Source organism: Anser cygnoides, chromosome Z, assembly GCF_040182565.1.
Source record: "Anser cygnoides isolate HZ-2024a breed goose chromosome Z, Taihu_goose_T2T_genome, whole genome shotgun sequence".
Taxonomy (NCBI): Eukaryota; Metazoa; Chordata; class Aves; order Anseriformes; family Anatidae; genus Anser; species Anser cygnoides.
Window position 1 is genome coordinate 73,536,698 of NC_089912.1, and position 288,358 is coordinate 73,825,055.

Consider the following 288,358-nt stretch of genomic DNA (forward strand, 5'->3'; position numbering starts at 1 on the left):
CCCCCCTTAACTACATTATACCAAGCACCATCTCTTGCCAAGTGACCACATAATCTAATTGTTGTTCCTCCTGTCATTCCTCACTGCCTTATTACTCAACAATTATTCTATGTCTATAATTAGTACACAGAGCTGCAACAGGAGATACTAACTCAGCTCCTTGGGCCTGTCTGAACATTTCCTGAAATCAGAAGGATTTTGCAGAGGACAGCAGCCACTGGAGGCAACAGCTTGGCAAGTCCATCAGCAGAACGAATCTTCAGTCCTTTCTCTTCAGAAAGACACTTAACCACCTCTACAAATCATTAACCCTAATCACAATCCAAAAGATCATTTATCTCTGGTCTTTATGGAATGAAAAAGAATAGCAACAAATACAGCTTCCCTTTCTCATTGCAGAAGTTCTCATCATCAGTGGAATTGCTAGCATGACACAGCTGAGCATTATTTACCCATAATAAGCATCTAAGACAATAAAGAGTGTCTTTCCCATCCAAATTATGTAATGACTTCCACATTCCTTCATTTTTGGGGGAAGCATTCATTATGGACGAAGTAAGAGATTACTTCTTAAAATAAGGCCAGTGAATCAAATTCAGCCACAATTCATTAAAACAAACAAACAAACAAAAAAACTTCTTTGCATTTCTTTATAGCTCCATTCAGAAAAGAATAAGAAGCCAAATCTGTGCTGCAATTTGCTCTCCAGTACCTGAAATGCTACAAGGTTTCTTTGAAATTTGACTTAAAACACAACCTGGATTTAGTCAACCCTAGATAATATTAGGTAGATTCATCCTATTTTTTCTCTGTACCCAATATAATCTTAATTTGTAAGCATTCTTAAAAGCATGAGATTTAAAGGACTTAGAGCTTTATGGTTGTTTTACGTCTGTTCATTAGGAGAAAACGTTGAATAACTGATCTCTTCTCTCTAGTGAACTCAGAAAGGCTTTTATAAGCAATCTTAAAATTACAAGTATGAAAATACTCTTTTTTTTTTATTTTTTTATGCTATCAAAGAGAGAATTAATGAAAATGTAAAAGTCTGAAATGGAAGGCAATACCCTGACTACATTTTCCTCTGTTTTCTAGTTTAATTGTCCAGCATGGTGAAAAAACATTATTTATAAGCCTCTGTTATTGAACATAATTACAATTGTAATGTCATTTTCAACCTTATGAAATGCCAGAACAGAGCTTATTTGTACAACACAAATTGGTCAATACAATTACAGAATCACCCTTTGTTTTTCCAATACCCTGTTTTCTGTAAGTCTACAGCATAAACCCACTGTTTCAGGAGTGAGGTTGTGTTGAGGAGTTGAGAATTCTATTAATGTTTTTGTTTGCTTGTTTCGTTTTTGTTTTCCATTTGTTTGTTTCTTCCACAAATTAAGTTCACCACTAGTTGCAAGTTCCTCACTGTCCAAGTTCTTACATGAAGATCTCAGGACCTGAGCATGAGGAGGAGCAATTGACGAGAGCAAGAGCTCTGACCATTTAAGAAACACTGTTGAAAGAGATCTCACACTAATAACCAAATCCCCTCTGAGCTCTGTTTTACTTTTGTAAAGCTGATGTATTAGTGCTCCTCATCTGACAGAGTGGTTCTACATAAAAATACATTAGTATCCAGAAAGGATTTGTAAAGCCTGAAGCCCTGCAGAAGAGCCCCCCCACGTACTAAACAGATTCCCAAGGGGACAATCAGTACTCAAGATGCAAGTCAGGTGTATATAACATGCACAAAAGGGAACTGGATCATAAGTCAGAGACAATGCAAAAAAATCTTGTTTTAGGTAAGACCTCTGTTTCATGCTGCTGAATTGTTACACTTCTCAGGTAACTGTTTCCAGTTTTCACCCACCTCCCTGAAATCTATTTGTCCCATATACTACCCTTCTGTATGTCCATTCCAAAAGTTTCATACTATCTGATCTCTGTATGCCAAACCTGTGATATCAGGATACAGTAGAAATTTTAAGGCGCCTGCTGCATGCTCTATTTCCTGTTGCTATTACTTAGGTTAGCTAATATCTGTTTCTCCCTCCCATGCCCCAGATTTCTCCAGTTATACAGATGTTGCATGATGCAAAGTTAACCAGTGACTAGTAAAACAAGGAAACGAGGTTTACTGTTTTCTTTCTCTTCATCTTACTTTTCTCATAGAAGGATAGATTGTTACAATTATTTTCTACTCTGCTTCTACACCTGAATCTGCCTGAATGGGGAAACCTGAGGTAGAAAAAACAATTAAGAGCACTCTCATTTAATTTGTCATGTATTCATTAGAAAATAGAAGATATTTACTTTGTCATTTGTGCAAATGATGCACAATCAAATGAAAGCATCAATAACAAAAAAGCAAGAAAACAAACTGTTGTAAAATTTGGAGATGGGAAACTTTGCATTGTAAGTAGCAGTACAGAAAGGCACAGAATACACAAGTCACAAATCCCCATCATTGCTGAAAAACTGAGGCTCAGAAAAGCAAAGGTTGGTTCTAAAAAGGCCACAGAAATCTGAAACATCTCAAGCAACGACTGCTGTACATGTCCCTGGCCAACCACCCCACCACATACTCCCTGACCAGCCAACAGCCCAGCTTGATGGCAACAGGGTGTTTTAGTTGCCATGCCTGTTGTTTAGTCATTAGTCTTCCCTCTGAAGACTTCCAGCAAAGATGCCAATTAGTGCAAATGGCTTGTAATTAGCAGTGATGCTTTTTTGTAATGTGGATACCTGCTCAGTATGAGCAGGAATAAGCCACCAACTCATTTCACATGGTCCAGAGGCAGCCATCGGAAGGTAAAGATTTGCAGTTAATAAAGGCCTATGCAAGAACGAAACCAGTGACTCAGAGGAGCAACACATTGTCCTGCAATACTGGTCCCCAAAGCTAGCACCTCTAATCTAACAGGATCATTGTTAATCTCTCATTCTAATAAGAATGTGAACATTTTCTAAGCACTCACTTCATATTTAATGTTCTCAGAGATGCCTTTTGTGTATATTAAACGTGCTGCCCCAGGCCTCCTGACATGGCACCTTCTCCTTCAGGCGGAGGGGAATTCAGTCTCCCTGAGGGACTCCTGCTTTCCTCATCCCACTTCACACCCATCTCCTCCTGCCTTCCCCTGCCGGCACCTTGCCTGCATCTCCTGCTTCATTTTCTCCCTGCTAATCCTCCGCTTGACCCAATTTAGCACTGCTCTCTCAGCTCTCCTGGCAACAGATGTTCAATGGCTACTAATAAGTAAGTTCAAGTATCTTCCTTCTGTTCTCAGCTCCACTTAATAAGGAAAGGCTCTAATTTTTTCTGGGATTTTGAACTTCTGCACTTGACTCATTCCCTTCTTGTTTCTTAAATTCTTGTAGCATCTTTTCCCTAGTCGCATCACTTCCTTTCCTCGGCATTTCACCCCTGCTTCATGCCTGCTTTTATCACCAGCACAGCCTGCCAGCTGCCTTTTCTCTCATCTCCAGTCCCTTCAGAGTGCCATCTCTAACAGCTTTCTTTGACACGAATTAATGAGATGACATTCAAGTTCCTCCCCTGCTCCAAACACACAAGGTCCCACTTACTCCTTCATCTCTCCTTTTACTGATTGATGATGGATCAATTTGATTCCTTCTATGACTTTTCTTTGCTATTCTTTGCTACTTTATCCTCCAAAACATGAAGACCACTTTTTTCTCATCCCTCCCCAGCACTGCTTTGACCCTCATGTGTCTCTGAGATGGCTGAAAGTGGGACTCCCACCCCAGTCCCTGCTGTGAGGTATCCTCAGGGCCTCTCCCAGGCCTGCCCCAGCTTTGCTATTAGGCTGCCCCAGGCCTGACCCAGCTTTCTCTGAGCCTGCTGTGAGGCCTGCCTCAGGCCTGCCCTCCACTTCCTCACAAAGTACCTCAACTGGCTGTCTCCTACTTACCTGCCTCTTCAGCCCCCGACTTCCCTCACAATGTTTGCATTGAGAGAGTGTTCAAAACATGTGCTTCTGCATCCCTGGCTGCCCTCCCCCATGTTTCCTTCACAGGACTCCCTCCCATGACTCACAACTCTCCAGCACCTTCCCTTCCTCACAGTGCTATGAGCTCCCGTGCCTTTTCCAGAACCCCTCTGAAAACCTTGTTCCCTCCTGTGCTGTGAGTCACCCTCCCAAGCCAACCTTCTAATTATTTGTAATTAACGATAACAAGAAGGAACTGACATGCTGGGGAAATGTAAGATGTGAGGATGAGAAGCTCAGTGTAAATGCTTAGAGAGACAGAAACAGCATCATATACTACTGAATAATCCTATAATTGCTCTGTGTGCTTTCCGCTCCCCATAACCCCTGTCTGACACCCCCTTGTTCTGTGTCCTGTTATGAGATATCTAGCCTTGACTGTAAGCAGAGACCATCCACTGCATTTCCATTGGTACACAACAGAGGTTGGTGTGTCTGGAAATCAGGCCAGCTTTTTTCCTTTGCCATGTGAAACATCATACACAACTGTTGCAGTCTGTGCTAATAGGTAATAAAAAGAATTTAAATTAGCATGAGTTTCTCTCAGCTGCCTTGTACTAAAACGTTCAACCTTTCCTATTCTATCCACTTATTTTACCTCTCATGTATTTTGACTGCAGTTATCCATGACTTAATGTGAAGACAGTCATGAGAAGCTGGCCTTGAAGATGATAAGCAAACTGCTTTATTTATTTATTTTTTCTCTTCGAAGATGAAACTTGTTTTGATGGCACAACCTTGCTTCCTTTTGTCTGTTCTGATTGACTATCCTCCTTTGGCACAGCCTACTTTATTGAGCCCTGTACTTCCCCCCCACTCCTCCCATCTGAACCAGTAGTCTTCATCTATTAGAGACAGAATTGTTCATATCCAAGTCTACATATATTTTTTGCTTCTTTTACAATTCCAGCCATATATTAAACACTGCAATAAAAGGTGGGGAATTTCTCTCAAGATTCACTTCTTTTTGACATATCAGTATATAAGCCCCTGAGAGAACTGGGAGTTTGAAAGGTTTATTTACTTTTTCATATTTTATCTTTGAAATGATAGTAACACCAAGTCTTAGCATCTCTAATTCTGCAGGTACTGCCCTGAGAAACAAGGACTTCTAGCTTTCTTAGTGCTCAGTTAAAAATATCTGTGTTTGCATTTGTATTTGTGTCTGTGTTTTTGTCTGTGTCGTGGAGGTTCTCCAGATATTGCTTTACTTCCCCAAAATCTATTGAAACCTAGCACTGCAAAGCTGTTGATAGAAGTAAAAGAAAGAAAATGAACCATTTTAAGCAGCCTTTCTTAAACCCATTCCTCTCTGAAGTGCTCAGCTCCCAGTAATGCTATAATCACACTAATTTTCTGGTCTTTAGGAGAGAGGAAAAAGAACCAATTTGCCAATCCCACCACATAAACCCTGACACTTTCTCCCCTCCAGTGAATCCCAACACACAAACCTCCTTAAAATTTTTCAATGTCTTTATTTATATTAAAAAAAAAAAAAAAAAAAAGACTATGGCCATAAGTCACAAATTGCAGATGCTACTTTAAAGATGAGAAAATTCTATATGTGTTAAATTTTCCTGAACTGTCAGTTTACCTGTTAATTTGATTATAATGCTTGTGTCTCTGAAGTCAGTGTTTGAAATATGAGTAGGTGAGGTCTTCCTGAGTCTGCAATAGGATTGAAATTTTGACCTCATAGCTCTTTTTATTCATCTTGCTAGCAGCGTTGATGTGATGGTCATTTGATGTGAAATACTGTGAATTGAGTCCTTCAGAAGAATGTTGCATGAGAAAGATGTCCAAAATGACCAGGTTGTGACTGGGTTATTTGAATTACTTTGGAGTAGTCTTTGTTTGGGAAGTGTAGAGTTGTGTGATACAACAGCCCTAAAGATCTTAAATCCAGGTATATAAATAATGATGTGATGTTTATTCCAGAGTGGAATTATGGGGAAAAGAGGAGAAAAACAGAATGATGGTAAAAAAAGAGGTCTTTAGGAAGGGAAAAGGTATTATCTGGTATCTCAAGTAATAAGAGTAGTAAAGCATTAAATATGCTGTGGACCAAAGCTCAACTTTATTTTTAAAATGAACGTGGTTGAATTAAAAGGAATTTTAATCAGAACTATCTATCCATTAAGTATCCACAGTCAGATTATGAGTATTCCTCTGCATGAAGTCTAATATGCCGAGAGAGGGGGGGGTCTTCTCTGACAGAAAGACTACAGTAGTTGTGCTGAAGTCATTGGGGTTAGCGATGAGAAAGGGAGCACTGTGTGTGCTGTGACTCTGGATTGGAAGGGCTTGGACTGACTATCAGCTGCCTCCACTTTATATTGTCCACCTCTGCCTACAATTCTTGGTGGATGGAAAGACACCCACCCATTCATCCACAGAGCACTGTTGTTCCACCCTCTCCTTTAAATGGCTTTTGAAATTATTGATGGAAAATATGCAGTGATTTCCATGAATCATTCAAGATAAGTAGGGGAGGAGAGCATGGGGTAATCTTAATTTCTGGCTTGCCTCAAGAGAAGGCAAAGTGCCAGGGAGTTCTTTCAATTACTCCAGTCAAAATCCTTTGTGGAGGCAACAGTAAGGTACCTCACTGCCTTTTAACCTCGGAATAAAAAGTTTTTACCTTACCTCGTCCAGTTTTGTACCAATAATGAGTATTCTCAAGGCATTGTTGATTTCATTAAATCTTTATGTCACCATTATGACAGTTTAAAGTGTTTCTTTTAATAATAAGTAGGAAGAGCAGTAAATAGTCAAGTGGGATAATACCTTACTCCTGTTCACAAAACACCTACGTAATAGAGACAATGTAAAATGTTTTCTTCCCCGTGATTTCATGGTACCTAAAAAACCTGCAAGAGTTTCAAATTTAGTCTAATTCTGCGTCATATGACAAAATCTTTCAAATCATTTTGCTTCCATGCTGAAGCTAATTTACACAGATAAATCCCAGAGGCTAAATCTTTGTGTTCTCTTATACTAATTACCAAACACTCATGAACCATGATATTCATTTCTGATACTGTATATTTAAGTGGATTTTAACTTCTTACTTTGAATATATTGGTCTAACATTGTAGCAATTCAGTCAAAGGCTATTGATTTTAATATGTCATAAGGAGTTTTAAAATGGACACCAGCCCCCCAAGAAAAAATACACAAAGCAAATAGTTAACTTACCTACAAGAATCTATAAAATGTTTTTGAAAAATCATATTTGCATTTAGAATCCCTCTAATCATTCAGGAAATTCACAGTTATAAAAGGTTAGTAAAAGGATCATTTTCCAATCTGATTATTCTCAGAAGTAATGAAATTGGTTTAAAGTGACTGAATCTTTTTTTTTTATTATTATTATTTTTTTAATATAGTTTCCTAAGTAACCTGGACAATGTCAGGAAGTTTGTTAAATATTGCAGAGTAGCATGCAACACAAGCTGTCTTTTTTTTTTTTTTTTTTCTCATATACTGTATATGAAGTGATTTCATGAAATTGAATCATTTCAGAACACCTTACATGAATTACAGAGTGACCCAGAACACTCAAGTGACTAGTGGCATCACTGGGTAATGCATTGCGTTGATATTTTTGAATTTCTTCCTTGACTTGCTTCCTACTGGCAGGTTACCACACTGGACTGTGCAAGTACACATGTATACTTGCAAAAATATACTTTAAGATTTGATAAATACATTTTCATATAAGTACAACAAAGGGGGGTTATTTGTTTTTTATTGTTTCTGTTTGTTTGTGACAGTGTTATTTCCTGGGTCCATCACTCATACTTGAGAAACCTATGTGCCAACTTTCACCTAATCCTTTAATCCCCATATATTCCTTCAAGTACATGTGCTCCCAAAGTACATGTTTATGCTGTGTTTACTCTGTTTTTCAATAAAAAAGATTAGAACCACTGCTTGACAAACATAAAAAAAAATCCACAATGTATGACTTTCTTTCAAGAGGAGGTAAGACACTTGTTATATTGAGGAGTGGACAAATACACTTCTAATATTAATCTTCTCATACACAGAATTACAACAGGGATGCTATGTGATTGGGTAAAGGAGGTCAATTAGTGCACTACAGTGTCTTATTTAAGACAGGATCCACCCTGGGAAAGAATTTCAGAACCTTTGTTCTAAATGTCCTTATGTTACAAGTTCCAAAGCAGCTTTCCCTCCTTGGACTGAGGGAGTAGGGTGAAGGTAGTGTACTTTGAAATTAGCATTTTTTCTTAACCCTATATAAAAGCCTTTCTTATTTTTTCAATATGAAACTTGAAAAGTAAAGTAAGGGTACAAAGCACTGACCAGAAAGATACAGAAAGATGTAGAAAGCACCAAGCATCCCGGTACCATACATATACATTGCATACAGATAATTGATTCACTTAGCTGTATTTGAAGGAGCTGCATTACAACCATCCACAACCAGTTAGCATCCTACGACAGGATTTAGGGTGTTTGCTTACAGCAACCCAAATTTCAGCCACAGAAAGATGATTTTGATACTCGAAGAAATTATAGCAACTGAAGTAAAGCTTCACAGTTTCTCTAGCACATAGACATTCAAAGAACTGTTCTGATTGGTTTTCCGTTTGAAGAAATTAAGTACTATGGACCAAGTAATTTTTGTTTCAAATACAAACTGTGCGCTTACTAGTAAAATAAACAAAAAGTGATATCTTACTTTGTAAGTAAAGAGAGCTCAACAATGACTGTATGTGCACAGCAGAATGAGGTAACCATGTCCTCCCAGGAATAAAATCAATCATTATCCCCTGAAGAAAGCAGACAGCTGGGAAGCTGAATTCTGCTCACTATAGCAAGTATATATTTAACTTCACTGAAGTGCCTAGAGTTACATTAATGAATCCATCTGAAGAACTCAATTAAGTCTTCCTGTCTAGACTTGAGAAGCAAATAAATATTACCTAATGCATGGTATTCAATACAAGGAAAACAATCACATTTATACAGCTTGCTGCAAGATGAAGCAAGTCAGTGATACCTCCTCTGCTCACTATTTTGGGTTGACATCTGTACTTTGTTTAGTCTGCACTTTATTACACTGACTGCCTGCTCCTTGCATTCAGCTGCTTTGAATGAAACACTGATGACAATTGAGGTCTGTCTTTAGAACAAACCTGGTTCAGTTATACAATGATTAATCCAAATAAACAGTTGAACTACTGCTTGATGCTGCATCAGAACATTTGAAAACCAGCCTTCATTTACGTAGGCCTAGGTACTATACAATATATAGAAGGAAGTAAGTCTAGGCTACAAGTAGACATAACCCTCCTACACTGAGTCATCAGTCCTCAGTAATCCCCTTTATTTGCATAAATTAACAGACAAATTACATTGCCTTCAATGCTTAAATGCTCTTATCTACGTACTCCTAGGAGCAGTGGGATTGCAATACAGGCCAGGCCATCCTTATGCTGTCCTTAGCGTAAGGCTTTTGTCCTAGGAAAATAAGTGAGCGTCAAGGTCCATATCATTACTCCACAGCTTCATCAATTGTTGATTCAGGGCTACTGCTATAATTAGCAGTGAGTTAGTGATGCTTGTGACTACAAGTGTGCATAGACATGGACAGACTGCTCATTTTTAAAGCTTCAGTCATTTGTAGCCTGAGCTGTAGCAGACTTTCTTTTTTTTAAGTGGCATAAGGAGAGCAGACTTGCAAGATGTTTATCAATAGCAAGGAGGGAAGGTTAAGTTGTACTGTAAAAAGAGTGGAGAGTGATGCTTCAGATTTTCCATTATCTTTATTGCCAACAGAATTATATTTAAAATGCCAAGGTCCAAAAAAAATGTTGTATAATAAATACTTCACTTTAGGCTGTAATAAATAAAAAAATTATTAACAAGGAATGCACTTTGCCAGCCGCAAGTGTGGGTAGTTTTTGAAAAATAAGGGGGTGAAAAAAAAGTATGGCCATAGTTCACAGTCAAGCAGCTAAAAGCTGCTTGTTGCTTGTAACAGCTATTCCACAGCAATGGAGCTCACCCTTCCCTCCCTTTCCAGATGCGTATTCACAGTTTAACTCCATCAGAAATGCTCTCTTACACAGGAGCAAGTAGTCACACTATGCTCAGAATTCATGTCAAAAGTATCTTTAACACACACAAAGCAAGGAAAACTATGGTCCGAAGAACTCCTTGTCACACCATTTTAGTCCAACAGTAGATTTAGGCTTCTGTCTAACAGAAGTGTGCCCAGCACACTATGACAGTCAAGTTTTCGTACCACCACACATCCATCATCAACATACTAGTTGCTCCACTATCCCCACTGTAAGTTTCACAGTGAACAAGAATGTCCATTTGGTTTAAGAGTCAGTCCCTTCAGTTACATCGCTGCAGCAGCATGTTCAGAGCATATTCCATTCTGTGTTTTAGTTCCAGCGAGCATCCAGAAACCAGAAGAGTTGTCAGGCGAAACGTTGTGGATATCCTGTCTTCATTGATGTAGGTAAGGAGATATTCCTCACTTTGATTGCAAATGATGATTTTCGTGTGATCATGATAGAAGTTCACCTGCAAAAGAGAAGAGAGCTCCTGTTTGTATAAATTCTCATCTCAGTGACTGCCACTTATCCAATTTTGCAGTCAAGGATTGTAGAAGCATTGTGTCAGGTGATGCAACAAGACTTACTTGAAATGTGCCATCATTGAAGAGCATCATCAATGCTTTGTCAGATTTAAGCCACTGTAAGAGGTAAAGCCTGGGCCTGCGTACATCTGTTAGGCTGGGCAGATCACCTCCCTAGGGAAAGGAACAGACATCATGTTAAGAACTCACAGTTCATTTAGCTGAAGGTTCACTTCTGCAACTCAACATCCAGAAAGTGCTGAACTTACATCCATGAGGTTCTCTTCCATGTAGTGTGAGAAATACTTCAGTACAGTTACTTGGCTAATGAACTGTTCGGGAGCCTCTGCAGCTGAGAAGACAGAGCATTGGCCTAGCTCAGCATAGTAATGGACTGTCCTGTATGAGGAAAAAAAAAATCGGGATGTCAGATGTAAGATAAAAGCATCAAGTTTAAATTGCCCAAGTGAGTGGTCTGTTTTGTAATTATTCTTACTTTTTATCTGGCAGAAGGCTCATATGTGCCCCATTGTTGAAAAGGACACCGACAGTGTGATCTGACAGCTGGTAGCCAAAGCCATATTTGTTAGAATAGTCCACCCATTTTGTAACCCACTGGAAGGATGCTGTCAGCTGTTCTTTGGGAATGCTATCTGCTTCTGGCATGTTCTCCAGACATCCACGCAAAACCCTTGCGACTGTATCCGCAACACTTCCCATAGTACTGTCTTCCAGGCCTAAAAGAGAAGGATTATTAGACTGATATAACCACACAGAGAAAGCTTTAATTCTAAACCTTTAAGTTATCTGGACTGTAATTTTAACAAGTTCAGTCTTTATGGCTTTCCAGTTTTAATTCTTTCAAAATATTAAAAGTATTAAAATATTAAAAATATTATATATAAAATATGTAAAGCACTGAAAATATGGGGTGGGAAGCAGCTGTTTGTTCCAGACTTCTAAGTCTGGAGACACGAAGAAAGTAAGAGTGGGATTTAGAATCAGAGATTACATTTCACTGCACTTACATTCACTGCTACTGCTGCAGCTTCCCAAAGTTCCTCTGACTATCATCCGAATAGAGTCTCCAACCTGCTTAGTTTCTGGTAATGCTCCTGGCTTGGCTACTGTTGTGATAAGAGGCTGGATCTCCTAGAAGAGATGTCAGACACGTAAACGTAAAACATAACACGAGCCAAGGCTTACATACAAGTTTTCACATAGCTTTCCAGTCTATCAACAAATGAAAAATTCTAGGAAGACTGGTATTAATGTTTCAAGAAAGTACAAAGAACTACTATTAGACTGAGCTTAAAGAAGCATGCCAAGTCCTTCCATTCTTCAGATCTTCAATTTTAATCTTAAACACTATTAATCTTTTACTAGTGCAGGAGAGCAGAAGACAGCTGGATGCAGGCCTTAACACCAAAATTTTAAGAGTTAGACTTCAGTGTTCTACCTTTTAAGAAGCAATAGTATTCAACCATAAACTGAAGCCCTGAATTTGGAATATTGGGAAAGAGCACCTGGCAGACTAGTTTCCACATAGACAATGGGTGCTAGGCAGATACTGTAATTACTCAAAAGACAAAAATGATAGTCTCCCTACAAAGGCTACCATAGTTTGGTGAAGCTCGGTTATGCCTTCTTAAAGCAATTCTCCTAATCATTTAAGCTTGACTATGCTGTGTACAGTCTCAGCTGTGATATGCAAGTCAAATATAACTTAATTATAGCTACTCCACCCAACTGTTATTGGATCTGAATTGAACCACACTTGCATTTACCTCATCTGTTCTGTGTTTGTGGGGCTGCTGGGTTATCGATGTCTTCTTCAAATCATGCCTGAGCTTGTAAATTTCTTCATCTTCTTTAACTAGTCTATCTGTAACACAGGAAAACAGAACGAAAAAAACCTTAATGTTGCATCTAGAAGTGTTCGATATCCTGCATTACAGAAAACCTAACAAGTTAGCTGCAGAGTGCATTGTCTCCTTCCAGCAAGTACTTTTAAACCCACCATAGTCTCCCAGAACAGCAGTGCCATTATACACAGATCACTAAGAGAGCAAACTTAAATAGACTGGCTAACAGATGGCCCATATAGATTGTCAGTATGCCAGAAGAAGCATTTACTTATGTAAGTTGGTGTAGGTTGCAGGCTGCCATCAATACCTATTGATAAAGAGGTCAAACCTAATCCAAGGAAGCTCAGAGACAAGTACAGGGGCTCCCTTGTTATCTGACAGCTGTATGTTACAAGCACGACACTGAAGCACTGATGACAAAGAGGTAAGTTCCAAGCATAATTTTAATTCACTTACTGTGTGTGTCGAAGTATCTAGCTTTATCCTTTTTACCACCAAAGAGAGCAGCAGCTGCTTTTTTGAAGAAATTTTTAGCAGGACTTGACAAATGGAAGTCAGGAACGGTGTGACAACAGCTAGCAGAAAGTCTGTCGGGTGTAAAGCCCTGTGGAAATGAGATTCAAAAAGCAATTTTAAGACCACAGGGTGCCTATTTAAGGGTGGATAGTTTTCAGCCAGAACAGTAGACAATACCAACCTGTACAAAAAAATCATGTCGAATTATTTCATCTAAACTGGGCCGGTCTTCAGGATTCTTTGACAACATACTAGCTATTAGGTGTTTTGCAGGTGCCAAGAGAGATGAAGGCAGACTGTATCTTGCTTCCCTTATACATCTGTATGTCTCTTTAAGATTTGTAGTCTCAAATGGGGGTCTTCCCAACAGCATTGTATACCTGTTGAAAAGCAAAATGAAAGCATTTTATACCTGTTTAAAAGTAAAAGGAAACTAACTTTACATGTTTTATACACCCACAATTTATATCTGCAACTACTGAAAATGTTTGTCTCCTTTTCACAAGAAGGAAAAATTGAATTTCTGCACTTTGGTTTGGCATATATAAAGGGCTGTAAACCAGTGCAGTCCCACATCCATTCCCTTTGAACTCTTAAAAGCCTAAGCCAGAAACAGAAATATTTTGTTTCAAAGGCAACAAAGTACTTACATTACACAGCCTAAGGCCCAGATGTCAGATTCACAGCCATGACCTTGTTTGTTGAGGACTTCTGGAGAGAGGTAATTTGGTGTGCCACATATTGTTCTGCAAATCAAAGAGGCCACAGAACCTGTTAGTATTCCAGATAGAAAAGGGAGAGAAGCTATTTTTCATAGGGCAGGTTTTACTCTCATGTTTGGGCAAGAGCTTGGAGGCCCTTGAAGAGGACTTCTATGAATGCTAATAGTGTAGACATGTTTCATGGTGTCTTCATGACACAGGAAAAGCAGACTCATATCTGCACTATTAGTCAGATACCCTGCCTCTGGCATTTGCTATTATTCAAATGCTCAGAGGAAAGCAAACGTCAAAGCACAGCAGCCTGTTTTCTAAGAGGGGAAATCTCAATGCCAAAAGAAACTAGCTTTTGCTATGGAACAGGATCTCTTTCCTGAGTGAATTTGGATTCATTTGCTACTAGGCTTTCCTTTTTTTTTTTTCTCATTAAAAAGTAAAAAATAAAAAATGCTCCTACCTCCTCCTGTGCTCCAGTGGTTCCAGACGAGCTGCCAAGCCAAAGTCACCCAGTTTCAGTTCCATGTTCTCATTAATGAAGAAGTTACCTAGCAGAAAGAGAAATTCCAGTCAGTCCTTTTCTTGCTAGGTAGGAATGCATTTGCCACAGGTGCTGAGTCATACTTTGTTCAAAGCCAGAAGCTAGCCAAGATTTTTTTTTTTTAATATGAATACTGAATGTCATCCCTTAAGCACTCCAAGTTTCCACTATAAAGACAGACTAAGCTGATTCTATTAATTAAGCTATCAGCACACAGGTGTAAAGTGGTATAGGGCTGACAGGACTGAAGTGGTGTTTGGAAGTAAGCAAGGAGCACAACTTACCTAGTTTAAGATCCCTGTGCAAGATTTCCTGTTCATGAAGATACTTTAGCCCTGACACAATTTGCCTGAGGTAGTATCGCACTTCTGGTTCTGTCAATACCTTCCTCGCTTTTAAGATGTGAGCCATGGACTGCAGAGGAAATACAAAGGAAAAACAAAGTGTCACTGAACATTCGCACACAGGATTATTCTTAAGCAGAGGTAAATTAATACACAGGTAAATGGCAACTAAAGAAGCCATGAAAAATACCTTTTACACATTACATATTTAAATTAGTTGCAGATTCCAGGCAAGTAAATACTGGATTTCTCCCAGTTGATGCTCACCCTTCTACTGCAGTACTCCAGAAGAATGTAAATATTCTCTCTGTCTTCAAAGTAGTGGTAAAACTGCACAACATGTCTATGATTAAGCATTCTATGCAGCTCAATCTCTTTATCAATCTGGAGAGACAAGAGGGGGAAGAAGCATTGTTAACCTTGTGACCACTAGCTTGAGCTGAGCAGACAGCTCTATCACAACCATTTCAGAAAAAGATGGTTGGGCAATCCAGCATGTACAGAGTTTCAGAGGAAAAAAAAAATATAATAATTCATGCACACACACCTTTTCCCTTTGATGAGGTTTTGCTACTCTGCTGTGAGGAATGATTTTTGCAGCATAAACTTTATTTGTTGTCAAATCTGTCATCTCATAACACTTTGCGAATCCACCCTGAAGAGACACACAAGAAAAAAAGGCAATTACAGCAGGTACGAAAGAAGCCCCACACTTAGTCATTCACCAGCTCACGTATTAGTCAAGGAGCACGACTTCCTTCGCACGGGACAATTTGGTAAAAAGACAGGCTGCGCGTTCATCGGCTGCCCGAGGGTTTGTGTCGCTCCCCCCAAAGCCAAATCACTTCCGCGGACTCGCCGGGGCCGGTATGAGCCGGGGAACAGGATGGGTGCTGGAACCGAGGGGGAGGCCGGGGCGAACCCGGGGCGCTGTGGGGTCCGAGGGGTGCACCCCGCAGGCAGAGCAGCCCCTTTTGGCCGGGGCGGGCACGGTCCATTACCTTTCCGAGCACCTTCCCGCGGCAGTAGCGCTTCCCCGTCGTGGGGTCGGTAATAATCCGGGAAACCTCCGCGGCTGGGTGCGGGTGCTGGTGGGGCTGCTCCTCAGCCTTTTTCCTCCGTGACTCGCCGCCGCCGCCCCTGCCCATCGCCGCCTCGCAGCCCTTGGAGGCGCCGCCGCCGCCGCCTCCCGGCGGGTAGGCGATGGTCCGCAGCAGCTCCATCACCGCACCGCGCAGCCCCTCGCCTCGCCGGCTCCGCGCTACCCACCCCGAACCCTTCCCCACCCCGCTCCCGACCCGCTCCCGACTCCGGGCAGCCGCCCGGTTCGCCCCTTATATCCCGGGCGGTCGCCCCGCCTCGCCGCTCCGCCCCGGACCCCGCTCCGCCCCCGACGAGACCGCCCGGATAGGCCCCCGGCGGCGGGGACAGGCGGGGATCGGCGACGGAGCCGCCCTCTCCCCTCCTCTGCCTTCCTCTCTCCTCCTCTCCCCTCCTGTCCTGCCCGGCCCGGCCCGCGGGAGGCGGCCGTCCGTCCGTCCGTCCGTCCGTCCGTTCTCGCGGCTGCAGAGGAGGAAGGCAGGGAGGTGTATACACGTATATATATTTTTCTTCCCCACCCGTGCCTAAGCAGCGCCGCCGCAGCACGGTGCCCTGCGCGATGCTGAGACCCAAGCTCGCACTCCGCTTGCCCGCTCCCCGGTCCCCCTGTTGCACGGGCAGCCCTCTCCACGACGCCCCCGGGCGATCGGAGCTGTCTGACAGCTCGGGGCAGCGACAGCCGGCTCTAACGTTTTGTTTTGGAGGACAAATAAGTCTTCAAACATCTACATCACACAATGCACCTCTAAAGGCAGTGGTGGCTTTGCCATTCGGGGCAGCCCGTGACTGTTATGATGCACCAGTAAATATCTACCCCGTTCCTTTTGCATTGAGCAGACAGTCTCCCACAGATCTCATCACATTTACTCTTCTCCCCTCCCCAAGATACTCTGAGCATCACATCTCTCTTCTCCCTCCGAACACTTCCCTCCTTGAGGTTATTTTCCCCTGAGGCGGGAAGGCAGTGGCCAGCAGCAGGTCCCAGCGCTGCTGGTGCTGCCTCCCAGCGTGGGGGCAAGGAAGAACTGCAGTGGGGCAGCAGGAAGACTGCAGCCAGGCAAGCACCTCCTGCTACAGCGTGCTCTCCCCACCTCCAGGATGCTGTTTTGCAAGCTGAAATTGAAGTTTCTGCCCGCTGAGTTATCGTATCGGACACAGAGACGTCTGGGGACCACACGCCCTGACCTCTGATCTAGATCTCTGAATATAGATGATTCTTGAAGAGTGTAGTATGTGTATGACAGATAAGTTTTAAAATATGAAAGTTTGGACCGACAAAGTTTTGCATTTCTTCCATTCTGAGGATGCAAATATTCCAAAGATCATTACTTTCTTGGTATGTTGTACATTTATGAAGTATTGTGTGCTTGTTGATACACACTAGAAATTCTTTTGCCTACATACACTCTGGTAAAAATAGAATTCTAGTTAATTTAATACAAATGAATATCTGAGCATGTAACTGTATGCAAAATTGTACTGTTAGTCCCTGAATATCCCTCATTTCAGATCTTCAAACAACAGTAAAATACACTCATTTTGCATTGTCAACAACACTGTGTAAGTTTTATCAGAAATCCCCAGTAAGAGAAAAAGTGAAAACAATAATTTTTAAGTTTCCCTAAATAAATATTGCATTTTGAAGGAGTGTCAAATACATTTGATTAAGTACACTCTGCATGTGCACATCTGTAGTTAGGTACTGAACATGCTTTTCCATATGGAGGTCTTTTTTTCTACCTCTTCTGCAAAGCCTAGTCAATTAATAATAGTATTATTAGTGTTTAGTCAAAGGGATGGGGGACAAAAACAGCAATAGGGAAAAAATTAGGATACCCAGACTTTACTCAGTCCTGTGCCAACTCTCCCTTCAGCTTATAAGCACTGGCTTCCCAGGCCAATATTATTTCCATTACACAATTTAACTTTCTCCAAATTAGTATGAGTTATTGCAAAATAAGTTACTTCATGTAAAAATGATTTTATGACACTTTGTTTTCTGTCAGTAAGTTGCTTTGGCTGCTGTGTTAAGATGCATATATGGAAAGGGAAGATAGCCAGGATAGATGTACACGTTTTCCCTCCACTGGAAAGAAGTGGTACTACACATGGTGAAAAGCAAATTTAAGGCAAACGGATTTGTCGGGAAAAGGGGAGATAGTTAAAACAGTCTTTATTTACCATAATTTTCATTGCAAGTTTTTACAAAGAAAAAAATGTTGCAAGAATAAAAAAAAAAAAAAAAGAGAGCATTCTTAATCTCACTGATGATTTGTGTTTGCCTTTTCTGCCTCTCAATCTGCTATTTCATTTTTCCTTTTGTCCAGTCTTTCCACTATCTTTCAAGTTTTGCCCTATTTTCATAGTGCAATGACACACAGCTCATCAGGAAACATTAGCTGTAGGCTCTGTGTTAAATACTTAAGTTCTACAGAGGGTTCTAAAAGCCTATGTGCTGGCACTTACATACTTTTATATCCTAGCTTCTGTGGAGACCTAATGGATATTTTGATATTAATATATTTGACTGTTTTCTTCTAAAGTTTTTCTCCTGGATAAAATAGACAACTAACACAATGACTTGAAACTGACTCTTTCATATCTTAAAAGCAATCCTTGCTAGACTGAGTATGGTAATCTATTTTTTTCTCTGAGTTGTGCCAACATAGTCCTCAAGTATACCTGTACCCTGCATGAGAAGTTCATCTGCAGACTAGTAAAGACAGCAGCTTTCTAGCCAAATCACTATGCGGCTCTGCAGTTACCCTGCCAAGAAACAGGGCAAGCGTAGCCCATGCTCAGGCTTCAGCAATGCCTTCTGTCTTTGGCTCCAGAAGAAAGTAATCCTTTATACCAGCAGCTTAATTTTCACAGACATGTACAGCTTTTTCATAAAAGCCTGATTATCAAGGGGCTGGGAAGCTTGGGTATACATAAATCCCTGGGTCAGGTGAGGAATGGGAATTTGACAGTGTTGCTACTGCCCTAATTACAGGCTTGTGGTTAGTTGCTACGGGTGCTCTGGGAAGGTCTTGGCAGGAACCGCTTTTTCTTACCCAGGTATTGGGAAAAGAGGTGTTTTAGGGCTTGAGTACCCAGAAAGAAGTGTGGCAAACCCTGGGCATTCAACTCTACATTGCAACAAAGCCATGGCACTGTGTTCAGGACCATAAATTTGATGGGACACTGAAGCCCTTATGTGAGATCAGTGCTAAGATCATCTAGGTGGCCTCCAGATTGTCTAAAACCCGAAGTTCCTTCCTACAGTGCCACAGACATGATTTTTCCTTCCTCTGACATGGCGCTCAAGCACATATCTCTCCCTGGCAGTGCTGGGTTCAAATGCTGAGATGGAGTTAAAGAAAGTAAAAAAAGAAAAAAGGAGAAAATAAAAATCCATCTGAGCTTTCAGAAAGTATTCTTGTTTATTTCTTGTCTGGGGTTTGAGATTGGACTATTTGTATTTCCTCTGAATCAGCAGCCCTACAGTCGCACCCACCCGTGGGGAGCGCCGGTCCATCGTGCCTTCACACGACAGCCCACGCGGGTGCCGTTGTCAGACCAGGCTCCCTTTTACCCACCTGCCCGCAGCAATCGCTTGCTGCTGGCACAAAGCTTTGGTCAGGGCTGTGCTGTCTGCTTGGGCGATCACAGAGTGCCCTCGTCCGGGGAAATAGGATTATGGCAGTCTGCTCAAAACGATCCGATCCATGATGAATGTTGACTCCTTTCCTGTTCTCCAGGGCACTGGCTGCTGTGCTTCCAGTAAAGTACTCATCTCATAGCCTGTAGGGTGAAGAAAATATAAAAAACATGAGAACTGAACAAGACACAGAACAAATCATTTGATCCGATGCCGCCATACAGTTTATCAGTTTGCCATTGCCTTGCAGACTTTTAGTGTTACAGATCATCCTTCCACACAGATATGAGACCATTCGCCCTCCCTAACTCACTGCAGAGCTAGTGCAAAAGACGTTCTTCTTCTATAGTTAACATATTTCGTTTCCTTTGTTTAAAGATTGGCAAAATTTCTAAAGACCTGAATTCTTTCACAGTTCCTTTTGAAGTTAATTAAAAAGCAGGCAGACTACCAAGAGCTTAAGACAATCATATGTTTTCCCAGAAAAAAACTCCAAAAATGAGGGTACTTAGCCCAGTAGGTCACAAAGGCTGTGCTAGATTTTGGTTCTTTCTGGGGATGTGACCAGCAAAGTTCCCAATCTGCCCATTCTGTTTCCAGGGGCCAGCAGGAAGGCAGGTCTGCAGTTGAGGTGGTTATAGGCTCCTGTATTAGATCCCCAAAGACAGGCATTTAAGGACTACATGTGCTCAGGATGCATGGCTGACTTATATAGGTGTTTCTCCAGTGCAGAGATAAATGATAAATGGCAGATAAATGGAAAGAATAAACATCCGTTCAAGTGTCAGTATCAAGTTAATACGCAGCTTCTTCTTATCCCTCACTACTCTCGCAGTCCTCTCCTATGCTACTTGGGGTGAGTAATGTCTCACAGCTTGTTTCCAGACACTAGCCCAGGCTCTCAGGAAAGAACAGTAATGTCTTCAGGCACCCTACTTCTACAAGTGAAATCAGACCACATGTTTGCACATTGTGGTATTTTTCTCATTTTGTTTTTCTGACAGCTTGACTTGTTTGTTTTGTATGTTCCAGACCAAAAAAAAAAAAAAAAAAATTATATGAACCTCAAAGCTATCAGTACAGCAAAGGTGAAGGCTGTAACGCCTTTGCCTTTACCCCTAAATGTTGATCAATTTTGTTATTTTTTGAACTTTGCAAGGTTAACGTCTGAGGATGTGGTTGCACAGATAATACTGTCTGTCGGATACAGAGTTTCATTCAGTAAAGGTCCCTACAACCTCCATTTCTCCCCGGTAAGTCAGGCAATCAAGAGTGCCAACTGTACAATCAGTCCTTAAGAAACAGTTTAACTTTATGACTATATGACATAACCTTATACTTCAGGCAGTGTTTTGTAGGAACCACGTTCCCTCTGCCTACAATGTGAAGGTTCCCAAGTACCCACTTAGACAAAAAAACACCTGCCCACAAGATATTTAGTGAGGTATCCTGACACCATGACCACCTCTTCTGCCTACTTTTTCCAGCTGCTTTTTTCCAGCTGCTACTTCTGCTTTTGCTAAGGCACTGTTGATTTTCAGTATGCTGCTGGAGGTGCTCGGGACTTCGTTTGACCAGGATTTAAGATACCGCATGACAGTGATATAATGGTTATGCCCAGAATTAGCCTGTCTCCCATATAAAAGACTGCTAGGCCCATTATGCAACCGCATCAGTCATGCAGAAGGAACAAAGATCTGTGTGATGGTAAAGCATCATGCCCAGTATTAGAGACACTTGGCCTCAAACCTGAAGAACAATTGGAGTAGTGTTTTGTGCCCTAAAAGAACTGTCTAGATTCTTTTACTTTTTTTTTTTTTTTATAGCCCTTCTCAAAGCCCAAATATCTTAAACATAAAACCTCCTTGTTAAAGGAAATAATGCCAAAGGGTAGTCAAAATCCTCTAAAAAGAACAAAGAGTTCACTACTTCAGTCGGTTTATTTCCCTTCCTGTTCTCCCTTCTCCCTTCCAATATCAGTCTTCAACGTCTGTGGGATGCAGGACAGGACTCAGTTTCTTAGCAATTAATCTTGGCATTTATTTTCTTTCTACTAGTAGGAAAGCAGTTTCCTGAATCAGCAGCAGAGCAGAAGCCAGAGTTACTGGTGCTCAGATTAAGACAGACTACACCAAAACAGTTCTGAGATACATGGGGCAAAGAGCCCATGGTGCAGGTTATCTGTCTCCAGAACAACCTTATCTGTTTTTCTATGTACATGTATGTTGTCAATAACCAGTCATGTATAGGCTACTTGCTATATATTATAATCATGATGCACAAAAGAGGAGAACAAGTACTTGGGAGACTGAAGGCATTTGTTGCCCTATTTTCTATAATTAAGTATGCTTGTGAAATAGGCATAGCTGCGAATAACTAAATATAGTTGTGAATAAGCACAGTAGCGAGTAAGTACAGTTGTGAATAACTAAATTCTCTAGCAGACAAGAGTAAAAGTCTCTATTTCTAATCCTCAACCACTGCATATAATGATCAAAGTCAGCAAGGCAGTGATGCCTGTGCTATTAGAAGAACTTCAGGAATTTAGAGTGGAAGGTAGAAGAGGTTGATGGCCTACAGAAAACTGGGTTACCTGGTAGTTAGATGCAAGCCAGCACTTTCTTCCAGTGCTGCAGGTGCTACAGAAGCTCTTTACTACCCAGCTGAGACATGCTGAATTCAATCCTGAACAGAACAGGAAAAAAATCTGCTCAGGATGGAAAAGTGGGCTGAAGGTTGCTGCCGTTAGAGCCAAGTGAAGCAACCACATCGTCTGTGAAAGATGATATCCTGCACTCTTTTTCCCATTGAGATTAGACTAAACTCAGTTAATGTTTCACTACAGCTTTTCCAGGCTATGTGTATTTTCTGTATTTATGTAAATATTAAAAATGATTGGCACTACATTTAGTTTATTGCAGTTAAGCTTATTGTGACTGCTAATCTGAAGCATTAAAGCATGTTGTTAGTAAACTGTGTGCAAGAAAAAATCACAAAAAAAAAAAGGCCTCTAATGAAAGCTAAGGTATCTAGGATGAAGAGACAAAAAAGCAGGTCTGCTGGCCTCTTTAAGTAAAGAAATGATAGCAGTTAGTGGTTAAGACGGACAGAAGATGAACAAAAAGCATGCCCTAAAAAGCTAGGTGTGAAATTGTAAATCCCCAGTAGATTTTTCCAGCAACTCACTTTGATCTTTTCCTACTAGCTACATTTTCTGATGTAAGCTATTATTAGCATCAGGCACCCATGAAAGATAGGTAGGCTACTGTGGTATTTCGCTCCTCTTGAGCTTAGCTGTATGCTCCATCATTGGCCAGAGACCTCAGGCAGTAACTGGACATATGCATTTTTTAGCTAGGGAATATGGTACCTTGCACAAAGCTCCTCATTGGCACAAAGAAAATGCCAGGGCAAGGTATTTGACAAGTGAAAACAAAACAAAACAGAACTATGACCAAAAACTTGCTGTCAAAATGACTAAATCCACTAACCAGAAGAGTAAATATTTGCCTTCAAACATAGAGAATCTGTCTGGGTGTAGTTAGCCTGTGACCCCACAGGCTGACCATAGACTGGGGAGTAAGAAGTGTGCATGCTTCCTGGCATCAAAACAGATGTTTTTCTGCATACATGCATTAAGAAGAGAAAGTCAGGAGTACAAAAGGGAAAATTAAAACTCAGTTCCACAGCTGCACAGAGACTTAGGTATTTTGTCTGGCACAGAGAATACTTTGACAAACTTTAGTTATACATAACTTTCATTTCTATACCCAATTTACATTTTCAGCAGGTTTGGGCTGTGGTTTCTCAGTTTGCCTTTAATGTCCTGTATTGCTTAAAGTGGAACAGTTGGTTTTAAGTTTTGAGAGCAGTTATTGTTGGCTCAAACCACAGCAAATATATTGTGTAACAAGTACATCACACTTTCATGTCTAAGTGCGTAGTATTAGCCGACAAGTTCAAGATAACACAGAAAGAGGTATAAGCTCAACTGAATTTCCAACAAGGTAAAAACATGAAAAAAATAGTTGCCATGGCTCTGGGATGCCAAGAGAAGCTGTGGTAGCTGGCAAAGACCAAGCCCTCTGAAAGGAAGCAAAATATTGCAAATAGAACTTTATCAACAGGATGTGATAACATAGTGCACAACATGGAATACTGGACTTTTGAGATGGGGCTGAGCTAATTTTAGCTCCCATTTCAAGCAGAGCAGAGCACTTCCTTTAGTGAAAGAGTAGCAGTGACCTTCACAGTCAACTATGAGGTTTCTCCTATCGAAGTCTGCATTTAGCTTTAAAAGTTCCCTCTTCTATTTTAGTCTTCTAGGTGGGCTGGTGTGTTGAAATATCTGTTTCTTTTTTTAGGTACATCACTATGAGTAAATCAAAAATATTCTCTCTCCCTGTAAGCCTTGCATGGTTTATAACTTTAGCTTTTCATGGCAAAGATACTGCCACTAGAGATGATTTTTTTCTTAAGTAGCTCCTCACTGTGAGCTTTAAATGACACATTTGAGAATCACAGAGTCAGTAAACTGACTATACAGGCATGGAGAGCTTTCAGTCATCTGTCAAATGGTGACAGAATTCCAAGTTATACCCATTTCATAAATGAAACTTATGAAGAAAAATGCCCAATTCTCACTTGCTCAACACACATATTTTTGTTGTTGTTGTTTTTGTTTTTGTTTTAAAAAAACCTGCTTTGCTTTCCTGACTTTTGGTTCCTTGGTGATGGTGTTTCTGAATAGATGTATAGTGTTTAAGAAAACATCTCTGCTTCTAGGAGGGCAATAATGACTGAGAAAGACAGAAAGAACGGGCAGCTTTATGAATGCCAGTGATGAGAGACTCTGGCTTCCTGCCTTTTCAGTAGTCAGAGAGGCTGTTCACACTTGTTTGTGTTTGCTAAAAGCAGGAAAAGGTCAGCTAGGTGGAAAACAGTGCGGTGAGTTATTTTGCAGCTACATTAGGGTGCTTTAAAAAGATGTATCAAGATATTATATATACATGGCCAATGAAATTGAAACAAACATTTTCAAACACACTTAAGTCCCGCACAGAGAACTGCACCAAAAACCCACTTAGAGCTGTTCTGGGTTCAGTTAGGCTGGTCCGTAGGTGTGCCTTTGCAGAAAGAAACAAAGCAGATAAACTGCATAGCAAGGTCCCTGCCTAAGAAGTGCAGATGCTCAGGTCTATATACATTAAGGATGACAGACTTCATTAGACTTCACTAGACTCAGGCATGCATGGTTATTTTCCCTGTCAACTCTGTGCAAGGAAACGTTTGCCAAGTCTGCCAGCAGAACTCCGTGTCCTGCACAGACCTCACCATGCCCAGCAGTACTTACTAAGTACACAGTCAGAGGGCTTACTTTGTATTTACAAGCACAGGTCTGTTTTCTTGTCTCTCTGTTCCCAGAAAATTAACCCTAGACTTTTCAGTGATGAACCATATGCACAGTCTCATCATAGATGAGAGCAAAGAACTGACCAAAGGGAAAAATACAACAGACATTTTTAATATCCCTCTCAAGAAACCAGGGAGAGAACATCTGGGTGTGCATTATACTGTGTTATATATGTTTCTAGTCAAGAAATGACTTGGATATTTGGACTCCTTCACTAGAATAGATGTGAGAAAGCTTTGGGAATAATGATTATATACCCTAATCTTTTCCTGCTCCATCCATTTGTGACTTTTTTTTTTTTTCTTCTTCTTCTTCTTCTTTTAATCTGTCTTATGTTCTTTTATTCACTGTGTCCTTTTTGTGATCTCTACTCTGGTAATATCCTCTGCTTTGTTGGTTTCTAAGCTAACTTGACTTTCCCTAAAGCAGAAGAGCAACATTTTGCAGCAGTCTGTCAGGCAGCTCTCAAACCCTTCTAGGCAGCCCAGGCACTTCCTAGTAGCTACCTGGGCTTCTCTCCCACTTTTATTAATTCAACCTATTCACTTTAATCTCGGACAAAATTGATGAGAAGGATCTTCAAATGGAAGGAAAGTCTCAGCAAAAGTCTTGGGAAAAAAAAATAATAAAATTACTTTGGAAACATCTGGAAACAATGTGTAGAAGCGTACAGAAAAATTAAACTTATGGTGAGGGGAAAGGAAAACAAAGATACATAATCAGTGGAAAGAACAAAAAAAAATGTGGCAAGGCCGGAGGAAAGACAGTTTTAGGAGCTGATGTTTCAAAAGAAGTTGATGCCCAAACACTAAGGTAGATGAGTTTTAAGGTTATCAATGTTTGGGGTCAAACATTTCATAGATGTGAGTAGTCTTGCCTGAAGTTAATTGCTACATGCTTTGTCATTCACTACTGTCTGAGAAGGAAGGAATAGTGTATTCAACAGTCTTCCTGAGATGCTGCATCAGGCAGCATTTACTGAATTACCAGAGGTTTAGAAAGCAAGAATGTTACAGAGACAGAGAGATTACACCTCCATAAATGGAAACAGCATGAGGAACTGGCAAAAACCTTGTTCCATGAACATTAATTACATAGTTGGTGATTATGTGGACATCATCCTGTGCCTTATGAAACAGCACTGTCATCAAGGGAACAAAGCAGTGTCTGTGAAGGGAGGTGAGATACTCTGCAAATAATAATTATGAAGATACATATCTGTTATCATCTTCTCTCAACAGGTTTGATTCATTAATGTTCAGACTAGTTGCAGGGGAGAGGGGATAATAAAATATAACATTTTTTTCATGATCGTATAAGAAATTATGAGGAACTCTTTCTTGGGGAATGCAAACAAGAGATATGCTTGGGAATGCACCAGGGCCAAAATGCATGTGCACGTGTGTGCAACTGGGGTACAGCTCCCTGACAGGGAGAGTTAAAAAGCAATGAGACTCGTCTGGCTGTGTGGAGTTAATGCTGGCTGAGTTCATTCCCTGGGCAGTGGAAGGAGAGAAGGGAACTTCTTGTGGAGTGCAGAATGCCTCTTTTTAACATTACACAAGACCTGATTTTTTCCCAGTACAAGAGAGGAATAACTAGTGATATATGCTTTTTTTTTTTTTTTTTAACCCCATTACTGTGTTGAGCTCCAGACAGCTAAACTTACGATATGTTCTTCAGGCATTTTTTCCTCCAGGTCTGTGTCTGAGAGCCCCTGACCCTTGTCACCTCCCTCCACTGGTGTCATTTGGCCAGTTCCTGACTGCACCATCCCTTGTGCACCCATGGCCATGGTTCAGTAGGCTGCAGTCAGCAACTCCTGAGAGGCTTCTTAATGCGCAATGAAAATGCTTTAACAGAAGAAACAGCATAATGCAAAACGGAAAGAAATGATTAAACAAACGGAGACAAACAGGTGTAATTTACACACACACGCACACACACCCCTTTTGGGATAAGACAATCAAACTGATTTCCACTGATACTTCTGCAGATTCTCTCATAACTAAGATCTCTTTGGCAGACAGAATGACTTCGAAATGAGCTAACTACTAGTATTTAAGTATTTCCCTACAGTAACATGTGATAGCTCATCTCCAGCTTTAGGTGTATCAAGCTTGGCAATGCTACTTCTAAACAAGACCAATAAATACATCCGGCTACTATTTTAAGACTAATCATTAACATTGCCCTTATCGCCTCTTAACAGGCAACTAAAAATCCATTACAGATTTTACAGCGACACCCCCTCCCCCCACACACACTTGTATAAGCACACCCAGGCACAATAAATTCAGCTTTACTCAGTTCTAAAGAACAGACATCTTTCATGAATGTCATCATTGCAAGCATGTTAAATACTGCTCTTCCCAAGGTCACCTGTGGCAAGAGTATTTCTGGTGATCAGTGGGTAGGACAGAATGATTAATATTTTTTCTATGAACTTTCTTGCCACGTATTATTCTAAACAGAATAGAGAGCACACCTGCATCAATCCATCTTCCCTTCTCTAGTTTATCAGGAAGTGTAGGCATTTCCAGGGTGAGAATTCCAGAGGTTTCTCTTTTTCAAAACTTCCTTTTAAGCAAGAAAGCCAGAGTCCATTCCCCCTCTCTGGTGCCTGGAAATAGCAACGGAGGGATGGCAGCTTTATAAAAGACCAAGATTTTCATCTGTCTGTTTTCAAAACAGGATGCAGTACTTCTTCTCGTGAAACACCAATGAACTCAAACCAGCCACGGAGCAAAGCCTTCTGGCTTCCTAGGAGAGCAGGAACATCTTATGCCACCAGTAAAGTCATCTGTCTTTGGCCACCTGAATTAAAAGCCGCTTCAAGACCTTAAATGCCTTGATTCCAACTTTTTCTTGACTGTGCCTCATTACGTTCAAGTAGCATTGCAAGTGCTATTCCAGAGAGGCAGAGCATTGCATTTACTGCAACAAGCACATATCCTTCTTCCTACCGTTTGACTGGAGGTCTGCGGGAAGAAGGCATACTTCTATCTTTAACAAGTGGCTCATACTCATGTAATTAATAGGCCCAGTGCCCACAGGTCAGATAGTCCTTTGATGTCAATGTCTCCAAACATCTTAACTGCTGTTATTTTTCTCTTAACATGAACCATACAAACCACCATTCTAATGGAAACAAAAGCAATGCAATGATTTGCTTTCATTTCTCAGTTAATAACGTTTATGTGGACCCTGAGGAAAGGTTAAAGGAAGTTTTTACAGTCAGCAGAGTAAATCTTAGCTTGCTGTCTCAGGTGCAATTTTAGTTCATAATTGACTGTATTTACTCTTCTTTCCAGTATACAAAGAAGTTGGTTGCATTGCTAAGTCTTTGCTCTGTTTTGAATATCTGTCTGGCTGAACACATTTGCTGCTTAGAGATCTCAAATGGCTTGAGCTATACCAGGGCAGAAAACCATGCAAAATGTAGAGGGCCTGTCACAATATTTGCATTAAGTACTATATTGGCAACAGGAAGATGATGCACAGATGGAGTTAAATGGAGCTCACAAAGAGGAAGAGAAGACACAACAAGAGATAGAAACAAAGTAGTGAAACCTACAGATAATGCTTCCATACTCCACCTTGCACAAACATTAGAGAGTAACTTTAATGAGAGGTTCTAAACTTTTTTCTAAAAGGTTTTGTTCATAAGAGAGTGTTTATAAAAAACAAAACAAAACAAAACAAACAAAAAAACAAACCAAAACAACCAAAACAAAACAAACAAACAAAAAAACAGGAAAAATGTCACCATTAAGTCTGAATAGCAAGAAGTGCTCAAACTTTATTACATTCAAAGCAACTACAGCTCAATTTTAAACCATGTATCTGTAGGCTATTACTTCCACCTATTTTGGGAAAAACTCGTTAATATTAAGACCTACTCAGAGCAGACAGAATTTAGCAAGAATCACCCGAGGCAAAGGATTCACCCACAGTAAGAATCACCTGGGTTTTCTCTGCAAATAGCACTCAAAATCCAAAATAAACCCATTACTTGCTGAGAGAGGTCTCAGCAGTAATGCCACATTAAGGATAATGGTTTTGTGTCAGAATGTACAGCCTGGGACTGGTGATTGTTTACAGGCATCCTTATTCAGGCATATAGCTATTGCTGCAGTTTACATGTTCTGTTAAAAGCGACACTTCCAATCACTATAAATAGGCATTATTTTGGAAATACAAGGGGTTTCGAGGGAAATAAGCTTCACTTTAAAAATGGCCTATTACAGAGAATCCTTAAGCAAGAGAGCCTTTGAAGATGAAACAATTACCAAGCAATTCTTAGATTCCAATGTAATAATCTCTTTAATCGATATAATTTCCACAAGTGAAGATGTTTTTGGAGACAGCCTCCAACAGGCAGGAGAGAAAGATTCTAGTCCCCTCCCCTGAAAAGTCAGTCCTCCCTGCTCACCCTTCCCCAGAGTCCAAACTTTGCTCACATTTGGAAGGAAAGAAAAAGAAAATCAAAGTACTACAAAGAATTATAAAAATTTCATTTTTTCTCCACTGTCCTCCTCTTCTTAGAGAAGGCTCTTCCACACCTCCATACTCATCACTCAGACAAGTATTTTATAAGGGTAACTGTAGATGCTACAGGTAATAACATCTCTGCATGAGTTTTATGTTAACCATTACTACAGATGAATATTGATTTTTTGTTAAAAAATCTTATGTAATCTCCTAAAATGAAAGGGGAGGAAAAAAGAACAGCAATGTAGAAGGCAGCTAACAGAATCAGAGAATCACAGAATCGTCTAGGTTGGAAGAGACCTCCAAGATCATCTAGTCCAACCTCTGTCCTAACACTAACAAGACCTCCACTAAACCACATCACTAAGGGCTACATCTAAATGTCTTTTAAAGACCTCCAGGGATGGCGACTCAACCACTTCCCTGGGCAGTCCATTCCAATGCCTAACAACCCTTTCAGTAAAGTTCTTCCTAATATCCAACCTAAACCTCCCCTGGCGCAACTTTAGCCCATTCCCATTCGTCCTGTCACCAGGCACGTGGGAGAATAGACCAACCCCCACCTCACTGCAGCCTCCTTTAAGGTACCTATAGAGAGCAATGAGGTCTCCCCTGAGCCTCCTCTTCTCCAGGCTAAACAACCCCAGCTCCCTCAGCCGCTCCTCGTAAGACTTGTTCTCCAGACCCCGCACCAGCTTCGTTGCCCTACTCTGGACTCTCTCGAGCACCTCCATGTCCTTCTTGTAGCGAGGGGCCCAAAACTGAACACAGTACTTGAGGTGCGGCCTCACCAGAGCTGAGTACAGGGGGACAATCACCTCCCTAGACCTGCTGGCCACACTGCTTCTTATACAAGCCAGGATGCTGTTGGCCTTCTTGGCCACCTGAGCACACTGCTGGCTCATATTCAGCCGACTATCAACCAATACTCCCAGGTCCTTCTCTGCCAGGCAGCTTTCCAACCACTCATCTCCCAGCCTGTAGCGCTGCTTGGGGTTGTTGCGCCCCAGGTGCAGGACCCGGCACTTGGCCTTGTTGAACTTCATACAGTTGGCCTCAGCCCATCGGTCCAGCCTATCCAGATCCTCCTGCAGAGCCTTCCTGCCCTCGAGCAGATCAACACACGCACCTAACTTGGTGTCATCTGCAAACTTACTGAGGGTGCACTCGATCCCCTCATCCAGGTCATCGATAAAGATATTAAAGAGGACCGGCCCCAGCACTGAGCCCTGGGGGACTCCACTAGTGACCGGCCTCCAACTGGATTTGACTCCATTCACCACAACTCTTTGGGCCCGGCCATCCATCCAGTTTTTAACTCAACAAGGCGTACACCAGTCCAAGCCATGAGCAGCCAGTTTCTTGAGGAGAGTGTTGTGGGAAAAGGTGTCAAAAGCCTTACTGAAGTCAAGGTAGATCACATCCACTGCCTTTCCCTCATCCACCAAGTGCGTCACTTGGTCATAGAAGGAGATCACGTTCGTCAAGCAGGACCTACCTTTCATAAACCCATGCTGATCGCCTTTTTGCCCTGCAAGTGCCGCGTGATGACACTCAAGATAATCTGCTCCATGACCTTCCCTGGCACTGACGTCAAACTAACAGGCCTATAGTTCCCCGGGTCTACCCTCCGGCCCTTCTTGTAGATGGGATAACTGATTATTCTTTTCCATTACATCAATATGTGTATATCTGTGCAAGTTTAATTTTCTTAATAACATCTCGATTAAACTCATATTGCATCTGACTTACAACATTTCTGTTTTTGAACAATAATTTATATGTTTGAGTTTCTCATACTTTTGGAAGAGGAATTTAGTGAAAAATAAATATTTACACTCTAATCATATATTCTGATTCCAGAAGTGAAATGGAAATATTGACAACCTTATTAGCAGACAGCTGGCTTTGTAGTTTTAAATGGATGTATTGGTTTTAAAAATGTGAAGCTGTTCCATGCGCATATTAAGTGTTAGTTCCAAAATGTATACTTTAGACCAGTTTCATTTCAATTTTCAAGTTGAAGTCTTTCACGTTACAGAGGTAATTTTGTCCCGCAGTAAAAATATACACTTTCTTTAGATATAAAAACATTTACTTTCCTCTTTTCTATTTTCTGTATTTCCACAGCATAAGTGTCCTATCCAAGTCCTTTTAAGGTGCACTAATTTTGATATTTTAGTTATTTTCAATAACTAAGAAATACTCAGTAAAAGCAAAAAGCAACATTTCTACCCTTCACTGACACAGAAAGATAGTCTAACTGCCAGCATCAGGTATCTGCACCCCTCCATCACATACAATCCAAAGCAGAGCATTAAAACCCATCAGTGTTGTCTTCAGTGTCTGTGAATATCCCTGAAAACCATTGGGCTACAGTGGCACAAGGGTTAAAACTTTTCGGGAATACTCAGCATTACTAAACCAGACTGACAGGAGGGTATTACTGTGGAAAACATAACTGTCTTTAAGCAGGAGGAGAAAACAGAGTTAATCCACAGCTGCAAAGCCCCTAATCTCGACATGGGCTTGGTGTGCCAGCTGGGGCTCCCTAGGGTCTGCAAAATGTTGAGCTGGCAAAAACAGCTAAAAAAGTCTTCTGGACATCTCATCTGGACATGGACACTTGATTTAGAGACCCCATTTCCTGACTTTTCAAGTGAAACTGGAATAGGTGGCAATGCCAAGGTGCTCCCTTTCAATGTGGGTTTAATACAATCACAGCAATTACGTCAACCAAACCTACATTTAATCACTTTAAATGCTTTTTCCAGCTTTTTCCCACAGCACTTTGGAAAACCATTAGTGTACTCTTGAAATGTTTACGCAATGTCCCTTGCTGATCAAAAAACTGAACTAAAATCCTGCAGACAATTCAGTCTGTAGGGTTTAATACACACTATTAAACAGGAGATACATTAAAAGATGATCACCTAATGCAGTCAGTACAGAGCCCTTCTCACTAGCATACCTGTGACAGAAACACTTTCTGCTGCATTGGTGGTGGAAGAGGAAAAGGAAAAGTAGATAAAACATCCTTTGTGTAGCAAGAAATCTCAGGCAGAGGAGATATATATTTTTTTTTATAGGCAGTCATTTGGACCCTGTCATAAGAACCTATTCTTGCAAGATACTCAGCAGTATGAATAGGACAGTTGGCTCTTGTCAGGCTTCACACTGTTTAATATTCCCATCATCAGTTTCCAGCTTACCTACTCAGCTCTTTTCTTCCTTATTTTCTCTGTTATTAATTGTAATTGAAAGCAACAAAAGCACAGTTGCCCAAAGAATATTTTGCAGCAGCCAGCCACCCTCCTCTTAATGGCACTCGCTCTGGACATTCTTGTGATGTCCAGCAGCTGTCTGCTCTACAGAAATGAGGAATAAAACAGGCTAAAGCAGAATCAATGTCCTAGCACTAAAGGCAGAGCTTGCCTTATTAACAAAGAAGGGAAATAATCCATTTTGGATATATCTTGCATCAAGAAAATGTTGTTTAAGTGCGACTACAGAATTACGATATGTACAATACAGCTAATCCTTGTTCACTTTATACAGGGCACAACGCTTTAATTGCCACAACCCAAACCATTTTTTTCATGTAAATAGGAATATTTTATGTAAGCATTAAAGTCAAAAATCCTCCAAATGCAGTCAGTTGCTACAGAACATTTGTTTTATGAGACTACTCTGATAGGTGCTGCCCCTGGATTTGCCAGGCTCTTCTACTCTCCCAAGCTTCTCTGTTGATTACCTTAGATTTCTAATAAAATAAAAATCTTATACATTAAAGGTTAAATGTTCTCTTTTATCTACTTAGCAGATATAACAGCTAGCAATAATGTAAACTTGCCTACCACAGTGCTTCTGAAGCAGCAGCTCTACATGGAGTTTGTCAAACCCTCCCTTGTTAAGGGCTATTTATAAATTTGCCACATTAGTGGCATACGTACGTACATACATACAAGAAGAGCTACTGCATGTAAGTTAGAGGATGGTAGGTGTTTTTTGTTTTACTTTTTTCTTCTTCTTTCATCTCTCTCTTCTTTTGTCCATCTTTCTTAGAGCTTACCTTACTATTTTTTTTCTTTTTTTTCTTTTAATTCTGTTATCAGTATTGTGAGAATGGTGATAGTGTTGAAATGGTTTCCCTATTATGTATGAGATCAACAGTGCTAGTGTTACTTTTTTGCATGATGGAACTATTTCTTTTTATTATTATTTATGGAAGATGATGTCTAATGTTAAGGAATATCTTTTTTAATGGTGTGTTGCAGCAGGGTAATAGTGAGCACAGGAACTGCTGTGACTTTGTTTCAGACAGCTTTCACTCAGGTGAGCAGTCTCTTTTTGCTCACTGCTTCAAAAGACACTGCTGCGTTTCAAACCTTGATGCTTCTCTGCCCAAATAAGAACTCAATTTTCCTCTGTGTTAGGAGGCTACTCCTCCTCCTTCGTTTCCAGTGTCCAAATTCCTCCTAACATTATTTGTTCATGCCACAAGGCAGCCAGCAAAAATACAAATATAGTAGGCTGGCATGGTGTTTCCTGCTATTACAGGAGATACCGCTTAAGAACATGCATTCTTCAACCACATTGCAGCAGCAGAGAAGGATTTGGCTACAAAACCATTTATAGGATATTAGCTATGGTGTGAATTTGCAGTGCTCTCGTCACATGGTAACTGAGAGGGAGCTAATACTTCTCTTGAACGGACAATCAGTTAAAGCATGATTACTAGTACTTCCAGGTTGCTGATACTTCTGTATCAGCATGAACTGATACTTTGTGTTTTGAACTGCATATGAAGTTATGTCCTGAGTAATTCATGCCTTTTAGTGCATTTGAAATTAAACAACAAAAAAAACCAAGTAACACCAAAAATGGTGAAGTTTAATTTACCTTTTCTTTTAACTTGAAAAGGCAACACTGATTGTGACTTACCTAAGAGCAGAAAGGAAGCATGGTAGCAAACCAAGCACATGAATCTTTATCTCCCAAGTGCCAGGCCAGTACTTTGTCTTTATATTGCTCTTGCTCTGCATTGGACAGCTTACACAAGAGAGACATGGATATGTTCAAATCTTTCCCTGACCTTTCTGATAAAAAGACTACTTCAGGAATTGTCTCTTACTGTAAGAAAGGTTACTAAAACCAGTCTCTAAATCAAGCTATGCCTTCTGCCAATATGTCCTGTAGCATACAATAGTTCAGGCAAAATTGGAATGTAAAATTGCATAGTTATTCTTGTAATCTAATAGCATAATGCTTGTATTGTTTTTAAAAGAGTTAAGAAAACAAAAACAGCATGTAATCTGTCTTTTTATTTTTTTTCCTGTGAGTCCAAGACAATTTAAGCATTTTGATAAGAAGTTGGGAGAGCATCAATTGCATGATTATTTCAAGTGTTATTAGTTGTAAATCCCTTGCAGAACTGCTACAAATTCTCTCTAAGCAGCCACAGGGGGGATGACTACTACCTCCACTATTCGGGTAGGATATGGTACAAGGTTTGCATACTACATGGTGCAGGATAATGCTGCAGTAAATGCTTTTGGAGACTTGTAGGAGGATGCTGACTTTAGTATACAGGCTGCCAGATGACAGAGGCAGAAGTTATACAGGAGCACATACACTTCAGATCAGTTGTGGAAAGTGGCAAACATCTGGGGCAGCAGTTAGGAGGGCACAAGAAAAGAATTCTGAAACTGCACATAGTTAGCAAGATATTTAACCAAAGAAGATCAGTATCTAACAAAAGACTGTTACTTTAAAGCAGTCATGTGGGGTGTTTTGTTCTCAGATACAATGTGTGACACAAATAGGATTTTAACTCATGAACATTTGAGCTCCCATGGATGGGAGTCTCCACTTCCCTGTTGTTACAGGGCAGTACTTGTTGTTTCCAGCACTTCACAAAAAAAGAATATTTTATCACTCAGGACTGCATTGATTAGACAAAGGGTAAAGGACAGAAGTTTGTGGGTTTCTAATGTTTATTTCCCCAAGAGGCAAGGTTGGACATATTGCAGAGACCATCCAAGGAAACAGCAAGAGCAGGTTATGAAAGTATCAGCCCTTTTTGTATTGAACCTTAGGGCCCCTTCCTGCTTTGTCATGCGAAGCCCCTGTGCTGCTGCTTGGCCACCTTCTTACATCTGCATTTTACAGATTTTCCTGCACAAAATGTTTGTGAGAAAGGTTTTGGTGCCATTTCACACAGCAACTTTCTCTTCAGTGGTTTGAGTAGCACTGTTTGGCATTCTGGTAATGTTTGTCTGGTATCTTACTTCCAGTTCACCTTTTAAAAAGACAGATATAAACAATCTCTGGTTTCAGACCAGATCCATCAGAATTTGGTGTTTTGGCCCTTTCTGTATAGGTGAAACACACTCAAGTACAAACTGTAAGGTTTATTTGAATATCACTTCAGGCTTTTTATGGTCAGACTAATTCAGGCAAACCAATGTTTACTTTAAAGACAGGGCAGACTAAGTCTGAAGGGAAGAAAAAGGGGCTTTCTTACCTACATTTGTACAAATCATTCTGTCTGCATACAATAAACAAGTTGGGGGAGAGGAGGAGGAACGAACAAGCAAAACAGGAAGTTTGGCTTTCACTATGATGCTGTTATTCTGTTGAATTTCTTTCAGTTTTATGCCGGACTTCTACGTCGTTTTAATTTAGGTCCCAGACAAAGAGATGTCAAAGGGTTGTGTCCCTAATACCCTCTCTGTTTGAAATAGAATTCTCCCAAAACAGAAGGATCTTGGGATGGGTGAAGCACATCTACCTGAATGGTCTTAACTTTCCTTTGGTTAGGTAATGAAGACTTCATTAATTATCTGTTCAAACACAAGATGCAGTGTATTTTAATCACTTACTATGGTTGGTTTGGCAAAATGCATTACAGTATGAGCTCCTTACTTAAACCTGTGTTATGTAATTAAAAAAAATAATAATAAATAGAATCACCAGGTAGGTGGTGAAGCCAGATCTGTTTCAATGTATAGGCTGGCTATTAAAGTTAACTGGAAAACTGAAGAATAAAATACACATGCTGTAACACTTCGAAATGCTGTATGCTGTGATTTTCCACCCCCCTTTGGACTCTTTACACTTGACAGTTCTCCTGAGGCCCTTGCAAGCAATGGGCTTTTCAAGAGGTCTGTAACTTTACCTACTTTCCCAGCTCATATTTAACATTCATCTGAACCCAGGTTTTGCAGAACACCAGCCTTCATGGGCATGTTCACAATGCCAATCAGCTTGCACAGATGCCAGTCAGCTTATAAAGGAAAGCTAAATCTTCTTTTGCAGTGCCTGGTGATTCAATTACCTCCCCAGATCCTAGGTTATCATGGCTGTTGTGTCTCCTGATGCTTTCTTCTCTAATTGTGGGAATTGGCTGTTTACCGGTTCCTGGTCTTCCTTTTAAAGCACTCAGAATGCAAACCCTAGACTACACTACCTTAACAGACTGATCTACAACTCTCATGAAGAAAGTACTTTTTTTTTTTTTTTTCCTTAAAGAACACTGCTAACTGTTGTAAATACTGGTGTCCAAGCTTTGCTTGTGAGGACAAGTTATCTACAGGGAAAACCTTCAGCCTGATGGCTTTTCTGGACTCCTGATGCAGAGATCTGTGGCTTGCAGTGGCTCAGTTTTTTACTCAGAATTGGCTTCCAAGTCTCAGATTACTTCGAAATCATAGGTAAGTACAATGAAACACAATTAGAGAATATGAAATGTTCTTTTATTATTTTTTTTTTTTTTTTTTACTGAGCCCAGCATTGACCCATATTCCTCATCAGATTTAGGTTTGCTTCTGTTGCCTGGGAGCTGAAATTACAATTACAGCTGTCTGTTGCAAATCATGAGCCTTTTGCACTGATCCCAGATGTCTAAATAAATTCCGACAACTTGCAGTAGCAATTTTGCTAGGGCAAAGGGTTAGATGTAGACAGAGCTTGGATGGCAGATGCAGAAGAGGCCAGGAGAGAAGGCCCCTGTCCTGCAGGAGGTGTGCCATTTTGGGGAACTGTGCTGTCAAGTGGAAGATGTAAGAGAGGAAGTGAGCAGGCTGTGATGTATCAAAGAAGATGAAAGGGATACAGAAAGGATATTCTTTGAGATGCAACTTGAAGAGTATCTCTCCAACTGCAGAAGCAGCACCTCCAGTGCTGTCCACCCCCGTTACCTCTAGAAAAGGGGAAGGATGGAAGCAGGTGATTTCTGTCACCAAGAGGAAGGCTCCTGCCATACCTAAGGGCTTATAACTACAAAAATAGGTTCACCACCCTCAATGTTGAAGAGAAGCCAGATGTGCCTACTAGCAGTGAATCTGGTCCACCTAATCCTAGAGCATGCATGACTGCCAGGAAGAATTGGTGAGACATTCATTGTAATCAGTGACTTCCTGCTACAGGGAACAAGAGGCACTCATATGTTGGCCTGACTTGTTGACTAAAGAAGTTTGCTGCCTGCTGGAGGCCCATATGCAGGATATTGTGGAGGCATCACTGTAGCTGACCCAACCCTGGCTACTACCACCTACACACATGGGTACAAATGATAGGGCTAGGGGAAACCTACACAGTACCAAAACTGACTACAGAGGTCTGGGGGCAGTAGTCAAGTTGCCAGGGACCTAGGTTTTGTCCTCCTCAATCCTGCTGGTGAGGGGAAGGGTGTGAGGAGGAGGGTACTGATAGTAGAAGTCAATTGACTATAGAACTGGTGTTGATGACATTTTTGGATTCTATGACCATGGGACCCAGTCTGTGGTGTAGGGACAGGACCTACCTCACTAAGCAGGGCAAAGATATTTCTACCAATAGGATGGCTGACCTCATAACAAGGGCTTTAAACTAGGATGGACAGGAAAGGGAGAAGGTAAGACAAGATGAGATGCCCCTCTTAAGTGCCTATATACTAGTGCATGCAGTATGGGGAATAAACAGGATGGGATAGGTGCAGGGAGAGATGAGATAGTTGCAGGGCTGTGATCTTTTTGAGAACATAGAGATGTGGTGGGATGACTCCAACGGCTGGAATGTTGTAGTGGAAAGGCAAAAGTATGGGTGATCTTCTTTCACTTTCACTGTTTGTTTGTTTTTTTCCTGTTGTTCTAACCTTTTTCACCATGTTATCTGACATTTTTTCCCTCCCCTCCCCTTTCCTTCCCTCAGCTTAATTGTCCTTCTCTAATATTCTGGCCTTTTTAGAACCCTGAACTGACCCCTTTTGACCTTCTCTCCTTTTCTTAGATCTTGTCTGACATTTTTATCTTTTTTTTTCTTTTTTTTTCTTCTTGGAACCTTTTCTTCTAACTTTCTCCATTCTACTATTCTCTGACATTCATTTCCCCCAAGAAGTCTGAAGTTCTTTTCCGTGACCACCTCTTCTCTGACCTTCTCTTCTTTTTTTTCTAATCTATTCTCTCTCACAGCACAGCTAACAGAAGCAGCTAAGAGACGCAGCTGTTTGTGTAGCAGTCTCTCATTCTGTTTTGGAAACTTCAGCACCTTCTGGGGACAAGGTGCAAGAGCACTGGAGAAGGCAAAAACTGAGTAAGGGAAGCCGTGAGGTTGTGGGCCCAAGGAAACTCTTGCATTCTCTCATCACTGTGATTAACTGGGATGCCTGGAGCCTTTGCTGTAGCTGCTCCCTGACTGGGGAGGGTCAAGCACACCTTCAGCTTGTGCCTGGGAGAGGCCTATGTGAGAGCCTGGTCTGGCACACAGACAACTGAAACAGACAACAGATGCAGCAGACTGTGCAGAAAGTTGCAAAGAAGGGATCAAAGAAAGAGGCCCACAGCTGAATTTGTCTCAGTCTTAACAGTTTCATATACAGTGGTGATGTTCCTTGATGTTTCTTCATGTTCTTTTAACCAGACTTCAGAAAGGCATTTGACACTGTTCCTCGTAAGATCCTCATAGAAAAGCTGACAAAGTATGGGCTGTGGGGGGTGGACAGTGAGGTAGGTTTAAAACACAGTTTAACAGCCAGGCCCTGAGGGTAGTGGCAGAAAGTCAGGGAGGCCAGTAACTAACATTGTACTCTCAGGGCCAATACCGGGTCCAGTTCTGTTCAACATCTTAATTAATGGTATGGATGATGGGGCATAGGGAACGACTCATCCACCTTTCCTTCCTTCCCTGTCCCTTCTGAATTGTTTATAGCCATTTCTTGCAGAACTTGACTTGTGTGATTCATCCCACCAGCTTTCTGTGATTACAATTATGTCATAGTTTTCCGTCTGGGCAGTGGCTACCAGCTCCTCCTGTTTAACCATACTGTGTGCGTTAGTATAGAGGCATTTGGTTTGGGCCTTCAACTGCCTTTTTGCCAATCTTTTTGGAGCACTGAGGAGCATTCCTCACTACTCTGGTAGGTGTATTATTCCACTCTATTGTTCATAAGCATCTGAGTGTCATGCTTTAAGGCCCAGCACCCCAGGATCATTAGCTTAAAGCATGATGTACTAAGTCAGCCAACTCGCCAGCAAAGGGCTGGCAGGGCCTGGAGCACCTCTCCTATGACAAAAGGCTGTGAGAGTTGGGTCTTTTCATTCTGGAGAAGGGGAGGTTCGGGGGGGATCTTATCAATGTGTATAAATACCTCAAGGGAGGGTGCATAAAAGGATGGAGTCAGGCTCTTTTCAGTGGTGCCTAGGGACAGGACAAGAGACAATGGGCACAAAATGAAACATAGGATTCTCCCTCTGAACACCAGGCAGCACTTCTTCACTGTGCAGGTGACAGAGCTCTGGCACAGGTTGCCCAGAGAGGTTGTGGAGTCTCCTCCTTGGCTATCTTCAGAAGCCGCCTGGATGTGGTCCTGGGCAGCCTGCTCTGGGTGTCCCTGCTTAAGCAGGGGTTGAGCCAGATGGACCCAGAGGTCCCTGCCAGCCTAAACCATTCTGTGGGCAGAATAAGTATGCCAGTTACACTCTGGGATTTTATTTATTTATTTATTTATTTATTTCTGACATGAGCCAGTGACATTAAAGTGAATTTCCGAATTATTAACCCAGAACTAAAGTTTGCATACTCCCTAGACTTCTCTACATTTACACCTAAAGATGGTACATGTTTATTGTGCTGGTGAAACAGATAAATAAGATTTTTATCTCCTCATCTTACGGAGATGTACAAAGAGATATTGGACAAAAGGGTGTTATTTGCTTTTGCTGGACAACGATTTAACTACAGCATATGAAGACCGCCCTGTTTGCGTTTTGTTTTTTCTCAGTTTTTAATAAAGAGACATGGTCTCTGTTATTTGAAATGAAGACAACGACAAATCTGCTCATATTCTGTATCAAATTGTGAAATATAATTTGAACCTCTGCTCTCTGCTTTATCTTGGAAGATGAAGCTGTGCTGCTCCAATTGTTCCTTTTGTGTGTGTTTTCCTTCAGGATAAGGGAAAACTGGAGTAAGGTACTTCAAGCTTCAAAGACCTTGACAGTGATAAAAACTTTACTTTTATATGCAGAGTTTTCCAAGCTGCTGAACTCTACGATCTTAAGTAAACAGTTCTGAGAAAAACACCTTATTTCAGCTAGAGATTATAATGCTGAACAATAAGGTAGCAGAGGAAAAGGGTGAGCATTTAAAAAAAAAAGTGGCTGAATACTAAAAGCCAATACAAAAATATTCTTTCCTCTTCATACCCTACTATAAGACCAATCAAATAAACATCCATAGTTTCATTTTCCTATTCCCAGCAAACGTATATGTACCCTGAAAATCACAGAAAAGGGCATTTTAGTCTGAAGACCAGAGACTGAAAGAATGGCCAGATACTTTTTATCCAACAGTGTACCCTCCCCTCTGTTATAAGAGCAATCCTTTCACCATTGTGCCCTACGTACCTCTTCCCTTCCAGCCTTAGCTGGCAAGCCACTACTCTGATAAATGGAGAGATCTTTTCCCTGGCTTAGGTTATGGTGAGAGCTAAATAGTTCCTGAGGTCAAATTGAGGTTGAAGGAGGTGAAGAGCTCAATGCTTACTGTATTCATGGTACTGTCTGTGGGACCCACTTCAAATTTGTGCTTTATAGTGGACTTGTTTATATCAGTCAGCTGGAACCATTTGCAATTATGAAGTGAATCAATGACGCCAGTACTATTCCTTGGAGGTTACTGTCCAACCTATTCACAGATGCTTGGCTCAGATACTGCTAATACTTAATTAGTCTTTCTGTTAATGAGTTTTCCTCATGGTCCAAGATAAGTGTTCTTTGCTGCAGTATTGGCCCATCATTCCTGACCCTATTTCTGGTGAATAAAGAGAGCTTCTTATTTTCCTTCTTTTTAGATATTTGAGGAATACTGGGTTGCCTTCCAGTCTCCTCTTGGTTAAATGAATCCATTTTTTTTCCTTTCCTCATACAATTTATGGACCTCTTCCCATATTTGCTGTCTGGCCTCCTTTGGATACTTTCCAATTCATCTGTACATCTCCAGAAGAAGAATCATCATGTCAGGGCTCCAACCAGAACTTCTCAAGTGTGGCACATAATGGGAGGACTGTGTTGAATGCCTCACCATATGTGTTCTGGATTTCATGTTTTAGATGATCCTATTTCACAAAATATTGCTCTTTTTGTATGGTGGTGTTAGTCATATAATGTCCTTTATGCTCTGGATTCTCTCTTGTAGAAGTGCATCACAGTCAGCTATTCCATTTCATATGCCCATGCTATTGATTGCTCCTATTCCTGTGTGAGGAATTTGCTGCCTTCCCTTCAATCATTCCAGTCCATTTTTCCTGTTGATTGAGCCCATTATGGGTGATGGGGTGGTGGAGGGGGATGGTGGGTTGGGGAGCAGTTTGGGTGGGGAGTGTAAGGGTGGTGGTGGGTACTTAAGACGTGTAGATGCATATAAACCTTATGTACTTGGGATGCTTGGACACCATGCCTATGCTCCAGCCCATGCACTAGCCCTGTTGAGCCTGTTATGAAGAAATCACTGCAGATCTCTTTAGTGTTCACTAGCTTAATTGCTGCTATCTTACTAACTCAACAGCTACATACTTCCATTCAAAATCCCTGATAATCATATCTAATGAGCTGAAAAGCTGTAACCTGAATCCTGGTTTTGGAAGGATAAGAGTAAATCTTCTTCCACTGTACAACTTCTCACAGGTAAAGATTTGTTTTATGTTCTTATAAAGCCAGTTTTCTACCCTCTGCTAGCCTAGACTGACAGTGACCTACAATGTGATAGTACCAGATAGTTCTTAAATCAATCAGAAGGTTCATACCATGTCAATACCCCTGAAAATGGACTATTGCAGGACACACTTTTCCTTGTATTTGCAAGTGATTAAAATAGCCGAGAGTGACTTGCTGTTAACAGTGCACTTAGCAGCCATCAGCCATTTAAAATCCCAGAAATAGGTAGAGGGTTATTATATCACCTGTCCTCTGACAAATACTGTCACTCCCACTAAGATCGATGATAGTAATTTAATTTCCATAAAGGACACTGACAATTCAGCAGACATGCAAAGAAAAGCACAAAAAATCTAAGCTGAAATGACAAGAGCGTTGGGACAAACAGGGCTTCCAGGCTGGAAAACCAACATTTATATACACACACGTGTATTCTTCAGGTTTGTACCCTGAACTCTGTAAATATACATAAAAAGGTGAGTTCTAAATATCTGGATTTATAGATTTAATGTTACCAAATACACTTTGGAACTCTTTGCTTGTGGTGTTTGGAAGAGATTTGTATTTGTGAATAAGACAGTTGTGCTGAAACCTTTGGGATTTTGCATCTTGGCTACCAGTGTACCTTATTCATCTGTAAAGTGTATGCTGTTTTTATTAACAATTACTGTATTCAGAAGTATTCCTTTTCTTTTTAAAAAGAAAAGACCAGGCCTGAACCAGCCTGACCAAAACACTTGATCAGAAACAGGAAATGTTTAAAATTAGCTTGACCTTTTAACTAAAAATCTTTTTGCAACTGGGGAGCATTTAAAACAAGTTTAGTCTGAAAAACCCTGGTGGCTCAGAGGTGGTTGCTCTTTTCTTGTTGGATATGGTTTCTTTTTGTGCTCCTTTTGGTTGCTTCGTCCAAATGCTACCCCATAGTGGCTGCCAATTAAGAATAAACCTGTGTGAGAGTCTGCACTTTTTTCCTGTAGCATCAATAAAGATGGCTAGAGATGAGCTCTAATTCTGCACTTCAACCTACAAGGCATTTACATCTGACGTTGACATATGTATCTTGGGATGATGAATGAGATTAATTGTTTAGAAATGAAGTGTGTTGTCCCTTCATATAACACTATCTACTCTCTCATAATGAGAGTTTGCCTGCTGAAGCCTTTCTTGGGATAAATAAATCTACTGCTTATCTTCTTGTTGTATTTTGTTAGTTGCCTAATATTTGGTGTCCTTTATGTTCTTGATTTTTCTTGTTTTATTCCTCCCTTTCAACCACTGATTTCATTTCACATCTCAGATAATAATAAACTTTATTTATATTTATTTTTTTGTACCACAAAAGATCGTCTACTTTCCTGTCTCAAAAAATAAAGATCAGAGAATTTTATGTAGTGATGTTTCTTTTACCCCTAACTAGCCTTTGCTTCAACTGCTGGGTTCAGGCTATTTTAGAAAGTCAACCATATTTGAGACTTGCTTTTCCTTGTTTTCCACCCCTTGGATTTTTTTTTTAATGTCTTGTTATTTCTTTCAATGTTTCTTTGTTTTATTTTCTGTCAATCCTGCATTATTTACAGTTTGAGGTTTGCTGTCTTCAGCTTCAAACTGCTTATTACTTGCCTGTCTCTGCTAAACTGAAGTAATATGCTATCATTAGCTGTTAGCCATGTCTGCAAAGTGCAATTAAATCATCTCTTACACTCTGTCTCAGAAGCTAAATCAATTAGGCATATCAGGTGGTAATATATATATATATATACACACATATATATTATATATATATATATTTTATATATATATATATTTGGGGCAGTTCTGAAAAGTAAGGTCTTCTAGCTCCAGTACAGGTGAGGGATGCTAAGGTGTTGTTCAGTCTCCAATCTCCTATTTCACACCATCAAATGCATCCTACAGCTTCTGATCTTTCTACCAAAGGTTCTTTTGTTTCTTCAGACTATAAAAGAGAATAGGAAGAGAGAAAGCGTCACCTTAAAAAGTCTGGTGTTAATACTTGGAAAGCTTGAGGAATTAGGAGTTTTTGTTAACATAATGAGACCATCAGCCACTAGAGGCCCTTCAAGACTAGGAGACTGGCTGAGCCAAGAGGCTGCAGAACATCCCTCTGGTTTGATTTAGCGTACCCAAAGGGAAATATTGTAACAAATTGGGAAATATTAAAATGATAAACTACCTCTTTGAGAAGCAACATTCAGAGTGTTTGTGTCAGACACCTCTGATAGGATTTTTTCTCTTCTTGGCTGCTGTGTCATTCAAAAAACACCCTTCATATTACAGACTCTTCTCCGGGCACATTTTTTCTTTTCATTCTCTCTTCCCCAGATTTTCCATCTCATTTCCTCAGCTGTTGAAGCTGTAATATAGACACTGATCTTTCATAATATTTCTCATGTTAGTGCCCAAGGCATCTGATTTGGAAAGCAGAAGGGGACCCAGGCATCCAGGTGGGGGAAGCAGCAGCAGAGCACCTATGCAGCACTGCTGTGTGTCCATCCCCAGTTCAAACAAAGTGTGTGAGGTTAGATCTGCCACAAATCTGAGACTTAGACCTGCAGATATATTCTGTGAGTACTTAGTTGGAAGCAAGAGTCATCTGATGACTTACCAAAGTAGAAAGTACGTTAATATTCTCTTGGGAAAAAGAGATTCAAAGTAAATTACAATAATTTATGTTACTACTATGCAGAGTCTTCAATCTGAATTAAGGCTTTGCTATGCTGAATGTTTTTCAAATGACAACACAGAGTACGATGCTGGCTCAACTCTCAACTCTAGAGGACAGGCCCTGGAATTTACTGGTATACAGAGAATAGTGGTTGCCAGAAGAAAAGTGATCCTTTGCCTTGTAAATATATGAGTTTATTCTGCAAATCTGCTTCCTGAATGCCAGGAGTGAGACCTGGCCAACTGCACAGACACAGCCCATACTCCCTTTCAGAACACACACAAGATATGATGAGGAAAACCCAACATTTCTCATGAGGTGTTTTTATTTTTTCCCCCCTTCTCTTTATCGTCTTCATGGGAATTAATTGTCTTAGTTGCATTGTTATAATATTCATACAGCAATAAAGATAGGATCCAAATCGGAGGCTGAATGATTTTTCCATATTGTATTTAAGTAAGAGAGAAATTCTTTCAAGTGACTCATGCCTTGTGCTGGATCTAAATAACCCTTTGAAATGGTCAGGCAAAGCTTTGGAAGGCTGCTAAAATTGGAAGAGAGTCCTTGAGATAATCAGACCAACCATAAGATGTTGAATAGTTATGTATTATTGGGAAATTCATAACCCATCAGGGATGAAGTCATTTTTTACTGTGTTAATAACAGTGCAGAAGAAAGCAGATAAGTGTGAAGGAAGGATATTAAGCCTCAGCAAGAAAAGAAACACATTGCTAAATAATATCAAGCCAACAATCCTGTTTGAAGTGGACAGATTGTAAGCTGTAAACAGCATTACTAATATGGAGGGCATGTTAGAGACTACTAGCTTTAGATGTTTATAACAAAGAGTTCTGTGGTTGAGATGTGCCCAGTTTTGTTTTTCTGTAGTCCATATTCCTTCTTTACACTTTATAAAACAGCATATTTCAACAAGAGCTTTTTCTTGTTAAAGCTGTTAAAGTGAAACCAGGTACTGGCTGATTAACATGGCAGGCAAAATATCTTCTACATTTGCAGGACAGGGTGGTAGGAAGAAAACAGAAGCAGCTCAAAGGGTGAACAGAAAGTTGATTGCAAGTGACTAAGCATAACTGTGGGAAGAAAAAAAAAAAGAAAGGGAAGTTTGTGCTATTTTAAACTTCCTAAAGGTAATAGAAGTGGAAAAAACTCACAGTGGAGGAGATCTAGGTCCTTCTGATCCAGGTCTTTATGGCAGCATCCTGAGTGTGTCTGAAAAGACAAATCTAGGAAAAAGTAAGTGCAGCTTAAGGTCTTGGTCAAACCATTTCTTTTTTCATTAGATTCTGCTTGGGTTGAAAAGCCCCATTGTGGACAAAAACAGTTCAGGTAGAACAAACTCAAAAATAGCACCTGTATTTCCTCAGACAACCCCAAAGAAGTACTGCAGTTTTGGACAGAAAAACTGGGAAAACTACAGGTCTTGCCTTGATGATACCTCCTACATCAGACTACAAAAATACCTGAGCACAAAATAATGGTTATCTGACCGTTGACATAAACAACAGGCGAGGGACAAAAATCATTCTCTGAGAAGATAAACCCATATGTAGAACCAGTGTGTTTACAGGCTTTTTAATTCTCCCTGATAAGCTTGCAAAAAAAAAAAAAATAGTATGAATATTTATAAAAACATAGAATCATTAAGGTTGGAAAAGACCATCTGGTCCAACCAGCCAATGTCCACCCACTGAATGGGTACCACCAATGTCCACCCACTAAACCATGTCCCTAAGCACCATGACTAACCTTTCCTTAAACACTCCCGGGGACAGTGACTCCACCACCTCCCTGGACAACCTGCTCCAATGCCTGACTACTCTTACTGAGAAGAAATGTCTCCTCATTTCCAACCTGAACCTCCCCTGGAGCAACTTGAGGCCATTCCTTCTAGTCCTGTCACTAGTTATCTGCAAGAAGAGGCCGACCCCCAGCTCCCCACACCTTCCTTTCAGGGAGTTGTAGAGAGCAGTAAGGTCTCCCCTGAGCCTCCTCTTCTCCAGACTAAACAACCCCAGTTCCCTCAGCCGCTCCTCACAGGACTTGTGTTCCAGGCCCTTCACCAGCTTCGTAGCCCTTCTCTGGACACGCTCCAGGGCCTCGATGTCCTTCTTGTAGTGAGGGGCCCAAAACTGAACACAGTACTCGAGGTGAGGCCTCACCAGAGCTGAGTACAGGGGGACGATCATCTCCCTGGTCCTGCTGGCTACACTATTCCTGATACAAGCCAGGATGCCGTTGGCCTTCTTGGCCACCTGGGCACACTGCCGGCTCATGTTCAGGTGAGCATCGGCCAACACCCCAAGATCCTTTTCCCGTGCACAGCTTTCGAGCCACTCTGCCTCAAGCCTGTAGCGCTGCATGGGGTTGTTGTGGCCAAAGTGCAGGACCCGGCACTTAGCCACGTTGAACCTCATCCCATTATGGCTTCTGCCCATTGACCCTGCTGCAGGGCCTTCCTACCCTCCAGCAGATCAACACTTCCCCCCATCTTGGTGTCACCTGCAAACTTACTGAGGGTACACTCAATTCCCTCTTCCAAATCACCAGTGAAGATATTAAAGAGGATGGGCCCCAACACCAACCCCTTGGGAACATCACTTTTGACTGGTTGCCTGCTGGATTTCACTCCATTCATCATTACTCTCTGGGCCTGTCTGTCAAGCCAGTTTCTAACCCAGCTAAGGGTTACTCAGCAGAAGGTTATAAAGTGTTATTTATAACATCAACCTGCATAGAATGAATGACAAAAAGTACTATTTAATATTGTGTCTAGCATCCTAAAATACCAAAATTAAGGTTGTCTATGCATCAGAATTCATCTTGTTTAGATGCTTAATTTCAGATTAAATGTTTGTGTTTTTGTTTGTTTGTTTTTCTACTCTCCATGCATAGGATATGCAGCACTCAGTTAATGAACTTGCATTTAGTATTTTCTGTGCACAGGTCAGAGTCTGCTCCAAAGAAAATAGCATTAATTTTCTCCTTGGTTTTCAATACTTCTTGTCAATATGTTATGTGTTCTTGAGAATTTTTAAATATATATACATATATATTTAAAGAAAGTTGCTAGTCATTCCTATTTTATAGTTAAGATTTAGATAAGAGAATATTGCTTTTTTTTTTTTTTTTTTTCAGTTATTGATTTTCTATCTCAAATCTCTTGGATGTAACTTAAAGACAAGTATTCAGCATGCTGAGTCCAGTTCTGTTGAACCAGACTGTTTCCTCTAGATTTAGAGCTGCTGCTAAGCAGATCCTATATTCATGAACTGTAACAGATATCCCTGTTATCTAATAACATTCTGTTTAAAAAAATAAATATAAATGTCACTGGAGGATAACAGATTTTTAATTCCGTTTTCAACAGAAATGTGTAACATTAGCTTGAGGTCTTTTCTGCCCACAGAAATGGATAACTTTAGCAAAATTTCACAAAATTAGAACCTGCTGGCAACTGTTTTACAATGGTGGGCAGTTGTAGGAGTAAGTAATAGGGTAAGCTACCAGTCCCATTTACTAAAAATACAAGACTTGCTATGAAGCAGAGAGAATAACATCTTCTTTTCTTTCTTTCTCTTTATTATTACTATTGGCCACAGAGAAAGAGAGAGAGAGTAATTTCAAGAATCTGATCAAAACATAAGGATTTGTGTTTTATCATAATCTTGCCAGACCCTTTCTGAGTAACTCATGCTTCAGACTTGATGCATTATGTGAATTCCAGAGCTGCTCTGAAAGGAAGAAATAGAAAGGCTTTTATTTATAAGATTCTAGTCTTTATCTCTTGAAATTGCTAAAATCAAACCTTGGTAACTCATATCAGCCTCCTCAACTTGGGACATCTGATCTTTAAGGCCTTAGTTTTAAAAGCAGTTTTCATTACCTTAATATGCTTTTCCCCAGTGCACAATAATTATTGAGAATGGCTTGACAAAAAACAAACAAACAAACAACAACAAAAAAAAACGTATTCCTGTGTTCAGTAACAATAACAATGTGCTTAGTCTTGGTCAACAAAACTATCATATGAATTGAACAGTCTTTTAAGACACATATTTAATTAACAGTAAACTAAAATGTAGGACAAAGTCCCTAATGATCAACAGTACATGTCAAGTAAATGAAGTAATGTTCGTTGTTGCCCAGATGCAAACTGGAGGAAAAAAAAAAAAAAGTAAAAGTAGCCAGTGCTTTGAAAAATTGTATGAAAGGAGTTGGTTTTAAGTTCTTTTAGCTCTGATGAATACCAGAGTGTTATTAGCCTGTATTTGAATTGTCTAAGTCTTCTGTCTGGCTAAAGTCATAGACTCTCTTTTTTGTTTGTGAACAAATTCCCTCTCTTATATGAAAAATTCTTGATCAGTGTAAGAAAAAACAACATAAAAAATATGGAGAAGACCTGATCACCTTTACCTGTTATTTTTTTTTTAATGTTTGTAGTCGACCTAAGCATTGTTTAGTGGAGGGACAGAATGCCTCATGGTGAGTTTGAGCCTGCTGTTAATTGTACTTTTTTAAAGATACTCTTCTTCATTTTAATTTGTTGTGATACCCTTCAGGTTGAAATGAAGAGTTTTCCTACTAAGTGAATTTTGAGCTACATCAAGATTTATGTTCTGTCACATGCTGGTTGTACTGAACTATTTTTGCTGAGTGTTTCTTGGAAAATTGTATACATAAAATTTACTTACTGCATAAGCTTGTCATAATCAAGCTCAACTACAGAAATTAAGACAGACATTTGAGGTAGCAGCCAGAGTTGCTGAATTTGATTCTCTTTCCTTCAACATCTGCACAACTTGTGCACTTGTGCAAAATACCTATATTGGGTTACAGGTGCAAGTATAGCTGTAAATGCTCTGTGCACAGGCACAGACTGTGCACAGACACAAAGAAATGGCAGCCTTTACTGCTGACTGAGATTACACCAGACAAAAGTACTTGGCCACTTCTAAGACAGACTTCTAGGACTTTGGGTGGGTTAGAAATACTTACCAAAACCTGAATACAGCGTGATTGAATATGCTCATAATTGTAGCATACGAGCAGCTTTCTAGTTTACTTTTTTGGGCCCTGGTTTGGACTTCTTGTTTATCTAATTTAGAAAACTGGGAGATTAAGTCTTTTAAGACAGGCGGGAATGTCCAGACTGCCACTTTTTCTATGTACTGAAAGCAGAGTTTTGAAACCCAAGAGAAGCCCTTGAATGAGTTTGTTTAAGGGGAGAAGTCTACTTTCAAGTAACAAAATGTGCAAATGTTATCAGGTAAATAAACGTCACATGAAAAAGGGAAGGAACAGCCTTTCCAAATAGTATGGTGACCTGAAAGAAAACCTTTCTTCAGAAGATGCAAGATCTAACAGTTCTGTGGGACTTGCTGGGTATCTAATATGTCCGTATGTGTACGCTACTCTTTGATCTGAGCGAATAATTTGTACAAATGAGCCGATCAATTTTGCCTGTCCCTCTATCACAGCTTTCCTGGATTGTCTTGCTGTTAGAAATGATGCAGAACTTTTTCTTCTACATTTCATGTCTCTAGATGCTGTGGCTAATCCAGCCATAGGCCTATAAGCCTGGAAGGGTTATGAAGAGCACAAGGGAAGGGTGGGGAGCAGAATCAAATGCTCTAAAATATGAAGCTCAGCAAGCAGGAAAGGGAACTTATGTCAGGGTCTACTGCCAGAGGGAAATTGATGTAAGTAGTAAATAAGGAGAGCACGGATGTAGGGAGCTGCAGTCAAACTACAAGGACAAGAATCAGTATTTTAATTTAAAAAATAAGAGAGTCAAGGATTAAAAAAAGCTAATGATAACATGGGCTAAACGTGATGGCAGGATGAGCATTTTAGAAACTATTAAGTGAATTGCAAGGAGGAAGCTAAAATAACATTAAACAAATCAATAAAAGGTGTATTTAAATTTCATTCTTAAGTAATCCATATTCAGAAAACATCCATTATCTGCCCTGAAGGTTAGGCACACATGATGGTGAGAAGATTAGGTCTGTCAAAGTTAAGAGAAGCAAGAAAAATACTAAGAATAACATTATCATTGCATGAATAAGAGATACTGGATGAATGTGGTTAAACCTTAAAAATAGAAGGAGTGACTGTGGTCAGTGCAATCTGGACTTGCACAGTTATTTAATTCAGTGCCTTAGAAATCTTCACAGAATACTTAATTTAAAACACATCGGAAAAGAGCAGTGTTAAATGAAAAGGAACTGGCTGTATGTCTGTAAACAAATGATGATGACAGGAGAACTTTCTGCTTGAGGGTTTATATGCAAGCGTGGGTGTGTGAAAAGCACTCTTTTCCAAGTGTCTGTGTTGTGCCAAGTTGAATTTCAGTTCTTTATTAGTGACTGATCCAGAAGATGGAGCAAGTTCTTAACAAGTACTGTACTGACAATACTTCCTCTACACATTTAACTTCCACTAAGAAATGAATAAACACAAAAAACTATTTGCTAATAGATTTTTGAATATCAATCTCCTAGGTAAGGATTCAGTAGAACAGTGATTGAGTAATCAAAGCAGAAATTAGGCACCAGGCCTCCAGCAAGAAGAGAGAGAACCTGTTACTTAGGTAACAGGTTGCTGCAAAACTCAGTGGTTAAAAAAGAAATGAAGAAAACCAATAAGCCAGCCAGAAACTCAGCCTTGGCTACTTTGCTAAAATATTTGCCCAGATTTTGTTTTAATGGAGAGGTGCTTCCACAAAATTAAATTTCTGAATTGAGATTCCTTTTTTGGTCTCTTCTAGCAAATGTGTGAAAGCTAACAGAAAGGACAGCCAAGGCATAGTGCTGCTTTGGTCACAGAAGAGGGAAATTCACACAAAGATAAGAACTCTTATGTCTTAAAATTATACAGGTTCTGAGGGCTGAATTTGATGAAATCTGTTGAAAGAGGATTATGTGAAAAATCTGTGAATAAGAACTTCAGATAAAATATGCCAAATAGCTCAAAAGATGCAAGTGGCAGAAATGTCCACCCCTCTGATTTCCACCTGGCTCTAGAGCCTGGGATTGAGGGGACAGATTCTGCTTAGGTCCTTCCATCACTAAATTTGGGAACAGTTGCTGTAAGACAAAAATGTGTCTTACACATTTTATTTATTATTAAATATTTAATAATAGATATTAATAGATATTTAAAATGTGATGTGTTGCTAGAGTACTAATCTTTTCATTATCTCATGATGAAGAACTTGGAACAAAAATATTAGGAAAAAAACTGAAGTAAATATTAGGGAATATCCTAAAATAGAAAGTAACATGACTACTCAAAAGAAATATATGATAAGAAAATAGTACAAAACAATTGATGGTCTCATTTAACTGTCATCAGAATTCAGAACTTTCAGAATATATTTTCAAGAGAAATATTTATTGACTAGCTAAAGTCACGGTGAACAGTGGCAAATACATTTAAAGTGTTTTGGAGACATTAGTCTTTGGTTTAACAAATGCTTAATTTGAAACAATGTAAACAAGTTGGATAATGAGATTGAGCCAAATATAATCGGAGGCTATGGGGAGTGTTTATTTTCCTTTCTGTGCATTCAGGGATTTGTATGCATTAGTTAAGTCCTGCAAAGCCAAAGAAGGTGAAGAATGAATCCCTTGTGAAACAGATCCCGGTGGCCTCAAAAAGAAAAAAAAAAAAAGTATGAGCAGAGAATGGTTAATTCTGTAACATCCTTTTGCAATGCTGTTTAGAAATAAAAGAAAACAAGTCTGAAGCACATTTCTAAAGATGTTCTTCAGTAGCAAAGAAATGCTGACCTCATGGAAGTTTATGGAAAAATACTGACTTTCATGGACGTGAAGTTCATAGCAGACCTCCAACACTTCAGCTGCCTATCCAAAGCAATTCTCTCACTAGTTCAAAAGCACTAGCTTGAAAACTGCAGAATTCCACTTTCTAATTACCTCTTACGGGCAGGATCTCTGTAGCACAAAAAGCATAGCAAAGGAACTGAGGCATATGAAAAGTCAAGGCATCGACCGCACTAAAGGCATCTTCACAGTCACTGACATTTATGATTAAGATCCTAAGAAATCTCAGTCAAAAATTGCTTGTAAGCTGCTTACCTGGAATAGTCTCTGCTGGCCAAAGGGCAAACAAATGGTGTGAGGAAACGGTGCAAATTATTTTTAAAGTTCCAGTTAGCTTAGTCCAAAGAGGGGAAAGTCTGATCCTTTTAAGTATGCATGACTAACTCTCCAAAGGCTAGGGTCAGCCTGCAAATTGCAAAACCTTCAATGTTAGGTTCAACTTCACAGTCTGAAGTTGAGGGAAGGCCCAGCTGAGACAGGCAGGAGTCTTTGGGTGGAAAAATGTAAAAAGAGCAAAGTGGCAAATTGAAATCTGCAAATTAGTGTTACACAGCACTTGAACAGTGAGTTCAGGGACCTAGGGAGAAGACATATAAGGGGGCCATCACTGAGGGATAATAAGACTAAAATACTCATAGAATTTTATCTCCATTTATCTCAGTTTCAGGAGGAGAAACATTCAGCAGGGGAAATTTTGCAATGGCATAAATTGTATCTGTTTACACAATCCAAGAGCTTAGTTTAGCTGCTTATTATTTTCTTGTTCACTGTTCCAACCAATTTCCCTCTATCAGTTACCACAGGGTCTGCTAGAAGACATACAGGTATGTGAGGTTGAATAGCAGCCATAGAAGGCACATTACAGATAACTTAAACATATATCCTGGACTTAATTACACATGATAAGTCAATTCTGATTGCTTAGTGCTGAATTAGTGGTGGATACAGTCATGACCTTGCTTGGTAGCTTGCTGACAGTTAAGGTAATGCAGATTCAGACAAATATCCCACAGTGTTCGGGAATGGTAGTATTAAGCTACTTTCTCATTTCGTGCTGGGTGAGAGCATTTAAAGAGAGGCAGCACACATGATCCAGCACTGCCCATTTCTGATTTCTTTTGTGGTTGAGGAGCTCTATGCTGTTTTATTTATTTATTTACTTATTCATTTATTTTCAGAGAAAAATCTTTGAGAAGGGACTTAGTAGCTTTTCCAGAACTCATTTGAAAGTAAATACAAATGTTTTCTGGTAGCAAACGCAGAAAGATATGGTAGAGGAAATGGAGTAATAAGAGTCTGAGAGAGCAGCTTGAAAGAGATGTATCATGACATTAGTCAGCTCAGATGTGACATCAGCCCTTACTAGGGTCCTGAGAAAAGGTTGGCAGGAAGGGTATGTGGAGGATATAGATTGTGTTTCAAAGCATCCTAAAGAAACTCAGTCTTCCTGCAATCTGTCCAAGAGCCTTAACTTATCTTCAACATCCGTTTTTCACAACAATTTCATTTCATCTACAAAATATATTGACAGCACTTACATGTTTATCAAAGTGTAATGACTTGACTCTGACCTCAAATGAATACCTCTTTCATTAATCATCTATAATCATAATCTTAGCCAAAATAGCTCTAAAAGGGAAACATATACTTAACTTACATATCCAGTAATTAAATATTATCCTGCTTTAAAATCAAGTCAATGTAAATTATACATAGTTAATGATATTGTCTCTGTTCAATTCTATCACAAATATCAGCCAATGAATAGGAAATATGTTATGATACCTACATATTTACTTTGAACGATTTTACTGACTTGACGCTAAAACTTGTATTTTATTAAACTAGCATAAGCATTGTTATCGTGAAACACAGAGTTCTAAAAGAACTTATTGCTTTCTGTGTGCAAGATAACATTTTTGATACTCTTCAATGTTTGATCATCTTGTCTTCAAGTAGTTGGAATTGTAATGGATCTACAAGATACCTATATAATTATTAATAGGAAAATTAGCTATGAGTAATTAGCTAACTGCCTTTTCTACCTCTGATTTTAGGATGTGATGCTACGTCACAATAAATACAGTATATGTACTAGTGTAACAGAGTGTATAACAGCTACTATATAACAGACAGCTGCTAACTTTGACCTCTGTTATTTAAACTGATACCTAAAATCCAGAGATATGCAATATAAATGTAACTGGAAACCTCTACTGCTGCTGTTAAACAAACAAAAAAAGTATGTGTGATCTATATACAATTCTGGTTATCACAGAGAAAAATCTCCCACACTGAAAATGCTTTCAGAATTTCTGTCTATTCTCAGTACTTTTTCCAAGAACCAGCTAAAAATGGTAATTAGGGAGAGAACGCCTGGAGAAAATCATGAGGAAAATTTAAGAGACCATGAATTAAACACCATACACATTCAAGCTGCTGGAGGACAGCAGTAATTCATTCTTCCCTTTGTCAACTGTACTGCTTTAAGATCACAGAATCACAGAATGGTTGAGGTTGGAAGGGACCTCTGAAGATCCTCTAGTCCAACTTCCCTGCCAAACAGGGTCACCCAGAGCACATTGCGCAGGATGGTGTCCAGCTGGGTTTTGAATATCTCCAGAGAAGAAGATTCCACAACCTCTCTGGGCAACCTGTTCCAGTGCTCTGTCACCCTCACAGTAAAGAAATGCACTTTCATATTCAGCTGGAAAGTGTCCTTTCTTACTAGATGCACTCAACAAGATTACCTACGCTGGCCAGAGCCAGAAATATTGTTAGACTGCATACTGAAACCCTGAAGGACAGAATCGTGGTCTGCTTGTGAAAAGCAGACCACTTCAGACAGCTAAAACATTCAGGAACAAAACAAAGTGCATAGCGGGTAACCAGGTTTCTTCTATCATGGAAAAACGTTGTGAAGGAGAGGGCATTAGTATTAGTATTTGAGCCTGGGCACAGCAAGAGTACACTTGCCTAAGCTGTGGTAGGCTTCTTGAAATTCTTTCCTATGGAAGCAGGGTTGTCATAGTAGTAAGTACTGTTGCTGCAAATCAAATAGAATATGCAATAAGTTTCTACTGAAGAAGTGGAACAGGTGACATATTTGTAATATGCCTTGATTCTGAAGCCAGAGTAGCCAGCCTCCTGAACACCATGTGTCATGGCTGACTCAAGAGCTGCTCAACAAGCATGGTGTATGGATCAATACATCTGCTTTTCTTCTGCGTAATTGAAGCTGCTGCTGGCATTCATCTTCATTTCCTGATGCATTGCTGTTAGGAACAAACATCGTTTGTTACCTGTGTAAAACTGATTGTTCATGCACTGAAACAGTTCACATTTGCGACGGACGTGCTAGAAAACTCAAAAAGCATCTACGGTATGGTGAAATACACATGAATGTGAGTCTCAGGCAGAAATATGTACAGTCATCTCATTATTCCCAGAATAAATGAAATCAAAAGCTTCAAAAGAGACACAGAAAACAAATATTCTGCATATTCTGCATAGTTATACTCTAGCTAAACTCTGAGTTTTTGATACTAGACCTTTCAAATAAAAATGTTTAAGACACTAGGAATTAGTGCAAAAGGTAGTTCACTTAACTAATCTGCCATAGACTGATTGCACGTTAGCACAAACAGGTAGTATACAACACTTGTAAAGAAACCTCTACTACCACCACCAACAATAACAACAAAAATGACTTTGCTGAAGTCAAGCTCCCCTTGTAACTTCAGTAGGACTAAAATTTCACCTTTATATTTACATTCCAGATATTCCTTTATTTAATGCCACTTGAAGATAATTCTTCGTCATACTGATGAGGGGAAATGGCCTCAAGTTGAGCCAGAAGAGGTTTAGGCTAGAATTACGAGAATTTTTTTTAATGAAAGTGTTGTGTGGCATTGGAATAGGTTGCCCAGGGAAGTGGTTGAGTCACCATCCCTGGAGGTCTTCAAAAGATGTGTAGATTTAGAACTTAGTAGCATGGTTTAATGGTGGACTTTAGTACTACATTAAAGGTTGGACTAGATGATCTTACAGGTCTTTTCCAACAATTCCATGATTCTGATTCAAAACCAAAAATATACAGCTTTGTCTTTAAGTTCCTTTAGCCCAGAAAAAGGCCACCTGGGTCTAACAGAGGACTTCTTTGTTGAACTCAGTTCAGAGAAAGTCTTCGTCCTCACTTCTTGCAAGCTCTTAGAGTTCAGAGGTCTGATGCCACAAGACCCATGCATGAAAGATACAGAATATGTTTCTACAATAAACACATATTCTCTCTCTTTAGTGATGCCTTACACTGCAGCTCTGTCTATCTTAAAAATCATAGAATCATAGAAATATAGAATATCCTAAGTTAGAAGGGACCCACAAAGATCATTGAGTCCAACTCCTCGCTCCACACAGAACCACCCAAAAATCAGACTAAGTGTTTGAGAGCATTGTCCAAACACTTCTTGAACTCCAGCAGCTCAGTGCCATGACCACTGCCCTGAGGAACCTGTTCCAGTGCCCAACCACGCTCTGGGTGCAGACCCTTTTCCTAACCCCCAGCCTGACCCTCCCCTGTCCCAGCTCCATGCCGTTCCCTCGGGTCCTGTCGCTGTCCCCAGAGAGCAGAGCTCAGAGCCTGCCTTTCCGCTCCCCTCGTGAGGGAGCTGCAGGCTGCCATGAGGCCTCCCCTCAGCCTGCTCTGCTCTGGGCTGAACAAACCAAGGGACCTCGGCTGCTCCTCAGACATCTTGCCCTCTAGACCTTTTGTCATGTTCATAGCCCTTCTTTGGACAATAATAGTTTTATACCCTTTTTATATTGTGTTGCCCAAAACTGCACACAGTACTCAAGGTGAGGCCACACCAGCACAGAGCACAGCAGGACAATCCCTTCCCTGGACTGGCTAGCAATGCCGTGCCTGATGCACTCAAGGGTATGAATGGCCCTCCTGGCTGCCAGAGCACACTGGTGGCTCATGTTCAACTTACCATCGACCAGAACCCTCAGACCCCTTTCTGCAGGGCTGCTATCCAGCCTCTCATCCCCCAGTCTTTATGTATAGCCAGGGTTGCCCCATCCCACATGCTGAATCTGGCATTTGCTTTTGTTAAACTTAAAAAGTATGTTTAAAAATATTAAATACGTTGAATGGTAGAGTTCTTGACATAATGCTTTGTCTGTATGTCCTTAACCAGGGTGTTTATTACCACTGTTAGTTGACTGAACTTGTCATATATTTCAGTAGCTGTCATAGAGCTGAAATGATCTGGGACACTGGATGAATACAAAGAGTTTGACATTATGGCAGTACTTACGTTTTTACTTTACAAGGCTAATGAATGAGTAATTATGAAGGAAATCCTAGAGACAAATGAGATTAAAAACTACAAATCTACATTTCATGTACTTGAATCTAGAGCCATATGACCTTGTGTTGTATTTCTAACTAGATGAGAATAATAATGTAATAAACATGTACAGCTGAAAGTAAATTATTTCTTCTGAATGCACCTATTCCAAGAACATAGAGAATCATTCATAAACTAGAAAAAAAAACAAAAAACAAAAAACAACAACAACAACCACACAAAACATCAGACCCTGCTGATTCAAATGTAAACTAATCAGAACATCTCAGTAGATGATTTTGAAACTGTCTGTGCCATGGAGACTTTTGTTTTACTTCTGCTATGCAAAGCTGGTAGTGAGACTTTGAGAAATATTAAAGAACATAACAAAACATTTTCTAGAATGTTGCATTTTCCTGAAGGAATGTTTGGACTGAAGTTATATGAACTGGCAGAATGCCATCTGTGCATGTTACCTGCAGAACAATTGCAAATTACATTAACAAATCCACAGGAAGATTGCAATTTGTTGCCAGTGCAACATTAATTCCCATTTCTCTGCATTTTGATATAGTAACCAGAAATATAGGAACAAGCTCCTGATATATATGTATATATATATATATATGTATATCAGTATATATATACATACTATATATAGTATAGTGTTACAATTATAGAAATAGTTTCTGTTGGCTCAGAAAGTGTAAAGGTAGGTGCTGCTTCAGGGATGAATTGACTTTTTAATTATTATTATTTTTGTCCTTATTTGATAAGTATTTCTCTTTTACCGGAGCATATTAATCACCATTTTTGAATACTATAGTTTTATTAATTTCCTCAAGATTTTTTTCCTCCTCCCAACTGCTGTTTCCTCCCTTACACCCCTCAAATTTGCATCAGTTAAAACCTGAGATAAAAATATTATCACACTTTACAGAAAAGGAAGAGGAAGCAAAGAGACTTCCTTGAAGCCACCTAACATATCGGCAGTAAAAGCAGAACAAAAACCTACTTTCAAATAAATTTCCAGACAGCATTTATTCTTCCAGAATATAAGCTTGGTATTTTGATTGCACTTGTCAGAGCTAAATACGTGTGATGTTAAAACACCACTGAAGCACGCTCAAATAGAGAAACATGGAAGTTGACTGTGCTGGGAGTTTCACTGCAGAAATGGCCACGACAATATAAAGGGTCCTTCCCTGAGGACTCTGTGTAACTCCTTCTTGCTGGAGGTTTCTGATGCTGAGTAGAGCAAAAACTTGTGTGAGTGCTCATTATAAGCTTTAGTTGGGAATGGGTAAGCCCTACGCAATGTCTTAAAATGACACAATTATTTTTTTAGTTAATGGACTACAGACTAACTACGGACTCTGTGGTCAGCTACCAATCTTTCCTTGGTGTCTTATCATAGAATCATAAATGTTTGAAAAGATCTCCAAGATCATCTGGTCTAACCATCACCCTACTACCAATGTCCACCCACTAAACCATGTCCCTAAGCACCATGACTAACCTTTCCTTAAACACTCCCGGGGACAGTGACTCCACCACCTCCCTGGACAACCTGCTCCAATGCCTGACTACTCTTACTGAGAAGAAATGTCTCCTCATTTCCAACCTGAACCTCCCCTGGAGCAACTTGAGGCCATTCCTTCTAGTCCTGTCACTAGTTATCTGCAAGAAGAGGCCGACCCCCAGCTCCCCACACCTTTCTTTCAGGGAGTTGTAGAGAGCAGTAAGGTCTCCCCTGAGCCTCCTCTTCTCCAGACTAAACAACCCCAGTTCCCTCAGCCGCTCCTCACAGGACTTGTGTTCCAGGCCCTTCACCAGCTTCGTAGCCCTGCTCTGGACACGCTCCAGGGCCTCGATGTCCTTCTTGTAGCGAGGGGCCCAAAACTGAACACAGTACTCGAGGTGAGGCCTCACCAGAGGTGAGTACAGGGGGACGATCATCTCCCTGGTCCTGCTGGCTACACTATTCCTGATACAAGCCAGGATGCCGTTGGCCTTCTTGGCCACCTGGGCACACTGCCAGCTCATGTTCAGGTGAGCATCGGCCAACACCCCAAGATCCTTTTCCTGTGCACAGCTTTCGAGCCACTCTGCCTCAAGCCTGTAGCGCTGCATGGGGTTGTTGTGGCCAAAGTGCAGGACCCGGCACTTAGCCACATTGAACCTCATCCCATTGGCCTCTGTCCATTGACCCAACCTGTCCAGGTCTTTCTGCAGGGCCTTCCTACCCTCCAGCAGATCAGCACTTCCCCCCATCTTGTTGTTGTCTGCAAAGGTACTGTACACTCAATTCCTTCATCCAAATCATCAGTGAAGATATGAAGGAGAATGGGCCCCAACACCGACCCCTGAGGAACACCACTGGTGACCAGTCTCCAGCTGGATTTAACTGCATTCACCACTACTCTTTGGGCCCGGCTGTCCAGCCCTTTTTTAACCCAGCAAAGTGTGTACCTGTCCAAGCCATGGGCTGCCAGCTTCTTCAGGAGAATACTGTGGGAGACCGTGTCAAAGGCCTTGCTGAAGTCTAGGTAGACTATGTCAACAGCCTTTATGCAGAAGTCATGGTGGCAGAATTGGTTCTCTTGCAAAACTTTGACCCACTGTACCCCATCTTTCTCTGCCTGACGGGCTTGTATTCTACATATTTTTGTATGTTTTGTAGCACTTGGAATATAGATACCTAAACAGCCTAATTCACTTCTTGATCACTTCCTCTGCACCCTAAAACCTGCATGCCAATTGAGTGTGCCCCTGGGATTCATAGGCAAATGCACTAAACCATGTAACTATGGCTGAACTCTCCCTTAGGTTCAAATGTTCACATTCAGTTGTTATTTTGGCAGGGTGTACAATTTTGCAGTGAGCACAAGCCACAGATGGAAACAGACATTCAAAATATGGACATACTCACAGAGGACACAATTCCCCAGTGCTTTTCAAAACAAGTTTAAGAGACAATGTCAGATAATAAAGGTGAGTTTCTCTGAAACAGGTAGAAAGCTCTCTTTTAATAGCAAATAATGGAGGGACTACTACCAGCTTCCAGGCATGATAACATACTATATACAAAACAAGAAAGGCATTCAAGTACGCAAATGTGGAGTAACACAGAGGAAGATAATATCTCATTAATCATGTTTGGAAGCTGCTGACCACTCAAGCTTTGTTAAAAAAAAAAAAAAAAAAGCTACGTAGCTACGTTTAGAGATTCCAAATTATGTTTACAAAGTTGACGTGACATTTAAGACCAAGTTGGAGCACCTTCCTTGGATCTGAATTTCAACCTAAGATCTCAGACCTGAGAGAAGGTGGATACCTCTAACTGAAAGGTAATGAGATTTACAGGGGATCAGCATCTCAACGAATTACATCCTTATGTTAAAGCATTGGAGGTTTATTCTTCAGCTCCCTGATGAAACAGGACTGATGTCTGAGTGGGCCTGGTGATTGGTGTTTTAAGTACCCAGGCAGAATAGAAAATCAAGTAATGATTCTTTTTCTTCCTGAGTCATGCATAGCTAAGGGACCCAAAAATAGCTATTAGGTTGTTTCCTGCCACAGTAGCCTCTTCTAGCACAGCTGCACAGTATTCATGGGAAGTACTTGATAAAATCACCATGATATCATTAGCAGCAACTGTGTTTCTATCTTGAAATGCTTATTAGATGAGAAAAAGCAAGCAAACTTAAATTATATTAGAGCTAGATGTGAATATACTTACTTCCTGAAGCTTTTTTACATTTTTGGCTGAAATATATGCAATCTGATTACAAGTACTTCTTTTAACTAGATGTTTCTTCTTTTTCCCATCTTTTTCTTCATTCTACAGTTATTGCAGCAGAAACTTTCAAAAGGAAATCTAGGGAACTCCAAAAGACCTTTGAACTGTAGCAGTATCTGTCATTTGCATTAATTATTGGAAGCTTTATTGGAAGCAACATCATACGGAGGAAAGGCAGACAAGTCAGATGCAAAATGAATGACAGAACACCCACAGAAGTTCCATTTTATGGGCTCCAGGTGTGTATATCTGATAAAGTCAGTAAGATTATTTCTTCCACCAACCAGCCAGGAGCAGAAAAATAATCAGCCCACTTGGTCTGAGAGCCTAAAATCCATTGTCTTCAGCTGCTGCTTCCCTTGGCTTTTCTGCCGAACTTAATACAGCTGAATTCATTACATGATGTTTGCTGCTATGCTGTTTTAAAAAACATTTTGGCAAAACACACATGATTTGACAGTAAGAACTGTCTGAGATATCCTACCAGAGCAGTAGCCTCAGAACCTCTTTCTCTAGGTCACCTGATTGATCCGGCTGTTGTCACTTGTGAGCCATCAATGTCATCTAATGACTGTCCAGAACTGTGATGTGATACATTATGGATCTGAGAAAACTGTATTTTGTTTGCTATGTTTAAGAATTTCCATGCTTGATAGAAACTAAAAGCATGTTCTTTTATCTTGCAAGAGCTTACTCTCATCTAGGACTCATCCTGAAACGAATGGTACGGAGGAATGCATGGACAGTAAAAGAACCATTCTTCTGAAGTACAGAAAGCTTAGGATAATTACATTTTGCCATGAATAGAAAGCTTGTTGCAAAAACATTACATAATAAATATATTATAGCCTAACCATCATGATGAGTACATACACTGCTTTGGTGTTCCTCTTAAATGGTATGCAGACTCAGCATAAAGCCCTTGTTCAGGACGCATCTCAGTGGATGTTTTTAAGATTTATGAAGTTTGAACCAAAGACTGAGCTGAAAGACTAAAAGTACTCCCACCTTCATCTCCAAGTGGCAGCTTGTCCCTTACCTGCAGATGTCTCCAGGCATGCAGATGCACAGCATTGAGAGTGCTCAGACTTGGTGGTGACTGGAGTCAGGGGTTAAGAGGCTTCTTTCTGCAGCCCCAGGACAAAGGCTCTTACCTGTATGAAACTCCTGTTTGATCTCCATGGACCAGGGTGAGCTTACTGGAGACATGGAAGTGTGCTATGCAACAGAAAATGAAAAATACAGTGCAAGTTTTCCCTTTTCTCTTTTCCAACAAGACCATTGAGTGCAGTACATGAGGATGCAGGAAACGTGACAGCATATCTGGTGCTGTGACCCAGTAGCCATGGCAACTGCAGTGCAAAGACAGATTACCCCAGTGCTCATTTCCATCAGCAGCAGAACTGCAGTTATTTATGCTGGTCCCTTAGCCACAGAATGAAAAGCTGCATTTCAGTTCTGTGTTGCAGTTTTAGTGGCTGCAAAGTTTAACATGGAACAGATTGATTGTACCTTCTATACTGACAAACAGAAGAAAAAGAAATTTCACTGACAGGAACCATTTACTTATCTTTCATTGTAATGCTGACCTGTCAATTCTCATGTGCTGAGGATCAGATCTGCTCTTTCAGCCACCGCTTTTTCATTCCCTACTGTGGCACCTCCAGTTCATGCATCAGCAGTATGCTGTCATGTGGCCTGACGTGTCTCTTGTCTGTTGGGATTTTAGGGACTTGCAGAATCTGCCAAGGTCACCAAATCAGGCATCTATACAGTGGTGAAGCATGTTCATCTGTTGCAAATATAACAACTGCCATCTTATACTACCTGGCAAGGTTCTGTTTAGTTTACCTGTCTTCTAGTGTAACTACAGATTTTTTACAGTTGGTGTGCATCTGAGATCTGTAATTGAGGCAGATTTTAAATGTTAAAAACCCTCACTGGAAAGAAACATTCCTGAGATCTTTTGCTAAAATTTTTACATTTCACAAGCATAACTTGCAAACATGATAGATTAAGTCAAAGTGAACAACATCTATTGTTTTGTGTAAGACCCATGTCTCTCTCTCTCTCTCTTTTTTTTCCTTTTCTCTGCATCCAAAGTCCAACCCGAGGATAAGTCAAACAGCATGCCTGAGTAAAAGAAATACTGTGTTCAAAAAGGTCAGGGGAAAAAAGAAAGCTGTTTGACATTAAGGAAGAGAAAATGAGAAAAAAACATTGTCAAGATCTATAGATACTTTAAAATGACTGCCATTTTGTACCTACCAGGAAACTTTATTTTCTTAAATCACAAAGTATTTAGATCTAAAAATGAGAGGTGAACAATATTACTAGTTAACTCTCTTTGCCTTATTTCTCTCCCTCTTAGCATAGGTTTCTTCTGCTTCTGAATCTTACTTATTAATTTTATAGGATGGCCTAGGCTTAGAAAGCACAGAAAACATTTGCTTCCAATGCATGAATTGAACTTGTGAAATAAAAGTTGTATTGCATTTATATTATCTTTAGTTACTTAGGCCTCTAGTGAGGAATTGAGACACAGCATTGTTAACAATGTGTCCATCATTCCAGAATTCACTCATCCAAAACAACTCAGTTTGATACAAAACATCTGTCTCCTGATGCCATTGTTAATAAAAGATGTATCGTATTTAGTATGCAGTCCTGAAAGTTACTTCTTATCTTCTGCATACTATAAAATCAGTGTTTAAGGGAAAAAAAAAACCACAACTGTTATGAAAACAGAAAAAGTACTAAAATAACATTGTTCTACATCTAAATAAGTCAGATTTATTGTACTAACCAACTCACAGACAGCATGCTAATTGTAGGTTAGCTTTTGTGATTACTTATGTTATCTGAACGATTATGTGCCATCACCCAAAGAATAAGAACATTATAGGAACATTCTATAGTCTAAATTACTAAATAATAACTTTTTTGGTATATTCCATAATACAGCCTTTGTTATGAAAAAAATATTCACTCTTGTGAGTGTTAGTAAGTGCAAAAGAAGTAGCATAATCAAAGCAGTCATCAAAAACATTAACTGTCGTTAATGTCTCCTTTTGCAGTATTTTCTTAGATTAGCAGCACTCCTGATTGAAAGAATTAGGTATTTTACTAAACTGGGTCCTTCGTATGTTAGCATCTTGTGAAAACAGCTAGTTTACAGTAATTATGCACAAAAGAGAGCTTTAAGCACACCATGTTCCAACCATGTTAACATGCTGTAAAACAGTGATTAGTAATCAACAGAAATTCTAGCCCCACAAAAACAGTGCTCTGTGGACAAAGTATTCAGGAATATTGTCAAGGCATATCACTGGATTGGCATGTTTGAGGAAGAAAATGTTAGTTGTGTATAGGATGAGGAAGAAAATGTTAGTTGTGTATAGGACTAGATTATTTAATTCTGGCCCATTTCTTTCCCATGCCATCTGCAGAAGTCTGTGAAGAAGTCAAAAAGAAGAGTTCAAAGTTAATAATAATAAGCAAAACCTGAGTAATTGAAAAAAAAAGTATAATCTCTGCAACCATATGGAATACAATTCCAGCACTATATCTTAAGCTTTTATCCCTTTTAAAATTTGAAGAAACAGAACACTATTGCTTATGTAGAGATGCTGTTTATCTTTTTTAGTTTTCATAAAAAAAAAAAAAAGATAACCTAATACTTTGAAGGAGGACATATGAAAACCTAAAAAATAATCCTGCTTGATCTTGATAAGTTTCCTGTACAGAAATTTTAGGTGAGAGATTGTGTGGAGACTTCAATGCTAAGATAAATGCCAATATAACAATAAGATGTGGAAGATCTTTGTCTTGGGATGCATCTAGGAACTGAGCATCATTTAAGTCTTGTAATTTCTTATATAGTATCTGCAGTAAATCCACTTGTAAAGTTTACTAGAATTCAGAGTATCTGCTTTCTAAATTCTATAATCAAAAGCTTCTCTGAATATTTGAATCTACTGCTTCAAATACCTATTCAGCTAAGATTTAAAATGCCATTCCCAAATAAGAACTGCCTTATGGAAAGTTACAGTTTATGATATTCAAGACTGTATAATGTATTTATACTTTTTGAAAAACAATACAAATATAACATGCTCTGTTTTCACAGGGAAATGGGTTGCTATCCAATATTTTTTTTTTTTTGGTATGTATTCACCTAAAATCAATAGAGACAATAAAACACACACATAAAAAATCCAGCCTGTAACACATTCATGCATGCACACACACAGAGGTTTAAAATGTAAGCATTGAGCAAATTCATTATGTTTTCATGCCCACAGTGACAGAAAGAGAGACATGAAGTGTTTTGCACAGGACAGAAGACTCAGATGAAAACATGCATAACAGAATACATCATAGTTTTGGAAAAAAGACCTAAAACATCATATCACCACTTAATTCCTCTTTTCATGTTATAATGAAGTAGCTTTAGATATCTGTCAATGAAATTAAAAACCTGCAATGATAAAATGAAATTACTTTTCATTTTATGTAAAAAAAAAAAAGTAATTTAATTTTTCATGAATTACTTTCATTTTATGAAAATAAAATGTCTGATATATACGTTAGTCTGTACTCCTATCTTTATACAAACAATTTGCATATGTTACAACTCCTACAGGTGATTTACTTTAAGCAACATGAACCACATACACAGCAGTGGGTGACACTTAGACAGACCGGCTACCACACCGCCTTGGACACCCCACCCGCCTTCTTCTCTGTCCTGGTGGCATCCAACCTGCGGCAAACATCCCAAACTGCTTCCGTTCGCTGGTCACACCTGTGTTTCATCTTCACTGCTTCAGCAGCTGGGAACAAACCAGATCGTAAATCCGAATACCAAACTGATCACACACTTTCCTACCGGTATGGGGCCTATACAATTGGGCTCATGATAACTATGGACTTGGCAGTAGAGGATAGGGATATGGAAAAGAAAAAAAAAAAAAAGCTGAGAAAGATGCTTAAAACATCTTGGACAACAAAGACAGGTCTGGGGGCAGATGCAGAAGGCGCGTTGCTTTTTTGGCGAGGTCTGGGACGACCACGGTACCCCCTGAGAAGCACATGCCACCATGCCGAAGCACGGCCGCCATCTCAAAGCGGGGCCGCTGCGATGTCACGGCGGCGTGACCGTTCCTCAAAGCCCTGCGCAAACCAAAGCCGAGAAAGACAACGGGTGAACGCAGAGCAGAAAACGGAGGAGCCCCGGGGCTGATCCTGCCCCACACCGCACCGCCTGCGGTCGCTACACGCAGGGACACCCGCCTTGCCCGAGGCAGCGGCCGCAGCGTCGAGGCCCGCAGCAGGCGGCAGCGGGTCGGCGCCGGCCGCAGGTTCGCCCCCTGCCGCACGGCACGGGAGCGGTGCCCGCCCGGCCGAGCCTCCCCCGGCAGCCGCTCCGGGGCTCCCTCCCTGCTCTCCGCCTCAGCGCGGAGCATGGCGGGAGTTGCAGTCCTTCGCCTCCGGCATGCCGGCGGCGGGCGCTGGGGAGCGGTGCGGCGGGGACTACATTTCCCGGAGGGGTGCCGGGGGAGCGGGACGGTAGGGGCGGTGCGGAGGGAGGAGCGGGGACAGCTCCGGTGCTGATCGCGGGGCGGGCTCGCCGGCAGAGCCCGGGCGGGCGGCGGGCGGCGGGCGGCAGCGGCAGCGGCAGCGGCAGCGGGGCGAGCTGTGGCCGCGCCCGGCCATGAGGCACGAAGCGCCCGTGCAGGTCGGTGGGGACGGGGGGCGGCGGGCACGGGTCCCCGGGGGGCGTGTGGGGACCCCCGTGGGGCCGGGGGAGCCGGCAGCACGCCGTGGGGCGGGGGGCTCGCTGCGACCCCCGTCCCGCTGTGCCGGGGGCGAAGGAGGGCAGCGGGGCCTCGCACACCACCAGCGTCCACGTGTGGGTGTCGGGTCTCGGTGGGGTGAGCACATGGGGCCCCGCCGACGTTCTTCGCGCCTCTCGACTTTGGTGGCGGCTCCTGGCGTGGGTGCCAGTTTTTGGGGATGGGGCGTTACGGGATCCTGTCTGGCCATGCGGGACGTCGGCGAGGTGTCCCCTCCACCAGTTTGCTCCAGGAGCAGTTATCCACCTGCACCGGGAGAAGGTGGCTCGGTGCGAGGGCTGGGAGCAGCGAAGAGGTGGCCCCTTTTCAACCATTTCGCATATGGGAAAGCATAGTGCCCCGTAGCACGAGAGAAACAAATCGTGTACGGGCACCACTAACACTGCGTGCGGCTTTGGGCAGTTTCTGGGTAGTTGTTTCAAAACAGTTTACACTGCGTGGCCAACTGTGCGCCAGCTATTTCTTAGGGCCCCTTTCATAATGTCTTGCAGGGGCTCTGGGGGCCTCGGGCTACTTGCTCGAACACATGACTGTTTTTTAACAGAAGATCAGTTGTGTTGCTGGTGGATTGGTAACAATCAATCCCGCTGTTTTTGTACAATGCAAAGAGCACTTTTGCAGTCGGCAGTGATTTAAGTTATGAACTGCAGCCCTGTTAGCTAATATTTTTCATGCTGGATATCTGCTCCGGCAGTAATAGAATATCAGCTTGAAGGGAGGATCTGCAACCTCTTCAATATGCATGCTCAAAAAGACGTCTGAAATCTTAAGTTACACAGATGTGGCGTTGGGTTTCTGTGACTTTGGACAGAGAATGATCATCTCATAAATCTTTTGCAGAGCAATTGCTTGGATGTCACATGCTGAAACCTTTCAACCAAAGTGGTGCACTAGAAATAGCCACTCTTCAGTAAAAATGTCTTTCAGTTTTCTGGTTGAAGAACAGCAATAATTAGGGTGCTTTTTAAATGCCTAGTTCTGCATGCTACATGCATGTGTTGGGAATATTTGTGTAGCATTTGCCTTTTATTTACACATGCTTATTGAGATATTAAAGTCATGTTTAGCGTGTATTGGCTTTGGAGAGCCTTTCATAAAAAGCAGATTTTGCTAGTAAAGGATGAAAAATACAGATTGGTCACTTGCATTTGACATTTGACAGGTGTTGAATTAACTGGCACTGTTACGTACTTGTGGAAACAAGATGATGGTACATTAAAATAAAATCTGAGGAAAGCAATGTCTAGTTAGAAAAATATATGTACTTGATATATATTTTTTCTGATAAGAAAACTGCTGCTTGTTTTTTATATCTGATTATCAGTACAAATGGAATTATTGTTTAATGTAATTGAATAAAAGACAGCAGAAGGCAGAGCCTTAGTATAAAAAGAGACAGCAAAGAGCTTTAAAAACACAAAAACTATAAATTCCACTTTTTCACAACTGGTGATACAGCCAAGCAGTGTCCATTTTTTAACATATTGGATCCAAAATTATAATAAAAAAATCTGGATTTTTCCAAGACGTGAAAATGCTGCTAGCTGAGGTTTGATTTCCTTTTGTAATTTCTGGATTTTTTTCTTCTGCTTGCACCATTCCCTTTGTATTTGCATATTTTTCTTATTAAAGATTCAAACAAAACAATATTGTACTTTGGGGTCCTCTTCCTAACCATCTTCTCTTTTTTCCCACATTGGGCCAGTATGGTTGGTCCTTGTTCAAATGTGGTTTAGAACTGGCAGAACTAATTGCCTGATTTCTTTCTTTTAGCTATCTGATTTCCTATTACATGAAACAAGTGTAGTTGCTTGTTTGTACACTACAGCTTTATGGAACAGTCTGTTCTAGAGCTAACATCTCTCTGAATTGTAGAACAACAGAACGAGTGATCAAGTATCTATCTTTTGATCACAATGAAAACAAGTCAGAGGAATGTGTAAGCATTATTTTTTCCATTTCCGTCAATCAGTAATTAAAAAGAAAACTAAGAAGTTAAAATGTTTTAGAAGGATAAGAAAAAGGGCCCGTGCAGTGGCAGTCTTCCTATGCTTATGAATTCTTTGTTTGAATCTCAAGCTCATGGCCTTTCTATGTGGACGAGAAAGGCCAAAAACTACCAGAAAGGCAGCTTAAACAATTCTTTCAGAGAGGAAGTTAACCAATGCAAAAATTGGCTATTGTCAACTGCCAGATATTACTGGATTTGGGTCAGAGTTTGTGACTTCTTTTCATTTCTAGTCATGTTTTCAAAAGAAAGTTGTAAATCTGAATAGTACTCATGGCCATGGAGAGGGCTTTGTTTTAAGTCAAAAGCAGTGAACTTGTTTTATTTATTTATTTTTCTTTCTGTGAAACACAGATGTGTGTATGGTTTCTGTGTGTTCTTTTAATAACTGGTCTGAATTACTTGAAATGTCTGTGCATTTCTCAGTAGTTTCCCCTAGGGCCTTGACAGTACTCTGAAAAATGAAAATTCAATGGGAAATTCTCTGTTACACATCGATTCACTCTCTTCAAGCTTCACTCTTTTTCTGCTTGTACCATGCACATTTTCCAAATTCTTGCACTTTGCAAAAATCAAAAAGTTGGAACATGAGTTGGGTAACCTGTTCTTAGCATTTATTACAGCATATGGGCATTACTGGTGGCAGTTTGTAGATAATTCCAGAACTCTACAGACCCTCTCTTTCACTTGCTGGGGCAAATAATTTCACAGGTTACTAATATCACAGAGGTGAGGGAATAGTAGGGAATGATAAATAATCTGTAAAGACAATATAAGAATTTCTGATGCTTTGCCAGATGAGAACATTTTCTTCTGATTTTTCTGTATCCAGTTGTCACTGGGTATGGTCATGCCCAGACAAAAATGGTTGATAACAGATACATCCAAACTCAATGGCGAAGAGCAACAGCAAGCAAAAAGGGCATTTCCAGACATTTAAGAGGTTATAAAATATGATGAAAAAAGACAAATCAGAGCTATTAGATGCAGAATTTATCAAGGTAATTCATCTCCTATCACTTAGCAAAATTATTAGATTATTCTTGGTTCAGACTAGAAGCACTGGCCTATACCAAGCCACTGAGTCCACAGAGCAAGCTGTATACACCCTTTTGTTAACTGATCAAGCTGCATTTGGAGTCAGTAGTCCTCTTCCTGTCACTAACCCTACTTGGAGGCGTACTGTTGAAGCTTACTCCTTTTCAGGTTAGATACTTTCTACTCTCCAACTCAAAGACACACAGGACTAGTTTATATACATTTCACCTCAATGTTCAGTGTCTGCTCCAGGCCACATCCATCTGAATAGTTCTCATCCCCAAATGTTTACTCCAGGTTACTATCTAGAGAAACCAGCTCACACTTTACTTACATTTTTTTTTTTTTTTTTTTTTTAGTATAGATTTCACTCATAGTCTAAGGTCTTCATTCATTTGGTCTTCCCAGTAACCCTTTTCTATATTTTCCTGTTTAAAGTCAGCTTTCATAAACACGTTTGATGACAATTGTTACTAATGGCATCTCACTAATGCGTTAGACAGGAGCATTAGTATTTCTCTTCTTCTTTTGGCCTGATGCAGCTGCTCTACCGATTTAGAAAATGCACAGTCTCTGTTACATCTCATGGCCCAAAGTGCTGTACTTGATAAGGCTAATGGCAGAGGGCTGTAGTCATCTACTCTCCTCATTCTCTTTCTTACTCCCTGTAAATCACCATTTGTTTTGACTGGAATACCTTGCCTGATGCATCTTGTATTTATTCTTTTCAGAGCTGTACTATTTTGGTGGCTTCTTGACATCCTGTGTTAGACTAACACACCTAGGACTTTATTTCTGTTTTTGCCAGTATTTGAAGAAGGGTATTTTGTGCAAGTGGAAATTGGAAATATCTTTCTCAAGCAATCCTTTTCTTGAAGATGGTAAACTTAGGCTAAGGAAGGATGGCTGAGTAATGGAAGATGGCTGAGTAATGCCTTAGTTCACCACAAGTAGATCACCAGAATTCATGTGCTAGAGCTTTGCCAGAACCATTCTTTATTGTACACTGCATTCTGCTGTTCTGGGCAGCTGCCAGCACTGTGGCCACATTCATGCTGATATGAAGTAAGTAGAGCTTTTCCAGAATGTTTTAGACTCTCACCTCCCTGTATATTCTCCCAATATTCCCTAACTTGGAATTGTATTATGTCACTTATAATAAAGCCTTGCATTTCTAGTTACACCTTTCAGATTAGGTATGCTATGCTTACAAATATTCGTGAATATAACCTCATGATACCTTGCAGCAGATAAGCTTCTCCTGATGCTGCCAAGTACATTGGCTGACAAGCTGTGCTCCACAGATGGCTAGCTATCCGTGATTCCAAATAACTGATTGGTGCTTTGTCCACTGAACTCTGTTAAGACTTATTAATTGGCCAGTTAAAAATTAGATGTTGAGGGTGATCTGCAAGGCTTTCTGAGAATTAGATAGAAATAAAACATTTTCCCTAGAATTCCTATTGATCTTTTCCTCTAAGATATGCTGGTTATTATTATTTTTAAAAGAAGAAAAAGTAGTTGTGGAAGACACAAAGGAATGAACCTTAGTGTTTTCAATCCCAGCTTTTCTTCTGGCATCCTCTTTTCCAGGGGCAATTAATTCTGCATAGACATCCAGAGTGGAGCGCGTATATAAGTTAAAATTGAAGTGATGTGCAGGCCAGGGAGGTCATGGCAAATTGCCCTGCTTAAGTGAAAAAGCTGTTCAAATTAATTCTGTCAAAGGAAAAGGTCCTCTAAGGCCATAAAGAGAAACATAGCCAAGTGTTTCATTATTATCATGAAGGCTTTTTTCGATTTTTTTTTTCTCAGCCCTGCCCTGTTTTAATCTGTTCTTTTGGGATCAGGGAAGCAGCTGAACGTGAGACTTGAAAACTACCTGGGCCTGGTAAAGAGAACTCTACTTGATGATTAAAATTGTCTATGCCAATAATTGATATTAATTTAAGGAGCTTAAAGTTGTGCTGTTATGGTGGTTTCACCCATCTGAGCAGCCGAACTCCACCACAACTGCTCTCTTACTCCCTCTCCCTATGGACAAGGGGAAGAAAATACCCTGGAAAGGACTCAAGGGTTGAGATAAGGACAGGGAGATTGCTCACCAGTTACCGTCATGGGCAAAACAGGCTCACAGTAGGGAGATAAATGTATTTTATTGCCTATTGCTACCAGAACAGAGCAGTGAGAAACTAAAAGCAAACTAAAACCACCTTCTCTCCATCCACCCTCTTCTCCCTCCTCCCCCCGACCTGTGCAGGGGAACGGGCAGTGGGGGCTGCGGTCAGTCCCTGAGGCTTCCTCTCCGCTGCTGCCTCACGGTCCCTCTGTGCCCCTGCTCCACGCGGGGTCCCTCCCACGGGATGCCGTCCTTCCCGAACTGAGCCTGCGGGGGCTGCCCACAGGCAGCAGCTCTCCAAGACCTGCTCCCACACGGCTCCGTACCACGGGGTCCATCCCCCAGGAGCAAACTGCTCCAGCACGGGTCCCCCACGGGCAGCAGCTCCCCCCAGGCCCCCTGCTCCTGCGTGGGCTCCTCTCCACGGGCTGCAGCTCCGGCCCGGGGCCTGCTCCTGCGGGGGCTCTCCATGGGCCGCAGCCTCCTCCAGGCCACATCCACCTGCTCCACCGGGGGCTCCTCCACGGGCTGCAGCGTGGAGATCTGCTCCGTGTGGGACCCGTGGGCTGCAGGGGGACAGCCTGCTCTACCAGGGGCCTCTCCACAGGCCGCAGGGGAACTGCTGCTGCCTGCCTGGAGCACCTCCTGCCCTCCTGCTGCACTGACCTGGGGGGCTGCAGGGCTGCTTCTCACTCCTCTCTCTCCCAGATGCTGTTCCCCAGTAGTATTTCCCACCCCCCCCTCCCCCCCTTCTTAAATATGCCCTCACAGAGGAGCAACCAGCATTGCTTACTGGCTCTTCTCTAGCCAGCAGCGGGTCCCTTTTGGAGACACCTGGAGCTGGCTCTCAACTGATGTGGAGCAGCTGTTGGGCTTTGCTTACAGGGACCCCCACTACAGCTCTCCATTACCAATACCCAATACAGTTATAAGTGGAGAAGCACACAAAGCCATCCTTTTTTATTCTTTGGCCGTATTCAAACTGGGGACTTACCTTCTCCCTGGTTTTGGTAAGGAGCAGGCATGTGATAGCTCCTGACTATAGGTTTTCTGACCTCTAGGTTTTCTGACCTCTGTCTTGGGCTTAGTGTTCCCCATGGGCTCTTAGGTCTTTCCTGAGTCCACTAGGAGGTGGCCTGAGGCTGCCTTTGGTGCTAATATCATGTTGGCTGTAGAGATTTGAGTAGGGACTCATTCTAAAGAAAAATGGTTGTGCAACGTGCTAATGGAAATAGCCCTCTTTCTCTTTGATTTTACTAAATAAGGACAAATTTTAACTGAAGAGATAACTCACTGTGTTTTGCTGAAAGTGATGCTTGTTTAATATAGCCATTTTATTATTCCAGATGAGAAGTTTGTCAAAATAAAGCTAAGGTTTTTGCTTTCTTGGAAACAGAACATTAGTGAGGTTGGCGTGTTTATTTGGTTTCTGTCAATGTATGTACTATTTAATTAACAGGCCTGAGTATGGCAATCCTGCTGCTGGTTTCCAACATTGTTTCCAAAGGAGTAACATAACATCAGCATCAGCTTTTTCACATTTCTTTGCCAAATGCTTACATAGTACATAAATGCCTACACAAGTCCTGTTAGGAGTGAACTGACATGTTAATACATCTGGAAATGGCTACAATACACTCCATACTTGAAGTCAGCAGCTTGCATTTGAGGAGAAGAAGCACTGCAGGGGTATTTACAAAGCCTAAGAAGACCAAGGATCTAGGTTTCCCTTCGAGAAAAATAGAAAAAAAAAACCTCCTCTAGGGTTTTATTTAGAGCGGGTGTCTGATGCAGGTGATGTGAATTGTACTCTGAAGAATCTGTCTACATGCTTTCTATAAAATAAATGAGCTTTGGGAAGTAATGGCAAAGTGTTAGCACCAGTGCTGAGTTTGATGTCTCTTCAGGCTGGTGCAGGTACTAGCACTTCTCTAAAACTCACCTGGGTTTTGGACATAGGAAAGGATCACTACTGCTGTTCTCAGGAGACTGCCTCTCTATACTGAAGTTAGTGTCTGAATAATTTGAATTATTTTCAGTAACTTACTAGTCCTCTCCTGATTTTCCAGATGGAAGGTGGAAAAACTAGTCCTTTCTGATGCCTTTTGTATGCCTTCTGCATCTTATAATAGGCAGAAATATTCCTATATCTGAAATAAAAGTTGGCTGCAATTCCATGTTCAACTTGCCCATAATTCTGCCTTTGGTACTGTAGATAATGAATCCATAAGTTCAAGGCATAGAAAAGATGTTGCTTTTTATTTTTTTATAATTTTTAAAGAACTTTTAAGAAGACTATCACGTGGGTAATGCAAATAAACACATTAATTTAGAGGAGCACTGAATTTCTTTGTGGGGAAGGACTGTGTTTAAAAGCATCAACAGGAAACATCTTCTTACTCAAGAAGGCTACATAATGTACAATCTTTAGTGGGACTATTATTAGCATCCAGGTCTCCAGATTCCTCTGCTCACTGAATCATACTGTTTCCGAAGTGTGAGGCATTAAAGTACCTAGTGATGAAATATAAGGCACAGGAGACTGGGGCTAGCAAGCTAAAATCTCTCTTTGTAAACCTTAAGCAAGCTGAAGAAATTACATGGAAGACTTCCTGGGAGATAAAACCAAGAAACAAAATCATTCTTCTTGCTAGAAGTGGTAACTATGGTCTCAGCTACCGCATTACAGAGGGGAGCCAGCAGGGCAGCAGAACAGGCTGTTGGCAAAAGTGTGAAGGCTATCCTGGCATCCCCAGGCACTGCACAGTCTTCGATCTGCCAGATTTTATTGACTTGTTGTTGGAAGTTGTATGTAATATCAGTGCTCTGTTCTTTACTACTTTATAGCCCGTTGTGATTAGACTAGCTTAAACATATTTTGATTTTCTTTTTCATATGTTCCGAACAAATATCACCAAACGGTTTTAGGACAAGGGAGAATAGTGAAGGTGAACAAGATTTTTTTTCTGTCTTTCACTACAGAAATGAAAAGGTTGAAATATTACTGATGCATACACCTGGAATATTTAGTTTTTTTTTCTTTGTTGTTGTTCTAAAACCTTCTTTGTTGCATGTCTGTGAAAGAAGTGAATAAATATTAAAGACAACGCAAACACTCAGGATGGAAACAGAGCTACCCAAGACCACGTTTAGTCAAGAACTTTAGTCACAACCAAATAAAAATCAAACATTAACTACTGCATTATTTATGAAATATAAATCTTATACCAAATCTGCTGTCAAAAGCTTGCTGCTTCCATTGTCTTCTTCAGATATTTTTGTCCCCACTTCTAATATGCCTCTTCAATAGCCCAAAGAAGCTGGCATACTGTACTATGAGACAGCAGAATTGACTCAAAATTTATGCAGTAATTGAAATACTGCGGAGAAGGTGGGTTACAGCCCTCATCCTTCTGCAAGGTCCAGGTTCCAGCTGTCCTCTCAGACTGCCCAAATGTACTCTGCAATATCTGCCTTAGAAAGCTTGGACATGGGCTGCTTTTCCAAAAATCTTTATGGTAGTCTATGCTGTTAGTCTTTGTGTATGAAATCAGTGTGTAAATGTATTGCCCTTAGTATTGCCAAACTGCAAGAATTTAACATCCTGCAAGACCCCAAAAATGCTTCAGATTTTTCTTAGAAAGTGTATGAGATGAAACACTACCTAGTTCTGAGATTGTTACTTTTGCCATCTGCTTTTTGAGCTTTCCAAGTAAAATAGTGGTTGAGTTTTCAAGTTAACCTATGCAACCCTCCTGAAAGCTAAAGGCATACTATTTATAAATGGAGCCTGTGATCTTTGAAGTCTCCAAGCAAAATAAGATTGATATTTAGCAGTATTCAGTTTTTGTAATCTGTGTTATTCAGATGCTTTATATGGATTAGAAGCCTTATTTTAAGGACTTAAATTTGAAAACATTGCCAATTGTCATTTATGATTGTCTTGCATCAACATTGCAAATTCCAAAACTGTGTATGATTCAGGAACTGAAAAATATGAAGACCTTATTTTCAAGGTCTCAACTCAGTATTTGATGGTATGTTAACTGAAAGCTACTAATAACAAATGCCGTAGGCTATACTCTATACAAAAGGCTGTAGATATTACAAAGGACTGTAGCATATTTACAGTAAAATGAATTGTTCAAGAATTGTATCAGATATGAAACAGATTAAGTTTTTGCTTGTTACTATACCTCCTATTTCAAAACCCACCAGTGATCTCTTATTTCTTCCTTGTACACATGAAGAAAAGTATCTTTGTCTATATTTTCACCATTTATTTCATTCATCACATTTTCTGAATGTAGATCTTTTTAACCATATACTCAAGAACTGTCCTAGATTTTAAAAAGGATTTTTTTTTCCAGTACTGGTCACTGGTGATGTTTACCTTTGATACATCCTCTTTTGCAACTGCAACTATTATCATGATTACAAGAATCACAAAAATGACTTAAACCTCTGTGAAATCCTTGAGTTCCTATATGTCTGTTACCAAAAATTCCAATAAAATCTAAATGTTTCCAGTTTTATGTGATTCAAGGGACAGTAAATTATTTCTTTTTATTTTGAATTACAGATGGCATCTGCTCAAGATTCCAGATATGGCCAGAAAGATACATCTGACCAGAACTTTGATTACATGTTCAAACTGCTCATCATTGGCAACAGCAGTGTTGGGAAAACCTCCTTTTTGTTCCGATATGCTGATGACTCCTTTACTTCTGCATTTGTAAGCACAGTCGGGATCGATTTCAAAGTAAAAACGGTTTTCAAAAATGAAAAAAGAATTAAGCTACAGATTTGGGTAAGCCAAGGATAATAGTTCTATAAGTTTGATAGCATTTAAGCTACTGTGGGTTTCCACTGAATGTCATAACCTGTATATACATATATGGCAGAATAATGAAAAATAAATTCTTTCCTGCATCATTTTGCTGTCTAGAATACTAGAACGTAGACAGTATTTTTAAGGTATTCCAAGTACAGCAGAGTATATATTCTGAAATAAACTCCATAAAGAAATAGCACAGAATGACATATATTGATAATCTGTGCGGCCAGGTATAAACTACTGTGCAATATATAGTTTACTGAAAGTGATTCATATTAATAAAGATTATTTTGAAGTACCAATTAGGATCTTTTTCCCCACCAAACATAAACATTCATTTAGGAGAAATGATAGTGGACGTACAACAGAAGGCATATTTTTTTTCTGTCATCTACCTTTGTCATCCTGATAACCTGAAACCTCTTCCTTCTGCTGAGGAAGCAAACGTGGAAGGTGAGAGTATAACAGCTGTATTGTCCAGATGTACAAAAACTCATGTCCTTTGCCTACACCTCATGTATGGTAGAAAAATGCCAAACTGGGAGAGTTGTGATGCCAGAGAATAGGTGTTCTTTTCTGCAAATGTTTCGCAACAGGAAAGAATAGCCAAAAAGATCTTTATGTAGCAGCTATATCATATCTCCTCATTCTTGGGTGATGGTGATGCTCAGCTAGAGGGATTGATAGCAGAGCTTTTAACAATGTGGGACCTGGAGTTAAAATTTGAGGTTTGTGCCATCTTCCTTGGGTACGTGAAGATTTTGAGCAATGTTTCTTTTTTAAGGTAACAGCCTAATTAACTAAGATTCTCTGTGCATGAATACAAGTTATTTAAAAATGTATTTAATGATGGGCGGCCAATAGATCTGGTGAAACGTCGGATCAAACAGGACTACATGTAAACTGACACATTTTAAATGACAGATAAAGTGAATTTCTTTTTAACATGGCACAGGTTCCCAGCAATCTCATTTCTTATGAGAAGACTGTGATCAGTAAGGTAAAAACAAAGGTGAATTTCCTAGTTTCCTAGGCTGTATCTCATTCGTATCATCTTAGGTAGGCTATAGTCCTTGTTATCTCGAATGATTTCTTGTTCTGTGCCCTCTAGGTACTGGAACTCAGACTCTTTACCTTTCAACTTCTCTACCTTTTTAAGCTCAGATACTTGCTGTTGTCAAGAGCATAATAGGTAGTGCTGCACAGTAGTTAACTGTGTATCATGTGCATGTTTTCACTCCAATAACATGCTTGTTTCATTGTAGCACTTTAATGTTGGTGAGCACACGATAATTCACATTGACATTACATTATTATTTTTTGATAATGGAACAATAAAATTGTGTTCACATTATAGTCCTTCCAGAGTTCTTCTTTTAATTACCAAGTAGCCTCTATGGTAGATTTTATTGTTCATGTGTCTTCTAGCAAAAGCAGCGATGTCAGTTTATGATGTTATATTAATGTGATTGCTTTGACACAAGTATATTTCCCATAATGTCTCTCCATGCCAGACTACCAATATGTGCTTGGCTCGAAGCAGTCCATTAATCTAAATGTGTCCAGGACTATCCACGGCATAGGGAGGATGTAGCAGCTGTATTCTTGCCAGCTGGAATAAAGTTCCAGTTCTAGTCAAATGGACATTTGGATAGTCTTCATATGGCAGCAACACCATCTGAACTGCTCCGAGAGTGTTCTGCATACAGGAGAATCCTTGCCTGAAAAAAAGTTGCAAGTGAAATGTATGAAACAAATAAAAGGTTTCTGTGTCCCACAGGGAGGAGGGAGCAGAGGCTCAGGGTATGGAAAGGACCTTCATGAAGACACCTCTCAGGACTTAGGGTTAAGGGAACAAGACTTCAGGTCTTACTTTCATTCTAAAGCTTTTTACTCCAGCCAGCACTGCTTCTTGGTTTTGTGTTTGTTTGTTTGTTTTTGTTTTGTTTTGTTTTTACTTTTGTTTTTCCCATTGCAATTTTAATGCCAATTCTTAAAAAGCCTTGTGATTGCCAAATAAATCGAAATTATAACAGCTCACTATTGCTGTTCGTACTTTTTAGATGAAATATTAAGTATTAGAATATTGTGTTGCAGTTATGCTTTCTAGAGTAAATCTATTGACTGTTGCACCCTTGGGTCCTTAAATAAAATCGGTTAAGTGTCTCAGTGATCTATTCCAGTGCACAAAATCTGAAATAGAGCACTATCACCCCATCTTGTAAGTTGTATCAACAGCCATATCATTCTTACTATACGATATCTGTATATGTAACACCTCTCTATATTAAACTTTATTATTTTTCTTTGATTTTGCAAATAATTTTCTAAAATGAATTGTTATGCAATATCCATTTCCATTTCAAACTGCATTTGCGAAAGACCATTTATATTACATAAATATAAAAATAAATGAATGTGAGCTTGATTTAATGTTAATTCTGAATAGAAACATGCGTGAGCTAATAATGTTTCCTTCAGAATCAGTGCCAAAGTATTTAGTGACATAATGTGATAAACAATGTTCAGTAAATGTGAAATAAAACATTCTGAAAAAAATATCACAGGTTTGAATAGTCAGAAGAAACTCAAAATGAAGTGCAAGTTTAAATCATGTTCTGAATGATGAGATCAGAACTGAAACATTTTACCAGATACTGTGGTGAGGAAATACACTCAATGCTGCTGTTCTGCTATCTTTGTGTGGCAGTAAAATGCAGAAATATATAAATCGCGATGCTGTGAAAGTCACTAAAATTCCCTGTCTAGAGACACAGATGATCCAATGTGTTTCCAGTCACAATTTTACACATACTCTATTCGGGTAGACATTTAAACTTCATGTTTCACATGCATTTCAGCAATATCTTTTGTGTGCATTCTTCTGGAGCTTGGAGTACCAATTTTCTCAGAATAAGATTCTAATAGGCTTTTCAGTGAAAGGTAAAAGTTTGTTTGACAGCATGGACACTCAAGGAAACAGAGTCATTATTTCTTAATAATTTCACTGTTCGATTATTACAGATGAACTAGCAAGGGTTAACAGGTTGAGGTAGGTGCTGTCTTACATAATGAGACGCCTTGCAGGTTATTTATTTGTTTGAGATTTTTTCTTGCTTTGAGGCAATAGTGCCCTATTCTTGGATTCAAAGAACCTGAATTGAATTGTCTTCCTTTATTTTTAAAGTCAGGGAGGATGTGGCTCTCTCTAGTACTTATCTTTATTGCTTTGTGGTATGGTCAGAAAGAGCCTGCTGGGAGCTCTGTAAGGTTTTTTGCCTTCTAAACCAAACACCTTCTTCCCATGATATTTCTTACTGGAACTGGGAGAGGTTTAGAGTTCAAGTGTTATATTCATTAGTGATAGCACATTACTTATTACTGTCATAAGCTGGCCCTGAAATTTTGTTTCACAGCATGTTATAAATGTGCACACACTGATATGAACATTACAAAGACAGAATATTAACAGGATTTTTACACTGTTAAGGAGAGAAATCCATAAAAGATGCATTTTACCTAAAAAGGTATTGATTTCTCAACAGAAACTGTAAGAAATTTTCCACAGGAATTTTGTTTGTGTGTACCACATATGTGCATAGAGTAAAAGTCCATGAGAGGACTCTAGGCTATTTTACAGTGTCAAGTAATAAACAGTAATATATTTTTTTCTCCACTTGGTTGCAACTACTAATATGAAAGAGATGGACTGGAAGTCTATCAGATTCTTTTGTTTTCAAAATTTTAGTTTTCAAGTTGTGTTGAATGAAAAAGAAAAGGCTTGTCAATACCTACACTTACAAACATACACTATGAAGAAAATGAATGGAAGCTCAAAGAGGTGCACATTGGAAAATAAATAAATAAATAAATAAATAAATAAATAAAAATTAAAAAAGTTTAACGTTATAAATCTATCACTGCATTTACTGTACAATTTACCACACAACTCGGATGCCCTAAAGGTTTACATTACTTTTATAAACACTATAGACTGTTCAATAAAAATAACGGAATGCACAAGGTTATAGAGAAAACATAGGCAAATTTGGGCAATATAATTTGTCAAAATATTTGAATAGGAAAAAAAAGTTTTATTCTTAGAAAATAGAAAATAACGAAGACAGATCACTCCATTTGTTTAACTGACAATGCATCCATGCCACATCTTCAATTGCTGTTTAAAATTTACTTGGGCAGAACTGTCAGTGATTTTTAACTGATTTCAGTATAAATTTTGTTTGAGGAATCAAGCATCAAGTTTTCCCTCTTTAAGCTGTTTATTATACTTTCTAACTACATTCATACAGCATGTTTATATAGTTTGATCCGACTGCAGCAGTTCAGTGCAAATATCAAACAAGAATACTTCATTACTTCTTGCTGCTTAGATGGCTTTTCCCGGGGACTAGATACAATGATCACGCAATTAAAAGATCTCCTCCTACAGAAGTTGGTATGAGAGCTGCTTGTGTCAGCATACCCTTCCTAGAATTGTGTGTGACAGTTTCATTAGATACCCCAAATGTTTCTGCCTTCAAGTCAATTGTCACATCAATTCTATAAATTGTCATAGGTCTTAGGGACTAGGCGAGGACTAGCTTTTATAACCTGAATGAGGAAATCCAACTTCATCATTCAATAATTAAAACTCTAGTAGTTCAAAAAAAAAGTCAATGAACATAAAGCAACTTATTATTTTTGTACAACAAGCTCCCTGGCAGTGCTCTAGCAATGAAAAGAGGTTCAGTTAAAATGAGAATAATGTATTTTGTGTGTCAGAGGGTCTGTGGAAACAGGAGTATGAATGAAAATTGCACTGATATTGGAGTACTTCAGGGGAATCCTGTGCTAACTTGCAAGTGTGGAGGCAGTGCAATATTCCAGAAATATCCTTGTAACATTAACTAAGGCTATAGTGTCAGTGCAACAGTCACTGAATGCATTGGTTCAGAAGAAAGGTGTTGAAAGCTGAAACTACAAAAGTCTGTTATGGAGTTGAGAATAGGGTGTGGAAATAGAGGATAGTGAATGTAACAAATGTTTCATCACAGGAATTTCCAGAGCCTGACTTTTTTTCTCATCTGAGTATTTTTAATTGTTCTGACAACCCCACCACAGTTTATTTCATGATTCTGTTCCCAGTTTTGCTGGTGACGGTTTTGCTGCTGCTTAAAATACACAGCCTTTTTATGTAAGGATAGTAAAACTATATTGAAAATGAGATTTTTGTCCTCTCAGAACAAAAATTAAATGTGTATCCAGTCATATACCAGGCAGCAAGTGATTTGAAGACAGCAATGTAGAAGGCTGAGAACTGCAGGGGGTTGGGATTTCTCTGGATTCATCTGAACTAGTAAATTAAACATACTGAGGCTGTCCTTTGTCATTGAGTCCAGCTGGCATGGAATAGCTTTTGTTCACACGTTTAAACTCTTTAGTCCCTGAAAGAGGATGGCTCCATCCAGACTTTGTCTTGGGAATGGTCTCTGGCCTTGGCTAACTTCTAAGCCTTGCCCAGGAACTGTTTGGCAGACTGCTAGCAAACCTGGGCCAAAACCATGGCAGAAAACATGCTGACAGTTTCACGGTATAGACAGATTCCACAGCCTAGCAATGCTCCCTGGCACAAGCTAATTTGCTGCTCTAGGTGTAGCGTAAAAAGGGCAGCAGCTCTAGCCAGCCTTCAGTTAGGCTGACCTGTCTGCAGGGATAAGTGATACAAAGTGCTCACAAATGCTAGTCTGTTAAAGGGCTCCCAAGGAACCATTCCTGGGCAAAGGTGGCTAATCAGGAGCATGGCTGTGATGGCAGAAGGCAAACTCTTTCTGGGCCTCCCCTGTTAGCTGAAACAAGCTGAAATGCAGAGCAGCTTTTGTTGTGGTTTAAGCTGCCCGCTGACAACTGAATGTTATGCAAGCTGTGGTTGGATATTGTTATCCTAAAATATTCCCCTTCCTCTCCTTAATTTACTTTTCTCCTTTCTAGACTATACATATCTTTGAAGAGCCATGAAAACTATTTAACTGAAAGTTTCACAGTAGGATCCTTTTTTTTTTTTTTTCGTTGTGCTGTATTGTTTCATTCTTTCATTCAGTGCTTCCTATGTCTCCATCAAGAACACTTCCATTTCTGTGCAAGTCATATTTGGTACACTTTATTTCTCTGAAGTATTGTTATTCATTAATAATTATTTTTCCTTTTGTTGTTGTTGTTGTAGTGGCTCTTAAACACCTGGGGTTTTCAACAGCAGATGCTATGGATTTATACAGCCAAGGAAAGCTGTGTACAGTTATAGTACAGACAGAACCGGTGTGTCCAGATCTCAGTAAGGAGTTCATCCTTACGTACTTTGGGAACCTCAGTTACATGTTTTCATTAATTCAAGGATTTTTAGTGCTCTCTTTACTTTTCCCTGTTTATTCTGTATTCTCTTCATTGTACCTGTTCTGTTTATGTTAAAGCTGTGCCTGAGGATCCAAGTCAGATTAGGCTTACATTGTTTTAGGTAAATAACCAAAAAAAAAATAAATATGGTCAAATAGCTTACAGGCAGCCAGTCAAGTGGGAATGAACAACTGGGAATGGGAAATAGCAAAAGCAGATATTTGTCAGGAAAAGAAAACTGCTTACCTAAAAAGCAGACAGAAGAGCTTGACTTCTCTAAACTTAGCAGATGCAAGTAATTTATATAATTTATATATAACTTTAATTTATAACTTAAAGTATATATATAGTTTAAGATCATCACAGCAAAAGCAAATATAAGCAGAGATTGAAAAGATACTGTCTGTGTTGCTGTTTAAAGTTTGACTACAATTGCTTACTCGTATGATGAGATAACGTGAGAGAAAGGAACTAAGAGTCTGAGTGAGAATGGGGCCAAGAGTTTATCAGAGAAAGCACCATAAATGTAGTAAAATTTCAGAAAGTTAAAGATAGTAAATATGATATCTTGTATTAGTTCCTTGCAAAAGTGGTAACAGATGTGACACTGAAGTCCTTCACTGCGGCAAAGACAAAGTAAAATACAAAACCGAACTCTGTAAGACTTTGTCCAAGAAATGGTGCCTTGGGACCAATTCTGGGTGTAAAATATAGATACAAGACATAAAATCTACATCTTGTAAAACTACTTGAACTATTTCTTGTATAGAGCCAGGGTCCAATCTCCAGTGCCAGAGAAGGTCTTGATAAAGTAAAAGGCATACTTAGTTCAGATGGGCTTCAAAGAGCACTGAAACTGACCACACTCATCAGCAATGACATTTTAAAAAGTGATGTGTTTTTATTTAAAATATACCACATTGGCTATTCAGATATCTGTGTGACATTACTTTTTTTTTTTTACTTTTTTTTTTCCTTGCTGTAAAAAACACATATCTTGAAGGTTTCAAATGTCTGTTTTAAAAACAGATCAGAAAAAGGATTGTGCTGTCCCTATTCAGACACCCTGGGTTTCATGGGTTGTGGCTTTCACAGCTAAAACTGCTATTTTGTTGTGACTTTTAAGTATCCTTAATATTTTTGTTGTTGCAACAGCAGCTTGAGTTAATGGATTGAAAGATGTATTCTTATCTTTACAACTAAGAAATCTGATACAATGTATATCATGTCAAGGCATATAAAGCCCCTCGGTTGCTTGAATGCTACATGAAGTCATAATGTTGTTGTTACTGCTAAGCTATAAACAACGTGGTTATTTTTTAACTGTTTTCATCTCCTCCCTTTCTGCTGCTTTTACTCCTAGTCTGTGAATCCCTCTGCGTAGGTAAATGCATACTGAGACTTCTGATTGCCTTTGAGTTGTACCAGATGTTTTTCTGTTTCCCAATGAAAGTTGTGCTGCTAAGGAATCATGTGGCTCTGGGAATGGCAACCATGTTCAGAGCCCCTCAGCCTCAGGCCTGTGATTTAGATCCACGTCAGAACTGATTGATATCTGTTTCTGTCAGATGAATGTTTCCTTGATCTATATGAAATGAGCTCAGCCGTCTTAGATTGGTTTCTAATTAATGTGTCCACTTTGCTTCTCCTAACTACTAAAACTACCTGAAATTCTGGCACTATTAATACTTTTGCATATTTTTAACATGCTTTGATACCCAAATTATTTTAGATTCAAAACTGTTTCATAGCCATATGCTTAACGGTACCTATGTCAAAATATGTGAGCCACAGATACTTGGAGAAATGCTGTGTGTACTTGCCCCATGTTCCTTCCTAGCCAACTGCTTTTGGCCACTGGCAGGTTACAGGGCTAGAGAGCCCTGTTGCCTGATTCAATGCACTTGCTCTTACATTCACCAAAGAGGCTGCAAATTCATGGCTTCAGATAATTTGGAGAGGAAACAAGGTAAATGTCAATCCTGTAACTAGCATTAAATTTCACTATTTTCCGCAGTACTGCAATGGTTTTTGAAAAGCCTTATGTTACTAAAATGTTACTAAAAAGATTTTTCTCTTTTATAGAGGTCTGTGCTTTAGAAAAACCCTCTATTGCCTACTTCAACAATTTTGCTGCATAGCTCTACTCGCAGCATAGAAATCAGGTCTCTGTGGCCATCTTGGTGCTATATATAAACCATAGCTGGACTTTAAATATTCTCTGACAAAGGCTTCTGTTGTCAGGAGAAGGATACATCTGTCTTCAAAGATTAATTGGAAAGAGAAGGTGGTGTTAAGCGTAATTAAAATTCTAAGTAAGACTCATCTCACTGTTTAAGTGGAAATTTCCATGGGGATAATTTAGGAGAAACAGAGTTAGTTTAAGACATGTCCTGGAACACCTTGCTATAGTGTGTCTTACACAGATTTTTTTCATAGAACTCCAGGGAAATGCATCCTGCCATCATGTACTCCAACAAATCGTTGTCCTGCCAGACTTAAAATAATCACAGCTATCCCTAACCTGTGACCAGGCAGTTCTGGTAACATTTATTTCAGCTTCTTTTGCCCTCCACATCATGATCTGAAAGTCCCCAGCCTTTCCTGCATAGGGAACTTTGTACCAGTGGAGGAACTATCATGAAGCAGCACTTACATGTGTTCAAGCATCACAGAGATGCTACACTAGCTTCTTAAAAACTGGTAATGAGACAGGGAAAAAGAGGATGAATGAATATGTATACCTGAATAGTAAGATTTTTGATTTTTCTTGAAGTGAAGAGTCAGGATGGAAAGGAAAAGGGGATGGAAAGATTTTACTGTGATAGGGGACTGAAGCAAGAACAATAATCTTAGGCTAACGTTGAAAAAAACAAATAAGCTATTTTAATTGTTCAAGCTTAATAAAATCCAGTGAAGTATGACAGTATACTTCAAACTGTGAGATGGAAGTTATACTTCTTAAGGTTATCATTTTATGAAACAAGAATAAATCTGTTTCTAAAAAGAAATTAATGTTGACATCATTTCTTAAAGTGAAATCAACTGTGCTGCCAACTTCTGTGAACCATTTTAATGATACATTTAGGACATCTGTACAGCTGCAGTGAATCTGCAGAGAAAAGGGAAGCCTATATAGGCTCTTCACTGCATTTTAATAAGATTCATGTTGTAGATTATGGCAAAGTGTTGTACTCTTGCTGTGCAGTTGTCTCTTTGAAATCAGAGGACCAAAGCCTTGGATGGGAGCCATAATGTAAATAGCATGAAAAGGGGAGCGTAGAAACAGTATTTAAAGCTCACTTTTGCCTTCTCCTGCTGCTCAGTGCAAGCTGCTTCCCTGTAATGTGTTAGATTAGCTCGAAGTCATTCTGAAATTATTCTGGGTTGACAGGGGCACAAGTGACTGAGGGAGGATGGGGGGTCACATGAAAGCAACTCATTTTTATTTAACACCGTCCAATTTGCATTATATTCTGTAAGTAACCTTAAGTGCATGTTATAAGAAGCCAGAACCATATGGGGCTCTGTGCCACTTCAGAATAATGTTTGTAGTAGGTAACACATTAGGGACAATACACGCAGTTTTTACACGTGAAATGACGACATCAAGCGAAACAGCATCCCTGGAGGATTTTACTCTGTATTTACGTTATTTCTCCAGCTTGTCAGCTAAGACAAATCAGTTAGGGTATTGCTTATGTTTGTTTCTAGTAGAGAAGCTGCTTTTTCCGCTCTCGTTTCTTTTCATTGTAGTAGAGAGCTAATCTCTTTCAATCTTTTCTGAATAAATATATTTTTCTTCTGTAATCATCTAGCTATTTTTTGGTTTAACCCAGATTGCTTTATTACTTACTGCCCATGAACAAACTCTTTCCACAATTTTTAGCTGTTACAACTTCTATTTATTTATTAAGTGCAGTTTGAAAAATATAGAATTCTGCCTCAGTTCAGTCACAAACTCAGATGGAAGTTGTCAATGGTGCAATTTAATAAGCCCGTTTACTCTAAAATTTGGATGGTGCCTAGGTATAAAGAGTTCTTACTTTCCTTCCCTTCCCATCAGGTTATTATTTAGGTATATTTATACAACTATATACAAAGGAATTTAGGTCTGTCACAGGAAACGAATGGCTCATTTCTGACAGTGAGAATATTTGGTAAATATTTGGTCCATGTAGATTGGATACTATTGATTTTGGTAAATTTTATTTGGAAATAAAGCCAACCCTGAAGAAAGGAAAATCAAGTAATTTCTTATAAAGGTTTCTGTTTTTCCTTCTGAGATGGTTTGATCTGTCAGAGGGGCTAGAAAGTCCTCCATATATTCAACTTAATGAATCATTCTAGGATGAGGTGAGCTAAAAAAGCCTAGAAGTATAATGTTTTATGATTCTCTATTTGTCTACAATTACGACTTGGATTTTCTGCAGACTCCTCAAGTCTTGTGGGACTGCTTATTTCTGACCTCTTCTCCAAAAGATATTCAAATTCAAGTCATCACAGGAGATACTTTAACAGCAATAAGTGCAATCTACTTCAATTGTAGTTTCTTTGGAGCAATCTTTGCATCTTCCCTGCACAGTGACTGGTGGTATGGAGTTGTGATATGACTAGTGTTCCCAGATTTCAGTATATATGATCACACATGAGATAGCTTCACCTGCACTAAGTGTGAACTTGAAGTGCCAGCGAGTGAAATGTGGCAGCATCCCAGATGACTGGATGCAAATGTGAGATTTTTATATGGTATGAACAAAAGGAATCAAGGAAATTTCCTGAAACAGATGGGAGTTTGTTAATGAAAAGAAAGGTGGGTAAGGTGCTGGTGACAAGTTGTCTTGAAAGGAGAGGTCATCAGACTTGGAATGTGTTGTGGAAAGTTTTTAGGACTGATGTGGTTTATCATCTTAATACTCAGTAAGTATATGCTGATAAAACTTGTTAATGATAGGAAGTTGGAAAGTGTTACCATTATGAAGGGGATCAAAATATCATACAGAAAATAGTAATGACTTCCAAGTGTGTAGTAATAGAAATTAGATTTATTTTAGCAGTAGCAGGTTGTGCACTTTGGGAACAATAATAAGAAATTATTTTATAAACTAGAAATTATTGAGTTAGCAACCACTGAAGGCTGAAAGGCATAATCTGGGTACACTAGGAAGAGAAAGAATTCCTATCAACCATTTGTGTCATGTCCAATGAAAAACAGTTAATTTGGCATTTGCATGTGCCTGGTGAAGTTTTTTCCAGTGGAAACAAAACTAAACCATTATCTTCTGCACTGGAGATACTTCATAAGGAAAGAGGAACTGGAAGAGGTGCAGAAAAACAGTATTATAGTGAGTAGAGAAACAAAAGGAAATAGGAGGAAACTAAAAGTGTGGCATTTTTTACTCTAGAAAACAAAGGCAAAAACAACGCTTTGTTTTTTGAAAAACTAGATTTTTTTTCCAATAAATACAGTTAATTTTGGCATGGAAACCTAATTCTCCTCTGAGAAACAGCTTGGACAGGAAGAACATGTAGGCAGGCCTATTATTTACATGACGTCAAGGTCCTGTAAGAAGAAATCTGCAACAAATGAACCGGTTATGCACTGATGGGCTGTATAAAAGGCTGAGTCATTCATGAATTGCCTTAGAAAATATGTGTGGATTTGGGCTGACAAAGGGCACATGCACTGTTCTCAATGCTCTCAATTGCTCTCTCCCCAAAGATGCAGGGGAAAATAATGCCTGTATGATATTTTGGATATGAGAGTGGTCTTACTTATGGTACCTCAAGGACTCAAGTATTTGTCTTGCTTCATGTCCATAAGCCTGTGCTTATTTAGGCTAAATTCCTTTTGGAAAGTCCATCCATGCAGGTGCTAAGAATGCTGTATGCACAACACTCTGCTTCAGGCAGTTTTCATGAAATGGGGGGGTGTTGGAATAGTGTCATTATCTGACAGAATGCAATAAAAGGGAGCTGCTGGCAGAATCCTAAGAGTCAAAAGAGAAGCGTGACTCAAGGGCAATCAAAGGGAAATCATTTTGGTCATTGGATAATGATGAATCTGTCAGACAAAGAAACTCTGTATGTGGACATGCCTGTTTGTAATTTTGCTCTGAGTATAGTGTCTATCAAGGCAGAAGGACATTAAAAGGATCATATAATGGCAACAAGGTTATAGTTACTTTGTCTGGGAAGTGCAAAGTCTGAGAAAACCAGTATTGGGCTAATTAGAGGGGAAGAAAGAAAAAAGTGATGTGATTGAGGAATATATGAGGATTCCTGTGGAAATGAATGCCAGACCTGAAGCAAGAGAGTAATTAACAGCCTGAAGGATAAAAAGACCTTATGGAAAAGTCAGATAGTCCAGGACAAATGCCTCTGCCCTGAAGATAATGAATGACGGTATGATCGCACAGGAATAGAAGTCTCAAAAGCTAAATGTAAGAAACGATAGAAAATTACATTTGTATGTAGCACCCTCAACTGGACATCAACTCCGGGGGTTAAACCTGTGTATGTTTAGAGCTGAAATCATGATCATTTTTCACTTTATTTGAAAGACTAAGTCTGCCTACAGAAATGTCCTGTTGTAAACCTGCCATTATAAGGGCTGGTCGATAGGAAAGCAATGAACCTGTGATTTTAAAGGGTAGAAGAAAACCTGGAATTTCCTTATTGGTTCTGTCAGTCCCATACATGTACATAAGCAGTAGAAGTCCTTGCTAAAGGACAATGAACTGCTGAAAGAGTACGTGAGTTAAGAGAAGTCTGACAAATTCATGGAAGAGATTTTCATTCAGAGTACTTAAAGGCATATAAACTGTAGCTAGCTCAGGTAATCATGGAGCTACATGTGATTAGAAGCAGTGAGGATGTTCTTTTTTAGAACTATCTAACTTCTTTTTAGAACTATCATATATGTCCACCTTGCTGTTACACTTTTCCCTAAGCACGTACTCATCCACATCATCACAGAGAATACCAACTAGATACACCTTTGGTCTGATCCAGCGAGGCTGATCTTACATAAATGTTTATTTACCTATAAATCAAATACGTTTTTTGCCTTTTTTAAGGAAAAAGCTTCCCTTCTTTTTATACAGCTATATTTCCTAGCTAGAAAAAATACAAGAAAATTCAGTCACAGTCATTTTAATATTCAGGCCTCTGTCACACACAGATGAGACTTAATACTTGGAAAATATTATGACCTAGGGAAATAATAATGTTCCCTACACATCCCTTGCAAAAGAGTTTACTGAGAGCAGTCATGTAATAGTACATGAGTAATCCCAGAAGAGGCTGGATGTGTGGCATGACAGAACGGCAGTCCTGTTTCATCATGGTGGAGGATGCAGGGATAAGAACTGGGTAGATTCCAGGAAATCTTGTGGTAATACTGGTGAATGAGAAATATGAGAATATTGCGTTATTCTCATTTTGAAAGGGTTGCAAAAACGCTAATATTGATATAATTATCTAGTTCCTGATAGATGATATATAAGCTTTCTTTTACTATATTATATTAGCTTTTTAAGGCTCAGATATTCCCTTATGAATTCCATTAGAATTCCTAGGCCTCAATTCAGTGGTTCTTAACTATTCATATTTGGGCCCATGTTGTCCTACAGGGCAGTGAGACATAGTCTGTGTAATGACTGCAGATTGAAAAATAAAATACATTCTTACGCATGCAACCAGGGAGACAAAATGTGGAAAAATTGGTAGTTTGCATTATTATCCCAACTTGTATTAGGTTAGAAATAAAAGCTCCTCTGGGGCATATCTGAAAAATACATTGAATAGCCCAGACTTAGAAAGCCTTCTGCAGATATGGGAATGCTGCTATCTTCTACTGAATTTGCAATAACCATTCTCTCTTGAGCTCTTACTTTCTTTTCTCTTCTTTGTAAATACTGTGAAGGTCACTCTGACCACAGCTCAGCCCTTGGGAATTCATTCTTTGGTATTTTCCGTTTTGTGTTGCCAGCTAGGAAGTGAGATAGAATTGTGATATTCTTTCTCATTGCATATAAAAGAATGAGTAATAATGGATACAAGCACAGCATAGCTGATCGAGAGAAGTGGTTGTCCCACTCTACACTGTACTGGTACAGCCTCACCTGGAGCACTGTGTGCAGTTTAGAGCACCACAATATAAAAAGGACATAAAACTATCAGAGAGTGTCCAAAGGAAGGCTACGAACATGGCAAAGGGTCTACAGGACAAGATGTATGCGGAGTGGCCAAGGTCTCTTGATTTGTCCAGCCCAGAACAGAAGAGGCTGAGGGGAGGCCTCTCTCTCTCCCTCTCTCTCTCTCTCTCTCTTTTCCATAGTACAGTGAAAACATAAAAGTGTTCAGTGGGTTTGCCTAAATTAAAGCCCAGATAAACACTGTTTGGTGCAATAGTAATTTTTGTCACCCTATATGCCGAAATTCTTTGGAATGGAAATTGGACCATTCTGCAGAATTCACTTCCTACAGCTGTTTCATTCTGATTACATAGAAGGGAGCCTGTGCTAATGTTTTGCCCAAATATAAATCTCAACAGACCAAAATACATGTCTGGCATTTGTGGGAGCTTGAGTTTTCAGGATTAGCACTCATTTTTTAATATGGCTGTTTCTTTTGGAAGTATGTAGTTAAATCCAGAGGCATGGGTCATAGACACAAGGTCATCTTGTTTAGTATATTTATAAACATGGCATATGCAAAATAAAATTTCAATGCTAGACATCTGTTTTCTCTTAGTAGTTTAAAAAAATGGGGAGCACAACCCCCATAAAATGTTCATTAGGTACATCTTCCTTTAATTTGTTTTATTAAATACAACTCCAGACCTAAGTAATACAGTTCTGTTTTTGTTTGTTTGTTTGCCTTTTGTTTTCTTGTGACTGCCTATGGATTTTATGAATGGTATCTGAACAAGAGTTTTAAATATTGTTGGCTGGTTCATAGTTTTTTATCATATATCACTTTGAATAATAGAACAAACCCTTCTCTATGGCAAACCCATAGAGATTTCTTTTTTTTTCAGAAAAGTATTCAATGGCAACTTCTTGTTTTCTCTCTTTTGGAATTGTGAGTAATTGTTATAATTAGGGACAGATATACATTGGTGATGGTCCACCAGAGTGAAAAAACTAAGTTAACAAGCATAGTAGGCTGGAGATCCAGCTTTTATATTGGAAAATGGGGGAGGGAGATGAAACAGAGAAGTCAGAATCAGAAGCTTAAGGTCTTAGCTAAGATTTAAGTATCTGCTCTAAGCTAGTAATTTACCGTTGCTCTATGAGCAGTGACCACAGCTTATAGAAATAGATATCTTCAGAAGGTGATTAGCTGTGTGCTAAAATACCTCTCTAAAGGAAAAATTCCCACTAAAAATCTCCCTTTTGGAAATGTCAGCTCTACTACACTGAGACAGTAGTAGGCCCAAATTACAGAAAGCTAGGTGTTTATGTTTTAAGTGGTTGAACCCTACCCTTAGCAGCTGAAAAACAAGGGAATATCTTTGGCATCAAGAACAGCCAATACCACTCTTGTTTTTATGTTGGCTTTTCATAATTTTTTTTGTGAAGGTCTGTGTGCTATAAGTTAATGACAACCTGAGCACTTTGGGCAGGTTGTGAATAGCACAAATGTTATTAAGAAGGCAGACACTAGTCAAAGAATCAGTACTGTGCATGCAGAAGCCTCCCGTAGTTGGATGCCATTGCTGAAATGACGCCAGTGGTTAACAACATTAAGGCATTTTTTGTTTGTTTGGTGTCTGTGTTCTCATTCTGAATTTCACACTCTGTTGAAGAAAAGGATTTTCAGAAGAAGACTGAAGATAAATACTAATAAGCTACTAAAGCTTAGAGACCAAAGATATTACTGTGCCAGACTTGTTATATTTTTGAGAAAGATGGTGGTGAAGAAGGGTTATCTAAGCAGTATTCTTAAGCAAAGCAGTAAAACCTTGTTATTCCATTCTATATAGATAGATGCTTGCTTCCATTTTATGGAAAAAAAGGTACCTTTATGACTTGGTCTGATGTCTCTACGGAGATCAAATGATTGTCTGAATTTTATTGTAATCGTGGGTCTGTCCTCAAAGCCCTTTGTGGTAGGATCCAGAATATTCTCAAAAGTTTATAATTTTTGTCTAGAAAATCTTTTTGACGTTATATTTTTCCAAAGAAGTAGAGAACTGAGAACAGGGCGCACACAGTTAATTTAGGGTTGAGGTGATATTTTCTGCAGTCCTACAATACCTGTGGCAGGCTGATAAAGATCTGCTGCACACTTCTAGTGATATCTAGAGTAGTTGTTTGTTATGGATGCTTCTCATGGAGAAAGAGGCTTCCTTAAATTTGCTATTTCATTAAGCATTTCTGGGCATGATTTTTCACAATCAAAATGTAATTTTGTTATAATCAGTGGCATAGTGCTTCGTAAAGAACTTGCCGTGCAGATTGTAAGGTTTTTTAAGCATTTTATTTTATTTTATTTTATTTTATTTTATTTTATTTTATTTTATTTTATTTTATTTTATTTTTAAATCACGATTTTTAAAACAACTTCTAAGAATTGTATTTTTCTTCCCCAACTCATCTGCAAATGGATATGTTTTCATGTTTGGAAAAGCTTCACATAGATTTTTCCAGGGAGACATGGGCCAGACAACCAAAGAACTCCTGGAGTCCCAACAGAGATTGAGATAGAACTTAAAAGGCCCTGGCAAGTATTCCTTTGTTCTCTCCTGCTGTTTGTGGCAGTGAGCAGAAATCAGTGATTCATAACCATAGCTTAGGAAAAAAAATAAATAATTTTCATAGTGGTGAGTTCTACTCATCAATCCATTGTCTTTCTGATTTGTTTATATTTGTCAGAGAATGCTGTGTAATGCCTGCTGCCATTCTTTTTACTGTTAATTATCTGGACTGTAATTCAATTTTCTCTCACACTCTTTTGCATTAGAAATCTTAAAAAGTATTTTTTTTTCCTAAATACAGGCATTTTCCTTTTATGCAAGCCAGGATTTTTTGTATAGAACTTAAGTACTTTCATGTGTCTTTTGAAAATGATTTCTGGGGCTCTTCAAAGAGGAGAGTTGTAACATGTTTTTGTGATTTGGCCTCCAGGCCAGTAAGCTGCTCACCTGCACAAAAATCACTCTCTTGCCTCTACGATCCACTAGAATGCGTTTAACAGAAACTGTGCTCTTTGTCTTTTACTTCCTTCTGCTGACAGAAACTTCCAGAATTGAAATGACTTGCAATTGAAAATCCTTATTTTCAGTTTTAGATCTCAGTTCTGCAGCCCTTCCTGATCACGTGAAGAGGTTACTCAGGCAAATAAAGACTGAAAGACTGGGTTCACATTACATACCCCTTAAAGGTTTGCATCTGCAATTACTCAGCTTCAAATTTTACCGTCAACTTGTCCCATTTAAGTCATGGCTAAATGTATTTCTATGGAGTAACAATTAATTCCTGGTGGCAGCTGCCTGTTCTCAAATTGCATTCTGTACCCATGTGCCTGCAATGCATGTAGTTAATGATGACAGAGGACATGGAAATGTTATTACAGTCTTACCACTTAGAGACCCTTATTAATTACATTCAGGGCTACCTGTGATCAGTTACACTGTCTACTTAGCATGATCTGTACAGAATTGTGACTGTATGGAGAAAAATAATAAGGAAGAATTAATTTTGAGAAAGTGTCTACTTTTTACGCTGTCAAGGACAAGAAGGCATTCATCATAAACAGGAAAAAAAATCATATTGAGATATAATTTCTTAGATGTCTAATTTGTAAGTCTTGTCTCCTGGTGGAATATCTGAAATCTAAATGTTAGGTTTTAAATGAATGAATATATTAATTTTTTCTTGTTACTAATCCTAAAAAAAAACAACCAACCAACCAAACAAAAAAACATGTTTTGTGAGGTATGTTAATGCTCTTTGGGTTTACTACTGAGTGTTTGAGAAAGGAAGGAGGAGGAATAACATTAACTTAGAAGCTAGGGAAACCTACTGCTTTTCACAGCAGACTGTCACATCTTTGGGACATGTTAGACTTGTTTGTACACATATCACCTGTTCATGGGGATAAGGGCTAAGGTGGGACTTCGCTTCAAGGGAACTGTTAACATGAAAAAAAAAGGTAGAGAATGGCTGCTAGGTAGGATGGAATAAGTGAAAGAGGAAGCCATATTCAGGAGCAGAAGTAGGTAGGCTATGGCATTTTTTTCCCCTCTTAAAATACGCTCAGGCATTCTAACTTTAAATTGCCTCCTTTCTCGTTACTATTTCTTTCCATGAGCATCTCATGTTACATTGCATAAGGAGATATTTTTCAGCACCGAGCAGATGTGAAAAATGGAATCACCATGTCTTTTCTACTCTTGTAACAAATATCACTTAACCTCCTGAAATATCCGTGTAGTTGCTGGGAACGAGCATTTGTCAATAAGGTAAATAGTGATATCTGCCCTGCTATTTTGACAAAGTAAGTGAAGCACGAAAGATTCTCACAATTAGTCCAGGATTACAGAGCAAAACTGTCATTCCTCAGCTTTCCACTTGCTCTCTGACATTGTTTCCTCCCAGTTCCATTAATTTATCAGAACATCTGTGAAATAATCAGCGTATGGCCTTCCTGTGTGTTTGCTAATGAGCTTATTAAAAGCTACAGCACAAAATTATGGTTGCATGTGACTTTGTCTTACTTTACACTCAGCTTTTAATTACCTGCAAGCACTTTATGAAATACTGCAAGTTAATAACTTTACAATGAGAAAAAACTCTCTAATGTTATTTGAAAATGGAATTCAGTTCACAGGGGGCACTAAGTTTGGCAGAGAAGTTTGTTAACTTTTACTTAAAGTAATGTTTCTCTCCAGGCTGCTGCTATAGAGAACATGCCAAGTATGACAATCCTAATGATAAAATAATGGATACTATAGATGTAAAATGCATATATGATGTGTAGAGATCTTGTGCTAGTTCGTTACATAGTGTTAAATATCAGTCTTAATCCTAAAATAACAGCTTGTTATCAGAAGCACGTAGGACTATTTGATGAATTAAAAAAAAAAAAAATCTAGATTCCTAAACTCCTAGAATTTCTAAATTCCTAATGATTTCACGTATAATGGGAAAAGTTACAGTACTGTTTTTGTGCTTAAAAAAAAAACAAACAGATTTTCATGTCTGCCAATACTTGAGAAAAAGAGCAACTAGGAAACAGGAAAACATTATTTTTAAGAAATTTAAGAATTACTGCTTAAGAAGGCAGTAATTCTCTGTGCAGGTGTTCTGTTTTGTTTTTATGTGTTTCTTTCTTTTCTGCCTTTCAAGACTTCAGAGTGAATGAAACAATTTAGTTCATCTTGTTCATTTAAAGCTAAATATGATGTCTGTTCCTCACCTTTTTTATTTTTGAAGGTCAAACTCCACAATGGTAGGAATTCAGTGGAGTTAACACCACTAATCATTCCCCTTGGATGGTTTCTGGGAGTGGCTGATCTGATTCAGTCTGCTTCATTTTCACTAATTTGCTTATTAGGTTCCTCCTCCTGTCATTGTTCTGATCTTCATTTGGCCTCTGTGTTTGCAGTGATTAGATATTAGATGGGTAACCTAACACAGATAAAAGGTCGCAACAATTCATTTCAAAATTGCATAAGCATTTAAAGCACAGCTTTCTTCTTTCTTCAGTTTTATTATAAAGCCTCTCTGTCGCTAGGATGTGGAGTGATGGTTTGTGTGATTTGTGAGTGACAGGTACCTTTCTGTGTGTGTTGCCTTCAGCAAGGCAGCAACTGAAACAAGCCTAGTGTGCAGACACTTCAGTGGTGCCTCAGGACATCTTTATGGAGCTCTTGAGCTTGGGACAGCAATGTGCAGAGATCAGTATGAACCTGCTGACAGGAAAGAGTTATTTCTATCACCTGATATAAACAAATGTCCCTTCTGTGTGAGGTAGATAAGAGACACTTACTGACGGTTCCAATGGCATCACAGATCCCTTACAAACTTTCAGGACAGTCGATGCAACAATAGCATCACTGCTTATTCTGTCAAACAAATTTAAGCTTACAAGTTCTTTGGAAAAAAAAAAAGTCTTAGTGATGTTACTGCCAAAACATATCAGTCTGGACAAGTGGATTCATTATCCATTCGTTATCCACATAGAGCTATAAATGGTTTGGGGCTACAATCCAATTATTATAAAATCTCTCCAGCGTTGCTCTTTTTAGATTATTTCGAAACATTTTAGCTGCAGCTTCATTAGATACATATATGTTTCTTGGTGTTTCCAAATTCTGTCATCAGCTGTCCAAGTGCAAGGCAGATCAGGATTGCCTTGTTATTTTATGCAATACACAGTTCTACAGTAGTACACAAGATCACCAGCTGAGATATGTCTATGTTATTCCTTTGGCTTCTGTGGAGATACCCTGACCTACGTGAGCATAGGATCTAGTCCGGTACCAATTAACAGGTTAGCTAATGTTCTTGAACATCATCTTTCTTCTTCCTCATTGTTATTCGAAAAAAACCTGTGAACATTAATGTTGACACCTCTCTGTAATGATTCAGTGTGTATTATTTATGCAGGTAGCACCTTCAGACTCAGATAGACTTTCTGAAGAGGCAGTTTAGTTTAGACATAATTATTACAGCAGAGAAAAAGGCATCCAATTGTTGTTAAAAGAATAAATTGCTCAACAGTTCAAATTATATTAACAAAACAAGGACAATGTAAATTTTTCATGTTAATAAGTTACTGAAAGATCTCACATCTTCCATGTATTTAAATCATTATGTATGGTGGGGCAGTTTAGCCCTTGTTTCTGCCTTCAATGGTCAGGTTAAGTGCAACTGATATACCTGGCAGTGTTAGATTTGGTGTAGTCACAACCTAGAAACCACAAGGAAGAAGATCCTAAACACAATCACTGATGTGATTATTGTGGTGATTAGGAATATATTATTACCATGGACAAGTTGTTTTGCAGTGTAGCACAGGTTCTGCCTCATGAGTGGGTTAGTACTGACAGTAAAGTATGTCTTTGTCTTGTTTGTGCCCTGACACTGTTTATAGAACTGGGTTCAGTAAAATTCGCTCCTGTTAGGCTGTCGTAGAAAAACGTCAGATAATTCTGTCATTTGCTAGAACCTAAGTGACTCATTCAAAGCTGTGTGGTTTTGTTTCCGTGTTGGGGAACATCTGGACTTCAGTTTTGCCCGTTGACACAGGGATGCAGCTCTTTTGATCAGTGAGGGGTGTACCCATAAACGGGCAACCATTCTTAAAAGCAAATCACCAAGTATTAAAGTTTCTAAACTTTTTTATTTCCTTCTTTTCTTTCTCTTGGCTTGCCTTTCCAAGGTCTTGTTGTCTCATGAAACCACATAAATTTGACATAAGAAAACACTGTATTATCCTTTTTCCACATCAGGAAAACAAGGTGCTTCTCCAATTTGTCTTTGAACTATATCTGATCTCAGCAGAATAAGAAAAATTCAAGTTTGTAATTGTGACACCTACCCCTGTTCTTTATCTCTTTTACATAGAAACACAATTCTGAATCCTTTGAAACTTTGGTTTTCTGCCTCAAAATCCGAGAGTAGGCAGAAATAAGAGCTGTACAGTAAATCATTAAAGACAAGAAGTACCTGTTGAAGAGCATTTGCTGGGAATTGCATTGCTTTGTTGAAGCTAAAATTCTCTGATTAAATTTCTAGTGGGGTTCTGTATAGAATTTCTACCCATAGTCAGGAAGTGGTATAGTACAAAATAATTTGTAGGTACCTGTGTCTGTCACATCCCAAGTCAGTGTTCTCACTACCATTAGTATGACTGTTCTGAAGTGATTGTTCCTTTATCTTGTTTTGATTTTTTTTCCCCACACACAAAAAAATATTTTAAGTGTTTTGATTTTATTGGGATGTCCTCAGGGCGCTTTTTAAGTAATCCATCTTTCTTGGTGGAGAAAAATTGTATATTTTTCTCATGGCTTCCCTTTGAAATTTGCTAATTTCCTGACAAATTTTTACTGATACTTAAAAAGAGTAAAAAGTGAGTCAAATTGCAGATTTTACTCTCCTTGCAAATTGAGGTAATCTAATTGTGTTGTCTTGTGGCTGTGTAGGATAATTAGACTAGGTCTAATTAGCTCTGGCTGAGCTTCAATAAGACCTTTAAAAAATTTATATTATTTGTATATGTTTTCATGTATTGCATTGTGAAATTAAAGGTTACTTTAGCAACGTGAATTACTGGTGCGATGTGGAGTTTTCTTAAAAGCAATTAGTGAAGAAGACATTTCATTTTTCTAGATTCTTTTGTATTATGTGCATATTCTGGGAGATGAGTCAGCACTGATTTGACATGAAATTGCAGATCATAATAATAGTAAGCCTGACTTTCCTGGAAGGATTCTTCATTAAGAAAAAACTAACCACTATTTATTTCAGAAGCACCAGTTATCAGACTAACACCTTATGCATATTCCAATGTTGTTATACCTAACAAGAAAAAAAATTAAATCAGTCATTGTCGGCAGCATCCAAACTACTGGAGTTGTGATTTAACAGGTGCTTTCATTTCAGGCATTTGATAACTTGAAATGATATCTGAATTAATTTACAAGCTTGGAAAAGAAGAATATGCATAAAAAATAGCAATGTTACCATGCTGTCAACTGAAATACGCCTTAATATATTAAAAAAAAAAAAAAGCTTAAAGTCTATACTGGAAACGTTGAGGTATTTTTCTGGTCTTTTCCTATAGTGATTCTGGTGGAATTTCAGATTTGAAGTACATTATTTGCATTTAAAGCAAAGTGCTAACAGAAAGTGGTGGGCTTTTTTTCTTTTTTTTTTTTTCTCTTTTTTTTTTTTTTCTCTTTTTTTTTTTTTTTCTTTTGTCTGGTAACTAAGTATACCCAAAATTCTTAAGTAGTTAAATACATCTGCTAACTTTTAAGGCTCAACACCTTCAGTCTATCATGGGAATAGAAATTATGAACCTGTAAATTCTTCTGAGAACAGCCTTCCTTCAAAGAAATATGGAGCAAAGATTTTTTAAATTGATGAATATTAGTTTTTCTAAGAAGGACAACGGATGATGAATATTGTGAACTGAGACAGATTGAACTTCTAACTAGAAAGCAGCATGGCCAGTACGGCCAAGTGGGAGCAAGTCCAAGAAAAAATAACGTGGAGATGAAAATAAAAGTCTAAATGATTTAGAAGAGCTGGAGAAGAGGACAGCTGAGGGTTTTTCTGTCTGTTTCATATGAAGCACATGGAGAAATGAAAGCAAAATCAAGGAACAGTGGATGAACCTCATCTAGTGTGGTTTACCTTTTAGTGGTCAGGCAAGTCCTGGGGGTTCAAGTAGAACTGAATTCCTGAATTCAAGTTTTTATGTGTCTTAACAGCTAAAAACAATACAACCTGTTGGTTAACCCAAATTACACTGTATACAGTGTGCATGTATACACACACATTCTGTATGGTCTTCAGTAAGATACATTTTACACAGAGGTTCACCCTTGTTGCTGCTGGCAAATTTTTAAAATTTTTGTAACTTTTTGGACTGCATTAGCAGGAGCGCAGACCTCTACTCTGCACTCATTAAACTGCATCTGCAACACTGTTAAGGTTTATCCTGCCCTCCTCAGGTCCCCCAGCATACAAGAACGTTATCAATATACTTGAGCACGTTTAGCAGAGGTCACCAAGATGCCCAAGATGTTGGAGCTTGAGACCTGTGAGGAGACACAGAGTCCTGGGCTTGCTCAGCTTGGAGGAGGGAAGGTTTCAGATGGATCTCAGAGCAGCCTTTCCATACCTGTGATGAGGTTTTAAGAAAAAGTGTTTTTCATCATGAGGAGGGTCAAGCAGTGAAAGAGGTTGCCCAGTGAGCTTTTACAGTCTCATTTTTGGACATTTTCAAGATCCAAATGGATAGAGGTCTGGTCAGATCTTACAGCTGCCCCTGCCTTGGGCTAGAGGCTAGGCTAAATTACTTCTCAAAGTCCCTTCTGATGTGAAGTATTCTGTGACCCTAGAATTAGCCACAATAGACAACTGCATAATCAATCAGTCTACAGCTATAATTTACTGCAAAATAGTTGTTGCAGTGGGATTTAAATTCCTGTGGAGCTTAGACTTCTGGAATAAATTTGTGTAAAAATGGAAGTGCAATGCCTCACAATCTCCTTTTCAGTGACTATAAAATATAAAATTTTAATACTGTAGTTCTATTGGTGGAGGATGGAAGTAATTATTTATTACCATGCTCTCAGCTAACATCAATATCCCAGTAGTACCCTTGGGATAAAAAATAGGTATGCTGGAAAATAAGCCCTTTGAGTTGTTGTGAGCATGTATAGGAGCTCTGTTATGGTATTTTACCACTGCAGGATACTGTGGGGAAAAGGCACTGAGGATATGCCTATACATTCGTGTTGAGAGGCTCAGTGTATTTGCTCGGGTATAGCATTGTAGAAATATCACAATTCTGTGTCCATCCCTGTAGACATGTTCTTCAAAACAGATTGAAATTGGTATGTGAGGACAAGTGAGCCCTATTTTTTTTTAATGCCTGATGGGTCTAATCAAGTTTGGCCTGACATGGCACACAGTAAAGATGAAATTTTTCTCTCCACAATATCTGTGGAATGGGGAAACTGGAAATGATCCTTATGAATCCTTTTGGGATGTGTAAATGAGAAGCACTATATGTCAACCAACTGTTACAGTAAAATAAAATCGGTATTATCAATATAAGCTTCATCAGTTAATTTAAAATGGAGTAAAACACTAACTTTACAATAGATAATAAAATAAAGTTAGTAGAATCTATAAAATAAAATCAGTACTATCAGTGTGAACCAACCAGTTTATTTACACTGTAGTAAAACACTAGTACTGTTTTCTGGCTGGATGATGTGAGTGCATATTAGAAAAGGAGAAATATCTGTAGTATGTGGTGAGTATTTGCAGCTGTTTTGCTTATGTGAGGTGAGGACTAGTAAGAACATTTTTGTGCATCTTCATCTTAAAAACAAAAGCATCTTCAGAAAAGTAGGGGAATGTGCTTTGAACACAGGAAATTGAAGAGCCAAGAACTTGGATCTAAGAGTACCTAATTAATAGCTACCATTTGAACTGTGACCCAGTTCTGAAATAGAGTATTGCAGGAATCCTTCCACTCACTAATATTTGAGGTTCCTAAGTGGTAGGTCTATGAGTCTGCTGCCAAGCTGCCCACTGAGTCATGACGCATATGTCCCATATGGATAGTACAGCATCAAGGAATACAGTCCATACAGTCCGCTTAATTACAGATTTTCCTGAGAAAGCCTCTACTGCATGCTGCTGTATTGAAGAGGTGGACTCCACTGACTGTTCTTGTCTAAATCCTGTCCTTTCCTTGTGAGAAGAACATACAACCCAAGAGGCATCTGCAGTTTTTGAAGGAAGAACAACTGAGTGGGGGAGCAAGTGGCAGGCTGTGAGCAGATAGAAGGATGGGAAAGTGACATGTGATAGGAAAACAGATTAATAAGAAGAGTGGAACGAGTTCTTAGGAGCTAAAATTTATCATCAAAGTTGGTAAGGTTCATCGGTAAGTTCCTGTATGCTGCATGTTACACAGAGGCACTTAAATCCTCTCAGCAACAAATATATTTAAAATCTTATTTAATTAAATATCTATCTAGGTCACCTCTCAGACTACTGTTCTATTCATTCTGAAGCCACTAGGATTTCATTATATTAACAAAATCTGCCTAATGTAAGCAATATCAGAATAAAGTAATAGAAAAGACTGTAGGCTTAGACACACAGAGTGGTGAAATAAGGCTTGAGTATTCATAAGTTAGGAAGCCTGGTTCTACTTCCTATTTTGTCACTTTTGAGACGCAACTGTCCTCCTGCTCTTTTGCCCTCTGTATACAGACACTTTCTTTTGGAAGTATCTTTAGGTTCAGTGTTTGATGCAGTGGGTGGATCTTCAGCTAAACTGAGATGACTTCTCCTTACAGAGTGGAGAAGTTCTTTTTCCAGAAGGACACTTTTTTGTTGTTGTTTTTATAGTTTAATCATATTTGGATTAATATTTAATATTAAGAAAGTGTAAGTGTAGGAGAGCATCAGTTTATTCTCTAGTCAAATTGAAATATTGATGATATTTTGTAACTCTCTTGTTGTTCTTCTGTCCAGGATGTAAATTATTTACTTTAGCTAGGGGCGTTTTAGTCCGTTTTGTCAAAATTTGAAGTAGAAGTTTTATAGTTTCTAGTCTGTTTTCCTGAATTAAATAATTCCATAATGTGAGGCAAAACATCTTCCTAATGCATATGTCTTCATATTTAATAATATATATAGCATCATGGCATCATGGATATTCTGGGCAATAGCTGTTACTTAGAATCTTTGGGAACACTACACCCCTCATCCTCAATCCTTTCCAGCATTTGTTTGCTCTTTCCATCACCTAATACAAGTGTGGGACCTGGTATAAATTTTCTCTTCTCTTCTTCATTTAAATGAAGACTTCACACATCTTTGTTATATGAATTTCACACATTTCAGAAGTTTGTGAGCTTGTGTGGCAAGAACAATCATTAGTTTTACTGTAAAACCTAATCCCTATTTACAATAAGCCTCAAACACTCAAAAAATCTGTGATTCAGCAGCAGTGCAAGTTTTATAAGTGTGCAGGCAGTAACAGGGAAAGATTAAACTGTCTGCCTAATGTTTCTAGCTGCCAAATAGTGCTTCTTTGGTAACACTCAGTTTCCTTTTTTTTTTTTCCTTATTTTTTTTGTTGTCTGAAGACTTATTTCAGGTGTTTGTACTTTTAAGGATTTTCCTGTTGTGTACTGTACAGGCTTGTGTACCTAAAAATACAGTTGTTTAACCTTTCCAACTAAAAATATTTTTGCATATAAAATGTTTTCTAAGATAATCCTCCTGTCAGAAAAATGTTCTGAGGCAGTATACACAGAGCAAGCATCAAGCAGAACTATCAGATAAAATTATATTCTAAATCTCTGATGGTAGAAATGTCCCAGAAATGAAGGGCATTTTAATTCTTGAAAAAAATAAACATTAAGAATGAAAGGCCTGTTTTGTATTGATGGTGCCTGGATGGTTTAAAAGCAATTGAAAATGGATTTTCTCTTCCCTTTACCCCCTGTTACAAGGAACTCTTTGAATTAAAATATGCCACTTGCTTCCCTGATTTTTTCCACTAGATATGTTTTTTTTTTTTTGTTGGTGTTATCATTATTTCAGTATAGATCTAGTATTTTTTGGTTTTACGAAACTTTTGCTTTAACCAAGGCAACATTATTCCTCTTGGTTCATCTGTGATGGTCAGTGTTGATTTGGAGGTATTTCTTGCAGATAACTATTGTGAAAAGAGGTTATTTGGAGTGCAAAAAATGAATCCCCAGTATTATTCCATTTCTTCAGATACTGATTGTTAGTGTTCTTGGGAACAATGCAGAACAGTGCTACCTTTCAAAGATATACTTTGCATCTGGTTTTCTGACCCAGAAATATATTCTTCACAAACCCTGTTCATAAGTAAGTGGAAAGCATTCTTGATCCACAGTGAAATTGATGTTCTTAATTCACTATGAGTGGAAACATGCTGTAGGCTACACTAAATCTCATTTCTTGACCAATGCTGTCTGCTTTTCAAACACCTCAGGTATACTCTCAGTGACCTCCACTCTGTTTGGCAAACATCATCTCATCAGGCATCGCTGCTGAAAAATCAACTTTTGTAGGTCTATAACAGCAAAATGTATTTGAGTTCTTAAATAACTGTTGGTGTGATTCTGGCCAGTGCTCATGCTTAAAATCAATAGGTCTATGTGCAGCTTATCTCCCTGAGCTTATCCTTCTTTTGTTCAGTTTTGTTTGATTATTTATATATTTATATACTTTTGACGTGGTGATACAGTGCTGCCTTTCCAAAATGGTTACTTCAAGAAGAGGGCATTCCTGAAGACACAGACAACTGCAAGTTCATGTTTGAGTATGCTTTGCTCACACATATGCATATGATATTGCAACATTTTCATAGCAGTGATGTTTTTTGTTTTCCCAAAGGAAAAAATAGTTTGAGGACATTAGTGAAAGATGTAGTAAAAGGAGAATAGAAGCAATTGCATTCCAATCTGATTCAATTGAACTTGATTGTGAGTAACTGTTTTCAGATATGCTCCTCAGTAATTAACAACTATGGAAAGTTGTTAATCTTTTAATTAATATATATGTATGTTGCAGAGTTGAATGCTGGCTCTGCATGTGCAGATGGCCATCTTCACACTGTTATTCTTTATTTTCAATGGAAAAACACTGAATGACACTATTGGAATATAAATGTCTCCGTGGAAAATGAGCTTACAGAAAATAGTTGCCAATTCTGGCAGAGAGGAAAGTAAAAATAATTATTTATGTCCTGTGAGTGGCTGAGATGAATGGGAAGCAGCAGATCCTGAAACTGTTTCTGATATCTAAGAATGAAGGGACTTAGAGGTCAAGTGACTTTTTGGTTAGCCTTAGTTTGCAAAGCTGCAAAAGTGATGATAGCTGAGGTTTGAATTTCCTAACACTGACTAGGTGGGTACTCCAACATTTCTTGTCCTTCTGATTTTTCTTGATAATGATTTCTGCTTAACACTCTCCCTTGCCACGTAACAGGAAAGCTGTTCTCTTCAACAAATGTGAAGGTGTATACTTTGCCTTCCTAAGGTAGACTCCAGTAGAGATTCTTTCGTCCTGTGTTTATGATGACTTTAGGTTTCTTGTCTATAGAGCATATAAAGGGATATGACTTCACCCAGTTAAATAGTGCAGCAATGCACTATTCAGCATTGATTAGAAGAAATATATTGGGCATCCAGGATTCATTTTTTTGTATGAGTTGCCACCTTATTTCTTCAGCATAATTAGTAAGCAGATTTATTTTTTTCTAAAGAATTACTTTTAAATTGTATATAAGTGTATTAACTTCAGGTCTTTTGGAACCAAGTTAATTGAAAAGACTGTAAACTACACTATTGACATGGCTGCAACACCTGGCCAATAGTTGTATTCATCATGATTTCCAGCTTCTTACAGTCCTCCAGGACAGGAACAATGAGAATACCTAGCTCTTACCAAATACTTTCTATGTCTATACTTCTGTCATTTCAGAACGTTACTGTTTCAGCTCATAAGTGGTACAGGAAAAAATAGGATCGTACATCACAAGTGCTTAATTCTCACAATCAGCTGTTCAATAGGTGATGCTTAAGTGCAAGTAGCAAATGTTTCTAGCTGGAAGGAGTTACCTATGAGCCATGGCAGTTTTTCCTTGCTTTCTGTAATCAACTCTTTAGTAACTTGTCCATTTTCCACATTATGGACTAAATTATTGTTTTGCCTATGCTAATGCATGATTATTGTGCATTTTAATCTACTGTGCACCCATCGTGTACATCCACTTGTGTTACGGCTTGAGTTTCAGGAAGATCTAGCATGGTACTTTAGAGCAAAGTAAAAACATTAAATACTTACACCTGTCTAATACTTATACATGTTTAAATATTTACAGAAAAGTAAGTTGTATTCTTGCAGTGGTTTAGGGCCAAATCTACGTTATATGTATAACACTAGCAGGAGAGATGCACACAGTTGTCATTTGGTCCAAAAGTAGAAGCCAACGCTATGTGAAAATTTTCTGTCCACCTATTTTACAATAACATAAGGTCATGTGCAACTCTTTTCATATAGCTGAGTTTATCACCAAGGTATACACTTACCCTTTAAAGCCAGTGGAAACATTGCCTTTATTTTATGGAGCCAGAACTTCTCTGCACAGTTCCTGCTGACAGCTATTCCAAGGAAACAGGAGCTTCCTCTCCCTTAACTTTTTGTATGTGGCACTTCAGTGCTGCTTTGAATGAGTAGCTAATGTGAGGCATTTGTTTCCCATAAGACAGCCAATATATGGAACTTAAGATGAAACAGCATCACTTTGAAGTAAATTTAATAATGGGGTATGATGTTCTGTTTTCAAAGCATTCTTGTTTTATTACAGTAATAAAAATAAACTCTCAGGCTAATAATTCTGGAACATGAATGCCATGTGCTGTTTTTCTCTCCATTTAAAGAGTGTCTCCATCAGGCTCTAACTCCGTTATCAGCCATTCAGCTAGCTGCAGTTAGCAACCTTAGCAACTGAGAGCCTAGCAAATCACTGTAACCTCAGGACTAGCCTATATACCTGCCTTTGTCTCCCTGCTAATATATAAGGGAATCTGTTATCTACCATTGCTGTTCAGCCAGTTTCTAGATTACATTATCTTCAGCTTTTATTTTACTGCCCCTGTCTTTGGCTCCTGACTTTTCTAGTCCTGACCTCACCTGTAGTATCAGCTGCTGCACCATATTCTCCAAACCAACTAAGTTTTTACCTTCATTCTTGTTCCTGATCTTGTTTTTGGTCTTGATGATCCTGATACCTCTGTCTGACTTGCCTTCTTAGCTTTGCATTTGTCAAGCCAGCTGTGGACCCTGCATTTCTCTGCTGTTGGTGTTTCTGAACTTTTCACAGTATCACAGTATCACAGATTTCTAGGTTGGAAGAGACCTCAAGATCATCGAGTCCAACCTCCGACCTAACACTAAGCACTCCACTAAACCATATTGCTAAGCTCTACATCTAAACGTCTTTTAAAGACCTCCAGGGATGGTGACTCAACCACCTCCCTGGGCAGCCCGTTCCAATGCTTAATAACCCTTTCGGTAAAGAAGTACTTCCTAACATCCAACCTAAAACTCCCCTGTCGCAACTTTCGCCCATTCCCCCTCGTCCTGTCACCAGGCACGTGGGAGAACAGACCAACCCCCACCTCTCTACAGCCTCCTTTAAGGTAACTGTAGAGAGCGATAAGGTCGCCCCTGAGCCTCCTCTTCTCCAGGCTGAACAAGCCCAGCTCCCTCAGCCGCTCCTCGTAAGACTTGTTCTCCAGACCCCTCACCAGCTTGGTCGCCCTTCTCTGGACTCACTCGAGCACGTCCATGTCCTTCCTGTAGCGAGGGGCCCAAAACTGAACACAGTACTTGAGGTGCGGCCTCACCAGAGCCGAGTACAGGGGCACAATCACCTCCCTAGACCTGCTGGCCACACTGCTTCTTATACAGGCCAGGATGCTGTTGGCCTTCTTGGCCACCTGAGCACACTGCTGGCTCATATTCAGCCAACTATCAACCAATACTCCCAGATCCTTCTCTGCCAGGCAGCTTTCCAACCACTCATCTCCCAGCCTGTAGCTCTGCTTGGGGTTGTTACGCCCCAGGTGCAGGACCCGGCACTTGGCCTTGTTGAACTTCATACATACTTCATACTTTGCTTCCCTTCAAACTGTATCTGGCATTGCTGCATGTGCACATCTCCACTTGTGCACCTTAGCTGGACCTCTCATCACTCTTCTGCTTGACCTTTTTTTGTTTGTTTGTTTGTTACTCCTGCTTCTTCTATCAGTCTTACTTCCAGATTGGACTCCACTGTTACTCTGTATTTCCCATTCCCAAATGTTAGTTTAATTTGTGTTGGCTGTTAGCCTTCAAGTCCCAGCTCCAACAGTAATAGAACTCAGAGGATGTCAGTGTTTAAAGGATAAAGCAAGAAGGAAGTTGAGTATATCCATGTGGTGAACTGTTTATATGCATATATTTATGCATTGTCCCTCTATTCTCCAGATGTTCTTCAGACCTTTTATGTGATCATAGGAACAAGCCCATAGGCATTCCTAATATTTCTTCTGCAATCTTATATTTTATGCCCAGCAGGACCTGTACAAGAGAGCCTTTTAATTTCGATGAGCTCTCAGTCATCCATCTGTCTACTTCAAGGCTTGTTTTATACCAAAATTTAGTGCTGATTTACTGTGGTTTGGTGAAAAAATAGTTGGATACAAGGTACATAGTACTGAATCACAATTGCCACCACACCACCTCATATAGAAAGCACTGATCTTGTGTAAAATCTCCAGCTAGTTCAGATTTGTTCAATAAATGTTTGTGATCCCTCTTTATGAAATAGCTTGCTTTCATATTTATCTGAGTCACTCTAACCTTACGTTGAATCACTTCTGTCATTGTGCAAATGGTACACAAGCATAATGTCAAAGTAATTTCCATAACGGTATATTTCTGGTTAATTCAATGAAAATGTGCCAAGCTATCTGTTCTGGATCCAGATCAAATTTATACTGCAGTGTGTTCCCCTATACTTATGGAAATATTATTGTTATACGTAGCACAGAAGTTCCTAAAATACAGCTTAAAAAGGGCAAAATTTCTAGCAGACTACACCAGAAGACTACCTTTACAGTCTTATCACTGAGGAAAGTAATGGAAACGCTTTTGTTTATTACTGTCTTTGGGACATGTACAGTTGCAGAGAAGATGTATATTTTCCATATTGAAGTGTAATGCAAACTGATTGTGACCTTCAGGGCTTTTCTGTGAAAAACAAGGAAAAAAAAAACCACTCAATTAACCAAACAACTGCAAGTGTGTATTATTGTCTTAATATTCCTTAGATCCTTAGATATACATTCCATCCCTAGATGGAAATACAGTGGAATAGCCTTATTTAGCCTTATCTAGCTTTTAGATTTTTACATAAGAGGTTTTTTAAAGGTGATGAATTGGAATAAATCACCTCTGTTTAACTGAGAATGTCTAAAACATTTTCCCTTCTGTAGTAGAAAGCTACAGGTAGTTATACTGCAGCATGAAGAAATCAATCCTTTACCCTCATCACGCTGAAAAATTATTGGAACAAATCCAGGAATTTCTCTATCTTAAGAAAATGATTGCTTGAACATCAGCTACCTCAGATTAAGAAAATTCTGCACCAAAAATAGAACTATTTCTGGGTGAGTTCAGAATACAGAGAAATGAATCTCTTCCTGTAAAGATGCTTTTTTTTTTTTTTTTTTGGTCAGATACATTATTTATCAAGATATATAATGTAGGGTCGTTGTTACAAATGTCTTTAATTTCTCAGAAATCTGGCCCACCACAGCTAGTCTAAAGGACATGAAAAGCTATTTTTTTAAGTGTCTGATGTTCAGGTGATTTCTGTAGTGAACACATCAGGCAGTAAATAAAGGATTCTCTTGTCAAATTAGAATAAGTATTTGAACCATGGTAATGCAATTGCTGCCACGTAGCTTGCCCTTCATTAGGGAAGAATTTTTTCATTAGTAAAGTAAATCAATTAAAATAATACTGTGCCTTTATACTAGAATTCTCATTCATTTGATCTGTTCTTTGAGGAAATAAAAGACAAACTCCTAAAAGAAAAAATAAAATAATACAAAGCAGTTGGTGTTGCTTTAATTTGGTATGATTAAAACTATTCTGAAGGTGCTGTAAGGCTAATTCTGCAGCCCTTACAAACTTACCTATTTAAGCAAACTTGAGGAGAATATTGCTAGAAATCAGCATATATATCAGAATATAAAACCTTGCAATATCTCATGAGAACAAGCAAATAAAAGAAGTAGAGAAAAAGAAATGTTAAATGAGACAGATTAGCCTAGCTGTGCTATATTTCCAAACATTAGCAACAACAACAACAACAAAAGAACTCAGAATGGTTAAGGACTCCACAAAGAGAAAAAGTCGGCTCTGAAAACAGAAACATACTTTTTTAATACCACTAATTTTAGCCGACTTGGTAGCAGACTTGGTCCATCCTTCTTAGGCAAATGCTAGTTGTATGGTTTAACTATGACATTTTCACATTTTGACTAAATGAGAGATGAATTCCCTGGGCAAATTTTAAGAGAGCTTTTTTGGATAGCTTTGTGTTATGTTGAGCTCAGGTTGTAAGAAGCTTACATCAGCAGCAGAATCTCTTCTCACTTGACTTGTGGCCTTGTCGTTTAGGAACTCCCTTTGAAAATTAAGATTATATATGTGATTGCCTCTTTAATAACTACACAGACCAGTAATAAATTACCTTAATGTGAATGATGAAAACCTCCATGAGTAGAATACAGAATAACAAACTGGAGAGTCATGAAAAAAAGAAGACACAAGCTAATGTTAGGTGTTTAGTGTTCTGAAACACATATTCATTCTGTGGGTTGTAAGTGCAATTATTTCGTATAAAAAGTTTGGGAGAAAAAAAAACACCACCACCACCACCAAAAAAAAAATAAAAAAAAGTGAAATAGGGCACTGTATTTACTCTTCATATAATTCTCTTCTTAAAACACAATGTGGAAAACTACACATTTAGAGAGGAAGCTGTCAATCAAACAAATCATAATAGTTGTCTTAGGATACCTTTTATATATAAATTAAAAAAATATTCTACAAAGTAACCTGCATTATTTTACCTGGTTTATTGGGCTCTACAGAGTAATGGCTTTGTTACCTCTTTAGTTCAGGCTAAACTCACATCACAGTACCTGTTGTGTTAGAGAAGTAAATATTTGCTATAAGCCAGAAAATGATACAGGTTTAACAAAAAATAAATAAAATCAAATAACAATATAGATATAAATGTCTACCTTCTGAACAAATTGCTTAGGATAAACATGCTGGGCAGTCTATGCTAGAAATTTCTGGGAACAGCAGTCACTTTTGAAATTTTGACTTTCTAGAATTTTGAGAATGTTGCTTTGTGAAATTGTAGGCTTGGGAGCTCTGAAGGAAAAACATTAAATAAGACAGATTGGTTTACAGGTACTGTGTTTTGTTTATATGATCAAGCAATTTTAAAATTATACAATGCAGAATAGACAGGCCTGCAAAAAGACAAATATATATATATATAATGAGTAAACCATTCAAGTAATAGATCCATATTTATCTTAACAAAGACTGGTGCTGAGCCAGTCTGCTGTGCCAGTTAACAACATTAAAAAAGAACACTTAGCTCTGTCTTTTAAGTTCCAAGTCCATTTTTTCCCACCCAATTTCCTAGTAAAATTAAAAACCCAAATTACTCTTGGAGATTTTTGTGTGCTTTACATAATAACTACATGTTCAAGCTCCAGGTCTTTGAACTTAACTCTGTTGTTCCTGTCTGTTAAATAACAAATCTGGTTAAGATAGTGATTTCTGCTTAGGAGGAAGCTGCTAGTAGGGTATACAAATCTCATTTTCCAGTAACAAGAGAGGCATGCTCTGTGACTGCCCCCCAGTCTGAAAAATGCTTTTTCTCCAGTATGGCATTTAATTTGTTTGCACACAGTAATACAAAAGCTAATACTTGAATGAAGCTGGAAGGGATGATTTAGCAACTAATCGCCCTGAGAGCCAAGATTTCCTGACCTTGCATTAGCAGCATAAGTTGCAGATCTGCCAAAGGCATTTGGAAAGGACTGGGGGATTGTGATGGGTATTGAAGTTCTGTGCAAATCCAGTCCTAGTAATAGTAGCTGCATTTTATGTAACTGGGGGTATCTTTTTCATGTCTATGATAGTCTGTGTGTGCATGTCAGTATTATCAGTAAACCTCTCCTTCATTTTCTCGTTTGTTTCCTGATATTTAAAGTGTTGTGCTTTTTTGGTTTTGTTTTGTTAGTACTGCAATATACATATATAAATATAAATATATATATATTTTTTTCCTTTGAGAAAGTGAGAGCATGATTCGTGGCAAAGCTTTAACAGCTGGAAAGCTTGGATCTAACTGCAGTTATCATTGATCACTTTTTTTTTTTTTTTTTTTTTTTTTTGCCACTGCTTCCCTGTGGAAAGGTTTTAACAGCAAGAATTGATCACTTTTTTGCCACTGCTTCCTGGTATATTTGCTGTGCTTCTCAGAAGTGATATCTGCTCTCTCTCATACAGTAGATGTATTTGAGGGCAGCTTCTGGAAAAAAAAGTGAAAACTTCTACTGGAAGTACAAATCAAATAGATATTTTATGAGCTATTCATATTTCCCTAATTTGCAATGAGGTTCAGTTCTGAGATTAGTCTATTTAAAGAAGAACTGTGAATTTCAGTGCTTGCCCAGAACTGGCAGTGCAAGTATCCAATTAAAAAATAGAAGAAAATAGAAGAACAAAAAAATCTGTTTTTCCTGATTAGAATTTTAAATTGGGCGTCGACTCATTATTTTTTTACTCTAAATTTAAATAACCACAATACAGCAGCATTTGAGATATGGGGGAAATGTTGCTAATTGTAGATAGTGATTTTGAATGAAGTCTGTCCACAGCTCAGTGGCTATCCTCCAGTGTATAGATTTCATTACATGCTATTGGGTTTTACAGCAGAGAGGTTTATTATGACTTCATTTACTGTTTGTTTTCATATGAATTTATTGCACAATCCAGATTTTTTTATTGTTTCTTTTAAATACAGATTGGCAACCTATGCAGTTTGGGGGTTTTACTCTCTGTCCTTTTCCTAGTCATTAAGGTACGGATCCATAAAGAGATTTAGATTTGCCAAGACCTTTTCTAAAGGCCTGGCTCCTACAGTGGAAATCCCATACCTAGATTAGATACCTGCATTTCCTAGTCCATTCAGGGAGCTGAACACATGTGACCAGGATTTGAAATAACCAGATGGTGCCTGGTGTGAAGGGCTGGTATTTGTAAGACAGCAGTAGGAATGGGAAATGGAGATAGGTCTGAAGTTTTGTAGTCCTGAATTAGGTACATTCATAATGTCAGGTTTCACAGCATGAAAACATCTGCTGGACTAAGGTGTTTCTGTGTTCTCTCTCTCTGTTGAATAACCAGTTTACTCCTAATCTGTTGGAGGTGATGATGGTTAAATAATTTACCCAGGACAGGAGAATTCAGTCCTCACTGCTGCCAAGAGATAGATCCAGTGTTCTCATCTTCATGGAGAAATTCCAACCCTCAGGCTGGAGATAAGTCTTCTGCTGTGTCTGTCTAAAGCTATGCCTCACTGAAGAGGCATGCAAATTGCTAAAGCCAGAGAGAAGAGAGGGAATTCACTAGATGAGGGCAGTCAAGTGGTAACACCTTCCAGAGAAATTGGAAAAAATCTTCAACGCTTGGGCTGAGCAGAGCATTGAACCTGGGTTTTTCTCCCTCTGGGATAAGAGCTGTAACTGTAAAGTTACTATATAAAAAATGGTCAGCACCGTAGCCACTATGAGACATTGGTTTTCATTAGGAAAGTGTCAGTAGCTGCAGTGTTTTGTGCTGAACTCAATACTGGCAGCATATGTCAAATGCTGCCTAAAGGAAAACTCCTTGGGACTTTACGTACATGAGTTTCTAGCCTGTGGTTTCCAAATATGCTTAGGTATAAAAAGAAGGACCCTTGACATAGACAGGAGGGGGGATATTTTGCACATGTTTGATGATATCATTATCAGGGTTATCACAAGTGATAAGGTGAGCACATACAGTTTAGGCCATGCAAGAAAGCTCTGGATTGTATTCTTGAATTCTCCATTAGACACTAATATTCCACTGAGCATTTGGAGTGTAATCTTCCAGCAGAGAAAGACTATAGTCAGTCTTTCTTTAGGAACGTGATTCCTAGATCAAAGTTTGATGCCTTCATCAAAGTTGTTATACAAATTCATTTCAGGGTCAGAGGGATTCTAATTTTGGGTAGTCCCGAATTTCTCCACCTTAATTTTTTTCTGATATATATGAAGTTTGATTTGATGAAAAGTTGTTATTGAGCTTTACTAGGCTGTTTAACCAGTTCTGCAGTCCAGGAATTATTAATTCTCATTTGAGAGAAGGAAATGAGTTTGCACCAGTCTTTTCTGTCTCTTTTTAAGCTGTCAAATAATTTTAGGAGTCAAAACTTCATATGGAAGAGATGACTGCAACCCAACTATTGCAATTCATTTTAGGCAACAGTAATGAAGTTATGGCTTATTTTACCTCTAAGCATCTGACCAATTCTACTAACACCGGACTCTCTAAACACTGTGTTTAAGATTGTGTGAAGTGTTTACCTGGATCAGATGTTCCATACCATGCAGGACTGGCACAATGCAAGAGATAACATAAATTCCTGGGTTTTAAGAGAGAAATTGCAATCACATGTGTGTGTGATGCTTCTGCAAAAACTAGAAAATAGCAAACAGTGTAAGTATTAATAAGTTAAATTACAACAAATCACAGGAAAATGTGTTTGAATATCCAAATAAGTACAGGTATATCCACAACTCATATTAAATATGAGGAATGGAAATTTTGGCCTAAGCTGAATTATCTTCCTCAAATAAGGCTGTCAGTTCTGTGTTCAACTGCAGACTGGCTGCATAGTTCAAATGACCTGACATGTTAATGTAATTTATAGATTGCCTTCTGAGAGCATTTGGCAGGGGTTGGGAACAGTATGCAGTTCACAATTAGATTAGTTTCAGAGCACTGCTTCATATTACTCATGATACACACCTTTGCATAGAAGACGTCTGAAACACAGTAATATTATTGTTATTTATTTGCACAGCAGAGTCTGCATATCATATTTTCCAAAAACTTACCCAACTCCTGCTCTGAGCTGCTCAGGTTGCAACACTGAGGAGAAGCGTAATGGGGCAATTTACAATGGTTCATTACAGGAGATCAGTGGCTTTTTGTAAAGATTATTGCAGAAGAGCAGTATAACAGAGCGCTTAAGTGGAATAGAGCTACAGGTCTAGTGGCTAAGCTAGGGGAACTGCTGTGTGCAAAGTGAAAGCAGACACAGGAGAGAATTGGATGAAAGTATGGTAGCATGATACTAAATTAGGAGGAAGTGTTGTTACCTCCCTTGAGGGCACAGAGACCTTGCAGAGAAATTTTAACAAATTAGAGTGGGGCAATCACCAGCCACATTAAATTTAACGAGAGAAAGTGCCAGATTCTGTACCTGAGACAGGGCAACCTTGGATAATATGTACAGACTGCGAGATGAGAAGCTGGAGAGCAGCCCCACAGAAAGGCAAGTTGAACATGAGCCAGCAGCATGCCCAGGCAGCCAGAAGGGCCAGCCGTATGCTGCGGTGCATCAGGCACGGCATTACTAGCTGAGCAAGAGAAGGGATTGCCCCCTCTGCAATGTGCTGGTGCAGCCTCACCTCAAGCACTGTGTGCAGTTTTGGGCATCACAATATAAAAAGGGCATTAGACTGTTAGAGAGTGTCCAAAGGAGGGCTACAAATACGGCAAAGGGTCTACAGGGCAAGAAGTATGAGGAGTGGCCAAGGTCCCTTGGTTTGTTCAGCCCAGAGCAGAGCAGGCTGAGGGGAGGCCTCATGGCGGCCTGCAGCTCCCTCACGAGGGGAGCGGAGGGGCAGGCGCTGAGCTCTGCTCCCTGGGGACAGCGACAGGGCCCGAGGGAACGGCATGGAGCTGGGACAGGGGAGGGTCAGGCTGGGGGTTAGGGAAAGGGTCTGCACCCAGAGGGTGGTCGGGCACGGGGACAGGCTCCGCAGGGCAGTGGTCACGGCATCGAGCCTGCTGGAGTTCAAGAAGTGTTTGGACAACGCTCTCAGACACACGGTCTGATTTTTGAGTTGTCCCGTGTGGAGGCATATGATGATACTTGTGGGTCCCATGTGACTTGTGATTCTGTTCTGTGATTCTATGGATGAACAAATGGATAAGCTACCATACTGGTAAGCAGAATCTGGTCACGCTCCAGTGTTGTGCAGTCCTCAGTTTTCCTCCCTTAGTGCAGTGGCATTTGGTGTAGAATCTGAGCTGCAGTACCCAACTGGCATTTTCTCAAACTGACAAGTGCTGGTCTGCGATACATGAGTGGTGGCTGCCAGCTTGGACAATAGAAACTGAAACTGATCAAGGAACTTCCTCCAGAGCTGGAAGCCTGAGATGATGCACTGGAGCTGAACTAGGAAGGTATAACAGGTGTTCAGCTTATAGCACTAGAGTTCACACTGCAACACCTCCTTATTACTGTAGTTACTTTTGAAGAGAAAGGTTTTGAGGTTTCTGAGTTTTTCAGTTTCAATTTCATTTCTGAGTTTTTCAACTTTCAGCAACTTGGATAAATGATTCTTTTGATTTTCATTTAAGTGCACAGCAGGGAATCCACATTAAAAAATATGCAGCAGATCTGATCTCTGGCCCTGTTTGAAAAAATGTGAATTGATGTGACATTTTTCATTAAAAATAAATAAATAGATATATAGTCATTAATGTTGGAAAAGACCTCCAAGATTATCTAGTCCAACCATAATGATTAATTCTTAAAAAAAAAAAAATCATTGAAAATAGGCAGCTATCTCACCTGGTTTTGTTTAGGTTTCAGGTTGGATTAATATATCGTGCGTATTTTGCATACTAAATAACAGGATATTATCTGTGCTGTTTCCCAACAACATAGATCTAATTTTTAAGTATTCCATATGGTTAGTAACATATAAAGAGCAGAAATACAAGATACCCATTAGATAAAGTTATCTGTATCTTTGCAAAAATAAGTACTTTAACTATATCTTTCTTCAAAGTAAGTTCTTAGCCTTATGTTAATTATTTTTATATGCACTATCAAATTCTGTCATGCAGTCCAATGAACTAGCCACTACACATCTCCAAGTGTATTGTAAATAATACAATAGCGGGAGACATCTTTATTCTGCAGTCAGGCATTTTTTTTTTACAATTGCATTTTCTTTATTAGTGGGAAGATAGTCCATGATCAGATATGGCAGTTTTAATTTTACAAGCAAATGAACTCTAAACTAAGGATTCAGAAAGATTTTTCTCAGGAAGAGAAAGAGACTGAAGGGGAGAGAAAGGTTGGCCTGGTTAGAAGAGGTCTTGGATTTAATATTCATAGACAGCTACTATCATAGGCAACTTGCTAAAGTTTTAAGAATCGGTGAGAAAAATAGGACAATGCATCATGTCTAAACTGGAAATTATAGCAGTTATAATGAGCACGAAAAGGAAAGAAAAGGAAAGAAAAGGAAAGAGGGAAGGGAAGGGAAGGGAAGGGAAGGGAAGGGAAGGGAAGGGAAGGGAAGGGAAGGGAAGGGAAGGGAAGGGAAGGGAAGGGAAGGGAAGGGAAGGGAAGGGAAGGGAAGGGAAGGGAAGGGAAGGGAAGGGAAGGGAAGGGAAGGGAAGGGAAGGGAAGGGAAGGGAAGGGAAGGGAAGGGGAGGGGAGGGGAGGGGAGGGGAGGGGAGGGGAGGGGAGGGGAGGGGAGGGGAGGGGAGGGGAGGGGCAGGGGAGGGGAGGGCAGGGGCGGAAAGGAAAGGAAAGGAAAGGAAAGGAAAGGAAAGGAAAGGAAAGGAAGGAAGGAAGGAAGGAAGGAAGGAAGGAAGGAGGAAGGAAGGAAGGAAGAGAAAGAAAAAGAAAGAAAGAAAAAGAAAGGAAAGAAAGAAAGAAAGAAAGAAAGAAAGAAAGAAAGAAAGAAAGAAAGAAAGAAAGAAAGAAAGAAAGAAGGAAAGAAGGAAAGAAAGAAAAGAAAGAAAGAAGAAAAAGAAAGAAAGAAAGAGAAAGAGAGAAAGAGAGAGAGAGAGAGAAAGAAAGAAAGAAAGAAAGAAAGAAAGAAAGAAAGAAAGAAAGAAAGAAAGAAAGAAAGAAAGAAAGAAAGAAAGAAAGAAAGAAAGAAAGAAAGAAAGAAAGAAAGAAAGAAAGAAAGAAAGGAAGGAAGGAAGGAAGGAAGGAAGGAAAAGAAAGAAAGAAGGAAATGTGCCCTGCAGATATTTGGTTTGCTTTAGCCATCATCATTCTAACTATTATTTACAGAATTAAAAACAAAACAACAACAGCAACAACAACACAATCACCACCACCACAACCACCACCAAACAAACAAACAAAAACTGAAGCTTCTAAATTAAGTGAGATTTTATTGAGCCACCATCAAGGAATATGAATGATCTTAGGTCATCAGTCAGGACACGTTTTATCAATTAATAGTGTTGCCTTGTGACCCATATCTGTGCCCATGCCTCATGTCACACTTCAGTCAAATGAAACTTCAGTAGCCCTAATCATAGTACAGGGATCCTGGGGTGATTGTTGGGAGAAGATAGATACTTGTTTGGACTTTTTGTGTTGAAAGTATACTGCCTGTTTTAGACACTATACCCCTTTTTGTTACAATTTAGCTTAAATTATTATATATAAAAATAAAACTGATTTTTTTTTATTTTTTAACCTGTATGATTTTATTTTAAAGAAGGGACTTACAATTCTGAAAAATAAATAAATAATTAAATAAATACATAAATGGTGGAAAAAAATAGATTTGTTGCTAAACACTTTTCTGCTAAACATTATTAGAATGGATGATATTATTTTCACAGTCTTTCCAAGGACTTGTTAATTCACAACATGTTCTAAAAATACTGTGTGCCTCTGACATTCCAGTTTTTCTATTTTAGATAAGCATATGCTAAGTCTATTAAAAGATTTGAGAGGAAGGAGTCATTTTTGTGATAAGTGATTTTGCTCCAAGTTCAATTAAAATCTGCTGTGAGATTAAGATCATTCTGGGGCAAGTGAAGTGACTAAACAGAGCGTATTTTAGTTACCAGAAATTTGTGATATAAAAGTATTAATTAATTATTGATTGACTATTATTTCTCTGTATTATGTTGTCAATTACATATAATAATTTATTATGAAACATCCACACTGGAACCACTTGAACTTTTACTATATAGTATGTGCTGATGAGTCAATAGTTTGTGTGACCTTTCTGTAAATACTCGAGTTATTTTTTCTTTCAATATATGTGCTTTGGGAAAGGTCTAACACTGGAAAAAAAATATTTATTCAGTTATTCTTCAGGATGTACTAGGAAGTTAATATAGATAAAACACAGAGACACATAGATATAACACTGCATTACAATACTGGCCACCTGAAGTACTCAGAAACTCACATATAGGTACAGAAAAGAAGTTTGATTTTCATAAATATGGGTGGTATGTAAATTCTGTCAAAGTTACTGTACAGTGCAAATATTTGGCATAAAAGAAAATGTTGTACAAAACAAAGCAGTGTAGTACAGGCATCTTAGCCAAAATTGTGTGTCATTTTCATCATTCTGAAGATTAAAAGGGAATAAATAATATGTTCCATCCATTTGTTGCCTCCACTCATAAGTAAAGTCCACTTTGAAACTTGAGTGCTTCATTTCAGTGCTTCTGAGACTGAATGAAATAATCAAATTGCTATTTGTGGTGGCAGATGTTTGGAAGGGGCTATTTCCCCACAAGATAGCTTCAGGTAGATTTAATAAAATCAACAACTTGTGTTTGAACTATGTTCTGTGGGATGAAACATGAACCCCTGGGAGCTTATGTGAAGCTGATTAATAAACAACTCTGGCAAATTATCCTCTTCTTAATTCTCAGAAGCAGAAGTCTTTGAGCATGCCTAAATGTGACGTGACCAGAATTTAGCTTTTTTATTTTTTTTTGTCTAGTATATATGAAAGTATATTGGGAAAGAATTTCTTTCTTGGTCAAAATCCTCATTTTGCCTCTTCTTTGACTGTTAGCCTTTCTTGTCTGTCATTATAGCATTTTGTCAGCCGATGGATGATGATTCAGTTATGTCTGCACAAGAAGAGAACATGTTCCACAACATAATCAAATCAGGGTGGAAATAATCCTCAACTTTTATCTAAGATCAAAGAACACTGGCTGAGTGTCTGATAATGCAGTTTCCAGTTAATATGCTGGTCAGTATTATATTCAATGAAAAGATAACTGGGGCTTCAATTCATGTTCCAGCAGCAGGTTGTATGGAGAAAAAATACATATCCACCCAAAATGTTGTCTTCTGTGAAAGAGGCCTAGAGAGACACAGTTAAGGAACCTGAATGATGTAAAAAATGTTTTGTACTTAATAGCTGTTCTATCAAGGGAGTTCTTGGATTTTGAAATTAATTTAGTCCAATATGCAATTGTAAAAGATTCATTTGATTGGATATATTTTAAATTTAACTTTGATTCTCTTCACTAAATAATGTGTGAATCTGAAATAATTGTAAAATTCAAGTATGCTTGCTTTTTTCATTCATACTCCTAAGCTTAGCTCAGTAAAATGATTTTCCTCTTTGTTTATACTTGATGAAATATAAATATATACAGGAACAATTGTGAACAGGTACATTCTCTTTTCATGCTTTGATGAATTCAGACAGAATTCTGGGATCATAGACAAGAATTCAAAATGTCACAAATTTGCTTTCTAGTACTTAGAGCAAGCTTACAAATAAATAAATAATCTTTGTATCATAATAGGAATAATAGAGTATATGTATTTTAGTTATGATCATATTATATACATATATATATTTATATTTATATATTTGTGTATATAAACAGAAACATGCACCTGTGTGAATATATTAAAAGTTAGTGAACACTACTAGTAATTTAAAACCACTATTATGTGATAGAAGACTGTGAAGAAATAAGGTAAAGCTGTAGTAAAATATAGTGGTTTCCAGGAAGTTACATCTTAGTTTTGCTGAATTTTTAAATTAGAGAAGAAATAGTATGGTGTATAAATTAAAGCAGAGTTGTTGACAACAAACATCAACTGCTTCCATGTAGTCAGTGCTGCACTGCAGGCAGGATAGCCCTTTGAAAATTATTTACACTCAATTTGTTTTTAGACTGCTCTCTGACTATGTATAATCCCAGTGTCTGTTTTTTTCAGTAGCTAGTGCTTTAATCTAGCTCTGATTATAATTATACTTGTTAGAGATTTCACAGCTGGTCATTTTTCCGCTTCCATTAGACTGTAATTGCTTATTCCTGTATGATACATTAAGACAGAATAGCTCTGATTACCGGTAAAATACCTGTAGCTTGAAAATCACAGTTGAAGTGTAACACTAATTATGGAACATCATATGTGGTCTAAATCCTACTGTTAGGAATTATTTCTAACTTAAGTTTTGTTTTACTGAAGTATTTGCATTCAAAACTTTTCAAATAACGTACAGCAATCACTTTGCTTGGCAATACGTATCAGAGTTACAGAACGTTTCTGGAAAGAATGGTGCATTTGAATCAGGTTTTTTATCTTAACCTGACAAAATCTTTTCATAATGTTTTCCTTTGGTACTTGATTTGACCTGTTGTGCTGACATTACAGTTTGAGGACTGATAGAAATGTCCATGTTAGGGATTGTGATCAGCATAAATGGGTTTTGATCTTTCTAAGTAGTTAATTAATTTACTAATTATATGAGCTAGGATTTCTCCCTTTGTAAACATACATATGATTATTAAAAAAAAAAAAAAAAAGCATGGATATAATGTAACTACTACAGATACAGAACAAAGAAATGTTTTTCAAGAACTATTCTGCTTGAAAAAATCATGTGATTGGATCCTGTAACCCACTGGTTCACTTTTTGATTTAAAAAATAAACCAAAACAAAATAAAATCAGTACTGTAGAGTTAGAACCTCTGTGAGTTCCTCAGAAAACTATCTGCTTGGATTCTGAATGGATCTCCTGTATTTAGGTGATGTAGTAGATGAAAATCTTCAAAATAATTGAGTAAATTCTCAGATATAAAGGGATATGGCACCTCTTGTGCCTCTGGATATGTTACATTCTGTAAGCATTCTAAATGTGAACTAGAAGGTAGCCTGAGCCCTCAGAGTTAGGTCCACCAACACCACAGCCCTTTCCAGCCAATGTTTCTATGATTCTGCTTCTCCATGGAATTTTACAGCCTGTGACCTAGTACCTCTTTCCGGTGGGACTTATTTTATGGTACGGGCCACTAATTCCTCGATGGAATTACATTTGATCAATTACATGCTGTAATGAAGTTTTTCACGGCATAAACTTGAGCACAAGTTCATTTTGTATTACTCAGCGTTTTCCTTTGAAATAACGTTGCACCGAATCTCCAAAGTGGCATTATTATTTCTTCTGCTAATTTAGCAAAAACATCATTAGTGTTTTTAGTGTTTTTACTTGACTTTTTTTTTGTTGTTTTTACTTGGCTTTTTTTTCCCCCCATGGGATCGTATTTATTACGTGTGAGTAGTCAACAATCTTTTATTCATATGTAACAATTAAAAATAGTCTTACTCATAAATGGTAAAGCAGTTTCACACTTCTTTTTTCTGAATTTATAAACACAAAATATTAGTTTTACATATTCTGTTAACTCTCACCTCTCTTTCTTTGCCTAAGTCTAAAAAGTCAGATTTCCTTTTAAGTACAAGAAATAATGTTTGCTCATTTAAAATTTGATCCTGGAATGTTATTATCATTCTAGTCCTCATGCAGCAAAGTATCTGAAAGCCTGAATTCCTGTTGCATGTTACTCCTCTGCATGAAGACTTTTGAAATTTTCTTCCCAAACTGAATCTTTCTACCTATGCATTTAAGTTTGTTATATATTTATTGTGAAGAGCTGTTTGTAGATTTTCTTGCCAAATTTAATGTTCACTTGTAAAGCTTCAAATTCTGTTCCTTCATGTGTCAAGATCTTGCTGCTGCTTTGATTGATTGATTCTTTTTGAAATATATATGTAGGAGTAGGTGATATCCTTCTTGTGATATCTGTTCTTTTTTTCACATTCCTCCATTTTTTGAAGAAACTTTTGAATAAATATATCTTTCTTTAACCTGTACTTGAAACCATTGTTGTTTCCTCTTCTTTGAAAGAAAAGGGTGTCAGATTTTCTGATAAGGTTTTTCTGGAAATATTTTTAGAAAAGTTGACACTACTAGTTTTGAGCCTTCTTTAATGTCTTATATGATCATAAGAATGACTGTATTGCATCAGAACAGAGTTCCAGGTAGTCCAGTAGTTTCTTTGTGATGGTTGACATTAATAGATGTTTAGAAAAATGGCTACAGAATAGTTAAGTGTATTTATACACTGTAAATGCTGCTTATCTTCTAGTTTGTCCACGGATGTGAATTTGCACAATAACAGCAGCCTACATGCCTATGTTTTTTTCTCACAAAGGTTATAGTTTGCACAGGAAAATTTACTGCAACCTAGTTGGCAGATGACAAGCGTTCTGAAGTTGTGTTGTTTTCAAGAGGTTATAAAATAATTGCCTATATTTAAAGCAAAAGTAAACAAATTATTTAAGCATTTAAAAATGCATTGCATCCAATAAATTCCCCTAAATATCTCTAGTAGCTTTACATGTCTGTACTTTGGTAAAATCAGGATCCCTTTTGGAGACTTTTATCAGAGGTATTTACATGTAGGGCCAAATCCAAATCAAAACAAAAAATTACATAGCATTTTTTATGTGTGTGATGTTATAACACTTAGGGGGAAAAAAAAAAGAGAAAAAAAAAAGAGAAAAAAAAAAGAGAGGAGAGCAGAGGAGAGCAGAGGGAAAAAAAAAAAAAAGTGTCCAAACCTACAAAATAGCTTTGCACTGATAAAGGAAATAACATCACTGCATTTCTTATAGAATCACAGAATTGTAGGGGTTGGAAGGGACCTCCAGAGATCATCGGGTCCAACTCCCCTGCCAAAGTAGGTTCCTTAGAGCAGGCTGCCCAGGTAGGCGTCCAGACGGCTCTTGAATATCTCCAGAGAAGGAGACTCCACAACCTCCCTGGGCAGCCTGTTCCAGTGCTCCGTCACCCTCACTATGAAGAAGTTCTCTCACATGTTGGTGCGGAACTCCCTGTGCCCCATTTTATGGACATTTCCCCTTGTCTTTTGGCTACCTGAATTATGGCCAAATTGGGAATTACGTGCATGCCCAGTAGCATGCCCAGTAGCATTTCTTCTAGTTCTAGATCATGAATTGATTCTTTTTATAGTGGGGATGTTCAGTGTTTAGCTTACAATGATACTCAATACTGATCTGTTAAAACCTTCCTAATTATTTCAGAATTACTTTGGAGAAAAACGCAAGGGAAACAAATGTGATCATTTATGAGAGAGTAATAGAAAGAGATAATGTGTTTTGAATTCTCCTTCCAATACAAACAGCTGTTTGTACCATAATGCTGGTACTGACACCAGATTTAGTACCACCATCCATTGTAGTGACCAGAACTCTGAAATAACTGCCATATGTAAAAGATTAAATTTCTCATTCCTTGGAGCAAACAGGAAATATTAATAGGTCAATAGGTCTGCTAATAATGCTTTCTGATGAGACTGTATTCCTCTTAAAAGTTTGAGCTTAAAATTACAGCATTCATTAGAATTGCTAAATATGATTATACATATGCTAAACACAACTCTCAACCACTCTGAGCTAAAAAAGAAGAGGCCAAACTGTAAAGCAATTTAGTTTAAATCTAGTTTAATTATGCCACTTAATGTCAGATCTCCCAATGAAGAGAATGCACGGATAATGTACGTGAAATAATGTGAGATTCATAGATCAATCACACCTGATATTTTTACCTTCATTTTTACACCTCTCTTTAATAATTTACAATCTTAAACTGGAACAACATAAAGGTTGTGGTTGGCTGGTATGTGTTAAACTATGCCAGCTGCTGAGATGCTGAGATGTTTTCAGGATAAATAAGTATTTCCTTTTTAGAGTCACCTATGGTCTCTTGAATTACATTTCTTTCATCAAATACCAAGACATTAGGACAGTGTTCTGTGTATAACCTTTTGATGTCAACAGCTTTACTGCAGGGGTATCAATGGCTTAGTGACAAGCAAGAGAACACAGAGGCATTTAGCATAAATAGTGTATTTTCAAAAAACAAAAAACAAAAACAAAAACCAACAACCAAACCCATCAGTGAAACGAACAAAACCCAAACTGAACCAAATAAACAAACAACAACAACAAAAAACACTTACAATAAAAATCCCACTGCCATACCCAATCATGTACTAGATTATGTTGTTTCTATTTGGCATCTTTAGCCTTTATTTCTTTTTCCTTGGTGAAGAGATTTTAGTAGTGCTTCTGGCTTATCTAAGAATTACATCTTGCTTTGATGAGATTATTTTTTTTCTTGGAGACTTCAATACAATTTAAAGATTCCCAAAATGAATAGACAAGTCCTAGCTAGGGATAGATAGTAGTAGCAGCATATTGGTGACAGAGGTATCTTTCTGATAAGGAGGATGTGTCCTTTTAATATTTCCACAAGTAAACTATGATAATTTAAAGCCAGGCAAATTTTTTCCAGAGCCTGTAAAAGTTGATAATTAAAGATCAGCTTTGAAACAACTAGAGAAGTCATTCAAATTCTAAAAGTTTTGGAGCCAAATTGGGGAAGGGGAAGGGGAGGGAAAAGAGGAAGGGGAAGGGAGAAGGGAAGGGGAAAAGGAAAAAGAATAAAAAACTAAGTTGATGGCAAATTCAAATATCTAATGCACAGTCACATATTAAGGGAATGTTTGGTAATGACAGACCATTGGAGGTCAAAGGAATTAAAAATGAGTGGACAAAAGGAGAGTTTGATGAAGACTGTCCTGCAAACATAGCTCTTTTTTAATCTAAGCTTTAAAATCTTAAAATATCTGCCTAACAATTGATATACCAAAAGCTACAAGAATTTCCTCAGGTGTCTTTGATGTCTGCCCAGAAGACAAGTATTCTCTGGAAGTCACTGGTGGTCTTTTTATGTCTCAGTATACTGCCACTGCTATAGAAAGAGGTGATAGAGAAGTTACCTACAGAGTTCACTGCATTAGGAATCTTCCAGACAGCTCTAAAGCAACATTATTTTGGCAAGGCAGAAAGAAGACTGCTTAGTACAAGCCACATTGTAGTTCAGTATTTTTATTCTGCATTTTTTTAAAGCACTAAGTTGTGGCTTATACCTGTCTTCATGAAAGTTCTGAATGGGACTGAGTTTAAGCCATTGCTGTACTCTTCCAGAAATATTGCACTTTTCATTTCTTGCTTAAAATGGGTAGAATGTGACTTGTTCTGTGTTGCAGAATGCCTCTTTCCCTTTTTATAGGTAAGCGAGATTTAAAGCATTTTTATGTAAAAAACATGAGTAATTTTGCTGACCATTTCAATGTCTTTTGTGAACTTAATATTCTGCACAGAAACACATTCCTTTACTCTTGGGAAAGTTTGAAATGTTATTAATATTTAATGGCAAGTTTCCTATAATTTGTTCCAAATGAGGGAACACTGCAGATTTGAATACAAGGGTTTATCACAGGGAAAAGCAGAGGTGAAGAGAAAATTTTTGGCAAGTGTGCTTGGTTTATGGCTTAAGAATGTCCTTTGTACCACTAATTCAAACTTTTATCTTAGAGAGTTATAAAACTATGCTCCTAAAAAAACCCTCCAGAACAAAAATGTGCTAAGCCTGGTGTTGTCATGAGGAAAGAATTATGTTCATAGCTCTCAGTAGCTAAGAGGTACTGTTAACTAACCAGTGGACTAGGATTTGCATAATATTGTAACATGATGACAGTATTATGCAAATTTGTGCAGTGCAATGAGCTACTAACATAGAGCTATTATCAAAATGGCTGGTTAAACTTTATCCATAGAGCCCACCTCATCCTGAATAATAAGGGCAAGTTAATTAAATATCAGTAATGAATATTAATAGAGATAGCTGTCTTCAAGATGCAGAATAGGACAGATGACAAGAGAGTAAGGTGAAAGCTTATTACTCCTATTTTACAAATAGGTTCTAGAGAGAAGTAGTTAACACGAAAGATTTATAAGTATATAATTGAAGTATAGAAATGGGAAGCAGCAGAAGGTACAGCGGAATTCCAGTATACCTGGACATTGCTCTATGCTTGTGTGATAACAGCCAGCTTGGCTCCAATTCTCTGAATGTATATTTTAGCCCAGTGTTTTTTGTTTGTTTGTTTGTTTTTTCTTCACTGCTAAATGAAAGGTGAATGCCTTTCAAAAATGGTGGGAGATCAGGCAAAATTGTAAAAGTTTTAACAGAGCTGTAAAACAAAGAAACAAACAAAAAACAATGAACAACATATTTGTCATAAGACAGGAACACACCTATTTTTAGATTATTTTTAAGCTTTGTGTGTTGAAAAGCCAGTTTTGAAACACTGTCAAGTTACAAATACCAAATAGAAGTTACTAAAGCAGAATGAGACAAGGACTATTTAGTTTCTCCATCTACGCATGAAATAGCTCTGCTTCATATGTTACTAATATGAATAAGTCTCACATCATTGGGACTGGGTTGCTGCAACCTTACCCCGTTGTATGATGACCACTTTCAGAGGAAGCAAGTACACTCCTGGAGGCTAAGGAGACTTACTGCTGAGTCTGAAGACTGTAGGTAGAGTGTTTGAGTGTCAGGCTTCTCAGATTACCGTTCCTTGAAATATTATTGTAGATATAACAGATTTTGTGTGTTCCTTTCTCTGAAAAGCAAGTTGTGTTGAGTGTCAGGTGTCAGCATTCCTAAATGATTTTGGTTTTAATAAAACTTTTATTCTTAATACAATAATTCCAGTCCATATTAAAAGCCTCTAGTTACTTCATTATGCACAGGGCCACATCTTGTCTCTAAATACAAAGATTAAATAAACAAACAAACAAAAATTGTTCTTGTACAGTCACAGGACTCTGGGAACAGGAGCTCTAAAGACCAAATATGACAACATTAGGAATATCACATGATTTTCCAGCTGCCTGTCGAAGAAAGATCCTTATCAAAACTGTGCTGGTTTTCTTGTATGTCATATTTTTTTTCAGCATGGCTCTCTGTTGTCTTATTATTTGTTTTTTTTTCTCTGAAAAATATTAGGAAATTTGTACAGTCTGATATACAAGTAATTAAAATAACAATACAAATATGAAGCTGTTCAACTGATTTTTCATCAGAAAAAGGCTGGATTCTGATGTAATTAGCCTTTTAATTTTCCTCAGAAAACATGCCTTCATTATTACATGGTGTGAATTATAACATTTTGTAAATTCTTGATTTCCACCGTACGTATTTAGAGCTGACCTTAAAGTTTGGTTCCATATTATAATAGAAGAAAAATATATCCTGAAAGTTAAACCTAAGTCTTTCCAGAAAGAAAAATACTTCTTAAGCCCCAACATGAAACATGGTTAAAATATGTGGTTAAAATATAAAATGATACTTAAATCAAATTAATCTGTTTTACTCTTGAAGAGAAGCCAGGACCCACTGATCTGACAGATTTTTTTATAAAGTGTGTTTAAAGATGGGGAAGAAGGACCAGAAGAAATGATCATCACTTCCCCCAGAACATGACAGGCCACAAAGTGAAGACAGGACAAGGAGAAAGCTGCAGTTCATGGCAGGGAAAGAGGGAGACATGCTATGAAAATGGCAGAGGGGCTCAAAACTTAACTCCAGAACAAATGGCAGCTGAGGTCAAGCTACACGGAGCTAGAAAAGAGGCAGTAATGCCAGGAACTTCCTAAGCATTGTGCTTTAGGAAGGAGTGGTAGTTGAACTGCCAAGAATGAAAAGTTTTATGCAAGTCTTAAAAATAAAGAAGGATAGACAAGAAAGAACAGGAAAGAAGAAAAATAGGAAATTTAAAAGGAAATAAACTTCTGCAACAGTCACCAGCTGCGTGGATGTTGTGAGAGAAAGCAAATCGGGCAGTAAAGTACTTTTACAACCCTGGCTTGGACAGTCTGGGAGCCAAACTATTCCTCTAGGATAATCTCTGCCCTACCTCCTGCCTGCCAGGACAACCCTCCTAGACCCATTTTGTTGGCCCATTTGGAATAATGCCTCTGCTCTCAGCTCTGGCCCCAGCTATTTCCAGCTGGCCCTGCCATGCTCCTGCATCCCTCCCATATGAATGAACTGCCAACTGTGATTTCGGTGTGAGTTATAGGGACTAACATACAGCTCTAGCAGATGTGTACTGGCAGACTGAGTAGATGGCTTTTTAAGTTACAAATGTTTGCTTTCAATACATATATATATATATATATTTATAAATATACAAACACATGCACATACACATACAGTATGCATATAGTATACATACATACATACAGTACACATACAGTACATACATACATACATATAAAAGAACATAATTCCAGGGAAATCTAAACCATTAGAAGTCTGGAAAGAGCTACTGACAGGAGATAGGTACATAATCAAAGGCTGAATTGGCAATACATAGTGGTGTATCTTCTGTGCATACCTTAGCTAAAGAAACTGCTTTGAACTGTTTTCCATTCCTTGTTGTAAACGTTTGTATGTGTGTGTTTCTGCATGCCTAACAATTCCTGTTGGAAGATCTGTTTGTTGAGAAATGATGCTCCCAAGATAGTCTGCTCCTCTTCCTCCAGCAACTTTCCTCTCTTTCATTTTTCTTCACGCCCTTCTCAGTTGCTTCGGCTATAGACCCACATTTGCTCTGTCTGGGTATTTTCATTCACTTATTGCATCAAGTCTTTTTATTTATCAATAGAAGAAATCAGAGAAACATACATTCTCTTTGACGGAGTTTGTAAATATACCTTTAGGAAGCAAGGGCAGGAAAGAAACAAGAAATTTATAAAGGAGCTGCAGTTCTTGGTTGCTGTGCCAATTTTGTGTTAGTTCACAGAAAATGTTGACCTGTAAAATGAGAATTCACCCAATTCATATTTCTAATTTTATCTTTCTGTTTGCCACTCTACAAATGTTGTGGACATGCAGCAGAGATATAGACACCATCCAAGAAATCCTCTTCCACTGCTGCTAGTTTTCTGGCACAAGCTGCATTGTGATATGAGTAAAACTTAAAATGTGGTGAGATGTATCTAAAATGATATTTGTATGTTTAGCATACATGACTGAAATGCAGAGGCACAGAGTCACTCGGGTATGCTACAAAATCAGTTTGTGTTTTGCAGACTGAATTCTGTAATGACAGACTCATTAAAAGTTCTTGCTGCCACATGCTGTTTGCTTTCACCTTCAAAACTGTCTGCATTACTAATGATTAACTCCACATGGAAGTTATTTACATAAAGTATTGTTCAGTGCCACAGTGCTAGGCAAGGGAGAGAGGGAGTGCACACACTCAGCAAATTAATTCAGAAAGGGCCAGATTTAAATGCATTGCTCACAATCATTGGCATAATCAAAGTATATGTGCTACCATGGCCAAGTCTGGGTGAAGTCAGCCTTAGTAGGTCTTGACAGTGAGGGAGATTTACTTCTGCCAAGTTAACTCAGCTAACTAAGCACTGCAAGCCTAAATGGTTATTATTTTTCAAGATCGTTATCAGAACTATGGATTTTTTGTTTTCTATTTTGAGACTTTCTTGACCCCATAAATGCTTAACTTCATGTGCAATACTGGTTCTTTTAGTGCCAGCTAGATCACTGTTACTAAGTGTTTCTAGTTGCTCAGATGGCTGTTATTGTATAACTCTCCATTCTTCTGGGAGCAGTGCTGTCAGCAACTGGTGAATTCCCTATACACTAAAGCTTTCTATGGCATGGCACTAGAATCTGTAGGAAATTTCCCAATTGTTCAAGGGTAGTTTCAAGGGAGAAGCACATGACAAAAGCCTTGTTCATGTGTTTACTGTAAAAATAACTGATGTATCTTCCCTTTAAGCTTTTATTATATTGTCAGCTTCACAGTTTTAAGTTTAACTTGAGTGAATGGCCAAGGTAATCTGGAATTACGTAGCTCCACAAGGGATTCTATAGGTACATTGGTCAGGAAAGAAAGGCCAAGGAGAGTGTTCCCCCTCTGATAAATGGGAAGGGAGAACTGGAAGAGACATGGGGAAGAGAGCACATGTCAGGATCTGGAGCATAAAAATGTTTGTAAATACCCTACTTCAATTATAAGTGGAAATTAATAAAAGAATAACATAAACACAAACAAATCACTACCAATAAAAAACCCAACCCATACCAGAGATATCAGAGCACACAAGGCCAAACTGTGCAGGTGTTCCAAATACTCAGAGCCACGTGCTATTTGTTAGCATGCTGTATGCCGTGCTCAGAAATTGGATAATTTCTGAAGTGCTATTTCCACTAAGCCTCATCTTTCAGTGATTTAATGTCTAAGATCTGATACCTTTTTAAAAAAAAAAACAAACTAAGATTGTGTTACTAACCAGACCTTTGGTTTGTCACCTAACTAGAAGCTAATGGAATTGCAGGAACTTCATTAAAAACAATTTATGAATGCAATTTTTTTATTTTACTATATTTTTTTTATTATTATTTGAAAATATTCCTTGCAGCTGTTGAGACCCCTTTTATTTTGTTTTAAGATTTGTAAAATAACTCTTCTTGTCTCCCATGCATAGAACTTTTCATAAATCATTGTCATTCCCTCACTGTCATTCATTCCCTTCTGCTTGTCTACTCTACTACTTTAATGAACCTTATCAGACCTGTCCTTATCAGACATTATTTACATGAATTAACAGGCCCCCAAGATGATTTATGTGTCTTATTTTCTGCCCATCAAAGATGGAAATGAACTGCTTTGGTTAAAATGTCATTTAGTAATAGGTCAATTTTTATTCTTCCTCAGGCTTATTTTATTTAGTTTGCTTGGAAATAAATACAAATGCAAAATGCAGACATTATATTTCAGAATATAAATGTAAAAAGATGGTCATTGAATAAATTCCATGGTCTTGGGAAAAAAAATAATCAATCAAACAAAAGCAAAACAAAACAAAAAACTAAGGTAAAATAGCAGCAGTCAGTACCCACACCTGAATTGGAAAAGGTTTTCTTCAACTACATACCAGTATCTCAGTGAGTTACAGATATAAATACAATGAAATATGAAAATTATTTTCTGCTCAGTTCTTCCGTAAGAATGAAAGCTAACAGACAGAAAAGCCATTTATATCATTACATTATTTGTTTCAAATACATTAAATTGTTGTAATAAAATATATTTAAGTATTTGATGTTTCCAGTATGCTAGTTTTTCAGACATGATATTTTTTCAGACATGATATTTTTGTTCCTTAGCAGTACTATAAAAGGAGCCTTCTTTAGGGTGTTTGAGAATATATTCTAGTCAGAATACAAACATGCTTATGAATGTGTGAGACACAAACCTTTTGATAAAATTGATTGCTAATATTCATTTCATTTCTTACACAATCATAAACGTTCCAGCACATAATTTGTACATTCAGCCAGTCACAATTATATTCTTTATAGAAAGTGAATTTTTCATATTGCCAACAGGACTGTTCAACATGTGAACCTAATAATCTCTACCCTATTCATGGTCATCTTTCTATACTGTATGCTGAAATACCACATAAGAAAACTTTTTTATTTATAAAAGTATTAGCTACAGGCACATATTAGGTACCTGCGTTAAGAATAACCCCAAATACCTAGTTCCTTCCTTGACCAAGTTTAACGAAATGCCTAGGTCCAGCATTTCCTCTCCCAAAGTCAGTCCATGCTTATATTCCCATCTGCAGATTTGTTTCCTTCTGTGCAAAATTATTTAAGAAATTTTCATCTTGATTTGTCTTCCTTTACACTCATTTTTACTCTCTGTAATCAAGAACACCTACGTCTATACAAAATCTCCTTAAGACTCTACAGAAAGTGGTATGTATCTTGGGATAGGAAGCCTCACTGGCTTATGGCTCAACAGCTGGAGCTGTTCACCCTTATCTGCAGACAGGCTTCAGTGGAAATCACCCACAGCAAAATAAGATTTACTTCAGTAATGGTGAGCTTCAGCTTGTCATACAGTCATATTTCCAACCACACATGCCTCTGACTGACAAACAAGCAGATAGACACTGCCAAAACTTGTTTGTAAATCGTATCTGTTCTGTACAGTAAAGCTGTGTGCTTGCTACAGGCTGTGTTTTCCTTCTGTCTCTCCCAGCTCTTTTCCCTAGTATCAAATCAAATAAATGAAGCAGGCAAAACATGTGAGAGTAAAACTTACTCCATAAAAGAAATACAAAGACAAGGTTTTAGGTAATGAAAAGTGATATTTCTTCTTTTAATAATGATTTTACTCGACATTTCAATGGTACTTTCTTTTATTTACAGAGTATAACCTACTGAGAAAGAAATGATCTCCAAGTATTAGAATACACACAGGCTTAGTGCAAGAGTCTTAATACCTTAATATTCAGTAATACCATCAGAAAAACTGGAAGCAGTTCTGTTAATGCAGCTATCCAGCCTCCAGACCACAGGTGAAAAAGGCTTGGCCAGCTCAGAGTATAAACAGGAAAAGTTTAGGGTTGTCTGGCCTTTCGCAGACAAAACGGCAGAGCCTAACCTCTCATGAGACTTATTAGGGTTTAACTTCTGTAAAACTTTCAGTCTTGGAGCACTGAAGCTACATCAAGGCAGTAGCAACAGTAATCCAGAATGAACTGAATCCATATATTTTAGGTAAAACTTTGTTTGGTCTCAGTAACTGAAACCAAATAGAAAAAAAAATCAAGAATATTTCTTGTTTTGTAAGTGGTTTCTGATGTATGTAGAATCTACTTTGTTCCTTTATTAGTTTAAGGATGAACAAAATGTAAAGAATGCCATTTCAATCTATTTTTCTCTTCTTCATAAGAGTACTACTAACACAAAAACCATTTCAGAAAACAATCCAAATAAAACATTGTCTACCACAGGTTGATTTTCTCTCTCGGTAGGAAGACAAATTAAATAAATTTGTTCTTATTGTATGTTAAACTAGTTCTTATCTACTCAACAAATCTGAAATAATGAAATTATGATTCAAAGTCCATTAAAACTAAAGATGTTCAGTTGATCTATTAGAGTTACAGGATTACACTGAAATGTTATGTATGTTTCATCTAAAGCTTTTAATGTTTATGGTTAAAAATGATAAATAAGCATGTTGCAACGGGATACTTGTAATTTGGTTATTGATGGTGTCTCATAATCTTAGTACAGACATGGGTAGCTATGATAGATGTTGCATCTAAATGTAGTAGTAACAGGTAGTCCCTGCCCAGATGGTTGCTAATGGAAGTAAAAAAAGCAAGGAGTAGGAAAATGGAAAACTTAAATTCATGACTTTACAGACAGGAAGATGAGATACAGAGAATGAGGGAGAAAACTGGTTTGCGGCAAGGGACTGCTAGCAGACCTTTTTTTTTTTTTTTTTTTTGGTCAGCTATTATGCTTATTTTAAAAGAACAGTATGTCAGCTTTTATTTTGTCAGCACAAATCCATATTTGTGCTAAAGTTGGCACGAGCATCAATGGCTTAAAATCACAAAAACAGAGCAAGTAGACATTGCCTTTTTAGCCAGGACATTCCCGGACTTCAGAAATCATAGTAGTCTTATGGTGAAGATCTTAAGGATGCTGATTTATCACAGTTTTTGGTCCAGAACATGAGACTTTATGGAAATGTCCAAGGCAGAAGCAGGAGACGAGGTTCTCACCCAAAATTCGGGTTGTTGCATGACATGAAGCAATGAAAGACATCTGTTATAGTACCTGACACACTGCCATACCTTTCTGCTTCTCACCTCGTTGCAGAATGGACATATTCCTCCTATTTTGATCCAAAGCATAATTCTCCTTTTTCCTGTTATCCTCAGTTTTCTCCCTGTTGATTAGCTTTATGAGGGGGATTGCAGAGTTGTACAATGGCCATTGTTGGAGTTTTCTTCCTTTTTTTTAAAAAAAAAACAAACACATATTTCAATTTATCTGCAGTATGTAAAAAGTTTCTCTATTACTGTTTTAGGACACAGCAGGTCAGGAGAGATACAGAACAATTACCACAGCTTACTACCGGGGTGCAATGGGCTTCATTTTAATGTATGACATCACGAATGAAGAATCCTTCAATGCTGTGCAGGATTGGTAAGTAAAACTTGGATCTCATATTAACTATCACAGAGAATGTTTGATATCGCTTGCCTGTTGTGATAGTGTAAATTATTTTTGAATAGTTATTTCCAGATACAGTGTCCAAGCATTCCGATACCCAAAGGTAGGATTTTTGTTCTTGTGGAAAGACAGTGACTACTTTAAATGTGGTGGATCTGATTCTTAGCAACCATTGTGTTTTCTGTGATGTCAGTTAATGTAGGTTATTTATAACAGTAAAAACAGCAACATGCTAACATAGAGAGTAATTGCTAAAATACCAGAAAACGTTTCCATAGTTCACGGAAAGAAATGGGATTCTGTGCGTGGGGTTGTCATTTGATTTAATTTTTTAATGTTGTTGTTAACCTTAGCTGGTTAGACATTACATTTTCATTCATGTAGCTTAAATGTAAAAATTATGAGAAAACTTCATCAGAGTTATAGAATCTAAAATAGATGGTACCTGCATTACCATATATTTTGTGAATGGCAAGATGTCTCCATAACAGCATGTCATTTTAATCAGGTATGGATCAACCAGGATCCAAACAATTTAAGGCTTTTTTAAAGTAAAGCTGACCCAAAAGGAAAACTAGAGCTACTCTCAGCTGTCTCATCTTATCCTTTAAGAGTTATTTTCATATCTGAGAGCCTCCTAGCAGTGCTCTGGGTGATATGAATAGCATTTGTCACATGTGTTCTGTGTGCTCTCTTGCACATTGTTACCATGGGAGAATCATGTTTGAGAGAGTATTTTGTTCAGAGTTTGCATGATTGTTCAGTATATTTCTTTGGCTCTTTTTGTTATTTTAAGATGCGCTTTATTGTATACTCTTTTTTCAGGATTGGCAAGGTCAGAAACACATTTTACATTTGAATTAAAAGGCAATGATGTTATGATGCCTGTTTCTACTGGGAATTGTTGCCTAGCCACAACTCTCCGATAAAAAACGTTCTTTCTTTCACACTCTTCTACTTATTACTGTGGGAGAAAGTACCACTGAGCCCATGGAGCATCATCTCTCTCTACACCTGTATATTTTCTTCATCTGGGTATGCTGAATCTGGCCATTCAGCACTCAGAAAATAAGAACTGAGAACCTTAGCTTGATTCTGCTTTACAAGAAATAAAATCTTGTGTTGCCTAACACATCTAGTCTGAACACCACAGATGTAGTCATTCATCCAATGGAAATGGACAACTCCAGACTGTGTCCTACCTTCTCATTGCTGTCAGTACAACTCTACACTGAATTGCTTTTATGAAGGGTCCATCTCTTTCTGTTTACTAAAGAATCGATGAACTTATATAACTAGTATAGACCAGATGACTAGCTTTTGGATAAATGAATTTCTCTGAAAGGAGACTCTGCATGGTACTCAAAGTGGAAGACAGGTTTGTTCACTGTAACTTGTTATGCGAAGGGGGTATTCTGTCCCTTTTGTACAAGCTGAAGGTATCATGCTGAGGGCTTGATGTTATACATTTGCAAGTACTGCTCTGCTCAACAGCATGAAACAGATTCTCCTACCTAATAGTAGGCAGCTGTAATTTGTAGGTGCTGCTGTGGAAGTTTAGCAAAACCAAGAAACAAAGGAACCCACCCTCAACCTCTGACCCTGCAGGTGTGCCAGCCAGCACCACTGCTTCCTGGGCCTGCCAGCTGAAGCTTTTTCTTGGTTTGGTTCTGCTATCCTTTGTCAACGGGCCAATTCCATTCAAGCACTGGTTTATCTGTGTGATAATGGCTGTTGGTGACCAGCTGTAATCTGCAAATCTCATTGCCTCATCTCTAGGCAAACCAGATGGTATGCCATGTATTATCTAGCTTCCTCTGATACAAAGGTTTCCTTATAGCAACTGTAAATATGAGTACTTATTATTAATTTCCCCACCTGTTTGTTTTCCAGCCTCATAAATCTATTGCCACTGCCATTCCTTCTTTCCTGGTGAAAAATAACTAGGCTTCATACGAATTAAATCAAAACTCACTGTAAAATGAAACAAGAAAATATTTAAAAGTTATGGAGCTTTTAGGTTTGTGAAATATGACTTTCCATAATTTTTAACTAGAAGCTTTACAAACAGTTGGCAGCTGCTGTGGAAATCTGGTGGACAGGGGATTGCATGATTATATGCCTAGAGCTACTGAGGAGTCATCTGCATGATGAAAGGGATGACAGACAGGCATAGTGCCTCACTTGTCAGGATGAGACATAGATTTGCTTTTATTTTCATTTTTAATTTCATGAACCCAGTTGCTGCCCTGCTGTTCTTCCTCTCTGTTTTATTCCTCCCATCTCACAGTTGATAATTGATTTTATTAACCCATACTCCAGTTTTGATATCAACCACAGAACTACAGCTTGCTTCTCAATGGGAGAAAAGTTAAAGAAAACTCACAGTTACCAATGCTGCAGGGGACCAAACGTGACTGTGCACATTTGTCTGCATTTGTGAAAGATACAGGGACAGAGAGGGAGCTTTAAACCCTCTCTGGGGTTTAAAATGCTTTTCCCTGTGATAAATGTGCCTCCATGGCAGTGATATCATTTCACATATGTGCACAATGGGCCAAATCCAAGCTCAAAATCCATTAGCTCTAGGGCTTCATCTAGAAATGACATTACATTTAGGACAACGAATTTCCATGTGCCTTTTAGATCTGGATAAAGGAGTTCATGATTCCTTAAAATCAGTTTGTTCAAGCTTTTGCACTCATATTGAAAAAAAATTTGTTCAATCTGAAATATGGCTGACATCTCTGTTTTGTAACAACAGATGGATTGTCGTATTTCCAAATATCCCATGCTTAGGTCAGCATGAATTTGTTTAGCTGTGAGAAATAATATATCTAATTAGACCATTAACATTTTACATAGAAAATAAATCAATGTCTGTATTTTTATTGAAACCTATTAACACCAATATATGCAACAGTTCGGCAGGCAAACATTTTTCTACCAGCGTGTGAGACTAAGAAAGTGTTTTGTCTTGGCCAAAAGACTTGAAAGTCCAATAATTTTCAACCATACTGCAGATACTTCAGGAAACATTCATATCTCACCTTCACTAAGTAAAATCAAAAACCTTAAAGATTACAGATGGCAGTAAAAACAAAAGCTGTAACCTAAGTAGATTTTTTCTTTTGAGATTAAAAAATATTGCTATTAGAAGAGTATTTCTCCAAGAAAATTCATGCAACACCCCACTAGCTATGCCCCTATTTAACGATTACAACCCTTTTCCACTCCTCTATTGAGAGATCTCTAACCAGAATTAATCCATTTCAGCGACTAATTTATTTCTCTATATTAATTTTAGAGAGTATTGCTTGTCTTCTAGCTACCTCTCCTGAAGAAGAATCAGTCATCTACTTTTATCTCTGTGGTGCATTTTGCTGGTATTGTTCTCTGAACTGACATTATTTTAATTATATATTTTCAACTTTTAGAGAGAACTAGAATGAAAGAAAAAAAAATAAAGAGGCAAAATACTTTCTTGCTCTAGATTTCAGAAGCAATTTGTATTTGAATTCTGCAGCTAACAGGAATTTTTGATACTTAATTTTTCTTTGTGAAATATTTGGAGAGGTTCATACATCAAGACTCAGTCCCTGCATAACCTTTTTCCATGGTGGAGAAGAGATGGAATGTATTATTTACAATATTGACATTCCAAAAAAATATTATAGGTCTAGACAAAATGGGGAAAGACAGTTTGCCTTCCTCAGACAGGAAGGATCATTATTAAGAATACTTGTTTAACTAAGGCAGGGGAAGTTAGTTTGTCTCATGGAGCATCTATCACTTGTAGCAGGTTAGGTGAACAACCTGTGTACATGACCAGCCTGAACAAGCCAGTACTGCTGTCCAGGAAGCAGTGCCAAGTCAGTCTCTGCATGTGTTCCCTCCAAAGAAAATGACAGTGGCAGTAGTCACAGCACTGAACAATACTCTCCTCATGTAGATACAGATTTTCAGAAGTTCCCAAGGACCAACATATTCTGTTTTTATTCAGTGAGAGACAGTGCGTGCTGAAAATCTGGCTGCTAGTAGAAACAGCAAAGCAAACATGCTTTGACTCAGCATACCTCCTATGGAGCTCCGCCCAGATTTTGAAGCTGCCTTTTGCAGGAGGTCTTTTCCTCCAGAAGTGCAGCTAATGCTGCAAGTGCAAGTTGCGTACTTGGATGTGCTTTCTTGCATTGCAGAATCTGCAAAATTATTCACAGATTTTGGGAACATAACTTTTTTCCTGTAAATAGGAACCACTTGAAGGGCATCGTTTTTCTGCTCGGCTGAGGTCTAAAGAGCCCACATTAGAAACAGGCAAGAACCAAAACATGCCATCTAGATGAATTCTTTAGATAACACCCACATATTTCAAGGAACTAATCTAATGAAATCTGATTTTCTTAAATAAACTTCTTTTTAAATCTGAATAGGAAATCAGTAAATGTTACGAGTGTCTCCATGCCACTTCAATGCATATTTGTTTTAGGAGTTCAGTTATAATGTCACAGTGCTTGCATTCATTCTTCTTTTATTTTGTCATCTGTAGCATTTACATTTTTAGCCTTTTTCATTATTACATTTCACTAGGGGCTTTAATGACACCTTTCCTCTTAGTGGTTCTCTCCACATAAGTTGTTAGCCTTATGGCAGTGGCTCCTTATGGTAGAAATGCTTTCAAACCATTATGTTGAGTTCCATAGAAGTGCCAGGAAAATAAGTGTTCCTGAGTTGGAAGTTAAAACTGTTTTTATATGTGCAACCTTTCTATCGTTTTACTGAGTGATTTGGGTTTGGAGATTTATTTATACCCAGAATATTTTCAAATATTTCTAGGTTAGAAACAGCAGGAATGTAAGCCATGATATAAAAGCCTGAAGCTTTATGTTCTAGGTTGAAATCCAGCTGGATGACTTGAAACTTTGCACAATCCAAAGGCTAGACAGGGACACTACATATAATGGTGTACACACACTTTAAGTCAGTCCTCTGAACCTGAAAAAGTTGTCCCAGCTCGAAGAGTTTGTCTGGCAATATGTATCACAGTATGGTAACTGCTGAAAGGATGCTGTGGAGGGCTTCTTTGTGCAGGCATTCAAAATTTGAGAATACTGCATTGCTGGAATATCAGATCCCAAAATGTCTCCTCAGGAGACACACAAAGTTGAACGAACTTAAGGACTTTGGACAGATAATTTTCAATGTCCCCTTTGGAAAGGAGTACTATTACATATCTTAAGAAGTTCAGAGAGTCTTCCATTGAAGATGCTTCTCTTTTCTCTTTTTCTCTTGCTTTTTTTTCTCCTGTGTGATTTAAACAGCTCTCCATCCTTCTGTTAATTCAAGCTCATCACCTTCAGGAAGGAATCAGCTGTCAGGAGGTATATATTCTGCCTATTATATGAAGGAGACAGAGGCTTAGCACACAGCAGACAATTTCTGATTTAATAATTTTGTTATATTGTGTTTACTTGTGCATTTTCATATGAAACTGTTGCAGAATTTAGTGGAACAATGTGAAAATTTAGTGAATTTCAGATTAGAGCCAACAGAATAAATTCTATTAATGTGTCACTCATCTGTGCCCATAATACATGGGAGATAGTTATTGGGAATTGGTTCTGGGGAAAGATAATAGAAATGAAACAGTAGTCATCAAGTAAGACCAGAGAAGATCTGTGCAATATTAGGAGCTAAGCCATTATCAGAAACTGGTATTGTTTTTTTTTTTTTTCTTGTCTCTTTTTTTTTTTTCCCTATAGTATGCATGGCTTGAATTAAAATCTTCAAAGTAAAATTTTAAGTAGTTTGAAAGCAGAGCTTTAAAGAGTGACTGTGCTACTACTCATACAAGATAATCTTCAGAGTTAAGGCTTTAAAAAATACGAACATTCACTCCACTATGGCATTAGACAGCTGAATTTACTGAAATGCCAATAATAATTGTCATTCTGGACAGCACTGTGGAAAACAAAATGTACAGTTTCTTCAAAATATTTGCTTTTTGTTTCCTTTTAGCACTCTGAGTAAAATACAAGTTAGCAGGTATAGCTACAGTGTGCTAGAAATTATTTTTTTCTGTTTTCTGTTACATGTTTCTCTTCTAGTAAGAGACATGATGGCATTTTTGAATTGTCATTCAGAGAAAGAAATAAAATTGGAAAATACATTAGCATGTTAATGGGTGAATGTAAAAATTCCTCAAAGCAAATTAGCCCATTAAGTTAATGTCAGCACTGCTACATCCACTTCTAAAGAGCATATGTTCTAAAAGGTTCAGTATTTTTGCTGCCACCTCTCAACTTTCAGTCTAATATTCATGCTCAACACATGCTTGATCTACAGACAGGCTATTTTTCTTTTACCTCTCAATATTGAACTTAGTTCTATCATTTCAGAAAAAAATCCATTATTTGCTGTCTATCAGGGAACAAATCTGGAAAGCGCTTCTGGGCAAATGTAACCTCCATCCCTCTTTGACAAAACATGACCCGACATGCAGCACAATTTGTGCAGTCCTGCTGCAAAGAGCGCTGATGCAAGCCGTGTGTGCCATTCCTCCTGCATGTCCTTGGGATCTCTGTCCCATGGGGCTCTGTCTAGACTCAAGCTGCATCGTGTCCACCAGTGATCCACACACAGAGAGACTGCCATGCAGCCGACAGCAACCTCCACACAGCAGTGCAGGTTAGAGACAGCTGGAGAAGTATTCTGATAGAAGACTCTGGTATTAGATATATTAGTTTGGGGCTGGACAAAGTGATTTAAGCAAATTCTCTAGTTATTTGATGTAGAGTTTTTAGCCAAGCAGATGCATGAAACTGTGCATTGGTGGATAGTTTCATGTCACTCTCCTATTTAAAACGAATGAAACGCTAATATTGCATAAATGTATTGTGTGAAAAGGGTGAAATTTAAGGATGAATCACAGTTTGGTGTATTTTTTCATTTGTCTTCCCTCTGAGCACTAAGGGGACTCATATTCTTTACAGACTTAAACATAAGAAACAAAGAAATGAAATTTCCACTTTTCCCTTTTAATGTTTACTCTTGGAAATGGACTTCTGTTGTGGTTTTACTTGGGTGGGCAGCTGAGTTCCACCATGACCGCTCTCTCACTCCCAGTACTCAAAGGGTAAAGGGGAGAAAATCAGGACTCAAGGTTTGAGATAAGGATGGGGAGATCGCTTAACAGTTATCGTAACAGGCAAAACAGACTCAGAGTAGGGAGATAGTAGTAGTAGACTCAGAGTAGGGAGACTTATTGCTTATTACTAACAAGTTAGAGAAGTGAGAAACAAAGGAAAGAAACCAAAAACACCTTCCCCCCATCCACCGACTTCCACCTCCTCCCCCTGAGCAGCGCAGGGAATAGAGAATGGGGGCTGCGGTCAGTCCCTGACACTTCGTCTCCGCTGCTCCCTCACGGTCACTCTGTGCCCCTGCTCAAGGGTTGAGATAAGGACAGGGAGATCACTCCCTAATTACCATCACAGGCAAAACAGACTCAGCATACGGAAAAAAAATGAAATTTATTACCTATTACTAACAAGCTAGAGCTGTGAGAAAAGTAGAAGCTCACCAAAAACACCTTTCCCTCTTCTACCTCCTTCCCCCAAGCAGTGCAAAGGAATGGGGATTGGGGGCTGTAATTCCTTAGCGATTCATCTCCGCCGCTCCCTCACGGTCCCTCTCTGCCCCTGCTCCACGCGGGGTCCCTCCCACGGGATGCCGTCCTTCCCGAACTGAGCCTGCGGGGGCTGCCCACAGGCAGCAGCTCTTCAAGAACTGCTCCCACACGGCTCCGTACCACGGGGTCCATCCCCCAGGAGCAAACTGCTCCAGCACGGGTCCCCCACGGGCGGCAGCTCCCCCCAGACCCCTGCTCCTGCGTGGGCTCCTCTCCACGGGCTGCAGCTCCGGCCCGGGGCCTGCTCCTGCGGGGGCTCTCCATGGGCCGCAGCCTCCTCCAGGCCACATCCACCTGCTCCACCGGGGGCTCCTCCACGGGCTGCAGCGTGGAGATCTGCTCCGTGTGGGACCCGTGGGCTGCAGGGGGACAGCCTGCTCCACCAGGGGCCTCTGCACAGGCCGCAGGGGAACTGCTGCTGCCTGCCTGGAGCACCTCCTGCCCTCCTGCTGCACTCACCTGGGGGGCTGCAGGGCTGCTTCTCACTCCTCTCTCTCCTAGCTGCTGCTCCCCAGCAGGTTTTTTTTTTTTTTTTTTTTTTCCCCCTTTCTTAAATATGGTCTCACAGAGGCGCAAACACCATCTCTTATTGGCCCAGCTCTGGCGAGCAGCAGGGCCCTTTATCTAACATGGGGCAGCTTCTGGATTCTTGTCACAGAAGCTACTCCAATGGCCCCCCCGCCACCAAAACCTTGCCAGATAAGCACACTACAACTTTGTTACGCAGAACATTAAACTAAAATTCTTTGATCTTCATAAACTGAACACTCACTTTATTTTACTTTTACTTTTCACTTTTATTTCAGTAAGAAGAATTAAGTCCAATGACAAATTAGATGTGCTTCTAAAACAACAAGAACAGCAAATCACTGAAAATCATATCAAGACATTGATAAAAAGAGTAATACTTGGTGGAAAAAATGTGCTTTAAAATAGTTAAACAATATTCTGTATTCCATGTCAGTTTGCTCATCAGTCTTTCATGAATCATTTGGTACTGAATTCCTGATGTTGCACATTGCATATAGAAAACTTAGTTCTGTGAGATCATATCTTATTTTTCCCTTAAAAGTTTGTCATGAAACATAATTTGGATCACAAATGCTAAACTGGTGCCAGCTTAAACCACCTACATACTTACCAGTTTGGCAGACATACTCCAAATACTGCCACAGTGTTTCTTCCTGTACATTCAAAAAAAAGAATAACACCACATTTCAAAGTAAAGCATGCAGCATATCCCTAGAGATTTGAGGAGCAGCATATACTGCAACTGATTCTTCCTAAAATAAATGGAAACTTTGAAGAAAGGAAAATGTTGTAAATCACTTGTTTTCCATTTTTAATTACAGTTTTCTATAATTTTCAGCATATCATCCGTAACACTCATGATGGACCAACAAAAAGCATTCAGTGTCTAAAATCTTTATTTGTTGCTTGAAGTTTTGGGTGTGCAAGAAAGTAATGTATAATGCTTTATTGTCACTGTTATTGCCAAATGCATGGCTTTAGGTTTGCACGGTAAACAGCTCTAAGTGATGAAAAAAAACATATGCCTGTTCTTTTAAGGCTCTTCCTGATAACATATCTGATGTTAGGTTTAAGCAGCACAGTAGATGGACAACATTGCTTTGATGAAGATAATTTTTTTTATCATTTTCTTTCTGCTAAACCCTGAATCTAAATATGCATATTACACATGGAAATTTATGCAAATCCTTATCCAACTGTTTTTGTCTTGAAAACAGTAAACCTTTGATTTAAAAGTTCAAACCTCATCATATAATGTTTTCAGTACGTTTACTGTCAAAAAAATTATTCTTGCATTGTAGCAGCTAATCAGAAAAGACAGCTGTTAACTTTTCATGATATTTTTCTTTTTCTGTTTTTCTGTTCTTCAGTCATAGAGAAAACACACTGTGGGACTGACCTTATCCATACTTGCTTCTTCATCCTACAGGCCACTCCTTTCATTCATTTTGCTGTGGGACAAAGCACTTCTGCAGAAGGTTCTATACCCACCTGAACCTTCTTCACTATAGATGTGTGATCCTCTTCTTAGATACCATGCTGCTACCGAATATCAGGGTGTTTGCTCAGCTCTGCTGAGCTGCATCAAGATGTATTAATGCTGACAATGGAGAGTCTAATAAGAAAAGGGAACAAATATAATCTTGACAGAATTCTCTCAGGCTGTTCAAAGTCTCTTTTTTTTCCCCTCAAATCTGAGATGGGGCAGCATAGTCACAAAGACATGATAGCAATCATTCACCCAGATCCTGCTTGTTTGCTGGTGGCTGATTAGAGCTCTCCAGAGCAGCTAATATCAGTATTATGCTTCAGGAATTCACCAGCAAGATGAAGTCACTTCCACTGGACCTACCTGGCTTAGTGAGTGGCTTACATATTTGCCTGTTAATTTTTTTCAGTTTTGGCTCACATGGTAGTTGATTAGGACCACCATTGGCCATAACTGGACAATACTCGCTGCAAGGCCAGCAGGCTAGATGGGAGCATCATGTACTGCAGCCTGTCTGTTAGCATCAGCTGCAGACTGGCAGATATATCACCACCATGGCTGCACCTCTTTGGCAGCCCTCACTCGTACAGATATGGGCTGCAGTTCGGGGGATGAATTTCATCTCTTACCAGATCTGGGCAGTACTATGGACATCTACATTGCTCCTTCCATAGGCCATTTTTCCTCACTGAGGAAAACATGGAAGTTCTGATTTGAAACACCAAAATATTTTTTTTTGAGAAAACATGACAAACTGTGCCTGGCTACTATCCACATCTGGCAATAAGATAGGTCTGCCTTAACTGTCCTAATACTTCAATTTTAATTCCCGGGAGCACATGTGGCAGAATTATCCTCTAGTTTATGAGTGTCTGCCCATTGTTATTTATGAACACACAGCAAGCAGCAGAACATACCTATTTTGTAGCCTGCTATCTCTCAGCTGGTAACTGAACTGAACATCAATAATTAATAATAATAGGGCAGATGTGACACTCTGAAAATAAACTTGCTTTGTTGGACCAGAAATTTCACAATGGAGTTTCATTGCATGGCTGATGAGGCAATATAGATACTCAGCTAGTCAGAGAACTGTTACATAAAGGAGGTGTCTTCCATTCTGCTCCTGATCCTGCTTTTCTTCATGTATGGTCACAGGGAGTTGCACTGGGGTAGATGAAAACAAACCAGAAGATCAGATTAACATCTAAATGCTGCCGTGCTTAACTAATATTCATTAATTAAACTGTTCTATGATACTCTTAATGAAATATGCTGTTTTGTCTATTTTTTTCCTGGACAAGATGATACACTTCTATTTTCCAAAAAGAGTGGAAAATGCCTCTGAGAAGCCAATGTTGATCTGCTGGAGTTTATTAAGAAGATAAACAAACTTAAGCATGGTAATACAACCATATGCCATGGGAAGTATATGAAATACTGATTCCAATATTCACTCTGGTCTTTCTCTTTATTTTACAGACAGTCACAGCCAGTAGCAAATAAAATAAAATCTGGCATGTCATCATCCACTCACAAACTTCTCATTGTCAGCAATAAATGTCACAAAGCCTTGTGGCAATGACAGTTTTTATTGGCTGAACAGTAACTAATACACTCTTTTTATCTCCCTGTAACCATGCATGTTGACAAAGTCACCCTGTCGCTCAGCATTCCCAAATGAAGGCTTTGCTGTCAGCCAACAACTATGAGTTTTATCAGCAGCTCAGTAATTTCCCTAAACTCTTGCCACTCTCAGCTCAAGTGACATAAAATTTACTTTCCTCCATATTCCAGTCTAGTTATTTGTAGCTTTGGACAGATATTGTGGCCCCTGCACCAAACTCAAACATTGAGATTCACTGAAGAAGCCTTTCCTGTTGGGGACTTCAGATCTGCAGCTATCTTCTTTGGATTGGGATAGTGTCAATAGTACCAAAGGCTGTAGTTTTGCTTATGCAGCCTGGAGGTTGTTTCAAAAGCCAACAAAACCAACAAAATACGAGTAAGCAGCAAAGCACTGTATAGCTTTGTGGGTATTTTGACAGATGTTTGATAGAGTACCCTCTCACTTATTACCTCTTTCACCTCTGCTACCCCTCAGGTCACTTTCTTTCTTCTGCTAGCTCCTCTCTGTCTGACTTCAACACTGCTTGTTTAAATTGTCAAGTATTGGTAATTTTAAAAGGATGATAGCTATGTGAGATACAGGCTGTATGTGGGAGAGAACAACAAGGTTTATTGGAATTCAGCCCACCAATCAAGCAGGACAAGTGACATCAATGTTCTTATATCTAGACTCAAACTGCAAAGTAACATAGCAATGTAATCCAGTAGTAGTAGTTATTTTTGAAGCATAACCTCATGCTATTTAGGTCTATCCTGCAACTGAAGAAACCTTTGGAGTGTCTGTAATCAGAATATTGCAAGACTCTGGCCATTAAACCAAGACATACATAGTGTATGCTTAATAATGAATGCTTTCATTAAAAAAAAAAAAAAAAGTAGTGTAGTTTTGTCAGTCCTATTTCTTGTTTGAGCCACTGCCAAATCCATGCAAAGAACATCAAGGCATGAACAAATGAAATATGATTTCTGGAAATTTCAGCTTCAAGGAAGTCATGAACAGTGACTTAAAACAGGTCTTAAAGCTATTATAGTGATAGATTCCAGCTGGCAGCCAGAGCAAATTACAGGATACCTGAAGAACTGTATGTTGCACCTTCTAAATACACAGATATATTCTGGATAGGTTATGCCTGGTACGAATCTAGCAGACTTGTAAAAGCATCAAAACCTAACTCTGTTGCAAAAAAAAAAAAATAAAAAAATCCAAAGCTAGAGCCTCAGGGATGAATTTCCATTAGAAAAAAACTATTTTTATCATATGCATGTTAAAGACAAATTAACCTTTCCGAATTTCTAGGTTTATGAAGATAAAGTTAAAAGATAAAGTTAAAAATATGGAAAATGAAGGGAAAGTATCTTCTTAACCTGAATTACAGGCATTCTGTAATGATCAAGTGCTCACTGCTTCTCAAAATGTGAAAGGCATTATAGCACTTCTCTTTCTATAGGATAACTAGGACAAAAAAGCCTGTCTTCTATTTGAGTCAAGGTTTCATGTGTTTATTAGGTAGCCTTTAGAGAAAAACATACTTCTACAATATCTAATTTCTCCAGGCATCATGTGATACTCATGCAGAACTGGCAGTGGAAACAGTGAGCCTTGGAGGTCACAAGATGCTTATAAAACTCCCCAGAGGGACCAGAGGAGAGACAGTGTCCTGCTGTAATTCTTACTCTGTTCTGGCTGACAAAGAACTGAGGACCGTCTCAATGTTTGAGTGCATTGCAGCTGCATTTGCTGTATAATGCAGTGTTCCACAGAAAGATTCAAGACAGCTGAGCCACTCCAGCAAGACTCTGGAGTAACACTGCTCCCAATACTTTGTTAATTTGCTCCAGCTGACCTTAGGTATCACCATGCGGTGCTTAGTTCATGCAGTATAGACTTTGAATGCAAACTACTCCTGCAAAATAATTGGAGTTCTCCGTGTGGATAGGGTGACAAAACCCAGCACACACAGCCTCAGTGATTTCGGGAAGTTCCCTGTAAGCTGTGAGCTGAAGGGGTTAGGCAGCAGCTCAGTGATCAAACGATAGATGTCTCATCTATACATTGCTGCCTCAACGAGAGAGGGTGAACTATGGTTTCAGAGGATTTGTGGGGAGGGAATCAGAAGGCCTGTGCACGACTCCTGGAAACATTGAGGAAAATGAAGAGAGGCAGGTGCATATCTGGTCAGCTCTAACTACCAGGAACAGTAGGGACCTCACTCCATCCTCCCCTCTTTTTTTTTTCTTTTTTTTTTTTTTTCCACCATTGGGACTAAAACTTACTTCACACATAAAATCAAGAGAAGAGCTGTAGCTGCCTAGTGTTCACAGCAGGGAGGCTTTTCATGAACTCTCCACTCCCTCCACTTGTAGCAGCCATCCTCTGCCATGAGTTCACATTGTAAGAGCAACATACTCCAAGGGGAAGAATAAATCAATGTATTTTATCTTGAATTACCTCCTGTCGCATGCACTATAAATATATACTCACAGTGCTTTGGTCACAGCAAGTGAAAAGGTGTTACGTCAATTAAAAAAAAAAAAAACAAACTGAAAAACCAACACTTTCTGTTTTCAGGCCCAGTTTGACAAAGACAAGTCTAAGTGACATCCCCAGTTTTTCCATATCTACGTTTTAAACTGTGCCTTTCAGATGTACCCTACACAACACAGCCAGCATCTGCCATGTGAGGTGATTGTTTTTCCTCTTGTTCCTGGAGGGCAAAACTCTGTTGGAAATCCATACTAATTGAACTGAAATTTGTGCTTTGCTAGACATTAACAGAGGCAAATTGTACTAAAGGAAGCAAAAATAAAGAAAAAACAAAACAAAATAAATAAATTATATTTCAAAACAAGTCTAAAGAAAAAACAGGACTCTAGCAGTCTCTAGTGCGAACGTGAGAGAAGCCTGCATATTGCAGCTCCCTTATTAAAAACAATGAGATAATACAACCGAGTGTTACAGCCTCTGGGAGAAAAGCAGAGAACAAAATATGAACCAGACAGAAAGGATAGGGATGCAAACCCTCTTTTGATGCAATATTTAATATCAGTCCTTTCACTTTTGGCTCCTGGGTGAGAATCAGCAAACACATCATTAAGACCTAGTGACAAGTCACCCATAAAAAAAACACTGCACCTGCAATTAAAAAAAAAAAAAAAAAAAAGCATAGATTAAAATTGCATGGGTGTGAGCTGTGGAAAAGTTGAGAGAAATAACAAACATCTCTCTTGTATTATATTTTTAGATGTGCAAATTTAAATTAGCTGTCATAGACTCTCTTTTTATTTAGTACAGCCTTTGTAATCTACATTTTTATGAATTTTTAAACCACAAATGCTCAATGGTTTACACAGCAGTTGAAGTTATATTTCTAAGCAGACTTAAAGACAGTTCCCTCATAGAAAATCAATACTGGTAGCTGGTCTTAAATACAAGTCCTTTTTCATTTTTTATAATCTTCACAAAGTTTTGTTGTCAATATGTGAACAGATTACTGAAAATATAGAAGTAACCAAGAATGATCAGCAGATGTTGCCCCTAGCTGAAAATTCATACAGTATCAGTTAAGAGAGATTTATATACAGGAAAAGTCATGGGTGTTTCAAATGACTTTTCAGTCTCCATGGAGACTCTTCACTGAGTTAGTTACTGCAGTTAAAGCTTAGATATATAAATAAATGCACAGGTACTACAGCTAGAGGGGAAGTCTGGGTTTACTGGAGGCTTCCAAAGTGCTTTCTTTACTGTCTACCACAGTAAAACGGTCTTCTAGATGTACTGTGTTACTATGAAAGCAAAAGTTAATCTTTTCCTCAAGTGTAAATTATTATTATTATTTTTTTTTTAAATCTGAATAGTTATTTAGATGTCTTCATTTTTACCATCCCATAAGATAGAACTTCCAGGGCTCATACTTTCCAGAAATCCGGGGTATGTTGCAGGTTCTTTAGCAGGTATATGATAGCTGCTAGCCTTGATCAAAACCTTAATTTGTTTTAATTCCAGTTCTATACTTAAGTATTTTTTTTCTTTCCCAGTAAGGTCACACTGGGAAAACTCACTCAGAATTGATTGTGTTAACAAGAGATATTCCAACAGCAGAGTACATCAGGAAATGTCCCAGGAAGCAGAAGGGAACTGTGTAAAGGGGTGACAATATTGCAGATCTCAAAGAGGCTGAAAGCACTGTCCGGCACAGCAAAGAGGGAGTGCATGCAGACATAGCAAATGATATGAGGCTCAGTCTCCTTTTTGGACAGAATGGCAAAAGCCTAAATGGACAGAAAGGAGGCTTTTAAATGAGGGAACTGATAAAAGAAATAGGTCTTCCAAATGAAAGTCAGCCGAGGAAAAGCAAAGTTGTTTGTTAAGAGTGATAGTTCTAGTGAAAGTAGATATGTTTCCAGCAGAGAAGGACGGGAAGGTGATCAGATGTCCCTCAGAGCTTTCCTCATGTCAATTTCTGTAGTAGGTGATGGGCAGCAGCTCTTTCTGAGGGGCACAGGGCTGCGGGAGGTACCAGGGACCTGTGGAGCCATAAAAGGCCAGCAGTTTGAGGGAGCTGAGTGAGTGCTGGGGAGTGCGGCAGCAAGGGTCATCCCCCACAGCCTGGGCTCCAGTTCTTAGGCTGCAAGTGGGATGGAGCAGGAGGTCTCACACACTAAAACCGCTGGGGAACTGCTGCTGGAATCCTGTCTGTATCTGTTGTTGCTGTTATTTATCTTTATTTAATTCATACATCCCCTCATACTGATTTCTCTCCATAGTCTCCATTGCAGCTCTTCAAAACTATTTCTCACTACTCTGTGGCTCAGCTATCTTCCACACATTCTGGCCTATTGACATCTTCCTTTCCCTTGGTTTTCTTCTTGAGTATCTTGAGGCTGCTCTTCCAAAAACAGGGTTTATCCACATCTTGTTTACCTGGTTAAAGACTTCATAGGAAGGGATGAAATTGGAAAGAAGCAAAAGTTTTTACTGGGAGTATGGAGAATGCGATAGACTAAGTGTACTACATAAAACAGAAGGTTTGAAAAATATATTTGAGCAGTTCTTGGAGTGATTCTGTTTTCACACAGGAGACTCCACTCATGGACATATATCAGTAGAAAGTCTCTGAAAAAATTCTCTTCTCTTTCAGTCTTATTTTATATAATAAGCTGCTGAAGTTGACTTTCCTGACAGTAAAGGTTATCTTGAGAAAAATAAGGCAAAAGACCAAAGAAGGGTATTTCAATATTGATCTGGTATATTCATAGCACAAAGCTGAAGCTGATAATGACAACCCTTTCTCCTCAAAATCATTTCCTGAACATTAAGGACTAAAGTGCACTTTCAAAGCACAGTTAGCTTAAAACAGCAGTGAACTGTGCTACCCTAGAACCACAGGGATGGCCTGGAAAATTGCAGGTATCTGTCTTCTCCCTGAATGTGGCTGGTAACCCACACTGTTTTCTGAAGGAAGAAGTCAAAATACTAGAGTTCATCCCATGAGTGAAAGGTGATGAAAATAAAGGTTTACATTAAATTATTGGGTAAGTTAAAGCAGTTCATATTTCTATGAGATGCAAAGGGAGGAGAGCTGAACACTCTCCCATGCTCCTCCATCCTATTATCATATACAGAGGAAGTGCTTAAGTTTGCTTTTATGGTCCCCAGATTATAGCAGTCTCACATGCAGCCAGCTTATTCCCCAGCCATGCACAGATCTTGCTTACCTCTGCCCTTGCCTAGCTAGTCAGGCAGAACTAGAGGAGTGTTTTGAAGTGTGAAATTGCACTGTGTGTGCATGTTGGATTAAAATATTATTGTACAATCCTACAGATTGCATGGCTCCCTGACACAATTTAAATGCAGATAGTTTTTGCCTTTGTAGAGGCAAAAATCTCCCATGGTTTCCTGCCTGGATACAGTACCATACCTTTCCATTTTCCCTAATAATCTTGTTACCCCTGAGTAATTTCCTACCTTCACATTCTAGTAAATGTTCCACATTTGCTGTTTGTTTTGCTGTTTTCATAGTGGAATATTTTGTGCGTAGCTGAGATCATATGGGACACCTAGTCCTTTTCTGCTTTATTGTCTCATGCTGTATCTACTCCTTTTTGTTTTCCTCGTAAAAAAAAAAAAAGGGGGGGGGGGGCAAAAAAAAAAAGAGCAGGGTATCTAGATCCTAGCCCCATGCAAGTTGTGCTTGGAGTTGAATGCAAAGCAAAATGGAATGCTCCTGACTTCAATAAGACCAACTTTTCCTTGTCTGTCTCTTTCTTTTGGCTTATTGGGATATGCAGCAGTCTCAAAAAACATGTTCTTGATCTCATTTTCTTTAATAAAGATGTTGGAAATTTAAAAAAAAAATGAAGTTTTGCATGCTACAAAACCTGCTGTGGGAAATTATGATTTAGGCTCATTCTGATTTAGTAGAATATTTGAATCATTAATTCCATGATGTCTGTACACATCCAATTTCTATACTTCCTATGCTTTTTCACCCTGTTAGAAGTATTATCTTCTACTGGAGTCAACATTCTAACAGACTTGGACTGACCTGAAATCAAGATCTTGATTTAGATGTTGAAAAAAGGATCTCGTCATGGTAGTAGAGGTCACCAGGAAGTGAATGGCATCATAAAAAAAAATCTGTTTCTCTATGTGAATGTATTTAAGTTATTTTTATGAGAGATCAGTGATATGATTATTAATTACAAACTCCATGAAATGCAGCACTTCTTTCTTATGTGGTGAGATATGAACCACAAAATCAAACTGAATGCATTCTTCATGAGCATCCTTGGAGTGAAAATTCTTATAATCACAAGTGTTTGGATTCACTTTTAAGCATGTCAATCACACAAGTCAATCACACTTCAATTTTACTCAATTGCTTTTCAGGCTTCTTTATTTATCCTGAAGGCACTGCGGTATTTTCCTAGGTATACCTAATTGAAAACTATTGATTTGTTATATATTGGTTATTTATTTATTTATTTTTTTTACAGCCATGCCCAACATATAAGAACTTGCTGCAGAGAAAGCTAAAGACCTCCACAGTGTTAAAAATCAGGTTTTAAATATCTTTTGTTTTCTCATTTGCAGATATAGCTAAAGCCATCAAGGATGAAATCAGCAAGTCCTTCCTAATTAAATGCCTGAAAAATATGAATAGTATTGCTTGTTTAATATTCATCATTTAGTTAGCATTTATAGCATTCTTTTTGATTCCCATCTCCCAGTGTTTTTTTTTTTGATTGAATTCTGCATTCAAAAAAAAAAATTAATAATAATAATAAAAGAGGAAACTAAAGGAGAGGAAAGAGAGAGTTTCTGAAAAGAATGCATACCTACCTTATTGTGGTTTCCTTCTGAGCCTTAGCAATGAAGACTGCAGGGAATGTCTTTCAGTTTTACCTAGTATTTGGACAGGAGTGAGAGAAGCAAAAGTTATGAAAAAAAAGAAGACGGAATCTTAAATCAGGTGGCAAATTATTTTGTTGTTTTTCTCTGCTTCTTCTTTGGGTGTTTAAAAATTTAAATTAGGATATTTGGGGTTGTAGATCATTTTGGGGGCTTTGAATTTTTGGAAGATGAATTATAATAAATTAGAAAATAGAAAATAGCACAAGTGAAAACTAAAAGGCCCAAATTAAATGATTTTAAGAACAGGAAGTTAAGACTCTGAATAGTTAGATTCCATTCTCAAGAAGGATAGGAAAGAGTGATATGAGACTTTTTTTTTCTTTGTCTTTTTTGAGGAAAGAATTGAGATTTCATCAGGTCAGCAGTATTGGATATACTCATGCCAGCCATTTTCCATTTTGGGAAACTCTACACGGATGGCTAACAAGCAGTACACATTTTGTGCTAGATCACTGTAAGACAGAAGAGCAGTGCTGCTCAGCCTCCAGGCCAGGGCCAGTTTAAAGCCAGAGCAAATTGTTGTGTTTAGAAACCACAGGAACCCATCTGTGCAGCCAGGGCACATGCCAGGGCTAAGCAGGCATCCATGGAGCATCAGTGTCCTTGCAGTTGTCAGCAGAGCTTTAGATCTCTGAGGAACAGGGTTCAAGAATATAACCTTTTAAAGTTTTACACAAATTCCAGACATATTCTAAGATAAAATGTCATATTCACAATAAGTCAGTATATATGCCTCCTGATATATCTAAAGACAGGCAGACAAAAAATGAAAGTAAAATACTCTGGAGCTAAGCTTGTTTCTTTCTCCAGACACTTAATGCTTTGCTAGGTGAATTCATTGCAGCTGGTAATTCATAATATTTTTTAAACACAGCCCTATGTAATCATATATCTGTAACTTAGTGAGTAGGTGGTAGATACAGTATAAACTAGAAACACAACAAACACTAGAGTGTCTGTTAAGCGAAGCACATCTTGGTGTGTTAGACACATTAAAAAAGACAGAGATGTTGTGTGTTAAAGTAACTAAAGTAACTAAAAAAAAAAAAAAAAAGCCACTACTCTTGGTTGCTTCTCTTGGTGATTAAAAGGACATTGCCACAGTATTACTTGAGCAAGTTAAGAGACCAAGTGTGTGATTTTTAGATCAGCATTAATTAAGTATAATTGTTTTGCTTACACCTCACAGAAATAATACATCCAGAGGGCTTTGTTGTTATCTTCAAATGTGTTTGATTGCTAAAGGGGTTTTTGGAAGATCTGCAAAGTCTGGCATTTTTCAGATTCAAAAATGAAGAAAGAGTTGGGTTTCAGTTTTTCAACTTCAATGACCGTGTTGTGGATGAGCAGCCTGTCCAATATCAGGCTTTCTGCATAAATTTCAACCTGTTTTTTGTTGTCGCTAGTCTATAATGAAGTGTGACCAAAAAGCAAAAAAAAAACCAACAAAAAAAACAACTAGGGAAGAATGGAGCCATGAGCATGAATGTGTTAACTTACAAAACATTTCTGCTGTAGGAAAAATGCAATTTGTGATGACATACAGTTGACAGATGTCCTAGGAAGGAAAGTGTTAATCTTCAACTAGACAGAGTTAATTAGAATAATGGAAGGATATGAGAATGGGGTCTGTATTACTGATATTCTTATGTCAATATAAGATATTACAGGAAAAGCAGACAGTTGAACTTTGGGGGAATTATGAACTGCAAAGAGATTATAACCTAATTGTTGACACTTGGTCAATATGAATGATTTTTGTGATCGATTTTAAACCCTATTGTAAGAATGTCTATAATTATCTGATCTGAACACAGTATACACTGAAAAAGGACCTAGAAATAAATTCTCTGATAATCATTTTCAGCCTGATCTGGTCTGCTTGATAAATATCCAGCATTTTAGGGACAAGAAATAGGTCTGTAAACCAGTAGGGAGCATGTCCTGTCTGGCCTGCAGCTGGCTGCATCATTGGGCCGGGCAAGTCCTGTTTCTGTGGCCAAACTAAAACAAAATTTTTCACATTTCAGTAAACCAAAGAATCTCTTTCTCTCTTTTTTTTTTTTTCCTTTCTTTCTTGAAGAGGATAAGTTTGCTCCAGTAAGAACTGGAGAAAATGCCAGGGTGAGGAAAATATTTTCTTTCTTGAAACTGGTAAGAGCAGAACTAAGTTGACTTTCTTGTGAGAGAGACTGTGTAGCATGCAAAGGACTCCAGTTTGTTTTGTTACCACCTGTACCTCCACAATAGAAATAAAGAGAAGGAATTATGCAGTCTTCCCAGACTGACAATTTCAATGGCAAGGATCCTTTTTCTACAATAGCAGCCAGTGTTCAGAGCACTTGCTACTCATGCAGGCAGCTGGATTTAAATATCTTTTCTACATGAGAGTTTTTGAGCCTACCTTGCCATGTCACTGATTCTCAGTTATGTGTCTTGACTATCATACTTCGGGATATTTAAAAGGTTATTTTCATACCCTTTGGGAATTCGAAGCCATATTTTATAAGATGCACTCCATATATTTTTTCAGGCTTTTGAGGATAAAAAACTTTACCCTGTAGCTTCAACAGTTTATGTGAAGAAAGAGATGAGTCTTCTTTGTTGCTGAGTTATTAAATCAACCAGAAAAAATCTGCTTATAATGAAAGCTATTCAGCAACCTGTCAAGACACTAAACATTTCAGGTTTATTTTAGGCAAATTAACTAATTCACTACTGCCCAGAACAGCAAGGATGTGCAAAGACATTCACCATAGGACTCTAAATGCCGCAAAAAGGACCATGGTTCATAGAATCATAGAATCAGAATATCCCGAGTTGGAAGGGACCCATAAGGATCATCAAGTCCAACTCCTGGCACCGCACAGGTCTGCCCAAAAGTTTAGACCACGTGACTCAGTGCACAGTCCAATCGCTTCTTAAATTCAGACAGGCTTGGTGCAGTGCCTACTTCCCCGGGGAGCCTGTTCCAGTGTGCGACCACCCCCTCGGTGAAGAACCTCTTCCTGATGTCCAGCCTAAACTTCCCCTGCCTCAGCTTGACACCGTTCCTGCGGGTCCTATCACTGATGTTTACGGAGGATAGGTCACCTGCCTCTCCACTCCCCCACGTGAGGAAGTTGTACACTGCGATGAGGTCTCCCCTCAGCCTCCTCTTCTCCAGGCTGAACAGGCCCAGTGACTTCAGCAGCTCCTCATATGTCTTCCCCTCTAGGCCTTTCACCATCTTTGTCGCCCTCCTCTGGACACTCTCCAACAGTTTCATGTCCTTTTTGTACTGTGGTGCCCAGAACTGCAGACAGTACTCGAGGTGAGGCCACACCAGCGCAGAGCAGAGCAGGACAATCCCTTCCCTCGACCGACTAGCGATGCCGTGCTTGATGCACCCCAGGATACGGTTGGCCCTCCTGGCTGCCAGGGCACACTGCTGGCTCATATTCAACTTGCTGTCAACCACAACCCCCAGATCCCTCTCTGCGGGGCTGCTCTCCAGCATCTCGTTGCCCAGTCTGTACGTATAGCCAGGGTTGCCCCGTTATGGTTATACATTTTCTCTGAAAAGTTCAGAGTCTGTTAAGTCCGGAGTAGTAGTAGTAGTGCTACAGTAGCTACCTACCGAGATGGAAGAGAATTCTAAAACCTAAGCAGTCTCACAACTCAAGGTCTTTTCACTAATAAGAGTGACAGAAGTATTTTATGTGAAGATAAGCCTCTTGGCCACAACACAGATCTGCAGTAATTTGAGCTTCAGTTATCTACACTACTCAGGGTAGTCAGTCTTGCTAAAGTTGCCAGATTCAAAAAGCTCCATAAAAAAAAGGTCTATGAAAGTCATCAGGCATTGCTACCTGACATGATGTAAAACAGGGATGTAGAAAATAACCTTTGAACATCATATAATTTAAGGAACAGTACCAGAACTTGGCTTTGGATTCTAAGAAATAGGAAATGAGTTTATTTAATTCATCTTTTTTTGGTGTTTTGAATGTTTTCAGAGCTTTATCCAGGACCATGATGGCCAATATTATTTTCTTTTTATTTTCTTTTAAAGTAATATAACAATCTCAAGAGCTGATATTTCAAAGAAAATGCTGAATTTTTATGTGAAATGTTCAGAGTAAAATCTTGGCACTTGAATGCTGCAAACATATAACCCTTTAATATATTTCTTTACGAGAAACATACCCTAGAATAAACAAATCCATCTGTTCTCCCTGAGAATTATTAAAAAATGTTAGGCTTCAGGAAATGTGCTGTATACGGTGACTTTAAGAGTGGCTCTAAAAATCACATTATCAAGTAGGCACGATGATGTGAACTACTTGTACATTAGGAATACAACCCAATTTTATTTGCACAGAGCTGCTTTTTACAATCCTCAGTTGTTTTTTTTCCTTCATGAGATTTAGTTGATTTTCAGTTTATGAGTTTTTCGCTTTCCTTTCTTTCTGCTTTTTCTGCAACTTTGGCTTTCCATGATGCCAAGGAGCAAAGATTAAATCTCCCCAAAATATATCAGACAAAATGAAAATTGACAAATGCACCAAGTAACACTGATTGTTTCTGGGATCTGATGTCATGGGGTCTGAGAACTTGTTAGTGTTAGGTCAGAGGTTGGACTAGGTGATCTTGGAGGTCTCTTCCAACCTAGATGATTTTGTGATTCTGTGATTCTGTCACGTCTCTGTGTGATGCTAGGAAGTATTGTAAAACTTTGACATCCAGACTGCCTAGGAGGCCCTAAATAAGTAACACAAGGTGCTGTATGCATGCTCTCCATATATTATCTGTACATTAATGATCCTTTTTGTTTTCATTTTCCCATACCCTGAAATTTAATAGGATATTATGAGAACTGATTTAGACACAGTTGTCCTTCTGTTGTTAATGCACAGCATTAAAGGCCTTATAAAAACTGAGTCCCAGTTGTAATAAACTTCATACAAAAATGCCATGTAAAATGTCAGCTCTTACTGACATAAACTTTTGGAACTGAGGCTGTGGAAGACAAAATAATACTAAATATCTGGTGGAACTTTATGTCAGGTTTGTAAGTTCTGTGATAGGATGAGGGGTGGCTTGTTTCCTTAAACAGTTGTTTACATATACTCATTAAGTGGTTATTCTAAAGAAAATACGTTGGTCAAAATGGTTTTAAATGTTCACAAGTATTTTAAGTACATTGGATACAAGTTCTTGTCAAGGAGATTATCACATCTATGTTTTTACATTATTGTTATCAAATATCTTTCTCACTTTAAAGGCTTATAAGTGTAGGGAAAACAAAGTAATGCATTTGAACAGTACATTAATACTCATCGTTGATGTGCAGACGTTTTTTATAAACTTTGCAAAAAGTTCCACCTTAAATCCATACAGAGTAGTTAGAAATAGGTCAACACAGCATCTTGTTTGATGAAAGAATCAAACATGTTTCCAAGGTAACCAATCCTATCCTTTATAAATCTCTGCCATGCTTCCACCTGCTTTGTGGAGCTGAATGCTGTTTTCATTTCCTGAGATATAGTTTGAACTTTAGCACACGCATGTACACACACACCACATGCTGCTTTCTTTCCACCGTGACAAAGGAGACAACAAAAGTAAATAGGAGGTGGTTAATATTTAAACTGCTAATGCAGGTGTCTAAGTAGCACATTTTTAGAGGTATTGTAAGTGTTGCCAATCAGCACTTGACCAAGTTGCTCTTACAGGAAAAACAGATTAATTTTGGATGGATTCCTGGGTATCTGGACTTCAGGTCACTGAAGTTTCCTTTGTTCTCTGCTCTTTAAACAGGCTAGGAAGGATACTTTATTTTATGGATAGTAATGCGGATGTGTCAATAGAGGCAAATGATATTCAATAATGCAATTTAATGCATAAATTGCTATCTTCTCTGTTGCATTAGGTGATTGTTCTGCACATCTGATAGTAACATGTAAAGGTGGAACGCTTATTTTAGAGAATTCTCTTTGCACATTCCACACACTTCTACAACACATTAAAATATTTTCTATAAAAGGTTTGAAAGATCATTCTTATTATTTCTTTTCTTAAAATCATTTTTATCTATTGAGACAGTAAGCTTTTAGTAGGTTTGGTACAAAAAAATGCATGGCAGAAGAGTATAAAAAAGCACAGAATGAAGATGGGCTATGAAACAAGCCTTGAAAAAGTATCTTCTTTTAACTGGAAGAAAAGTTTGGACATGATACCTCATTGAGGACATTCTGAATGTTGCCAGTGTTTTATAGAAAGCATGCCGAATAATAATTAATTTTGCTGTTGTTTTAATTAATTATTGACTATACATGCAATTTAGAGTTTCCTAAATGGCTCTCAGAGTAAAATAAAACAAGGCAATTGTTGCAAGACAGAAACTTTTCCTGTCTACAATAGGAGATGTATTAAATCTATACGTCACTTTAATAGGGGACTTGATAGTGATATAAGACGTGATCTTACTTATGATAATCCAGTAGAAATGCTCCATATCTAGACAACTTTTAATCATACAATTCACTAATATTAATCAAAGAATGCCTAAGAGTCTTGTTTAAGTCCTTTGTAAGCCACTCATGTTTTCCATTTATCTTTTTAAAATTTAATTTGCTATCTGCAGAGTGGCCAGTTTTAACAACTAAATAGATCATCTTAGTAAGAGATACTACCTGTGACAGACAGTGTCTTAAACAAAGAAACAGGTGATTTACCAAATAAAATTCTGTTGAGGTCTCTTCTATTATAAATGAGTGAACACAGTGTTGCTCAAACAGCCATGTCTTCAGTTTAATTCAAAACACCAAGATCATATTAAACTTCTGTTTGAGTAGGCATTATAGTTAGTCTTCTACTGTCGGAATTAGAAGAAAGCTATTTTCATGAGTAAGCTTCAATGCTTGTTATTGCTTAGGATGACTCTAGCAAAGGCAGCTTTCAGCAGTATTTCCATCTGTAGTGGAAACTCTGCAAAGCCTCAGCACATGTTGCACAGTTCAAGGAGAAGCAGTGAAAGGGATTCATGTTTCTCTTATGAAAGCCTTGAGCAAGTATCTCTCTTACTGCGTCTTCTGGATAATGTCTTATAACAATCAGCATAAAACACATCAGAGGTTATTTCTTCCTAACTCATCAGGAAAGCAAAATGCATTCTTTATGCATGGGCTTACTTATTTTTGAAGTATTTATTTTACAATACTCCCTAATTAAAAGTGTTCATATAACATCATCCTATTTAGATCTTGTATAATAGCCTGTAACGTTTTGGTCAGAAGAGTAGACCTTTCTGTTAATTGTATTATTTTGAAAACTGCTCATTATCCAGATTATAAAGAAGTTGCAGAACATATACTTAATATTTAGTAAATTCCTGAATTTGAGGGAGTTTTAGAACTTGTCAGTAAATGTTTATCTTGATAATTGCTGAGGTCATTGCTGGATTTTTCTACATTTGGTCTCCGTATTTTCAGTCCAAAGTTAATTTTCTCTAACTCTTTATATCTAGAATCTTCAACCTCTGAAAAGGCTGTGTATTTTCTATGTGTATTGCATATTAATCAATTTTCTTTTGACCCTTCTGTTCTGTGTAACTTAGATGACTAAACAGTGTGCTTTTAGTTATAATAAAATCAATCTCTCATAAATTTATGTTAGGTATTAGTCTAAGCCAGTCATTGTGGCTCTATTTTAAATCAAAGAACAGAAGAAAGAACTTTGGAGGGGAGATTCATCTATCAAATTTTCGCAGTCATTATAAAGTGGAATGAACTGCTCTCTGACAGGTCCTGTGCCTTTGTTTTGACCATCAAAGGAGCCAAAGCAAGTGACTTGGTAGAACAGATGCCCAGGCAGTTAAAACAGTTAAAACAGCCATATCCTAGCCTTGCTGTATTTTGTTTTGGGCTTATGATTGTTGACCGTTTCATGAAGAAGTCTTGTAGAAATACTGCAGACACTCAGGATCCAAATGTCAAGATATAGCGTTTAACCAGCTAGGAAACATGTTTTCATTTAGTAGCTGTTTATAGATAAAGAGAGCATGGGTGGTTTGTAGACATGGGGCTGTTTCATCTGCTTTACTGCATCATTCCATGCTTGGACCATGGACCCATAACTGATATCAAGTATCTTGTTTTTATCTTGTGCTACAATTATATAATAAAGGGACTTCAACAGTTTTGGGGATTCAGAGACTCATGCTTTCAAAGATGGTGCTGTAGTGCGTATAAATGAATTTCCTCTGGAATAGAGTGCACATAACATATCTGCAAAGTGCAAAGAGAAAAGCTGATGTATGGGTGGCTCTAATAAGAAGTGCAGTAAACTGATTTGCCTCATAGAAAAAAAAAAATATATATATATATTCAGAGCCATAGTAAGCCAAGCTTCTCAGCTACATTACTAAGAAAGAAGCAGCATGAAATCAAAATGTTCCCTGCCAATGGAAGCTGCAGAAAACCCAGAATAGCATCTAGTTTATATCCCTGTGCTAGACATTCCCCATGAGCCACTGTCAGTGTTCACAATTTTTCATGGGGTATGCAATTTTAATCATCCAGCTTTTAAGCATGGTGAAGTAATTGATTTTTACAAGCCAGTGAACCATTTGCCACAGTGTTATGTGATTAATTGCTGTAGCACCAAACTAGAGTTAAGTTAATCACTGGGCTAGCTTTCTCCTAAAGACTGTTTATCTATCCTATTTTTAAAAGTCACTAGAGAAGAGGTCCCATAACTTCCATGACTCTCTGTTCCACTGATTGTCTACCTCTGCTGTTTGAAAGTTTGCCCATTAGCAAAAAGCTAGTTCATTGAAAATTAGGCAAATTTGCAACAAATTTGGTTTCTTGATCTCTCTCCAGTTGAGGCAGATCACGTATTTTTCTCTACATCCTTTTTCTAAGCAGTAGAGTGCTGTTACTGTGTTGCTTCTAACACCATTTATCCCTCTGAAGTAAAATTACAATCCATTCACATTTGTTCACAAATCATATATTCTAAACCTCAGATATGTCTTGTTTCTCTCCTCTATGATCTTCCTGATTTGTCTGTGCATTTCTTAAGGTGTAGTGCTCAAAACAGAGCAAAAGTCCTGCAAAAGACGAGTAGAATGAGTAATCTCTGTTCGTTTTAACACCTCTTAACTGCATTATATGTATGAAGTTTCTGGTCACTGTAGCCTTAGACTCCTTAGAAACACCATCTAGTCAGTTATTCAAAAGCTCACATTTATGCATTTGCTATCTTCTTCCAGAAGGTAGCACTTCGCACTTGTCTATATTAAATTTCATCTCATTGATTCCAGATTGCTTTATCAGTCTATCAAGACCATTTAGAATTCTGATCCCACTTCTCTGAAGTGCTTGCAAATACCTCCCTCCAGCTTGGTGTCTTCGTTATTCTATTCTGTCAAGCAAGTCGTCAACATAGCAGCTAATAGTCAGACCACATTCATTGGGCCTCTCTAGCTTGACAAAGAATCATTCATAAGTAACATGAGCACAGATTTTAATTTTGTCCTGTTTCTCTTCCATATATTTCATTTGCTGATGTATAGAAAATTCCTCTTACATGTTAACCTTATTAAAACCAAGAGGAGTCTTATTCATTTTCTCCCCTGTACCTGCCAGGTTAGTTAGCCTATCAATGAAGGCAACTACATTGGTTTGACATTTTTCTATGGACATAGCAGTGTCAGTAACAAAACTATAGTGGCTATGTCTTATGAACTTGTTATACCTAAAGAGCCAGGAAACTGATCTGGTTTTAAATATTTACATCGATTAAGTGGGTTTACTGGTCTATAATTCCTCACCTTCTGCTTTTCATGGGTTTGTTTTGTTTTGATTTGATTTGTTTTGATTTGATGTGATTTGATTTAAACTATTCTAAATTTTCCTGTCTTCAGTTTCTTGGGACCTATGTGTCCCCACAGGTTGTCAAAGATAATCTCTAATAATATAGAGATAACTTCAGTAGTTTCCTTAATGATTTTCAGTGAGCTTTATCAGGCTCTGCTGATTTTAATATGCCTAAATTGTCTGAACATTCATTAACATCTTCCTTGCTATTTTGGCATGCTCTCCTCTGCTGTTGCTAAACTTGCATTATGCATGAAAACCAAACTTTATTCTAAAGACTGAATAAGGCATCAAGTATGGAATATTGAACACTTGGCCTTTCTCAAGCCATTGTGATTCTTCTTTGCTCCCTCAACAGATCTGTAGTTAAACTTTTTTCCAGCTTACTTCTAATGCATGTGTAGAGCTTTTTTTAGTTTTTTTATGTTTATATCCCCCATAACTGTTTGAGACATAACTATTGCTGTTTGTAAGAATCAGATTCATAATGAGCCAGAAGGAATCAGGTTGATATTCATAGCTTTGTTCCATGCAAAAATGACTTTTTGCTTATCACCAATCACTTAAAGACATTTCCACAAATGCAATCTCTGCACAGGTGTAGACGAGGGATCATCCCATAAATGAGGGGTTTTGTGTAATTCAGGTACTTTCAAATCACTACTTAAGTCAGGTTAAAATTGAACACAAATAAAATCTGCCATTATTGGACAATGTAATAAAGCTGGACTAAAGAGACAAGTTTTGAGGCTTTTTTTTTCCTTTTTTTTTTTTTTTTTCCCAAAATTCTTGAGGGATACAATTGCCTGAAAGCTCTTCTGTACTCCCATGTCTGTCACTGGGCCTCTTTGAGCAGTCCCTCTGTGTGCACTTGACATTCTGTAAATGCTTTCCTGATACACCTGGCTAGGAATTTCCACCTTGTGTATTCACTGTCAGATTTTATTCCTCTGGGACACAATTGTTTACAGATAGAAAATGCTAGCTTTTATAACTAAGCTTCTTAGAGTTCTTCAGTAGATTCAGACAGATGTAATCTTTTGTTCCAAAACATATTTAGTGCTAACTTTTTCAAAAAATAATCCTAATACTACATACTACATAAATTTAAAGTAAATTTATGTCTTCTTAGAAACAAATGCCAATTGAGTAAATGTGTGACCCTCTACTATATTTGGTTGGTCAATTAACTGTTTGGCTGAGTGAGAGTAACCTCCTCTGCTATTTTGTGAATTAGTATGCATTTTTAATTGTAAAATGGCCGTATTCACTGAATCCTAATTTTATATGAGCAGGTATTCTTCACAGAAAAAAAAAAAAAAAAAAAAAAAGGTTAAATGCTTGTAACAATTATGTTTTTTGAATAAGACTAGTCACACTGTTCATACACAAATTCTTGTACACAAGGGTAAAATTTTGAGATGACTGATTTTAAAGCCTCTTGCCAAAGGACATCATAAGACATTGATTTGAAATGGGCATGGACAGAACAATAATGCTTTGTCTAGTCTGTGTTGCTCACACTTGTGAGCAGACCTCTCTAGGTCTGCATAGGTTTTCATCCACTTCTGATTTAGGAAAGATTGTTCAGAAAAAAATCATTGAGGACTTTTACATATCCATTGTGACAGACGTGAAGTTGGTGCCACATCTCCCTTCATCCTGTTTAAAAAATCTGCCTCCTCCAGTTTCTCTGTGTAGGAATGCCATAACCTAAACAAAAATAATTTTGGAAAAATACCACATATGTTATATTTCAAAATATCTCAGTCCTCCTACAGAAGATGTGTTGTTTTATTTATGCATTTGCCTGTTCTCTAATTCTTTTATATTGGTAGAACCATTTGTAGTGTCAAAACTAAAAGACAAGGAGGTCTGAGCAAATCCTTCATTTTTATACATAAATCACAAACAAAATTTTCCAGCATTCACATGGAATAGTGAAAGTGTTGTAAAGTACAGAGACATCAATATATTAATTTTTATGAAGGCTTTGGATTGCCTCATATCACTCTAAATCCAAACCACTGTAAGGTAAAATACAAATAAATGTTTAAAATTGATAACATTGTTACAAATATAAAGGATAGCATTGTCAAAATGAAAAAAAAAAAAGAAAGAAAGAAAAGAAAAACAACATACTTTGTTTATACTTTGTCTACTTCCATAAACATTAAATCAGAAAACCATCCCTGGCTAACTTCATGCCTTCTAGCCCTTTTATCATGGCAACTTGTTCAAGTTTGTAGCATCTTCTTTGTAGCATCTTCTTCTGAGAACATCAGGTTTCTGCTATATATGGATTCAAAGATTTTTTAAAAGCTTGTTCTACTATCCCAAAATTGTTTCTAGACTTGTCCCTTCAGTGCTTTGTTTTTTTATATGTGCCCTCTCCCTCAGGAGGGTTATAAGGAGCCCTGTTATCTATACTTACAAGAAAGCCTTGATTGACTTAGTGCTGTACCCAAGGAGACATCTCCAATTTATGTATGGCAATTGTTATTGTATTCAGTGGAAAAAAAGAAAAAAAAAAAAAGAGAGAAAGAGAAAGGGAAAGGGAAAGGGAAAGGGAAAGGGAAAGGGAAAGGGAAAGGGAAAGGGAAAGACCACAAGTTATGCTAGAGCTGGTGGGATCATGAGCTGTTGATGATCTGTAAGTTGGGCATTCATCTGACAAGATGTCAGCATTTGCCCAGTGCTAGCTACTGTAGGCTCACTTTACTGCCAGCGCAAAGAACTGGGCAGTTATGCTGAATTATCTGTCTCATCCTAATACAGATATCTACAATATCTACAATGGGTGGTGTGATTTGTGCCCTGAAAATACCTTTCTCTCTCCAGTGACTGAGTCAGCAGAGATTGCATTTACACTGCATCTCTCTTCAGAAGAATTATCTTTCTTCATTGAAAGGATTGTGAAACGTTGGAACAGGCTGCCCAGGCAAGTAGTTGAGTCACCATCCCTGGAGGTCTTCAAAAAATATGTAGATGTAGAGCTTGGTGACATGGTTTAATGTTGGACTTGGCAGTGCTAGATTAGAGACTGGACCAGATGGCCTTAGAGGTCTTTTCCAACCTAAATGATTCTATGATTCTGTGATTCTATCTCAGGTTAGGTAAGGTGGAGCCTAGAAACAGCCAAAACCCAAAAAGAAAAAAGAAAAAAAAATACTTCTCAGAAAGGATGCAAGGAATTCTTTGTTCAAGGGCATTAAGCTGGTTTTATGAGGTTTGAGAACTACAAGAAAAAATGATTGTCTCCCATCTAATTTCTGTTGTGACCTCAGCTTTGAGTTCATATTTCGGATGTGAGAGAACAGCATCAAAGATATGAGTGATTCTCTCCTACAAAAATTAAAAAACAAAGAAAGAAAGAAAAAAAATACTAAGAAGAACCCTGCCTACAAAACCCTAAATTTGGCTAACCACCTTGGGCAGGAGGGGAGCTTCTTAGAATTCTTTTCTCTCATGTTGTGCATTCACCCAACATTTTGCTTGATTGTTATACTGTTGTTGTACATGAAGCACCAGTTTTCATTAAGTGGCTTGCAATGACATTTGAAATTTTTCCTAAGTGATTGTAGTTAATTTAGAATTCATTAGAAAAGATGAGTAGTTCAGATTTTCCCTTCTAATGTGAACATTTTAAATTTATCAACACTAAATTTTACCAGCCATGACTATGTCCATTCATTTTAGCATTTAGATCCCTTTACTCCAGACCATCCTAACTGACATGTCTATGTGTTATCTTTTTACCTTGTTTTTCAGAATGTTAATATTTTTACCAATCCACAAAAATTGGAGGCATTGTGACTCTTTCCACTAAATTAAATGTTGAGTTTTCCCCTCTTGTATCCCTTAACCAGTTCCTTTACTACATTTTACTGCTTGTTCTGTACAATAGTTCTCTACTTGTTTTTACTAGAAAAACAGCTGCAGTATCTTGAGATGTTAGTTCCTTGTCCCACCTACCTGTGGCTGCTCTTCCTCTATATCATTGATGCTATACACAACTTAGCAGAACAAAACGTACTGACCTATTAACCAGCTCACAGCCTAGAGCCATAATTCATCATCAGATAAGCTTGTATGTTGCTGTTGATGTAAATATCTGAGGAACACCATGTTTTGTGTGCTAGACTAAAACTCCAGCAGAAAGAGTGGAGAGGCAACTGGGAGTTCTTTTGTCAAAATCCTCTTCCTTATGGTCTTCTCAGAATAAATATAAATATATTTTTTAATATTTATTTAGGCCAAATAAATTCTGACAATCAGCTGGTTCACCCCTATGAGAAAAACAATTTCTAAGCTTTACAGAAAACTTCAGAGCACTTGAGGAGAGTACAATTTTGCGTTAATAATTTATGTGCAAAGGAAATGTTATTCACTTTGACCTCGTAGAATTATGCATAGCATCCTTGAAAGTACAATAAACATCAAGAGTTTATATTCTGTTTTTATTCTATTGCCAAAGCCTAAGAATGCTATGCAGTGTGTGTGTGTTGGGCTGGGGAGAAGATGGGGGGGTGGACTTGTATTTCGTGATGCCTGTAAAGCACCCTACATCATTCTGTCGTTAGACCAATAATTAGGAGTAACTTTACATCTAAAGGCATTGCTCTTTTAATACCATTCTCGTTTTGCCCTTGACCACTTAGCTGTTAGTCAGAATTTAGCACAGCTGTTTCTTTGCGATGGAGAAATTGTATTATTCAGATATAATTTAATCATCTCCATTTACAAACACGCATTCAGTGTCCTGTTTCCCCAAATCCAGTAAAAACAAACAGGAGCCATAGGTTTTCATACATATTGGTCCGTAAAATCTTCATGTCTTCCTCCTTCACCTAGTTCTGGTTTTTGTTTCCTCTCTTTGCTCTGCTCTGGCTCCAAGAGTGAGACAGCTACAAACCAGCACTGTATTGTGAATCCGTGTGCTTTTCTCTAGCCTGGTGTCTGGCCTATTCCTTGAGCTTTTCCTTCAGTGTCTGCAGCTCTCTCCTTTATTGTCAAGCCGGAAGGTTACATACAATTGTGTTAAACACTGTGCATGAATATAAAAAATAAATAAATAAATCCATGACCAAGAAAGAGTAAAGCATGAGAAGATGCAGAAAGAATGAAGATAAAATGTAACACAAAGAAACACAGAATACCAGTAAAACAGTGAGAATTAGCGTAATAACTTCATTCACAGCACCCCAGCTGGCTCTCGTTAAAGAGATATCTCTACACGGGTTGTTTTTAAGAAGATGTATAAAGGGGGATAACATCAGGCTGCCTTTTTTTTTTTTTTTTTAATAAAGGACAGCTTAGGAGAATGTGTGAAAGTTACTGCTAAAAAGAAATGTGACAATTTGGCCATACAGTTGGAGCTACCAGTAAAGCAGACGTGAGGTTTGGTGGCATGAGGAACTATGGGAAACGTGAGGTGTTTTGTACAGAAATATTCTAACCGGAAGTAGCAATCTTGGATATCAGAGCAAGAACAGCAGCTTTCTTCCATTTCTGCTAGAGATTCTTAGGAGGCACTGTAAATGAGAGGTTTGCAGTTTTTCTCATGGCTTGTGGGCAAGCTCAGAAAGAAGAACAGTTTGGAGTTTGCACCCATTCAGTGTACTTGGGAATGGTCAAGCAGAGCATAGCACTAACCATTCCGTGACTCTTTCAATTACCAGTCTACAAAGAGACTCATAAATCCATCCTGAGGCTCTTGAGCAACCAGTTTAGTAGAACTCGGCACCTGAATTCAATGCTTAGGATGGCATGACTCCAAATTTTAGATGTCCTTTCCCTGAAAGTCATTGTCATCAGCTTTAAAGTGCTACAGCACAAAATAGACTGCTAAAAACAAAAATAATCAAAACAAAAACCTGGTAGGATGCTACAGTAAGCATATGTCAGTGATTCATGTATCAGTATTACAAGTAAAAATGCTTCTGCCTCTTGTCCTCATTCAGAGGAATTAAAATTCATGTTCTGGTGTGTTTGCTTTTCCTTTGTCCCTTCTAATTGAAGGTATTAGAATCAGAGAAGCACAGATCTCCTGCTCTTCTCAGTGAATTGTCGGGGCCACCTGTGCTGCCTTACTCCCTGCTGAGGATGTGGAGTCAGCTGTAAGACTCTGTTACAACCAGGATTTGAGCCCAGGTGTCCTGCTGCTTAGAGACACACACTTAACAGGGCAGGCAACACAAACCATTTCACCACAAATTCTTTAGCTAAAGACCTGTGCACAAGGAATGAGTTTTCAGCATGCCTGCAGTGTAATTTTGGGGGATCACGTTTGGCTCCTCTTTCGAGGGTCAGGATAGAGGGCATTGTCCTCAGCTTCTTCGCACGTGGAGTGGAGGATCTCTCCCTTCCCCCTACCTTTAGTGTTTTTACCTGCATCAAAAAGTATTATGTGTTCTTTTTAAAAGCCTGAACAAAGGTGAGTAACGGAGGCAGATGAAGAGATCAATTTTGCATTACCTACTGTTTCCCTGCATGAGGGTTTTACAATGCAAGCCGTTTATTAGATTGCTAGGTATGCTTAAAGTGGTCGGACGGAAGGCTTTGAACTTCGCTGAAGTACAAAAAGCAAGCTGTTCGTTTAATCAGCACATTTAATTCGCCCTGCTTTGCATGCTGCTCCACGCTGTCTCCTTTCCATATAAGGATTCTGTGGCATCTTCCTGCAGCACCCCTGCCTCTCCTCCGAGAGCAGCCAAAGATGGCTTTGTGCACGTTGCTTCTGCATGCTATAGGCCCAACTCCTTCTCGGTGTGTGCTGTAGCAGCTTCCAACCTCTCATAGCTCTCTTCTCCTCAGGTGAGTTGTTTATATTTGAGTCCTTTTCATGCTGACCGAGAGCACGTTGTTAATTTATCCTGCTTTTCAATATTTATTTTTGCTCTGCATAGGTGGGAAGTGAATCAGCAAACTGAATTTTGATTATATTAAGGATTTATATCATTGATAGGTGTCTTTTGTGTTTAGGAATTTCTTTTTGTTTAACACTGAGTATTCATTAGATTTCTGTTTAAGCAGCCATTGTTTAGAATCCAAAGAGGGTTTTCTAATGTGATTCATAAAGATCTAGGAAAACCTTTAAGGCACCACTGATCAGAGGAAGGAAAGATTTTCTAATTTAGCAATCACATTAATGAAAAATAGAACATTTTTTTCTGGCCTTTAGTAACATTAGGAATGTTTCTGTTTTTCTCTCAGACTTGCTCACTCACCCCTGCTGATGTGGAAATATGTAATGTACAGTTTACAGCAAATTAATAGTACCTTTTGTGTCATTTTCTGTGGTCCTCTTTTTTTTTTTTTTTAATCTGATTTACCTTGCTGTGCTAAATTGATTAAGGCCAATGTTGTACTTCAGCCTTCTGAGAATACCTGTCACAAATGTTAGAAGAGGTACTTGATTACCCCTTAACATCTGTTCATGCATACTCCACTTTACTGGACTGGTTTCAGATATCTCATTATTTCTTTCTGAGCCACATCCTCTTTTCCATTCTAAGTCCTTCCCCTGCCAGATGTCCAGGGGGTAGAAGTTAAAATCTGTTTACCAAATTATTAATCTATTCAGTGCTGCTGTGAAGAATCAGAAAGGGCAATGCAGATTCAAACCTTGTTGCCCAAATTCTCTTCTCTGCTTCTGTGTGGAAGACTGAAGCTACAGATGCTCCCCTGGAAGTCATGGGATTGCTATGGGAAGCACTAGGTCCAAGGACAAGGCCCATTCTTCTGGAAGAATGCATGCTCTCCAGGGGGCTCTGTGTACCCACACCCCCCGAAAGTGTGCGGAAGTGTAGTTGCGTGGCAGAACACAGTCTCTGATGAGACTAAACAACTTGTTTGAAATTTCTTCTTCTTTTCTGCCAATAGAATTTCATTGACATTCTCTTTAGCATTTGATGGGTACCACTGGCAGTTCCCCAATCTGGAAGTCCATAATCTACGATATAAAACCCTAGTTATAGGCAATGCCTCATGTCTGTGAGCACAGCTATCATTAAAGTCTTCATGTTAGATGGCAATCTTGAGATGATCTTTCAGCTGTCCTGGGCAAATCTTGAAAACGGATGTCAACATTCAGACTTGAAGAGCTAGAAACCAACCACTTATATATATATATATATATATATTTTTTTTTTTTGACACTACCTGAAGTTCTTATATCTATAGGATTTAGTGATCTCAGAGCAGCACACACTGCTAAGGAGACAATGAATATTATCTGAAGTTTCCGAGAGGTAAGGGTTTTATGCCCAGAGATTTCTTGCTCTAGACCCATGAGATGATGACAAAGGTAAGTTTAAAGAAAGCCAGTTTTCTTGCAACCTTCAGTTCAGCTGTGAAAAACAAAAACATCACAGTCATCACAGTGTTGCTATATATCACATGCTATATACATCACAGTGTTGCTATATAGAATTTAGCTTTAGTGAAATCTAGGATCTTTCCTAGATTTCCATCCCATCAAGGTCTCTTTGTTGTGGAACATGGTGGTTAATACCATCAGGTAATTCAGATACATCAATCTTCTCTTTTAGCCTTGCTTAGCTCTGCTGATCAGAGTACAAAAATGTGTGGTTATTCCCCAAATGCCATCACAGTCCAGTGCAGCATCACTCACAGATAAATGGTCAGATGAGGACTTCTCTTCCATGTGGAGATTCTGATATACCTGAGTTACATCCAGCAGAACTAGATGCAACTCAGACTGAGACTGCTAGAAGCACTTGAACTTCAGGTTCCCTGCATGTGCAAACAGTTGCATTGCTTTTACCTCGTATTGTTAGGAGTTTTAACAAACAAAATGGCTGAAGTTTTCTCTTTTTAAGAAAATAATGAATTCTGGGATAATGAATGCTGAGACTTTGCATAACAAATCAAAGCTTCCAAAACAATGGGTAGAGTCATTCCATTTTGAGTAGTCGTCGATGACCTGGTACAGGCAAAGTAAACGTAAGGAAAGAAATAAGATTATTATTATTATTAATTTTTCCCCTCCATATCTGTGGCAGTTAGGTTAGTTCTTGAGTTTGCAGAAAAAAGGATAAGAGAGCTTGCCTTCCTTTGAATACAAATGCTTACATTTGCATGTGTTTAGTGCTTATTTAACAGCTCTTTCTTGACATATGTAGTCAAATGATTCCTACAGAGCTAATTGCTGCATCACTTAGCATTCTTACAAGGATTTCTTAATGATTGTGAGCGATCCACAGAATCCCGATTTCCTTAATTACATCTGAATCCCTATCAGCACCTGCACTGTGGGAAATGCAGGTCCCTGCACCTAACATCTTTCTAGTTCCAGACTAGGGTCTTTACACATTTCTAACGGTAAGGAACAGGCAAAGCTGGGCCTGAAACTCTGTCCAGGGTTGGGATGATGTCCATGGGATTTCTTCACATACAAAGACAATCACATTGGCTTTTCTCATCTGGTAAACATGCCCAAACCTCCTCATAATTCTTCAGGTCCACATCAAGCTTGTCCAGATACCTAAAGAAGATAACAGGTTGCCCTGCCGTTGCAAGAAGCAGGATGAAACACATTTTTTTATCACCTGTCCTGAGGATGCTTAGTTTATACTGAAACCATAGGGATGAATACAAGGAAAATAATACTCTGTCCACAACAGAGATGAAAGAGGAGGGTCCCTCTGCTCTTTTTGAGAAAGAGATCAGATGGTGGGGACTCTACAGGGAAGGGGAAAAGGAAGCTGGACAGTGGGATGTGGTGCCATCTTGCCCCAGACTCTAACCCTTTTGCAGTTCTGCAGTACACTCACAATTGTACTCAGCTGTTCCCATGGTCTGGCACAAGTTAAGTCTTCTGTTTTTCCTTCATGAGTTGCAGATAGCAAACATGCTTTATGGAATCAGCCTTGGCTAGAAATGTTTCATACCAATGAAGTTCACTTAAGTTCGTTAGCTAAACTATCTCCTGAGTGAGTGTTACAGCTCTGCAGAAATCTTTCTTTGGTGTGAGATAAGTCTGCTTGGAGGCGTTTGCAAGTTTACGTCTGTGAAGTAGAGGTGCATGGGAAGCCTTCACCTGATACTGTTATTGTGTAGACAAATCTTACAGTCTGTTAGTGAGTTCTGTAACCTTAGGGGCCTTGACAACATCCAAAGCCGTGGGTGAGACTCCTCAGAATAAATTTAGCTGATATATTGCAGACATCCATATCCAAATTAAATGCATGAGGATCCATTTTAGTCAACGGCAAAAAAACAGTCACTTTTAGCTCATTAGTCATCTTATTCTAAAGTAATTGTCTACAGTAGACCAAATGACTTGCACCCAAAAAGATCTCTGCCAGCCCATATTTGTCACAGCTGTAAGGAGTTGTGACTCAACTTATCTCACTCTGCCAAGAGAAATCTTTAATAGAGATGTGGTTATACTGGCAAAAGTTTTCCTGTTTTGTTTTGTTTTGCTATATGATCAGGGTTGGCAGCGTATGACAGCAAAATACATTTTCTTGGTGTAGTCCCCGCTGGAAATACTTTCCAGTAAAGTGCAGTCATTTCCAGTACTTCATGCCTTATGAAATTCTACTGTCCAACTTATTCATTCACCCATACTGGTTTGTAACGTTAGGCTTTTGTTTCTGGAACAGTACATAGGAAATATTTTATTCTCTTGATTTTTCTAGTACATTATTTCGGGAATCTTATGTCTCGTAATTCTCTACCACACTGGGGATACAGAACAATTTCACTGCTGAGCTTCCCACTTTGTGACACTAGCCTTTCTAAGCCTTCTGTCCTAAGATTCCTGTCTACCCAAAGACCTGTTTGATACACAGTTATGTCCCCTGAGGGGTTCTCTAGCAGTGGGAGTCAATGATAAAAGTGTCAATAAGACAACATTACAGTTAGTTTTCATCATAGGAAAGAAGCTGTAACCTTAAAATGTGTTACCTAGCATGGTTTAAGCAATATGTTTTTAAGTGTTCATGGAGACACAGTGAGATAAACTTTAATTTAGTATTCAACATGATCCCTAGGAGGCAGTTTAAACTATTATATTGAAATGCTACTGTGTTCAATTTTCAAACTTTTGGAAAGTTTAGTTCTCATCTCCAAATTTCACACTTGCATATGTTGCCAACATCTTCCACCATATTCAGGACTTCTTTTTGGCTCTGGCTTCTGGGGTCGGGGACAAGCAGTGCATTTTTGCTTCTTAAGGACTGCGATAGATAACAAAAATGCAATGTATGAAAGCTAAACACAGGCATTTTTGTTGTTGTTGTTAGTTTTTTGTTTTGTTTTTTAACTTCCTTGCTTAACTTCTTATCCTAGGAACAAAATCTAAAGTCTAATGCCTCTCATCAGATTGTGACTCAGCAGAAATAAACCTGCAGTTTACTTGCTGGCAGGGTAAGTCAGCAGGACAGTCCTGCCACCCTGTGCCAGGCAGGCTGTAGACAAATGTTTGCTACAGTTGTCTTTTTCTCCTGGCAGCCCTTACAAAAAGAGTTTTGAACAGCAGAATCCCAAAAGCAAAGTGTGCCTGGAGTAGTTGTAAACTTACCTGTAGGGCCTCAAAAAAAAAAAAAAAAGAGGTACAATCATATAACTAATATTTGTCTGATTAACTGGTATCATTTAATAGCTGTATTAAGGTAGCTGCCATTTTGTCAATCCACTTTCAGGTATCTCTGAGAAAAGGCAAAAGCTCAAGTGTTCAAATGAAAACTAGGCCATAATGACTCAAAATTTCAGACCTCAGGTCTTTTGTGCTTGCAAGCATACAGCCTCACAGGGAAGTTGCTTCCCAACAGGCAATGTTGCAAGGACACAATGGTGGCATCCCAGTTTTGAGCCTTCAGGCCTCCCATATAGCTCCGAATGTTTCCTTAGGTCTGCCTCCAGGAGATAACAAGCTAAATAACCTTAAATACAAAATGTTGATAGGATTTATACCAATTCTGGTGTAAAATGTAGCATTTTAAAGGTCAAATATTCTTTATGTTTTAGTAAAACAGGTCAGTCTATCTCATCAACAAGAAGTCAAATAACTCATATGGTACACCTGACATATGACTTGCATGTTGGATGGATCTTTAACAAGGATAGTCCACAATATTTTATCCCAGGTTTCTCCCATTACCTTTTTTTAGTGATTTAAATTAGGTCTGGTTTATTTTTTTAATCCCTTTGTTAAAAAATGTACAACGGGATTTCAGAACATAATGTATGAAAGAACATAATGTATGAACCTCGTGAAAGAGGTTATGCAAAACACTGAATAAGAAAAATAAGGCAAAATGATCTAACAAGATCAGATATAAGAGAAGCAATAGAAGAATTTCTTTATTTTGAGAAAAAGAAAGCTAAAGCAACTGAGGAAATAAAATCAAAAGTAGTGAGTTTGAGAAGTGAGAGAAATTTGGAAGGCATTGCTGGCAAAGAAGACAAAAAGGGATAAATGGCTACAAATACACATCAAATTTCTTGAAGATCTGACAGTAAAAAGAGTCAATGCAGAACTCCAGAGAACGAGACGTTACCTAAAGTAGGGATTGCTTGTTGCTAGATAATTGTCATATATGTTGCCAGTATGAATCTGGACTTCCTATTTAAAAGAGAAAGAGGAGAAAGGAAAAATAAGTCATCCCACTGACCCTGCTAAGTTAAAGCTACAGGACTATTGATTACAAACTGAGAGAACTGGTATTACAAACTGAGAGAACTTAAAAAAAAAAAAATAAAAAAAATTGCTACCTCCAAAACACTATCATTGTGCTGGTGCTCTGTGGGGCTGGAGGTGGGAGGCTAAAAAATAACTCCAAAAGCAAAAGAGGCTTTGTAAGGGTAGTGCCATCTGGGGTTATGGGAACAGTTGTTGATGCTGTGAGGAGGAAAGTATTAGATCCAGTCATGTAGGACCAGGAGGACTTGCTCAGTTTCAGTATCGCTTCTCTCCTTCTCTCTCTAAAATATCAAAAGCATGTCCCTGCAAGAAAGAAAAACAGAAAATGTGAGAACACATACATATGTGTCTTTATCTGTTTCCCAATATATGTATATATATATATATACATGGACACAAAATGGCAAGCAAAAAAAATAATAAAAAAATTAAAGTGACAGCAAATTGTTCATTTTCTTATAAGTGTAATATACTCAAGCAGACACTGTAGTTGCTTTAGTAAATGTCTTCAGTCCTCCTTTACCTCACAGCTATGTTTTTCAAATATAAGAGTAAGGATCAGCTGTATTGATTAGGGTCATTACTCAGAGTTCCAGCGACAGCCTGTGCAATCAACATAAATTGGTGATTAACAGGATCATTTATTTGGAAGCATCTGGAACATGAAACCTTCGGGACAGTCAGAAGATGTGTGACTGGAAACTGTATTTTGCCTTTTATTGTTTCCATGAATATTATTTTCCCTGAAAATACTTTTTTTTCATCTCCTTTCAAGCCTTAATCTTTGATGATTGTGTGCACTGTGCATGTGTAGTACTAGCTTTGAAGGATGATAATTTAACCATGGGTTTCTCAGTGGGGAGAAAATTAAAATGTACAGCCTTTTGTCTGTGTGGTGAGTTACTAAATCACTTCCCACAGTATGGCACAGCTTGCAGCATTATCCATGACTTAAAAACTCTTCATTAACATGTATCGTTATTGTGTCCCACTGTGAAAAATGTGTTGTACTAGTTGGTCTGCTCATAAGTAAACCTTGTAGAAGAGAACTTTTTGCTCCTGTGAATAAGAACTAAATATTGAAATGTATTTAATACTGTTTTGTCATGACACAATATAGGAAGTAGATTGGAAGATCTCTCTCCTCTTATTGCCTAACACAGTACATATTGTCTTTTCTCTGCTGTCTATGTAAGCATCTGCTCAACTTTTCCAAACAGAAAGCCTGTAAGAGAAGTATATATCACACGTCAGAAAATGAAAGAAACTCGCTTGGCTTTGACAGGGTAGAAAAATTATTGTCTTTCATTAATTCTGCACACCTTCAGCCAAAGTCCATCTTGCCCAGGACTATGTCAGAAGCTTCTATACAAGTACTCTGTCATCTGACTCCAAGATCAAAAGCCTCCAGGGTGTACAACATCAGGGTAACATACTGTATTTTGGGACCATACTCCACCTAAGGATGTTCTTAGGCTTACTGTCAGCTTTTTACATGCCAGTTTTTGGCTATATAAATAGGAAAACATCTCAGCTGGTGGGCTCTTCTTCTAAAGAAAAGGCCAGGAGTTACTGGAAATGAAGGATACAGAGTGCAGTACTAACTTCTAACACTGTTTATTTATTTATGCGGCAAGTACATAATTGGACTCCTGCTACACTGGTGTTGTAAAGCAGTTTCAAGGTGTATTTAACAGTGGGAACAAAGCAGGATGGAGAGATCATGCGAAAACAAAGGACATCTACAACCTGATTCACACAGATTAAGCATGCCCTGCAGGGTTGGTCCTTGTAAAGTGACTACAAAAGAATTACAGCTTTTGAACATGAACATATTTTACCTACAACATATTAATTTGATATCATATACCATTATCCTGTGGACTTGCATTTTAGTGTCAAAAATGAATCTTTTTCTGACCACAGACACCTAATATTATTATTTGAAACAACACTGTATGGAAAAGGAATGAAAGCTAATTCAAGGACTATTAAGAATATTATTTGTATATTACATTAAAAATGAAATATAATTCAATAAAGTACTCAGAAGAGGAATCTGGATGGGAAGGCACTTCCGTGGGTAAGGTAAGAACAGATAGTAATGGTTGATTAGAAAGAAAGGAAATTCTGATTGATGAATCTTGTTGATGTTTATCTCCCATCTCAGGCACTACACAGAATTATCTTGTTATCAATAACATGTCAGTTCTTATTGCGTTTTATTAAAAGCAGACCTGGGGCATTCCCAAGAGTGGATATTATTGAGGAAGCATATACTTCTTCCATACGGGGTAGTGGATTGTCACTACGAAAATTTCATACGAGTAAATATCATAAACACAGAGAAAATCAGTTTTTACATCTTTAGCTATTCTCTCTTCATGTCTTTGTTCATTTTTTTCTGAGTAGCTAAACTTTTTGCAAAATATGTCACACTTCCTTGCATAGTATTATAAAAATAATAAATTAAAATAACTGGATTCATTTTGATTTTCTTTATGACCTGACAAAATTGAAATGTGGCATGTGGTTTTCTAAATGAAGTTATGGCTTTAGAAATTTGTAGTGGAGTTTTTTGTTAGGTTAACTTTTGTGGTTTGTTCACTGGCAAAGCTGAATTTATTTTACTTAAAGTAGACCTTCCTACTGCAACACTGCAAACCTGTGATGCTCTGTACAATGCTCATTTTGACTAGTCTGCTGACTGAAAATGAACCTGATATTCATTAGTGTCATACCTGTCACACAGCTTCTGCATCATCGATTTATCTTCTTTCAAGGGAAGGTTAAATGTGTAGCCTTTCATTGCAAGGTCTGCACTCCTAGACTGCACAAGGAAGATAAAACCTGTCAGAAGTGACAAATCATTGGTATTCTGGTTTATTCGAATATTGGCTTATTTCACAATTGTAAGGCATTTTTTTAAATTCATTTCAATCCAGAAAGAAGACATAATATTGTGTAAATAATAACTGAAACACCAAACACAGTCAGTCCTGGCCAATATTCATGTATCCAGGTCTGTTGCAAGAGTAGAGAGGTTGGTATATTCCGGTTTTCCTATTACATTCACTTCTCCCCAGTTTCTTTTACTTACTGTTTTACTGTTTTGTGGTACTCAGGATGGAAGTATTGTGTTTTTTTTGTTGTTTTTTTTTTGTTCCCCCTTTTGCCCCTCCATCCATGTTCAATACTCCTATGTTGCTCTGACACCTTAGCTTCTTCTCTATTGTATGCTAACCATAAGCACTTGCAGTGAGGAGGTGATGGTGCCATGACTGAAACATCTCAAAATCAGTATGCTTGTCATGTACTCTGATTAGCAGGTGTCCTAGCATCACCACTTTTAGTTTTGAATCCTTATGAGAAGGGCATACCTCTGCACAATTCCCCCATTACAATCACAGGTTCATCTATGTCAGCTTTCTATATTGATAATTAATTTCTATATTGATTGCTTTTCTTGATTTTCATTAGTTGCTTCAATAATTATGAAGGAGTTCGTGAAGGCAAGAGGTAAAGGAATTGGCATTAACCATAATCACTAAGCTTTTATGGCCCTCAGCTCTATCACACCAGAATGATGAAATGTGTAGAAATAGTTTAAAATTTGCAGATACCCACAACTTGCTCATCAGTAACTGAAAGAGGAAAGATCCTGAGCTGTTTCTCAAAGCTATTTCTGGTCTGGTTCTTGGGGCTGTGTATTATCCCAGCTCCTCAACAGTTCGTCTAAGATCTGGTAAAGTTGGTATCTTCTTTTCAATATTACTAAAGTTATTTCTAATTATTGCTTGCACATTCCTACTATGCCAGTAATCATGGCCATAAAGAGTCTATTATTCAAATGAGCACTCAAAAGCCTGAGGTTATTCCAGGACTCTTCTGTCTTGTTTGTTTGTTTGCTTGTTTGTTTCTTTTTGCTCAGAGTGCTTTAAATGTTTACACTAGCTCTTTTTTCAAAATCCCAATCAGAAAGTTTTTGTTTTTGTTTTTGTTTTTATTCTGGGAATTTTGTATATTTTGTATGGTTCATCTCATGCTAACAGTGGGTTATGGATGGAAGGCCTGAGGCTCCCTCTCTCCCTGCCCTCCTTGCAGCAGGGTCTGAGTGCCAAGTGCAGAGCAGTTGGTACAGCGCCAGCTTCCACATGGCCACCGAGACTGAGCCTTGCATTCATTTAATGTATAGAACAATCCTATACAAGACCCATCTCCATCACGTCCCCAAGGTGAATGGGATAGAGAGCAGAGATGGAAAATCTTCAGGGTACAGGGGCTTTTCTGAGGGACATAACCTATCAGGTTTGCTGGGAATAATAGGTTTTAGGAGAAATATATGAGGCTATGGGAAAGGAGTGGAACATATGGTGCATACTGAAGTGTAGAAGACATTTGGTAGTATGAGGGAGACCTCAGGCTCACCCTGTGGAAAAGACAGATTTAATGGGGAGAGTGACAGAGCTCCCAAACAATGAGAGTGGGAAAGGGCTCCTGATGTGATGATCCCATCCCCTGGCAAGATGGGAATGGCAGAGCTTCCCCTCACCATCCCAGTCTGTGATGAGGGGGGAAGGAGCTGTTCCATACCTTCCCACATCACAGGAAGGGGACTGGGGGAAGGGGAGAACGATATTCTCCATTGCCTCAGTTACAAAAGGAAAAAGGAGAGCCAGCCTTCCTGCCCAGAGGTGGCCAGGCATTCAACATGCTCATCCGCAAATAAAGGACAGGAGTTTAATTATGGGCACCGTGTGCTTTTGGACACACCTCCAAAATCATAGCTGCTTCTCTGACATTCTACCTCACCAAATACTTAAACAAACTGAGAAAGTTTTAGAACAGATAACCTCGACTCCACTCCAGGTCCCATCACTATCCTGCAGCCACTGATAATTTAATTTAGCTAATGAGCTTTGGAAGAATCGTGTTGGAGACAGAGATGGGAGAGCTTTTAGGATCAACCAGTGAAATAAACAAGACAGTAGCTTCAAAAATTAAAAACGTTTTGGTAGGAGTTTTGCTTTTTTTTTTTTTTTTTTTTTCCTGGCAGGATTGTGCACTCCAATTAATTCCAAACTTCTTTCTGAAAACAGAACATCAGAAGTACAACGTGTTCTCTGAACTTGCTGGAATAAATATTATACATAGTCAGTATTTTCATTAAGTTGATTCTCTGCTGTCAGTGTATGTGGTTTACTACATAATTCAGCTAAAAAACTCATAGAAGTTAGCTCCTGTAGGGATTGTATGTGTCCTTGGAGGCCTCTGGGTCCAAACAGTAGTATGTGGATTACAACTGGCTCTAAAACCTCATATTCTTGAGAGATATACTTACTATATGAACATATCTTTATCTAGTATGTTTTTTTGTCATCCTTGCTGTCTGTGGGTAAGAATATATTAAAGACTCTTCTGAGATAGATTAATGTTTGTTCTGGACATTTGAAAGTTATTAAAAAGTTATCCTTTGGAGATAATATTCAGAGTGAATCCTGCAGTATACAAATCAGTGGATACAACCTGAAATGTATCAACATGAAGTACAACAAGTGACAGGTTTAGGTCCTGTAGCAGTTTCTGCATTGTACAATGCAGTGTTACCCAGGTGTAGCTGAGCTAAGTCTGAACTGTTAGGGAAAAATATATCACAGGGCATGGCAGCCCCAGAGAGGCGAGGCTGCTGCAGCTCCATGCCCCAGCTCCAACTGGCAGTGTGGCTGAAGATGCCTTTCCAGCAGGCACATGCATACAGAGCATGTGTATATCCCATATATATATGTGTATGTATATATATATATATATATATACACACACATGGCTGATCACACAGACTCACAGGCGGACATGCAGAGCATTCACATGAACACAAACAGCACCAATAGGCTCATCCTGTTACCCTCCCTGGCAGAGCAGGATGGACATCCACTAGCAAGAATATGTATATGTATACAAATATATATACACATGTGTATGGTGTGGATCCACACATATGGTGGGGCACTGACACTCAGACTGCTCAGCAGCTGCTCCTAGTTCCTGGTCTCCCTAGTTGCTGGAAACCAGACATAAAAGCCTCTGATGCCACAGCCCCACTGCAGCTGTGGGTACAAAACATCTGATGTACACAGAGGCACACACACAGCTGTCCAGGACTCCCCTAGGCATCAGTAGCCAACTCCCCTTGCTCTTGCCCTTAGGGATCCGTCCTTGCTCACAGGCCACTTCACCTACTCACCAGCTAGGCTGGCTTAAACTTTGCCAGTGTTCATGCAATCCCTCACACACCTCCACTCACTGTTTGCTGTGGCATCACCAGACAAGTGTACCAAACAGCCAGCTCTTTGCACATCACTGACCTAATTTTTGCTCTTACCCTTGTATTTTCCCACACTTGTTCCAACCCAAATCACTTTCATCATTCCCTTTTCCTGCCTTCGATTCCTCCTCTCAACATGCTATAATGTTCTATGCAATCCTGAAATGCTCATCCTCTGCATCCCATCATGTGTACTGTAACCCCTGGACAGTAACCTCACCGAGTCCAAAAGGTACTCCAGTGTTCACCCATAGTGATGGCTTTCAGGTATGGACCATAGAACCTCCTGGACAGCCCTGGGAAGGGCCCAGACCTGGTGTCCCTCCTTCTGAGTCCTTAGTTTGGGTTCCCACCTGTTTTGTGCCCCTGTCCTCCTCTGGGCTTGTGTGTATGGACATTTGACAGGCTGATGGCTCTTGTGATAGACCTGGGAGCAGCTAAGGCCAGGATACGATTTGGCTTCCCTAACTTGCCGTTGTCTGTCTGTGCTACTTTGTGAATGTGCAGATGAGCTCTTATCACATAATTTAACATGAACAGGTCAGCCTCTTAGAACTGTAACATCACAGCGGTGCTCCCGCGCTGCTCTCTGCTAGCAAGCCTGCCTTCCAGCATCGCAGCTATGCAGATAGCTGGGGGTGGGTATTTCTGAACCTCACTCCATCATCCTGTGCAAATACGCCCTGTATGCTGCCTGCATACACACACACAGCTACAGGAACAATTATTTGAAGCTCTTGTATGTTAAGAGATGCAGGAATACACTGGTTTCCTGCTTTTAGTTTAGTTTAGTTTAGTTTAGTTCTTCTGTGGCTGGTTTCAGTCTCCCTACCAAGTTCGTTATTTAGTTGGTTATTTTGCAGAGCTCAAGCAGTGTCTAACCTGAAAATAGACATAGGCCATTGAGCTCATATCTGATTTTTTTCCAAAAGATAAAGTGCTGCAACATAGACCTTTTACCTACTGGTTCAGCTCCGTCATGAAGGCACACTTCACTATGCTTGGTTACAGCTAGAAGTGACATTTAATACATTTTTTGGCAGACTTGGAGGGGGTTGTGCATGATAATAGTGTCTTGAGTCTATAACTGTGTTTACTATTTTAAACATGGTAATATTCACTTCAAAACCTGTGTGCTCATGAAAAATGAGGTAACAATGGACAGCTTTGTCTAGGAAACACTGCTTATATTCACTCCTTCAGTAAATGACAGAAGTAGCAGCATTACAGAATCCTGTTATAATCTATTGATTGAATAAGCAATATTTTCAGAAAAAAGTATAATGTGATCTAAGGATTATTATAAAGCAATTCCTAGGAGCAGGACAGTGCCAGTACTGAAGAATTGTGCAAATGGACATAGGCTAGTGTGAGTAGCCATTTCTTTAGGCTTTATTTGAAACAAATTAGGATTGAAAAACTGCCTTTCGAACATTATTTTTCACACAGTACTTCAGTCCATCAAACAAAACAAAAAGCTTCCATCTGATCTTTGACAGACCTCTCCCATAATAATCCAAAACTCTTTCAGAGATTTATTGATGTAACTTTACAGTACTTTGAACTATTACTGCAAAACACAGTGCTGTTTTAAGATGAGAAAATAGCTTTGCTTTAGTTAACATTCAGCAAGTGCTCTTTTCTGACAGGGATTATGGCAGAATCACAGTACAGGGAGAATGAGTCTTGCGTTGATCACTGAAAGTAATGGATCATTGAACTCCTGTATTAATCTGCTCCTTTAGTGTCTATACATTATAAAAATTCAAGCATGTTGCAGATTGCCTGCCTACCATACTACTAGAATGTGAAAGATTTACAGGGTGAATTACTGTTGACATACACCAGGGCAGTCAGACTGAAGAACTGCTGTGTTCAGCTTACTGCAAACACCAACCATGTCTTTTCATATCATCAGTCTTCCTGAGGCTAAAGTTCTTTACAAGGACAATGTTTTGGATTAATCAGAAGCTTCGGTCACTTGAAAGGCCATATATTTATGGAACAGCAAAATCTCTTTTTTAAATGACCTGCATGTTGGCTTTTGTGGAGAACTGTGGGCAAAAAAATCTATAGAAGCCATTAGTGGAAATGTAAGTCTAAAAGAAAACATAACCATGATAAGCCTATTGTACTCTTTGAATCCACACTCCTACTGATGTAGGATTCAGTGGGGATATACTTGTCTGATTTATGCAGTCAGTCAGATGTATCCTAGCACTACAGAGTCTTTCACAAAACATAAGCATTTTGAGTGATTATCAAGGACAAGATCTCTTCTCTTGTTGGTTAAAAATCCCTACAACTAGAAGATGATACATTAGCAAACCAGATGTAAAAGTCTGAGAACAAAATAAGTGGCTTTGGTAATGAGGAGCATTTGAATGCACAGGATCATAGATACAATTCATAGAATGAAAAAACACTGTTAGCTGCAGTAAAATGAAGGGTCTTACATTCTTTATCAAAGAAATTCAGGTAAGGCTACATGGAACAGAAGTCTGCAAAACAAGGCGGAATGAATTTTGTTTACACTGGTGTAACAATATTTCTTCATTCATCAATTTCTTGTATTTCACCTGTGCAGACGTGGTGGTTTCACAATTATGGGCAGCTAAGCTCCACCACGCCACTCTCTCAGCCTCCCTCCTGAAAAGAACAGGCAGAGAAAATATGAAAATATTGTAGAATATGCAGTTAATTCTTTCATTGAAATTTAATACTTTGTACCTTTTCTTTTGAAACTACTTTAATTTCCTGCTGTCATAAGGGGTAGGAATTGTCACCAACTAATAACGGATCAAATCTAAGATATTGAGTCCTTAGTGGATTGACAGCCTCTGGAATCTGAGTTACTAGTATTTGCAAAGTTACTATGGTGACAAATGTAACTCTCATTAAAAAAATAATAATAATCCTCTTTTGCTTAACCATGATTTTCCAAAGAACTCAGCATGGTTCCATAAGTACCTTCCTGCCAAAACAGACTCATGGTGCCCTTTTTCTGAGAAATTATATCTTTAGTGAAATGTAAGTATAAAGGGAAGTCTGACCTCTGCTTTGGTCACAGTATCCTATGATAGCTTACTCAAATTACTGTAATTTTTAACAGATTTAAAATAGCACAGTGTTCATATCTTAAAAGAAAGAGCAGGGTATATTCAGCTTCTTTTTGATCATTCTGGTGAAGCAGAACAACCCTAAAGTCAGTGTGATCCTTCCTTTTAAAATTCCCATGCCCTGCACAGTAGACCCATCACATGCAGCTTAAAGGTGAGCTGCAGCAGGCTGCTTTGACTCATGCCATAAGGGCATTGGCACTAGACCCAGGTGTATGAAGATGGCCTGAAGTAGCTCTTGCCTATGTCCATCCCTCTGGTCTCATGATAAGAAAAGACAGCTGGGAAGATATGATCCATATTCTCTTTCATGATGTCAGACTACACCATGGTCTTTTTTGTGAATGAAGCATTCTGCCGTGACTATGTAGAGATAAATTGTTATGTGTTACGAGAGGGGGGCAGTAGTGAACCTATCACCCACATGGGTCATTTTCCAAAATGGTTAGGAAACAGATTTTTAAAGCTATTAAATCTTCTCTTAAGGAGACCGAGAGCTCTGGTACAGAACAAGTATCCCACATGTGTAGTTAAGCAGGCTGTTTCCTATTCCAGTGCAGTTTTCCTAAGTACCCTGTATTGCCCAAGTAGAGAGAGATGCTCCACATCTTCTCTCTCCATTGACCATAAAGGGAGAGAAGAGATAATAGCATCCTACCAAGCACTTGAGTCAGAGCCTAAAGCCAGGCATACATAGTCAAGGCAAAGGCAAAGGGTAAGTGCTTAGAGTAAGCTTATTGCACTTTGTGCTACATTCAAGGGCAGATTCTTCTCTCTGTTGGAAGATGCTGACAGCAGCATCCTTCTAGGCTGAGCCTGGAGCCAGGGCGTGGAATTTTCCTTCCTACAGAGCAGGCCCAAGTACTAGCAGAGTACTATGTAGAGAGGTGCTACGAGCATGCTCCTAAGCTGCCCTTTGGTGTATCACATTCAAATTGCAGAAGAGAGCTTTGTAGGGTGAGCTCTTTCACCATCAGCACTCAACGTCCTCATAGTGTTTCAAGGCCTAGAATACTGCTATACAGCTGTAGTCAAGACTAGGGCTTGAATAATTTAAATGGAAGGAAAACTAAAGTTCATTCTCAGCCTCTGACCATGGCTTAATGTACAAAATAAATGTTGCTGTCTTCCTGGTAGATCAAAGAGCTGTAGTGGAACGTGCTGGAGAGAAACAACAGAAGGGAGACAGAACGGCTTTGCAGTTTTGCTGATAAATTTAGATCCTAATTTTAAAAGGTGAAAGATAAGATATGAATAAGCTGTTGATTTTGTTTCAAAGCTCTGGTTTTAGATGATAACGTTTGCATTAGAACGTGAAAATACTTTTTTTAATTGTGTGGGAGAAAGTGTCACAGATTGTTTCTAAAAATGTAGGAAGAATGTTGATGGCAGGAGCAAATGCTGAAAGATTGTTTGGTTTAACAAGCAAAAGTAAAACCTATGCTGACATTACCCTTGTAACAATAATTCTTGAAGATAATCCTTAGTTTCTTTGAAATCCAAAATTAAACAGAATCACATTGCCCTAGATGTCAAAATCACTGTTGTCTTTGTTTGCTGTGTTACAATTCTGTGTGAAAATGATTTAAGGGGAATTTGCTGTGCTTTGACTTCCATTTTTCTCTGTCTTTCTTTTAAGGTCAACTCAAATCAAAACATACTCTTGGGATAATGCCCAGGTTATTTTGGTTGGTAACAAGTGTGACATGGAGGATGAGCGAGTAATCTTCACCGAGAGAGGCAAACATTTAGCAGAGCAACTTGGTAAGAAAAAAAAAAATACCAAAAGCTGTATGATTGCTTGTAAGAATGCATGAACTAATCTCATTAATTGCTACTTGTAATGAAATGTTCATGAGACACTCACTGTAAAGAAATACAGCCATACAATGCTTCCTTTTTGTTTCTGTAGACTGAAGTTTAAACCATCCATGTTGATATCATTAAAACTTTAGCATCATTAGAACGGATATGTGTCTGTAGATGAACTTATGCAGAGCTGTGACGTGTCTTTTAAAAGCATCCACAAGACCAGTGCTGGCTCAGAGGCTTAGACGTATCTAATACAACATTTCTTACGCTGCTTTTTAGATAGGAAGTATGTTATGGACTTTGAGGTAAACAGAGAAAGATTCTGTATGTGTCTGTGTATATATATAATATCTTTAGGTAGTTACAACCATAGGCAGATATGTTCTAGTGAAGGAAAAATAAATAAAACAAAATAAACAAACAAAAATAAACTAGAAGAAAAAGGAGAGAGGAGAAATTTTGTTCAAAATGTGAGCTAGAATTTCAAAAACTTGAACATATGGGCTGCGATTTCCACTGCCAATAATCCAAAACAGAAAGACACCAATATCCAACTCCCAGTGCTGTCACTTCACTTACTGAACAGGTATGTTACACAGGTGTGTAAATAAGATGAACTTCTATTTCATGGAGCCTCCCTCTAGCAGGCAAATATTGTCCCGCAGAAATTTACAGAGCTGTGAAAACCTCTGTTCTTCCTGTTTCTGTCCAGCAGTGATACTCTTTCATACTATGAAATGTTTGGGGGTGACACTGGCCATACTGCAATGGAAAAGCTCCACAGCATCACAACAGTACTACCCAGCCCATTTTTTCTCTGAATTTGCTAATCTCTCTGCTGATTTGCTAAGCATGCCCAACCGTTGTGCAAATTAAAACCTGGAATCACTGGAGGCTAATTTCCATGGTGTAGTGGGCACTGGGTTATTATTATTATTGTTATTTTTAAAACTGACTGTGGTAAAGGCACAGGGTAGCTTCTTGTGAATTACGTGCGTAACTCAGATCTCCTAATTACTCTTTTTATATGGTATTTTGGGGAGAGGGTATTTTAAGAATGCTTGCATAGGAGCCAGCAAAAGAAGGTGATGTTTCACCTTTTTGACTGTAATCCCATGCTGTTTATTTTAAACATGTATTTTCATAGCTTGCTGACCTCATTTTTTAAAAATATTTTTCCTAGTTCTACAATTGTTTGTCCTGGCAAATAATTTCATCAGAACGACAAACCTTCCTATCTTGTCCGTCTAAGTAAGCATCTGAGAAAAAGCACACCTCATAAATATCCTTTAAAAATTACCATAAATTAGTCCTTGAAAGGTGGCAGAAAAGATTTAACAGCAGGATAAGCAAGTCAAGACAAAATGCTGACATTTGTGAAGAACTCAGTTTTTAACTGAGTTTTTAAACAGTTTTAACTGTTTGCAGTAAAATCAAAAAGGTTGCCATAGCATGCTACGTTAACAGGTGGTACCTTTCTTTGCAGAAATACCTGTCACGCTGTATGTATTTCAGATATGTATATATCTGTTCTTCACTTTGTGAACATTTCTAATATTTATTCATTTTTTTATTTATTCATTTTAATAGGCTCTAGGAAAGTATGTTCAATGGTGAAAGAGATATAAAAATTGTATCTGTATATTTTACCCGAAATTTTGACCAGGCACTAAAATGTCTGACACTGTAAGTCTGCAATGTCGAATTTGAAGATTTATTTAAAGTCACATAACTAATCTGAATTGCTAATCCTCAAAGCATTTCTCTATAGAAAGATTAATGCACTGAGTTGACAAGCAATCCCCAAGGTCATGAATTTAGCAAGATGAGAAGGAAGTTTGCATGGTATACAGTCAAGAATACTCAGCTGTAATAAACAATGCCAGGGAAAGAAAAAAAAAAAAAAAGTAATGAGATAGATATCAAAACTCTTGTTTCAGGATTTAAAGCAAACTCTAACTCCTGGGATATAGAATTCACTTTTCATGGAAGCAGATTATGCTGTATTCCCATCTCGATCTACTCTGAGGTTTTCTGTTCTCAGATACATGTCCTGTGACTATCTCAAAGGCAGAACATCATGGTATTGTGCGGGATATATTGTGTCTGTGGTCCAGTATTCACTGTACTCAAACTGCACACACAAATGTTCGGATGTTTTCTGTACATTTGCAATCATTTCTGAAATCTGCCCAATGACTGGGAGATGGGGTTAGGAAAAGCAGAAGAATGAGTTTAACTGAATTGTAGTAAGTACACAGGCAACATAGGCTAGTTTGATGGGCATTGAGTTGTATCATATGCAGGACTGTCTTTTCTTTGCCAGTCAGTTGATAACTTCTTTTGCAGACAAGTTTCAGAAACAATCATATACGTTTTTGTGTCCTGCAAGAAATTTTAAGACTGAGCTGTCTGTATGGTGCAGTCTGTAATGTTGATTACAGCCATATTTATAAGCAAACACAATACATGTAACTCCTGTATAAAAAAAAATATTTTTAAACAGTCTGTTCTCAAGCGAGGCTTTATTTTGAGCCCTGTTTCATGTGCAGTCCTCTCAAAAATGAAAACGTATATTTTGGGCCAGGTTTTCAAAAGGTCAGAAAAAAAAAAAAAAAAAGTGGGTGTTTAACCCTCTGGCAAATATAGTTAAGAACCTTGATTTCTGTCGGAAAATTGGAACACTTTTGTGGCTGCTGAACTCCTTGCTGAATGCAATTATATTAAGGAGCTGTAATCAGTCATTTCTTCATGTATCATTACTGACTTATTTCTAAAGCGTAATCCCCAAACAAGTGTTTTAGACCAACCACCAGTAGGTCTGGTTACCTGTTAAATCCTGGCTAAACTAGCCACGTATCCCGTGTTAGCTCAGAATAGCTCCTCTCACAGTGCTAATTGGAGTTTTGAAGAGAAATAAGGAATTGCTAACAAAACCGGATTTCTAAAAATTAATTGTGAGAAATTTTCTGAACAGATCTGACCTTGAAGGCAAATGAACAGAATGTTTATGAAGTCAGAATTTGTCTTATTTCCATTTACATATTTTAAAACTTGTTGCTAATGAGATAGAGCACAACAATTCCCATATCACCACAGATCATAGCTTCAAGCTGCTTACAACCTTATCTACGGTAATGGATAATGGAAGTAGGTGCCTTGTGAAGGGTATAAAAGGGGAAGCAAATAGTGATACTTTCCCAGACTGGAGCAAATTGTGTTCAGGGGTCTTATGAGCCAAAGGCAGTATCTTTCATAGAATCAGGGAATCACTCAGGTTGGAAAAGACCTCTAAGATCATCTAGACCAACCTTTAACCTAAAGCCCACCACTAAACCATGCTACTAAGTTCTACATCTACACATTTCTTGAAGACCTCCAGGGATGGTGAAACAACCACTTCTCTGAGCACCCTATTCCAGTGCCACAAAACCCTTTCCACAAAGAAATTTCTCCTAATATCCAATCTAAACCTCCCCTGATGCAACTTGAGGCTGTTTACCCTCATCTTTATCTCTTGGTACTTGGGAGAAGAGCCTGATCCACACCTTGCTACTACATCCTTTAAGGTAACTGTAAAGTAAAATGAGGTCTCCCCCGAGCCTCCTTTTCTCCAGGCTAAACAATCCCAGATCTCTCAGCTGCTCCTCATAAGACTTGTTCTCTAGACCAGTCACCAGCCTTGTTGACCTTCTTTGGACAAGTTCCAGTACCTCTATGTCCTTCTTGTAGTGAGACTTTCATGACTATATGAAAGTCCTTTCATGACACTTTTCTATGGACTTGTCCAATGATCTCTTTAAAGTCATATAAAATCTTCCAGTCCACGGCATTCTATAAATATATACAGTTTATCAGAGTTTTCTGCCTTTGCTTTGAATTGGCCACTTGCTATTTTGACCTGATGTTTCTTAACTGTAATGTTTTGAGAAACAGTGAAAAATACTCTCATTACCTGCACTGTACCTCTGTCATATCCCTCCTTTTTCTCAAGGCTGAAATTCTCAAGCTATTTCATCGTTCCAGATACAAAAAGCATTTCACACCTTAGTCATTCCTTGCCACCTTATTTAGTACTCTTTGTAAGTGATACATCCTTTTTTTTGAGAAATCAGTTCATATTAGCATCATTTAAAAAGTAATATTAGAATGAGATGAAGACAGACAGGATCAAATAAATTCGTCTGAGTCATGCACGTCTACCTCACAGAGTTATCATACCGAGAAAATATAGAAACGTGACAAATCAGCCAGTACAGAAAAACAATTAATCTAGTGTTCACAATAATCACATTGAGACAATTTTATTGACTAATCACTTCAAAAAGAAGGGGGTGAGGAACATAATGTTTATGCCATTTTCTTATTTCATGAATGTTCACTCCAAGTACTATGTGGATTTGCTATTGAGTAAAACCCCAACATAGTCAACACTTACATGCATTAAGCATTTCAGTAGAACAAGCTTGAAATTTTGTGCAAAAAATAAAAAATGCTTGCACATTTACCAGCTGTGTTTCTCACATGGCTTTTTTGATACATTGATCTCACGCACCTCAGCTGAGTTCAAAGCTTCGTAAAAGTTTGGTGTCACTTTTCAGAACAGAAATGAAAAGAATGACTCACAGATGGCATGAATGTCTTGGTTCTTTTTATTTGTAGTCTGTATGATATATTGTGATCTACTTTCTGGCAAAAGCTTAGCAGGCAGAGGTGTGTGCAGAGCTTTGAATAGACACTGAGTAACTGCACACAAAAATGGAAGGTTGCATATGTAGTTTTACATATGCTTTCCTCATTTACTTATTCCATTTTGCTGTGCCTGCAAATTGGGTAGATAATTTTGTATGTATTGCCTTTGACTGTTTATTTGCGTCTGTACAGTTCTTTTTCTTTTTTTTTTTTTTGTTTGTTGTTGTTTTGTGTGTATCCTGCAAATTATTTAAGCACTCATTAGTTTTTAATTGCAAGTTCTGTCATTAGAAGGTAAAATGCATTGTCAAGGCCACAGCCCCTAAGATTGCTGCAGCAGTACAGTCCTGCCCACAGGTCCAAGCCACGCCACCTGTGCTCATGCTGCAGCAAGTATGAGGGGGATACAGCACGATCTGTCCCCAGTGTCTGGCCACCTCTGCTGTAAGGTCCTGCTTGTCCTATCCCACCTTTTTGGCTAAGGTTGGTTAAGAGTCTGGGAAATTGAGCTGCTGTACCACAGAAACGATGTCCTGCTAAAATGTGCTTCTGGCTGTATGTTCTGTCAACCCGTTTTCAGGGCAGTGCACCTTCCCCCAGAGTTTCTGTGCCTCCACGTTTCTTGCATCCTGCCACCCAGGATCACCCAGGGCTGGGGAGCACGCAGCACTTCTGACCGTGCCTTAGGGTAGACTCACCTGCTTTGTAAATGTGTCCTGGCACACTGTCTCTCCCAGAGGCCACCAAACAATGTCCAAAACCAAAATCAAACAGGTCCTAAGCGAGGTCTTGCATTCCCTTCTGCAAAGGCAGGCAGAAGCCAGCCTCATGCTGAACTCAGGGTGCCCAGGTCTGCTGCTGAGATGGGCAGGGACACGATCGGTTTCTGAATCCTGTCATGGCTTCAGCACAAGACACCAGGTCTTGCTTCAGGACTGGGGTGAACCTACTTGCCTGTAGGAACTTGGGGTATAAGCGCCATGAGTTCTGGGAATATTAAGCATCTATGAGTTTAGGCAATAACTAAAGAGGCGTTTTTAGGGCTCCAATTTTGACATCTAAATCAGGAATCAAGTGGGACTTGGCACCTCAGCGCATGGCTTACTAGAACAGCAAGTTCTGTTTTGCCTGTGTGTCTGGCTGGAGGCCGTGGTGCAGAAGGTGCAGAACTTTCCATTAAAAATGAAAATAATTGGTTTATGCAGGAATATGCCTCTTTCCTATTTCCACCCTTCACTGTTTTTTAGCTCCGTTTAAAAGGCAAATGTTAGTGCCAGAGGAAGGATACAGACAGCACTGGAAAACACGAGGCTTCTTTTAGTTGAAGCACACACGGGGTATTGGCAGAGCAATTGAAGTCTCAGAAGCACCTGTCCCCAGGATGTTTGTTCTACCGGGGGAAATGCCAGCCTGCTGTTGCTTTGATAGACTCCAAGATGCATTACTTAATGACAAAGAGGAGCAAGGGATTGCGTTTGCTCACCAAAAGTCTCATGTGAACAAGCAAACAAAAATTCTTTGCCACAAATGTAATTTATCTCCCAAATGCACTCTTTCAAAAGGTATCTGGAAGTCACAATCAAAGTCACTGCTCTTTGCTGAGATAGTAATAGCAAAGTCCTCTTTAGGGGTTTAATGTTGTTTTAATACTTTTCTTAAAATATTTTAGCCCTTGAGCTTGTTTGGAGAGCACAGGTCCCATCCAGCTGACCTGCAAAGCAGAGCACACAGTATGCAGATCTTCTAGCATAGCTGCAGTTGCAGAAGATGCTTTGAAGAACATCAACGGTCACCAGCTACTTTCAGCCCCATTCCCTGGGAGAGGTGACCTTTGCAGTGATGCCACTTGTGTCTGTCTTGCTGTTTGAGAGAGGGGTGGAGGTCTCTAGGATATCAGGAGCTCTGAGGAAGTGGACAGCTGAGCAGAGAAGAAAGGTCTTGCAGTTGTCTCGATTGACAGCCTGCAATGTGAATGCAAACCTTTATTAGGTACTATTCACAGCAGGCGTGAAGATAACTGCCTGTCAGTGCCCTCTCAGAGCCAACCACAGAATGCAAACCCAGGAAAATAAGGCACCATTAGCTCGTCTCCTTTATGCAGTATGACTGTTAAATGATTCATTCCGATGGCTTCCTGGACTTTGCCAGTCATACGCTGCTAAGTTACAAAGTGAGCAGCTTCCTGCAGTCACTTCTTGCTCAGCCATCACAATACTGTATTACTCCTGAAAATATCGGGTTGGACACGCCACTGGAAAGAGCAGCACTAAGGAGCACAGCTCAAGCTTGCCTACACGAAAGGATAGCTATCAAAGGAATGCAGCCTTGAGGACATCTGTTAAACACAGCATAACATCAGGGGGGAGAAATAAAATTGTCTTGGTTATGGACAAACACTCTGAAACCAGAAGGTCTTTCTGATCAACTGGTGAAACACTAACATCGCTCTTGCCTCTATTGGCAGTGGAACTGTGCTTAAAATTGGTTAGCTAGCATGTCCTCTTGATGTCACTTTTTCTCAGGAAAGTGCAGAATGTTCTTCTCTTTGCACACAGCTCTCCTTTCTGTTTTTTTTTTTCTTTTTTTTTTTTTTTTGAAAGCAGGCATAAACAAGTTTTAATGAGCTTTGATGAAGGCAGAGAAGGAAAAAAAATCAGGATTTCAGGCTGTTCATATGCTTACCAATGGCTAACTTAACTACTCTGTGTGCTCTGTAGCTCACCAGGTGAGCAACAACAGCATGACAGTGTCCTGGCTGATCCCTGCTGCTGTAGCGTGCTGCAGGGGCTGCTGAGAGCTTGACAGCTTTCTCTGAGTCAATACCAGGGGGCAGATAAGGAAATGAGACAGAACAGTGTACAGACAGCAAAGGGAAAAGTGAGTGAAACAACAGCAAAGGGTTTTAGATGATGCTTCTTGCTGCATCTTCCACACACAATGTTCTTATGGTCAGACAGCACTTTGATATTTTGGATCTTCTCATTTTCTGCTCCATTCTGCCTTTCCAACCCATTTGCCTTTTGGGTTTTGTCATATCTTTGTAGTTATCTGCTCTGCTCAGTCTCTTCCACTTCTGCAGTACAGATCATCATGGGTGGTGGGAACATGCTGTTCTTTGAGCTCTGCTGCCCTCAGCATCACCAGGGAGTTGCCTCACTTCAGCCTCATACTCACACAAAAAGTCTTTATTCTCAGTTAATAACAAGCAGCAGGAAAAACAAACAAACACAAAAAAATACAAATAAAAAAAAAAACACACTGAAGACAGTATTAAAAGGCATGGATCTGAAGCCATCAAACACAGGCATTTTAGAAGCTCACGGTCTCTAAGCACTATTAGTGAAATATTTGAAAAATGAGTCAGGAGGAGAGGAAAGGTCACTGGGAAAAACATCTGCAAATTATTCTGTAACAAAATGAAAAGCAATCAGAATTCAGGAGGTTGTACACCTTTCCACTTTGTTCTGAAATATTTTTTCTAGACATACTCTGCTAGGTGAAAATGCCCCCTATCTCTTTGAAACTGTTCTACAGACATTCAGACACAGGGCTTCTGTTAAAAATAAATAAATGAAATCTTTGCTGAAGGTAATACATGGGAAATCGAATCTTTGTGCAGGATGGATGAGATCCTCTGTTGCAAGGGTCATAGAATCATAGAATCATTTAGGTTGGAAAAGACTTTCAAGATCACCAAGTCCAACTATCCACTTAACACTGCAAGTCCACCACAAAACCATGTCCCTAAGGGCCACAGCCACATGTCTCAAAAACCTCCAGGGATGCTGACTCCACCACTTCCCTGGGCAGCCCATTGCAATGCCTAAGCAGCCCATCTGTGAAGAAATTCTTCCTGATATCCAATGTAAACCTCCCCTGGAGAACCTTGAGGCTGTCACCTCACATCCTATCACTTGTCACCTGAGAGAAGAGCCTGACACCCACCTTGCTACCATTCCCTTTCAGGTAGTTGTAGAGAGTGATGAGGTGTCCCTTCAGCCTCCTTTTCAGCAGACGAGACAAGCCCAGTTCCCTCAGCCTCTCCTCATAGGTCTTGTTTTCTAGGCCCTTCAGCAGCTTTGCTGCTCTTCTCTCAATGCATTCCAGCAACTCAATGTCCTTCTTGTAGCGAGGGGTGCCAAAGTGAACACAGTGCTCAAGGTGCCATCTGTCTCACCAGGACAGAGTACAGAGGGACAGTCCCTTCCCTAGTCCTGCTGGCCAGACTGCTTCTGGTGCAGGCCAGGAGGCTGTTGGCTCTCTTGGCCAGCCAGCCACACAGCTGTCTCATGTCCATCGGGCTGTTGACCAGCACCCCCAGGTCCTTTTCTGCCAGGCAACTTTCCAAGCCTTTTCCAGGCTTGTTCCCCAAGCCTGTACTACTGCAAGGGGTCATTATGCCCCAAGTGTTGTACCCAGCATTTAGCCCTGTTGAATGCCATACAGCTGGACATGGCCCATCGATCTAGCCTATCAAGATCCCTCTGCAGGGCCTTCCTAGCTTCAACCAGATCAACAATCCCGCCCAAGCTGGTGTCATGGGCAAACTCAGTGAGGGTGCACTTGATCCCCTCATCAAGATGGTTGATGAAAATGTTAAACAAAACTGGCCCCAGTACTGAGCCCTGCAGTGGTGTCTTCAGCTGCGTTAGATGAGATTCTCAGAACTGTTCTGCTGAATTCTTGTAATCCAGCTCGTCCTATGGCACCTCTCCAGTACATGCCATGATCAGTTGGAAGTGATTATTTTAAAATGCGCACAAACCATTTCTTGACTGGCTACAAAAGGCTGTTCTGTGCGATCCTTTCTGCATCTGCAGGAACAGTTTCTACAGACCATCTATAATTATCTTACCCATGTGCAGCTGAATCCATTCTACAGTAGAAGCTGCCTATGGGGAACCTACTGGAACAGCCATGTTCTCAACACAGGGTATTTAACAAAACATGTAAGCATAGTGCCTATCAACTGCCCTGTGCACAGCCAGGACTGTTCAGGGGAATCTCCAGGAGTGACTAAAATTCCCACCCGTACAGTGTCTGTAAAGAACAAGGCAAATATTTTGTTGTGGAAGAAGCTGGGAGTTCGGTCACCTTGTCATGGGTCACTGCATTGTTCCAAATCAGTGTATCATCTCATCTTTGCTGGGTCTAACTGGGGAGGTCCTTGGTCACCCAGGAAACTGAGGACTAAGCAGATACAATGTGTACACAGGCAAAGCCTGATAACCAGCTATAGCACTACTGTAACAATAATTTCCTATTTATATCAAAATCATAACCAAAATACCATAGACTTCATTACAGCCGTGATATCTGTTTTTATTTGAATAAATATTTTTTGTTCTTGAACACTCTATAAGCCCCATTCTACTTGCAAAGAGGGGGGCCTGTTTGTTTTTCGTAGTGTTTTTATGTAGAAAGTCCTTACTGTGGTAGTGGATCTGTTCTCTTGATTCTGTCTGTGTTATAGTATTTCCTGACGTAGGAGTCCTCTCTTCTTTGTGACACTTTTCTTTTGCTTTTCTGCTTCCTCTGTCCAGATCTTGTCTACCTGTCTTACCTGCCATTTCATGATCATCTCTTGTGCTAGGTATTCTGTGTTCCTGTTAAAACCTGCTCCCCTTAGAAATGTCTTAATTTATTCTTCTTGTCATCTTCTCTAAGGCTTTAGTGTTGCAACTCTCAAATATAACCCCATTGTGCCTCAACCCTTCTGCCCTCTTGTCCTGCTTGTATCTTCCTCCTTCTCCTCTTTCTGTCTACACAGCCTCAAACAGTGAGGGTATAGTGCTTATGCTATCCCTTTCTTATGCCTCTCATGTCTTCTCTTATCCCTTTCTTATATCACTGTTACCCGTACAATAAGATATTTATTTATTTATTTATTTTCTGCATGAAAGATATTGTAGCTGGCAAGGAATGGAATATTTACTAAAGCAACAATCTTGTTGGGGGTTAGTTTAGGCACTAAACCCCCTTTTTCACTTCATGCTCAGCTTTCAACTCTGTTTACTTATTTGAGAAGAAAAAGAGCAGAAGCATGCAATGGGCACAAGTGCTGCCATATTACACATGGGATCATAGGAGGTGACAGAGCTGAACGATGGTCAGGCTAGAGAGCTGTTATCTAAAGAGCAATAATTATATTCTGTCACAGCTGTGCCTTGTTTGTACCGTAAATACAGTGTGATGTTCTCAGCATCCCAGGGAGTGGCTCCTGATTTTATGCCATTTTATTGAAGTTATGACCAATCCAAGTGTTCTGGATTCAGCTTGCACAAGCACAGCAAGCACCTGCTTCTAGTCAGAGCAGTCTGACTGCCACTGCTCAGGTTCCTCATAGAGTCTGAGTGAGATAATGGCCTTCAGTCATCCTCTTGGATTGCAGTGCAGACATACACTTGAAATCAAATCTAACTTCTTTGGAACAGCTGCTTTTCTTCTGCTTCCCATGGAGCAGATGTTAAGAGCTCTGGGAAGATCTGACTGTATTGCTGTGTTACAGAATCACAGCTGAGTTTCAACACAGAGCACTGAGAATGTGGAGGACCCTTTTTCCCCCTTGCAGTCCCCAACAGATCTGAAAAGTTTTCTCCTGAACGGAGCGCTGCAGAAGCACTGAAGCCACCACCAAGTGAGGTTACATTGGCTTTCCACATTTTCCTTCCCTTTTAGAGGAAAGGTGTTGTGTCAGCCCAGCTAAGCTATAACAAACGAATGGTTTGAGACATAGATTCAAACCAACTCCCAGTGTATGATTTCTGTATGTCGTCTTTTACCCACAGTTTTCCTGCTTTTCAGGTAAATGTAGAAAGGAAAAGTTTTCAAGCTAACGTATCCTCATGCCTGGAATATTGTCCTAGCACTTCTTGCTGATATTATTAGAAGTTGTCTGACTAAATCCCTGTTACAATGTTTGTACCTCCAGGGGTTTATTATTGAAACTACCTACAAGTACTAACTTTGGCCTGTGTTTATCTCCTATGCATCTAAATAATTTAGCACTTTGTGACATTTCAGAAAAAGGCACCTTATATAAACTAAAAATATGAAGAATATTCAGAACACAGAATTTGCATTTGTTATTGGCTCATGCTGAGTTATCTTGCCAAGTTAAATATAATTGTCTTCTGTAGATCTAAGCTAGTACTCAACCACTTACCTGGTTATAGGACTGTGCATATGTGCATTATATCCTGTTTATCGAATATATGGAACTAATATTATCTGAGTAGCTGAATTTAAATTTCAAGTAGCTTTGGAAATAGAAGATTAGCCCACACATGACATTAAAAAAAAAAAAAAAAAGAGAGAGAGAAAGAAAGAAAGAAAAAAGGAAAAGCTGTTTTCTGCCTTTCTGCCAAGAGTTTGAAGTTAATGACATTTTCTTACTAAACGTGGTGGTAGCTGCACATTGCTTTTCAGCATTAATCAGAATGAATCAAAATAGTTCAGAAAATGTAAAGCTTTTCTTACAGTAAAAATTTTCGCTGATTAGATATTTTGTAAACTCTCTTGATATTGAAATCTGAGGCAGTGGAAAGACAGATATAGGAGAAACTTCTATATTAACAAGGAGTCCTCATGTGGTCAATGTGGTAACTATGAGACGAGATGGAGCATGGTATGCGTGTGTGGTGGTTGGGGTGGGGTGTGGGGGGGAGGCTTAGTAAATAAACAAACAAGCAAGCAAACAAACAAACAACTAAAAATGGAATCGAAATTGCAAAGAAATACACAATAGAGAAGACCCAGCACTGGCAGAAACCTCTGGTAGAAGGATTGTAGGCTAACCAGCAAGTTGCAAACCTGGAAGAAAGCAGATGTGGGAGATAACACTTGGGACAAATCAGGGCAGAGGACAGAGCTTAGGAAAGCTAGCTCTGATCCTTACAGGCTTCTATGTTCATGTTAGCTCTGACTGTTACCTTTGGGGTAATCATTGGGAATGGATAGATAAAAGTCTTTCTGTATAAATGAATTAAGGACAAAAAAGAACAACAACAAAAAATTAGTTTATTAGTTTAGTTTGGTGGCTGGGGGCTCATGTTTTGCTCCACAGATTTACCTTTATTTCAAGTAGGTACCAAACAAAGCTTTGCTTGCCTTATCTGCCTTTTTACCTTTTTGTTTCCCAATAGAGTCATCTGTTTTTGCACCAGGTTAATGACACAATGGAAATGGCTTTTTCCAGGTGAATAATGCTCAGAGGAACTTAATAGCTAGAGATGGAATAGTAGATTATTCCTTCACAAAGGCTACATATAGAGAACATTTCTAAATTAATACTATTCTCAGATTGGTGTCAGTTTTTAGATTAAATTGTTTTAAAGTAGAATATGTTTAAAGGAATGTATTTGGGCCAGTCTTGATTTTATCTGACTTTGTATAAAGCAAATAACACTAATGTAGTTACTCTGATTGTGGTACAATTTTAACTGCTCTTGTAAAATCACTGTTTTATGTGTGTGCTCTCATATGTTTACTTTCCGTGTGTCTCATCACTCTTCTTTGCCCGAGAGAAGTTTGTGTGCTTATTGGAGATAACGCAATATACATCAAACTTACAAATGTTGTTTATTTTCTTAGGTTTTGAATTTTTTGAAGCAAGTGCCAAGGACAACATTAATGTCAAGCAGACGTTTGAGCGACTCGTGGATATCATCTGTGACAAAATGTCAGAAAGCCTGGAGACAGATCCCACCATTGCTGCTGGCAAGCAGAACACACGACTAAAGGACACCCCTCCGCCACAGCAACCCAACTGTGGCTGTTAATGCAGCTATCAACAAAGGCAGCTCCAGTGCATTCTGTTGCCAATAGAGTATTTATGAATGGTCTATATGCCTTTATTTATACTATCTTATTAATTTATTTGGGAGAAAAGTCTTATTCTACATCAGCAACTGGTTGAGTATGTGTATAGAAATGTTATTAGTTTGAAAGGATGATCAGTTTTTAGCATCTGGCTTTTGCATGCAAGATGGCTATTATTTTCTCTTTTCTTTTTACTGTTTTACATTACACTTACTTCAGCTGGTGCCATGCCCTCAGACCATATTTACCTAGAATTGACTTGCTTCATCAGTTTCAAATTTTAGAGTTGAATCCTTAGGGTAGTAGGTAAGATATTTTAGAATAAGCTTCCCGATGCCATTTATATTTCCTCCTGACTGAAAATCAATTTAGAAATATCGCTTTAAAGAGCCAGTCACTCATTCTGTCTGGATCATCTGTATAAGGTACACTTACTGGAGCATACTGCCTTGACAAGTCTGGGCTCAGTAAGTTACACATCATGGCTGCTTGTAAATTGCAGAAGTTAGAAGGAACAAAGCTCCAACCTTCCTGGACCCTAAGCCACCAGACATCCCTTTGAGATTCCAATTGGATGTGGGTGTTCAGTGCAGGTCTTCAGAGATATCAGGTACTTGATCCTGTCTGGCTAGTTAATACGTTTACATTCCTGTGGGACCTGCATATCTATCTAACACCTTTCTGGAACTTTACTTCTCCTTCCACCATACAGAGACCCTGGTAGTATCTGTCCCAGTGGAGGAGGGTTGACCAGCTCTTTTCATTTCCACCTGAATTAAGATATTAAACACCCAGTACTGATATTACCCCTGAAACAGCCAAATCCATTTTGCTTAGTTGTTCATAGTCAAAAACTGTCTTGTCATACTGCTGTCAAACCGACACACTTAAGCTTTCAGGAATTTCATCTCCCATTCAGTCACTCAGGCAGCCACCACCATACCAGCTGCAAATACCTTTATTTTGCTCAGACCTATTGTAGAAGTGCTGCTGATGTCAGTGAGCTGGAGTTTGAACTCATTTTTACTTTGATGAGGGTATCTTTTTTTGACAAGGCAATCAGAAATTTCCAAAATTTTCAAAAGTTCTAGGAGTAATAGATATTATTTCTGAAGTTAGTCTGAATATATCTATAAAATCAGGAAAAGGCTGTGAAATACACAATCAACAAAAGGCAGGACAAAGCACACAAATTCTATTTTTATAAAGTGTTAAAAATAGTCATATTTGACAATTTAAAAAAGTACTCTAGTAATTGGTTGGAGTTTCTTACATCTATACCCTATAGTGCTTTGTACAGCTGCTTTATTTGGGTCACAGTGACATTTTTAAACTAAATTGGATAATTGAGAAAGCATTAACTGTTTTATTGTTCCTATTAGACAGGCTTTAGGACAGGGCTGACATTTCTCAGGCTGTCTGCAACAGGAAAACATAGGAAGACAAAAAATGGAAAGCAACAAATGGTACTGAAAACTGCTTGAAACTGCAAAGAAATCCTTCTATACACATTCATTTTTCAAAGGTAATTTATAGAAGCTCCTGAAGGATAGGAAAATGGCCACTTTTATTTATTTATTTATTTATTTTTACTGGTTAAATACACTACATAAACTTTAACATAGTGAAACTGACTTTCAAACAAGGCATATAGGCACATGCAAAATGGATATGCCACCAGGGGGCTACACTGGCTGCCTAATTCAAATTAAAGGATGTTCTTTCTTCAGTATAGGGTTTAAACCATGTCTGTCCTGTTAACTAGCTTCCTTAAACACCTATTTTTCTAGTAGACAAAGAGGCTGAGCCTTCACATGCTGATTTTAAAAAGAAAAAGTAAAAACTGCTTTCCTCTTTGGATCAGTGAGCAGTCAGCTAGAAGAGGCAGATGCTACCCCAACCATAACCCTGCCTCTCTATGGGGATAATGCTTTTCTCTCTCCTGTCTAAGACAGCACACTGGTAACTGTGTTGAGAGACTTTCAATGATACCTCTTCACCCACTAGGTACCAGCTGCTTTGAAAAGAGAAGTGGTAAGAAACCAAGGGAGATTTGTGTGAGAGTGCAGCTAGTTCTCTGCCCTATGCTTTGTGCTTGCTGCAGAAAAGCGAGCAGGGAAGCCTTGAGATAACACTTATCTGCAGCCCTCAGCCCTTTAGAAAAGGTGTAGGCAAAGCAAGGTAAGGAGAAAGGAGGACATCACTACATCTTATAAAAGCTTGGGCATGTCCTGGATAATGCAACACTGCTACAAGTGCAAATATTCAGCTTTGCTCTGGGGTGCTGGCTTCAAAACGGCTATGTCCTGTGCACACTGTAACAAGGTAAAAAGCTCACAAGACACCTTGCTACAGCCACACCTTGATTGTACTCCATTGCAATGAATTCCAGACTCTCACTGCCTCTTTGTGACAATGTAGTTTTTAGTCAGTGGTGGTAGTACATTATCAGCATATATCTTTTTAAAGAAGTTGAGCGATAGATAAATTATTCTTTACTTGTATGGGATGAATTAATTGCTTTTCATTTTGCATCAAGGAACTGGTCAGAAGAGTAACAACAAAATCAGAGAGTAAGATTTTCTCCTTCCCTTTTCTGAGACAAATAAAATGCCAGGCTTTCAACATGTCTGATCTTCTGCATGGGATGGGAAGGATGGGGAAGGAAGCTGCCAGAGCTGCTCATCAGACTGCCAGCCATGTGTTGTGAGGAAAAGGCTCACCTGAAGTAGGAGTGCAGTCACTAGACAAGAACTCCTAGGATCTTTGTATTAACACTCAGATTTTGTCATAGAAATGTGAGACCCAGCCACTAGATAAGAACTCCTAGGATCTTTGCACTGACACTCAGACTTTATAATAGAATTCAGAATTAGTCAGATTAATTAAAATTATTTTTTAATGTGTTCACATCAGATCCTTGGAGGTTTTCAAGACCAAACTGGATAAAATTCTGAGCAACCTGCTATGACCTCTCTGTTGGCACTGGTTTGAGGAGGAGGTTGTGCTGGATGACCTGCTGATGTCCCATCCAACCTGCTTTAGCGTACCAGCCCTTCCTCTGAAATTGGAAATGCCTAGATGTTTGAGTATAACTGTAGTGAACAATCAGGGTTACCTATGGTTGGAAAAATAGGTTTTGATTTTCCATCCAGTAGAATGAATTGGCTATTGAGAAGCATGATAATCTCAGTACTTCACCTTCCTCAGCTGGGACCTGGCTATTGCAGAGGAACACAGACAGAAAGGCTTTTGGAAGTAACTTACTATCCATTCCCCAGGCATTCTAAAATTTTAGTTTCAGTTCTAGGGGAACAAGCAGAAGTGGGATTTTCATTCTGCTGACAATTATGGCTTGGCCTGTTTCGTAGTGTAGGATGTGCAACTGAATCCTGTGTCATTATAATTCAGCTCCAATCGACTTCTGTGATAGAACTGCAAATTTCTTAAATGTGAGCAGAGGTACATTAATACTGAGCCCTTTGGAAATCCCATCACAACCTAACCAAGGATCAAAATTTAAACAACAAGTGGATCATTCTTCATAGATTCCAGTAGTCGCTGATTGTGCACTAGTCATGGGAGGAGACAGAAGCAGGGTTTGGTTAGATCCCTAATCTAAACACTGTTGTGGTACAGTTCTGTCAAGAAAAAGAATCAGGCTAAAAAAAAAAAAAAAATTTACTTTATTTGTAACAAGAGCTCTGGATCATTAAATTGAAAACCTGGGACAAGATATGCAAAACTATTTTCAGCCTCATCACAATTTTTGGTGAAAAAATACTTATACAATTTGCACTAATTTGTTGTCACTCTCGGCACAGAAATAGGACTGATTGTCATGGAGCTTTACTGGTCCATCCACAGATGACCTTTTCAGCCAAAATGTAGGTCAATTGATGAGATACAGCAGTTGACACACAGGGCGTATTGCATTTTTGAGAGTCTAGATGCCTCTTGACAGAGGGTCTTGAGCTCCATAGTGCCAGCTGAACTATCACTGCACAATCCATTTTCCAAATTACAATCTAGACTAACGCTTTTAGCAGTGGGGTAATCCTGTGCATGGATAATACACCAGCCTTAACGTGCTCTGATAGTGTCTTGCTTGCTGCATGATCAAACTTGTTCTCAGAAAATTCCTTGGGATAGCACACGGGAGCACAGGATGTGACCAGCTCCTGCAGTGCCTCGTGGCACCGACCAGCCAGACAGCTAGCAAGCCTTGTTGGGTTCAACCTTCAGATGCATGCTTTTGATTCTGATAAGAGTTCATGTTCACAAGCATTTTGGTCCTTACAGCGCAACTAACTTACTACTCTATATTTTTTGTTCTTGCTGCTGTTTTTTCTTTATTTTGACATGTTTGTTTGGTGTTTGGAATACTTATGAAGTAGCCTGATTTTCTGTCCAAAAATACTCTTTCTGTCAGAACAGCTGTGTATGTGACTGTTACCTGGAACTGTTTGTTCCTCTGTGCTTATACTTAATGTGATGCCTAGAGAAACTACCTGAGCAACTACATCTCTGTGGCCTTTCCAGAGCATCAGTCTGAAAGATTAAGTTTTCTTCCCAGTTTGCTCAGGTCTGTATATTCAGCTGTACCACCTGCAACTTCTTCATTTTAGGAAAGAAGTGCTATTTCACGGTACACAAAATCTGCTGGAGTTTGATCCTAACTTTGAGAATGCTTTCAGTTTAATTGTCAGTTCTAGAGGAAAAAAAAATGGTGGTACAAATTCTGCACCTGATGATGATGCCTTTGTTTCTGCAACAGCAGATGAGAGATGCTGCATTTGCATTCCAGAAGAACCCCCCACAAAACAATCCCTCCCCTAAACTATACTTTTGTATATAAGCTCAGGAAGGGCAAGCTTTCTTACCTGCATATTTAAGGGCATCAACTAAATTACTGTTCTGCTGATTGACTGTTAGGACAGTTTCCTCCTTGGCCTGTTTCTTAGACACACAGCTTTTGAACCTAGTTCCTCTTTAGAATGACAGATTTAGCAGTTTAAGACCATGAGTATGTAAATCCTCACAGATGAACCCTCAGGGGGTGTGAAGCAACGTGTCTTCACTTATGCCAACACGGAATAAAGTTTTGTTGATTTACACCATTTAATCCATACACATAGTCTCTTCAGTACAGACTGACTCCAGATTCCCCAAGACTCACCATTTGTTGAGTGTCATTTAAAGAGGCAACTCAGTTCAATTATTTGAATGATTTTCACCAGTTTTCTTTATTAAGAAGGGGTAAATGCAGTTTATCTTTGCAATGTAAGCTTTTTTCCTTTCATTCTTTTTTTTTTTTTTTTTTATTCCCCTTCCTTTATTTTACTTTGTTTATATGGGGATGTTCATTGAATCACAAACTGTAACTACACACGAGTAATATGCATATTGAAGTGGTATGTCTTTGAAGCTTACTCAGTTCCTACTGCTACTTATTCAAGTGCAGTGCAGAATTCCCTAAATGCCACAGTAGAATTTATCTGGAACTTCTCATTAACACCAGAATCAGATGGGTTATGTCTGCAGACCATAGGATTATTTACCGTGGTTGCAGCAGGTGTAGGTGGCTTATCATTTATAGAGTGAATTACCTGGAATTTGATTTGGCTGGGGGAAAGTGGAAGTCCAGTAACTTCAGGATCATGCATACCATGCAGAAATGAAAGCTAGGGATTGCTTACCACTTCTGGCGATAGATTTCCTTGAGTAATTCTGACATGTACCTGCAATTAGTCTTAAATGAACTGTTTGTGGTGTAACTGCTGTTTAATATTTTGTCAGTAATGTCAGATGTGTTGTGGCTCAGTTGGACTGTCAGGATGTTTAACCTATATACTAGTATTTGTGAAACTGAAATGTCTTAAATGTTGCATGAAAATATGTTATAAAAATAGATATGTTTTCTATTTTTTGAATACCTCAAAACTGAGGAATCATGGGCCAATAAGTGCAATATTTAATGACTTACTCAGTGTATATAAACTTGTGTGAAAGGGAGAAGTGTCATGTATGTGTGATAAGCTGTTGATGATGCCTGTGTGGCTTAAGATTTCCAGTAGCGCTATGTGTCTTGTAGTAACATTTATATAGCAAATGCTTTACCAGTGTAGTGTAAAATTACTCTATTCTTAAGTCATTTAAACTATTTTTCATATACGAGATGATGGTAAAAGATGTCTGTCTGTTCACTGCAAGTGCATGTCAATTTTACTTTTAGAATCGTGAGCAGCCTTTTTGAAAATGATCACATTACATCGACACTAGTGGGACAAGGCTTTCAGTCAGAAGATGCTTGTAACCATTTCTAAACTATCTGCATATATTTTTAAAGCATGTTCTCTAGAAGCATTAAAAGAACCTCCTAGAGCTCAGCGTTACAAAGCATTATCAGTTACATTATCTGTTTACCTGTATTACATAGTACTATGTTGGTGTATTCTCTTTAATCTGATACAGTTAATTCATAATACTTACCTGAAATATTAAATAGGAGTATCCAATACTCTTGCAGATGACTTGGCAAACTTCAGTTGGTGCCCTGAGTTAACATATTTGGGAACAGCTTGAAGGTCACAGGCAGAGAGGTCTAGCACAGTGCACAATGACCTTAGTCACTTATAACAATTAAGTTTCTTAACTTTTCTAGATCTTAAAGATGGAATTATATCCTTAAATATATTCACCCAGACACTTCACTCAACAGCTACATGGCCCTCAGTCTACATGGCTACAAGTGCAACTCAAAATCTAGCCATGAATTGAGAAGGAGACATCCAATCGTTTCTAATTCCTTTCCTCTTATCCTTGCATATTTCTAATAATTCTGTAAGCACACAAGCAAGGCCATCACTATTCAGAAAATACATTTGAGACTTTAAACCCCAAATCACCTATTTGTGAGTGGTTCCCAGCAGTGACTATGGAATGTGCAGAGGAGAAGTTTATTCTGTTAATTCTTGCTACATTACTGGTTTCAAAGAGAGCGTGTAATAAGCCCTGGAAATTTGCTAAGTAAAGCTGTGCCATTCAGTCTGGGCCAAGGATAGTAACTGGCTTTGCTGAACAATTTTCCTAAAAAAATTTTTATTACTACCACATTGAAAGGTACATAAGTAGATTTTTAGTTTGACCTGATGCATTTCTGTGACAATGTACAAGGTTGATTTTTATATTTTTTAAAATTAGCCTGATCAAGAAAAGAATCAAACTCTAAGGCCTACTGGAAACCAGTAGCATGGTTTTCCTTTCCTATGTCTTCACATAGTTTCTCTAAGCAAGCAAAGTAAACAGATTACATTAAGTAGCACAGGACAGTACCTGCAAAGAACCGAAGAACCCCTAAAATTCTTCCTCTTTGTATACCATCTGCCAAGAGATCACCTGCAAAATTACACAGACCAGGGTAAAATGAAAACATATTTTGAGAGAAATCTGGGGTTGCTTAGTAAAAGAAGGAAATCCTGGACATCTTTGTAGCTGAGCAGGAGATAAGTAACAGTCATAATAGGAAGTACCACTTAAGTGAATATACAGGCTGCTACAGGACTGAGGATTTACCTAAATTTTTTATTGCTAAGTGACCTGACTGTTCAAGGGCTGGCAGAAATTTTTACCTAGTATTTTTATTATTCCTCATATAAATATATACACAAAGACAAATGCTTACCTTGAAAATATGTAGCTGTTCTGGCTCCTTCAAGCTAACTTACTTGCTGAATTGTTCTTGAAGAAAAGTTGAAGTACTTGCTTAGGATACATTTGTGAGGGGGTGAGACTCAATCTGTGCCTCCTCCTCCTGCTAGTCCTGCAATATAGTGACTGTGGTTCTAAAAAATATGTTAGTTTAAAATGCTGCTGGGTGACAAATGTTGTGAATCTTCTGCATCCATCCATGGGAGCTCTTGTCTGAACGTGAAGTACAAGTTTTATCCATGTGCAGAGTTTAAAATCTATGTGAACGTAGAGACTGTGTGTATTCCATTGGATATTTTGTTTGTATGTGACTTCTGTATACCAAGTGGATTTTGTTTATTTAGTTTTTTGTTGGAAGGTTTCTTTCCTTTTATGATTACAATAAATATACAAGAGACTATATTCATGAATATCTCAGTTGTGGTGACATGGTCTTACCCCTATCCTCTCTCTCTTTATTTCTTTTCACCTACTATAACTGTGAAAACAAAACAAAACAAACAAACAGACAAAAACTAAGTTTTGACAATAATGCCACAACTGCTGAATATCCCCTCAACAGCACTGGTGTGTCTTAATTCTCAGTAAACAAAGTTTACTGAAGATTTGCCCTAAGATTCTGTGGGAGAAAGATTAGACGTTTTCCTACCAAAGCACATTGTTGTGGTAGCCTGTACGTTGGCCTTTTACAGCAGGAGGTGAAGTTTTTTTCTTTTAGCTGCATACACTTTTTCTTTTTGCTATACAAATTGCTAAAGCTCCTGCTCACAGGAATCACAGAATCATAGAATATCTGAGTAGGAAGGGACCCACAAGGATCATCAAGTCCAACTCCTGGGTCCCCAAAGGAACACCCAAAAGAAAAAAAAAAAAAAAAAAAAAAAGCAGACCAAACTCCTTTATCTCATGCTCTCTCTTGTTGTTCCATTATGCTTCAGTCAAGTCCCCCTGTTTTTCTAGTATGTTTACATCTCATCTGCAAAATAAACAAATAAACATTGCCTGATTAATGCCCAGTTCTCACTCAACACCAAGAGCTTCCTAGCATATTACTTGGGAACTCATATCCACGGGGAGGTTTTTCTGAGGGGTCTATCTGTGCAGCTCAAAGCCCTGATCCACAGACCTTATCTTTCCAGCACTAGCTCTTGTCATTGAATGAAATACCTCTGAGAATGAAATTCCCTTGTTCCTCCCAGCTACCAGCAAACTTAGCACCTTCCTCTTGCGATAGATCTGTGAGATTGGCCCCAAAGTACGTTCTCTGCCTACTAGGCTGAGTGGAAAAAAAGACAATGAGGAATAAGAAGTAAAAGATAATGGGGAAGAAACAGGCAGACTTCTGACTTATACCTTGGAATTAGGGTATTTTTGCATTGCTTTTATTTGGAATATGTTGGGGCTTTAAACAAATAGAAGCAGACTAGAGAAAATCACAGATGGGTAAATGAGAATGATGATCCAAAAGGATAACACCTGTTTCAGCAACAGGTGTTTCTTGCTCAAGAAAAAACATTTTCATTTTATTTCCAGTCAGAATGCTGGAGTCATAGATAGGAAGTTCCCAACTGCAAAAGAAAAAGACGAAAGAAAAGATACTGGAAAAAGGAGATATAAAATGACCCAGAAAATATTCCAAACTTTGTTTAAGGAAGGGCAAATGAGCAGAATTTACCCAGGAAGTGGGGGTGGATAATTTAACCATAGGATATACCTAAAAGAAGGGAAACAAACTATGAGCTTACACCCAACTGAATGAACTCTGACAGTAAATCAGAGAACTGAGGCAGTTAAGAGCAAGAATTTGATTTTGCACAAATCTGTGCAACTCTTGAGCTGTAAAGTGAAAAACAAAGGCCCCTTCAGAAATCTTATGAACTTCCTTGCTATATCTGTGTGCCTGTTTGCACACATGCAAGATCCTGAAGAGTTAAACTATAAGCTAGAAGATTTACAACTTAACTGGGTAACATGGCAAGGCTGTGGTTTAAGTCACGGTGAACTCAGGTCGTCAGTCATAGGCATAGGTTACGGTAAGCTGGTGTGAGGTCCTGCCCTCCATGACTTGCTAGCCAGAGGTCTGCCTAGTGCCTGGTCCAAATGTTCCCGAGCTCCACTGGGTCTTGAGGAGCTGGAGGTGCTGTAGGAGCAGCACTAGGAGGAGACACACCAACCTGATGAATAACTGAGAGCAGGAGCAACCTCAGGCAGCTCTGCAACCCACCATAGGGAAAGGAATAGGAGACCAGAGACCACTGCGACAGTAGAAAAAAAAAAAAAAAAAAAGGGTGTGGAAGGGGCAAAAACCATCCAAACACCCCGTTGTTAGGAAAATAAAAGCAGTCTTCTTGGAAAGATATAAACACTAATGTTGCTCTCTTCGCTTCTTAGGAACAGCTAAGGGGAGGATAGGATATTTGGGTTCTCCCCTAAGCAGAAATATACTCTCCTGAGGAGACACTGCCCTTTCCTCATATTCAAACAAACATAAAGAAAAGCTTTGGAAAAAACAAATTATCAACAGCACATAGACAGCCCACAATTCATGCTACAGCTCAGCCAGGCATGAACATACATATGCGCATAGCAGGGCAGCTTTGTCGTGTGGCCTGTGCTAGACTGCTGGGCTTTCTGAGGCCCCAGGAAGTGCGTATGCACTTGTTTCAAACCATTGTTTGTGGTTAAAAACTAAGCCTATGAATAGCTTTAGAACACCTCGGGGTGCCTCACAGGATGTCTGCCTCTTGCCAGCCTTTTAAGTTTAAGTAAGGTTTTAGGGACATAACATCAGGCAGCCTTTTTTTTTTTTTTTTTTAACAGCCCTGTCCTGCTTTTCTTTCATGAAAACATACTTAAAACTCTCCACAGCATGTCTTCACTTCTACTGCTATTTTTAATACTCAGCAAAGAGGAAAAACGCTCACCCTTTGACCCCGATACTACAGGATCCTTCACGCAGGCATTACCGTGGGTCAGCAGCGCAACGTGTTGCTGCAGCAGGATTGTGCCACAGCTTGCACTGCTCCACATGCTGCCCAGCCAGCCATGCCCTGCCGCAGCTGTGAGGTGCCACCAGCTCAGGCAACATCTGGTGGAGGTGGAACTTGCCTTCGGGCCACCTCTTTTATTTCTGCTCTTTTAATTCCTCTTTTTATTTCTGAACAACATCAGAAACTGTGCATAAAATAAAGCCCATTACAAATTGCAGTTTGTTTTCTCTCTCCAGTAATTAACAATAGGAAGATGAGTTTTCTGATGTCTTCCCCTTGAGAGGACACGTAACTGTCCACATGCCACCTGGCAAAGCAGGAAAACACTAAGGTTTTACTGTATAGATAAAATCAACATGCAACAAATGTTTCTTAGTGTCCAAACAGGACAAAAACATCTGCACTAACATCACTGACAGAGGGACTGAACAGCCTTCTTCCATGTTACAGGGAATGGGATAGTGGTACTTGGTGGCTTTTTGAGTAAGACAGGAGGGCACCTAATCTAGCACATAAGCAGGGTTTCAGACAAATCCCTTCAGAGTATGGTTGCTGTGCAGCAGGCTGGCTGCTATCTACTTATGCCATATGGGTGCTTCCCATACCTTGGTTATAAGAGGATGAAAGCACCTGACCCTGGGATGAGAATTTGTGTCTGGAAATTGCTCAATTCCCTTTTAGCATGTGAGTCCCAGTTTTCTTCCACTAATTACTTTCCTGAAATATAACAGTAGAGATTTTGCCTACTGCATTAGCAGATAATGACTTCACTATTGTGTTTCAGAGGGAGACAGAAAGACAATTCATTAACCTGCTACGCTTTCACAGTTGCATTACCAGTCTTGGCTAATGGTGATCTGCTCCTGCACAGTCCCATAAAGCAGAAATCACTGACTTGCTGTGGAAGATGCTCGGCAACTGCCACGAAATCAAAGTGGAGAAAACACAGAACCATATTTTGGAGACTCACAGGCAACAGACTTACTCAGTGCATTGAGCTCACTGGTGGCCCTGACCTTGTGAGCTTGTTTCTTACCCTGGCAGAGCCAGGTGCCTCAGAGGTGAGCAAACAGATGCTTTTCCCTTAGTTCACCTCTTACATTTTTAAGAGAAATTGTGAACTTTTAGTGCTGAAATTCTGAGAAATGAGACCTGTTTCTTGAAAATAAAGTCCAGTAATCAGAAGAACCTTTCACTGTGCCAGGAAGGGCATGGACAAATGCAGCATTTGGATAATAAGCCACATGCGGTGTATAAGAGATGAGGGGAGACAAGTCGCAGCAGAAGGCAGCTGGGCCTGGATGGTTTCAATGACCACAGAGACCTCATCAAGCTCAGCAAAGCTGCTTCCAAGTATGAGCAACGGAAACTATGTTCTTGTGGGCAGCCTCTTTCCTGGTTGTCTGCCTGCAGCCACCCTTCACCAACCAGCCATGAGGTTTCTGTGCACTGTATTTGCTCCTGCTTTCTGGAAGGTGCTGCTCCAGCCCAACAAGTGGTTTCATCTCATAATGCTGAAAGGTTGAGAGAAAGGGACACAGGAGGATGGGTCTTTGAGGGATGCACAAAATCTTGGTGTAAGGTAAATCATATTCAGGACCACGAATAAAGTTAGTAAATTGGGACTGAGACAGTTCCTTTAGACGTCACAGGGCTTCTGGTATGTCACACTCCCTGATGTGTGTAGTTGGTAAAACTTGCCATAGGTCTCACCCACTGTGCTGAGCATGCCTGGATACAGACATCACAGGGAGGGCTCACAAGGATGTACTTGCTGCTGCAGCCCCTTACTGCCATCGTCAGTGTGGCCAGCCCTCAAATTAGCCAGGTTATTTCAGCTTGACATGAAACTGCCCAACAATGAAGGGCTCAGCTAAAAATCTTGCTTTCTGCTGCTAAACTTCTCTTTGCTTGGAAATAAAAATCAGACACCAGATATGTTTTTTAGGTTCTGGTCTTACAGCAGGAACCAGCCCTTACATTACACAACAGCATGCAGGTGTTACTGGGTCACATCTCTCCCCGTCTCCTTCCAAACCTATATCCCTCCAGGCCACTCAGGAAGGCAGCAGGTTCCTTTCTGCTGTGGTTTATAATTGCATTAGATAGCCCTCTAATGTGTGTGTGCTGCAAATGCACTTCACTGAGCCTCAGCAGACACTGACAGCAGCCTGGTCCCCATCCCCATCTCCTGCCAGACAGACAGCAAGGGAAGACAGGGGCACACAAGTGGGGGACACCACCTTTTTGTATTAAACTCCATAAGAGGAATCTGGATCAGAAGAGACTTTCCTGGCTGTGCCTGCAGGCGGAGAGATCACTGCTGGCCTTTACCTTTTCTGGTGATACTAGCATGCTTGGAGACCAAGGGGGTGGTCATTGCTTATTACTTTTGTATTTGTTATAGGCTTTACCAGGGTCACCAGAGCATCTACCCACCTTCCCAGATTGCTTGCTGACTGGGAAAAGGGGCTGCCTCAGAAAGTGATCCCAGTCAGCAGTGACCCCAAGCCGCACAGGTGTTTTTTTCAGAAGGCCTTAGCAGCAGCCCAGACTCTATGTCACAGAGAGCCACACCAGCAGAAATCAGTGGGAGGCTGAGGCATGCATGGGCAAGGTGGGCACCAGGTAGCTTTAGGCTACACAGCTGGTGCAGGGCAGCAGGGGAAGAAGCTGACGGGTTGATGGCAGTGAAGGTGGCAGGGAGGTGGCAGTGGAGATGACAAGAGCACAATGCACAGCAACTGCAGCACATGGTCTTCAGGAAATATATATAAAGGGGGGAAATTGGGAAGTGTCTGAGGATATGAAAAGGAGGAAGGAGGCAGAAGAGCTGGCAGAGCACCCCACTGATGGGAAACAAGAATGGGGTCTCACCACAGAGCTGCTGAGGACAAGACAGGTCAAAATACTGTAATCCTTTACGAAGGCCAATTCTGGAAAAGAATCTGAAATTTTTATTCAGTGAAGAAATCCCTTCCTCCAAACAGCATTTTTTTTTCCAGAGTATTTTGCCTTGGAAGCAGTTTTATCATTTTGTCTTCCATAGGAAAAAGTTTACATTTTTAAGCCCCTCACTCAAAAGCCAGATTCTGCTCAGCTCAGTCGATAGCTAGAGCTGCCCTGAAAGTGAAATTCACTTTTCCCATCGCCCTGAACTCTGCAGCTGAGCACCAAGCCAGGCTGTTTTTCTGTTGCAGCATCAGCCCGTCAGCAGATGCACAATAGCTGTTCTCCTGATCAGAACAAGAACTGGAGTGTCCTCTGAGGTTACAATGAATGTGGCTGTGGTGGTCACTTCGACCTTCTTCTGCCTTAGACAAAGTGGCATGCCAGAAGAAAAAGACACCCTGAAGAGCCGGGAGTTATTATATCCTAGGAAAATCCCTAACTATAGAAGCAATTACATCCTCGGAACATGCATTTTGACCTAACCCTTCCCCATCCTCAGCGGTTCGCGTTTGGGGTACACCAGAAGGGCTCCAATAGGGGCCGGGAGCCGGCTGGGGGCCGCGCTGGCACCAGGCGCCGGCAGCAGAGGGAGCCCGGGGGCCGGCAGAGCCGCCGGGGCTGCTGCGCCCCGTTTATGCTTTGCACATGTTTCCAGATACCGCCTCCCGCAGCTTGCATTATTTTGCAAGCCTTTTGCAATTATTTGCACAGCTTTTTTATTTTATTTTATTTTTTTTTCCAGGGGAAGATCTGTTTTGACTTGGCCACGATGTGGTGACAAGGCTTGTCTATTTTTTTTTTTTTTTTGAGTTCAGTGCCATCTGCTGAATGCCTCGCAGATATCCTCATCTGCTGCCTTATACCTGTGTCTATCCTAGCGTGAGAAAAATGTATGTTCCCTTCAGGCCCTCTCCCTCTTTTCCCACGCGGGCCACTTCCTGCTCCATCCACAGCACACATTTTTGACGGCAGCTGCTGACGTTTTTCAACTCTGTCTTTAATTATAGCTTTCAATGTTGTCATCCTTCTAATTTCCCAAACCATGAGTCTGACTCCAGAAAAGCTGTGAGATAGGCGCCTAAAAGCCATATAATATATTGGTTTCATCCCTTCTATTGTCTGGCGTGTAAGGGTTTTTGTCCATACTCCAAGTTTGTCTGGGACGCGTTGAGAGATGCTGCTTAGGTGAAGAGAAAAGGAGCAAGGGAGAGAAATGCTGCATGTTGTCATCTCTCCCATATGTGTAAAAAGATGGGACCAAGAATGCTCTCCCACTGCTCCTTGTAGATACCCCAGTCTCTGTCTCCCTGTCCCAGCTCAGCACCACAATCACAGACTGACAGAATGGTTTGGGTTGGAAGGGACCTTAAAGACCACCCAGTTCCAACCCCCTGCCATGGGCAGGGACACCTCCCACCAGACCAGGTTGCTCAAAGCCCCATCCAGCCTGGCCTTGAGCACCTCCAGGGATGGGGCATCCACAGCTTCTCTGTGTAACCTGTGCCAGTGCCTCACCACCCTCTGAGTGAAGAATTTCTTCCTTATATCTAATCTAAACCTACCCTCTTTTAGGTTAAAGCCATTACTCTTTTTGCTATCACTACGCTCCCAGAGAGAGTCCCTCCCCAGCTTTCCTGTAGGCTCCTTTAGGTACTGGCAGGATGCTATAAGGTATCGCCAGAGCCAGACTGCTATAAAGTCTCCCCAGTGCTCCACCTGTCTCTGATGCCTCTGTTGACAGCCTTGCCCTGAGCACCAACAACTAGAACATCCCCCCCTCCCCCCCAAGCATTAGTGCTGAAACTCTAATCTAATCTCCTACCAGCTTTAAGACAAGACATTACGGTACCATAGCTGGGAACATCCCTGTATAGATAAGCTTGGAGGCTTACCTGAATTTCTGCATTTTTTCAGACAGGATTGTTTTCTGTGCATTCACCAACACTTGCAGGTAGGCTCACAGGGCCACCCAGACAGGCTTTCTGACATCCAGCCAGAAGCACGTGGTGCTGCAGCACAGGACTATTGCTTGTGGAGGCCTGGGCAGGGGTTTAGCAGAGAGAGAGAGAGCCAAGAGAGGGGAAACATACAGCTCCAAGGTGTGCCCACGATGTAGGGTGTGCTGTAGTGTGACCCCAGGTCTCACGTCCCACCCCATTCCTCGTCCACTCAATGGCCATGGGAGTAGGGACTGAGACTTTTCCATTGAGGAGATGCCAAACACGTTTCCCCTCTTTCTTATAGCCAATGCATCCCGCTCTCCCTCCCTCTCCTCTCAGACTGTGGAGAAATCATCTTTGCTTGCCATGGGAAGGGATTTATCCAAGATATCAAAGCAAGGAAACATAATACAGAATATAGGAAACATCCTCTATGATGCTGCTAACAATCTCTTGTGTTGTTTGTTTTGCCACATGGCAGGCATGTGGTCCATGAGGCTGTAGTCTGCAAAAATGCTGTATTTCACTGCTAATTTTCATGAATTTTTACATCTCACATGCTTCCTAGGATTTCTGTTAAAAGCCTATCCCTAAGACTGGCTCATTATCATGTTCAAAGTAATAATTAAAAAAAAAAAAAAAAAGGCTTACGTTTTCCAAAATATTTATTGCAGAGGTAAGCTTGCAAACCTGGATTTTAAAGGCTGTCAGACCCACTAGGGAAATAGCAGGAAACCCAGATATATTTCTTTTTAATCTCCATGTCTAAGTGAAGCAGGTTCAATCCTGACCTGTGGCACCCATTTTGGAAGTATAGAGTATGGGATCATGTCTGTCTGTCTGGCTGTTTGTCTGTCAGGTACAGACCAGCCCCAGCCTGGACTAAGCAGAGGCTGAGGATGTCACATCCTCCCTGTCTTCCCATCTCCCCCGTGGATAAGGGCTTTGGAGGTTTAAGACTGGCATTAACAGGAGGTTTAAAGCTTTGAGGGAGAGAGAAGATCTGGCTGAAAATGCTCATGTGGTCTCCTCCTAAAACATCATCCCTGAAATGGGAGAGGAGGCTGCTTCTCTCCTTGCACCACTAGCATCTAAAATTTCACAGCTGGCCCCAGACAGCTCTGCCAATGCCTGCCTCTGCCGGGGATTTGGTCCCAGATCTCAGCATACTGCCTTAATTTGCCTGCAGCAAGCAATTAGGAGAAGTAGCCCAGCTCTGATTTATATAGCAACAACAGCAGCGATTATTACCTGCAAGAGTGGGCAGCATTAAAAATGGGAAAAATGAACCCCAGACATGGTGGCAAGACAAGGCAGCCCACTTCAGACATGGATCATTAGCTTTTTTCTTGGGGAGGACCACTGTGACCATCCATGGTACAGTGTCCCTTACCACATCCATTTTCACCCTCTTAGGTTCCAGCTTTAACTTAGCCATCAATTTATCCTAGTACCAGCCAAGGCTGTCTCTTTGAATGGTGACTCTGGGACAGAAAGATATGTTGTAAAGACCAATTCACTAAAAAAGCAGCCATATCCTGGTTATTGACCCCAACCCTGTGTCAAACCCTGTGAGATGAGGGCAGCCTGGGAGACCTCACCTCTGCTCCTAGTGCCATCCTGGTTATCTGTCCCCTGCAGTCTCCACTAGCTCTGAATTTCTCAGCTTTAAACTGAAATTGACTGAAAATGGCAAGGAGTACATTCCAGCTGGACTGGTGCCTGCAAGAGCTACCAAGTCACAGACAGGGTGATGAACCAAACACATCACACAGGGGATTAGGCTTTGATTTATAAACTTCATTGTCATTAAACAAATGAGTGAAAACAATTTCATACTTCTATTACAGGTCATGATGGGAGGGGTTCTACACTTCATTAATTTCACATAGCCTGTGGCCAATGGGGTTTTTGCTTGGTATTACTGGACAACACAAAGACGTGGTAGTGAGTGAGCTACCACTTTGCCAGAAGAGCTTCCTTGGTACGAAGAGCATCTCACCTGCCTGGCTGTGACAGAAAGAAAGCATAGCCTGAGGCTGCAGGAGAGTTTTTCAGCTCAGCCTGAGCATGATGAAGCACAGCCCATGTTTCTAAACTTCCTCATCTTCAGGCACCAGCAGTAGGAACCTAAGACATCTAAGGGCATTGGGTCTGAAAGAGGCGGCCAGCTAAGAAAAAAGGACAGAAAGCTTCTTGCTTGGCCTGAAATACATCTCTTAAAGAAAGGGTACAGGGTGTAGTCCTATGCTAATGGTTACCGTGGCTAGCTACAGTATTTCCAGCCAAGACTCAGAGATCTCTGTGGAGCAGAGTTTTGGCTCAGTTCAAGAAGGGCGGATGGATTTGACTCACCCAGTGACAATCCACACTTGTCTGCTTCAATCCCTGCATTCATTTACAACGTGTGCAGCAGAGATAAGTGTATTGGGCAGAGAGCAATGGCACTGACATGAAGAGCTTATGAATTCTGACATACTGACTCATAAACTGTCACTGGCTTTAGAGGTGCAAATTGCACTTGGCCCCCAGTTCACCAGCGCCAAGAGAAGGGGCCACCAGTGCTGGCAAGATCCAGGAAAGCCTCCATCCCCCCAGAGCAGGAGGAAAGTAGGTGTCAGATAGGGAAAGGTGCATGCAGACATAAGGAGTGGCATGGCAGAAGTGGCAAACTTAGGCCTTACTGAGAGATGTGGCAGTCAACAGAGCCATTTACAAAGCACCTAGGCGAAAGAAGTGGCATGTGAGAATTAGGAAGTATCAGGTACAGAGCAGGTTGTGAAAGGTTGCAGATATTGAGGGAAAAGTGCAAGCTGTAAGAAAAGATGAAATATGGGAGCTGTTTGAGACCATGAAAGCATCTTATTTTTCGTACAGCGTTTCCATAGTTGCTCCTTTTTGAGTGAGAGAAGAAGCTGCCCTGCTGCAAAGGGAAGCAGAGCTTTTGCAGGCCAGAGAGGACAGGGTGACAGAGGGTGCAAACTGTGTGACCTCCACTTATCCACCATCATGTCCTGCACCTGCATTTGACAAGGGTCCTTGGAAACCTGCCAGCTGACTCGTTAGTCCTTACAATAGAACTGTTTTTCCCCAGGGATAACACCAATGTTCTCATGAGGCCAGTTGTCAGCTCTCTTACTGCCTGCCATAAGGCTGAGTGAAGGCCACCTTCATACGCGCCCATGAATTGCCCAGGAGTGACTTTGCAGACAACTGTGCTGCAGGGTCCAGTGATCTCACGGAATACGAGGGCCATGAAAAGCTGCTGGAGATGGTAACAGCCTCTGCAATGGGAGCTTAGTCTGCTTCTGCCTGAATGCCTTTGCTGGAGGGCATGCAAAAAGTCATGTAAAGTGTGCAGACAGCAGTCACTTCCAGGAAAACCCTGAGCAAAGAGGTGGAGAAGGTCTTGAGAACGAGAGAGACATTTCTTGTCATTGTAGTGGAAAATCTCTTCCTTGGGCACATGATTGTTAACTCTCCCCAAATCCTTTTTTAAAGCTGGATCACACACTGACATACAGAGGAAAATAATGGCCTTGGAGTTGGCATTAGGTAATTCTGATTGCTTTGCTGGAGTCTTCCAGTTCTTTTATGCCCAAACAGATTATCCCAAAACATGCCACATCGAGTAGGTAGTGGCTTTTCACAGAGCTGTAAGTAACCAATATGACAACTAGGCTGTAACTCTCCAAATAAAAATAATTTCAAATGTCTGATTACAATCTGACAAACAATGTACAGTCTTTTTAATTTTCCAGCACCTTGGCTAAAGCCTCTTTTTTATTTTTTTATTTTAGGCTTTTGGAGCTTAAGGTTTTACCTTTATTATAACTACTTAATATTCATCAATAAATGCCACGGTTTTCATATTTAAAGCAGGACAAACTCTTCAGTTAAAATAGCTGTGTTTTCTCTACCACTTACAGTGATGACTGTCTCTGGAGCAAGTTGACAATGTGTGTTGTTTTTACATTTCATCAAAGCAAAAGACCAAGAGACCCTCTCAAGGGAGCGAGCCTCCTCTCTACCATGCTCCTCAGGTTCATCACTTTTTATATAGGCAAAGTGGGGAAAAAAAATAATAATGAATGAAATAAATAAAAACAGCAAAAAAAAAAGTTTTAAACATAATCCAATGAAGTTTTTGTTAAATGGCAAGCATGTCCCAATTTTTTTTACACTGCTATGTTACTTTTAATGTGTTTTTTTTTTTAATGGTTTTGAGACAACAGAGAATTACAAATTAAAGTCTATTGTTACTGTGTGCTAAAAAGACAGTCTTCCCACTGCAAAAAGGTCATAGTCTACACCAGAAAAGCAATGATGTGTATAAATAGAGGTGCTCAACACAAGACAACAGCAGTTATTTAAATCAGCACAGAACACCAGTGATCACATAATAAATGTGTGAAGTCTGATTCACCTTTCATGTCATGTTAAACGAGAACTTCTCAATAAAACTTCAACTTCTTGCAAGGTTAGCAGCTATATTGGGCCTATGCAGTAAGGTTTTTGTAGAGGGGTGGGGATGGAGATTTTGGAGCTACAGCCAGCTCCAAAAGGGACACACCCCTGGCCAGAGCTGAGCCTGTCAGCACAACACTTGTTCCTCTGGGAGAGCAAATTTTAAAAAGAGAAAAAACTGCTGTAGTACAGAAGTTGCGAGAGAGGGGTGAGAGCCAGCCCTGAAGACCCCAGGTCAGTGCAGCAGGAGGGCAGGAGATGCTCGAGGCAGGCAGCAGCAGTTCCCCTGCGGCCTGTGGAGAGGCCCCTGGTGGAGCAGGCTGTCCCCCTGCAGCCCACGGGTCCCACACGGAGCAGATCTCCACGCTGCAGCCCGTGGAGGAGCCCCCGGTGGAGCAGGTGGATGTGGCCTGGAGGAGGCTGCGGCCCATGGAGAGCCCCCGCAGGAGCAGGCCCCGGGCCGGAGCTGCAGCCCGTGGAGAGGAGCCCACGCAGGAGCAGGGGGCCTGGGGGGAGCTGCCGCCCGTGGGGGACCCGTGCTGGAGCAGTTTGCTCCTGGGGGATGGACCCCGTGGTACGGAGCCGTGTGGGAGCAGGTCTTGAAGAGCTGCTGCCTGTGGGCAGCCCCCACAGGCTCAGTTCGGGAAGGACGGCATCCCGTGGGAGGGACCCCGCGTGGAGCAGGGGCAGAGAGTGACCATGGAGGAGCAGCAGAGACAAAGTGCTATAGACTGGCGACTGGCGGCAACCTCAGTTCATCATCCCTCTGCGCCACTCAGGGGAAGGAACAAAAACAGGGTGGATAGAGGAAAGGTGGTTTTAGTTTGCTAAAGCTCTGCTGATATTTTTTGGCAATAACTTAATTGTTCGTGAGCCAAGTCTCTTTTGCCCATGATGGTAATTGATGAGAGATCTCCTTGTCCTTATCTCAACCCATGAGTTCACAGAATCTCAGAATGTTTAGGACCCAAAGGTCCTTCCCTTCTACTCAGCAGTGGTGAGGCCACACCTTGAGTACTGTGTCCAGTTCTGAACTGCACATTACAAGAGAGACGTGTAGCTATGGGATAGAGTACAACGGGCTACAGAGATGAACGGTCTTGAGCACCTCTCCCCTGAGGAGAGGCTCAGAGATTTGGGACTGTTGAGCCTAGAGAAGAGAAGGCTTAAAGAAGATCTTATCAAAGTGTATAAATACCTGAAGGGAGGGTGCAAAGACCTCCCAGCTGCTTGACCTGCAGGGAACAATGCATAATGCATCCCTGGATACCATTAGCTTTCTTAACCGCAAGGGCAGAGAAGGACCTGGGAGTATTGGTTGATAGTCGGCTGAATATGAGCCAGCAGTGTGCTCAGGTGGCCAAGAAGGCCAACAGCATCCTGGCTTGGATAAGAAACAGTGTGGCCAGCAGAGCTAGGGAAGTGATTGTGCCCCTGTACTTGGCTCTGGTGAGGCCGCACCTTGAGTACTGTGTTCAGTTTTGGGCCCCTCGCTACAAGAAGGACGTCGAGGTGCTTGAGAGAGTCCAGAGAAGGGCAATGAAGCTGGTGAGGGGTCTGGAGAACAAGTCTTACGAGGAGCGGCTGAGGGAGCTGGGACTGTTCAGCCTGGAGAAGAGGAGGCTCGGGTGACCTTGTCGCACTCTACAGGTACCTTAAAGGAGGCTGTAGCGAGGTGGGGGTTGGTCTATTCTCCCACGTGCCTGGTGACAGGACGAGGGGGAATGGGCTAAAGTTGCACCAGGGGAGGTTTAGGTTGGCTGTTAGGAAGAACTTCTTTACTGAAAGGGTTGTTAGGCATTGGAATAGGCTGCCCAGGGAAGTGGTTGAGTCACCATCCCTGGAGGTCTTTAAAAGACGTCTAGATTTAAAGCTTAGTGATATGGTTTAGTGAAGGACTTGTTAGTGTTAGGTCAGAGGTTGGACTGGGTGATCTTGTAGGTCTCTTCCAACCTAGATGATTCTGTGATTCTGTGGCACATTGCTAACTCTTGTTCATCTTGGTGTCCACAAGGAACCCTAGAGCTTTTTTTGTGGAGGTACACCACTAGTTGCTGGCATCCAATTAGACTTTGGACCATTGACCACTACCCTCTGGGACTGGCCATTCTGCCAGTTTTTAATCCACTTAGTCTACCCATCTAGCCCATAATTAGCAGCTTGTCTGTGAGGGTCTTATAGGGAACAGTGTCAAAGTCCAGTTAGAGAACATAAGAAACAACAAGGAATATCACCACCTTATCCGAGACTATTAGAGTAAGCCAAATTCAACTGTTGGCCTTTTTCTTTGACCGTTTCTTTGCACCCTTCTGCACAAACTACTGCATTTCTTGGCTGTTTCTGTTCACTGCTCTTAACTGTTTTCTCATTGTACCTTATCCCCTCTGTTCTACCGAGGACAAGGAGAGAGGGAGCAGTGTGTGGGTACCTGGTGGCCAGCCAAGGTCAATCCACCACACCAGTTTACAATATTTTATTTCCAAAAAGTGTGTGTTAGTGCTGTTGCATGTGGAATGAAGGTCTGAGCATGTTGGCCAGCGGGTGTGTTACTTGTGGGTCAGCCAGTGGGTGTGTTGTTTAAAGGATGAAGATTACATTTTGTATTTATATGCATTGACATCTGTGGGTGTGTGTCTACCATATCTTCTTCATTTAAGATTTAGGAAACCAGTTGTGTGGAGGAGAGAGGAAAGATGATCAAAAGCTCAGTTCTGCAAAAGTGACACCAGAGCCTGTGGGGAAAAAAAAAAAAAAAAAAAAAAAAAAAAGAGGCAGAGAGGGAGAGAGACCAATGCAATCAGTTTGAAGTTTTTAAAGTCAGTTCTACTGCGTTTGGAGTGGAAGGAGGGCTTAAGCAAAGAAGGAATCCATGTAATTCTTTCTCCTGTATCAGGAGAAAGACCCTGTATTCAGCATCTTCAGCTCACCTGCCCTACCAAAGACACTGATATTCAGTTTGCAGATGTCCAGACAACCATGCACCATAATCATGTAAAAGAGACAAAGCTATTCAAAGGCCATCTTGGTGTATCAGCTTTCCTCTTTTGCATTGCATAGAAGAAAGTGTCCCCACCATCCAGTTCCTTTCCCTGGACCAAAGGCATCAAAGTATCACCTGCAAAAGCCTCTCTGTGTCCTTCCTGAGCTCCAGTGAGGCTTTCTAGGAACACATACAGTAAGTGTGTTGTTGTTACTTATTTTAAGGTCCTAAAAGATCCCTTTATTTTCCCAACAGAAATGTTCTGCATGATCAGTCACCATCCCTGAGGATGTTTAAGGAAAGGCTGGATTTGGTGCTTAGCAACATGGTTTAGTGGGGGACATTGGTTGCAGGGGGAATAGTTAGGCCAGGTGATACTGGGGGTCTTTTCCAGCCTTAATGATTCTATGATGCTGACCTCATTCATATATCACATACATCAAATTTATATACACAAATAAATCCTGATCTATTGAGATACCTCTGAGCAGCACCATGACAGTTGTATTGCCTGATTCCTCATTCAGCATGGAAACTAGAGTATTTGTGTGATGTGGAAACTTCACATGGGATTTCCTAATCCTCATCAGCACGTTTGCATCCTTGCTCAGACAGCCAGAGACTTCCTTTTGAACAACGATTTTGTCTTGCCAATTCAGACAGGACTTGTGCATACAGTCAAATTTCACTTTTGAAGAGTACGATGAGTAAGAGAATGAATAATAATGCATCTGGGAAACTTGTCAGCTGGGCACTGACAAAAAGTAGCCTCTAGAAAAAGAAGTCTCTTCAGAAGAGTCAGTTTATCCAAAAGAAAAATAAAGCATTTTGGCATAAGAGTGTAAAATAAATCTTCTGGCTACTTGAATATCATACTAGAAGACATTTTTTTGGTCAAACAGAGCTTTGAGTAGCTACATGTAATTCCAAGACAAGAAGAGGTCAGATTTCGTGCTCTAATGATTCTGCAATCCTTAAAGTCTGGATAAATAAATGAGAAGGGAGTTGGAGATACGGGCTGTTTTCAGCGGAATGACTCTGAAGTTGAAACTGCAAAGGATTCCTGCTTCCACTTTCTGTATTTGAAACATTTCAGTCAACAGGGCTGATGGTTTCTTCCCCACCAAATCATGTCACTGTCGCTTTTACCAATGAATTCACTCTTTGTCTGGTTCATATATGACACGCTAATGACAGCCCACCTTTAAAACAGACATTTATGAGTCACCTGCCATTCAGCTGTGCTCTCCAAAACCGTACTTTGAAGATATAAGACACAGCCTTGAAGAAACGCTCTTAAAATCTCTAAATCATGTCCCCTGACGCTATCATTCTAGAGCAGTCTGAAAACGCTGCAAATTCCTGGAACAGCACAGCCTGATTTAACCACAGCAAGCATACCTCTCCATGGCTCAGAGCAGTTTTATTTTCCTTCAGGCTGAGAACTTTGACCAGTAACTCTGGAAGCACAAGGCAGACCTCGGGGCAAGATGACTGGCTTCCCACTGCTGCCTGCTGAGCTGGAAAGCTTCACATGTTTTACCATTGTAGGAGCTGTTAAAAACTGGAGATACTAGGGAAAAAAAAAAGGAAGGAAGGAAGGAAGGAAGGAAGGAAGGAAGGAAGGAAGGAAGGAAGGAAGGAAGGAAGGAAGGAAGGAAGGAGGGAAGGAGGGAAGGAAGGAAGGAAGGAAGGAAGGAAGGAGGGAAGGAAGGAAGGAAGGAAGAAAAAGAAAGAAAAAGAAAGAAAGAAAGAAAGAAAGAAAGAAAGAAAGAAAGAAAGAAAGAAAGAAAGAAAGAAAGAAAGAAAGAAAGAAAGAAAGAAAGAAAGAAAGAAAGAAAGAAAGAAAGAAAGAGAAAGAAAGAAAGAAAGCTCACATGCTTGCAAACGTGTAAATTCATACTATCGTTCTGTGAAATACTCTTTAAGCTTTCAGCTTGTCTCCACATGGTGACACAATAGAGCACGTTTTCAGTACTTGGAGGAAGAATTTCCTGAATGAATTCACTGCTGCCAGCTTCCTGAAAGTACGCTTTAATCAGTTCTCCTTGGCGGACATTTAAGACTCTCCATATTTCTAATGAGACTTGCATAGTTTCAAATGGAAGGGGGGAAAAAAAATCACCACTTTTTAGGTATGTAACTCTTTCCACACACGCCCCCCCGAGGTTTTCATAGCGAGACTATGCTTTGAATTGATTGAATTAGGTTAGGATCAGGTGGCACTGCCATGCATTAATGCAACGTGATGCTGGTTGTGCTAGAGATGATTCAATACAGGCAATGAGCTAACATTTTAAAACCAAGTCTTCAGTTCCTGCTGTTTTCATTAGGAGCCCAGATTTCCAAGGCACATTTACGATTCGAGTTATAAGACATCTAGATGAAATTTTTGTCTGCATAGGGGCTTCAGAAAGACCAGTGCTCTGCTTACATCCCACTTAAGCTGTGTTTTGAACAGCCTAGTTGTCTATATTGATTTTTGGCAACAGTCACAGCCAACTTTGATATCAATCAGAAGCAAAGCCACTGTGCACACAGTGAGTTACAGAGGCCATGCCATGGCACAGGTTCAGTGGCATAATGGGAAAGTGATAAAGACATCAGCTTCAGCTTCCTGTTCTGTTCCTGACATCCCACATGTGCTGGTGGGTGACAGGGTATAGACCAAGCCAGATAGCTCAAGCTTTTACTGGGTATTGAGGAAAATGAACATGGCAAGTCAAGATCTGCTTGTTTATTGTTTTTCACAGCATTGAACCATCCAGAAGAGCAGAAACTTAGGACTGTGTGCTATCCTTGAGTCTTTTGCCTTTTCTCCCTTCCCTCTTGCTCAAAATTGGAAGGGCTATAGGAGCAAGTTGTGAGTAAAATGGTCCCTTGGCCTCTTTTTCTTTTCATACTGGGATGTCCTCTGTGAGGCTGAATGAAAAGCCTTGGAGTGAGGTGCAACACATCTATGGCATGTAAAGCCTGAGGTTACTGTGGGAAAAAGGTTTCTGGATTTGCACAACAAGCATTGGTCCAGAGGGCTAACACCTTGGGAATGAGTTTTTTCCCCACAGCACAGGAAAGCAGGGTCTATACATCACCAAGTGCCCTGGACGTGAGTGGCCCTGGGTTAAGCTCTGCTCGACCCAGACTGATGATCCCACACTGGAGAGGAATAAGGTGAAGGGGTGCTGTAATTCTGCCTTGGATGAGCAGGCACAGCTCCCGCTGCTTTGCTGGGCATTGCACAAGTGCACTTGAGAGCACAGTGTGACCCTGGGACAGACTAATGATGCTATCCATGCTTGCCTTGCCCCTCCAGTGCTGCTTTTATTCATGGGTATTTATATCATCAGGTGTCACAGAGAGAAAGCAGAAAAGCAAATGCTACTTTATTTTTAATCCTTATAAAAATCTTCATTCCGTAAACCTCCCTCGATGTGTCAAGATACACGCACCTGCTCAGAAAAAAACAAACATAAGAAAAGAGGGTGGGAGGTGTCAGCAGATTTTTCACATGGCTTGGCAGTCGCGTGTCCCCGGTGTACCAGGGGACTCATCAGTGGCAGGAATAGCAGGTGACGCACTGGCAGCCTGTACTCTTGCACATCCCTGGTGCAGGTTGCGTATTCACTCTTCAGATGCTATGTGTCACACAAGGGAGACGGGGGATTTGTCAAGGCTGAATCCACCTGGGGCTGGCTGTCAGCATGGCATCCCTACTGCTTGCGTCCCTCACTTTTTGAGATGCTTTCTACAAGGTGTTTTGTCCCTAAAGAGGTGTGCTTGCTGCCGAGGCTGGGAACAGAGCAGATGCTGTGCTTGGGAAAATTTATTGAAACGGTGGGGCCCTAAAACACGTGTCCTGCTTGCTGTTCTGTACAGCTGCACCTGTGACACAGGAGGGCAGATGTTACAGCGCACGTCGCCCTGGGAAGAGCACCTGTGCCACAGTCTCTGTTGCTTGCTGCACATGCCCTCAGAGAGCCTGTTCAGTGGTCCATGCTGCCCAGTTGGCATCCCTATACACGGGTTCCGATTTAGGTCAGCAAGCTTGTTTATTAGGGAGGTCGCTGGCAGAGACTGCGGGGAGAGCTGCCTTGCATTCATTGCTTTTCTTTATCCCTAAAGGAAAATAGGCCTTATGACCATCATTTTTCCCCCTTCTTTTTTTTTTTTTTTTCTTCTTTTTTTTTTCCCCAGTGCAGGAGAAGGAATCCTTTCAAACACAGATGGGTTTTCCCAAGGAGTGCCTTGCTCCGTGTCAGGTGTTTTGCTGCAGCATGAGTCATAAGTGTCCTGGAGACCTGAAAGTGTGATCTCTGCCATCTCGGCAGTTCATTTCACTGCTCATTTCAGCAGTGGAGAACAGCATGCTGTTTTCATTACTGCCTCTAATTAAATACTAGGAGGATGTCCAGTACTAACACTGAGGCACCCAGCCATAAAGTGGCTACTAGCACATGATTTCCCGTGCTCATGTGCAGAGGAAATTCCTTTGGCTGGGAGATCCCCCCCATGAGATAGGGCAAAAGCATGGGCCTCCTACTGGAGAAGGAAGCAGCCAATTTTCACAGGCATGCTCTTCTCCCTCTTCCATATCTCCAGTTCCTTTTAGGACTTCTACTCTTCCAACACCCACAGAAACTCCTGCCAGAGACTACTGCCAGCTTCCAGGCCAGCCAGCATCCTGGGCCTCCTTTTTCTGCTTGAATACTCCTCTTGTCTCTGCAGTTTTTCAGGTGGCCACATTTTATGTTAGTGCCCAGGTGAAATTATTAACTCAGACCCAGTTCACAGGCCACTTTTCAAGGACAAAAGATGCACCTATGTCACACTCAAACCCATTCTGGGTGTGTCTTTCTCTCCAAACACCATGAGAGGAGAGGTAGGCTCATGCAAGGCTTCAAAAAGAGAGCTTGTTCCATGGTCAGAAGCCATACAACCTTAAATTTAACATGTATGCTTGCTCTTAGTGGTAAATATCTGCCTGGCCCATGCACTGCCCTATCCCCTTTCCAGGCACAGGCAAATAGCTCTAATGCAGGCAGAGGATGCTCTTATTCCCAGTTATTCAGCTGACTATATGGCCTTCAGCCCACGTTTCATCTCTTTCCAAGTGGATCATTGGCTTTTTTTGCACTGTGAACCAGTCTTGACAAGTTTTGACTATGTCAGGCCTCCTTTAGCCACACTGGCAGTTATATCTGAGCACTTAGGCTATATTTTCTTATTTATTTAATATTTTTTTTTTGCTTTTACTTTTCTCCTATGCTGAGATGTCTTGATCTGCCATGACAAACTCAGCTTTTCACTGTGCTATTTTTCTGTTCTGGTTGCGTTTCCCCAGGCAGCAGTGAAGGCTGCTGGGTGTTTAAATCTTCAATGAGAGGCAACCTCCTTGTACTGATGGGCTGCAGCCCCACAGTCAATGAATGGCAGAGAGCCTGCATGCACATACGACGAGCTGTTGCACCCAGTCCTGCACAGAAATATGGATAGTGTCAATGTGAACATGGTGACACCCATCTTCGTGCGATGACAGCATGCCATTTTATGCTGCACTAGCTTTTGTATTCTCTAATAAGCATTATTTCAACAGTTTGAGGTGTTGTCTGCCCTGTTTCATCTTCAGAGGTAGGGGAAGTGGACAGGAACCCAAACATTAGTCGTTTCAGTGCACAGCTTCAAGTCTTTGCACAAATCTGCCATCACTGGAAGTGTAATCGATGATGCTGGGCTTTGTGCTGACGTGGTTGAGTCAGGGGCAATGTTCCCTGCAGATGACTGTGCTGTGGAAGAGGTGCCTCCCCCGCTGGCATGGCTGGCAGGTCAGGGATCCCAAATGCTCAAGATCTACTCTGCCCAGAGGTAGCAGAGGGAACTTTGCACCTCCTAGTACTTGGAGCGAGGCAGCTAATGCTCTGAGGAGAGAATGGGGCCCAAATCCTTCTGCATAAATGGTGCAAAGGTTTATTTATACCACAGTGTAAATGTCACCTTTTATGATAAAAAATAGTTCATCCTGACCCATTGGTCACGGTTGAAAATTCACAGAACCCCAGAATGGCTGAGGTTGGCAGGGGCCTCCGGAGCTCATCTGGCCCAACCCCTGCTCAAGCAGGGACACCAAGAACAGGTTGCCCAAGACCACGTCCTGGCAGCTTTTGGAGATCTCCAAGAAGGGAAATAAGGAACAAATTACACTTTCTTTTTGCTGAATGATGTTTGGCATGAAGGAACAGCAGAGCTGTTTCTAAGACTCAGTGCCAGGAGGAACATAAATTTGTCTGCTGTGCATCTATTTACCTATATCACTGTCTGTACATATGCATCTGAAATATGAGAACATGGTAGATGTGAGCTACCCCACCTTAGGGACAGTATAATGAGCAGAAATACATCCTTTGCAGTGCAGGGAAGTGGAAGGTGCAAGGGTATCAAGGTGATGGCATACCAAGCACAAAGAAGGAAACCTCATGGGAGCAGGGAAAACAACGGCAACTGAAAGCTCCAGCCTAAGATAAAACAACCCCTCCATACAGAAAAAAAATAAAATAAATAAAATAAAATAAAATAAAATAAAATAAAATAAAATAAAATAAAATAAATAAAATAAAATAAAATAAAATAAAATAAAATGATAAATAAAATAAAATAAAATAAAATAAAATAAAATAAAATAAAATAAAATAAATAAAATGGAAGAGTAAGGGGAGTTACACAGGGGAAAGGTGGGAGAATTGATAATGAGATGTGATGAATATGACAAACTGCTGTTAAAATACAGTTGCCAAATGGTGCAGTGCTGTGAGAGAACTGGGCTTGACAGGGAGGCAGATTGAGGCTGCAGCCTCCTATGGCTCTGCCACCCCTCCCAACCCCTTCTCTTCCCTCCCAGAAGCAGAGCAAAGATCTGGGGAAGGGGCTCGTTACAGCCCAGCTGCTGGGTGGGGAGGAGATATTTAATCCCTTTCTCAAGTCCTGAAGAGAAAATGAGTGAAGTCTGGAAGTTACATGTTTGCAGGGGTGTGGAAGATAGAAAAATGAATTTACCACTAATAACGACAAAAATTTACCACTAATAACGACAAAACTACAACAAAAGCTCTTTGCACTTGCCCCATATGATAGGTTTGGTGATATAAGGCAGACATACACTGGACTTACCAAGAGACAATGAACTACAAATGTCATAATAACACACAGTGTGAAGCCTGCAGGTATCCATACTTCCCCCACAACCTGGCATCCACTCATTACCCTCTCCAAAAAATAAATCTCATCTCAACATTAGCAGGCAGAGAGGCAATCTTCCATTTGAAAAAGCGCACTGTTGTTAAAAATGCTCCAGATAACTTGCATTATTTCAACTGAATGAGGATGGAGTAAACAAGGCTCCAGGCAGTGATGCTGGCATGAAGTCCCAGGAGAGGGGTGGTAGGTGGCTGTCCCTCTGCCTCATCTGCTTCAGCAATAACTAGGCTTGCACAAAGTTACCACCGACACCCGATAAACTTATTGTCAATTGCAGATGAACAAAGGATTAATGAGAGGAGAGGAGAGGAGAGGAGAGGAGAGGAGAGGAGAGGAGAGGAGAGGAGAGGAGAGGAGAGGAGAGGAGAGGAGAGGAGAGGAGAGGAGAGGAGAGGAGAGGAGAGGAGAGGAGAGGAGAGGAGAGGAGAGGAGAGGAGAGGAGAGGAGAGGAGAAGAGAGGAGAGGAGAGGAGAGGAGAGGAGAGGAGAGGAGAGGAGAGGAGAGGAGAGGAGAGGAGAGGAGAGGAGAGGAGAGGAGAGGAGAGGAGAGGAGAGGAGAGGAGAGGAGAGGAGAGGAGAGGAGAGGAGAGGAGAGGAGAGGAGAGGAGAGGAGAGGAGAGGAGAGGAGAGGAGAGGAGAGGAGAGGAGAGGAGAGGAGAGGAGAGGAGACACTGTTACAGTCTAATCATTAAAATGACAAAATCTGCTCAATTCTTAAGAAATTTTGGCCACCCCAATATGAAGCATCCCATTCTCCAGCTCCCTGTCTCTCTGCTACAGTGATGGACCCAGCAGAGCTGGAGAAGAGATCAGCCACATCAGTGCATGCTGTTCCACCTTAGCTTGCATTGCTGGCAGAGTAGAGTTCATTCAAAGTCAGCAGACATTGCACTGAAGCAGTCAATAAACATTCATGTATTCCTTCTTATTGGCATTGTTGCAAGGCAGGTTCTTTCCCAATGACTGCCTGACCAGGGTTCGCTCCTGACAAAAGCTTGCATTGCTCCAGATAGACTCATTGACCTGGTCACTAATGGGCTGTGCAGGGCATCTATCTTCTCCTTAGTGCAACTACTGCACAGGAGACGCTTGCTCATTCCAAAATTAATACCTTATAAAACTCACTAAGCAGTAGTGATTTCTAAACCATAAAAAGTTTTTTTTGAAAGCCTTAACTCATGCCTTTGTATAACAACCCCCATTGGCGCATTAAAACTTGTTAGCTGATGTCAAACACCAACCCACCACCTTGACATGGACAGTTTCTCAAAGTAGGTTTTAAACATTCCTCTGTATCGGGGGAAGTTGCACCTTTATTTTTGGTTGGAAGAGATGACAAAATAAGTTGGAAATGGTCCAAAATAGGATTTTGGATTCCATCGGCGGTGCCCACAGATAAGCCATTCCTCACTACTGTTCTCCAGGGCCTGATTTACTCTAAATGAGACGTCCCATAGGCCTTTGTTCCAAGGCCTTTGTGGTCTTAGCATGACACCAGGAGGTCCCTCCTTCACCCAGCAAGCAAGCTGTGGCCTAGCTCTCTCAAAATCTGCTGGAAATGCTGGCTGGAAATAGTTCCCCAGTCAGGATTACGCCTCCCTACATCCCCCCTCCATTTGCCACCCCCCGTCCAGGAGGTGCCCAGGAAGGAGGAGGAGGCCTGGGAGGTGGTGGAGCCGAGCCCCTCTGTAGGCCATGGGGCTCCGATGGGCCGTGTGTTGCTTTGTCTTGCTGTAACCCACCTCTTAACCAAACCTGAGCTTTTCTTAGCTGTTAATTAAGGGATACACAGAGACTGTCACTGAGGCAACACGGAAATCAGGAGTGCTTTTCTCTCCCCTAACAAACACATGGTTATTTTGCTGTTTAAGCTGTGCTGCAGATTTCAAGGTTGTCTTTTCTATTGTGTTTGTTTCCTCCTCTCTGGGTACCTTCACTTCACCTTGGATGGCATTCTCAGCTTTCCTAGCCCACCATTATTACCTCCAGCAAAGCACAGAGATTTTGTTTACTCCTTTTGAAAAACCAGCCCTCCTTTCGAAAGCTGTGGCGTAAAGCGGCACTGTGAATCTGAACATTCACTCTCCTCTTTCACTGTGACAGGAGACAATGCCGCTGGCCCTGCTTCCCTGCTTCTCTTCTGTATTAATTATTAATGAAGCTGAACTGTGGAGCTGTTCAGCTGAAGCAGCATGAAGGAGAAAGGAGTGATTCATACCCTCTCTTGTTCAGTCATTCCTGCATCGTGCTAATGGCTTCAGAGTAATTCAGTGGATTCTGGATTTTCACTGGATTTATGTCCCACCTCCCTCCCCCTTTATTTTTTTCTATTCTATTCTATTCTATTCTATTCTATTCTATTCTATTCTATTCTATTCTATTCTATTCTATTCTATTCTATTCTATTCTATTCTATTCTATTCTATTCTATTCTATTCTATTCTATTCTATTCTATTCTAATTTCTCTTCTATTTCTCTTCTATTCTTTATTTTATTTTATTTTATTTTATTTTATTTTATTTTATTTTATTTTATTTTATTTTATTTTATTTTATTTTATTTTATTTTATTTTATTGGTTTAAATCAGGCACAAAACTCTACCCTGTTAGGGGAAATTTCAGTTTATCAGTGGTGGTGTGGACTGTAAATTACTCCATTAGGCCATGGACAATCACCTCGGAGCAATGCCTGAAATACAATGTGAGCTTCTGGCTAGGAAAGCTAATTTGAAGTATTTTTTTCCCCTTTATTGTTATTTTTTCACAAGCAGGGACTTTTGCTCCCAGAAAGCTCCCAGGAAGCGGTGGGAACTGCCTTGGTCCCAGACAGCAGTGGGAACCCACTGCCTGCTGCTGGGAAAGGAAAGGAGGCACTTGGATCTCAGCTACGTTCATCTGAATGCAGCAGAGAAGAGGAAGGCTTGGGTACCTTCTGCCAAGGGGAGCCAAACGCTTATGTTTGCTCTCCAGGAAAAAAGCTGCTAGGGAGGGTTGTGATAACAAGAAGAGCTGTTGGACTCTGCAGAGATGCAGTAGAACACTGGCCAAATGTATCTAAAAAAACAACATCCAGGCTTTTGAGACTGGCTGAACCAGCTCAGGTAGCCCTAGCTCAGCCTCAGCTGAGCAAGAGCACAGTTATTCCCCAAACATCACCCTGCTCTGTAGCACCACATGCCATTTTCTCTTCTCGTCATCACACTAGGTTCTGTTTTTCACTGTTCTGTTTTTCACTGTTCACCAAACCCTGAGTATTTTGAAGATTTTGCCAGCCATCCAGCCTTCCAGAGAAACACGTTTCATGGCCACCCACACATCCTACTGAGTGGTGGCTTGGGCAAACAGCCCATCTGGAGCAGGGGAGCTCCAGTATACAGGGACATCCCATGGTGACAGCACTGGGACTCACCACTGTCCCCAGCCACTGCGTCATTGGGACAGGCAAACTCAACAAAGCAGAAGGTCTAAAACCACTTGGGAAAGATGTAAGGGCTGAACAGGATCTGCAACAATACATTTTTTTAAAAGGCCATCCCTGCTGGTCTCTCTGGACAGCTGCAGATATAACGTTTATAAATAAATATTTTATGAAGATGGGACTCACACATGGGAGTTTTTGGGGGATGGGGGTGAGGAAAAGGAAAATCCTACAAAATACTTCTGGTAAAGCATGTTTGAGAGTTGCCTTGCCCAACTGCAGGGGGGAAATAAATAAATAAAGCACATCCAATTCAGCTACAAGTCATGCTGTTTTTTCAAGTCAGAAATTCTGATAGATAACTTGTTTGAATACTAATGGTGTTCATTAATATTAATTACTGACTGTGAGGAGGGCACTGAGACACAGCCTGGGTCTTATGGCTCCTGCAAGACAGCCCCTCTGCCTGTTGAGCTGTCTGAGGTTAAGATATTTCTCGAGTGAGGTTGTTTTGCTTCTTGATGTCCTTCCACTTCTCCCCCTCTGGTTCTCAGCCTCTCCATGGCTTTTCAACACAAAGGCCCAGGTGCCTACAGCACTGGGGGACTGAAGAAAGCAAAGTAGACAGCAAGGAGCTGCATTACTACAAAAAAGTATCAGAACCATGGGCAGATTGTAATAAACTTTTCCTTTTTTTTTTTCACTGTTTTTATATAAATTTGCATGAAATATTTCCAATTTTCCTTTAGTCATTTGTGCGTTTCATACTGGATTTCAAAGCAATCCTGGACAGACAGTTTTTGATAGGATTTGATGTGTTCTCATCATCTAATTGTACCTGAAGATGACTTATATGCATAGCCTTCAGCAAAACTGTAATCGGCTCTTTTCCTGAAAAGCCACACCAGCAAAAAAAAAAAAATCTAACCAAGACCTAGTGTATCCTAGCTGTGCTCCTACACACAGACTCCAACTTACTTAATTAAATGAATTTAAATCATTCAACACCTGTGGCTGGACACTTCAGATGGAGATATCCCCTGCTCTGTGCCTCCTTCCATGCCACTCAGCACCCAGGCGCTTGCTGCATAAGTAAGGACTTCTTCAGTTTGTTTTGCATTTAGACACACTGGAAACCATTGCACTTCTTTAAGGGATGATGCTCACCAGGGAAATGGTGCCTGCAGTAAAGCAGCTCTTTGCTGTATAGGAGATAGCTGGTAACTGTGAGCTGTGGAGTCCCCACTCCCCTGTCCCTAGGAAACACAGCTAAGGCACTAACACCAGCTGTCTACATGGCTGTTCTTTAACTTTTGAATCCACCAGCCAACTTCTATCACCTTTAAAGGCTTTAAGTTTCATGAAAAAAGCCAAAGGAGAACCCCCCTAACCTCCACCCCCTATCAATACATCTACCTATGTTGGTGTAGGCTCAGCCAGGAGCGTGCAACAAAAAACCAACAGAACCTGTGAGCGAGGATAGAAGGCACAAGAGATCTGGCTCCATAAGATCTATGATGGGCAGAAATGTGTGGCTTTTTACAACCAGTGCTCATTTTATGAAAGTGAGCCTATGAGAACATGCTATGCAGGATGCTGTTACACAACACAGCCTGGCATGATGCTGTGACCCATTTCTGGGTAAATGACAAAATTTTTCTCTCCTGCTGGACAAGGAGACTTTCTGGAGGGATATCATCACCTTGGCACCAGGAGAGTGAGAAAACCAGGGAACTGACCAGTCTACCCTTGAGTTATTGACTGGAGGCAATGTCCAAACACTCAGTGCAGAAGGCTGTGTAGCTCTTGCATAAACATTTTAATGGAATTCCTTTGGGATGGAGGGAGAACGTTACAAGAAACACAGGATCTGGGAGCTGGTTAGGCCATCCAAGTGCAAAGTTATTTGATGTACATGGAAGCGAAAGGCATGTGCGTGTACTGGTGCACACAGCTCAATCATATGGCAAGAGCAGAGAGCAGGAGCCTGGCTCTGCAAACTGCCCAGATCCTTCCACTGTCAGAGGCAACTTCTCCCATGTCTGGATGCACGTGTCCGTGTTGCCCAACACAGCGAACCAACACCATCAAACTCAATTACCTGATGGTGAAAGGAGGAGGAAACCCTAACATATTTTTGGGCAAGAGAGAGAAGCACCAACTAGGACAGAAACCCAGGGGCTGGTTCCCTCCCTCTTCATAGGGATGCCCACCCACCTCTCAGGGACCACAGTGATGCAGGTTGGGGGTGGCAGGAATAGGTCCGTACAGTGGAAAGAGCCAGTCCCTAGACCTAGGTGCTCTTTTAGGGTCTTCATCTCGATGAGTGGGACAGGAGGCTGCCTGCCTCCCAGTCCTTTTGGGTGCCCTCACCCTACCGGCAGCCTGGATGCTTGGGGCTGTGCTCATTAAAAACACACACACACAACTATATATCCCTTGCTGTTTCAGTTCAGCTGAGGAAAACGGGGACACTGCAGTGACGCTAACACAGGGTGACACACAGCCGCTGCAGTGAACAGCATGCCACGATGGAGCAAGCGCTGCAGCCTGATCTTCCCCTGCTGCGTGAGCCCTTTCTCCAGGGGAAATACCCACACAGACACTAGGAACAACAACTGCCTGCACTGCTAAATCGTGTGCCCTTTCCCTCCTGCAAGCACATGGGAAGGAGCAGGACAATGAAGATTAAAGGAGAAAATCAGCTCAGATTGGAGGCTGTTATTATAAACAGAAAGATAAAGTTTTTTGCCTGGGAAGAAAATGCTATGGTATTTTGCAATAAATGGCCCTACTACTTTATAGTTTGAAAAGTACTGTGATAGAAAAAGCCCTTCCATCTCTCAGCACCAGTCTTCCATTCCCCTGTCCCCACAATTCACTAATAACAAGCCCATTTCCAGGCAAAGCTACAACAAAGTGAATTGTGCATATCATTATAATTACCCTTAAAAGTAAGACCTGTGGATGCTCCCAGCATCCATACATATAGCACATCACTCATTTGTGAGGGTGGCATTGCCTCAGACCCTGCTCCCCAGCGTGGTCCCTGCAAACACGAGGCAGGAACAAAGGCAGCTGCTGCTGCTGCACTCTGTGCAGCCTGAACTGCTCACGTGCCAGCTCCCAGCCTGTCGGCTCCGTTGCTGGTGATTGGTTCTGACTAATAGGCAAAAGGACAGGCCAAGGGACTATCACATTTCTGGACCCATATGATCAAGCCATATCCTAATCTTCTCTTGGATGAGATAAACAGGTCATATTCCCTGACTCCTGCTAGACAGCCAGATTCCAGCTTTTTAATAACTTATTTTTTCTTTGCCTTTTTTTCTGAAACTGCATCTCCAGCTAGCACTATCAAACCTGAACACCTCAATTCCACTAACATCCTCAACACTACTAAAGGTTGCTTAAATAACATTCTATACTTCTCAAGCATTTTTTTTTTTTTTACAGGCTCGGCTTTGTAAGAAGCACTTCTCTGCAACTGCCATTAGCCAGCATCATCTCATACAGGCTGTGTTACTGATTCCTTGTTCGTCTCTCACCTTCTAAATGTATCCCACATTCTCCATTCCCAGCTGCATGTGGTTAGTAGAGACATACTCCCCCACTTGTTGAGGAGAAGAGAGAGAGAAAGCGAGTGTGCAAGAAGCAAGGTTAGGGCTGCTTTTTGTTGATGTTTTTTGTTTTTGTTTTGCTACCAGCTTTGTCTTTGTGCTATATGTATTAAATAAACACATGCGATCTTAAAATGCCACAGAAGGCTTCTCTTTCCGCTCAGTGGCAAAGACCCTAAACCCAAGAACTGTTTTGTGTAGTGCACTGTTACAAACCTAGGTGCCAGTGGAGGATTTCCTGCTTGTAGGTGCACAGCCAGCTGGGTCATAAAGGGAGCTCTATATCAGCTGTTGCTGCTCTTTCCATCAGAGCAGGGACATGGCTCAGTGTCTCTGCATTCAAGTGGTACTTTGCATCTAAGCTCAAGTAGCCTTTGTAGCAGGCTCCAGAAAACACCGTAGGTTTAGGAGGTCTACCCCTGACAGCAATGTACAATGCTAACCACAGGCTGAGAATGCAATGAGGAAGGCACACCTCTTGGTTTGGTCAACCCTGCAGCCAGTCCAGTTTTTGGAAACTTAAACAGGTTTATAAGAGTTTTGGCATATTAGTTCTCGAGAGTTTCAGCTCTCAGAAGGTACTGAAGTTTTTTTAAACCACCTCTAACTCTCTGTCTAGCCCTGCATATTGATGGCTTGTAGGCACTTGCTATATGCCAAGTCCCATACATGTACAACACGTGCCAATTGGACTTTGATTGCTACATGCTGCATAACCCGTATTTTATTTTCCAGCCTTCTGTGCTGCATGGTAGGTATGCTGATATCATAGTCATCTGCACTCCACAGACCACAGAGGACACAACATAAAGGCTCGTGGAGGTGTTTGTTCAGGAGGAGGTTTGTTCAGGAGGTGTTTGTAAAGGCTGGGTTCAGTGTTTGGAGGTAACCATGCAAGGTGACAACTTTCTGATCTGCATTTGCTGTCTGCACAGCTCAACAGTGCTAGACAGTATGAGCTAGCTGGGACCAAACATCCTGAATCTTCTCCCTCTTGCTCTCACTGAGGTCTGTGTACCTAGTTACATTGTCATCCTCCTCCTTCTGTGCTACAGCCTCTTCTAGCAGAGAGTCATTGCACATTTTTAGTCCTTAAAGCTCTGCTAAATTGCATTGTATCAAAACAATTTTTTACTTTATAAATATCTGACAAGCACTTAGTTCTTACTACCACAATAGCTCTGAGGACCTTAACATAATTGCTTTGTGAGAAGAAAAAATTACAGCTTGGGGTCTAGGGAACTGAGGCATAATAAAGTCAAACTCAGTTCTCCTGTGTCTATATCCAGGCTATGGGATCACCTTTGATGGGATGAGATGATTTTGTTTGGAGGATATTTTTCCCTGCCCAGGCTTTTCTCCCAGTTTATCACTCTGATTCCTGTTGTTAGGATGTCTTATCCTACTTTATTACTTTTGCAGATTTCTCAGCCAGTTTCACAGGATCAAGCTGGACATTTTCTGTACATTGTAGGCTAAACTAAACTGAACCAACTAAAGCCTTTTATAACGTTTGAATTTCTGCCCTCCTTCCCCCCCACCCCCTTTTTATTTCCTTAATAAAACTATGCAAAATTATTCACAGCTGGCAGAGAAATTGGGATGGTCATCCCAGTGTGTTTTCCAGAAGCTGTGATTTTTATTTTCAGTGCAGCAGAGAGACTGAGTAAATGAAGCTGCAGCTAGTCAGACTGTGTCCCCAAGAAACAGAGGAGTCATTAGTTCAAAAATACGTTCAGCTCCTATAGCAGCAGCTGACTGCAGTGAAACAAGGAATTCATTTTGGTTTTGCTCTGAAACATGCCAATCTACCAGAAGCATTATTATTGCCATGCATGCAGACTGAGACAGTGCCAATCCTGCCAGCTTCAAGCTCACCGCTTGTACAAGTGTGATACCCGAGCTCTTCACTATAGAGTTTTTAATAGAGCTAACAGGAATCTGGAGTTCCTTCCTCCCTTCAGGCTAAAATCCATGATGTATGCAGAACATTCTCCCCTTAGGGACACTGGGAATGTGTGAGGATGGGGACAGCACAGACGAGGGGCACCACCTGGTTTACCTGCCCCATGGTGCTCAGCACAGCTTCCTTCATCTTCACAGCCCAGCTCTTACCAGCCTCTTCTGCCACCAAAGCGTGATTTAAAAGGAGTCCTAAGGGTTGTACTCCTTGCAAACTAACTCCAAATCCAAAGGAGGATCTAAGAAGGAGGATCTTAAGGGAAAAAAAAAAAAAAAAAAAAAGGACATTGATTTTATTATTATTACTCAATCTGAAAATATTTTCAGCTAAGCAGTCTCCCCCGCCCCCAATAAGTACTCTGATCAAGTGGCTTATGAAAGCCACTTCAAAAGCATTAAGACTGAGTGCTCTACCACATTTCTTCAAGACAAGAGCTGGCATTTATGAAGTCTAATTTTAAAAAAACAATTTCTTTTTATCATCCATTTGAGCAGGGATTTTCTGGTCGATATTTACCTACAGTATTCTTCTTCCTTTTTTTTTTTTTTCTTTTTTTTTTTTCCTTTTCTTTCTGATACCCCCATGTATTGCTCTGGCAGCAATCTCTACTCTTCTACCTCATTTCAGCTGAAGTCCTATTTTCTCAAGATAGGCTTCTTCTGCCACTCAAGTCAATAGTAAAAATTCCTGAAAGTTGAGACTGAATGTCTTTCTATACAACTGTATAGCACATCTCTGGATTAGACTTTATGAAATACCACATTTGACTAACTTGTCTGATTAGCACCCACATTTATTTTGTATTATCTACACAAAACTCAGTATGATGAAAAAAATAACATAACCTAAGTATTCTACCGATATGTTTTCTCTTAAGATGTCACGGCTATGATAAAACAAAAAAGAAAAAAAGAAAAAAAAAACTTGCAAAAGGAAGTCAAATACAGTAACTAGGCAGAATCAACCCATGCTTTTATTTCCATTGCATATAAAAATTTCATATGAAGGTATTGATGTACAGTACTATCCCATAGGCTGTAAGAGAGGCTAAGAAACCGGTGAAGTAATTGTCATGTGCAATGTTCACACAAGTTGCCACTCTCAAGACATCCCCAAAAGAAAAAATCAAACTAAAACAACAAAAAATTGTTCAGGATTTCTCTCATTATAGTGTCCCTTTTATACTGTTTAAAACAAAAGCAATCATTTTCCTTTGGGCCAGGGCTGCTAAAATCTACAGTTTGTGTCAAAAAGGAGGCTCTGTTTTTACTTGAAAAAGAATCGCTCCTTTCACCGAAAAGTTGCATGCTACAAGGGCTGGGCATCACTGGAATGGAGGACAGGCGTTTACCTTGCTCTGGAAAATTCACTGCTATCAGTCCTAAGCAGTCTGGAGTAATGTGATATTCAAACAGCAAGAGATGCTCAGAGTCCAATCTGCAAAACTAATGCTAGTGTTATTAAAAGGTTTACCAGATCTAGTGCATTATGCTATACACACCTGTACAAAGCCTTAGATACATCTATACAAAATAAAAGATTTGGCTGCTTATAACACTATTATTAGTGTTAGAAAGCATTTCCAAGTCTGAAGTTGTCTTTTGTTCTACTTTATGGATTCTGCTTATACAGTGGCAATTTGTGCTACTGAGTAAAGAAAGAATATTAGGTGACTAAAAAAAAAAAAAAGTGTATGATATACTATTTTAATTCCAATTATTTCATTTGCCAATATGCATTAAAATCAGATGCTTAGTAGAGCTGCTTTCCAAAGCTCTTTCAGCAAAATTCAGTATTGAAATACAGTGTCAGTATTTTTTTTTATTTTTTTTATTTTTTAGTAGTAGCAAGTAATGGCTGCAATAATCCCTGATGATAGCCTGTAAAAAGATAATCAGAGGGGCAGTATAATTATATTGCCCGAAGTCTGGAAAAGCTTGAACTTCCAGTAGGGTCATGAATGAAAGCTCACTGTAGTATCATGCATACTAGCTTGTACTTGTAATCCCCATAAGCTAGCACTAAAAATATGGTAGATATGCCCAGCCCTAGCCCCACAGCTACCTCACTTTCAAATGCAGCAAAACAGAAGAAAAAATTGTTTAAAGTTAAGGCACAGCCCTGGGACCAAAGACCTGCAGCTTTTTTTTTTTCTTTTTTCCTTTTTTTTTTTTTATTGATATATCTTTATGTATTTTATACTTTTCTTGAATCTTCCATAAACAAGCTCTAAGGTGACAGAGAGTATATTACAGGAGAAAAAATGTACAAGGAATATGTATACACAATAATCATTCTCTCACCAAGAGTTTCCAAATATAGCAACACCACCCTCACAAGGATGATGTTATAATAAGAACTGGTAATTTACAATTAACATTACAGTATGTACATTACAATAAATACATGGTTGTAAACAGAGACAAACAAGACTGTATTACAGGTAAGGTCATTTGGTGAGAAAAATGCATGGCACAAATAAAATAAATAATGCATTTTAAAAGAATTGTCAAAGCTTTCTGAAAAATCCATTTCATTCAAGTTTTTAAAACTTCTGAATGCTATTTGTTCTATCTATATTCTTTCATTATCTTTTTTAACAATGACACAAAACAATTTAAAAATTCAAATACAGCATTACTGAGTACAGTAACTTGCAAGCTAAAGTGTACTGTTATAAGCAATGTGAATTTTCTCCCCCCCTTCCCTCCCCCCAATACCCAACTCATCGCATTTTATTATGGCAAAATTATTTAAAACACATAAAGCCACTTGTAAATTGTATTGTTTTAAAGCAGTGTGCAATGCTAAAACACACTTTGGCAAAAGAGGAAAAAGAAAAAAAAAGATTGTACAGTGCATTATATCCCCATCTCTAAGAAATGATACAATTTTCTATGATTTGATTGTCCATATGTATGGGTGTATATCTCACAATACAATATGGTGTTTTCTCTTCATTTACTTTCAGTTAGTGCAGATACAAAAACTTTTCAGGTCCCCATTGGTCATTTTGGAATTTATATTGCTTTTCCATTATTAAGGTTCCAGGCACTCTTAGGGATTGAGAGGATTTTTAGGTGGGTCAGGTTCAGGAAGAAATGATGAAGAACAAAATATAGTCGAAACCTTAAAAACATGAGTTCTCTTCATTTTCTTTCCTCCTTCAGTATCATCTGTGCTAAAGCCCTGTGAGGGCTAAAGCTAGAGAAAATTTTGATCTGGATATAGAAGAATGTGAAATGAATTTAAAGGCTGAATTATTATCCAATAGTTTTTAAAGAAGTTCTTATCTTAAAGAAGATCTCAGACACTTAAAAAAAATTAAAAAACCAAAAACCAACAACAACAAAAAATATTTATATCTGCTTATTTACTACCAAATTACTCCAAACAAGGGAAATAATGTCTGATTCCATTTTCTTTTGTTGAGAAATCATCTCGATATTGTCATTGTACCAGAATTTTACAGACCGGAGTCTGTTCCTTCTCTAGGCAACTATTTCCCAACTGAAAACTACAATTTTAATGAAGGGTAAAGCAGCAGAGATAAAAAATTCCTCCATTTCATGTGACCAAGCAACAGGACTGGCAAATGTCAAACATGAACTCCTAATTCCCTTTAGCTTTCCAAGTTATGGAAGTTTTCAGTACCAATCAAACCTAAAAGTAGGCTTCTCTCAGCACAAGCTGTATAAAGGATGAAAAATTCTGAGATTAAAATAATGTGAAGTAAACTACCACTCTCATGATACATTGTTCAATTACTTAAAAACATAGAAAAAAAGATGGACCTGGCTCTTCTTGCAATAAAAACATGAAAAAATAATGCTAATCACAATTTTTATGTTGTACACGTCTCAGATTAGCAAATGGTTTAACTAGATCGCTAAAAGATAAAAAGAAACTAAGGGAATCAAAATTGGAAATATTACATTAATGCTTTTATGCCAAAATATATATTCCACACACTGTATTAGCCTGTTATGATTTAGCAGTTTATAGTTCCCAGGCAAAAAAATGGTCTGAAAATCATGTTTCAGAGGGATGAATTTTATAAATATAGCAGAAGAGCTGCCTTTATATTAAAGACAATTCATTACCTTTCTTACTGGCCCTAGTCCTGCAAATCTTAATCTTAACAGTTGGTTTCGATGGTAGTACTACTTCTGGTACTAAGTCAGAATTGACAGGATCAGGCCACTACGAGGAAAACAGCAAAACATAACTTCCTCTAATATGTCTGGGAACATTATAATGAAAACGAAAAAAAAAAATCCATCATACTGTAGGAGTTTTGGGTAACATAAAGGATATTCATGAAACTCAATAATACATAAAATAATAGACATTTACAATTCAATATTGTTTTGAAATTCTAAGGTGCAAAACAAGAAGGAAAGAAAAAACCCTAGAAGTATTATCCAGTGTAGCACAGATTTGTACTGAAAACTTGCAAGTTACTCTTTGGAAAAAATAACCAGTGGCAGATGAAGTCGGAAAGTGTTTTTCTTTAAATATAATACCTCGGTACATTTAATAATAAAAGTAAGCTCTACAAAAGATCTCTCTTTTACATATTATACAAAATGCAGAGTTCAGTGCAACCCGTTGGGTTACACTTTTTTCAGTCATTTATCAGGAAGACTTGAAATTAGAAAATTATGCAATTTCCACAGCTCATCTTCCTATTGGTAACAGATTCGTGTTGTGTCCCATCATTTATGTGCATTTGCTTTCCAGTAGGAACCTCAGTTTATTTTCTGTCTGTTTCCTCTGATGACGAACATTATCCAATGCTTAAGTTGTGAAATAAAATAAAAATAAAATAAAATAAAATTAAAATAAAATAAAAAACTACCAAAGCATACCAGCATTCGGTTGGCAGGTGGTACTCCTCTGAAAATATTTGATTTAATTAATCAAATCTGTGAAATTGAGAGCTTAGTAAGATGTAGTTTATGGATCTTCTTCCCCCACTTTCTGAAGCAGTGGAGGTGAAGATTCTGGTTACAATATTCCTGAGTGCCAAACTGAGTCATCAAGGTCAGTTTTGATTGACAAACGTCCTAGCAGATGACAGTGAGTTGTGATCATGATTGTAGCATATGACATACACTTTGGAAACCATTACTTAATTAGAGAGAGGAAGGAGGGGAGAGGGAAAGGGAGAGGGCAAGAGAGAGAGGATGTGTCCTCATCGTTATGTGTCAGGAGCGTGGTCTTCCACTGCACAAGGTTCTGTCTGGTTCTCTTCCTCTTCTACTTCTTCCCCTACTTGCTCATCAAGAGGAATTTCAGTGGATTCTGAATCTTGGGTGCAAAGAGTCTTGGAGTCACTGCAGCTGGTGTCTTCTTCTACTTGACTTCCACTGTCCTTTTCGGTGTCTGACTCCCCATCTTCCTCCAGTGTTAATTCAAACTGGAATTTTTCAGTTTGTCCCTGTCTACCCTCTTCCTGGTCATCAGGTGCAGGAGAGGGACTTTGAGGGATTGTGCTCTGGTACCATTCTCGATTGTCTTCCAGTGTATCTAAGATATCCTGGGCATCTGGGTGAACAAGATCTGCCCATGTCTCCCACAAAGGATGAACAATGTAGTCTATAAAACCCACCTGTTTCAAACAATACAAAATTAGAATGAGATCTAATTCACAAAAAATGAAAAACTATGAATAAACGTCACAGTAATTCAATCCATTTACTGTACAGAAGCTTTCAATATTCATGTTGTCTAAAAGAAATAGACGATAATGCCTGAGAAAGATAACACTAGCATGAGACACTATACACAGCACTCTTAAGGTGGCTGAAAGGAGTCCATGCTGTTCTAAGCAGAAAATAGGGTCTCAGCATTTCAAACCTCTCATTCAGGATGTTGGATAAGGACTTGGGAAGGATTTGTTTTCAACTGAATTGTTCTTTCCAAAGAACTCCATTGCATTTAGTGAGCCAAACAGCTGCTTTATATTTAATTCTGCTTTTGAAGGAAACCCTAATGAGCAGCTGTACAATATTACTTTCTGAAGAATATGCTTCATTGCAGATAACAACAATGATGGAATCCCTTCAGGAAACACACTGCTATGAACTATGTTTTCACAGTAAGAATCTTAACTCCTCTCACTTGCTACCCAGAAGCTGAATTAATTAACTCAGAGAGGAAAAACAAGGAAATAGTGCGTTCAGAAATTCATCAAAATATGAAAAATGGTTATGGACTATCTTTTTCCATTAAAATGTCATACTAGGCTATTTATCTGCCTACTGAAATCAGTTACCTGTGATTTTTCTACAGATGCATTGTGCTTATCACACATGGGACTTATCTCCATTCCCCTCTCTCTTTCCCGATCTCCTTGACGGAAGAATTCCTCCATTATTCTATCTGTCCATTGGCGGTATAGGTGGAGTGGCTTTGTTGGATTGCTGAGATCTGCACAGTGCACCATATTCTGAAGAACCTAAAATAGATAGAACACCTGCTGTGTTATTACACTGGAGAAAAACAGCTCCTTTTCCATTTACACATTTGGTGGCTGTGAAACGGAATCTTGAAAATACATGTACTGCAAGATTTATTCTGGAGAGCAAAAACTTAGTCCTTGAGTGTTTTTCACACTTGCAGTAATAGCCATGAATTACCTCACTTCTACTGCTTCTCCCCATGTAAGAGACAGAAAATGTTGCAGAGAAAGACCAAGAAGGTGCTGATAATTTGAAGGGCAGGGCAAAGGCAAAATCAGCCCACAAGTATATTACCACCTCATTACTTTCCCAAAGAATCATTCAGTACCTGACAGAATATGTCACATGCAAGAAACATATAAGAGAGAAGAGGGAAGAGAGTGAGTCACGGTGTGAAAATGGACAGTTGATCTAACCCAAGCTGAAGAGTAGGTAGGCAAATGCTGTTGATGATGTAACTCACGGTAATACAAATAGCCATTTACAGATAAATTTTCTTACCTGAATTCTATCTGAATAGTTATCAAGAAGTAAGACACCAGAACTTGTCACTTTTTTGGTTTCAACCATAGTTTTTAAATCAGCCAACAGATTCATATGCTTAGACATGTCTGTTGCAAGTACCTTGAAAGAAACAAAAGAATAAATGAGTATCATTTAAATTATTCTACTGACTTCTAAGAAACCTTTGGACCCAGAAACAAATGGTTCTCAGTAGAAAACCTAAGTTCTGTATCTGAATACACTACAGAAGTCTCGGTCCCATATGTCATGAGTGTCCTAATGCTTTCATTTTGATTATTTTAAGAATTTGACAAAATAATTGGAGAAAATCTGATCAGTCTAAGTTAATTATCATCAATTCAGTAGAAAATTTCCAGCTGTGATACTGAAGTGGCAAACATAGACATCAGTATGAAAACAGCTTGAAACAGGGCTGTATACCTTCCAGAAAGGTATACATGGTTATCGAAACTGAAAAGATCCCACTATTCATGTTTGGACAAAATACAATACAACTTCAGGTTTTTACTTCATCTAAGTCTAACAACTTGTAATTTATCCTAAAATGTTGCTGTGCATAATCATTCAGTTTGCTAGCACTATGCAAAAGGGACTCTAAAGAGGAACTCACAATGTCAATGACCATTTTCCTCAATGACTGCCTCTGTTTTTTGGTCAAATTCTGGAAAATGTCACAATTTTCTTCCTGTAGCAGCTTAAAGCCCACAGCTAAGTGATGATTCTCCAGTACTGATGAGTCATTGTACATCAAGGCGAGTTCAGAATCTGCAATAACAGTCACAGGGCAAAACATTACTAAAGCCTTTGCTTCCACCAAATCCCTTACGATTTTTCAAATTAATTACATTCCTAACAAGATTTACAGATGAACGTTTAGAAAACAATTTCCGGTAGTTCACAGAGTATCAAAACTTGCAGAATTAACGACTGAACATCTTAACAAATCAAGGCTAAGTATCCTGAGAAAAATAAAAAGCCAGCTTTGCAGTGGAGTGTGTACACATGCCTGGAATGGCAAGTTAGAAAACCATAAAAGGAAGATATTTTTCAGAATACATTTCCATATATGCATGAGGTCACATGGAAAATATTATGCATAAACACACAGACTAAAACACATTCTGATGTTTTTTTGTCCTCCTTCTCTCCCGTCCTCCCTCCCTCCACACCCACTAGAACTGAATTGCTTAAGTGAAGGTGCACCTATCCACTACTCAGACCTGTGAATACACAGCTAAGGCTTCAGTGCAGGTCAGGCAAACACCCGTCTTGGTTTCCAAATAATGTACCTCTGCAGTTATCTAAGACACTCAGCTGAGTATCAAGTTATGCCTAAGGGGCACCATTAGTCTGTGACAATGAATGTTTTGAGAGGAGGCTGGTAGGACAGTCACAGTTACACTTCTGATCTTTTTCTTGAAAAGCTATGTGGCTTGAAAGTGCAAGCAGTGGCCTTGTCTACTGTCTCATACTTGAGTGTGATCTACTTGTGATGCTAAAATGGTACCTTCTCTAACAAAACTATTCTTCGCTCAGTCACGCCATGTGGCTGTGAGAATAAGTGAAGCTCATACTCCTTTCTTAGGCCTGTACCAAGGCACATGTGAAGACAGCTTTGACAAATAAAAACAGTTTAGACAATTTTCTGCACAGATTTAGATTCTACACAGGAACGCCACACAATCAGCTTGCACTTTTTAAGACACAGGGTGAAAATGAATCTATCATCCAAAAAGCATTCTTCTTATGCAATCACATTTGTGCTGACATTAATTGCTGTTTATTGCAGTTGTTCTATCTGAAATCTAACCACATATGAGTTTATTCTACTCCTTGTCCTCTTTATCTTCCTCTACAAAAGCTTTGTTTTAAAATCTTTCTGGTTCAATGGGGTGCTTTTGTAGGCTCTGCTCTTCATATTTCTATAGTCTCATTATGCTTTCTCCCTCTGTCTTCCTCTCTTGTCCTGAACGCATCGATCTTGTGAATTTGGAAACCCTTCCTCTAACTTCCCTTATCCTAATGGTAGCAAAACTGTAATAGCAAAAGGAAAAAGGAAGTTTGTCAAATGGTATCTCTTTTGTCTTCCACAGAATATTTATAAAGTTTGCCTACTTGTCATTTTTCTTACAAAGAAGACAGGTAGTAGTTTATATTCCTTTCAAACTGCTTTCTGAAGAGCTTCAATTGCAAAACCCTCAACATAGCTGAACTACTTTGGAAGGGCTGCAACTACAGACAGAGTTAAAACATGCTCAACTTTGTAATGGAGGTGGAAATGGAAGAAAGTTCCCCCTTAGTAACATCTGTAGCACACTATAGGCTTCAAGACTATTTGGAAGGATAGACTTACAGTCGTCAAATATGCACCTCCCCTGATGCTAGCACAATCCACATTTGTTCATACTTTAATAGTGTTTATGAGGGATCAAGTTTTCGGACAACTTTCTAAATGGATTTTAAATCCTGAAACAATATAATAAAACTCTGAAATATAATGTGTAAATAATTATAAAGAATAACCTGAAATATGGAAAATATGTACACATGTTACATACTATAAGTCTATAATGATTTTTTAAATGTATTCTTATAGTTCTTAGTGAAATGCTAATACATTTAAAGGTTCGTTGGAAAACATAAAATTAGGTTTGAGAAAATGATCTTCTAGAGGTTAGGAAAATCTGGGATTTGAGAGATTTTGTAACTTTTGTAGAAGTCATGTGGGCATTGGTTCTCAAGTCCTCGTGGAAAATGAGTTAAAATCTTAAATAAAACTGAATTACATGCTCATTATGTCTATCTCTATTCCTATGGTTTCTTCCTCAAGCATATAACAACTCAAAAGGGATAAAACCCCTTTGTCTCTTTTGAGCTTACTAACAGCAGTTCCAGTTAGTGGCACTACTTGATTTACATGGAAGTCTTCTCCATCGGAAGGAACTTAGAATAACAAGACATTTCTTCTAAGCTGCTACATCAGAATCACTCTTAACTCAGCTGAGTTTCAACCATCTGCCTTAAAACTGAAAGCTTTACGTAGCACTACTGGCCCATTCATCTAGAAAGTCAAGCTGATTAAACGTAACCAACTCACTGGTTTCCCCATAGCAACTCGGAGCCACCAATATATCCTGCTGTTCAATTTCTAATTAAATAAACAAAAACTTTACTTATATGTGCCTACTCTTACGTGTTTGGGCTTTACACAGTTTCATGAACAATGCTTGATTCACTGTCTTTCTACACTACATTGCTAACTGCACTTACTACCAACACAGTACCAGAAATCTAGAGACAGTCCCAATCCTTCACTTTGCAGATGAGTCACCAAATAAAATTTCACTACAGGGTAGCCCTCAGGCCATTAAGGCAAATAAAATTAGATACAGGCTAGACTTGAGGTCTTATCTGAATGTACAGCAGAAATGAGTCAGAACAGGATCTCCCTTCTTCAAACTATACTGCTGATATGGGGTCATACTATTTTAGCACCAGTGGAATAGATTCACCTGGTGAATCTATTTACCCAGACAGTGTCTATGAACATGCAACCCAATGGGTCAAATACACAACTTCTAGGTATGCTTCCATTTCTGTAGCTTTTTCTTCTTATAGGCTTGGATTCTTAGAATTATTTCAACTTTTGTAATTCTGGGTCAGTTATTGTAAAAGGAGAAGACAACAGATGGCAAAAGAAATAAGAGCATATGATGGAATTTGCTAAAATGTGCTACCCACTTATAGTAGGAAAAGAGAGTAAGATAATCAAAGCAAGTTGCACCGGGGCAAGAAGCCATTCGGTAAATGTGCTGTGATTAGGTTCAATGAGGCTAACAGTACTTTTCTTCTAGCAGAAGATAAAAGAGGGAAGTGGTTCATGCAGTGCTGCATAGAACAGCCTTGAGGAATGCAGAACAAGTACACTGGGTTTCACATTTGGAGATGGTGTTAGGGTCTCTTTTCACTGGGGCTTGCCCCTCCATATATGAAGCATCACTGAGTCTCATAGAAAGAAAAAAAAAGAGAAGACATTTGCCACAGTCTGCAGGGGCAGGCTGAGAAAATTCAGTCCATGAGGCATGACTATGCAGAAATCAGAAAAAAAGTACAGCAGCCAGGCAGAGACAGAAATGCATCTACCAGTCCCATTTCTAAACAGAAAACTTGCTTTCTAAATTTCTTAAAAAAAGTATTGCTATCCTTGGTCATACCATATGCAGTATAAGCACATTAACGGTTGTTTTCCTTTCTTTTTGGGGGGTATTTTATATAATCTTACTTCATCTCCCACAACTTTATTTATATATTTAATTTAAACCAACCAATTTCCAGGAAAGAGACCACATCCAATACATTGAAGTAGTGGCAGGATTATAGTTCATGTCTTATTTTTCATGTCTTATTAATTCTTGCTAACCAGTACTGTGTATATTATTTCTAAAGTTACAAGTAATACAAAACATTATCCAGTTGAAAATACAAACATCTACCTATTTACCAAAAGGTACAAATAAAAGCAAACAATTAACAGATTTTGTATTTCTCAGGTGCTATGTGCAGATCTTGCAGCAAATTTTTGAGAAAACCACTGAACATCAAACTTACTTGTGTTGATAAGAAACTGGTTTGAAACCCCAGGATGATCTACATCATGTATTGCACTGGCAAAAATTGCTGCAAGAATCTCCAAATCAGTGAACACCGCCTAGAAAACCACGAAACAGAAATGACAATCACTAATCAATGAAAAAATGGTTTCAGTAAAAGGACTACTTTTAATCTCGATCTGCACATTAAAAAAACACATTTGAAATGCATCTGGAATCTTAAGAAGATATTTTACACATAGGTTAACACAACCTTTTGTAAAATCATCCATTATGTAGAATTCCATAAATATTTCAAGCTTGGCCATGAAAGTAAAACTATCCTTACTTCACACTGACAGCGTCACTAAATTCAGTAACAACTGAAGTGTTTTGCAGCTTCAGTCTATAAATAAATCAACTTTTATTAAACCAGTAGTTACAGATTTAGATTTCTGACCCATAGCACAAATTCAAGTTAAAAATTCCTGCCAGATTCTTTAATGTTACATCTGACATGTCTATGTTACACAATAAACACACAGTCCTGCATTTGAAGAATGAACATCTCCTCAATGACACTAAAGGAAACGGTGATAGACTACAAGGAATCTTACTTAGCATTTACTGATGTTTCTTTGTATGAGAATATTAGGAAGATAGGAAGCAAGGACTGCAAGGGACCTCGCGTGTCACTGAGTCCTATCCCCGGTTGTTACAAGTTCCCAAGTTACATAATGGCTTTCATAACTGATCAAGAACAGCTTAGAAGTACGTAGATCAGCAATGGCATTGGGCAGATACTGCCATTTTACTGGTTAAAACTGCAGAGAGCAAGGTCATCAAAAACAGTTGATTTAAATACAATCAAACAAACAAACAAACAAAAAAACAATAAAATCAAAAAATGCTCCTGATGTTCAGTTTAGCTGTTTGGTGAAGATGGTGGGGATTTAAGAGCATAAGCTGATCTCCCTCTTTGAGATACAGAAAATCTTTCCCAAGAGAATTCCAGAGTCTTTGTGGATCTTTGCCAACTGTCATTCAGGTTCAGAACAAATATGCACAATTTGAAAACAACAACAAAAAAATAAACAAATGGCCTTATTGAGAGAATCCTGTTTTATCACTGTCTTTCCTATGCAATTCCACTGTGGTTAGTGAGAGTCCCACATGGAAAGTAATGACGGAACAGGATGCAGTTAATAGCGAAATGATGGAAACAAGTTACAAATTGCGTTACAACAAAAAAGGTTATGACAGCACTAATCTGCAAGTATAAGACCATGACTTTGAAGAAAAACATGACATTTTCTGCACAATATTTACATACAAATAAATCTGGATCCTCACAAAGTATCTTTAGAGAGAGGAACTTACGAAATATCAAGATTTTTTTTTGAGAAATATTGCAGAAACTAAAACGTTTATCATTTAGTTGAGAAAAGTCTTAGTGTGTTCCTTTCTCTCATGCCTGCCTCTTTCCCACCTCGGTGTAGTTTACCTCTAATGCTGGGGTTGATAGCAGGACATGCGTTGACTGAACAACATCTGCAGCATGTATGTTATTGTGATATGCCACATCTGCATGGTAATGATCTTCTAGGGTCATCAGGTAAGTTATTAAAGTGTCTACTGGAATTTTAAATGTTTTTAACAAATCTCGTTCCTAGAAAAGAAAAAGGGAAACAACTCAGATTACAAAGCACAGAAAAATCTCTGAGATAAGCATGAAGCAGTATGGCTGCTCCTACTTGCCTGAAAAATGGTGTGCATGATGACTGTCAAAGGTCTGTTTCCAGATAGTTCTGCTACTCGGAAAACCTGAAGGCCCCATTTGTTCACATCTTCTAGTTCCTAGGACAGAATCAAGCAACAGAACCACTGAAATCTAACACACAGATTCCAGAATTTTTTGATTAAAACAGCTACAAATGGCAGACTCATGAAAATGCAAAGCTTGATGCCTGCTAGAGTCACTGTGAAAATTATATGCTAAACTCTGAAAGGGGGAAAGCTGCTGCTACTAATCTTGTAATATTTGCACTTGCATCTACCACCTCTCCTGATTTTAATTCACTAGGGAGGAAAGAATGCCACTTTTAAGTGGATTGCTCCAGAGGAAGAGATGCAGCATTATCTTGAATGAGCTGACACCCTTTCTATCTCACTGCCTAGTAAGAGCAAAGTTCAGTGAGGAGGTGAACTGCAGAGACACTGCAGTTCTGCTGCTGTCTTCCTGATCCTCAAAAACAGGCTGTTGAAATAAATAGGGAGATTCCTGAGAACATATTGATAGGCATATTTCCAAATACAAACATCTAAAACTGAATGAATAATCACTTTATACCAGTGTTAGATTATTGCCAAATTGTTGCTGGTGCAAAAATCTCAATAAGTGTCCCTAAAAACAAAATATGTACATGGAAAATGGAGTTGAAGACAGGATGTGCAAGGATAGCTCTAATGCTATACAGTTGTGCAATTTTGAAAAGCATGGGTCTGCTGTAGATTTTCATTCCTCTGACAGTATATAAGTTTATTCTTCCTTCCTCAGGTATTATTAAGGAATATGCAGCATTATTATTATTAATATATGCAACTGACAGGAAACATTGCTGTTGAAATCCTGTTCAAGCAGAAATCAACCCTTACGGCCTGATTCTGATTTCAGTTATTACTCTTCCACTTCACTGGATTTACATTATTTTAAGTGAGATCAGCCTTTACTGCTACAGCTTGCAATCAACAGCTGTAAGTGAAAGATGGAATAATATTGGTAACTCCACCTGACCAACCTCTATTTCAATTCAACGGTTTAAATTCAAGGATTTAAATATTCTCTACCTTGGCAAGAACATCTTCTTGGTCTGTTTTAACTCCAAATCTGGGAATACTGGAATTAGTTAAGCTGGAGCTGTGCATCAGTTTTTTGACTCCACTGATCTGAGACATTGGCCTCTTCTTTTTCTCTTTCTCTTTCTGCGTCGGAGAAGGAATTTCAACTTCATGTTGTTTGTCTTCAAAAGAATGAAGAAAAAGATATTTTTGATATGAATTACAAATATTTTTGCTTGCTTTACTGCTGAGTTTCATATTATGGATGTTGTAATGCTTAACAAAACTTTTTTATTTGTTTATATTTGTGGCTGGAGAATTTTCAACAGATATTTCATATCAACAGCAGTTAAAATATGAAATGAGACAAACATAGACCAGGTCCTCACTAAAGCAGCGCTCTATTTCACAGATTTCTGAACTGGCTTTAAATATGCCTTGTGACTGTCTAATTTCCACTTTCCCTGCACCCGTAGCCCTGCTGATATTGTTAGCTCTTTCATTTATAAATGTTATTACAGGTGAACAGAAGTCTGTATTTTCACTTGGCAAGAAAATTTGAATTTTTTTATTTTCTGGGGGAAAAAAAAAAACCACTAAAAAAAATAAAACAGTATGTCATGTAAACCTTTCCAAAACCCCCTTAAAGGGGGCTGGCTCTGTTTATGCTATCTGTACAGCTCAGAAAAGCTTTTGCCAGTGATGCCTCATCAACAAATGCTTTGCATGTAGAGGCAGCTCACATCTGAAATGCAGCTCTTTTCTGTTACAATTTATAGCACCTCTCAAACAGAGTAAGTAATACTGAAAAAAAGACTATTTTGCTAAAAAAAAAAAAAAAAAAAAAAGAGTTCTGTCTTGTGGCCTTTTGCTACCACAGCAGTATCAGTGGCATTATTTCATATACCTCAATGTCTGTGCCAGCAAATCTTACTACCACTATGGGCAAAGATCAAAGGGATAATAAAGTGTATTTAGGCTATTGTCGTCTGATCACTGCAGAAATAGTATGGGGGTGTGGAGCACTGCAGACACCTGTGGTCCACAGAGAAAACTGAAATTGGTGCAACAGAGGATTTTCCTGCCAAAAACTGCTAGGAATTTGCATTAGTTTTTGTTCATTTTATTCATGCTATTTTTTAAATGTAGTGTTTTAATAACTTCCTTCAACTCATCTCTTCTCTGATAAGATGTGCCTGCATCTTTTCTTGTCCTTAAGAAATATTCCAGCAGAACAAGGAATATCAAGGACGTATGTTTCTAACACAGGAGCTGAGTGAAAACTACGATTTAAAAACAACTTAAAAGAAACAAAAAGAACAACAACAAAAAAGAAAATTGGGACTCCTAAAAATAGATGTTTACTTTATCCTTCCTGCAATGGTCATATTCAAGAAAGACACTGAAACCAGGCAAGGTTAGTGAGTCCGTTCCTAATTTCTAGATTGTTATTGTGTTTGCTTCTTCACTTTATTCTTTTTTTTTCTTTTTTCTTTTTTTTTTTCATTTCTTTTTTAATTACCCTTTAGCAGTCTGCCTTTACTGGACACTTCAAATTCCAAACAAATCAGAATGAAGAAGAGACTGCAGAAATGTCACCAAGCTTTAGCCTGCAGCACCAAGTTCTCCAGTCCCCCTTCCACTCCCCCCTACTTTGCTCTCTGCTTGCGGACAATCAGGAAAAAAGGGGGAGGATAAGTACTAGAGCTTTTGACTGGTGCAAACCGACAACAGATGAGGAGCAGGGACCCGTGTTCATGTTTTGATGGTTATGGTTTTGGTCATATGCACAACGTTTAGACCCATCAAAGGGAGGTTCATACGCTGATTTGTCAGAGCAACTCAAGTGAAAGGAAGGGTCTTGTCTGAACGACTTTAAATCTCCTAAGGAATTCCATGGGATTGCCTATGCTTTTGCAATAATGAGGCAAAGTATCCCAGGCCTATCTGAACATCTAGAAAAGGTAACTTGCCATTTTGACCCTGATTATGTTATACTCGTTGACAGGTTCTCTTACACTTTCACTTCAGAGGAAAACAGATTAATTACACTGAAAAATAAAAAGCTTACATATTATCAGACTCAAGATAGGAACCTTGATTCTTACACAAGAAATATATTAGTTGTCAGAAAGAATAACTTCATACATCTCATACAGTCCTACCTAGGAAAACAGTCTATCTATTTTAAAGAAGAAAAACATTAAAAACTGTTTTCTCATTACATCTTCCTAGATCTCAAATGTGAAAGTCTGTAGATGTTCAGGAGATTAGTTATGTATTAAGAAAACAATTTACTAGATTCATTTGAATTTTCTGTGGAGAGAATATTTTCCCTCTTTTCATTGTATCTCAGAATCTATATGTTGAGACAGCACATTTTGGAAATACTAGATTTAAGCAATAATTCTGTATCTCAGGTATTTTCCCCATTGTATTCCTCTGGTACACAATTTTTTTTAGCAGCCTAGGTTTTCATTTATATGCAGCCACTAAAGAAAACCCATAGCTCAGCAATTTGTAAGTGATTGCGTTTCCAGTGCTCTTTCTGCTCCATACCGAGGTCTCCTCTGAAAGGTAGACAGATGCATTTCCTTACCCTGTCAAAATGAGCCTTAAGTTTTCAAGTAAAGCCATACAGAGACTGGTATCTAAGTCTTTTCAGTTAGCCTAAGTGGCTCCTGAAGCTCTGCAATAGCGCTTCTCCACAACACAGGCATATCTCTTTCTTCTTTTATGAAACCCTGCTGTGCTGCACTTCTCAGGCAGCTACTGCAATCATGGATAAACTGAATGGGCACATGAAGAGATCCATTTAGGTTACGGTGACCAGCAGGATAAAATGGGACTTTAAAAAACCCCACTTCTTTCCAAAAAGCACAAAAAGCCCCAGCTATCTCACACAAATAAAACAAAATTTATCTTAGCCTTGGCACTTTTTAATGTATTTGCTATCCTAATTTAGATATATCCAGCTGTGCTTCCCCTTATGTGCACAGTCACAAACCAGTTGTGTTTCACTCAAAACTTCCTTAAAATTTATATATTAACTTTATTTTCTTGTTCACAATCAACCACATGGAACCAAGTTTTATTCATTTTCACCAGTTTTATATACATATGAAAAACAAAACAGAACAGAACATTGCCTTCTGCAAAGCTATAGAGAAAGAAACACAGTCTTCATAATATCATGTCAGGATTTTCAGTGCTCACATCCCACAGTGCAAGCTCTTTAGCTGCACAAATTCTCTGGCAGCAGTCTGTTCAGATGTTGACTTAGTAAAATTCATCAGCTTTCTCATGTGCAGGCAGGGAATACCAAAACATCAGAACCATGTACTGTGAGATTTAATGAGGTTACATGTGTTTGTGTGCCTTCAGCACACTGAAACCTCTTTGTTCTAACTTTCCTTCTGGCCATAAGGGAAACAGAATGGAAGAACTATTTTAAATATATGAAATACTCAATCTATTATATATTCATTTCTTAATATGGTAGCAATATAATAATGAAAATATGTAGATGACTATTTATCTGCAAGTACACAGGGAAACCACACACACAAACTAAACAAGCTGTAAATGAATGGATTTACCATAACCTCTGTACTGAATGTACAGCTTCTGAAAACAGAAAATTATATGGAAAGCTACCTGCTTTTAAGCTCTATCACAACACAGAAAGAGACTAAAAAGAACAAAGGCAAAAAAGTTAGCTCTCATCATGGTCTTACCTAAGAATGTGTTTGATATATATTCAGAGACCTGATTGCCTGATCTGCTCATTTCAGAAAGGTGGGTTAGCTCCCGGTTGAGCATTCTTTTAAACTGAAAAGGAAAACCAAAAACAAAAAAGCATAAGTTAGTGATCAAGACATATTTTGGTTAGGATGAGAAAATGCAGATGCAGTCAATTTATAACAGGGGGAAGGACACAACAGTAAGAACATACACTAAACTAAGATACCAGTGAAAGCAAAAATGACGTATAATATTGCTCTTCCCTACTAACTTCCTTATCTGTTGAAAAACATAACTCTTAACCACCTAAAACACTGAATCACGATTCGATTGCTGAGGCACAGGGTCCTACTTGTAACTGAAAGCTGTAAGGCATAAGCATAAACTCAGAAATAATTAATGTTCCTTTCTTATCATGTTTTTTTTTTTTTAATTTGAAGAGAAAATGCAAACATATTTACACAAGATCCCTTATCTACTAGGAGTTTCTTATCATATTTATAAATTAATCTATTTGTATATATTTGACATACTTTTCAAAACCTTTCAAGTTTCTTCCCTTGTCATTAATCTAAAGAATTTGACGGCACTCCTTAAAAATATCAAAATATCTTACTGATTTCCTACACACCAATATGTAGGCTTATCTTTTACTTAAAAATATTTTAATCGACCAGACCAATGACTTGCCACTTCTGGTCAGAAATGTCTCAGAAAATTGACAGTGTTTGTATGAAACATCAGAGTAGAAAACAACCATCCTTGAAAACCTCTTCCTTTCCTCTTAATTCACACGGGCAGCCTATTTGATGTGAGTGCATATTAGCATTCCACAAAGCGTTAATTGATTGCATCATTATAATTGAGTCTTTCTTTACTCCTTCAAGAGCCCAGGATACCTTCAAAGAATCCTGGAATGGCTGAGGTCGGCAGGGACCTCTGGGTCCATCTGGCCCAAACCCTGCTCAAGCAGGGACACCCAGAGCAGGATGCGCAGGACAATGTCTTTTGAAGGTCTCCAAGGAGGAGACTGAACAACCTCTCTGAGCAACCTGTTCCAGGGCTCTACCACCTAAACAGGTGTGGGAAGAAGTGCTTCCTTCCACAGAGAGAACCTGCAGCATTGTGTACCATATGTTAATTGTGCAATGCAGCTCTATATTACATGTCATTTCACATATAGTAATATAGCTCTGCCTTGATATTACCAATAAATACAACTCAGCAATATTTATTATCAATTCAACCAGTTCCTTCCAGTGCAAATTAATAGCTGTCACTACTGAATATTGTCTGCCATTGTGCCATTTTTTCATTTTGTTGTTAGTTTCCCGTCTTCTTTTGTATTAACAAGGCCAAATAATTTTCAGCCCTTTTCAGATTCATTTTCTACTTTTTCAGCTAGACATGATCATTTACTATGTTAAGCAATAGTTATCCTTATTATATAACCCTGTAAACATTCCTTTTATGCTGAAAATTACAAAATCCTTCTTCTATATACTAGATAAAGCAGTAGACTAAACATTGACCATCTCCTTTCCACCACAGTGGAATCATCAAAGCCCTTACTTCAAAGAGGTTTTGAACAGTGAAAGGTGTTATTTTCTTCTCAATGTCTTTGGAAGTCACCAATTACTGTATTGCTCACACAATATAAAAATTACCTTTAATATAACATTCTAACCATTAGCCACCGCATTTTCCTGCCATCTTGACATACCACCAGCCCAGGAATTTCCCTCTACAAAGACTCCTACAACAAATTATACTTCTGTCACAAGCCAAAGGCACAACTTTGATCTCAGATACAGCTGTGTGCTAGCAAGTGCTCAACAGATTTCTGAAAATCTGAACCATAACGCAAATACGGTTACGTAGGCTATGAACTACACAGCTATATATTCTGCATGAGACCAGTGCTAGTCTCCATAGTGAAGTCAGATGTTCGTCACCAATGTTACAAATGTTTTAAAAAAATGAGTCAAGCCTGCCAAGAAATAACATGACTGGGCCAAAAATTCTGAAAGTATTTTTAAAAGACCTTGAAACTTTTAACATGCATTTAAGACACACTTACATAGGTGTGTTTTTTGTTGTTGTTCTTTTGTTCTGCACCCAAGGTGAAAAATTGAATTATTTAAAGCAAAAACTGACAAAGTTGTAGATTATTTGTCTCCAGACTATACCCAGAAACTGAAGCTTTAAATTAAATATCATACATAAGAATCTTAATAAAAATGCAAGAATTTGACAAAATGGCATTAACTTACAGGTCTGTCATCAGTAAATCCATTACCACTCCAACATTCTTTCTTTCTCGGTTTAATACAGCTAATGCCCCTGGATCCTCCTCAATAGTCCTCATCTGTCTGCCTGCTTCCTGATAAGCCATCCTAGCTAATGCCCAACGTTGCCATGCTGTTTTAGCAGCTGCAGAGCAACACAATTGGATCACTTGCCACACTTCAAAAAAAGACCATCCAGCCACAGTAACTATGGCTCAGGAGCTCTCCATCTACTTAAAAATTTCCCATGTTTGAAAGAACAACTTAGTGTTTATACTATGCTTTTTTTTCTCAACTACCTGATACAGCAGGATACAAGAAGGGTTTTTTTTTTTTCCTCTGCTCCATAAATTTAACTGGGGGCACAGAAGGAGAAAGACAGGGTATACATTACTTGCTAACACTGGGGGCTAGTTCCAGTTAAAGAATGCAGATGATGCACATGGTGATGCACATGGTGATGCTGCTAAAGGCATTACATTTTCTCAAGTGATTGACTGGTGTCCTGTTTGCACACTCAGTGTTAAGCTCACTTAATAATGACCAGCAGCGAGGAGGACAATTTACAACCTGGTCAGAGAAATAATCACTGTATGTCTTTTTTGCCTTCACCTGTGGCTTAGAATTTAGTCCATTTCTGTGTTGCACAGAAATAATATCATATAAACACAGAAGTTCAGTACACCTTGCTGATCTCAATCTCTGCTTTTGTTTTCCTGCACTGAATACAATTTTGGCTTTTAACCTTTTTTTTTTTTTTTTTTTTTTTTTTTTTACTGTATACTGGGAATCATCTTGTGGAGTTTATGGAGTAGACATTCTTTAAGAATTTCCAACTAAATCTTTATTGTATGGGCTGACCACAATTGTATGGGCTGCCCACAAGAGACACAGCAGTCTCTTCCAATCTTATGTTCCTGAGTGGTTTGATGCAAAGTCTTGCCCACCTCACATCACCCCGAAAGACAACAGAGCACATAAGCTAGACCATCAGCATAAAACCTGGTGAAGACTACATTGCTGCTGAATATGAGCATACAGTAAAACAAGTCCCCACGCTTTTGAAAGCCCTCCTGCTAACAGTGAATTCAATGAGAGAAGCCTTTGGGCTTTAAAGGAATGTAGAAATGTGATTTCCTCACGTTCTTTCACATGTTGCTGACGCAACACCAACACAGCTTTAATTGACATCTATTCTGAGAACATCTGGACTGTGGAGTTTAGAAAATGGCTTTGATTTCCTAATTATACATGACAAAGCCTTATGACCGTCATCCACACTGGAACATATGAAGTTGGAGACCATACACAGACAGCTGTTTCTGATGAAGAACAACAATGCAGCATGAGAAAAACAAAAGAGCATTAATTGAACAGCAATTAAGATGTTGAAATAGTTTTCTTGATTATGTCCTTTTGCAGTATATCTGTATATTACTTAATCTTTTGGTGTTTAATATCTTGTCCTTTGGGAGAATTTTTTTTTTTTCTCCTAAAATATAGGGAAAAAAAATCCCAAAGCCTCTACTTTTTCCAGAATTTACAAATTTCTCAAAAACTTGCTGTTTCATAGAGCACCATTTTGCACATATTTATGCATCCTTGCATTATTATTTGAGAATGAAATTCTGCCTAACTTTCATGTTGCTCCCACAAGATCTTATTGCAAATCAGGGAAGTTTCTGTAACAACCAGAAAACATCTCTTTTAAGTGCCTGAAACTTGGCTAGACTGCTCATATTCTCTCTTCATTTCTCATCTTGGAAATAATGTTTAGCTCTTTATTCAAAACAAGTCAAAACATGAAAAATCCTTGAAATAGTAAATGTTAAAGATATTATTTTGAGTAGGAATCTTAAAAATCTGAATGTCACATAGTTTTGTAGTTGAAGAAAATCAATCACAATGGATCGAATATGTTGTTACATACACTTTAATTATAATATTGTCAGCTTTGCACAGGTAGCAATCAGAGGTTTTTGGATGAGCTATGCATACATTGTATTCTTCGTAAGGGTTTTCTCACTTTACAGGCCAGGCACTGTTAGACTGAAAAAATGACACAACTACCCTTTGGACTATCACTGCCCTCAGCTATATTCTAGGAAATTCCCTGTGGAAATGGACAGGCTATAAAACATCCATTAAGTCAATTATACAGTTCTTCACTACTGAATACTGATGTCACAGCAGCAGAGTTCAACAAAAAAATATGAAAAGTCTCATAGAGTGAGAATAAAAGTGCTGAGACAAGAACAGTTTCCTAAATAGTGGTCATCTCCAAAGAACAGATTACACAGTGGGGACTGAACTAGGTAGTTTAGGTCCTTCTGGGCTCATAGCAGTGTGTCCGTGTCTCTGTAGAACGCTGCTATCAACCTAGGGTAAATTTAAATGTTTTTTTAGTGGAAGAAAAAAAAATAATATTTTTTTTCAGATGTCAACAAAGGTATATAAAAAAAATTTGGACAGCCTTTTGCAGTAAATATATTCCCAAATTGTGACCAAAGCACTAGTGTAATTCTGGGGAGACTTGGTGTCTATAGCAAGAAGAAGATTCATGTTCAATTCCCAAGATAAGGAGACAATCTAACTACAGAGTCAGTTCATGGCTATGAAAAGTTTGGACTGCACTCAATATATATTGGGTCTACTGATTCCATTTTTGCTTAAAGTCCGTGGATCAGTAACTCAAAGCTGAAGTAAATGTGCAGTCTGCGGAAGGATGCGGAACCACGCTTGACATAGATGCCCCAGGAGGGCTTCTTCCACCCGGGCTTTCTTTTCATGAATAGGCAATCTGCTGCATCCCAAGGACTGTAAAGAGGTATCCACTACCTTTGGCAACAGCAAAGAAGGTAAAGCTAAGGCATGAAGGCGGTCCATGGACCAAAAGGCCCCTACCTGGCAGTCCTTCAATCTGAGTGTTAATTGAGCTCCAAACCCTGCAGAGGCTGGAACTAAAATGCTTGAAAGCACTGGAGTCTTTCTTTGCACGGGTTCCCAAATCAACATGGCAACAGATCTCAGATTCAATTTTTTTGGCTGCTTCTTTTCTAGATAACACTTCTAAATGCTTACACGGATACAATACATACAGGAAACATGCATTCAATATTTGGAATATCACACATTGCAGTGTGTTTTGTTTCTGAAGTATGTATAATTGCTATTTTAAAAATACTTTCATAACTTAAAATATAATAAACTATATTATTTTATGGGGTTTGGAAAGGGGTGTATTCTACAAAAAAAAAAAAAAAAGAAAAGGAACTGAAAACAGGCCAGTCTTAGAGGTTAATATAAGGCTTCTGTTTTTAATGTTTATCAGTGCAAAACTCTCTTTAACAAGACTCTTAATAAGTAAAAAGCATTCTCAAAAAATAAGAATGCTGGTTGGAAGCCCATGCATTTAATTTACATTAAGATCACAAACAGGTTTTTAATTCATAACCTATAGTCAGGCTCCTGTCTCCAAGCCTGGCATTGCGACAGTAGTATTCACTGTTTCAAGGAAACATTCTCAAAGATAGCCAGAGACAATCTCTGGCATCCATCTGACCACCATTCTCTCCAATATAATTTAACAGAAGATAATATAGCACAGCCTGAAGCATACAGAAATTACGAATATATGTGTAGTGAGAAATGTAAATACATGTCAAGATCTCTGAGACTAAGACATTTCAATTTTCCTTAATATTTCAAAAATATCCTAAATTATTCAATTTTGACTGTCAGAAAGAGCAGATAGATCTTCATATTTTTCCTAAAACATGTATTCTGTGAACTTAGAAAGCACTATGCTAAAATTACATTTAAGTACTATTTAGCTTCTTAACTAAAATCATTGCCTATACACAGTACAGGACACTGTCTATACAGGACATATTTTACCATGTGTAATCAACTACAGCTATCACGCTCTTTGCTGAACTTTAAATATTAAAAATTTATATCCATTTTAAAGGCTATGTAGCAACAGTGAAATTTTTTTTGAAGATCAATGATTGAATTTTTGTGATTGACCAAGTAAAAAAATTACAGCAGCTGCCTGGAAATCCAGAATATACTTCCAAGCAATGTACAATAAATACCTCTCAGCTACACGGAAAATAATTCCATCTTATATTTTTGGTAAATGAGAAAAGAATCCACCTAGATAGCATAATGGACTTCAGTCTCTTCACAGATGACTGAACAAAATCCCTGAGAATATATTGTAATAATTCTCCAATAGCAGAAAATGGTCACAATGACCTGATCGGACACAATGACCTAATGAGGATTTTATATTTCTACTTTTAAAACAAATCTGTGATAAAAGTGGATATAAATACAAGTGAGCATAACAGATTCAGTCATGTGTGAATATAATGCTTATATTTAGTGATTTAATTAAATACTTGCATTACTTAGTTCAGTAGAAATAAGATTTATTTATTTTTTAATACTATGATGTGGAACAGTTACTGCTTGTCAAGAATAAGATTGTTTCATTTTTTTTCCTTTTTACATACTTCATAAATAAAATCATAAGAAAACATTATATTTAAGCACAAACACAAAAGTAGGGGTAAAACAAAGCTCACATATGGTTCTGTATTAAGTGAATTTTGTTGAATGGCATATTGATTTAATTAATTGGTGAGAAACTTTCCCATAAAAGAGATAAAGCTTATTTAATTCTATTTTCTAGCATTACTGCAGTTTCAAGCTAGTTCAAAGCTTCTCTACATAATAATATAGATCAATCTTAGAAGAACATAATTTTCAGTGTCCCAGTGTTTTAATCAATAAGCTGTCACATACACACAGGCTACCAGAAAATGCTGCTGGAACATACTGTTGATAATTTCACATTTCTTCAGCTGTTAAAGCCAGTATGAGTCATGCATTCATCCATTATCCTCAGCCTCTTTAATCATGCTGTCTTCCATTGTATGCTATCTCAGTTTTGAGTTTTGTTTTTTTTTTGTGAAATGTTTTAACATCTAGAAATACAGTTCTGTAGCAATCTTTCATAAAGGAACACAAAACTCTTCTGAATTTATATGGCTCTACACTTGGTATAATTATCCATTATAGCAATTATTTTAAAAGTCCCAGCACAATTTATAAGAAAGACTATATACTGTGCAGTACATTCTCCCTGCTGAACAAAGCCTTGCTTTTCTGATTTTGACTTTATATGCATATTACTCATAGTCCTTTTACCCGCAAATACTCGTGCTATCCAGTAATCATGCAATCATGCACCGCAAATCAAGGTTCTCAAAAGGTAAAACAAAATCCTACCTTTATGTAGCCCCAAGAAACTGAGAGTAAATAGTTTGCCTCAGGCATTTTTGATTTTTTTTTTCTATACTACCAAATCTAAGCTATTCAGTTCTTTGCTATCTGATACAGCAAAAGACTTTCAACAAGAAAGAAGCCTTCTCTTCTCTCTTAATTCTTTTCGCTGATCTTCAGGTTCTCAGCAACTGTGTGCACAGGAGGCACTCTGAAATGAAATCCAACCGTGTGGTCTTCCGATTGTATAAATGCCATTTATAAAACTCCAAGCACTCAGAGGCAGTATTGAAGAGACATATTGTATGAGTTGAAGAAATATCTAAAGAGCTAGGGATATGCATATTTCCCGAACACCAGGACTTAATGAATAATGTATGTCAAGATGCTCAGCTGCTGTAAAGACTTGTTCTATCAACAGCTACCAAATAAGGATCTGAAGGGGAAGCCACAAAGAGTGCCACTAATCCCTCCCATAGAGCCTAACTAGCAGCCAATAGTATGTCACCCTAAAAGATATAAATGCAGGGGGCTGGTGACATGAGATAGGATAATTTCTGATTGGGCGTCACTGGGGACTCTCCTGGGCATGGGGTATATCTTTTTTTTTCTTTTTTTTTTTCTTTAACAACAAATGTCATTTAATAATGGCATCCCCGCCTGCAGCATTCACACTCCATTCAAAAATAATTAGTCTGAGTTCTTGCAGTTTCAGCAGCATTTGCCAGCTCTCTTCAATGGACATGCCATCCAAGCGGTTAAAATTAGTATTTTGTATGCTCATTTGGCTTTCCTACTCTTTTTAATTTTTCATATGGAAGGGAAATATATGAGTTTTTAAAATGAATTAAAAGCAACAAATAAAGCTACCAGTACTCTTGAGAAATCTTTGGTATACTGTAATACTGAGAATGGTTTGGGCTTTTATGCAATCTAGATTAAAAAATGATCTGCTTGCCAATGAGCTGCCATTTTCTACTGTTTTTTTTTCTACTTTTTTTTTTCTAATTTTAATAGGAAAAAAGCAGTTATTAAGATGAAGCAGGTCACGTGTCTTACAATACCCCAAAAATATGAAGTTTCCACGCAGAAGTTAGAATAAAGATATTAGAGTCCTCAAACCAAATTCTCACTGTGTTTATTTAAATTTTACTCTTTCTGCCTTGGCAGGTTAATATAATCAATTACAACTATACATCACAAAAAAAGGGGGGGGGGGGGGGCGGGGATTAATTGAAAGTGGAGCATGTCAATGAGCTGACTCAGAGCATTAAAAAAAATATTTTACCATCTGCCATTCAGAAACCAAAATTTAAATGGAGGAATGCGTTATCTTACATCCCTTTGTGCAAGACATATGCATTACTGCAGCAAATTTCTGAGTCTTTGCTGTATCAAAAGAAGGCAGTTTCCCAACATGACAATGAGGAAACGTCTAAGGACAAGTTGGTATAGCATCCAGCCTAAGCCCATATTGCTGATTCACTGGGGGCTGCTGACCAACAGTCATAAGAAACCTTCTGACTGAAGTGGTTTCTAGCTCTCTGGGTGACGCTGTATAGCAATGTCAAAAACACTAAGTGCTTGAGAAAGAATTGAGCCTGCAAAAATCAATAGGGCAAAATATGAGATTAAGAGATTTCTTCCTAACAGCAGAGAAGTATAAGAAGGGCTTTAAACTAGGTAAGAAGAGGGACAGGGCTGAAATAAGGCTTGTTGGAGCTGTGCCAGGGGGAACAATGGCAAGGCCAGAGGAGAAGGCAATGGCCCGACTGAAGTGCATCTACACTAATGCACGCAGCATGGGTAACAAACAAGAGGAACTGGAAGCCATCGTGCAGCAGGCAGGCTATGACTTGGTTGTCATCATGGAAACGTGGTGGGATCACTCTCATGACTGGAGTGCTGCAATGTCTGGCTATAGGCTCTTCAGAAGGGACAGGCAGCACAAAAGGGGTAGTGGTGTGGCTCTCTATATTAGAGAGTGTTTTGATGTTGTGGAACTTGAGGCTGGGACTGATAAGGTTGAGTCTCTGTGGGTTAGGATCAGCATGAAGGCCAACAAGGCAAGCATCCTGGTGAGGGTCTGTTACAGACCACCGAACCAGGATGAGGAGACGGATGAGGAGTTCTACAGGCAGCTGGCAGAAGTTGCAAAATCATCAGGTCTTGTCCTCATGGGGGACTTCAACTTCCCAGACATATCCTGGAAGCACAACACAGCCCAGAGGAAGCAGTCTAGGAGGTTTCTGGAGAGCGTGGAAGATAGCTTCCTGACGCAGCTGGTCAGTAAGCCTACCAGGGGAGGTGTCCCGCTAGACCTTCTGTTCACAAACAGTGACGGACTGGTGGGAGATGTGGTGGTCAGGAACTGTCTTGGGCAGAGTGACCACGAAATGGCAGAATTCTCTATTCTTGGCGAAGCCACGAAGGGGACCAGTAAAACCGCTGCCTTGGACTTCCGGAGGGCTGACTTTGAGCTGTTCAGGACACTGGTTGGCAGAGTCCCTTGAGAGGTGGTTCTGAAGGGCAGAGGAGTCCAGGAAGACTGGGCACTCTTCAAGAAGGAAATCTTAATGGCTCAGGAACGGTCTGTTCCCACATGCCCAAAGATGAACCGGCGTGGAAGAAGACCAGCCTGAGAGAGTTATGGTAATAGAGAGTTATGGTTCGAGCTTAGGAGAAAGAAGAGGGTTTATAATCTTTGGAAAAGAGGGCGGACCACTCACGAGGACTATGAGGCTGTTGCGAGGCTGTGCAGGGACAAAATTAGAAGGGCCAAAGCTCATCTGGAGCTAAATCTGGCTACTACTGTTAAAGATAAAAAAAATATTTTTACAAATACATCAACACAAAAAGGAGGACTAAGGAGAATCTCCATCCTTTACAGGATGCGGGGGAAAACTTAGTTACAAGGGATGAGGAAAAAGCTGAGGTGCTTAATGCCTTCTTTTCCTCAGGCTTTAGCAGCAAAACCAGTTGTTCTCTGGATACCCAGTACCCTGAGCTGGTGGAAGGGGATGGGGAGCAGGATGTGGCCCTCACAATCCATGAGGATATGGTTGGCGACCTGTTACAGCACTTGGATGTACGCAAGTCGATGGGGCCGGATGGGATCCACCCAAGGGGATTGAGAGAACTGGCGGAGGAGCTGGCCAAGCCGCTTTCCATCATTTATCGGCAGTCCTGGCTATCGGGGAGGTCCCAGTCGACTGCCGGCTAGCAAATGTGATGCCCATCTACAAGAAGGGTCAGAGGGTAGACCCGGGGAACTATAGGCATGTTAGTTTGACATCAGTGCCAGGGAAGCTCATGGAGCAGATTATCTTGAGTGTCATCACACGGCACTTACAGGGCAATCAGGTGATCAGGCCCAGTCAGCATGGGTTTATGAAGGGCAGGTCCTGCTTGACGAACCTGATCTCCTTCTATGACAAAGTGACATGCTTAGTGGATGAGGCAAAGGCTGTGGATGTGGTCTACCTTGACCTCGGTAAGGCTTTTGACACTGTTTCCCACAGCATTCTCCTCAAAAAACTGGCTGCTCGTGGCTTGGACTGGTGTACGCTTCGTTGGGTTAAAAACTGGATGGATGGCCGGGCCCAAAGAGTTGTGGTGAATGGAGTCAAATCCAGTTGGAGGCCGGTCACTAGTGGAGTCCACCAGGGCTCAGTACTGGGGCCAGTCCTCTTCAATATCTTTATCGATGATCTGGATGAGAGGATTGAGTGCACCCTCAGTATGTTTGCAGACGACACCAAGTTAGGTGCGTGTGTCGATCTGCTCGAGGGAAGGAAGGCTCTGCAGGAGGATCTGGATAGGCTGGAGCGATGGGCTGGGGCCAGCTGTATGAAGTTCAACAAGGCCAAGTGCCGGGTCCTGCATCTGGGGCACAACAACCCCAAGCAGCGCTACAGGCTGGGAGATGAGTGGTTGGAAAGCTGCCTGGCCAAGAAGGACCTGGGAGTTCTGGTTGATAGTCGGCTGAATATGAGCCAGCAGTGTGCTCAGGTGGCCAAGAAGACCAACAGCATCCTGGCTTGTATAAGAAGCAGCGTGGCCAGCAGGGCTAGGGAAGTGATTGTTCCCCTGTACTCGGCTCTGGTGAGGCCGCACCGTGAGTACTGTGTTCAGCTTTGGGCCCCTTGCTACAGGAAGGACGTCGAGGTGCTTGAGAGAGTCCAGAGAAGGGCGATGAGGCTGGTGAGGGGTCTGGAGAACAACTCTTACGAGGAGTGGCTGAGGGAGCTGGGATTGTTCAGCCTAGAGAAGAGGAGGCTCAGGGGCAACCTTAACACGCTCTACAGGTACCTTAAAGGAGGCTGTAGCGAGGTGGGGGTTGGTCTATTCTCCCACGTGCCTGGTGACAGGACGAGGGGGAATGGCCTAAAGTTGCGCCAGGGGAGGTTTAGGTTGGATATTAGGAAGAACTTCCTTACTGAAAGGGTTGTTAGGCATTGGAATAGGCTGCCCAGGGAAGTGGTTGAGTCACCATCCCTGGAGGTCTTTAAGAGGCATTTAGATGTTGAGCTTAGTGATATGGTTTAGTGGAGGACTTGTTAGTGTTAGGTCAGAGGTTGGACTGGGTGATCTTGGAGGTCTCTTCCAACCTAGACGATTCTGTGATTCTATATCTCAATGTGACAACTGGCTACAGTCAATAGACCATCCAGCACTTACATGTTTTCCTATGGAATCCACACTGTTTTCATTAAAATAGGTAATATAAAATATATATATATGTGAATGAACACATTACTGATACATTTTCAGTAAAAAGAAGTTATACCTGTCCGAGGTCTTTACAGGAAGATGAATACAAAGTAAGTTTTGAAAACAGACCTGGATTATTAGAGACTTGGCAAGACATTAAAGTAGACAAAATTTAAAATTTATTAAATTTAATCATTTAAAATAAAATTTATTAAAATAAAAAACATCTGCTTTGCATTGTTTTCTGATCACCCATGAGAGAACACTGCTGCCACCTACCCAATACTAACACTGGGGATTAGAAACAATTTTGTTGATTTCTCTAGCTGAATAAATTGCAACATTACCTTCCACCTCGTCTCAAAATTCTCAACACTTGAGGACTGCAAAAGACTCCTCTGCACAACCAGCTAAAAAGGCCCAGAGAGATTTTCCAAAATTTGTAAGTAAGCAGAGACTATGGTAGGAAGGCTGTCATCCTCATGGGCACAGCAGGGTCCCTGCCAAGCTCCCTTACCCTTCCCCCTCTTCCTCCTCCTCCTCATCTTCCTTCTTCACCCAGCCTTTGAGGAGGATCCTTTGTAAGCTGTGGAGTTGGAAGAGCTTGGACCAGGCAAGCACGGAGATCGCACAAAGGGAATTAAGTTTTACCTCCTAAAATGCAAAGATTTAGAGGCTCCATTAGCTACTCTCTTTTTCTGACTCCTTTTCATAGAATCATAGAATCAGCAACGTTGGAAAAGACCTCCATGATCATCTGGTCCAGCATCCCCCTAACACCAGTACGACCCACTAAACCACGTCCCTAACCATCATGTCCAACCTTTCCTTAAACACACCTAGGGACAGTAACTCCACCACCTCCCTGGGCAACCTGTTCCAATGCCTGACTACTCTTTCTGAGAAGAAATGTCTCCTCATTTCCAACCTAAACCTCCCTGACACAACTTGAGGCCATTCTCTAGTCCTCTAGTTCTGTCACTAGTTATCTGCGAGAAGAGGCCAATACCCAGCTCCCCACACTTTCCTTTCAGGCAGTTGTAGAGAGCAATAAGTTCTTCCCTGAGCCTCCTCTTCTCCAGACTAAACAACCCCAGTTCCCTCAGCCACTCCCCATAGGACTTGTGTTCCAGGCCCTTACCAGCTTCGTAGCCCTTCTCTGGACATGCTTCAAGGCCTTGATCTTTCAAGGGTCTTTTTTGAAGTGAGGGGCCTTTACTGAAGTGAGGGGCCCAAAACTGAACGCAGCACTCAAGTTGCAGCCTCACCAGAGGTGAGTACAGGGGGACGATCACCTCCCTGGTCCTGCTGGCTACACTATTCCTGATACAAGCCAGGATGCCGTTGGCCTTCTTGGCCACTTGGGCACACTGCCAGCTCATGTTCAGGCGAGCATCAATCAGCACCCCCCAGATCCTTTTCCTGTGCACAGCTTTCGAGCCACTCTGGCCCAAGCCTGTAGCGTTGCATGGGGTTGTTGTGGCCAATGTGCAGGACCTGGCACTTAGCCGTGTTGAACCTCATCCCATTGGCCTCTGTCCATCAACCCATCCTGTTCTGGTCCCTCTGCAGGGCCTTCCTACCCTCCGGCAGGTGGACACTTCCCCCCAACTTGGTGTCATCTGCAAATGTATTGAGGGTGCACTCAATTCCCTCATCCAAATCATCAATAAAGATATTAAAGAGGATGGGCCCCAACACCAATCCCTGGGGAACACTACTCGTGACCAGTCGCCAGCTGGATTTCACTCCATTCACCACGACCCTCTGGGCCTGGTCATCCAGCCAGTTTTTAATGCAACAAAGAGTGTACCTGTCCAAGTCATGGGCTGCCAGCTTCTCCAGGAGAATACTGTTGGAGACCATGTCAAAGGCCTTGCTGAAGTCTAGGTAGACTATGTCAACAGCCTTTCCTTAATCTACCAAGTGGGTCACCTGGTCATAGAAGGAGATGAGGTTGGTCAGGCAGGACTTGCCTTTCATGAATCCATGCTGACTGGGCCTGATCCCCCAGTTGTCCCATACATTCTGTGTGATAGCATTCAAGATGACCTGTTCCAGCACCTTTCCTGGCACCGAGGTCAGGCTGACAGGTCTGTAATTCCCCAGGTCCTCCTTACGACCCTTCTTATAGATGGGCATCACATTTTATTTATATCTTTGAGGAAAACCTGCAAGAGGATGCCCAGTGCTGACATGAACCTGTACAAGAAGGTAAATGGAGTGAGAGGGAGATAAGGATGTGACAACTCTGCCAGGCCACTCCTGGGACAATCCCTGATCCTCACACCATGCTGCCTCCCTTCAAAAGGCAATTTAAATTAGAAGACTTAGAAGGAGGTAAAATAACAGTTGTTGTACTTCTGGCTACTAAAGAAGTGAAGTGTGTAGGTGTGAAAGTTTGGTTGCAATCGGTAGTAAAAATAGACATTGGAAAAACAAGGTTTAAAGTAATTTCTCTTATTTTGTCACATTAAAGGCTGGTTCCTATTTAAATTTTATTAACTACTGTCCTCAAAAGCACAGAACTATTTAAAACATCTGGTGTGTAAATAGCACTACTTGTTCAGTATGTAAAAAAAAATCTTCCTTGATTATTTTACTTCCCACCAAGATACTAGACAAAGATGCATCCAGAGTGAATTATAGGTTATTAAATTTATTAATGAAAGGTGTTATAGAGCTATTACCTAGATAATTTTGATGTCTTTTACTAACATTAGGTAGTTTGTGAGACTCCTCTGTTATTTCTATCTTTTCTGAAGATGTTTACAAGTCTGTAGAAAAACTGCTTATGTACTCCATTGAATCTGCAAAATTCTTGGCATGGAGAAAAACAATTTTTCATGATTTTTACAATGTATGCTATAGCTATTCATTTTAGCTGCTTGACAACTACACTTTTAGTAGGAAATGATGACTGGTATTAACAGTTTGTTACACATTTGTATGATTTTTCTGAGACCCACAGCCTCAATCATCTCCAAGTACCAGTAGCTACAATATAACTTACTGGTATGACTTTACTGACTCAGCAAGTCCACCCTCTGATTTTAGCTACATGTAGAGTATGATTGACTACCTTAGAAATTTACAGTTGGGAAATTCACACCTGTGCTGATTTGTAGTAATTGTTTTGATTGATTTTCACCCTCAATTCCCATGTTGGAATGATTGAATAATGAATTTTAAAGGAAGTTATGGTGGACAGATGAGTGTACAGTAAATAGCTTCCACACACAACTAAATAATGAGTGAAATTCAGCACAAATAAAAAGAAATGAGAAATAAGTGGAAATCCAGCAACATGAATGGGATATTCTTGTTTTCATAAACACATACATCCATGAAGACAAAACACGGGGAAAGGAGGGAATAATAACATTTTTCTACAGTGGGTCTAATCAAGCAAAGAATATGGAAATGAGAAAAGTGTAACTTGAAAAGAAAGTAACTGAGTAATTATTCAGAAAACAAGGAAGTTTTTTAATGAGTACTGTTGTATATTTAGAAAGAATCGGGACAATGACCTTGATAGGCAGAAAGATGATCAAGACCTTTAATGCCCACAGGAAATGTTAGCTATTATTTAATCAACAAGCCTGGATGACTTTCTCTACAAAAATCATAAAAGAGGTGGCAGAGATCCCAGGAGCTGGGATGTTCAGCTTTAGGAAATTTTGAAAGACTGCAGAAATGTTAATTTTGTGCCAATTAAAACTTGTAAGCAGGATGGCTGGGTAACTTCAGGCCAGTTCATGAAATGTAAGTCCAGGGTAAAACAAAGGAAAAGCTGAAATGCACACATTTAGGCATTTGCTTTATAAAGAACTATATAAAAGGAAAACAATGCCAGTCAATATGGTTTTAAGCCTTTGAATATGTAATATTCTTGAATTGTTGTATGGCATTTGATTTAGTACCATACAACATTCTGCAATAGCAATTCTAACGTCAAGAAAGGACACGTTAAATCGCTTAGGAACCTTACTATTGATGGATTTCTTAGAATCATCAACATGTTGATGGTAATTATGTGATGTCCTCGTGTAATAGGGCAGTTTTAAATAGGTTTCTGCAAGACCTATGTTACTTGGTCTTGTAACTATGCTACAGTACTCCATTTTTCATTCATGATCTAGAATTAAGTCATTGCTATGAGAACTTCCACCCTTTGAAAACTTACAGATAACAAAAATTGGAAAAAATAATACTAATAAATTATGAGGATATGGAGGTCACAGAAAGAACTATTACTTGTTCAATATATTGACCATTCATGTAAACTAGAATTCACAGAATTTAACTGCAAATATACCCAAGGCAACAAGGAACATTTTGTCCTTGAGTACAAAATGCTGGACTTCACTGAAGAAAGCAGTAACCCTGAAGAGCTCATAGAATCACTGGAGAAAGGAAACATAACAGTACATCTCATAGTGATACAGTGGCCTTCCCCACACTCCACACCTGTATCCCCTATAGCAATAAATAAAGGTAGAGAGGCACTCCTAACACACCATTCTGGCAGCCCCAGTGACGGAGAAGGGCACGCAGCTCTGGCATCTCTGTTTTTCTAAAGGCTGACAGGTACAGTGAGTAGGAGAAGAGTTACAATTATTATTCAAGGGATAGAAAAAAGTGTTCTGTAGTAAAAGAAAAACAGCCTGTTTAACATTAAAAAAAAAAAACAAAAACAAAAAAAAAAAAAACCAAAACAGCAGTTACTGTGTAGAGGCACAAAGAAGAAAATACAGTGTGCCAGTTAACTAGCACTGAGGAAGCAACAAGAATCAATAGACAGCAGATGAATTGCAACCAATTCAAAATGCTTACAAGACAAATGTATTAGCAATGAGAATTAGTAAATTAGAGCACAAGGGCAGTGAAGTCATAGATTCTCTGCTGCCTGCTCTCTTCAAATCAAGAACGTTATCATTTTGGAAGCTACATTTTAACCCCAAACGAATGATATTTCAATTACATACAAGTCAGTGATTTCGTTACTTTCACCTTTATGTGCAAGTCAGTCATCTGAGAGAGACAGCAGATCTAGTAATCCACTTGGGTCTATGAGTCTACAAAAACTTAAAAGAAAATCAGGGTGGATGTCACATGGCCATTTCTAGCAGACTTCTGTCTCCTCCTTTAACAGAAGAGTAATACTTTTCTAAGCCATTTAACACATAGAAGTACATCTTACTTTCTGAGTAAAAAGCACACTGCGACATAGTATACCAGTAAATTGGATGCAAAAATAATATTAGAATGATCTTTTTGGAGCATTTTTTTAAATCAGCTTTCATACTAAAAACACAGCATGTTAAGTACTAGGTAGATCACATTCATTCAGGGTTGATTGTTAATGAAAGGCTTATGACCCCAGAAAATTAATCTATTTCAGATTATTGTTTTAGAAAGTCTACCTTATAAGTAACTTGTATCATGAAGGATAATTGCATATCTCCTACAAAACTGCTCTCCTTGAAAGCAACTTCAACAATGTAGAAGCTGTAACAACTACTTCTGTGCAAAGTTCTACAGTCGTCAGTACTTGTACTACTTAAACTATTTCTTGGTTCCCTGCAAAGCCCTGTACCACTGATGTAGTTATGACTACTAATAGATGACTATTAACCAAAATTTTATATTCCTTCCACAAGAATGTGAACTTCATTATTACACTGCCTTTTGCTGTTGTTATGCTATCCCATGTTTGTGCAAAGGCACATGGATTTCACCTATATTAGTGAGGATTTAATCCTTTTATTCATCTGTCATATTAATGCTCATGATTTGCAACAATGACCTAGAGATGCCTGCAGACCACTTTACAGCATACAGACCAGACCAAAAGATCCTAGGGAATATAAACTTCAAGGAAAAGCTTGGTTTCCCCTGAGATCCAGTAGAGGGCTTCTTATAAAGAGAAACATATTACTGACAAGGACAAGAAAGAGAATTATATCTTTAGAAGCCTGGCAAAAACCCTGATCCTCTGAAATAAAGCAACCATGTCCTTTTCTTTATCTTGGTAGTAAACAAAAACTCCTGAAGGTACAGTCAAACAAGCAAGTAAGACGGCTATGCTTCTGTCTTGAGGAAAAGGCTCAGGTGCCACCTTGTTGATTCAGTTGCAGTACTTCTGAGCTGTCCCTCTGGAGATTTACAGTCTCAGTGTTTCCTAGTGTTTCCTCCTGCAGGTCAGTAAGTAGTAATATGGGAGCTCCCACAGAAATGTGCTTAGCTTTGAAGGCGGGAGAACTGCTTTTTAATTCAACCACAATGCACTGGACTGTCTATAAAGCTGCACTAGAAGACTCCAAAGAGATGTCCAAGCATCAGCCCTGAGTATGAGTATACTGGATGCAGTGCATACTGTCTACTGCATGATAAAAAATTAAGAAGAAGACAGCTAAATGCATCCTAGATTTTAGCTTTTAAGGTTGTATGCTTGTATAACAGGAATAGACAGCCTGAACATATTTCATGAGCCAAATGATAATCCTGCCTGAAAATTATTAAATAAAAATAATAAATTTAAAAAAAGCATTTTTAGACTGACCTCTACACCAGAGAACAGCAACAGTCACACATGTCAAATCTGACTCCTACTGGTCACAAACACAAGACTGTTCCCATAGGATTAGCCAACTTCATCTGGCATTTAGGCTGGCATGAGCCCTAACAGAAAGGCTCTCCACAAAATGTAAAGTCCACCTTTTGCTGGGAGAGCACAGCAGTAAAGAATGATCATTTCATCCAGAAAGCAAGGGTGTATGGATGGACTCAACCAAGCCAAAAACCATAACTGGTCTGGAAGAAGCAGGACAGATGTGGACAAAGAAACAACATCAAATCAATCAGCTTCACCAATCTTCTCTGGGTTCTACCTAAGACTCCCTTACTGGAAGGAGAGAAAATTTAGAACTTAAAATTAATAATGAAAAAGAAAGAAATTTGGAATATATTGAGTTGTTCCAGCTGCAGCAATCGGCTGCCACACACCAAGAAAGCAGCAAAGGTGGAGCCAAAATTGTTTTTTACACTGATATCAAGAGATGAACTCCACTGGCGGCTAACAACTGGTGGCTGTAACTGGAACAAAGCCATAACTCCTCTGAAGAATCATCAGCTTTAAGGATCAGAACTGCAGCATAATTACGCTGCTTTAAAAAGGCTTTCTTGGCAGCCTCCTGCTTGTCACATTTACATTCATTAAACACAATGGAATAGCCTAAGCCATACCATTTTACAGATCGTTTTAGTTGGGAAATGATATATAATTCTCATGCATCAAATATGAGTATTTTATGTTGCTGAACAGACTGAAATGACAAAGTTTGTCTGAATTACTTCAGGGTAAGTACGTAGTAAAACCCAGCAGTCGAACTGCTTAATGAAGAGTTTGGCTCTCTTATTCATTAAAAAAATAAATAAAATAAAATAAATCAACTAATCAACTTTCTGGTAGAATACATAATTCAGTGTTTGTATTTGCTGCCCTCTAGTGATAATAGAAACATGAGCAATGTATATACAGGAACGCATTGCACTTTACTAGAGAAGAAATGTCACAATTTTGTCCACGAATTTTCAACCACGTTGAACCAGGATCTTAAGATGCATTCTCTACAATTGCAGTACTTTCCATAGACACTCCGGAGCAACTGCACAAGCAACATAAATTACACCCTATTTCAGCCCATGCTTTGAGGACTGATGTCAATCTTTAAGACATGATATTCACCTACAGTGTTCTTCCAGCAATTGTTCTAAACAATGACGGGGAACAGTAAGATTATAACAGATCTAAAAAAAAACCTTCAGTAAATGGAGTTTAATTTCGACACGTACTTTCCAGTTTACAATATTCTGTTATATATTCACTTTCCCCCTCAAATACAATGCTGTCAAAATGATGCAAGTTACACAAAAGCTACTGTTAAAAGCTAATTTGGATCGGAGAAAAAGTGGATTGGGACATGATTACACTTGCAGTTATAAGAGCAGATTTGAGGGGGCGATAGCTCCTGGCAGAAGCAGTGATGAATAGCTCAGGATGTTATCTCTCTATCCTGCTCTGTAACCGACTGAATTGAACATGTAACCACAATCCAGTATTTTCGTTCATTAAATTATTACTGTGAACATGATCTGATGTGGATATAGACAGCCTTTGAAGTTCTGCCCTAAAACACGATATCAAAATAAAATCCTTTACCTTTACTTGGATATATGTATCACATCACAAACACACACAACCTTTGTGTTTTCATGTATCCACAGCTATTGTTATAAATATTATATATTTCTGCATCATAACAGCCAAAGCTGAGAACCAACAGGGCAGTTAGTTGTACTTCAGGTCTGGATATGCCTCAAGCAAATATCCTACGTTTAAGCAAAATGTTTTTTTTCTTAAATACAGTTAATTCATCATATCTGCATATTTCTCAATGGACACCAGCTTGTTTTGCTCAAAGGTTCTCGCTCTAGTTATAAAAGATAACTGGCGCACACACACACACACGCAAATCAAATGTATGCTCAGCTTGCACTGGACATGAGCTCTGGGACCTTCGAGCGTACTATGATTTTTTATTTATTTTTCTAACCTTTACCTGATATACATCTCATTTATGCTAGGTATTTTAATGATGTGCTTCTCTTTCTGTTACTCCTCCATGACAATCAGCTTTGCAGTGAACAATCTTAAACAAACCTTTCAAAAAACAGCACCAGAGAAAGCTACAAAATACTGCAGGAGGGAGCCAGCCCAGACTCTTTTATAATAATTCATTCCTTTACCATACCCTGACAGCAGTCTGTTTGCTTCACTTAATTCCTGTATTTGATAGAAACTACAGTTTGGTTGGAAAAGTACAATAGAAATTAATTATCACTAAAAGCAAAACAAACAGCAACTCATATTATTACTAGTTTAAACATGTACTTCTGATTGTAGCTATTAATGTAAAGGAATTGCTAGGTAATGTTAAAGCAGTAACAAAAGACCTTAAAATGAAGAAGAAAGTTTAAAAGGTATGCATCACACCTTTGGAAAACAGCTAAATTAAAACTCTCTCTAAGCCTTTAAAACGGATAATTGTTTATGGAAACAGTTCAGGAGTTAGCAGCATCAATACCTCACAGGTTCTGTATCTGTAATCAACACTGATGCTGAATCCCTCTGAATTCCCATACAAGAATGGCAAATGTAAATTTTGCCATTTACATTCTCTTAAATCTATTTTTTGTATCGATCACAACAACTCCCGGTGACACTAAATGACATTATCATGCTATTATAACAAAGTTCTCTTTTGAGGGTATATTGAGGGTATAATTAAAATCTCTCTTGAAAGATTTCAGGAAGACAAAAACTGTATTTATGATCATTTTTTTTTTCCTTCACAAAAGACAGCACCTAGTCTTTATTGGCAGATATTTCTGCTGAACTACCATTAGGAACAAAAGCCTGCTGTAAACCAGTAATGCAAATTCCCCAGCTGGGAAATAAAAAAAATAAAAGTCCATCTACAGGCTCTTTAAGATTGGTTCTTCTCTTCCCATTTGTCCTCCCTGCTTGACTGAAAAATTCCTGGCCAGCTGCAGTCAAAGGATCAAGACAGATGACTTAAGGACTCTCCCCAAAAGTCCTCTTATATGACCAGCTAAGGCTTTACCACAACCATATCTCAGCATCAAATAGTTTCGTGCTCCAAAAAAGACTCATTCTCCGGCCTTCCAACCATGCAGGAAAGGAAATCATGAATAATACTCAGCTAAAGCTTAAAAATTTGGAATGGCTGTATACTCCTTTTAGGAGGAGTCTTTTCTTGGAAGAACAGATCCAAAAATCTATCATAAATAAAAAGGAAAAAAATACTTCCCCTCCCTTAACACTTGGATTATGTAAACCATATGTATAGTAACTTGTAGGGGACAGTGTAACATCCGTAACAATTCCCAAAATGAAAATAAAAGCAAGTACAAAATAAGTCAGACATGGGACAAAAGGAAAAGGTAAGACTTCATTAAAACTGCATCCATGGATGGCACAGCAGGTCAATTTTAGCCACATCTTTTTGTCCTTTCTCTGTTAGAGACTGCCCTTGGGGAGGTTACACTATTACACTACACTTCAGGTCTCTCACCTCAATTCTTTCTATTATATATATATATATATCCATTCATGTCTTTGCAGCAACTATGACCAGACCACCATACTTATAATATATATATATATATATATATTTAGTTACAGCCATACTGTACCGATAGAGCACTGCTATCAGCTTCAATTCTTTTTATCTGCAACCAGAGAAGAATCCTGTCTCTCCACCTGCACCATGCAAAACACAGGGACAAAACATGACGGAAATCTCAGCCTCAGACACAGCTGCAGGATTTGGCTTATACCATGCTTTGCATTTCATTGAGTTGCCATTTCTTTGTCATGCTTTGAATTAGGACATTTTCCAAGCATATTGATACCCATTGCCCCATTCCCAAAGTACAGCCCCAGACAAGCACGCATTTTCACGGCAACTAGTAGATAGAAATGGCAGGTTTTGTTGTAAGCAGAGCCCCAGGGCAGAGCCCATACTAGGCTATAGGCACTTTACAAAGAGGCTTCACAAAAAGCAAAGAAGAAAAAATAATTGGACTCAAGAGACCACTGTGATCTAGTATACGCACTTCCTTTAAACGCTTACTTCACTGCAGCTGGGCAGAGACTTTCAGTCCAAAGACACTGAAGAAATGAAGAGTAAATGTAGTAGAGGTACTGCGAAGCCATAAGGCTTCAATAATGTCTCTAAAATTACGTGGTACCTTTGCTGGAGGAACGCTGCTGTTAACAAGAAATTGTGCCGTGGAGATATTCTTGTTCATAGCTCCAACTAACTGCTCCTGCCCTGCAGCACGGGAATTCCTAGAACTTGTAATATGTTATCCAAACTACAGTAATGGCAGCAGCCTTTTTTTTTTTTTTTTTTTTTTTAAACTGTTTATTTGCGTAAGTTAGATTTACAAGCTGCATCTGTATAATGCCTCATAAGGATATTTGTGTTATGGGATAGGAACACCTTCCTTACAGTAAAGTTTAATCTTTTCCCAGGACAACTTGTGATGAATCCATAATGGCATTTAAACTGGAGGAATAATAAAGTAGTTTCTTCTAACATCAAAGCACTTGGCAAACAAGTATTTTGTCATTTAAATATTGTTAAAAGAAAAACAGTTGTTTTTTTCTTTTTCCTAGAATATATATTTTAGAGAATTCTAACAGATCCCTTCTTAGTGAATTGAAAGGATTTGGCTTTAAACACATCAGACCAAGTTTATCTCCTCTTTCTAGCTCACCTCTAGTTAACACTTGCCTAATAAACAGTCAGCCACATCTGACAGACATAGTAGGTGAAAAACAAAAGTAGAAGATTCCAGCTGGCCACCAGTAACAAAAAAGAACATTGCACTTATTCCTTGAGCACTTTACAGATCTTATGCAAACCTCAGAAACTTTTGCAATTTCCCCTTTTGTCTTCCCTTGTTTTTTGTTTGTTTTGTTTTCCTGTCATAAGTGTCAATTCAGACTAATAAAAAGGTCTGTAATAAAAGGAATATTAAATGCAGAAACATCTGAATAACTCACATATATTATACATATATTATATATTTTGTGTGCACACGCATGTGTACCTATCCCATAGATATCTGCTGTAGGATAGCTACAAAAGAAGCTTGTAGCCACATTATGCACTTTTGCACACATGAATTCAAATGTGCAAGGAACAGTGATTCCTAACTCACTAAGCTGTGATGGCATATGCATCCTAAAACTGATACAGCTATACCAAAACAAAGAGCTTTATAGAGAGTGCCTATTTCATACAGAAAACTGGCTTGCTACATAAGTACAAAAACCAGCTTCAGTGGTATGGCTGTGTTCATCTCCCTTCTGCTGTAATGTGACATTCTTACTTTAATGAGGTGTTCCTACTGTAGACCTGGCCAAGCACATGTTCTAACAGTTCATCAGAAATCTTGTTGAATAGTAGCCATTTCATACTAAAACAAATGAGTTTTTAAATATTTTTTAAAGCTACAGTCCTACTTAACATACATGCTATTCTTGTGAAAAAGCAAAAATTAAAACAAATGTTTCTTTTCTAATTTTAATATAAATGAAAACCAAACATGAACTAAAATTATTTTCTATCCTTATAAATACTATTACTCAGCTTAATAATAATAATAATAATAATAATAATAAATAATTAATTTAAAAAATGACAGAAGGTACAAGCCATATTATGAAAACCAAAAACCAATAATACTCCAGAGAAAAGCAGAGAACTGTGGACTGCAAATTAAGACTAACACGGAAACAAGCTCAGTGTGGCTCTGATATATACACGCCTTAGCAAACTCCCAGCAGATATCAACATTTTGAAAGCAGGCTGCAAGTTGTTTCATGCAGTTTTGTTGGTTCAGGCTCCAGCTCTCATTAAAGCGTGGCTCATACACTGCTAACTAAAGTGCATTTGATGGTGTCATTGTTCGTTGAAGGAAAAAGATCAGCGAGGGGCATTAACCAACGAATATTCATTCCACCATGTCCTTTGTATCTTTCGTTTGATTATGTATTTAGACTACATGCTATGAGTAGATGCAGATTCACAAAAATAATATCTATCAGTCCAGAACAGGACAAATAACCAGTCTTATCCATTACACTCTTGCCTCTTGCATAGAGGAAAACACACAAAAGTGTATCTTCTTTTTTTGTGTGTGTGTGTGAAAGTTAAAACTGCACCCAAGTGACCCTAGGTCAAATTAAGCAAACAAACACAAAACACAAGTGGTTTCCAGTTCCCCAGTCAGGTGTACTGTGAGGTTGGGTTTACTGGTATACATGAAAGAGAGATGAAGACAAGATAATAAAACCAGGCCAGAGGCAGCTTTATAATTTCCCAAATTGCATACTTACTACCTGTGTCTTTCCAAGCTCTCTTACAAAAAGCCTCAGTACTTGTATGAGGAAGCTCATGGTATATTCATGGAATTGTTTCCTTATTCCCTTGTACATTGATGCCCATAAATTGTCTCGTATCTTCCATATAGGATCCAAGTTTTGGGGCACCAACTTCTCATGTGCTTGCAGAGCTCAGTGACATTCTGCTCTGTTACAATTGCATGGAGCAATCACACTGATCTGTCATCTGATGCACCTCTTGCTAGCTGTGGACGTTTGCATATCTGCCCTGGGTTTTATAGGGTTCAGATCAGGACACACTGGGGAGGCATTAGCCAAGTGTTGGGAAGTAAGAGCTCTGTAAACAGTGACACATCCACATCTGACAGGGAACACTTCCCCTTGCAAACATGGACGGGTTCGTTTGGTTTTGGCAACCCTATTTAAAGCGTGCACTGGATCAAAGTGGAAGAGTGCCCAGGCTGCCCCAGCTGGGTCTCAGCCATGCAGCAACTAACTGTTACCATCTTTCACCTTCATCTACTGGAGTTTCTGTGTAGCTCATCACTCATAATATAGCCAGGATCAGACAAAAGATTGGACTTACTTGGGAGAAAGTGCTCTTGGAAATCATGCTCACCAAAAGCATCAGGAAAAATGGCTGGGGGTCAGGAGATGCAATGGGACACCTGGTTCTTCCATGAATGTAGACTTGAAGTGTCAGTTTATCCTGCAAACATCTGTTCCTTCCTACCTCACTCAGTATTGAGAGGCTGGGGATAGTAGCTCAGGTTCACTTCGATGTTCCATAGCTGATGTACCTTCAAGACAGGTGCTGGTTGTCATCTCATCATCTCTGAGCCCACAGCCTACAAGTGTGTATTCTCCCATATATAGCCACTTTTGCACTAATTGCTGTTTAAGGTAGCTGCACAGAGCCATTGAAGAACAAAGACTACGCCTACTGGCTTAGTACAGTCTAATCAAAGCAGTGCTCCTGTTTAAAGGATTTTGTACAAGCCCTCTCACCTGAGGGAATTTCATCCTTGTGTTAGATCCATTTCCAACCAAAAGTACCAAGATTATCTCCTAATATATAAGGGAACAGATATTTGCACCTATAGTTACCTTTGTAGAACTGGCTTTCAGGTGAGATATACCCTTAAGTGAATCCTCCAACTTTTTTTTAACAGCATTTTTGGATATTCACAAATGATTGTTCGAATGCAGACAATATTTTTAAGCTAACTTTTCAGATATAATAAAATAGGATGGAATATACAAAGTTATCAGTTTACTCCCTATGTCTATGTACTCAACCCCCAGTAATGTTACTGTAGGGTGCTCCTGGTTCAACACAGTGTCAATAAATTAGTATTTACAAGGAAACAATTTTAAAGCTAAATCAATATTTCCTTTCAAAATGCTCAAATGCAGCTTATATTTAGCAATGCTCAGCATGTACTACAAACCCATACTGTGATCAACCTCTGTAAACACTGCTTTTATTCATGTTTTTTTTTCAAGTGAATATTTCATAATTAATAAACGTAAAATTTATATTAGTAATAAATTAGTTTGCTTTAGCTTTGATAATTTAGGTCACTTATGAACTTCTACAGCATAGCAAAGCATTTAAGGAAATTAATTTAATTTGAAACATAAGACCTGCTTAATCAATGATAATCCACCATCACTGACCTTCTTTTCTGAACACTAAATTGTATTGAATCCTTCCATTCATGCAAGGTTAGAAGCCAAATGTAGGCTGAAAATAATGAAAAAGCATCACATACTGGAAACTGATTGAGCTTCACTAATGAAAGAAAAGTACACAGGGTATTGGGGTATATTCTCTGACTAAGCTGTCAAATAGGTACGCAATAGACACTATTCAAGAAAAGACTAACTATTAACCTTTCATTATTACTAGATATAGAGAAACAAGGCATCTTTCATATTTCAATCTGCTTAAACTGTTATTTTCAAATCTCTATAAAAGTCATCCCCTATTTGAAAAACGTCTTAATACCGAACAAAACCAATATGCTTTAAACAGATTTGGCATCTTCGGCTTGAATTCTTATTAAAAAAAAAAAAAAAATTGCTCAGAAAATCTGTCTGCTTTTTGACCATTTACAGATTCACAGATTCACATACGATGTTTGGAGCAGCTGGAAAGCCCTAAGCAGTGCATGAAACACTGGAGACACCTTGTCTACGCATTTACATGGGGACTCAAACAAGCACCAGTGCATTTCTTCTCTAAAACATGCAGAAGCATTGAAACATAGAGAAGCAGTAAAAAAACCTCCTATTCTGCAAAAAAATGAAACTGTTCCTCTAGTTCTCCAAAGCTCAACAGTTGATTCTACCAGT

The 288,358-nt window shown here is 39.3% G+C and overlaps 3 protein-coding genes and 1 long non-coding RNA gene across 12 annotated transcripts in view; 1 reads left to right on the forward strand and 3 right to left on the reverse strand.

Annotated features, from left to right (window-relative positions):
* Positions 1-9,792: 9,792 nt before the first annotated feature.
* On the reverse strand, positions 9,793-15,928 carry PLK2 (polo like kinase 2). The gene is made up of 14 exons (XM_013180595.3): positions 15,625-15,928; positions 15,171-15,278; positions 14,891-15,007; positions 14,564-14,693; positions 14,199-14,286; positions 13,673-13,768; positions 13,204-13,402; positions 12,963-13,110; positions 12,426-12,523; positions 11,667-11,790; positions 11,135-11,375; positions 10,908-11,037; positions 10,702-10,812; positions 9,793-10,583 (listed from the first exon to the last, which is right to left on the reverse strand). The coding sequence occupies exons 1-14, from the start codon at positions 15,844-15,846 to the stop codon at positions 10,392-10,394; spliced, it is 2,004 nt and encodes a 667-aa protein (XP_013036049.3). The 5' UTR covers positions 15,847-15,928; the 3' UTR covers positions 9,793-10,391.
* A 1,867-nt stretch (positions 15,929-17,795) lies between these two features.
* LOC136788955 (uncharacterized) lies at positions 17,796-53,436 on the reverse strand. The gene is made up of 3 exons (XR_010827609.1): positions 53,277-53,436; positions 46,326-46,397; positions 17,796-19,510 (listed from the first exon to the last, which is right to left on the reverse strand). It is a non-coding gene; the product is annotated as an uncharacterized lncRNA (long non-coding RNA).
* A 14,324-nt stretch (positions 53,437-67,760) lies between these two features.
* On the forward strand, positions 67,761-211,368 carry RAB3C (RAB3C, member RAS oncogene family). Its single transcript, XM_048053508.2, has 5 exons — positions 67,761-67,914; positions 77,780-78,007; positions 137,054-137,172; positions 189,569-189,693; positions 203,026-211,368. The coding sequence occupies exons 1-5, from the start codon at positions 67,891-67,893 to the stop codon at positions 203,211-203,213; spliced, it is 684 nt and encodes a 227-aa protein (XP_047909465.2). The 5' UTR covers positions 67,761-67,890; the 3' UTR covers positions 203,214-211,368.
* Positions 211,369-243,492: 32,124 nt separating this feature from the next.
* Positions 243,493-288,358, reverse strand: part of PDE4D (phosphodiesterase 4D) — a 562,124-nt gene continuing 517,258 nt past the window's right edge. For 8 of the 9 annotated variants that reach the window (XM_066989073.1, XM_066989072.1, XM_066989074.1 and 5 more), the window contains 9 exons: positions 260,698-260,791; positions 256,970-257,142; positions 255,881-255,979; positions 255,627-255,791; positions 254,142-254,241; positions 250,144-250,298; positions 249,510-249,632; positions 248,822-249,004; positions 243,493-248,155 (listed from right to left, as the gene is read on the reverse strand). In XM_066989073.1, the coding sequence (XP_066845174.1) occupies positions 247,745-248,155; positions 248,822-249,004; positions 249,510-249,632; positions 250,144-250,298; positions 254,142-254,241; positions 255,627-255,791; positions 255,881-255,979; positions 256,970-257,142; positions 260,698-260,791 (1,503 nt within the window). In that variant the 3' untranslated portion in view covers positions 243,493-247,744. Of the gene's footprint in view, positions 248,156-248,821; positions 249,005-249,509; positions 249,633-250,143; positions 250,299-254,141; positions 254,242-255,626; positions 255,792-255,880; positions 255,980-256,969; positions 257,143-260,697; positions 260,792-268,290; positions 270,906-288,358 lie in introns of those variants that run through there. The other variant, XM_013180537.3, reaches the window with a different exon arrangement.

Excerpts from the sequence above, each read along its gene's own strand:
- RAB3C (XM_048053508.2), top strand. The coding sequence starts at position 67,891 with ATGAGGCACGAAGCGCCCGTGCAG. Across the intron at positions 67,915-77,779 it reads GGCACGAAGCGCCCGTGCAG|ATGGCATCTGCTCAAGATTC; the intron begins GTCGGTGGGGAC and ends TTTGAATTACAG. Across the intron at positions 189,694-203,025 it reads ACATTTAGCAGAGCAACTTG|GTTTTGAATTTTTTGAAGCA; the intron begins GTAAGAAAAAAA and ends TTATTTTCTTAG.
- PLK2 (XM_013180595.3), bottom strand. The coding sequence starts at position 15,846 with ATGGAGCTGCTGCGGACCATCGCCTACCCGCCGGGAGGCGGCGGCGGC. Across the intron at positions 15,008-15,170 it reads AACCTCATCAAAGGGAAAAG|ATTGATAAAGAGATTGAGCT; the intron begins GTGTGTGTGCAT and ends TTGTCTCTCCAG. Across the intron at positions 13,111-13,203 it reads GACATGATTTTTTTGTACAG|GGCTTTACACCCGACAGACT; the intron begins GTTGGTATTGTC and ends TCATTTCCACAG.